Below are 288,358 nucleotides of genomic sequence, written 5' to 3'. Positions count from 1 at the left end.
CTTCTGGGGATCGTTGGGGACAGGACTGTCCGGCCTTCAGTTCAAGGAGCTGTTCTCATACTGTTCCCCTGCCAATGAGAGTACACCTTGGATGGTTTATTGGAGAACATCTGGTTTATTTTCCTGGCTTCAATCACTCAGGTATAGCTCTTCAAGTGGCAGGTTTAGGCTGAAAGTCTTTGCCTCACAGTTTCCAAGGCCTCAGGCATGTAAGTGAGTTTAATAAGGGTATAGTGGATAGATTTTTATACATTCAGCAGCTTTATGGTCATCAGTTCTGCCACGTTACTTGTAACAAGTTGGTCATTTTGCACCTCTCTGTTTTTCAATCAGTAAATCAGTATTAACAGCAAACTCTTACACCTACATTGTGAGTGTGGTGATGTTTAAATCTGGTGAAACAACCTTGGTGTAAGTGTAAAATTATACATTTGAGGTGATGCTCTGCTTTTAAAAACCAATGAATCACACTCAACTTGCTGAATTTTTCTGTACAAAACCTTTAGTACAATTGTTGTTCCACCCAATTCAAAAGTTCTTAGAGAATTTTCTGTATTTGTGAAAGAAAAAACTTTTTAAAATAAACTTTCAACCAAATAATTTTCTTGAACTAGATGATGATAAATTGACCAATCTCACCAGAAATAAGCTGTTCAATAGTTAAATGCAGTAACTTAAAAATGCTTCAGAAGTATTGGGGAATTCGCCAGCTTCTGTATGGGACTTTGAATGAATGTGCTAAAAGTCCAAGTAAAACTGCAATATCATCAGCTCACTATCCAAAGCCTGTGAAAGAGCACAGTTTGCATATCAGTGATGAAATTGTATAACTTGCATGCAAAAGTATCACCTTTGTTGTTTCTAGGTGAGAGTTCGACTACTAAGATAATAATAGCGCAACCCATCACCCCACCTATTTATCTTACCAGATACAGAAACTGCTTGTACCTGGATAAGCAGATAAGGCAGCTATTACAAAAGCCTTTCTAAGTGTTGGGAAACAGCTACCGGCCTAGTGATTACAGAATAAAGGTACACGTCATTCACGCTTAAGTAATAAAAATCTCTTTGAATATAAAATAATGTTTATGTGGTTTGTTTCTGAAACAAAATGAAAATGTTTCACAAAAAAATATGACGAAAAGAAGCACGAGACTGCTTACATAAGATACAATATAATCCTATAAACCCTGGTGAAAATGTATTTGAGCAAATATCTTTAGTTCGTGCTTGAAGCTAAATTAGACTTCCAAACCACTGGGCTTCAATATTACCAATATTTTTCTTATATATTGAAAATGACCATAGAATAAAATATGAAGGCATCAAATTAAACTTTCAAGGACGCAATCTGACGGCTTTAGGACCCTGACGTCACCCTCCTTCAGGAAGAGGGCGTCGGCTCGGTAGCCGGTGGAGGAGGAAGGTGCTGTGACTGGCGAGCTGCTCGCGCAGTGACGCGTACAACCGCGAGGTCAGGACATCGGCGCGAGCGATGCGAGTCAGGGGCTGCGAGGAAACAGACTAGAGAGAAACACCTCTGCCGGGTATCGTCTTGTTTCAGCGGCGTGAAGAGAAACACAGTGCAGTGAGCATGTCGGTGCTAGCTTTGCAAGAGTATGAATTCGAGAGACAGTTCAACGAGGACGAAGCTATCCGATGGATGCAGGAGAACTGGTAAGGCTACACTGTAACGTTAGCGCCCCGTTTATAATCCCATATATAGCAATGAACGGTTTTTCTACAGCACATTCAACGCGCCGTGCTCATGCTAAATGTGTGTTGGAGCCTGTAGCACTGAACATACATCCACCTCGTTTCCCGGGATTAAACCTAGCCGTATCCTCTTACATCAGCCTCTTTGTCATCATCCGCGAATTTCTGACTGTGCTTCATAAAATGAACAAATTCATGCAGGCCTTCAGCCGCGTGCGAAAACGCCGCTCTGCCACAATTCAGTCTGTCTGCTCTCACTGGATACTACATGCTCTTCCACTGTTGCATTGTGCATCTTTCATGAATAGGATTTGTCCTTGAATTCCTGTGATTTATTCTCCCGGCATCACTGCCGCGATAGTATTGTAAAGGTCATCCATTCCTCCAGCTGTCATACCGCCATCCACTCACTGGGCCAGTATGTTTTTCTCCACTGACTGATTGATTTTCTTTGGTCAGGGGTGGACACCCGTCATGGTTTATTTTTGTCCTTTAAAATAAAGATCTTTGTTATTAATTTAGTAATTATTTGTTCTGTGATTTAAAAACAGTTATTTTTCAATATGAGTCATATATTGATTGTTTTCAATCAGTGGAGTATAAAAATGATTAAAATCTATCATCACAAACCCCCAGACTCTAAGGGGTCAAACAGCGTGCTTGGTCCAATACATTTCCTATGTAAATGAAAAGAGAAAGTGTTTGGAGTTTTACTTTAAACAAAATGGCTGAGACTATTATTAATCTATCAAAATTGTTGATATTGTATTCTTTTTTTATTGATTGAGTAATAACCCAACTCTGTTAGCTCTAAATAAGATGCTTTTCCAAATGAAAGAATAGGAAATCCCAATTAACCTAAAAATTAATTGCTGCACAAAATATAAGAGTAACTTGCAGCAAAAGCCTTTTTTAACAGTACTAATTGGAGTCACTGATGAGTCACAGCTTCCCACAAATCAGATGTGTTTTCTTCCTCTAGCCGTAAGCATGCATTTTTTTTAAACAGCTTTTTTTCATAATAGTGTATAATTTGACCTTTTACAGACATTTCATTTTTTAAGTACCTTGTTAGGGAAAAAAACAAAGCAAAACAAAAATCTGAGTGATGTTAAGCAACTGGATTAGCAGTTCTCCACATGCTGCAGATTCTGTTAGAGTGGCCTTTCAACTTGCAGCTGATCTACAGAACAGAAGGACTATTCTCCCAACAGCTGTCCAAGGTGGTGTGGATGGAGTATATATGAGAAAGCAGGATGAGATCTGTTCTTGGAAGGCAGCTGAACATTCTTGAGGGTCACTATAACAGCAGCCTGACCAACAGTCCAGAGAATGGTGAAAATATGAAACAGGAAGTCGCAATTTTTTTCTTCTTCAAAATAAGAGTGAGGTGGCTTGCCCTCAAAATACCCTGTACTAGTACAGGATGCTGTAAATTAAAGCTGAAGTCACCTTCTGGCATCGTTGTTCGTTGATAAGAAGCGTCAATATTTAAAATGTCTCACTGTTTACTTAGGGTGGTGTCTGCCACGCTTTGCACAAACTGTAACATTACTCCAGGCTGAAATTTCCCTGTTGCTACTAACGGATGAGTAAATATTCTTCATGATTGTGTGCAGTCATGTATTACAATCGTGGGTCATGTACTGGTCCGTCCACCCATCTTTTGCATGAATTAATAGAGGGTTATTATGGTCCAGGTCCACGCCAGGTTGAGCAAGAAGCAAAATGATTCATGCATAAGTTAGTATGAGCTTCATTCACTAGTAGTGGGCTTTTAGAAGGCAGCACACAGAACGTAAGAGGTATTTATCTAGTTTCATTTGTTTCAACTGCCTGTAAAAAGGCAGATTATTTTTAAAGCATATTTTCCTTGAGTGCTTGGAATGAGTTATAGAACAGTTTCAGTCTTATTCAGTAAAATTAAACCTGTGTGTGTGTGTGTGTGTGTGTGTGTGTGTGTGTGTGTGTGTGTGTGTGTGTGAGAGAGAGAGAGAGTGAGAAAGAGAGCGAGAGAGAGTGAGTGAGAGACCACATGGGAGTAATGTGTAGGAGCTGTCCATACCCTAGTACTGACAACCAACCAATAACGTTCATCTTCTGATGTCTGCTGACAGAGCATTAGCCAATCACGTTGCAGCTGATCTGTGATGACCTCTCTCTGCTATTCCTGTAGTGGAAGATGTCAGACAGGGCCAGTGCACATGGCTAATAGAGACAACATCTATGAAAAAAGGGACTGTATAAGTTTATGAGTTGACATTAGGAATGTAATAAAGGGTGATGTGTTTTTATGGCTTAAGGGTGAGATATAAGGAGCTCTTATGAAAGCATGTGCCGTAGAAGAAAAAAATGCCTCTTTTTAATGGTTAGCTCAGTGCAATACTTAAACCACCACACAATAACTTTAATCTAATTTGCACAGTTTGCGTTTATGTATTTATTTTGTGTATTTATCCTGCAAACCATTAACAAGACCAAGTGCAAATATGAACTGATTTCAGTTCATATTTGCAAAAGCAAATGGCAAGAATTGCATACAGATCTCTGGCTTGGCTGTTTTTAGTCTTGTTTGAATAGAAGAACCGGAGGATCCCTTTTGATGGATGTGCCAGGAAATAATTCAGACTCTGAAGGTAAGGCAGATCATATATTTATCATATAACATGTGTATCTTATATTTATCTTTGGAAATCACAATAAATGTTTATTTTGCATTGCATTTAACTGGCTATAGAGTAGACACGTGAGTTATATAAAAGCATGTGTGCATGACAGAGGAGTCATTGATAAAGCATGCAATTGGCCCTGAAGTTAACACCATTAGACTGTGACTGCTGAACATAGTTATGTCATAATGTTGATGATGATAAAAACAAACGGCTCTAAGACTATTCTATTAGTCAAAACCAAAGATATCTTTTCAGAATTCATTATATATGTTACACTGCTGTGTTACATTTTTTCCTAATATTTCCATGTACTGTATTCTCATTGTTGAATATAGGAAAGCATCAGCTTTAGTCATGACGGTCATTTACATTTCAAGCATGTTAACTGAACCATGAATCCTGTTCTTTGGCTATCAGATATTATGTATTATTTTTAGTGTGGTCAGTGTTGCCTGTTTCAGTTTGTATTATTTGATGTTAAATATGCACAAGTTTATTTTTCTTGTTTCATGTCCAGCCAAGTCCCAGCTAAAGTAACCCTTCTGTTTAAAACAACACGAGACATAAGTGTACATTGTTATATACTGTGTGTATGTCATTGTTCTGCAGGGATGAATGGAGACTGGTGCCCTGATCTAATGTCTTTGTTGGATACTGACAGGAGACAGCTCAGTATTGTATAAGAAAGGTCAAAGAGTTGGTTGAAGAACTAAGAAGAGGAGGAAGAACTGAATACAACCCTAAATACTGTGTAATAACATCAGCATCTTGCCTTTTCAACAACAAAATGCATTCAGTACAATATAAATATATATTGTATAAAAATATAAAAAAAAAAAAAGGAAAAACGCCAAGATAATGACTTCCATTTACTTCGGAAGTCTTAGCAGCATGTTTCTCCTGGGACCTGAGTCAGTTGAAGTCAGATGCACTCCTCAGCTAGATCATATTAATATAAGTGAATTTTTTTTCTTCATCTCAGTTCCTTGGCCCTTCACAACCCATTTCAACACATAATCACTTAACACACAGTTAGCATTATGCAATGCATGACTGTAATTGCACATGTAGTGCTTTTATTAAGATAACTTTGCAAACTTGTCTTTGATATAAAATTGTTTAGCATGACATATGCAGCATCATATTGTTTTGAATAAAGTCTGGTTAAAAACACATGCATGGGTTTCTGTATTTGTTGTTGCAGCTCAAATTTGGGTTTGAAATTAATAAACAAGCACTTCTCTCGTTTTGATCGGTGATAGCACGTCCAGTCTAATGTGGTAATATCTGGACTACAGTCTTTGGTTATTACATCTGGTGTGCTGTGTGACAGAACTGGTTTGTTATCACTTCAAATGAAAACACTTATCTTCCTAAATATATTAAAACCTTAGATGCGATCCAGTGCAATGAATAAAACCTGCTGTATGTCAAAATTGCCTGATGCATGTTAAGATTGCAGTGTTCCTTACTATCCATAAAAGACACGTTGTTATTATTCAGTGTTATACACACACCTTCAACCTGCTGACTCAGTCTGCACTTCCACAAACGTCATCATTTCTCATTAGCATGCAGATTGTTTAGAACCTTATGTTCTGTTTTTTGAAAATTCCCTTGTGTGGATAGCATCCCCATGGGTCTCTGCTCTTTTGATGGATCTCTGGTGATTTTGCTTTGGACTGATAACACGGGCTGCACAGTCGTAGAATACTGCAGGGAATGAATAATGAAAATTTTGTGTGTGGTCTGACTGTTAATGTTTCTTCTAGAATTTGCTTCATTTGCTGTTGCTTTATAAACTTATTTTTAGAGGAAAATAATAATTTTTAGACTCTGCCTTTATGAAATGTTTATGAATATTACTTTTAACAGTAGCATTGCTTCTTTTTAGCTAACCATTTGCCTTTCAGTTCAGAAGTATCCTGGCTCACTGACTATCTTGAAGATCATGTTTCTGGAACTCGATAAGTTGGGGAGATAGCTGTCTTCCATCACAGTTTCATGTTACTTATTCAGTCCAAGTGCAGCCTTCTCCATTGTTTCTGAGTTCTCATGCCCTATTATGGTACAGATGAGACCAGTAGATGGACTGGATTAAAGAATTATGTTGCATCAGTGGTTCCGACCAAAATGAGGAGAAAGATCTGGGATTAGTAGTGAGTCAACTTTTAAAATATGAGCAAGGGACCACACTAAAAAGTTAATTTATTATGCTGGAAATCTGTGAAAATAATAATAAAAATTCAAAAATTATTTAGCAACTGTACTTGGGCAACCACCTGAACAACTAAAGTTAAAGTGTGTGAAATGTTACCTAGCTTGTTTTCATTTTTCTCTTGAAAAATAATATATGCATTTGTGTGCATTCTCTTATGCAACTTTTAAAAAGATTCATCATTCAAAGCAGTGCAGATGATGTGAGAGAGATCCTTGATGAGAAACCAATTCAGTATTTTTTTTCAATAAATTATTTTTAGGTATTAGAGACACCTTTTTGTGTTTTTTAGATGATTTCCTGTTTCCTGAATTGCATCTGTAGCTATAAGTAAATGGATGCTGCTTCCTTTGTAACAAGAGCAGCACATGGTGATGCTAATCATTCTTGACCATGTTAACCAAGAATGTGCTTCAGGCTTGATGTTTGTTCGGCCTGTTTTCTTCTCACCACTGGTGAGGCGAGGTAGAGATATGTGCTGACTCCTCGGGAACTGATGTCTGCCTGGGGTGTTGCTGCAATTTTGTTTCGCTTTCAGTTTTTATTAGGGTGCCAGTAAAAAGCTTTAATACAAGCGAAAGCAGCTCATATTACAGCTATTTTGTGTTTCTGTGTATGTGTGATTTTGCAAGCCTGTGAAAATAAATGACCCTAATTTAAAACGCATGTGTTAGTTTAATAATTGGCTAAAATATACCTTATTTTGTTCAAGCTAGAAATGCAAAGACTGAACATTGGTATGGGTGAGATCAACCCAACTGGCTGCCTTGTCATTTCTTCAACAGACCCTCTGTTAGCGTGGCCATGTAAATCACCAGCTTCTGTAGGTGTAATATGTAGGTGGCCCAGTACTTTTTGTCCATATAATGGATACCTTTGGTTAAAATGTACATTTAGAAAATAACACATTAAGCCCAAATTATAAACCACTAACACAAAAATATATTTCTACAGAATTTTCAGTCTTCAATTTTTTACTTTTTACAATCGTTTTGAAAAATCTTTTCAAAACTGCACTAACATTAGTTTTTAGTTGGTGGACTTTCTGTTCCCCATTTCCTCTGGTGAATTGAAGCTTTTCTTGAGTGGTGACATACATGAGGGAATATGGAATGAATGCAGTTGGACTACATTTCTTCTCGCTGTAGTTACAAGAATGTGTGTCTTTTTCACTTTGTACTTGATGATGTGTGTTCCAATGAAAACAAAATTAGGCCCCATAGATAACATACTGGTGATGCAATCCTCAGACTAAAGGTTGAAAGCCATCCTTTCTTTAAAAAAACAAACTACTGCTACTTAAATGTTATCATTTATAAATCGAACAACTTTTGTCCATTATGTAGTAACAATTACAGCTTCAACGTGATGGTTGTGTGATAATGTCAATTATTGCACAACAAATGTGCAACACAAACTCCTTAAAGTAAGTATGACTTTTGGACATGCTGCTAAGTGACCTGTAAGTGCATCTTGGAGATTCTTGGATGATGACTGGTTATTATGTAATATAGCTAGATTATATTCACTGCAACTTGTGGTATTTTTTTTCTTACTTTCTCTTTTTCTGCTTTTCTGCTCGTCTGCTCTTTGGCAAAGTTACTCCTTTTACTCTCTATAGGGTACAGAAAGTGCTGCCAAGGAGTTAACTGTCCTGAACTAAACTAAAATATTGCAAGTGTGCGCACAGATACACAGTTCTGTGCTGTGTATATAGTTGCATATGTCTTTGTGACATAGCATACACACACACAGTTAGACACCAGCTCACTGTCACAGGCATGCAGACTCATCCTCAGACTGCAAGCACAGGATTACATAAGACATGAAATCTCCTGGAGAAGCTAATACAGATCCAAGTCTCACAGCAGGTTATCCAGCAGCTTTATACGACACTGTTAGTGGGGGAGGGGATGGCCAATAGGATCACCATTCTTATTATAATGTGCAATGTACTGAAGATGTTGGTACATAGGTCAACAAAAACCAAAAACTTAAGGTGTTAGGATATGCTGGCATACTTCAACTTAATGTTTAGACCTAATCGTTTACTATAAAACTGTATTTGGGCTGGATGGCTTGGCTCTCTTGCCTATATGTCATGTTTGAAGTTAGACTACTCAACTTTTATAGGCTAAAAGACCATTTTCATTTGAATCTTTATGGTGGTGATAATGTTGTGAGAGCACATCTCTGGAGCTGTGGTTTGTTGGTTCCATCCTCAGTATTCTCTCAAAAATAAATTCTCTTTTTATTTATTTCTCTTTTCATTTAGCAGCAGTGCAAAATGAGCCAACACCCAGCGTCTGAATCTGTAATAATGGTTACGCACCAGAGGGAGAGGGAGCGTGATGCTTTCCTGACTTAACTGAGCAGCTCTTGTAGACTGCACTCATTGTACACAGTTTTACATAGAGAGCCGGCTCTGCAGTCATAGATTTCACCTTATTTTAATGTTTTTTACCACTAAGCTAGTGCTTCTTATGCTCATTTAGGTGAATGCAGCTGCCAGCCTTGCTGCAAGAAAGAAATCTCTGCTGATTCTGTTACTGCTTCATGCTGATCCTTCCCAAAAGAGCTCTGACTTTGTAGTTTTTTATTTGTGCTGCCTCGGCCCACTTTGACAAACAGCAGAGTCAGGCTATTTGCCACAACCCTTTAACATATTGCACAAGTAGTTTTTACCTTGTGCAGTTTACTATCTTAATTTATTTATTAAATTATATTTTAGGAGGCATTATGACATACTTCGAGGACTGAGGAAACTTTAGAGAGAACTGAACAGAAAACTGTGATAAGGAGTCTTAAAATATATAATCTTTACAAGCACATGCACAAAGTGAGTCAGGTCTTAAAAACATGAGTGAAAGAAGCAACAAATCACTCATGACAGGTTCTAATGTGAGGGTGAGTAACACTGGCTAATATTAGGCTATTTATATTGGTTTTTTTCCTGCAACCAACGAAGTAATCGCATTTTGGCAAAATAAGAATTTTCTTATTCAGCTAACATTTGGTCATCTGTTACAGGGTAGTGCTGGGCTTGTTTTATGGTACTGCCGTTGTGATCATTTGTATAGGAATTTGCTTATGGAGAGCCTATGAACAGGGGTTTTCAGCCTATGCAAATGTGGATGACACTGTGTGTAGGTCGAATGCTGATTGTTGGACAAGGGAGCAGGGACAGCAAAGATAAAAACTTGAAAGATTAAGAAATGAAAATCACAAATGGTGACTGCAGTGGACACTTGATTGTTGTTAATACTGGGTCTTTGTATGTAGGACTTTGCAGCTGGCTGAAGGACTAAAAACAATGAAAGAGTTGCCCACAAACAAGTTGAACCACATACTTTGAATACTGCCTCCAACAGATGCGATCTGCTGGTGGATTGACTCTCAGTAGGTGCCTACGGTTTGCCAGTGTACTGGACGCGGACAATCATCAAGAGGCTACTGTAGTTTCTATGTAAATTTCATCATCAGATGGTCAGTGCGAGGCTCTGAGTGAACATCACCTGACCATCTGTCTCTGATCGCTATTTGTGACAGTGTGGACGTGTTAGTGGAGACTACAGAGCACCAAATGTGCATGCACCCTTAAGGTGGACTTCAGTCAGACTTCAAAGAATTAACACTACGGCTACTACTTTGTTGTGTTGTCTCCAGGAGCCCATGTCTGTTCAACAGAGTATAATTGTTATTTAGTGTTTACAAACTAAATTATTATACAGTAGACTTCTTGATCATCATACTGGTGTTTGAGCAAAAACAAATATAAGCTAAATATAAATTAAATGAATTATTAAAAAAATAAATAAAATGTAAAACTCTGCTGATGATGAAGTAATCTGTTGCAATAGTTGGTCCTTAGGCTCTAAAATTATTTTAAAAATGTAACTTGTTTGTTGTCTCGAATTTATTGACACAATGTTCACCTTGGTTTAAGTAAGTGATTTTGCTGTTTTAAATTTGTGTTGTGTGGATTTACATACTTAACATTTAGGTGGTATATAGATGGCATTGTGAGCATTGCCTAGCATCCCTTCATTCAAGCATGGCAACGCAATTACTGAAAAAGTTGCATGCTAGTGCAATATTTGTCACCTGCTGGTTGAAAGAGAGCGCTAACAACAGAAAAAGAGTGCAGTGAGTTTTGGTTAGGAGGAAGAATCATTACTAAATCTTTGTTCTCACTCTTTACAAAACTTTAATTTTGCATTTCACATTTAATGTTAATGGACCAAGAAAATCTGCATTATGCTTTTGAAATACGTTTGCAACCATCTATGGAGTGACAGGATGCGTGACTGCACCTTTTCCCAACCTTATAAACAATATTTTTTCATATTGACCAAAACTACCACCAGTGACTACCAATGGGCCTTGCAAAGTGCAATCAGTTTCATGATCATTATTATGGAAATTCTAATTACCATTGATCAATGGAAATGTCTGCACATTACCGTTACAGTTGGGGGAATGGCTGCAATCACAATACTGTAAGATGGTGAAAGATATATCGTTAGAGATGGTTGTTCCCTTTTCATGTAAATGGCCTCCTTGAATCCCCACTCAAACCAGTGTTCCTTCTTGTTCAGGGTGTGCATACCCTCATCATTTAAAGAATAATGATGCAGTAGCTCTTCTGTGTTGTGCCATCTGCTTATCCAGAGGTGGTTTGGTTTCCCCGATGTGTAATTCACAGCAATCTTCTTGGCACTTCACCACGTACGCTATATTATTCTGTTTGTGCTGGAGGACCCGATCCGTCAGGTGGACCAGTTGTTGGCATAGCGTGTCGTGGGGTTTGACAGCTACAGAGACCGTGTTTTGACAAAATGCGTCTCAGCTGTTCTGTTAAAGGTTTTCGTTTAGGCAGCAGTTGTCTTTCTTCTCTCCTGGATCGCCTGGAGCATTCTTTAGGTGCTTTCCCAGCTTTGACAAATGTCCAGCTGGGATAACCACACTTACTCAGGGCCTTTTTGTAATGGTGTCCTTCTGATTCCCTGGCCGCTGTGGCTGTGGGGATGATCAGAGTCAAACATTTCTCCCCCTGAAAACGATATGTCCAGATGAACAGAATCGACTCTCTGGAGTAATCAAAATTTATGAGAGAATAAACTGAAAATTCCCCTGGAGTTTGTGCTTGTCTGGCTTGTAATACACTGCAAATCAGAATCAGAGGAACTTTATTAATCCCAGAGGGAAATTGAGTTGTCAGGGCAGCAAATATACAAACAAACAAACAAACAAACAAACAAACAAACAAAAAAACCAACCAGCACTCATATAAAATGAGTGTAGAAACAGAGTTATGATAAGTATTAAGATAATTAGATAAATATAGAGAGATGGGTATAAATATAAACGGACAAGTATGTGTGCAAATATATTTTGTGGTGCAAGTACATCATACACTGCAAACAGCCCTGTATTGTATTGTATTAGCGCTGTCACTTGCTCCTGATTTTGGAATATGTGCAGAAATATGTTAAACCATAGACTGTAGCTTTCAGGTCTGGAAGTGCCTTGATATTTTGCATTTTTATCTAATAGCCAGAAGGAGGTGAGTCCACTGGTTGTAGACATGTGATAGCTAAAGGTGCCCCAAATGGAGGATCACATGCTTTCTGAAGCTGCGGGTTCTGGTTAGAGTGCACTTCCAGCATACTGCAGTTGTTCAGGGAAGGAAGAGGACTACTACTGGGGTCCAAGTCCATATGACCAAGGGACAAAAATAATGAACTGGGGGGGGGAGGGCTGGTCTTAGCTGGTTATTAGCAACTTAGCTTTCAAAGTAAGAGAGAGGGAATTGTCCATTACTAAAATATACACTGAAGGCAATGATAAAATGAAGAAAGTGTGGCAAACACTGCATTTCAAGTGGATCTTGGTCACATAGATATCAACCAATCATTGAGTTATTAATGGAGTTAAATGCATAATTAAAATGTCACATGATGTCAAGTGCTTTGTGTTATAATGCTTTTAAATTACTATTTTTAATGAATTTTTTACTTAATAGATCACAAAAGACTATTTAAAATAAAATCTGTGTAACCTTTGCTAAACTGTGACCACTGATGACAGACATGGTAATTACAAATAAATGTGAAAAAGTATTTTGGATCAGTAACACAAGCAAACTGCAGTAGTATGCCAGGCGTGAGCCACTCCTCATTTCTTTATATAATGCTAGGAAAATAGGCAGTGTGTTTGTTATCAGTGTGACACTGAAAAGTGATGAGATGCTTTCCAGATGATGACGCATGCCAGATTCTGACACCACTAGCTGAAATGCAGCCCCTAAATTATGACAGACTCTCCACCTTCTTCTTCCATGTGGTTGTAGAAACTCACTTTTGCACCTCTCTCCTAACCTTCTCTGTACATCATAACAATATTTTTTGTTTGTTTTTTGAAAATTCAATAGTCTTTGAAACCAAAAATTTCAAATGTGCAGTAATCACCCCATAAGCTGCTGAGTTTTCACCTTTCCTCCCCATTTCCCTTCTGTAAGAAAGGCTCCTTGACAGCCACCTTTTCACCAAGACTATTTCTAATAAGTCTTCAACAAATAGTAGATGGAGCAACTGAAGAGGCAGATGCATCTCTTCTTTCTTTCTTTCTTTCTTTCTTTCTTTCTTTCTTTCTTTCTTTCTTTCTTTCCTTCCTTCCTTCCTTCCTTCCTTCCTTCCTTCCTTCCTTCCTTCCTTCCTTCCTTCCTTCCTTCCTTCCTTCCTTCCTTCCTTCCTTCCTTCCTTATTTTAAAGGACATGACTTTTACATAGTCTTCATCCGTTATCAATAGTTTTTAAAGAAAATGCTCAGGGACAAGGACTGAAAAGTTGTGAATAATAAGCCAGTGTTTAAAGAAAAAGGGCTCCAGAGAACCTAGCGATTTAGTGCTCGAGACCTCTTTAAAAAAATACCAGAAAGCCTGGCTCCTAGGAAGCACAATATAAAGAAATGAAGGCACATTACTTTAACTCAATAAATTCCTTTATAACATGACATCTAATTTGATAACCTTCAGAAACTAATGGCCATACTAGAACAAGCGAGGCTTGAACACTAAAAGGGTAAATGCAACTCATTTTGCTCCATCTTTAGATGATTTCATTGTACTCATAAGGAGTCCTATATATGAAATCATAGCTTAGGCTATGTTCATCATGCTACCCTTTGACCTTTAACCTTGAATGGCAGTACACCAAAGGGTAATGCTGAGATTGTTTCTCCTTTGCAATCCCCTCCAGCCACTCCACAGTATATAGGGCACTGTATTGTGTGTTGCTCTGTTCCCCCCTCCTTCCTGTGTAGTTGAGAAACAGTGATGTCATTCTGCAGTCCAACCCTGTTGTCATTCTGTAAATGCAGCTGAATTTGACTTTGACAGGTTTGTCCTTTGTTCTTCAGAGGTGGCCTCAAGCATTTTATGGTCTCCTGCAAGAACAGTTAGGTGACATCCTTTGTTGAAAGATGGAAAATAAAGAGTTGATACACTATGTGATAGTAAAAGTATTCATTTATTCAGTTTGAAAAGACAAAAGGCATCACTTTTTAATCTTCTAGCATTGGTTGACCCATAACCACCTACTGACATGCACCTTAACCTGACTGACCGTCTTACACAACCCTCCTGTAATGAAATTATGAAGTGGGATCCTAAAGTTAGCATCAAGTTCATTCTTGAAGTTCATTTTTGAGATAGTGATGTGATGGAATTAAAGCTTTAATTGATTATTGTCACATAGCCTTTTACATTTTTTTTAAAAGAAAATAAATTATACCTTTTTTGTGTGGCTACATTCTTGATCAGCAAATTTTAGCGCTGTTGTTGAGAGTGTCATCTGCCAAGGCAGCAGAACAGGTTTGTTCACAAGGTTGCACATGTGTGGCCTCTGTGAGAAATGTTCAGCAGTGTTAGCAATGCAAGTCTTAACCCTTTAAAGCCAACTATATCATGTTTAAAACATGCGTTTTTTGGACGTCTACATCAGTGTGAACCCCTATCTCCCGGAAAATTGAAATAAATTGCATGATATGCTTTTAAAGAATAAACTGCAAAAATGCCTGATGTAGTACTCTTGTGCTTGTATACCATATATCACAATTTAATTGGCAATTCTGTTTAGAGGCCTTATTTTAATTTTGTATAATAAAGCACTGAATACCTAGGGCTTAAAAAAAGTCAGCATCATGTTGTTGTCTTTGTATAACCTCTAAATAACAGTACAAACCTCACTGAAGTGGAACATCACTCCTTGGGCTACTTTTACTCAGCTAATTAATCCCAGAGCCTATTGGTCAAGCTCCAAGAATGCCTCATTCCTGGTTGCTGTGCACAGTCCTCTTGACAGCAAACCCAATGTTTTTTTGTTTTTTTTTTCATGTTTCCAAGGTTGCAGCTGCTGATATTTCTTTTTTCCAGTATCACCCCGCCGTTACACCCATATATCTACTTCTGGCTACCCTACTGTAGGTCTGATGCCTGACTAACTGGAACCTACTACGTTACCCTCATAAGGTTTATTTTCTTGGCTATGCTGCTTGAAACAATTACTCTGCTCTCTGTCCAACAGAGCAGATTGTTTTTCTACAATGCTGGTTTAGTGTTTTTCGGCCCTATTCAGCATCCAGTCTGTCAAGTCAGACCACATGCACCTTGTAATTGTGCTGAGCACTGACAAATGTTTTTCTTTAGATTCAGTTGAGCCAGGTGGTGTTTCACTGACAAGTTAATTAACACAAATGGAGATCACAGGATGGTAGGAGCTGAAACTGAATTGCAGCAATAACAATTAACTTGCAGCAAAGTATTAAATGGCAGTTGGAACTGGACTCTGATCATTAAATCATTGCTTCAGGCATTGCATGTGAAGTCACTGTATTATGTAAAACGTGTCTTGTGTACATTATAAAGCAGTGCTGGAAGAGGAACTTCTGTGCATGCAACAATTACATTGTTAGAAATGATTACTTTGTGATTGGAGTAAATTGCAAAGAAATGCTGCTTTCATTTAAAATGTCTGTTTTTTTTTTCCCTCATAGTATCTAAGGATGAAGCTTGCCAGCTTGCTCTTTGATAGTGTTTGTTTCTTCTTTGATGGATTACAGTAGAGTGCAAGTCTTAAGCAGTGGAGCAATTTATTGAAATGCAATCGTACATGAAAATAGAGTGTATAGATTAAGAAAAAGAAGCTTGAAAGTCAATATGTTGTATAAACTTTTATTGAGGAATAAAAGGTGGAATAGAGCCAGAGCTTTCTTAGGCAAGTCTTTTTTGGAATTTCTTCAAATAGTGTCCAAACTTCTTGATGGACATTCCAAAGCTTTTCTTTGGATGTTGGCTGCCTTTTCTTCTGCTCTCTGTCAAGATGGTTCTACATTTCAAGAATGTTGAGGTCCAGACTCTGGGAAAGCCAATCCGTGATTGATAGAAAAACATACAGTGGAATACAGTCAAGATATGCTTTCACTGGATTGCTGTTGCCAATCATATATATGGTGCATCAGAATCTAGTGCTGACCTCAGCCTCTTCTTCCTGTTTCCTTTTCTTAAGAGTGACTTTTTGACAGCCATCCTTCCATTTCTGATGGGTCTTCACCAAAGAGTAGATGGATCAACTGAAGGCTATGTCACATCTTCTCTGGATTTCTTTCCTATTTCTTAAGGATATGACTTTGAGATACTGTCCATCTGCTGTATATAGCTTTTTAGGCCTGCCACTTCTTTCTCCGCTTATCTAGCTTTTTAAAATCTTTAAGGGAGATACAGCTCTCTATGCCAAATGTGTGGCTAATAACTCTGGTAATTCCAACAAGGAATTACCTTGTGGGTGTCAAAAACACTACTGTCAAACTGTGTTATCTTTGGCTTTTTTCCATGACTTCAGCTAAAGAAATGGGAACAGATTAAGTTTTTTACAGCAGGCTGCTAGTAACAAAATGCCTAAAGATACAATTAAAAAAAGGTTCTATGCTAAATTGTCAGTTTTGTGTAGACAAAACAGCGGTCAATCCTTAGAGTTGGGTGCCGTTTTATGCTTGAATGATTCATAAGTTAGTCTAAAGTGACTTTAAAAGCATTCATCTAAAAAAAAGTGAGGTACAAGGAGTGGACTGAAAATGAGTGAAAAGGAACCAGTGTCCTAAGAAAAACTTTGAAAGAGCGTCAGAAAGTTCTGAAAACTTTTGCTCAAGATCGCTTTATAAGAACGTCTGACGTCTTTGGGAGCAAAATATAAAGAACTGAAAGGTGCTTCAAGACTTAACGTTCAGCTATTTTGGTCACATTAGTGTTACTTTATAACCTTCATTCCTCATTTGTTGCATTGAACATCAGTCTATCAGTATATTTTCCTGTGTATAGTAAGTCATGCTTTCTCTTTTTGGTGCTTGCAGGAAGAAGTCCTTTCTCTTCTCTGCACTCTATGCTGCCTGTATCCTCGGGGGGCGCCATGTCATGAAACAAAGGGAGAAGTTTGAGTTGAGGAAACCATTGGTGCTGTGGTCACTCACCCTTGCTGTATTCAGGTAAGAGGGTTAATATTTGTTTAATGATTATTTAATATAAACTGACTTCAGCTGTCAAACGTAGCTGCGTTTGACAACAACTACAAAACGGTAGCCATGTGCACAGTAAGAAAACCTCAGCCTTGTAGAAAGTGCTAGAAATACAAACATTTTAGCTATAGTGCAGGAAGCACTTTCACACTTTAACACAAATTATTTTCTGTGTCTGTATGTCCTCCTCACCCCCATGTAGTATTTTTGGTGCCATCCGTACTGGGAGTTACATGACGTACATCCTGATGACGAAAGGGCTCAAACAGTCAGTTTGTGACCAGAGCTTCTACAACGGGCCTGTCAGCAAATTCTGGGCATATGCTTTTGTACTCAGTAAAGCACCAGAGCTGGGTAAGTCAATTTAAAAAAATTTTTATTGGTTATCTTTTGCATATTTTTTTTCTACAATACTGCAAATACTGTAAAAGGCTGATGGGGTATTGTCGTCACCCTGTCGGGCAGGTGGTCAGCATGGACACCCAAGTTTGTGAATTTGATAACTCAAGAACGTACGGCTTTAAAATTAATACTAAAGGTGTATGTACTAATAATCTCAGATGAGTTTGAATCCCAGAAACCTCAATCTTAAGGTCAGGGGTCAGAGTTTCTGAAAATCTTCTGAATGTGATAACTGAAGAAGGAAGTCACCTAGAATTTTGAAATTGATACAATACGTGTATCTACTAGGAGGCTGATGGGTACAATTCGCCATCACCAGTATTTTTTTTTTTTTACACTTCTTTTTATAGATTTTGTGTGAATACAATTTTATTTTTTCTCATCTTTATCTTCCTAGTGTCAGATCTTCAGGCCTAAACCTAGAGCAGTTGTTCCTCTCAGCAGGAATTAAGAGTGGCAGATGCCATGTTCTGTCTGTCTGGCTAATGTCCAAACTATCATGTTGTGAAGTCTGGAAACTGGAGACTTGATAGTTTCTGTGTCTACTAGGTACAGAAAGGTACAGGCGGCTTAGGGAAACATAAGAAGGTGGACAGAGACCTTTGTGTGATGGATGGATGTCTCTCTAGATATGTGACTAAAAATTCGAGACACTGCAACCCCACTGCACATTCTAAAAACAAATACAAGACGCATATAAGTAGTTATGTTCAATGAAGTTCTGCTCTGTTTCATCAAAATACCACTATTTTCAGGACCAAAAATATGTATGGCTTGGCTTTAAGGATTCGAGTTGAGTACTCATTTAAGAGCTACAGGTCAGAAGCCAAATTTTTGGCACCGTGCTCACCTCTTTTAGCCATCCACTTTTGCCAATACACACTCATATGGACAACATCTTCACCTGTGATTCCAGGTGAATTAACACTGCAACTATTGCAGCAAAATCAGGTAGAAAATAAAATAACATTCATAACAGTAAATTCAGGTTTATTTGTAGTAAACTGGCTGCTGCAAGCCTTAATAAATGAATGTAAATAATAATCATGTTTGAATGATTAAGTAATTCATAATTTTGCATTGTAAAAGAGAAATTCCCCCAAAAATCGCCCTATTATGTGCATAATAGGGCAAATTCTAGCAGTATAATTTCAATACCAAAACAGTCCTTTGTGCTGTCACTGACTGGTTTCCTGGCTTAGAATGGAGCTTGGGGTCTGAAGGTTACATGACAGTAAGCATGATTGATCCAGTTAAAGGCGGCGTCAGTGTGACCTTGGTAAATATGTGACTAGTGGAACCTTACTTGGTTAATAAAAATCTCTATTATGCTTGAGTTAGTCATGCTTTGTGTTAAAATCCTAACTGTTTAACATACTGCAAATACTGCAGGATGAGTGTTCCTTGGGCATTTAAACTCATTCAGCCACTACATTCACTAATATACATATATATATATTTATTTTTATTTTTATTTTGACTGATGTAAAAAAAAATAAAAATGTAGGGAAGTGTACATTTACATTTATACATAAATTTGAAAACAAAAGCCCCAAATTTTCATAAGGAAAAATACATTTTGAAACCTGGAAACCACTGATATGAAGCATTGATATTATGGTGTTTTGTATTTGTAGCAGTACTTTAGTTTGTACTTTGTTGTAATAGGGCATATTTTCTGTTTTTTCAGCTTTTGCTGTAACCGCAACTGTTTATTGTAGAGTACTTATCGGCCTTAGCCTTGTTATGGGTGATAAATGGTATAATAAAAACTGCTTTTGCTGCCACTTGTGTTTGTGTTTATCAGTTTATTGGGTCCTAAGTTGTCAAACAATTCAGTGCTTCTCTGTGTGTGCCTAAAGCTTTGTGTTTTTACACAGCTTTGCATATTTGAGAGTGATTTGTATCACAGCCAGTTACATTTTGTTGGACAAATAATAACCATGTTCCTTTTTCTGCTGCTCCGGTCCTGTCTTATCCACGCCTAACTTCCACTCTCTTATTCGCAGGTGACACTCTGTTTATCGTCTTGAGGAAACAGAAGCTCATCTTTCTCCACTGGTACCACCACATTACTGTGCTGCTCTACTCCTGGTACTCCTACAAGGACATGGTGGCTGGCGGTGGGTGGTTCATGACAATGAACTACTTGGTCCATGCTGTCATGTACTCTTACTACGCACTGCGTGCAGCTGGTTTCAAGCTGTCACGCAAGTTTGCCATGTTCATCACACTGACCCAAATCACACAGATGTTGATGGGGTGTGTAGTCAACTACCTGGTGTACTCGTGGATGCAGCAGGGCCAGGAGTGTCCATCCCACATGCAGAACATTGTTTGGTCCTCCCTCATGTACCTCAGCTACTTTGTGCTCTTTGTCCAGTTCTTCTTTGAAGCCTACATCGGCAAGTCCAAATCATTGGCTATGGCTGCCACCAAGAAAAGCGAGTAAAAAATAAATGCCATAAGTATGAGAAGAAGGGAGATAATGTAAAAAGGGAGTTTGAAATTGAGAGCAGGGACCAGTGTCATGAGAGATGAATGGGCTTAGGTGTGAGAGAGGTGGCATGTAGCCCACGAAGTCTAGTGGGGGTGGGAGGGTCATGAAATGGTTGGTGTTTGTGCTTGAGCATTATTACTAATGTGCAGGTCTTTAAAAAAAAAACAAAATGAAAAAAAAAAAAAACCAACATTGAAGGTTATGTCTCCCTTGAGGGATGCTATAGAAACAGCACCACCATGATCAAAAGCCATCACAAGTTGTCCACCTGAAGTTTAAAAGCCCCCGTTTTAAATTCACATTTAAAAGTTTTTCCAAATGTAACGGATAACAAAAGGATCAAAATCACCAGATTAAAAACAAATTACATCTACCACAAGCATAAGTTTACTTATATAGATATATATATATATATATATTTAAATATATATGTATATTGAAAAAAAGACGGTACATATGAAGATGGAGTTAACATTAACACAGGCCATCTGAGTATGTTTTTGTTTGTCTGTCTGTCGTCAGTGTTGTTTTGGTTAGATCTGTCAAAGGAAAAGTTTGGAGCGCTGGTGAGTACATGGAGCTGAAGTGTTGGTGGTTGATGTGAACTGATGGGGTGAACGGCACTGTGTCGTCTGTCTTACATTGCAAAATGCGATATTTTTCTCAGGTCTTAGGTTATCTCTTTCTTAATATAATATGCATATCAAGACAAAGTAGACATGTTTAACATCTGCACCACTTTACAGTATGGCTGAATTTCATCTAGAATGTCTGCATAATTGAGAAAAAAAAGTATGAATGGAGCTGATTGGACTGAGTGTTGATCACACTGCTCCTGGCCGTGATGGGAAACAGATGCTGACAGTGCCCTGCTTCACCACTTGTCATGACCTTGCAGAAGTTGCCAACCACACTTGGAAAATTACTTGCCATTGACTTCCAAGCACTTCGCTGTGTTAAAGGGTCCCTACCAGTGACGAAACCAGTCTGTTGGACAATGAATGCTTAAATGGAGGAAGAGCATATTTCTGTTTAGCAAAAGAAAAAAAAATTCAAACATGCAAATTGTCAAAATCTGCTGTATTGAAAAAAATAGTATGTATCCTTAATGGTGTCTGTTGTGCTATTGTGCATTTGCACTGTATCAATGTAAAAAAATATGTTGCTGACAAACTTAACGTATGAACAAAGTGCAAAAATGTGACATGCCTGTGTTTGTTTGTTTTTTTTTCTCTTGGTCTTGCACACCATTGAAACTATTTTTAGTGCTAAACCTGAAAAGCCATCTAAAGTACTACTAAGCATTTGACTAGAGACTATATTCAGAATTACCAGAGTTTAATTATCACTCCCAGACATCCAGTCTTTCTTTACAAGAAGTGTAATTGTAGTTGCAATCAAACATGTTTTATGCCTGACCTCCTACATCAGGTATTACACTTCTGGTTTTAGCTGAGTCACTAAAGTTGATTTGTATCATTGCTGGATGCGCTTCGGTGGTGGCAGGCATAAATGGCATGAGTAGTTAAGCTAAGCAGCTTCGCATCTAACTAATGATAACAATCCACTATTACTGTTGGTTCAGTATTGAAAAAGCATCCTGACCGCCCCCTAGAGGTCGCATTACAGGTTGTTTGAGGTTCCATTTAGTTTAGGTTGGAGTGAGACATGAACATGGCATAAATCAAAATCAGTTTTCGTCTGAGAAAAGGTAATCACATAATTAACATGGATTCTTAATCATTTAGTTGGAAAGATCTAGTAATACCAAAAAGCAAATCCTATGAAGTAATGTTTGCATTTTATTCTTGTTGTATAGACACAGCTCCATAATCCATAAAAATAATAACAAATGGTAAAATTATACAATATACATGTTCTATAGGGAAAAGAACACATTGCCCCATCATATTATAATTTTTAAATAAGTTAAACAAAACAACAGGAAGTGGCCGTCTATCGCTTCTGTCACTTCCGGCTACCATCTTTGGTAACTAAAGAGTTGGCCAGCGAAATAAAATGCTACGATATCAAGACAAAAGGGGAGGGGGGAGTAAAACTTGTTCAACAAGTTTGATATTTTGTTCAGGCTGAAGAAACTCAAGAGGGCTTTGAAACTGTGGTAAGTGTCAACAAACATCTCCCACAAGCACAAATGTTGGTATTGTCACGAATTTGTGACAATACTTTTATGGTTTAATTATTCAGTTTTGAATGTGTAATTTATGTTATAAAAGCGTCAAAGCAGCCTAATGGACCATTTCCAGGACACACATCATGGAAACGTACAAAGGTCTTTTTCCATTTAAATTTCTCTTACAAGCTTAGCAGGTGATGGAGCATGATACTATAGAAGTCATGGCAAAAATTACCGGTGACAAAACTACTGATGATATCCTGAATTAACAGCAGAAACTGTACCTTGTATAAATGTTCAGTAATTTGTACCAGTAGTGAGAGACAAGAATCGAATAGACCTTACCAATTTGGTCCCTATTATTACCAGTACAGTACTGGTAACAAGGGCGTAGATTTGGTTTTGGCATTGGTGGGGACGGGTGTTTCAACCACCACACCCCGCCCTGTTTCTTTTTTTTTTTCCTTTTTGTCTTTGCTTCTTGATAAAAAAAGAAGAAATATACTTGCCTACATACGCTATTCTACATGCTATTAAACCATTTAAAATTACAATTCATAGTTTTATATGTGAATTATATAATGTTAAATTACTATTAAACAAATGACTAAGTATTTTAGACTTTAGTTTACTTTAGCCATATTCCACATAAATCAGGTATCATACAAAAATAAAAATAGCTTCAAATACAGTCAAGACAATAAAAGAATATAACTTTAAGGCCTTATATGTGGGATGGAGCGATTTCGCAGGTCTTTCCTCCCCACTGCTGTCAGACTCCACAACAAAGACTTTTGCAGCTGATCAAACACACACGTGCAATAAGATGTTGTAAGTTGTATTTTTAATCAGTTGTATATAACATTTGTATTCTATTTGTATCCTAATGTATATTTTATTCTATTTTATTCTACTATTTTATTCTATTCTGTACAGTTGTGTACAGTATATTATTCTTATTGTATTCTAATTTTTGCTATATTACTTTGCACTGTCCACTTTCTGCTGTGACAAAACGAAAGGTAATCTTATCTTATCTTAACACGATTACTTCAGTTATAGTACACCAACTTCTCTTATACATTAGCACTAAGGGAACACTAAATGAACTGGTGGTTTTTGTCGATAAAACTCATCTAAGATGACCACAAAATTAATATTCTGTGCTTGATGTGCCTCACCTTTGGCCCTGGCTTTTCCCCTCTGACTGCACTAGGACATATTGCCACCTGATAAAATAACACATTGATTCGTGCCATATAAAAAGTGAGACATGTCAATTCAGATTCTTTGTCAAATCTACACTAATCAATCAATTTACATCAGCAGCCTAACAATTGTAGTGCAAACTGCACTACAAGGTGGAATATTTGCAAAATCATGACTACTTCATGATATTTTGTCTCAAAAATTAACCCTATGAATATGTCAGTGCCACTAGGATGAAATTATTGTGTCACCAACATTTTAAAGTTAGACGTATAATTTTAACAGCCTCTGTAAACTAATATCCTGGCTTGCTCGAGGCTGCCGTTTTTTCTGACAGTTTCAATCAAAATTAGAAATGTTGCTCTGAGACTGAGATAACTAATAGAGCTGCCTGTTGTGCAGTTAGTTTCCAAAACACGTAATTCATGGTTACATACAATTTTAGACTGATGTGGGCCAAAGCCTAGCATAGCTTGTAACGTTATTATGACGGACACATTTTATGAGTGAGCTTGGCTTTAATTGACTTACAGGTTTCTTTAAAAAAATACTTTCTTATATGCGCGTTCTTCCTCTTTGCTACCGTCCTCCTCTCAGCGCAGGCTTGCCGCTGCTGAAACTAAACAGAGCTCCCTGAAAGGTTCAGCCAATCACATTGGCCATATTTGTCACATGAGGTCGGACTCCAGTAGAGAACGTAATGTAACTCTTTCTGCACCGCTGGGTGAATGAGACGCTGACAGATCTTTTTTTTCTTTCTATCGGGTTTGTTGTTGTTTTTTTACAAGAAGCAATCAAATTATTGGTGGGGACATGTCCCCTCCGTCCATGCCAAATCGACGCCCTTGACTGGTAATAATATTCTGAGTTTTCTGAAGGTATTTTAAAAAATGGCTACTTTTTACTTCTATTATCTTACATGAAAATAATGATTACGATTGTGACAGCTTTGCCTGAATTATTGCAGAATTGATTACAGTCTTCTGAAGTTGTATCTAATTTCAGTGTATTCATAACCATAAAATGATTTGCTCTGTGCTACAAAAGGCTTGAATCTCAGCTGCCCCTCTCAAACAGGAATGCTCTTTATCTGAACTGAATGCAGATTATGATAATGAGTGCAGGTTCGAATTGCTATAGCTATCTTGATGTAAAGAGAGATCACTGAAGCATGAATAAGAACAGAGTTGCTAAATAACCAGTTGTTTTTAATTGGTTGCAGTTGTATCTTTATATATCCCTATTACTATTAGTTTCCAATTGGTGAGCTATTTTTTTTCCTTTGTAACATTGCTGCCATCTAGTGAAAAAAAAAGGCAACCTGGCTATTTTTTTTTCTTGACGATTGATTTCTAGGTCATTAATGATGGTACTGTGGAGCATTTCCTTTTAATTGTTAAATAGTTGTGATGAAGAACTATCCTATTCAGTTCATGTAATGGGAAAAATGGCTAATTGAAATTAAATTGTAATTGTGTGCCACTTAAGTGAAAGTGTAGCTTTGATTAGTTGTGCCCATTGTTGTTATGTTATCCATTTCCCCCCTGAGACAAAACTCCCAAGACAGCTTGCCAGATTTGGGACTTTCCCTCCTGTCTATGGTGCAATCATACGTTCTGGCTCATGTGTCTATGTCCAATACATGCATTAGACCTTCCCTCCCCTTCTGATTTTAACTCTGGACAAATCCTCGAAAACCAGTGTTGCTCTGTCCTGCTCAAGAGCTAAAGGGACCAAATACTGACCTGAAGGATCAGGGCAAAGCCTTTGAGTGGGTGGCTAATTCCCTCTTTAGCCCTCATCAGCTGTCCTCTGGGCAGGAATGGGGCCGTGAGCGATAAGACAAAGCTAGACCCATCTGGCAGAAAATATAACCCCCGTTACAAAAAGTTATGATGGTCTGCAAAACCTAAAATCTGAGACAAAAAATACAATAATATCATTTAAACCCCATATTTTATTTAAGAAAATATTTTCACATTTTTACATTTTAATGCTTTGGTTTGCTTTATTTTGTGCACATTTCATACATCTGCACAAGTCTTTCTAAATGTTACAGGTTTTGGAGAAACACATGCTGTCATTCAGACAGTATCTTTTTCAGCAAAATAAAGAGAAAGCATACTCTGCAACACAGCACCGCTGCAATGTATTAGAGCATTTAAGAAACCTTCCCAAAGTCCTGACCGGTTGCCAATTAAAAACATTTGACATTTTATCAAATAAAAAATATGGCCAGGAGGCCCTAAACCAAAAAGCTGAATCCTATATTGAGCAAGAACAGGAAAACATTGGCTTTTAAAACTTGATCTCCTGAGTTACAAAATGCTTTTAGGGAGTTCCTTAAAGAAGAGATGAGGCAACACAGTGGCAAAAGTGCTTCTGGACTCTCTTAGAACAAATGCTATGTTCTTTTTGTACAGTTTTAATTAGTTGGATAACAGGTTATAAATTAAAGTAAAAGTAAAGTAAACATCAGATGTTTTGGGGGGGGGTTTCTGGCTTCTTTTCATTGGCTATCAGTGGATACAATGACATGTCATTAATCAATAAGTGCGGACAAAACATACACTTGAAACTTAAAGGTGTTCACAGCTAATGACTTGAGAATAACACAGGGCAGTAAATATAGTTAACTAAGTAAAATTAGCATATCTTTTTCTCTTCTTTAAGACCTTTCTTTTGAGAAATTTAGCTTTCTGACGGATTAAACAACATAATTGTGTCTTCAGGTTTCCAGTTTGAAATCTCTGTGTTGTGTGAGTGTTGAGTTTTGAATTTTGCCATTGATGAGTTAAGCTAGAAGTGTGCAAGTAGCTTTAAAGGCTAGGCTGCTGAATAGGGCCGCTACACTGTGTGCATCAGCTTGGACGGCTTTGTCACTTTTAGCAATCTAAATTAAGGAGTTAATCCTACTTCCCTGGATTAATGAATACACTTACATGAGGCGCAGGTATTGATTTTTAAATTTGGGGAGTTTCACCTGTTTGCTCATTCTTGGGTAAATTTAGGGAAACTTAATTTTGGTGTTATTATTGTGCGGTGGATACTTCTCTGTGACCCAATATTAATGCTCTTACCTGCAGTGACCTTCCTAGAAATGTAACTACACCTTGGTGTCAATAGAGCCAACCTGATTATAAATGCTGGCAACGGTATTGGACACTTGCATAGGCAATGTAGTAGGTGCAAGACAAATTTGCCACAGAATTAATAAATTATCCATTACTACAACATCCCTGTTGATGACATGACAGTCCCAAGATGCTATTTTATTTATAAGGTGGTGTAAATCAGCTGTGGTGTAGCCTGAGACCTTGGAGCTTATACAAGTAGTTAGCATTGGTATAGCATTTCCCTTATTATGCTCACATTGGTGCCTGCTTTTTCTCAGTTACAGTAAGCTAAACTGTGTTGCTGTTATCTTTGCTATACACCACTGCATTAACTTGATGTACGCACCTGTGGAACATACTCCAAGTAATTTACATTCATTTGTTTTTGGATAGGAAAAATACAAATCTATGAAGAAATATCATTAAAAATGTATTTAAATATTTGAAGCAGTGTTTATTCCTAAAGCGGTACAAAAATGAGGCCCTTGCGTCTTCTGTTACTTACAGTGTCAGTGACTCGATTGCCCCCTGTTGCCCCAATTCAGAAGTAATACAAGATAAATTGACACTCGGCCCAATTTCATCTTTACTTGAAGACTGATCTGCTGCTGTTTAGAGTGGTGGCCTAACCTATCTGTCAGCCCTAATGGAGCCCAATATATAGATAAGTGTGTCTTGCCACGAAAATCAATATCGATGTGGCCCCTGATGGTTTTTGAGTTAAAGTGCTTTGTTTTCTGCCATTGCCTCGAAACAAAGAGGCTGTGGGTCCTTCTATTAACAATTCCCAGTCAACCTTGAGACAGACTTGCAGACTGAGATAGAGGTAGAAATAGACAGATGGAGTGATGGTGAAGGGCGGCGGCATTCGTGCCGACATCACTAGAGCATTAGATTTGGTGGAGGATAGAAAAGCATCATCAATGGAGCACAGAAGGCCTTCAAAGAAGAATGATGACAGTGATGGGGTGTAACAGAAAGACAGAATGGCCAAAATAGTCTTTCAATGGAGAGGAAATTATGTCATGTGTGTTTTGCTATAAAAACAAATACAAATAAATGTCAATGCTAAAGGAAGTTATTGACACAGTGTATATTTTTTAAATATACCTTTATTGATAAAATAAAAGCAAGTTTCATCTTGCAAATTCCTAATTCCAGTTATAGCCCATAACTGCTGAAAATAATATGTAATCCAAGCTAGGTACAGTTTTAATGAAAATGTTGAATGATGGTCTGTTAACATAATGACTGCATTTTTTCTTTTTCTTTTTTATACTAATTAGAATCTAAAAAGATGAACATCAATCCTAAAGTACCTTCCCTTTCCAAACCATAGTCTATATCAGTCAGTCGTTCAGCAGTGTTTTTCTCTGTTTAATGATAAACTCTGCAAAGAAGAGAGTTGCTTCTAACTGTAAAGAAGATAAGATATCATCCCTTTCCAAACCACATTCCACTTTAATTTATTGACCATTTGGCCCATTATTGCCCTCTTATTTCTTAGAATATAAATCATAGAATCATAAAATTTAGACAAAAATAACCACAGATCAATGTAAAAAAGTAATAAAATAAAATATTTAAAATGATCACAATTAATGGGTTGTTTAGTGGTGCAGTGTCATGGCAGTTACATGGCAGTGCTTTGTACTGTGACACATTAGTTATTTATAACAAAAGGAGCTCAATGTCAGTTTTTTGCTTAAATCTTGAAATTATGTGATCATGAAGCTTGCTGCACTGAAACTGAGAAAGCTGGATGTCAAAATACAGCACACTGATGGGAAAACTTCAAATAACACTAACACTCTATAAGAAAAAATGGAAGATCATTTTTAAACAGTACTGTCCTTTTACTATAAAAAAAAAGCTATCAGTTACTGTTCATTTCTCCTATAACTACCTCAAGTCAATGAAATTTACAATGTTCATATATATATAACTGCAATAGTATCCTTAACCTGCTCCTATATGAAATATTTAATAATTTGATGAAAAGGCTACAAAAAGGCATCTACACCATTGATACATGGGGGGGGAACAAAAGAAAAAACAACTTTTCTACATAGCAGCGATTACCTGAGCAAAGCAAATTATAATGACTTAAACATTTAAAAACACAAAAAAATGTAAAGAGCTAAAAAAAAAAATATAAAACTCGCTGAACTTACTAAAATTAATATGATAATATAGTTATAGTCTCAGAATTTTTGCAAGTGCAAGGAGAATATGATTGATCTTTTGGTTAGCTGACACTGATTAGTTTATTCTGACCTATCACAGATTTTGGCCTGTGTACTATGTGATGAACAACAATTAGATGTATTTATTTTTTAAGTTTCAACATTTAACTTAATGCCCAAAACAATGTTTGGGGTAATTTAGAAATACTGTAGTCATATAGTTTCTGCAGCATAGGGTCATAAAGACTCCGAAACTTACTACTGTTTGAACTGACCAAAGTGATTACTGCATTTAGATCAGTGGGAAAGCCATCTGTAAATAGGGTGTGGCTCACAGTTCAGATTTGATGACCTTTATGCTTGCGTACTGGTGTAATATCTAAGGAAAAACAAAAGAGTAGCTCTTTATCTAAGATTTATGTCAGTGCATGACATGATAAAAGTGTGAGAAGGGGACAGGCCTGAACTCTATACACTTGCAGTGAGAGGATCCAGTGGCTCTTGTTTTGTTGTGGAAAAAATTTAATAGCATGGTTTAGGTCCATGTTTCCCCTCAGAGGAAAGTGTCACAGGTTGATGTGGGTTGTTCTTTTTTTCAGAATTATAATGCCCGGATCACTGAATGGCTTGATGAATTAGTCAAGTGTAAAAATTATATGCTTTGGCCTTTATAGACACTAGGTCTTAACCTAATTTGATGCCAAGGGGACATTTTAGACCGACATGTCACTGATAACAGCGTTACATTTGGAATAACATGCCATCCCTCCAGCAGAGTCTCAGAGACTCAGTGCCGAAACACTGAAGCTGGTTCTGGACGTCCTTACTAAGAAACATGGTCAGTATTTTTTCTATTATTGTTAAACTGCCTTGGATATACTCATCTGAGGAGGCATACTCTTCTCATAAACTATAATGATGAGATTTTTTATGTTTTTAAACAATGCACTTGATATTTTTTGACTTCTCAACCAAACGTATACATTTCTAAAAGCTTTTCCTTTTTTATGTTTCATTTCTGAACAGCTGATTGTACGCTGTTTCCATTGAGCCATGACTCTGGACCGGAAGTCTGGGGTAACGTTGTTGGTTTAAAAGATGTACAGCTTGACAGTGATGGACTTGAGAGGTGCACAGTGGGTTGCATTGTTTCAGTGGCAACAGCAGACACCATGGAGCACTCGTAACCTTTGTTGTGCTGGGACAGTTTTCCTGACTCATCACTTTCAGAATTGGCACCTGGAAAAAATGCATAATTAAGCAGTTGGTAAAAAACTTGTACAAGAATGAATTTACACTATATAATATGAATAATGTAAGTTTCAGGTACCTGTCTCTGAAGAGCAGGATGTACACACAGCTCTCCTTGGACAGCCCATGGCAGGGATTACCTTTCCTTCAACACCATTTTCTGCCACCATGTAGAACTGCAGATTTATACATTAAGACGTTTGAGTTTTTATAAAAGTTAAAAGTTTTATGCATTTTTTTTAGCCAGCCTACCTACTCCCAGAGTGAGTGATGGACATGAATTGCTCTTGCAAAGAGAATTCCTTGTACATTCAGATTTGGGATTCCTTTGGGATTTGTAGCTATTCCTCTTCCAGATTGAGTTTTGAAAATCACTCTTTATTTGCTCCCTTATATAGACTCTTGTCACTTGACAGTTTTATTCTGTATATGGTTTCCGCTTTCAGTAGCAGTATTGTGTTACCACTTGATGAGACATTGGGATTTAAACCCCAATCTTTAATGTTACTTTGCAAAGCGAACAAAAATGTTATGACTGCTGGGAACTGCCAAAGGCCAGCTCCAAAACTAGGACTAATAGTATATGTAAGTAATTTGGAGCAATTTGTGATTCACTGGATAACTACCTTTCTTAAATATGTGTTGATCCTTGTTACATTCTCACATAGTATAACCCATTACATTTTTAAGTAATGTATTACATATTTATTCTGCATAGAAAGTAATTTGTTACACCACTCATTCCATTACTTTTACATTGATCTGAGATGCTTTTTGAAATAATTACAATTAAACCCTAGCCTACAGTCCCATACACTGACATAAGTATGTATTAGGGCTGTCCAATATGTAGCGCCTGTTCTAACGTTTGAGCCTAAGGTTTATTTTGAGCACCTGACGGCTCTTTTTTGCTTCTGATCTGTAAACTCTCTCCATACTCTTTCATGTGATTCTTACATAGGTGGTAGAAGAGGTTTGTTGTGCTTGAGTCTGTGGTGGGGACCGGTTTGCGGCATAATTGTAACTGTAACTGCAGAGTACAGTTTTCTGGTCCATGTCAGACTTTTCATAATCAAACCATGTCCATGCTACAGACGTAGCCCCTCGTTTAGGAAAAGGTCCTCGATTTGTTTTGACTGAGCTGCCTGGTTCTGCCTCATCTTCACTGGCCATGCTAGTATTCTCTGTGCCTGCATCCACATGGTGACCATTCAAACGATGAAAAAATATTGCAGTGTATTTTGCGACACAAACGATAGCATATAATATGAAACGATAGATGTTTTAATTTCGTCATCCACTATATTTCGTCATATAGCATAGCCCTAGTATGTATCCTAATGAGGACACAAAAGCGCTTCTTTTGTCTCCTTTGCCTCCTTGATGTCTCCAACATCAAGGAGAATGCAAGGCATGTTTGACTGTTTTTTCTTTCTTTCTTTCTCCCCATCTGGCAAATAATTGAAAAGCCCACATAATGGAAGTAACAACATAATTTTTACTGCCCTGAATTTGTAACAGTGACGTATTATATTACTGCATGACATAAAATCTGTATGTATTAATGAATGAGCTTTGTAATAATGGCCTTACCCGAGGAACAGTGGTAGTGGTTGTCTCTGACATGCTCTCATCCGTCATGCTGGTCTCACTCACATTATCCACTGATGGCTGTTTGCGGAAGCGTTTTCTCGTTCTGAAAAGTAAATATAAATCTGCATAAGTTATATATGGAATAATATACACATGGAGAATTTATCTCACAGAAATATATGTGTAAAAGGTCAGGTACAAAAAGAAGATTTATATAGGTTATAACATTAGTACTGTACTCAAATTCATCATGATGAGAAATGAGTGTCTGTGCTGTGTACTGCCCTTCACAGCATAATTTATCACTGCATTATAAAATAATAATCTGACCACATTTGATTTATTTAATGTTTGTTTCTTTGCTTTCTGCATATCTGACTCCCTTAAACTTGAATGTTGACCAAAGATAATACATCTGAATGTTGTGATAGACCAAGCCGGAGGCCATGTGTGCATTTACTTTATGTGCTCACAAGTTTCAGTTGTTTCTTTAGACTCTATCTTTGTGTACAGTGTGATTCTGTACTCTCTGTGTGTTTATTACAGGGGAAACCAAACTACCAAACTCAAAAACTGCACAAGTGCACTTGCAGTCAAGTGCAGAAGGCAATTTGAGGCAGAGCTATTGGCGGCCATGTAGCGTTTCCTCTGGGGTCATACCTCACCGGCTCCATTTTGTAGCTGAGAAATGACCTATTTTTATGTGTAATTGCTGTAGAACAAGCTAAACGAACCATGTAATTGAAAGCGTGCCACTTCCACAGGGGAACCAAGAGTGCAAACGTTAGGATGTAGTAGGTAGTGTGCTTTGTAAGTCAAAAGAGTGTAGAATGCCAAACAGCCTTGTTCGTAAGCCAGCGAAACAACCATAAAACAAATCAGCTACTTAGAAACATCTCAGGTGGAAATAAAAAGGAGGAGGGGCCACAGTGTGTAGTTTATGCATGCTCCTCACTCAGCTAACCACTGTTGCATGCTGTCATTTGTTCCACATGTGATGTGCTCCCTGACCCCCTGCTGTCGTACTGAGAAACCGGCATTACACGCCTCATGCATCTTGGGTTTGATAGACATCTCTAAATGCTGTCAGCTCATTCATTACAGCAGCAGGTCCTCCCTGGTTTCCAAAGGGCTAAACGCAAGACTGTCGTTATTGTACATCATTACTGTAGCGCATACACCAGCACGCACAGCACACAACTGTCCCCAGATTTATTTTTTAACCATCAGTTTGGAAAAGCATATGATACCCCCTTAAGATGAAAACATGATTCTCATTTTTACCAGTCTAATAAAACCCATACAAATTGAATAGATTTTTTTTTATTACTTCCTCAATATATTTAGTAAGGAAATAGTTAAATATTCGTGGATGGTTTTTGTTTTTATTTTTAGGAAGTCACTTTTGATCCTTTCACAGCAAATAGCATATCTTGATCATTTTGATTTCCCTACTTTCTTCCTTTTTTATTTTTTTCATCATCCTTATTATACTTTTTTTTTTTACCCATTGTCTATTCTTTTCCTCCTTCCTTTTTCTCCCCTTTTACTTTTTGCTGCCTCTTTTTTCCCCTTTTCCCGTTTTTTCTCTTACCCATAGCAGTAGGTGACACAGGCTGTGATAGAGAGCACGGAAACGAGGACCACCATGCAGGCTGTAATGACCACGTTCCTCTTCTTCTCCTTTTCAGCCCGCTGAAGCTCCAACCATTCCAGGTCACTGAACTGACATCGTTCCCCCATGTAGCCTGATACACAACTGCATCACAAAAAATCATGTCCAGGATTCATTTTTGGTTAACTGCCAACGATTTATATTTTAAGACAAACTTGTTTAAAACACATCCAGTTACTTTACAATTCAAAAACTGTTACGGCTTAATCAACTGCTTAGTTTTATGTTTAAATATTTGGGCTCCCTTGGCAAATTAAATGTAGTTTTTGAAAGATTGGATTGGAGTTCATAGAACAGATACACAGGCAAGATTACAGTCACAGGTTTTGGAGTTATATGACATAAGGTTAGTGAAAAAAAAAAAGAAGGAATTGACTGGCTTCAGTAATAATTCAGTTATTTTGTTTTTCAAATGACCCTCATAATCCTGAGAATCATTGGAAAACACTGGAGGGGAAAAAAAAATGCTACCCCCTCAGTGTGCCAAGGGTACCGCCCGATAACTCGACAGAACACTGAAAAGGTCAGCCAAGCTGGTCCAAAAATGGGCAGAACCTTCAGCAGGTTGACATTTCTGCCCACTATCTCAGAGACCTCTACCAGATACCACTTCGGGGGTTCTTCAACTCTTCAACCTGTGTTGGTTGGATTAAAGAGTTTGGGCACTGATAGGCAGTAGTGCTGTTTTGCTGTTATGAATTATTTTTAAGTATGTGCATTAGAATTTATAATTTACGTTTTTGTTAATCTAATTTGAAGTCCATATTTCATGGACAGAAGTAGACTCTGCTGTAAACACGTTTATGAGGCGTGGGCTTTAATCATGGAACAATAGTGACACCTGCTGCTTGTCAGCTGTCATAAAAAGACTTTTCACCTAAGTGTTCTTGAATTAATTAACAGTCGGACTGGATATTTCTGAATATTTTAGAATGTATTTGAACTTTGGTGGGTGATACAGCCTTATAATTATATTACAATTATTAAGAATTAAGAAATTTGCCATAATCATACTTCTGTTTTAAAAAAATAAAATGAAAAGTGTTTTATTGATGCTTGGAGCATGCAGGGAGCAGAATTTATAAGTGTAAATACATTAAGGGCATGTTTAATCCTTCTGTTGCAGTGACACAGTTGCTTAAAGCCGTGCATGTCCACCATGTAACTGCATTATTTCCATCCATCATCAGCTCTTCCTGTCATATGGAGTGCATTTAGTAAGTGCACCAGCAAAGATTGGTTGAGTCATTTGTTTAAATTTAGGTTGCTAATATCAACTCTTTTGTACCAAGGTTATACTTGATGGTATGTTTTTGCCTCAAGTTTTAAAGTACATTTTTTGTTTTCACCTTAAACTGTAACAGTTTTATTTCATATTTTTCGAATTGCTCTGTATTGTTGGAAGTTGTTTAAGTCTTGCTCTCCATCACAGACATTGCTTGTTTCCCTGTTGTGCACACTAGGGGATTTTAATGTGTTTTGCTACAATACAATGGTGTTATGATTTGACACTTTCATATCATGCAATAATTTATAATTGCGATATTGTACATGATGTGGTATCACACAGCCCTAATATGAATATTGTGAGCCCTTCTCTGAAAAACAAGATACCAGCAAACAGTTACGGGGGGTGGGATGGGGTCATGGGTCAAGTAGAAGGACAAGAGGGTTTATTTACTTGCAGGCATAAGAGTCCAATTCAGGAAAATAGTAGCATACACCATGGTACAGACAGTAGGTCTCATGGGTTGCAGGACAACTCTCCACTGCATTTCTGCTGTGGTGTTTGGTGGTAACATCAGGAGAGGTAGCAGGTGTCACCCATGGTGATGTGGGCTCCAACTCTAGAGAGAATTGAGGATATAAGTTTATTAAATTAGACTCATTGTCTACTGCTTGAAAGAGTTGTGCTCTTTGAGATGACTCATATAAACACTGCATTCAATCTATATTAACTATCCGATTTCACAGATAAGACAATGATAGACGATGAGAATGTGCCAATATGGCCCAGGATATGTTAACAAAAGTAAACGATCACCTTGACATGACTGCCCATCGCTGTAGTACCCAGCCAGGCACTTGCAGTAGTATTTCCCTGCAGTGTTTTGACATTCTTCATTTTTGTCACAGTTGTATGTTCCCAGGGTACATTCATCAATATCTAGGACAAAAATAGGAGCAGCAAGTTATAACCTAAAATTTTTACAAAACAACAAGAATCATAAGTTTTGAAACAATATTGTGACATTATTTACTATCCATCCATCCATCCATTCACTTCCGCTTATCCTTTTCAGGGTCGCGGGGGGGCGCTGGAGCCTATCCCAGCTGTCATAGGGCGAGAGGCGGGGTACACCCTGGACATTATTTACTAGCTAAATAAAATGTAATTACTGTTTGTTTGTTTTAATTCTCCATAACCTGGCCTGGTACAGTGAAAAAAGTTACGTTTTTATTAATTTAATGAGGTTGCCACACTATGTCTTTCCGATGCTTCCTACTTTGCAAACAAACTCAGCTGATAATCTCAAAACATTTCAACTGGTCTGCAAGGAAACGATAGGAGGAATTACTGGATGGTTTTAGGACTTTTTGAACATTTTGACTTTTTCCATTAATGCTTATCTTGAATAATACCATTACCTTTACTTTCAGGGCAACCCTACCTCTGAATTTTATTTCAAAATCCAAAACTCAGTTCTGCTAAACCCCTGCTACTGTAGGTGAGATTTAAAAAAAAAAAAAAGCTCACTTGTATCAAATGTAATCCCGTAAGCTTATTTCAGGGTCTGTTACCTCATCTCTCTAATGCATATTTCTAGTATAATTGAAGGTATACTCACCCACACATAACTGTCCATCACCTGTGAAACCTTCTTGACATAAACAGTTCGGATGACCAGAATTCAGCAGGCATTGTGCATTCACATCACAGCGGAGTGAGTAACACTCATTCTGGTCTGACAGAGAGGGGGCATATGCAAATGTAACATTTAGGCTGGGTAAGATATTGAGTGGATAGAATGCCTTTCAAGGTGCACTGTTACCTGAAATCATTTTCTCTGTGAAGAAAGTGGGCTGGCTGCTTACATCTGAGTGGAAATCAGTCTCCCCTTTATCAGTTGTCAGTGGCAAGCTCGCAGTATTAAATGTTTTGTTTTTCAGAGGTGTTAAATCAACTGATCCACTGTTTCCATATTCTATCAAATTAATACATAAAGAAAACATTCAATTTTATCATCACATTACACTGTGTAGAAAAGAGCACAGGATACATCACCTGCTGTTCCATTTGAAGCGTCAACAGACAAGCAAGTTTTTCCATCAGCTGATAGGATATAGTGTGAGAAACAAGAGCAGTGGGCAAAACCCACCTTGCTTTCACACACTTGGGAACAACCTCCATTCAGGTGAAGGCACATATCTGCCCCTAAAAAACAGAGGACAGAAGTATAAGCCCAGGAATTCTTTAGAATTGATGGATGCTGTGTGCCACTTGTTTTTCTTATTGGCACATGTGTACAAACAATCTGCATGGATCTAAATATGCATGACACTTGTTTTTTAGATCATTGTAATCATGGTTGTTTCTCTGTACCTGGCTTAGCAAGGGGATGAACTACAACAATAGATGCTGGTTGCACCATGCTTCCTTGGATCCGTTGCAAGTTTTTCCCAGTCCGCTTATGTACGCTGGTCAGCTGGTGGCGTTCCTGATCAGAGATCCAGAGCCTGTCTTCAAATAGTGCAAGATCAAAAGGTTGGCCTGGAACAAATTAGGGCAGATGACAAGAAAATCTGAGTTGACTCAGTGATTCCAGGTGAGAGGCGCTTGTGTTCAGCTGTGAAGGCAGTGATACTGGTTAAGAAGAGGTGTGCTTTGTGGATTTGAGTCAAGATTAGTAGGACAGCTGTACTATATCAGTTATACTTAGTATTAATTATCTTTCATGTATCCTAGAGTAACTTATCATATATTAACTTACATATTAATTTTACAACAATGAAATTCTTATTCCCCATGCATTTATATCTGCTTTTTTTTTAGATATATACATTTCACATAAACCTCACCTACTTGGTTCTCTGACAGGACTCGTCGATCTGAACCATCCAGGGCGGCAGTCTCTATTGTGCCTTTCCTCTGATCACACCAGAATACTCGGTCCTCTGTGAAGTCAATTGTCAGGCCAGTGGGCGACACAAGGTTGGTCCTAGCAATGACAGCACGGTCTCTCCCTTCCAGGGAGGAACATTCCACCACAGGATGGGTCCCTATGTCAGTCCAGAATAACTTCCTCAAAAGTTAAAAGAAAAAAATAGAGAGTGGTACACAAAGCTATTAAACCACCTGTATACAGTGCTTAAAAATTCTATTAGACCACCTCTAATAAAAAAAATAAAAATAAAAATTTTTAGAAATCTGAAAAAAACTGAACTGAATTCATGTCTTTATACCCAAATTGGACTACTCTGAGAAGTCTTAAATTATTCAAGCATAAAATTCAACCTCTAAAACAAATTTTCAGGCATGCAAATAAATAACTGTAATTTGGCGTCTTATTCAGAAAATAATAATTCAAATAATAATTTGAAGAATAATGGATAACAACAATAATTTTAGTTTGGTGGTGGTCTAATAAATTTGTTAAGCACTGTATATACAAATCATCTATATCCTTTTTGTTATATTCATTGTTACACAATATTTTGTTTAAAATTTCATTAAAACATGACCTTTATTGACCAGATCACTGTGAGATTATATACTCACTATCCATTTTGTTAGGTATATCTCTTCAACCAGTTTTTAATGTAAATATTTAATATTTAGTGTTTCAGAAACTGTTCATTTTCTGGGATTTCCCCACACAACCATCTCTAGGGGTTATAGAGAACAATCAGAAAAAGAGTTAGTGGCTGTTCTCTAAGTGAATATGACTTGTTGATACCAAAGGTCAGATGAAAAGATGAATGGCTAGACTAAAGCTGATAGGAAGGCATCAGTAACTGAAATAACCATTTGTTAAATCTCAAGAACCTTGAACCATATGCTACAGCAGCAGATGACCACATTGGGTGCTACTTTCATCAACAAAGAACATGAAATTAAAGGTGCAATTTACTCCACAAAATGGGCAACTGAAGACTGGAAAACATTACCTGATGTCTTGATTTATGCAGCTACATTCAGATGAATGGTCAGAATTCAGTGTAAGCAGCATGAAAGCATGAATCCATCCTGCCTTGTAGCAACAATTCAGTCTGCTTGTCGTGTTATGGTGCAGGGGTGTATTTTCTTGGTGCACTTTGGGACCCTTAGAACCAACTGAGCATTGTTTTCATCTTTTGCTGTTAGCCATGTGCATCCTTATATGACCACAGCATACTCATCTTCTAATGCCATCATCTCATGCTAGTTTCATAAAAATGACAACGAGTTCATTGTACTCAATGACTTCTACAGTCCATCCAGTGCAGCATCTTAGGGATGTGGTGGAATTGGAGATTCAAATCTGTAGCAAGTGTATGATGCTAACATAACAATATGAACCAAAATCTCTGGTTAATGTTTCCAGCATCTTGAAGCTGTGCCATGAGGAGTCATGGCAGTTCTAAAAATCGGGTTCAAACTGGCAGTAGCAAGGTGTACCTAATGAAGTGACTAGTGTTAGTCAAAGTTAATCAAACTGCTTGGTAATTATCATTGTTGTATTTGTTGTTTATTGATTAGTCTTTAGTCATTTGTATTGGTGTAAGAGTGATGGATACAGCTATACTCACTTTGCAAGAGGATGAACTGCGATTCCTCTTGGCTTTTCCAGACCTTTTCTCACAATAGTTTCCCTGTGAAGTCCATCTAAGGTACTGCAGTCAACAGTTGACTGACTGAGGGGCAAAATATGTGTATGTAGAAGTTTAATTTCCCCAATGTCAGTTATTTCCTGATGAAGTTCATTCAAATCAAAAGAGATTAACAAAGCTGGATGTGACCTAAACATTAAACTTTAGATAGACAATCGAATAGAACTAGAAAGCAAACAGCAAATGACCAGCACTTTATGAAGAAACAGTTTTCATTGTGTAATTCTTACACACACTACACACCTTTTATCCGTCCAGTACATCTTGCGATGAACCCAGTCAACTGCAAGCCCCTCTGGTGAATCCAAACCATCAGAGATGAGAATGTTTCTTGGGCCACCTTTTATGTCAACTCGCTCAATTGTTTTCTGGCTTGCACTTGCAAAGTACACCTTCAAATGTAAAATATATCATGTATTAATACTTGCATTTCTAATATAAATATAAATAATTATATAATATAAACTGGAAGGAAAACATGCGGATCATTGTCCAAACAAACATAATGAGGTAATAGCAAGGGGCATGCATTACAGTGCTTGTCCACTAGGTGACACTGCAGATCCATAGCAAAATCATTTCCTGATTTAACTCAATTCTATTACAATGAGTCATTCGACCTTATACTCATACTCTTGAAACACTTTCCATCTTACATTGTTCTGGACAGGGTCGTAGTCTAAAGCTAAGATTATTCCTCTGGGCTCCTCTGCCAAGATTTGATCCACAGTGCCATCAGGGTTAATTCTCCGGACATCTACTAGATTAGCAACTAGTAGATAGGATGGAGGTCCTGAAGAAAAATATAACAAAATACAGTCTTCCATGATCAAATGCACTGCAGCTTTCACCTTGTGTTTTTTGACTTTTGCATTGGAAACAGATGCAAAAAGGTAGATGGTGTGTGTGTCTTTGTGGGCACATGTAGCTCAGCTATCTGCTATGCCATTGTTTGACTCACCAGTTGCAATGCAGTGCTTGCCATCTTGGTGGAGCTGGTAGCCAGGCAGACAGCCACACTCCCAGCTTACAGGGGTGACAGGGTTGCAGAGCTGACTGCACCCTCCTCTATCTGCAGATGAACAGCCTGCAACCATGAAAAACAATGTGGGCACAGCTAAGCTTATGAATTTGTTAAAATTCAACGGACCTTTGCTTAGCTGCAGTATTTACTCTTAGCACAAAATTGTGTTGTGTCAATACTGGTTCTGGCATCAGATTTCACTGTAATCCAGTTTATCCAAAAAAAAAGTGTATACATAAAAAAGTTAATCATTTTAAATATTATATTCTAAACTGATGCAAGATATTGGCCCACAATAAACTGAAAGTATTACAACAATTACTACACTGTTGCACATTCATCTCTTTGATCCATCTATCCTCAGTTTGACCACATCAACTCAACTCTTATTCATGAAATATTTATACAGCCTTGGCTACAAATTACAAAGTAGGCACTGTATCTGCTGCTTAGTTTTTTGGAAATGAGCAACCAATATGTTCCATTAAATTGTGTTTTACTAGGCTGTTATTCAGTTGATAGATTCATGCTATTGTTCCTTTTCTTTTACTATGATGCTATAGTTAAAATGTAAATGTAATGGGAAACTGAATCCAGTATCATAAGGGTACGTGTATACTCTATATGTTAGCCATATAAAAGTAAATACTAAAAGCTTAATGTTGTAGATGAGAATAATGTGAACTCTACATTTTTTTTACTAAGTGTATTTATATAATTTTTTAATAAAAGGTAGATTTTAGTTTTGGAAAATGGGGCAAAGTGGTGTAATGTTGGCCATACCAGTGCATGTTTGTCCATCCTCCTGTAGTATAGATCCCTCAGGGCAAACACAGACAGCACCATTTCCTGTTGACAGGCACCCGTTGCCACACTTTGTCATATTCCTTTCACATGGTATGATTTCTGTAACAGAAAAAAGACAGCTCTATCAAAAATAAAACCTAAAAAAATAACAATAAAAAAAAGAAAAGAAAAAATCATATGGATTTGATTCATGTAGATTAAAATATTTAGAAAGCATTAAAGATTACATGAACTTAAACCCAAACTGATGTGAGTTAATGACATGTTTTACAGTCATTCATAGTGCCAATAAAGGCAACGTGATGTTACATGTAAATAAAATAGACTTGAGTCTATTTTGGGGCCCAGCAGACTGTGGATCAGCCGGATGGACAGCAAGCTTCTTAGCCCCTGTTCTGGTAAAATCCTTTGATGAAGTCAGCTCTAATCCTATCAAAATAGTGGAAAGTGTGATAAGAAAGTCAAACCCACACAGTGAGGGTGATGTAATGCTAGTTAAAAGGCACATGGGGTCTCCTGTACCAGAGATCCTGAGGTGGGTATGTACCAGTACTAAAAAGCAGTAGATAAATGTGACGTTTAAGTTTTGTATGTATTATATTATAAGACTCATGATTTACTCATTTACTCAAGTGTCTATCGTTTTATTTATGCTGCAGAATTATAAGAATAAAGTATGAATCATGTAAAGATGTATGAAAGGACATGAGTGGCCATCATCATAAGTGAATCATAACACAAGACATGAAAGTTTTACCTTACTGAAACATTATCATTTACTGTATAAGGTAATATTTTATTGCTGTTTTTTTCTGCATTTATTTCATATATAGGTTTTGTATAGTAAACAATAGGATAGTAAAATTTATTCTTCTTATCATGGCTAAATTGGTTTCAGGTCTTTTTATAGTCTTCCATTAAACCTTTTGATTAGGCCAGAAGCGCTCCATGTCAACATTGCATGTGGTAAAACTACTGCTTTTTCATCTTTTTGTCTTTATATAAAACAATTAAAAATGGCACTTCAAGTATGTAAATAACTACAGTTCTTCTGTCGTCTGTGCAACCAAGTAAACTCTGTTGTAATCTCCATTGTCTAACCTGCTGCTTGGCTCTATGTTTGTTTCATACTGGACCTTGGCAAAGGTTGTCAGCTAAGCAGCTTAGAAAGACAAAGCTGCTGACCAGATATGTTCCCTACTGCAAATGTCACCTCATCATCTAATCTCATTGTCTGTGAACTTTTCCTGTTGTCTTGAGCATATTGCTGTGAGAGTAGAAGAGAGATTGTGATCTGACTATAAAAATATACTTTTCTTTTTTTAAGTTTTACTATATCTTGAAATAAAAACACTGAAACTATAAATGTTTGAAAAAAAGTCACAAATCATCAAATCAAGTCAAAATTACATGCAAGTAAAAATAAAATGTAATAAAATAAAATCCAAGTTTATTTAACTAAATAATGATTTCTTATACATGACCTAATGACTGTCAAAAAATGTCATATCAAGAAATCCCCAAAACTTAAACCTAACCTTATCTTCTGCACAACCTTTACGCCAAAAACCAGAACAATTAAAGAAATAATTCTAAAACATTGGGTCATTCTGAAGGATATGCCAAACTTATTAGGTACCTTTAAAGAACCACCAATGATAACCTACAGGAGAGGAAGGAATATTAAAGATAGACTTGTTAGAGCTTGCCACGACCCTATTACTCCAGATAAAACCCTGATAACCCATAACCTACATGGTAATTTCAAGTGTGGGGCATGCATTAATTGTCAATACACCAAAAATGTTAAATCATTCAAAGACCCTATAGGTGACAAAACCATTGCCATAAAGGGCTTTATCACATGCAGAACTAAAAATGTAATCTACATGATACAGTGCCCATGCAATAAAATATATATAGGAGAAACATCCCGCCCCCTTAAAGATCGAATTAATGAACACAGAAGTTCGATCAAGAGGAATGATTTAACCAGCCCTGTTGCAAGACACTTCAGTGTTAAACATCCAAATTCACCATTATTTTTTCCTAGGCATTGAAGCCATTAAACTAAACCAAAGAGGTGGCAATATAAATTTTATCCGGAAAAAAAGAGAAGCATTTTGGATATTCCGTTTTAAGAGTCTGCATCCCAGAGGTATGAATGAGGATTTTTCTATCAATGAGTTTTTATGAATTACAGTGTTTTGTTTTGTTTTGTTTTTTCTTTTTAAATAAATTTTATTTATTATTTATTTTTTATCCTAATTTTATCAGTTAAATTACTCTCACATGAGTAATGTTTATTTAATTAATCTTGTTATTTCAGCCAAAGAAGGCGTAGCGTTCTAGACATCTCATCTTTAGTCTACACTTCAGTCTAAATTTTAGAGATATAAATTAGGATTTTTTAACAAATATGTTCCCATGTGTTGACGTAATCTTGTTTTCCATTTTAAACGTGCTTTTACCATTAAAGATTGCCCCTTGTTGGTTTTATTATTTTTTTTTTTTGACCTGTGTGTATATTTATAGTATCCTTCTTATGCTATTCATGCATGTATTATTCTACTTGGGCGTGACCTAACCAATTAACCAATACCTACTTATGATATGTCAGCTGACCTATCTGTGAAGTTTTGACTGGTTAATTTGAATTTTTTTTTTCTGTTTCCTGTCTTGTATTTAAGCTTTTTTTTACAATGTTTCACTATGACCCTGATGAAGGCCACAAGCCGAAACGCGTTGGTCAATTATTAAAGCTGTTCTTTGTTTCTCAAGTGTTGCTGGAGTTCGTGGTTTTTAAAAAAATGTCATATCAAAATTATCAGGTAGAGGAAGTCAAAAATCTATTCCAAAGTTGCCAGATAATGACTCGATACAACATATGCTTTAGCAAAGCATCATTGATCATACGTATCAAGAACTTGGGTGCTGTCTGATATTCACAGAGAACCAAAAACAAAAAAAACAAATGAACTTTTAGCTGAAAGCCAAAAATAACTTATCGTGATATCCTTTGTTCTACCTGATCATCTCAGTACTCTTAGATGTTTAGAAGTTGGACAAAGTGTCAGTGTTTTGTTTTGACCCAAGTGACCTAACACACAATTGTCAGTTCACATATATCTAGTCTGTCTTGAGGCCTGTGAAGCTCAAGCCTTGTTTGAAGCTTCTAGGGTCAAAGTAGTATCTGGTAGATAAATGCCACCTTTGACAGCAGCACAAAGAAGATCTGCAACCCAAGCTTTAGCCATGTTCAGATCTTGACTATACATTTTACGGGTTATTTTCTATTTTCAGCGTAAAACATGCGGGTGCAGCAAGAAGTATAATGTTGGTAATCTTGAAATCAAAAATGACAAAGCTACATTGATATTATATACATGGTTATACTTTACCTTGGCATGTTTTCCTGTCTGGTAAGAGGGCATATCCTTTAGGACAGGTACAGAAATAAGATCCAGGAATGTTCTCACAACCAAGCGAGCAACCATGATTCCAGTGGGCACATTCATTTACATCTATGGTACACACAGACAAAGATGGTGATATTTTTTGCAAGTTGATGCTAATATTTATATTTTCTGTGCTTTATGTATAAGTCCTTTTAGCTGTGGCTGTCCCCAGTAAGAGTACTCCCTGCCTTCTTATTTTAATACCAACCTTTACAGTAAGTGCCTTCCATACTGAGAACAAAACCTTCACTGCACTGACAAACCCCTTGGTCTGCCAAACTGGAACAGACGTTAACACAGTTGCCACCTTGGTCATCACAACCTGTTGGAAATGATTGCTTGATACATTATCTAGAATATAAACACAATTAATTAAACTAAGAAGAACTTTAAATGTATAATAATGTTGAGTTGTAACCTGGAAATGGTGATAGCGGGTCTGCTGTTGGCTGATTAAGGGGATGCACGATCTTGATATCAACTGGAGGTTTTGCCATTTGTTTTAAGTTAACAACACGTGGCTCTCCACCAGTGTACTTGTTTACTTGTTTTATAACCCGAGACTCAGCATCAGTGTAGTATATGTGCTCCAGAAAAACAGATATTCCAACTGAATGAGACCTGATAAAAAAGAAGACATAATGAGTGGGTTTCTGTTGGCTTATTTGATACTTTACATCAACACTCTGATCTACATTTTCTTTATTAACAAAGTTAAAGGATGAGTAACAAATTGTAATTTTACTAAATACTCACTGAAGTGGAAGATTCATGATGTGTAGGGCGTTCCCATTGTAATCACAAGAGGCAATGGCACTTTCTCCTTGTGGCCCAAACTGAACCCAGAACAGTCTTTTGTCTACTCGGTCAATCGACAGTGCTCTCAGTTGTTCAGTTATCTTAATTAGTGTAATTTTCATCTGTCCTGTGACATCAGACCTTTGGATACTTGGAGACATCCCCGCAGATAACCAAAACAGAAACCTGCAACATGCATGTTTTGGGGGAAAAAAAGGTTTTGCAATGAGCCTTTCCAAAATATTTTTTTCTGAAGTTAGCTTTGCATCTGTTATGAAATATGGAAACTTAGTTGCTTCCAGTAAGGGCACTGCTTAGACATTTCCTCATATGTTAAGCCTGCCAAATCAGGAGACTCATAATTCTTTTGCCTCAAACTCATTTTTGGTAATGCTTAATAAACTGTAGCCCAATTGAATTAAAGCCTGAGAGAAGTGTACGATAATAAGTTATGTAAAAAGCAATTTAAATATGCTCTTGGCACTTTTTAATCATGAAAAATGTTTTTAAATAAAATTATTCAGTGTTGCTTATCCATCAGGCCAAACTGCAGGGAAGTAAATGACTACTGTCCTTGATCAGAGGTATATGAGAGTCAGTCAGTAAATTTTTATATCATTCGATTCCATATAGTATTGGAAGGATTAAATGAAAAAACAGCAAACCAAACAAAAAACAACTGTCATTATGACATCTGCATAGATTACCTATTAGAGGGATCAACAGTTATAGAATTGGGCTGGGTCAAGTGTCTTAAAAGAGTCCTCTGTTTCCTCCCATTTATATCGATTCTCTTTACTTCCCCCTTTTCTCCACTTGTCCAGTATACGCTGTTCCAAATCCAGTCCACTGCGAGGCCAGAGATGTGTTTGTCATATGAATACAGTTTCTGTAAAAGAAGCATTCATAATTAATCATTTTAAATCTGCGGCTCTGAAAGTTTCCAGAACAATGCAGGATAACATTAACATTACACAATTTAATTATGGTAATTACAGTTTCTGAAAGATCTTTTAAAAGCCTCCAAATTAACTGCTGTACTAATTAGGTTATTAAAAATTCCTAAATCATTAAAAGTGATCCTAAGCTGCTGGTTAGCTTTCGGGGTATTAAGTCTTATTAGCGCTGTATTCCATACTTTGAAATTTCACACTATAGACCACCTTGGCAGGTTTCCTTGTTAGAAGATCAAAAGAAAGGATTCAGGAAAATCAGGAAAAGCACATATAAAGTAGATCAAGTTACTTCCATTATACTTACAAAAATTAAGGAAAATAGGTCTGCTTTTGTTTATTTTACTGGTTTCAAGAATGTGTTTGTTGGGATTTTTAGGTTGACTCTTCTAAAGTGTGTGAAAAGTTGTTCAGACTGTGAGCATAAGTAGTTTTATGCAAATAAATGGTAGTTTTGTATCTTAACATTGTTATGGAATCTACTCGTAAATTAAGACAAAACACAAAAATAATTTAAATATCAAATTTTATGTGTTGTGATCCAAAGAATATACTAAGTAGTAGTATGTAAAATGTTTTAAGACCTGCAAAATAGCCTGTAATTTTATAATTCAGCGATTTGTAATAAAATGATGCACACCCTTTTAGTCTAGCATGGAAATAAAAAGGCTTTCACTATTAAGTTAAACACACACAGAAAAACAAACAAACAGAGAAAAAGTCCACTTACACTTTGGCGCAGTTACATAATCACCTGTTTGTGTGCTCCTTTCACAGATGCTTTGTAAATGACCCCAGTGTGCCTGTCAACCCAGTAAACTCTCTGTTCTTTGAAATGAAAGTCAAGCAGGATAGAGCTTCCGACGCCAGGCACAAGCCTTCTGTGATTCTTGCCATTAAGGCCCATCCGATGAATAGCTTTACCATGGCCAAATATCAGGAAAGGCTGTGAAGCTTAGCAAATCATTACACGCGTTATTCAAGTTTCATCTTTTAAAATTTACAGTGAAGATCATTTGAACGCCTTACGTCTATAAAAATAATATCTTAAGTAAATACAGTTGTATAATGACTCAACAATATTTAGATTTAGTGATTAATGATTCTATGAGGCTTACAATAACAGACTAAAATGCCATTATATAAAATATACAATTACTATAACTGCAAACATTTAGTATTTTTAATTAATAGGAAATTCACAAAAAAGTCACAAAACATGCCACATTTTTAAAATTTTCATAAATTTCACAGTGAATGAGCATATTCACTTTCTTATCTTAACCAAATAAATCCACAGGATATATAGGTAAATATGGCAGCATTTGACATTTCAATAGCTCCTGCCTCCCTCTTTGTGTCGCTGCTGTTGTTGTTCAATTTGGCACATTATTTGATTTTAAAAAACCTATTCATCCCTGTAATGGGAAGTTCAAGGCAACCACAGCTGCCTCTGTGTAAAACCTCATCCCTTAGCAACAAATAGCTTTTGCTTTTTCCTTTGACTCTGACAATACTCTGCAATGAATGAAGGGGAAGGCAGTTAGTGTCCTCTAAGAGGTTTTTGATTCAGGTCACAACATCACTCTGGGATTCTGCTGGGAAGTTATGATCAACAATGATATTTCTACATATTCTGATTTTGTATATTGGATGGTTGTTGTGAATTTGTTGTCAGATAAATGTAGTTGTTCTAGAACTAAACCTTTTTTTTTTAATACTCTTGGAGTGAACAATGACATTGGCAACGTAATGGCACTGTCGTACGCAACCATAGACACCGCTCTTAACTCTGTGGAATGAAGAAAACAATAAGCAAAACCAGACAAACAACATAATGAAATGTCTGCCACTGCTGCTGAGTTGCTAGGATGCATCCTGTTGAATCACTGATTGACAAGTTCACTGCAGGGTCAGTATGATTCTTGACTCAGCTCTGTTACTTGGACTTATTTGTGAACTCTAACACAAAATATACTACAATTCTTGAGTAGGCAGACAATATGAACATTGATTTACTATTTTGCATTGATGTTATATGTATTTATGGCATTTCAGATGATAATCCAGTTCACTTAGTTACAGACTAGTTACCTGTAAAAACAAAGAAAATGCAAGAATATGAAAAAAGAATTGTTAACTCTGCAATAAACAACACTATGCAGTAACTAAATGGATTGGGCAAAATAACAATGTACACTATAACATGAAATTGTTGAAAGATCTTGTCACATATTTGACTTTAGCCGAGGTGCTAGTATTATATGGTAGTACTGGATTTGCAGTCCTGTTGAATCAATAATGACTAGTTATTTAATTATTAATTAATTAATGATATTAACTAAAAATGCTATCATAATAATAATACTATTATATTATTTATTGAAGGTCATGCCATACATTGTGTTTTACCACACAGAATAAATTAAAGTTACCATTCAAAAGATTGCAGCCATATCACATACCTCTATTAGCATCCCCAAATACATGGTGAACACAGTGATGATATTTAAGGAAAATGTAGTGTAGTAGAACATACTTAGTTTCTAGTTTCATGCACAGTGTTTGGGCAACAGATTTATGTAGCTCAGGTGAAAAGGTCCTGTTATGACTCTGTTTTGCCCCCCATGCCCTATATGCATACCATGTATTTTGAAAACCTTTACATTCTACCTCTACATTTAACGTAAAATTCTAGGTTTGAGAACCTGTATTCCTAAAAATCTATCCTGCCGGATCAGAGCATGATGTTCTGTAGCTGACCTCTCTTTGGTAGACAGGATAGCGATGAGATTTTCTCTGTTTTGAATGAAAATCGCGGTATTGCACTTAATATTTTATGTCCTGCTGAGATGTGGTTTACAATTTGGTCATCACCATTTGTAATTTTGAAGTAACGTCTCTGTGGTACTCCACAAAAACTTGGGCTCAACCTGAGATACACCCACACAAACACAGTCTGGCTTGGTACAGTGCATTGTGTTGTCTGCCAAGTTCACTTTGCTGCACCGCCTACTGTAGCATGTTTAATGCAAGCAACATGTTTGGTTCTACTTGATTACATTTTTTGTAAAAACTGAGCATCATTCCAGTACTGAATAGCAGCTGTTGCATGAATGCTTTATATCCATGTGGAGTACAGTAGAACTTGTGTAACTGAAATTACAACCCAAGACACTAATTTCACTAATTTTTAGGACATAAAGTGTTATACAGTGAACAATCACACTTTTTAATATTAAGTAAATATTTATTTGTAATATCTGTCTGTGAATCTAAGCTAGTTCCTTTTCTATCATGATGTGTATTTTAGAAATGTTTGTTTTGAAGTGAAAAGACCACACAGACAGCAGTACACTTCAACATTACTTCTTTCAGTACTGTCAGTTGGGACTGTTGGTTAGGAGAGGTTTCATACTCACCCGTACAGCTACTGTTGCTCCCTGCTTGCAATAGGTGCTCATCCCAACATGTCGTACCGAGCAGCAAGGCTCCAGCGGTTTGCATCATAAAATAGATCAATATTACTGTTATCATTGCCTCGGGCATAATCCTGCACTTTGTCCCTGCTGGTCTTCTTCACTCTTTCTCAGGCATTCCCACTATCAGCACTGGCCCACAAGAATTCTCCAGGATTACGTAGTGTAGGTTTGTGGACTCTTGGCATCCTTTGTCTAAGGCTTTAAACCTAGTAAGAGAGTGGAGCTTTACATACCAGTGGATGTCACACTAAAGGGAATGCAAAACCCTACTGAGATAGAGAATAAGGGGGTAATGCTGTCAGTGCAGTGTTGAACCCAGAAAAAAAAAGTGTTTGGATCCTGCTCAGTCCCTACTTTGGGCCCCTGGGCTGCCAGTCTGTTTTGGAAGCAAAGATTGAAATTCCTGACACCCCCGTGGTAAATTTTGCACATGCAAGTCCAGCAATGGTGCAAGATCTTCTAGAAGTTGCAGTTCAGTGCTCCAACAGAATGTGGGATATTCAAGAAATGAGGCAGGGACGAAAAAAGGTCCCACATGATAACAACTTATTAGCCTTCTCCCCACCCCCTTACATGTGTGCTTTGTGAATGTAGATAGATATCTGTTTAAGATGGAGGTAGGCAGAGACAAGGAGACAGATGTTGCATGGAAAGTTGTCAGACAGAATCCTACAATACTGAATTTTTCATTTATTAAGGAACTAAATGAACCTTTGGTATTTTTGAGTCATTCTTAAATGGCATACATACAGTACAAGTGTAATTTACACATGCCGCACACACAGTAGATCCTCTGTTTTGTGTCCTGTGTGTGTGAATGAAGAGTCAGTGTGTTATACTGTCTCCTGTCGAAGTTCTTCTGGCTCCCAGAAGGAATGAGCAGAATGAGTAATTTATAGAGAACGATGGAAGAGTGGAGCAGATTATCCTTAAATTGTTTGTCCTCCTCTTGCCCAGCATGACAATTAACAGAGGCCAGGAACTACAACCTCTATTCATACCCAGCATGACTAGGACATTGTCAGGAACAACGTCCTCACTAAAGAGCAGCAGTATGATTTATAATGCTGAGAAAGTTGCCTTGTCCCCAGACAAACACACTGAAGGGCACTGACCTTTTCGCACAATTTCACCCTGGGAGGTAAGAATAAAAGTCTAATGTTCATAATTACTCTTCAGGTGACAGTGTTGGATGACAGTGACACATAGCTATGAATCATCAAGTAGAAACCGTATCTGGGACATGGTGAGAGTGTGGCTATTATAGCTGTATTAAAAACTACCTCCTGCTTCTGTAAGATAAATGCTGCCAGTTCTGAAGATGAGAATAAAAGGATTTTTTATTCCCACAAGGAGATTCTTTTGTAAGTTGTAAAATTAAAAACATTAAAAAACATGCCATTTTAGTTTCAGTCATAATGCAATTAAAAAAGAATTGATTAAGTGTGATTAAGTAACTGCATGGACACACTGAGGAAGCATCTCTTGTGACATTCAATAAAAGATTTATTCATTCTTAGTCTATGGCTAAAGATCCTCATTGGGTAGCCAGAACACTGTGTAGATGATGGAGGATATTGTTTGTGATGGAAAGAAGATTTGCAACAGCCTCTTCTGAGTCGCAGCATGTAGATGGCCTAACACCACCCTCAGTGAGCTGCCCTGGATAAGTTTATTACTGTCACATACGTTAAAGGAGTGGGGCTTCCACAGGAAATACAGTTGCCTCCCGAAGAGGGCTGCAGGTAGTGGCTCAGTCCTTTCCTATTCGTACTTCTGCACCATATTTAGTATTTTCCTCCTTATGGAAAGGGGAGTAGCAGAAGTCCTGGATCTTATAAATATTCCTTCACCATAACATGGCCCTTTTGGCACTCTTGTTATTGGCTTATTTGTTTCCACGGTCAGATTTATTCCTGTTCACCTGAGTCATCAGGAAACCTTGTCAACAATTTTTAGTATTTTTGTGTCTCTCTGTGAAATGCAAAACTGTCAACCACCAGATGGTTGTTTGTGTCCCGTTTGGAAGCTTTGCTCTTACACCTTGTTTCTCTTTTTTTTTTTTAGCTACTGTTTATTTCTTTTTTCTTCTCTTGCCTGTATGTTTAATGATTGTTACTATATATTGTTTATTTGATGTAGTGTACTGTGTAGTGTAAATTTATCTGATGTAGTGTGGTGAAACATGGTATACTTTATCTATTTTAATATTTACCAGGCTCATATGTAGTTTTTATAGTTACAAAGGTATTGACTAATATCCAGATGCTCTATAATATTTGGTGTAATTAAGATGGTGCTTCACTGCTTTAAGGATCGAAGGATAAATGTGGTCAGCTCTCTGCTATAAGACTGCTATAATGGCACCAGTCATGGTAGTGAAGTATGTCACATTCAGTTGCTCTGTCTCAATGTTGTTGTTTTTTCAAGCACATCAGGTAAATAGCACCTAAAACAAAACTAAATTTGTCTCTTTTTCATTGATCTGTTGATTCGTCTTTTTGTTTTGTCTTTTTGTCTGTTTCCCAGCCTTCTTGCCTTATTCTGACAGCTGTCATTAAAATCCTTGCCTGTTCTAGTCAACCATGTATTCATTTTGTTGTGGAAAATAAAACAAGCTATTTCAATGACAGAAACACAGCTGGCATCACAGATTATGCAGGTTACATGCACACCATAGTAGTGTTCCAGAAAATTCCAATTCCCTTGCTGCAATACATATTTATGTTGCCAGAAAATCTGGTGGGGAAGTAGTTTGTGTATTGCATGCAAAAGCATGGCCTTTATAAGGGCAGCTCTATTACATACATAAAGAAAGAAAGAAAAAGTACAAATAAATGTATAAAATAAAATATGAAAAGGAAAAAAAAAACAAACAAATGGGAGTGACTGGAAGTTTTACATCTGACAAAAAGTTACAAAAATACTGCAGTGAAACCTCTTGAAGTACATGATGTAGGGAGCTAAACAAAAGCTCAGATGCTTGTGTTTGCTTTCATACTAGCATAATCATGTTAGCAATAACATAACTGCAAAATAGGAATCAAAGTCTTCTTCCTCCCCCCAAAAAATGAACAACAAGATGGCAATCCTCTTTCTTCTGCCTTACTATACAGTTAGATGTAATGTGTCCATTGTTCTTGGCGAGAAAATTCTTCCTTGCATTAGCCTAATGTAGCCTAATGAACACTTATTGCAACTGCTAATTAGGATTTCAACCTCCAAAGCTACTAAAAACTTCAGAAAAGCAAGCATCTTCGCTAAGAGCTGAAAACAAAACCCTAAAGGAGTAATTATCACAATGACAGTCTTGTGTAACACACTGAGTTTAGAAGATATATTGGGACTCAAGAACCGGGAGATATTATTATTTTTTTGGTTTAAATCTCACAGAAAATGTAAATCTAGAATTGGTTATTAGCTACAATTACATTATTAGCCACATTTTATCAGCATATATTCCCCCTTTATGAAACCCTAGTCTAATACATTGGGAGCTACTGTACTAGGAGAAGACACACTATAAAACATTGTGTCTATAAAGCAAATTACTGCCAGAACACTGGAGCCATGCTCCAAGACTCTTTAAATGATTTTAAAATCGAATCCTCTTTAAACAAATGGGAGTTTTGTGGTGTTTTCCCACTTGGGGCAGTAACTTCAACCCAAATGGGTATTTCAGCCTTTTCCTCAAGGTACTAATTCTCTTCCCTGCTCCTTCATGCTAGAGTGCAAGCAACCCCAGTATGAGCTAAAGTTCACTGTTTGATAAATCCAGCAAGATCACATCCTCTCCAAAAAGCAAAGAGTTGATCCTGAGGCCACACACTAGACATCTTCCACTACTTGGCTGTGCCTAAAAATTCTGTCTATAAAAGTTATGAACCAAAGAACCAAATCTTCCGCAAAAAGCAAATAGGTTATCCTAAGGCCGCCAAAGAGAAATCCATCCATAATTTGGCTACTCCTAGATATTCTGTCCATAAAAGTTATGAAAAGAATCTGTGACAAAGTGTAACCCTGGCAGATTCCAACTCTACCAGAAACAGATTTGACTTGTACTGGTAAAGAAAACCATGGTTTCACTACAATAGTACAGGAACTATTGCAGTAGCCCATAACAATGCACCAAATAGCTCATACACCGAAAATACCCACCCCAGGACACCCCACCCACTGTGCACATAGTCATAGCCCTTCTTTAAGTTCATGAAGCACATGTAGAGTGGTTGGGCAAACACCCATGCACATTCATGCATCTCTGAGAGGGTAAAGAGCTGATTCAGTTATCTATGGCCCAAAATGATATTGTTTCTCCCTTATCAGAAGTTACTAACAGGTGGACTCTCTTCTTCAGTGAGGCAAAGTGCGAAGTGTGAATCCCCTGTAGTTAGTGCTTATGCTATACATCAATTTTAACAGTCCAGTGGTAAACCTGCTTTTCCAGTGAAATCAATTTCCAGCTTACCTGATGGTGTCTTATCACCTGTGCCTGGTAAGGATGGAGTTGCAAAGGATTTAATCTCTGAATCATTGATTCAAGAAGACATCCTGAGTATGTTTCCGGTGCAGGATATTGTTTTTCAGGTACCACTCATCGTATGCCTCTATGTTTACCAGACCCCACAACACCTATAATAATTTTTACACACCTACACAAAAAGCCTATTCATGAATATAATATGCCTGCACATAGTGCTGACATTTGCAGTACATCTGCAGTAAACAGGGTATAATTCTGCAACCTCCTATTCCTGGTGACTTTGAAGTATCTCTGAACAGGATTTAGTCCAGTGACTGTTCAGATCAGCGTGAATGGCAGCTGTGACCTGTTGATTTTGTTAAAGAAATCTAGCTGGGCCTGTTGATAACTGAATGATCACATTTAAAATGTCTTTCTTTCTTTGTACTTTTAAAAAATGTGCACTAAGCATACCACACAGACATATTGTTATATATAATAATTTAAAGTAAATGTATAAACATCCATCAAAAATGTTTCTTTTCTTTAACCAGTTTGTTAGGTTTTGGAAAATTGCATTGAGATGCCTTCTTCATATGAAAATGTTACACCTATCTACTCAGATCACATAATGTAGTAATATGTCCAACTTATAATTCCACAGTTGTTCTGTTTATTAAAAACAAATGCACAGTGCATTTATAGACAATTATATACATACACCATGTCATATAAAGTGGCAATATTAGTCAATCTGTTATATACAAACACACTGACAGTACTTTTCTATAAAGGCAACGTTTGGCTTAATGTTTAAAGCCAGCATGATCATGAAAATGTTATGGAAAAATCTGGGTTTTTGTCTGACGCTATCACAATATTCATACCTGACACTTTGCAACTTTGGCATCAAAAAAGACATCAAAGATCATATACAGCTAATTACTTGTATGATACCATTTATAATCATGTGTTGTGCTGTAGTGACTTTTAATTTATTTTGTTATATAAGGCTTTAAAAATAAGGAAATCATAAATATATTGTCTGGGGAAGGTTCTTTAACTATGCTAAAGCCTTTCAAAATAAAGTCATAACCAGAGCTGTTACAAACAGAAGACAAAAATCCTGAATTTAAATAGTAATGGCAAAAAAATGTTTGTTTGGCACATATCCTGCCCCCAAATAATCTACTTTACAAGAGCCGAACCGCTTAAAATCAAGTCAGTCCATACAACTGTACAATTGAGATTCAGGAAAGTTCACTTGAAGGTTTACCTTTGAGAAAAAACAAAAAACAAAAACTAGTTTTAGGGCAGTTACCAAACTTTTAAATTGTTAAAATTTCTATAAATGCAATTTTTATGTTCCAGTGATAATGTCTCCAGTGTCCCATTGGAATTGCAGTTATTGGTCTTTCCCATTAGTTTAACTTGGGAGCTGGTCTTGTTAGCACAAAATAACAGCAATGGAAAGTTACCTGGCTACCAAGTAGTAAGACTTTTCTATATGGGCTTACACTATACAGTGTGATGGTTTAATTCTCTGATCCAGAGCAGATGTAATTAAATGAATATATATTTATGAACAATTTTATATCTGATATTTTTTATCAATGTCACAAAAGGCGTGTAAAGAGTATCTCATATAATGTGGTACTACCATGGTGCGTGAACATTAACCATGGCTTCCTGCTTTAGCAGAGATATTCAGACCGAGAACTGTCACTTTTATAGGTCATTTGGGAGTCTATGCTTGATCGGGAACACAGGAGCATTCGCTCTGATTCATTAGTTGGTCTCCTTGCCCAAAGCTCAGTTGGGTGAGAGTTCAGATTTCTTTGTTTCATTGATATCGTCTCAAACTTGACATAGCTTTCTTTTTCAAGGTCCTCTTCATTCAATCCGGTGTTGCGTCCTTTGCAATAAAGAGCGAGAATCTTGTAGAGCAGCAGGATAATAAGAGGTAAAACCAAAGCACAGGCAATGCCACTTATGATGATGAAAAGTTGGTTTTGCCCACCATCCTCTACATTGTCCAGTGTGTAAAAATCAATACAGGGATCTTTTCCAGCAGCAGTACCTTTTGCTACAAGGCAAACTGAGTACCTCATCCCAGACGACAGTCCATCTAGGAGTACTTTTCCACTGCCAGCATTAGTCTCCACTGTCCTTTTAGTGTCATCCTCACCATAGGGTGAATATACAACTGTAAGTGGAGCATCATTTGGTAACCCATCTGCAGTCCACAGCAACACTGCACTGTCAGCTGTTTCCTCAACAATCTTTAGGTCCCTAATAGACTTTGATGGGTCGCTTTTCTTGCTTTTTTCATCGGCTGCAAGCTTTGTCACGTTGCTTCCTTGCTCATTTTTTGCTTGCTTAACTTTAGACTTTTGTAAACCATTGCTAGGGGTTGGCTTTAACTTTCTATAAAAAGCAATTGTTGATGCTCTTGGGAGAACCGTCGACGTAAATGAGTCAGGAATGAATGTCGGTGGAATTATTGTTGTGGCCACACTGCTTGGTCCAGTGCCAACGCCAGGTCTTAGTGGGGGGACAGTAGTGCCAATGGTACCAGCAACAGTGAGAGAAATGGTGGCTTCCACACTGCCGGCGACATTCTTAGCTTTGCAGTTGTAGTTACCAGCATCCTTGTACAGTATTCCATGCAAGCTCATGATGGACCATCTGATGCCATCTCCAGGTGACTCCTGGACTGTAGAGTGGAACAAAAGCAGACATAGCTATATGTCATATATCACTATGAAGCTTTGGATGAGGCTTGAGTCAGCATAAAATGCCCAAACTGTAAAAATTGGATAAATTATGATTTCCTGGAGCTTTAATATTTACCTGTGTTACTGACTGGTGAGCCATCAGATTTAGCCCAGTAAAGTGTTGGTGTTGGAAAACCTGAAGCATCACATCGCAGGAGAACATTGCTGCCCAAAGGAGATGTGATCTTGGTTGCAGAAGTCATCACTGATGGTTTTACGCAGTTTTCAAGTTCAGCATGCTGAAAAAGAACACCTGAAAGATTTTCTGGTCCAGCACAGGTCAAAAATAGATCCATCAAAATTACTGGTGTCTCAGCCATTTTGGAAATCTCAATCATCTTGGAGATTTTACAGTCACAGAACCATGGATTATCTTGGAGGCCTTAAGAAGAAAAGAAAAAAGGACACGTGATTTTGTCAGTTTCAACATTAAGAAAAGTGGATACTAAGATGGTATTCTAGCAGTGAAAGGGCAAAAGATAAAGTCACATTTATGAAAACTCTTTAGAAGTCCACATTGAGCTCTAGCAATACTTTTCAAAGAGCTGCAGCGAGTATGGTGTTATAAGGAAAACTACAAATTACGCTGATGCTATTCATCAGCCTACAATGCGTTTGTATTTTTAGTTCTCTTTTTGGCTTTAAACTCTCAATTTAGGCATAATAATTGAACTGTGGAAGGAAGCCTTTCATAAGCGAGTAATGAAGTTTACTTTACAACTCACTGTAAACACCTGGTGCACACAATAGGTAAGCACATGTACCAATGGATACTAAAGCCCATTAAGCAGATTAGTTTGTCTTAACAGTGGCAAAGTACCTAAGCTGTGCTTGGCCTTCCTCCAGTTTTTTTGGTAGCATACTTTTTCCATTAGCTTAGTGTGTTAGCACAAATATCGAACAATCACTAAAAACATAGTTGTAATCCAGTTTAAGAGAATGGCTACAGACTTTTGTGTAATTGCACATTTATTGCACTTTGAAAATAAAGTTGTTGATAACAATTCATCATTAATGACATTCTGAAAGTCTGTGTATAGTTGGGATTTAATTCAAAATAATAAAGTTTAGCATAGCTCCTATTTAATATTAACAGAAAGTACTTTTATGATACACTAAAGAAGTTCTCCTCCTGTGCATGGCCTATTTTTTTCCTGTCACTTAATCCTGTATTTCCTTCAGGTACACAGGGGCTCTTCTGGCATGGATAAACTATCTGGCCCTAACCTCAGACTGTCAGTGCTCCGAAGGTACCGGAGACATTCATTCACTTGCATACAAAGAAGAAAAGACTAAATAAAAAATAAACAGCGTGTGATTTTGCACAATTATTAGCACTGCCATATATCTGATGGCTCAGTTGATTTTGTGTTTACGTACTTTCATACTGTTACGTTGTTAGTTTCATGTCTTTTGATATTTGGCATTTGTGTGCAGTCATACCAGGTTGGACTGTCACACATTGTTTTCTGTTTTCCACTTTAATGTGGGGTTCTTTTTTTCTGTCAGTAGCCATTTTTTCTAGTGTAAATAAGAAAATTGTTCCAACATTTATTTCAAATAACATACATTAAAACGGTCTGAAATTATTTATGTTATTCCAATAGTATAATACTATTTTTTTCTAAACTTTTTGTTGAATATAAACCTGAAACCTGAAGTTTAAAACTTTAGTTAAGCCTTGTGTGCACTGTGTCTGAACTTGTGAATGTGAATCTTCAGGTTAAAGCTCAGACACGGGGGGTTTCTAGAGGACACACGGTTCAGACTTAACCACAGTTAAAACAAGGCCACCGCAGTGGGGCTTATTAATCTGAAGTCTGGACTTTGACCCAGACAACACAGGTCTAAACTTGTTCCTGAGAAGTAAACTACAGCTCCGCTAAAGGCAGGGAAACAGCCCATAAACACATTAAGGGGTTTGGCTTTAGTCTATCTTTAACAACTTGATATGCAGAGTATCACAGATTATACTACAAGTAGCTTTTTTTCCATAGAGTGATCGAATTAATGCAACTTTCTTACTTTGTTTTTCTCTCTTTCTTTTCTCTCTTTGATTCTTTCTAAACACATCCACTTGTATTGTGTTAATTATTTTGCAGTTAATCAGGCAATAATGTACATTTAATGTAAGCTCTGCCACTGCTTAGATTAAGCTCATTTGACTTTTTCCTGGCAGACACTACTGCTCAGTGAGAACAAATCTGGCTAGATTAACAGGTGATAGAAAGAAGTTCCTGGAGTAATTACAAATAACCCCAAAAGTGTCCTACAAACCAAGTCAGACAGAGCATTTTATTCTTACCTAACACTACTTTCTGGGAGGCATTAGAAGATACAGGTAGACCATTAAATGGTGGCCATATGTCCATGAGCTCAGAGGGTAGGGTGGTTAATTTGTTGCTGGATAGATCCAAGTAGGTAATGTTGCGGAGGTAAGGAATTGCCTCGGTGGGAACATTATTAATTCTGTTGTTGTGAAGATCCAGTGTCTTCAGCATTGGCATCTCTTTGAGAGATTCCCATGGAAACATTGAGATCATATTTCCATCCAGTCTGAGCTCGTGGAGCACTTTTAGGTTGTAGAAACTTCCAGTATCCACTGAGGTTATGGAATTATAGGTAATCCAGAGGTATCGTAGGTCCACCAAGTAGTAAAAAGCTTCTGTTGGGACTCGCCGTACCGCAGTTTTTTCAATACGAAGTTTGACTGTGTCCACGGGGACATTGACAGGGATGTCAGACATGTCTGGGTCATTGCACAGCACAGATCTGAAAATCAAAGAAAGAAATTTATCTCATGTGAGATTTATCTCATCTCTATGATCTCATCCTATTAACAGCTAATGCCTGTTTTATGAAGAGTAATACAGATACAGATGTTTTAAGGAAACACTGATCTTTCAAATAGGTGTAACATTGGTATACATCCCTTGATTTGTTCATACATACACCAGTTCTAACAATCTACACTGTATGTATGATGCTTTAATTGACATAATTGGATATAAGGACAGGTGACATATTCAAGGAAAAACCATAACTCTTGGTCTGTACACACTGAGAGGATCTTGTGGCTGTGTTATCCTGTACTAGCCTCCCTTAGAGGGAGTTGTCATGACAAATGAATACATAGCTGTTTCTGAGTATAGCCTTCTTCTAGCAATGATTTGTCCTATGAGCCTGACTTCCTCAACTCATCACTCAATGGGTTGATGGGAATTGTGCAGTGTATGGCCTTTCTAGTCATCAATTCTTGACCTAATTGAACAAACCACCAAACTATATCTGAAGCAATCTATTTTAGAGGAATGGTGTTCCATAACTTCAGTGGAGTTTGAGAGACTTGTAAAATCAGTAGTAAGGTGCATTTCAATAGTTTGGGAAGCATGGGGTTGCCTAATATCTGATTTTTGTCATCTATCCGTATATACAAAGTGATTCTTCCACAATTATCAAAAAAAAAAACACAACTTTTTTATCTACTATTACTGTAGTACTCTGTTGTTTCTAGATGCATCCTAGAATATGGGTATAGTACTAATAGGACTAATTATGCTGGGGGTCATTAGGTCTTTCTCAGGTAGCCCTATAAATAGCTTGGTGCTATGCCAGATAACATACATTATGTTATTACGGATCAATACGGCCTACCTCCACTGTGAAGAGTTAATTAAATTAAATGCTTGAGAAACAGTTGCTTTTCTTAGAGCATGGTAAATATAAGACTTTATCATTTTTGGTTGCTAGATCTCCAGTTAGGATTTTTTTGGTCACCAAAAATTGGTGGTTTTTACATACACCATAAGTAAGCATGTAAATGATCCCTATGAACATATAACTTTCTGCTATACATTTACTTATTTAGAATAAGAGCACTGAAGGTGGCATATAGTTAAATTAAGTTCTTACAAGTAAAAAGTATTATCCTTTCACAAGATGACCTAATTAGGGGGCACTCGCAGGCTACATAACTCTTCATAAATTGAAAAAAATGTCCTTCATTTTTAGATATTTTTAAAATGTGCCACGTACAGTTTATGTATCCACAAAGCATTATTTACCTGGTTCCTGTTCCATCGGTGCGTCCATGAAAAACACAGGTACATTGGGATGGACAGAATGGATGAGCCATAGTGAGGCAGCATAGGAATGCATGCAGGCACAGAAGTCGTCGCATGATGTCACTGAATGCACCCAAAATGCTCACATCGAGGGGATCTCAGGAAAAAAGACATTCGGATGCCTTGAGAGACAGAAGAATTATTCTTCCCACTCCAAAAAAACAAATAGAAACAAATTAAAAGAGCTTTAAAAGTTCATAAGAGGCAGCGGTAGGCTGAGGATCTAATACAGGTGACCTGTCAGATTGACTGGGGTGATGGGAAGGAGGGGTGGGATTAGTGAAGGATTTCTTAGGCTTGACAGGGTCACGGAAGCTAACCAATGTGGCACGCTAGCCAGTTCTGGAAAGATGTTTCCTCACGTGAATCAGCCTTCTTCTGTTAATCTATTCATTTAGTGTTTTTGTTCTCTTCTGTCTTTCTTTTTTTAATACCACAGTGTATATTCAACTTTGACAGGGGCGTAATTTCCAGAGGGGTTAGGGGGCAATCGTGGCTCAAGAGTTGGGTGTTCGCCTTGTTCCCCGGCTCGGACAGTCTCGGTCGTTGTGTCCTTGGGCAAGACACTTCACCCGTTGCCTACTGGTGGTGGTCAGAGGGCCCGGTGGCGCCAGTGTCCGGCAGCTTCGCCTCTGTCAGTGCGCCCCACGGTGGCTGTGGCTACAATGTAGCTTGCCATCACCAGTGTGTGAATGGGTGGATGACTGGTTGTGTAAAGCGCTTTGGGGTCCTTAGGGACTAGTAAAAGCGCTATACAAATACAGGCCATTTACCATTTATGACCCCCCCAATAATCAGACCCAACCAATATAACCCCCCCCCCAATTAAATTATGAATTTTCTTGCATAAATAGGCTTTTGATTTTCTTTACTAATTTCAGGTATTACCAGCAAAATAGTTGCATGTTTGATCATCTGGGAATTTACCCTGACTTATTTATTTATTTAGAGAGAGATCTTGACCCCCCCAATGTTCAGCACAAAGTTACGCCGATGAACTTTGAGCAGGTCTGATCAGTCACGTGTTCACCTTATAAGGCAGTTTGGTTTGTCCCTTTGTTGTCAGCCTGTGTCTAAGATAAGACTGTGGATATGTTCATAAAATCTGATGCAAACTCCTTTAGCTGAAGAGATTCCTCAGATACTAATATATCATTTAGCTGAAGGACATATTTTAGACTGAGGGAATTCTGTCTGGCACCAGGGTGTAAAATGTAGTCTTGGATATGATTTATTGCCTCACCGGGAGGATCAGTAGCTTTAGGTATTGGCCAAATTCAACCTGTCTGCTGAAGATATGTTTGAAGTAATGCAAACTTTCATATTTTCAGACAGTATTTGCTAGTGGTCTGTTAAGTGTCTCTCTGCATCGAATCATATCTGTTATTAATTTCTGTCTCTCTTCCACAGCATGTCTTTCATCCTGTTTTCCTTCTTCACCCCAACCGGTCGCAGCAGATGGCCGCCCCTCCCTGAGCCTGGTTCTGCCGGAGGTTTCTTCCTGTTAAAAGGGAGTTTTTCCTTCCCACTGTCGCCAAAGTGCTTGCTCATAGGGGGTCATATGATATGATTGTTGGGGTTTTCTCTGTATTTATTATTATGCTATCCATTGTACAATATAAAGCGCCTTGAGGCGACTTTTGTTGTGATTTGGCGCTATATAAATAAAATTGAATTGAATTGAATTGAATTGAATTGTTAATCAAGGGTTGCTTTTAATGGTTTTGTATGTCTTGCTAAGACATATATTTTCTGGTAGTCATTATGCTGATATAATACTGTGCAAAGGGCCTGAGCCAACTCTCATCTCAGGTAAACCTGAAATAAGTACAGTGATTTATTAAACGCACATGGAAATATAGTCTAAAAAACTGTCTGTACAATTCTAATAAGCTTCAAAGTCAACACTTGGTATGACCACCTTTATTCTTAACACAGCCAGAACTCTCTTAGGCAAGCTTTCTTGTAATTTCTTTAAGTAGTGTCCAGGTGTCTTGAAGGACATCCAAAGCTCTACTTTGGATGTTGGCTGCCTTTTGTTCTATTCTTTGTCAAGATGATCCCACGCCGCTTCAGTAATGCTGAGGTCCAAACTCTAGGGAGACCAATCTAGTGACTGATGGTGTGCCATTGTGTGTGTTTTTTCTGTCCAAGTACACTTTTACTCCATTGGCAGTGGGTTTGAAATCGCTGTCATGGTGAAAAATGAAACCCTTGTCAATCAGTTGTTTTCCAGGTGGTATTGCATGACGGATCAAAATCTCACAGTACTTTTCTGCTTTTGTAATTCTATCAGTTTTTTCTGCTGTACCTCTCTCCTGACCTCCTCCATACATTTCGACCATGATTCCAACCAATTTCAGATTTGGATTCGTCACTCAAGGAGACCTTTTACCCACTGATATTCTGTACAATTCTTGTGTAATTTGGCATACATCAGCCTTTTCTCCCTGTTTTTTTCCCCTTAAGAATGGCTTCTAGACAGCCACCCTTCCACTGAAACCATTTCTCATTAGGCTTCAGTGAACAGTAGATGGATCAACTGAAGATGTGCCAGATGAATCTCTCAGGTCGTGTGTCAAGTCTTTGCTGGATTTTTTCCAATTTCTGAAGGACATGATTTTCACATACTGTTCATTATGCTGTAGGTATACCACTTTTTCTTTTGTCCTCCATTTTTCTGGTTTTATCACATTCCTTTAAGGACTCTCTGCCCCCCCATGCCAAGGTATGATACGTTTTTGATTAACAGATTTTGGGTAATAGCTCTTTAGGCGTCATATTGCCAGCCCAAAAATACAATTTTACATCTGTCAAGCTTTGTTGTCTTTGGCATTTTTGTAGATTAACCTAAAGAAATGGAACAAATTATGTTTCTGCTAGTAACCAAGTGTTTAAAGATTCAATTTAAAATTGGTTCTTTCCTACATTGTCTATTATGTGTAAACAAAACACCGGTACATCCTCTGAGTTAGGTGTCTTTTTTATGCTAGTATGATTCCATGGTCAGTGTTAAGTTGCTTAACAATCTATTTAGGTTGTTATTCATTTTTTTTATTTGAAGTGATTAAGCATAAAGGATGACATCTAGTGGTATGATGTAGTTGCTGAGTCGATTTTCTTCTTACCTTCATTAGTGTCCTTTACTCTTTGATCATGTTAGTTCATCTGTCTATAAATGAATCCTCTTGGCTGTACTTACAGATTCACTGGAAAGCTAAGAGTTTATATTTTTGTCTTATATTGTAACTCTTTAAAATCCTGTGCTACTGCCTGTAGAATTGGTCCACATCAAAACAAACTGGTCACAAGAAACCAATGGTATTTATTAACAAGTACACAAGTGAATTTTATTTATGCAAGCAAATTTGATCATACAGGTCAAATAAGCCACTTCAAGCTGTTGGCACATGAATGTACAAAACAGATTAGATTTAAAGCCTGCTACTAAGCATCCGTAGTGAAAGTACAAAAGACTAATACGAGGAGAAAGCTGAGAGCATTTTTTCAGATCATTACAGAGTATGCAATGTTGGTACAAGTATTAGCTTTAAGACATGGTTTAAACCTCATCACAAACTAAATAGACACAACTCAAAGACTACAGTCGCTAATATTAGGAGCATAACGCAGTAAGCGTGGGAGGTTTAGTACTGCACATATAAACAAAAGGTTTATCCAGCAAGACAGTCAATAGTGTAAAAATAAAGAGGTGAAATAAAGTAACTTATGAGTCAAAAAGACTATATTGATGCATGTCCATGCCACGAGAAACATCTAAATTCACAGTCTTTACTAACAGTACAGTTATCCAACTTTGAGTTGAACATCAATGCGCTTACATCTAGAGAGAGCACAGAAATGGTCAAAGAAGTGCATGAAACTAGCTTTGAGAAATACTGACAGAAAGAAAAAAATCGCCAGGCAATGAACTGACAGGCCACCTCTGTATGTGGATTTATAGGCAAGTTACAGTTACTGTAATGGACAAAATTACGGTGACACACACTTTTCTCACATCTGAAAATTCCACCAAGGAGTGCCATTACACAGACAACTTTTGACCGTCAGGCCTTCTTTTCAGGTTGGGGCTGATAGATGCAGGTAGGACTGATTTCTTCTTACTCTCACAAGAAATGTCTTTAAATGTCAGTGCTTAACATATAGGTATACTTATCAGTATATATATCAGTATATACAGTGCAGAGTACTGCAAAACAGGAGATTAGTATTTATAAAGTTCAACTTTAGAAATTAAAAAAGGGAATATGAAAGCATGTTTGCATGTGCATTTGTGCGAGTCCGAAAATATATCTAAATGGCAAATATATCATAAAATAACCCACAATTTATCTTCAATTCACTAATCCTATCTATCAAAGTCAGTATTTCCTGTTTAACAGGCTTGGCACATCTAGCAAATATTATTTTACTCTGATTTGGTATTTTTGCGTTGTCTTGTTATTTTTTTTAAATTATGTTTCACATAGAAAAACAGATTAAATTGCTTTCATGTGAAAGTGGTTTTAATCCCTGGGAATACTGGTATGGCAAAGGCTTACAATGCTTCATAGTTGTATTGTGAAATTTAAAATATTTTCAAAACTAACCATCCACTCACATACAGTACACAGTTCTTGAACATGAAATCTTCAGACACACGACATGAGAAATGTGCTTGAAAACCCTTTGAAGCCCCTGTTGACCCCCTCAGGAAATCAGCATAAAATAAATTATCCATGAAGGCAAAATGACACTTGGTATAAAATAAAGTTTAAGAAAAATAAAACAATTGTACACTATTAAAAAAGAAAAAAACATAAATACTACTGCTACTTCTGACTCTAAAAACTACACTAAAACTACTGTCAGCACTAAATAACTCTTATTCAACTTGTTCAATAATACAACTGCCAAAATGATAACACCATCCATGAGAGAGGTAAAGGGGCTTTTTTTTTTTTCATCTGAAATGCTGTTTGTGACTGGGGAGGTTTATGTGACGTTCCCCCCCAAGACCACATTTGTCATATGACGCACCAGTGACATCAGCAGTGGCGAGGGCCCTAGGCGCCATCCGCCCCCCCTCGGGAGGGGATGGTAGAGAGAGACAGATAGAAAGCAAGAAGAGAGAGAGAGTGAGAGAGGCCGGAGTGGCAGGGCCAGGCCTCACGCTGGTTTTTATGTGTAGGCGTTGAGACGCTCCTTGGAGCGAGTGGAATGGATGTCGTGAAGCTCCTGCTCCTCCTTTGACTTGATGTCCTCATACTTCTGCATCCGGCAGGCGTCCTTCACGTAGGCCCAGTTGGCAGATAGCACCATCAAGTAGTGGATCTGTAAGGAAATCATTCCCATTTAACAAATCACACAAGGTCAGCTGTATTTCATAATCTATGCATTATCATTATTGATTTCTTAAATGTATTCATTTTTAATACTGAATAGACTTTAAAAGCTGATCTGAACCCTTGGATTAAGGACAACAATCGTCCAGCAGGTGGCAGCATAATTCTAACTGTGTTGGACTTGTGTTACCATGGCAGCAGTGGTTATAATGAATGTATTGTGGTTTAATGACTGAGGTTGTTACACAGCTTTTCTTTTCACAGGGACTGGCAGTTTTATATTTGCTCTGCAAATATGCAGTAGGACCATTTGGGTGACTGAGATTAAAATACAGAAGCTATAATAACAATAATAATAATAATAGTAATGATAATAATAATTATAATTGTTGTTATTGTCCCTGTTGTTTTTCTATTTCTTATTAACATTATTCATTAATTTATGTGATTTTTTTACTTCAGTATTGAGGTGCACAAGTGCTTCTGTTGTTTTCCAGCTAAGTTTGGAAGGATTAATCACAGCAAAAAAACTAGTTCAGCCCACAATTTGCACCATCATCTCCAGTAGCAAACACTTTCTGTTTCTCAGAAAATGGCTCCTTGCAAATTGCTGATTACTGAGTGATGTTTGCAACAATCTCCGAGCCTTTCTTCTCCCTGTTTCCATGACAACGGCATGACATGCCTGGCTCCTCCGAAAGAGGGAGGGAGACAAACAGTCTTTTTCACTGCGCCAAAATGCCTTCTCTCCTATCTACAGCTATTCTCTCACAGGTACATATAACAGAAGCTACTGATCCCGCTACAGCATTACAGTGTTGCTGCAACAGCAAAGCTTAATCTGATCTTCATGAAAAAAATACTGCATTACTTAAAATAAATTAATAAATAAAACTTAAACCGGTTTCAGTTTGTTTTCATTGTCTTATCGGTGGCTTACCATAGCAATAACAGCAGCTCCTGCTCCAGCAAGGGCGCAGATGAACAGGTGGAATGTCATGTCCAGCTGGATCAAAAACAAACCGCAGGACATATTAATCTCCAGGGGTTAGCAGACATCTTTGGCAATAAAAAATCATTGGCTCTGATTCTTTTTTATGTCTATAAATTCACATTCGATATCTGTGACACATTTACCGTCAGTATGTAAACACTCAAGTTTTTTTTTTTTTTTTTTTTTTTTTTTTAATTTCTTCATTTCAGGCACAACAATAAAGTTGAAAAACTGCAATTTCAGTGTTAAAAAATACTTTGACTTTTGTCAACTGTCTAACATGTGAGTTTGGGGTCATAGTCTGAGTTTTCTGTCAAACTTTGACTTTTAAGTCAAATAATTTGAATGGCGTTCATACCTTGCCGTGCTGTCAGTTCAGGCATGCTGTCATTCTGCCAATCAATTTGTCAGTTTTTGTTTTCCCTGCTCCCCAGTATAGGTGCACTTTATTCTTTTGCCTTTGTGGTCTAGAATGTGTGAATCTGACAAATCTGACAATATTATTGCTGTAATGAGGACTAACTGGTGTTTTTTGCAGTTGATGCAGGTTCTGTTAATTATTTTTCATGTACTCAAAGTTACCTTACCTCATTCGATTCACACATCCTGTAGAACTTCTCAGATCCAGTGCACATAGTTCTGGCCTCCGCAATTGGCACAATACCTGAAATGGGTCAGTATATTTATAAATGTAAATGCTCTAGAACAATAGAGCAGATACAGCACAGATGACCACAGGATGCAAGTAGTGGCAAAAGGTTTATATGGACTATCAGATAGTCCATTTATGCATCTGTCACTTCATTAGTTGCACCTTGTTACTGTCGAATGGAGCCCATTTTGCCTTCAGAACTGCTGTAATTCTTTCTAGTGCAGATTCAGCAAGGTACTGTAAATGTTTCTCAGTAATTCGGATCCATAGTTACTTCAGCATAAACTATATTGCTAAAAGTATTTGCTCATCTGCTTCACATACATATGAACTTGAATGAAGTTCTGTTCTTAATTCATATGGGTTATTAAAATGTTGGCCTACCCTTTGCAGCTACAAACAGCTTTAAGACTTGGCTCCAGCTGCATGCCCATGGAAATATATTCCAGAAAGCTCTCTACCCACTGTGCTTGTGCTAATCTGAAGTCCACATGAAGTTTGGAGGTCTGTAACGATTGGTTCTGCAGAAACCACCATGCACTATGCGTGTGAGGATCCACTGACCCTGCTCTGTGATTTTTCATGGCCTGTGGCTAATTTGCTCTTGTTCCTAAACTCTTCCACTTTGTTGTACTACCACTAAGAGTTGACTGTGGAATATTTAGTAGTGAGGAAATTTCATGACTGGACTTGTTGCACAGGTGGCATTGTGATGCCACATGGAAGTGACTGAGCTCCTGAGAGCACCCCAGACCAGGCAATGTTTTCCTTCTTCTGTTGTCTTTTTTCGGAACAAATTGCACCCTCAGCTTCCTGTTCTTCTCTGACAGGAGGAGCACCCAGTGCGGTCTTCTGCTTCTGTAGCCCATCTGGTTCAAGGTTTGATGTGATGTGTGTTCAGACTTGCTCTTCTGCATACCTTGGTTGTCACAAATGGTTATTTGAGCTACTGTTGCCTTCCTACTAGCTTTATTCAGTCTGGCTATTCTCATCTCACCTCTGGCATCACCAAGGCATTTTAGGTCAGAGAACTGCCTCTCACTGTATATTTTCACTTTTTTAAACCCTAGAATCAGCTGTGTGGGGAAATCCAAATAGATAATCAGTTTCTGAAATACTCAGACCAGCCCATCAACACCTACACCATGTTCAGAGTCACTTTGATCGCCTTTCTCCCCCATTCTGTTGCTCATTTTGAACCTCAGAAGGTCTTGACAGTGTTTACTTGCCAAGTTTGACATTCTGTGAGTTTTGTGACATGGTGCTTTAGACCATCAAAAGGTGGATTCACTGGGATCGTTAAAGGGATGGACAGGGTCGGCAACAATACCCAGATAGGCTGTGACATTTAAGCAATGCTCTGTTGCTAGTAAAGAGGTGAAACGTATGCCACACTATTACACCACCGCCACAGGTATGTTGACCCAAGGCAAGATGTATCTGTGTTTTTATGTTGTTTATGCCAAATTCTCATATCTAGTGTGAATTTTTTATGGTGTTTATCATTTCCATACAGTCTCATTCTGCTATACTTAAAAAATAATATAATTTTACTCACTTTTATTATTTACCCATATCCTAAAGAGATGTTTAATCCATTTGAAAGAAAACCACCTGGAGGCTACACTTAAGAAATTGATTTTATATATTTACTAGCTGTTCACAAAAGTAAAAAGTAGTAATTTACATACAGCATAAATTTCTGTCACCGAGTTATTTCTAAGCACACAGAGGGGTGAAAAACAAAAGTAATGTGGGGGGAAAAAACTGGAGAATATTCATGCTTACCATACTGGCGTGGGTCAAGGCATAGGCTGGCTCCCTCCAGGACAGTAGTATTTTGGCAAATATTCCAGATGTTGAAGTATATGAAAACTGGGATGGAGGTAAATGCAGTCACTCCAAGCCAAGCCAGCATGAAGATGTATGTCAGCATGATGAACTGAAAGTGGGAAACGGTACAGATGAACATGGATTACTGAAGTGGAACCATATTTATTTGATGCAGTAATACTAACACCTTCCAAGGCATTGTGGCTAGTGTAAAACTGATCATTTAGACCAGTGGTCCCCAACCTTTTTTGCGCCACAGACCAATTTATGTCCAACAATATTTTCACGGACCGGCCTTTAAGGTGTCGCGGATAAATACAACAAAATAAAACCACTTCCAGTACCAAAAAGAAGAAGATTTATTCAAAACACATGGGAAAAGACCCAGGGAAACAGAGTTAACGTTTAAAAATGATTAAAAAAAAAGATAAAAACCCTGAAACCCATAAATTTCACACCTGAGCCTCAACTCTCGCAGCCCGGTACCAAACGACTCACGGACCGGTACCGATCCGTGGCCCGGGGGTTGGGGACCACTGATTTAGACGTTGACTTGAAGAACAACTTCAATAGAAGCCAAAGAAAAGATGACGAGATCAGAATTCCTCTGTGTAGACACATTTCTTTAGCAGAGGAACTTGAGAAATCTAAAATTTTGATATATTGATAATTAAAAAAATACTATATATCAAACAGAAGCGATGAGCACACATGTGAATGGCCTCAGATTACATTAGGTTTGTATATCCCCCTTCAATGTCTTCTTTCCTCTGAAAAAATGTGGTGCTATTTATACTGTACTTTCTTTTGGGGAAATTAAAAATAGTTGAGTTATAGTACTCCTAAAGGCTCTATTGTGGCTGACCTTTTTCAGCCTTTTCAAAATAGTGAAACCTCACCAAATACAGGGGTCAACTCTAAAAACATCATTACATATAGAGCTGGGGAGGGCATGAGTGGTGTCACGTTGGCCACAAAAAAGTGTCAGGTAGTGAAACCTACTCAGCCTTCAAGGGAAAGTCCCTGGGAAATGACCTGACATTTACTAGGTGATTCCCGAAAAGAGTAAAAGCTTATATAGAGTAATAGTTATATATTTTATAGTTAATATGAAGTAAAATAGTAGCCCTACCCAGGCACTGACACAACGTCCACATGTTGTGATCTTGAAGTCCCCGTACAGATCTTTAATGGCACCACTTGTGAAGAATCCCTCCACCATTAGCAGGATGCCATAGACGAAGAAAGCCGATGCAATGCCGTAAATCACATACTTAATAATGTCAATCCTGGAGAAGGAATACAGAACAACAGAAATGCAGTCTAAAAGAATAAGAAGTTACCCTTTCTTTTTAAGATGTTAGCAAGCATATTCATACAAAAATACCCACACAGGAAAATTATATAGATAATTACGGGCCTCTTAAATAGAAGTAATTAACATAGCTGTCTTTGCTCGGCTTGTGCAGTGGATCTTTAGGATGTGTCAAAGCACATATACTTGTGTATTTTATATTGTTGAAGTATGCAAACTATGTTTTCTTGGTAATCAACAGAGCTGTTTAGAACCTTTGTTACTTACATTGTAAAGACATCCAGTGAATCCACGGGGCTCCTCACAACCTCAAAGTAGTCCTGGAGGATGGTGACAGTGCCAGTCAGGGCTTCATGTCCACAGCCACAGAAGAGGGCCACACCAGCATACAGCAAGATGGTGGCTATGAGGGATGGGTATGGAATCCCACCCAGGCATTTGATGCAGCATTCAAGGCATCCTAAACGGAGATTAACCAACAAAGACTGTTAAAATTCTGAGAGAAAAAACAGGAGACGTGGCACAAAGTAACAGAGACATTTTTGCTGCATTTGCTGTGTTTTAAATTATTTATCAATACATTAGAATTGAGCAAATGCATCTGCATGCAGTAAACTGTATTTCCATTTCCATTTAATATTCTCCAGGAACCAAACCAGCTGGGAGGCAGCTCTGCATGTAACACTGCAAGCTAAGTTTGACTGCAGTACTCCTTTCCCTTATGTTAAAAAACAACAACAAAACCCTATCAAACAGCTGTGTTATTTGTTCTGTCAGCTCTATAGCCCTACGGATGATGCTGACATTTTATTCAGCATTACAAACTCAGCCCTAGTTTCACATAGTAATCATGACCTTTAACCCCATTCTACTTTCCTCAGCTTCCTGTCCCAGGGGGTTCTTAAGGTAACAAATCACTGCTCAGGTTCATCTTCAATCTCCTGTCACACAGACTGCTCAAAAAGAAGCCACGTCTGTAAATAATGTACCCAGGTGTGTCTTTATGAATTGCTTTGATTTATGAGTCTCCATCTCGTGTTTGTATATTTCTGTGTGTGTGTGTGTGTGTGTGTGTGTGTTTTGTGCTACTGAGTCAGTCATTTCCCAGTAACTACAACAGCGGTACAGAGGTATTTCCTGTGTAAGTGCAAAATGAATCCAGTGTTGCACTGTTTTGCTGTATATTATCCAGACAGATTCATTTTTCACAAAGCCAGACCATTCTGAAACAGCTAGACCTGTATTAAAATTGGAGAGCTGCTTCATAAATATTCTAAATGATTAAAGTTGTAGTCAGTAAACAAATGTGGTATATGTGCTTTTATGACCAGCACAGCATTACTCTTGATCAGATGTAAGATGATCATGGCCCATGATTAAATTCATCTGCATTGGTTTTGCTGTGCTCATTCAGAAGAGACGCAGTGACTCTGTTGTCAGTTGCAAAGATGATAAGATTTCAGGATGTTTTCAGCTCCATTCTTTTAAAGGTTGTCTAGTCATCTTCACTTTTGTTTCAAAGCAGCAGTCAGAGCAATATTCCTCCTCCTCAGCTCTCTTCGTGTGACTCTGATCCAGACATGAGTGGAATACCAAGTAGCTGGTCCGCCCGCTGGGCTGTGCTGAGCACTCAAACGCTTGGTGCAGTTACAACCTTCACCCAGGGTTTCCTAGATTATCTACATCCTAACTGATGTAATCCACTGCTAGACTGTGGAATGTCTATTCGGCTTCTGTGCTGTATTTTAAACATGTTTCTGTCCATACACGGGTTTGCTGAATGCTGTATCCTAAATGATCTGTGCAGCTTTTCACACTTTCAATCCAAACAACTCTGCTGTGCCTGTTAATAAGCTTCTGATTTTAGTCTCTGTTTAAGTATTCTCAGCTCATACAGTGTATGCTTCGATATAAGGTTTAAAGATGAGGTACACTATATGTTTATAGTATGCATTATATCTCAAACTGGTGATTCCCCCATTGAATAGAGGGACTGCAGTGCCATTTGTCTGCCTTTATCATCACTGCCTTAGTAATTCTCCAGCATTCCCACTGACTCACCAAGGAAGAGACATCAAATTCAGGGAATACTTCACCGTTGGTGCCTCTTGGTAACTATCAGGTACTTACAGTGCCACCTGACATGCACTCCTAGGTGGTTTCACGCTAATTCACACCTTCCGTCATGTGACTCTGAGAACCCGCAGTAGATTTAAATGGCCGAGACTCCCTCTCCACCAGTAAAACAGATGCTGCTAAAATTCTGCCGTTTTTAGTGCATTCCAGGAGTGCTTTGGGGGACACTCCCATAGCCGAGCCATCAGTTTAATCAATGTAATCAAAAATGAATTTCTATGAATCACTTTGTATAGTCTCACTTGGAATAGAGCTGTTTTTATTCCGAACCCTGCATCCTAATAAAATAGTGAGAAAAAGAGAGTTTTAAAGAACTCTATTCAGTCCTGTGGAAAACTAAGTACACCCCATGATTCAATAGTTTGTAGAATCACCTTCCGCAGAAATAACTTGGAGTAATTCTTTTCTGCAGGGCTTTATCAGTCTGTGACATTGTTGTGGAGGAATATTGGAACAAAGTCCAAAGTTCATGTTGCAAAGTTGCCTTAGTTCATTGAGGTTTGTGGGCATTTGTATATTCTCAGCACTCTTAAGGTCCCACCACAGAATTTCAATCAGTTGACTTTGACTCAGCTGATGCGACACTTTGATTCTTTTCACGAGTTCACGAGTTCAAGGTCACGATCAACTCAGTAACTGCAAGGTCCACAGGAACTGTGTTTGACAGTTGTTTGTGCTGATATGGTGTGATTGATTTTTGCCAAATGTGACGATAGTCAAACATCTCCACTTTGGTTTTGACTGTGCAAAGTACTTTCCAGAAGTCCTGAGGTTTGTTCAAATGCTACCCTTCCAATCACGCCATATTTAATTCCTATGGAAGCAGTAAGAGTGTGGTTAGTTTTGCATAAGACTGTGTAAAGTCATGTGTAAGCGTTTGTTTTTAACACGATTGCATTCTGCAGTTACAATATTTTGGATAGCAAAATTTTCTGTTATCATTATTTAAGGGTGTCAGGTTGTCTTTTTCTGGCAACTTATGCATGAAAAGGTCTCCAGATGCACAGCAGTGCCAAGGCTCTGAGACCAACCAAATACATGTTAACACACAATCCTGATAACTTTGCAGTATAATGTCTGGAATGCCTTAGAAATCAAGGATCTGTTACCTAAACGGGACTTTATCAGATTCGCTCCTTCATTTCCCAAGGTCTCGTGAATGTAGCTATTTTTGTTCTTTGCTTGAGTACCTTCTACAAGTCTATCTGTCACTACCTCTTGCCCCAGATTCATTATGTTGAGTTGCCTTAACACTTCAGGAAACAGGCACTGACAGAATTTATTGATGCAGCTGTGATTACTGACAAGATGAGAGTGTGGCAGAGAGTGCCCATTTATGAGCCAGAGTAAGAGTCAACTGTTGAGTCAAGTACTCACCACAAATACATGGATTTGTATGTAGTACTGATGGGATATAAATTACTGCAATGTTCCCAGTTAATTTTTTATTTATTTCCAAACTACGTCACTTGTATGGAAAAATAAGGTTTTTCAGCCATCAGAAATAGATAGAATAGATATAAGACATTTTCTCTGGCATTTTGAGTCTTAAACACACGAACACAGCAGCCTTTGAGATATGCTGGTGTTGATTAATGCAGTAATTGAGTGGAGCCTGTATTTAACATGAAGAGAGACAAGGGGTAATATCAATGATTTAAGTGATGGCCTCAATCAAGGCTTATTTCCTTGCTTTTCTGCACATAGCAAAAAGCAGCTGCAATTTTAAACAGACTACTTTTCCGCCAAGCAATAAACAGAATTGGCTACTACAGAGTACAACACACATAATATTTGTCTATATGTGACTTGACTTAAAGAGTTTCCATGGAAACAGTTGAAGATGAAGTTAGAAGGCAGGATGAAAGCATTACTGAGTGGATGTAACAGACTAATGTTTTATTGATTGTCTGCTCTTAATTCTGTGAAAGGGAAACTCATCACACCCAGTAAAGAGAGGTGTGTAAGAAAAGGACCAGATTCAGTGATAAAGTTGTAAATGTAGGTAAATCTAGGTAAAAACGTAAAAACTAATAAGGCTTCCATCTTTTTCTGAGAGAAAAAAATGTATTCACGTGAGTAGAAACAGCTGAATTTACAGTAACGTCTTATTAGCTTAGCTTCCCCCATTTCACATTTGCTATGGTCCTTCCAGTTTTGAAACTGCAGTGATAAAAGATCACCAGCAATTGGTTTATGATCTCATATGTTATCTGTCTTCCTCACCCCATTAAAAAATACCAGTGCGTGCTATCATTTGCTCTCTGTAAACCTTCATTGATCCTAAATGAATTTGAGACTCTGAGTGGATGAAAAATGGCAAACGGACGATGAAGAGTTAGTGGATGCTTGATCAATAATTTAGAAGTGGCACAGTGCGGAGGCACACAAGTCTCCCACATTCATTTTTCATGCTTTCTGCTTAGCCCCACATCACCTGTGATAAAAATAAAAGATGGCCTGCTTTAGGGGTCATGGGTATTTGAATGGCTGCGTCGTATAGGAAACAATGACTGTCAAGTAGGGAAGTTTGGTGCAACCAAGCAGATTTAAAATGGACTAGAATTGCAGTGACAAGGACCATCTGCGTACTTCAATGAATATATGTGATGTTTTTGTTTTGCCTTATTCTGATCTGAAGTACACCCCCAATGTTTAAGGTAAGCTTAGTCTACAAAACATCTTTTACTCAGAATAACCTATTTTCATGTTTATGACCAACGTTTAAGGATTTTCTTGCCTCAGCGTGTTGATTAAATACATTTCATTGGCGCAAATCTTAACTCTGGCAAAACCAGGATTAATGCTATTCAGTTTTGAACAAAGAGACAGATTTAGAAGATGGCACTGTTTTAAATATTTTATTTTCCCAGAACAAAGCCACATTTTTTTTTTCAAGGGAGGAAAGGGAGGGGGTGAAATTGAAGCCTGTGAGAGCCCAAACACCGTGGTCCAATCAACAGAAGGCGTCTCCCTAATACAAAGAGAAAGGATGACCCCCTCCCAAGGCCTCTCCCACCTCCCACTTCTCCTCCATCTGTCAGTGCCATAGCTGACAGGCAAAAGGGATACACACATACACACGTTCTCTCTGGCCTAGTCAACTTTTGCATGATGGTTGAGGTAATGTTGTCCATATCAGATCAGTGCAGGGTTAATTTATGGAGTAACTTAGGGTGGATGATGAATTGGATGAATTCTGCGAATTACAGTGTTGTGATGTTTCTCAGACATTTCCACATTATGAAATTTGCTTAGTTCATCCATAGGTCAGTATTTGACGTGTGGTGGTCCTGTTAAACTGGAAAAATAATTTCTCTTTAAGGCTAGATTACCTTTAAGACATTTTTTCCCTATTGACACAAATATTTCTTAACCAAAATAGTTCTACATCTAGCAAAATATCAGACATAAAAGACATAAAAAAATATTGGGCAGATTCCAAATACTTGCTTTCATAGATGATTTTTACTCAAATGGTTGTTTATTCGACCCTGAATTGGATGAGCGGAAGAAAATTAATGGATAGACGGATGGTTGCTTATGTTGGTTCATTCCTAATTAAAAAGGATTTCTTCCTTTTGAAGTCATATAGGGATATGAGGCTTTGCTTTTGATGCAGTTTTAGCATCTGAGAAAATAAATAGCATGCTGCATTAGAGTATTAAATTAACAAAATTCATTAAAGACGATGACAGAAAAAGGAAGGATAATCTAATTCTCTGTCTGCTCATTCATTTCTAACACGAGAGATCCAATAAGAAAGATCAATTTTCCCACATACAGCTAGCATTTATTAGGAGTTTTGTGTGGGGACGGGGTGGTGGTGAGCCTGGTCAGACAGAGAGACAAGAGAGAGCGAGATCTCAGTGGGGGGATGGTGTGCCTGTGTCAGACTGAGTGTAATGGGCGTGCATGCGTCTCGTTGCTTTCCTTGTTCCTTTAATGCACCCCACCCCCCTTCCCCTGCAGTGAGCAGGGTTTTTTTCTGCTCCTGTGTGCCCCCATCTCCTCTGCGCATGTTTAATCAACCAGCATGGTTGCCATGACAACCGCAGCGCAAAATCTGAGAATAGACCGGGTACTTGAGAGCCGTGACCCACTTACTGTATGTCAACAAATTCAGTGGGACAATAGTGAACGAGACACATTACACATAAAACCCCTTCAGGGCTAAAAGGTTGTTCCACACCAGGCCTGGAAGCTCAGCTACTGATTTCCTCTCTTCCTTTTTCACTGAGAGATGGAAGAGTCTAAACAGGACTGCGTGACTGTAGACGTGTCTTTTGTCTAAGCCAAGTTCACTCCAGGAACTAGGGGGCAAGAGTCAAAAACACAGCAAAAGAAACAAGGTTTTTGACTTGAGGTTTATGCATTTTAACCATGCAGGTATTTCCATTTCACAGGGTGAAATGAGTTTAAGTTTCCTGATTGCCAACGTCATAAGCAGCCAAAACCAAAGAATGCAGGGATTTGAAGCACAGCTCCAAAACAATAGACCGTAATGGAAGCATGTCTACAGAGTCCAACAACAGTGTTCATATTAGTACTTCAATTTTTACTCAATAACAGTTTCCTGGCACACTTTACTCTGAATGACCGAAATTTTAAGCAACATTTAAATTACATAAGCTAACACAAGACACAATCATGTTGAGTGACAACAATATCATATTATTATTTTAAGATATTATCATTACAGTGAGCTAGTGTTTATCATCAATCTCAATGCAAGTAATTTTCAACACCTCTTAACCTATGCCTATATCTATACCATTGTGTCATTGCTCAAAACAATAAGAGACCCCACATACGTTTTTTAGCTGCTCCAGAAATAATTGCTAGAACAATTGGTGGAACTCTCTTGACCTGGGCTGGGGCAGGCTTCAAAACACTAAGGGCCAGTAGAGGAGAACATAGGAGCTCTTAGATAAGCTGCTACTTATATATGAAGTAATATATTCATGAATGTGCTGCAAGTGAATAATATCTCCTAAATAATTTATTTCTTATCATATTTGATAAAAATAAACAAAAAAAAACCCCAAACAAATGTGGTTTTATGTAGTGGGAAAACCATTTGTCTGACCACAGCAACTATGTTCAAAGCAGCATCTCCTTGCCTTTAGCCTAATGCAGATTTGGCATTTATCAAGTCAACTGCAAATTCAAAGTGCATGAAACTCGGTGAACCTTTAAAAAAATACAACACAATTTTTCCATTGAGTATTACAGTCACACGATGTTACTCACATGATTGTAGACGGACAAAAATGAGATGCTCAACATGTAACCACGTGCTAATCAAACAGAAGGACAAACGCTACCTTGCAGAGTAGATTCTTGGCTCAGGAAATGCTAACAGGTGTGCCTTTCTCAGTTTTTCCATTCAGCAACAGTTAGTACATCAAGTGTAAATGACCTGCAGAATCATGTTTGGTTTATTTATCCACAGTATTACCCACCATATGCTCATTTCCAGAACTTTTAGCATATTTAGCCGTGTGTTCATACTGGTCGAAACCTGCTTTTTCAACAGAAGGGCGTTGGACTGCTCCCTGTTGCTAATAGCCACTTTGGTACATAGAGTGCGCTCATACATTTGGCTAACAGCTGAAGTGAACAGTGCCCACCTGGTGCATCTGACTCATAATCTGAGATTTGCAACCTCAGAAGAGGAAGACAGAAGGGCATTAGGATGCTGTGAGTGCACTCAATGACACCTGCACCCCTTTGAGCTGGAAGTACCAATTTATCTACAGTCCGTTTGGTAGCTTGAATGATATCTTCATCACCAAAATGATAAAGAATTGTGCTTTAAAATACATATGTAAACAATACACATTTTATTTTACAAAATGCACATCACCCACTGTGGGGGCTTTGTTTCTACATCAGGGTTACGCAAAATGATAAGCTTTTAAAATGTTGGTGTTTCTAGATGTCCAGTCTTACCGGTTTCTGTACATTTACTGGGTAGAAGCTTGCTGTAGACAGAGGCCTGTCAAGTTATTATGTTTTCCTTAATAGTGTACACTGTATGTATTTAATTTTTTCTATGATTTATCCCACTTTTTTTGCAATTAAGGTTAGATTGTGAGTTTTTGGTCAAAAATGATCAATGATTATTACAAATTATTATATATTTCTCCAGAAAAATGTGCATGAAATCAAAGTGACATGGGTGAAAACATGACCATCATCAGAGGAGTCATTGCAATCATCTTTTGTCTTCACAAACTATAGAGGGGTAACCAACATATGCAAATTACATTGTATAATACTTGGTCTCCAGAACCTCCATCTTGGAGCATGGTGATAAACTTGACTTGAAATACTTAAAATAGTGACACTATTGATTTTCCATTCAAAAGGAAAGTCTAAGCTATAACCTTTCAAACACAATACTAACTAACAGGACCAGGGTGTAGTTTCTTGTGTTATTTGTTTTTTACTGGTTAAATAATAATAGCCTATGATTTAGGAAAAAGGCTGTACGTTTCAACATCGTACCACTCAGGATCCCAGGCAGTGATTGATGTCTTTCTATGTACAAATTTCTATAATTTCTGCTACACATGGTCTACAGAGTAATTGTTCAGATTTGCCATTGGAAGGCTACAACATGGAAATTAATCCAACAACCAAACTGCCTGATGATCTGCTGGAGAAGCTGCACATTCTTAACTGCTGTGGAAACCAGTCCAGTAGTTCTCAGTGTTGTCTAGAGCGGACTTACAATAGGTGTCAGGCTAAAAACAAACATTAGCTGGTTAGCTGGTTGGTATGTAATGTAATTACCAAGAGCTTCAGCCTTTAGTTTACTGTATAAAACAAAAATACAATCTCTAAGACACACTTTCCTTCTTGCTTCTGTTTGGACTGACAGCAGACTGGGCAGTGTATTGACTCACTATCCCATCTTGATGTGCAAGTCTGGTGCTACTTGCTTTGCATGCCAGCTTCATGCAATATCTCTGCAGCAAAGTATGTAGACACCACCATCAGCATCAGATGTTATTTCCTCACATTCATCATGATGAATGTGAGGGGGTGGTGATCAGGCACAACAGTTGTGACATAATGTTGCATAAAAATTAATGGCATTAAAAGGATATAAGATGGGAGAAATCAAATGTTTGATTGTGTTGACACATGGGCAGTGATTCATAAAAGCACCCTAGTGGCGAAAACAGTGTGAGAAGCAGGTTGCATATGTCAAAGCAGAGGACTGCTTGTGTGTGAGCCTCTGCTGTAACAGGTTAGTAACAGTCAATTTGGTTTTAATAAGCTTTTGTTCAAGAAAAATGAGCTTGCTTTATTTTATATGAGTACATGCTAAATAACTACATTAATATTTTGCCCAAATTAATGGATCTGACAGACACAAAGTACATGGCTTTATTATTGAACTGTCACACAAAAATTAGGTATGCCACTAAAAGTTGTTTGATCAAAATCTATAGGTTTTCTAGAACTACTCCTACTACACTGCTTAGTCAAGCAGTTTGATTAAGCTTACTATATTCTCCTAAGCATCTTGTTTTCCTTTTCACTCTGTGCTGTAATCATTTCTTATGATTTCTGACTCTACATGTGCGCCTCTTCTTGTCTCTCTTCCGCCCACATTCTTAGACACAGCAAACTATTCCTGTGCTTCTGAAATGTCATCAACAGGAGTGGGTGAAGAGGGAGTAGATAATGACTTTGCCAGCGCCATGGCAACTGTTTCAGTTCGTGTGTGTGCCTGTAAGTAGTGCTAAGTTGCAGGGAAGAGCGACAGGAGGGAACACAAACATATGCCTGACACAGTAAATCTGAGAGAGGAGACAAGGGAGGTGAAATAAAAAGTGTTTTCTACATGAGAACAGCATCCTCTTTACCTTTGGTATTGTGTCATTCTTTAACAAAAAATATCTTTATCCAGTCCACTGATGAAAAAATACACTTCCTTGTTTTATACTGTTGCAACCATATACTGAATCATTCATGCAGAGTAACAAGATGTGGAGGTGTGAAGTATAAATAGCAATTCAGCTCTGCACAAAGCAAACACTGCCCCTCCTAAGTGAATGAAAAAACCCCCCACTAAAAACTCCTCCTGCAACAAATGCACAGTGAATATTGCAAAGCACTGCTGCATCATACAGCACCTCGGTTTTTCCGACACAAAGGACAGAACCTGAAAGCTGCTGGTTTAAAGACTGTAATAGTTCAGTTTGGTTCCATGCTCTTCGTGTTTCTCTCTGTCATCACGACAAGCATGAAAGCCACATCAAGCAAACAAAGGCAGTCCAGCCCTTGCTGTAGCAGTTCACACCCCTGTGACTACCCAGACAGCACAAACAGACGTGCACTTTTCAGTGGAGTGCTGATACTCAGTGGACAAAAGAATTCCCACAAACAGATGCTTTTTTATTCAAAGAGGGTATGGCTTACATTTGTGCACTTGTCTCTGCAAAGACACTACTGACACTGACAAAAACAAACATACATAAATGAATTCTTCAGAACATACAAAGATTTACTTTCTTACCTTTCTGGCTCTGCCCCTCATCCATGTCTTCTTCCATTTTGCTTTTTCTTCTTTTTTAAGTAGCTAGCGATTAGTAAATAAATGTCCTGTGTAGGTTTAAAATCGTATTTATTTAAGGAGTAATCCACACATCAGTTCCCCTTTCTTTCTCTATTCTCTCTTTCTCTCTCTCTCTCTGAACGCTTAGATTGGCTGTCAGGTGTGGTTTCTGTCAAGTGACTGGGCGATGCAAAGGATCACTTAGTCTTTGTGGTACTGTCCATTGCAAACTGCTGTGGCAAGTGCAGAACGCCTCCTTGGTCCCTGGTGGAGGAGGAGGAGGAGAGGAGTAGCAGGGCTGGCTTGAGCTGAGGGTGGTCTCTGTGGTTTGAAGGAAAGCGCATGTGTGACAAAGAGCCATGCATTTGAAAAAGGGAGGTGTGTGGAAAATGTTGGATTAAAACACTAAAAGCAGAAACGCTGGTAGCAGCTAAGCCAGAATCAAGATCTTTTCACTGTGTTGTCTAGACAGTTGTGTTCATGAGTGTTGGTGACTATTGCTTGTCTCGCTCTCCCTAAACAACACCCCTCTCAGACAGAATGGTTAAGCCCATTACCCACCAACCCCCCCTTCCCAAGCGAGGCTGCGGCTGCTCTACATTAGCACAACCTCTCATTAAATAAGTGAGGGGGTACATCTGATTTCGAAATGGGATTCTCCTAATCTTATTAGTCCTACAGATTAAATTATACAATCACCAAGGCGTTGTCATTGGATTCTTAAATTCTAAATGCACACTGTATGTCTAGACAATGCAGGCAATTACCTTTGGTAAAGATTTATATTGAAATGCACTACATACTACAGCTCAAGTTATTATAAAATAATAGGAAGTTAGTGAATTTCTTCTATACCAGAAATTACATTTTAGGATAACCTGACAACTAAGGATGTAAAAAAATCTAAAGTGCATCAGTCTCAATTTGCAGAAAGAAGCTGCAGACAAACAGATTTGTTAATGCCTCACACTGATGAAAACTGCTAAATAAATATACAAATACATACCTAGATCATGGACAGGTGTATGGACAAGACACAAGGAGCTGTAATTGGAAGAGGTATTCTAAACTGCTGCTGAGTGAAATGTGCTGTATAAATAAAACCTGACTTGACAAAGTATGGACAGATGGGTGAATAGATGGATGATCAGACAGGTGGATTAGATGAAACTTTAATGATCCCTATGGGGAAAGCAAGCTTCTGCTGCAGCCAAGACCTGAGAGGCAATAGCGAAGGAGGCAAGTGAGGGTTGTAAGAGTGATTCAAGTAAGCACGCTAACTTAAATAGACTGCAATATATTCATTGGATGGAAGTTCAGTAAATTAACTTGCTAAAAATCACTTTTAGTCATCCGTTATCTTATTTGTGCCTGCTGTAATACCAGGAATGCCAGATGCTTCATTCATAGGCCTTTCAGAAGAAAAGCAAGATAAAGTTTTTATGGTAATTATGGTAATGTGATGTGTATGTGATCATTTATTAATGATTATATATAATGCTTTATTAATGTTTAATTGCTTAATGTAACATTCATTGAATTATTCAATTAGCCTACTTTAGTTTGTTGTCTAACCAACTGGTGTGTCAGAAATGTCCAATCCACTGAGTACCGCTTTGTAATTAAAATTAGCATTAAATGTTTATTAGCTGTTCTGGCAGCATGGATCAATGGATGGTGATGTCTGTAGTAAGAGTCCAACCTTTCAGTCCATACTTTTAATACCTCAATAAGTGTCAGATGCATTATTTTGAAATATTGTGCAGAAATTCCAGAATGTCCAGATAGCAGATACGGATATATGGCTCAAGAATTCCTGTTATGTCTACAGTACCTGTCACTCTTTACAAATCCACATACATTTATAAAACAGTTATTTTTCCAGTAATTTGAATCCCATTTTTTTTCAGTTTTATTCAGCTCTACTGGACTGCAAGAATACTTCAAAAGGCTTACTCAGCTGTTCTGAATAAAATACATATTAACATACATATTTTTAGAATGCTTTCTTCTAACATTTTTGATCAATTAATTTTACAGCATCATTCAACCCAGTATCACACAAAACGTGTAGTAGACACACCGGTCCATGGTGTCCATTTCACGCTTGCATCCTCAAAGCACGAAATGTACACGTATGCAGATGTTGCATTACTAGGAGGAAGCGATAAGCCAAGAAATTGGTAGTGACCAAAAAACAACATATAAAGTACATTCCAGGGTCCTGAATCATCCAAAACGATTAAGCTAGGCAGCTAATACGTATTTACGTGTAAATGTGTTAGTAATGTCTGTTGACTGCAACGCCTCTCCAAAGCATGAAATGTACCAGCCTGTTCTCAGTCTCAATGCATAATATGCAGACGATTTGTCACGTCCCAAGGTGTTCCATGGAAACGCGAAAGGTAACCTTCTGCGTTCCTATGCTACGCGCCGGATTGTGCGTGAAATCGAATAGAATGACGCTCACGCAGTAACAGACGTTCTCATGTTTCCTAATTTTTCCGAACTCATAATAACGTGTTGGGTGGCCGAAAGCGTAATATACTGATGATTTGTCAACTAGCATAAAATGTTACGCTTTGGGATAAAGAATGTGTTGAATGTACATGGCTGACCATCTGTTACATGTTTTACCGTGATATCAGGTTACATCAACAGGTGAATGCTGTAAACACCTTCTCCTTACCAACCTGGTCATTGTGAACTCAGTAGCATATTGTTCAAAGCTCTGCTGTGCATATGTAGACTCTAAACATGCTTTCTCATAAGATCAAGAGACAATTTCTACCACTTTCTCCCTTTTCCATCTCCTTAGGGACTGCTCCATTTTTACTTTGTGACACACTATATAGTCTTAAATAGTCATTTGTATCTGGTAAATATCCATTCATCCATTTTCTTCTGCTTATCCAATTCAGGGCCACAGAGAGGGGTTGGATCCCATCCCAGATGTCACAGGGAAAGAGGCAGGGTGCACCCTGGATAGGTTGCCAGACTATTGGGGCTAACACAAAGGGAAAGAGAACCATTAACACCTACAGCTTATTTAGAATCACTAGTTAACCTTCATGCATCTCTTTGGGAGGAAACTGGATTACCTGGAGAAAACCCACAGAGGCACAGGGAGAACATGGAAGTCCACATAGAGAAGCCCCGGTGGATTTGAACATTGGACAGTGCCCTTATTAAGGAGTTTAGAATCTCTAATTAAGTAAATAGCTTTTACAGAGGTTTAAGCACTAGATATAATATGTACATTCTCAGTATGTCTCCAACACAGTCAAAGACAAACATGTCTTTGTAGGTTCTCACTAGCTTCCTCCCACACTGGCTGATCCTAAATTTAAGCACCACTATTATCTGCTTAGCTCAACAAGGGGGAAGTTGCTGAAATATGTTTGCTTTACTGAATCAGGTCATTGTGTATATACTCTGAGCAGTGTTTTTCAACCACTCAACATTTTTTTTAATCCAGCTGTTAATTTTGTTTGACACCCGCTTATAAATATTGGTTCTTCATGTTATTTAAAGAGCTTTAAAGTGATTTGCATTCCAGTTTAATGAATGATATTTGAACATTTAAGAGCTATTGTTTGCACTTTGCATAGAAAGTATCTATATGTTGAACTTGGGTTTGTGAAGTCAGCAGCTTCAGTGACTAATACATGGTTAAACTGAAAGTACATAAAAGCATTTGAATAGCAAAAAATTAATTTTTTAACACATTTGTGTCCATTCCAGCATACAGACACACAAAATGCCCCACCCTTGGCCTGGATAACATAGCCACACACTAACCTACTGTGGCTAAGGGTGGGAGATTTGCTGTGGGGGAGGGCTTTTTTCTGGGGAAATCCGTAGCTTATAAAGCTCCACTGGTTAGTGGAGCCCCCCTGAGGCGCTGACCTCCCTCCTCCCGCTGCATCCCGTCGGCACAAGAGATTCCTTCACACTGCGTGCCATAACGCTGATAGGAAAAATCAGCAGATGGTGAAACACTTTCTTAGGGCGTTTTAGGGGGAAATGCTTTGTAAGATTATTTATCTGACATCTTTGATTTCAGTCACAGATGCAATGCATTTTGTATTTGAATTCAAAAGTTTGTTATCCTAATTTTGTTTTCTTACATATTTTACACATGCATATAAGTCTTTAAATCCCCTGCATGCACTTATGACCAACAGAAGGAGGAAAAGAATCTCACTCTAAGCTTATTAATGCATCCTGGTTGTTCTCCAGAATGGGCTTGCTAGTTGCCATAGCAACCAGGCCTTAGATATTGTTGAGTAGGAGAAGCTGGATGTAGAAGTCGATGTAGAATTCACATATTACCCTGTAACCCTGGCTGGTGTTTTTTCTTTTAAATATAAAGTAGCATATCTAACTTTAAAAAGGAAAATACCTGTAGTTAAAGTACAATTATTATTTTGCATTTATATGATATTACCAGTCGTATCTAGTATTTTAGATCTTTTAATATAAACAAATGCATCTGAATGTGAGGCTCTGACTGAAAATCTAAATTTCAGTGGTTGTCTGCCAGTGTCTGCAGAAATCAACAGGCGACAGTGCTCTCCATCTTAAGTGCTGATGTGTGTTTGCGCCTAGTCAAGCTGAGGAAAATCAAAAGACACTGAAAAATTAAGGAGGTCATGCTTTCAGCTCTACTGAGTGAGGAAGGGATGGAGGCTTTACCAACCATTGGCAATTACAGAAAGAGGATGAACAATCGCAGACTATGATACGCACTATTATATTTGTGGAGTTCGCTTAAATGTCATATTTTGACATTTTCACTCATCCATCCATGCATTTATTTTCTTCCAAGTAGTGGGAACAGGAGTAGAGTTGTGCAGACCTCCCACTCCCTGGCTCTTCAAGCTCTTCCAAAGCGTCCCTGAGGTATTCCAAGCAAACAAAGACAACATAATGTTGATCCCCAGACTACCTTAATTGGCTCCTGACAATTTCTGCCATTTGCATCTGCAGTCTCATTTGTATGTTCACTACCCACAGGTTAAATCCTCACCTTTGCCTTTTGGCTCAGCTCTCTGTTTTTGCCACAACACACTGGTATATTTATCGTATCACTGTAGACTTTGTTCTTCCCACACTTTTGAATACAACTCCAAGATGCTTGATCTCCTCCTAATCAGACAACAACTCATCTCCCAAACCCTGGCTGAACCTACAGATTGTGTCCATAAAAGTTATGGACAGAATCAGTGGTACAGTCCCCATTAACTCCCCCATTAGTCAAACACCCATCAGGAGCAGGCGTCACTCCTGTGGGCAATTCAAACCTCTCAAAGGGCATCCCAAGGGATACAGTATATGCCTTTTCTATGTTTACAAAGTGCATTTGGTTAAGAACCAGTGAAAGGGCTGAATGGATGGTCTGGTGTTCTGCAACCACTGGATAAAAGCCTCCTTTATCCTTCTCAAATCTGAGGTTTGACTGATGCTTGTTTTATGCTTTGAGTGGGTGTAGCTCAAAGGTAGCCTGCAGGCACTCATGGACTAGGTGGCTACAACCACTGTCTATAGTTTTCATGCTGTAATTTTTTATCTTTAAAGTTTGTTTCAGGCTTCTCCCATTTCCAGTAAACTCCGCTCTTGCTAGATTCCATGTTTCAGAAGTATCTGCTCGGCAGCGATAACAAGCTCATCGAATTCTAATTCTATAAAAACGGTAAACTATGAAACTACTGAACTACTACACTGCTGTTGTACATTGGTTGTACTGCCTACCTTTAGGATGATCAGTTTTTAATAATTTTTTCTTTTGGTCAGCTTCAGTGCCCCCTGCCCATGCACATTTAGTAGTACATTTTTGGGACATGGTAGTCTAAACACAGCAAACATCCATCACCACATTTTTTGTGAAGGTGCAGTCAGATTTTCTAAACACAAAGCTTCTCTGTTCCTTATGAAGTCCCCATTTAGATGAGCTCAACAGCAGAAATTCACAGAACTCCACCAGAACACTCCTAAACAGTTTAATAGATTATTTTGTTTGTTTGTTTGTTTTGAACTGTTATTGTATTTGATTGATTTTGCACTTGACCCATGCTGTTCAGCTATCTGCGTTAAAATCACATGCATTGTTGCAGCAGAAGAAATCTAATGGTCATCTGCAGCTAATGGTCTGTTGAGGCTATGGAGATCCTATCAGTACACCATTGTCCTATCTCTATTAAAAGCCTAGGCTCTTGGACCACATGAGAAGCTAGGCAGTCAGCCAGAAACACTTATCATCCTGTCATCTATTTTTCACTAGCTTTACAGCTCAGCTGTACTTCACAGTGAGCATCTATGAGAGCTTGGCGATTTGGGACCATCAAAGCGATCTTAATCTGTGTGAATCTGAATAGGTTTGGCACCAGAAAAAATAAAATGCTGTGTCCCAATTTGTGATCAAAAATAAACACCAAAAATATGATATTTTTAGTGTTTTGCTAAGGTTCATATATTTTCTGAGCAGTGAAAAGGTATAAAATAGCTTTATTGAAGAACTGCTTTAGATCATACATCAAAAGGCACCTATGAGGGACATAATCAGACAATAAGTCCTTCTGTCTAAAAGGATTCAGTGAGTTAATCCATGTCAAAATCTTAAAGAATTCTTATTTCTTTTTTTGAAATGATGTCATATTGCTGGCACTGGAGACCTAAGTATGCGGAGCGGGAGGCTCCACTCTCAGCAAAAGTAATAAACATGAGGGGACTGACTGGACTGACAATGGGGACAAAAGTTTAAATGACTTGACACTGATACCCAAGATCACACTTACTCCACCCAGCCAGGGGGAAAAGGGGGGATGCATGTTTTTACAGGAGGAGGAGAGGATGAAGGCGACATTCTACCCACATAGCAGACAGGTCTGGCCCGGATTTGGTATCAAGCCGGCACTGCTGGCTGACTTCTGGCACAATAAGACGTATGTCATCCAGATGTGGGCCAGGCCTGGCATAGATGGGACTGTCTATGTCATGGCATGCCATATCTGGCTCGATTGTGGTTTGGTTTATGTGGCCCAGGTCCATAGAAAACAGGTCTGGCCCGGATAGGGCATCAAGCTGGCACTTCTGACTGACTGGTGTCATGGCAGAATGTATGTCAACCAGATGTGGGCCACTTTAACCAAAACCTAGTGACGGTTTACTCATCGTTGCCAGTGGGTGGCTGAAGCTCAGAAGGTAGAGCAGGTCACCTACTGATTGGAAGGTTAGTGGTTCGATCCCTGGCTCCTCCAGTCTGCATGTCAAGAGTGTGAATGTGTATGAATATAGTTAGGAAGCACTCAGTTTAGAGAGAGTGTGTGAATGTGGCATGTTGTATAGAGCGCTATGAGTAATTGGGGAGAGCAGAAAAGCGCTATATAAGAATCAGTCTATTCACTGTCTGAACAGAGTTTCGTCATGTTACTTTTGCACTATTATGTTCCGGCACATGTGGTTATTACATGGCTTGAATAAGGAACACATTAGGCTGACATCTGGGGCCAGAGCTGAAACTGTTCTGGGCCAGCAGTGTGTGTACAACTGACCCATGGCTGTACACAACTTACCCATGGCCCACATACCGCAAAGAATGATGGCCCTTTGGTGGCCCAGATCAGGTTTGCCAGAGATAATCCACACATGGGCCAGCACAGGACCACCAGTGTGTCTGCAACTGGCCTTGTGCTGGCCCATGTGTGGATTACCTCTGGCAAACCAGATCTGGGCCACCAAAGGGCCGTCATTCTTTGCGGTATGTGGGCCATGTGTAAGCACATTGTGGGGGCCAGATCTGGGCCATACCAATTTTGCTATGTGGGTAGTTTCGTATGAGCTTGTGGGCCATGCAGATCTTTTAGTTGCCACTTTTCTGTGTGTATGTACTAGCAGTGTGTTATTATGACATTGTGTTGTTGACAATGCAAATGCACCAGTGAGAAACTGGTGTGCTGTGTTAACACCAACATTACTTCTTTCATCTTTCACAGTAGCAGGAAGGACTTAATCACATGATCTAATCACCTTTACAACAGGACATACCATTGGCTAATGTTTTCTAACACAGGTTTACTAGGCTGGAGTGGAGCTACTCCAAGGGACGAGAAGCCATGAAATTGGTTAAGAGACAATGTACTGCTTTTCTCGTGTTTATCTAATTATGTTACAGTGACGCATGGCAAGGACCATGTGGCAAAAGGAGATTTTCCAGAGGAATTTTTATTTTAAAATTACAGATGCCAGGGAGTGTTACTGAGGGTGATCAGGAGGAAGCGGTCTGAGCCCAGGTGGAGAGTGGTGGTTTGAGGTGGTGGAGAGAACGTCTCATGCTGTTCAGCTGAAGGGCAAAGGCAAAACCTGAAGAAGTAGACTACATTAGAGGGTCTACAACGGCATTTATATTTGATTTGTGTGCTGTTATTAACTGTAGTGGAAAGAACACCTCGTGGCGTGGGTATGATGAAGGGTGTGAGTCTAGGAACCCATGGGTCACTCAAGGAGGATCAACATCCTGTGGCAAATAGGGAGGACCCATGGAAACTGAACAGACTGATCCGAAGGGCCAGCTCTGTTCTAGGATGCCCTCTGGACCCAGTGGAGGTGGTGAGTGACAGGAGAATGGTGGCTAAGCTGTCATCCCTGTTGGACAACATCTCCCACCCCATGCATGAGACTGTGACAGCACTGAGCAGCTCCTTCAGTGGGAGACTGCGGCACCCACGGTGTGGGACGGAGAGATTTCGCAAGTCTTTCCTCCCCACTGCTGTCAGACTTCACAACAAAGACTTTAACTGATCAAACACACACATCCACACATGTGCAATAACACTAATGTGCAATAATCTTTTCTGGCATTGTTGTATTTTTACTCAGTTGTATAAAGCATTTGTATTTTATTTTTATCTTATTGTATATTTTATTCTATTTTATTCTACTGTATATAGTATTTTATTTTATTCTATTCTGTACAGTTGTGTACTGTATTTATTCTTATTTTATTTTATTCTAATTTTTGCTTCATAACTTTTGCACTGTCCACTTCCTGCTGTGACAAAACAAATTTCCCACGTGTGGGACTAATAAAGGTTATCTTATCTTATCTTATCTTATCTTATCTTAACACTCCGGCCAACTGCACAACTCTAGCTAGCATATTCCCACCAATTAACAATGACAAACAGACTGGTCCCTTCTCACCCCACCAAGACAACTATACTTGTTTCAGTTTTACTGTCAGGGCTGCCACCGTTTAACTATGGGAGCCTGGAGCTTGACTGGTGTAGCACCACATTGGAGGCGACCCGCCAGAGCGGGTGAGTGGGCCACAGCTGGGCTGTATTACTACAGCGGCGACCATTGTCTGTTTGTTAGAATCCCTAGTACAGCTATAGGAACATTGTGCCATGGTTTGGTTGGGGGCACCACTGGTCTTGATAGGGGATAGACTTGTTAAGGTGGGGACCACTAATGCCGGTACGCTGACGCAGAGGTCTAGACGCCATGTGCTAGTACGTAGGTCAGTGGGGAATACAGACCCAACTTTAGGCTCACCCACTTATATAGACACTTTAGGAGTGCCCAGAGGGGTTCCTAATAAATACCAGGTAGCATCAGGTTTTGAAAACATACCAGTCCTTTAAGTTTTCTTTCCAGCCACACCAAATAAAAATGTGGATAAGATTAACTATGTCCATTACAATATGTTAAGGCTTGCCAATTTGACTAGGGATGCAATTGAGGGATTAGATGAGCACGTGGCTCCTACCTCTCTGATGGCTGTACAAGATAGGATGGCCCTAGATATGCTGTTGGCTGAAAAAGGGGGTGTCTGTGCGATGTTTGGAGACATGTGCTGCACATTCATTCCAAATAACACGGCCCCTGACGGCTCTGTGACCAAAGCCCTAGAGGGACTGAGAACATTGTCCACGAAAATGCATGAACATTCAGGGGTGAACAATCCTCTGGAGGAGTGGATGACTCCAGTGTTTGGGCAGTGGAAAGGATTTATTTTGTCAATCATAGTGCAAGATAGATGTTGTTGCTCAAAAGTTAAAAACTGCCAGACATTGGGGATGTGAAACTATGTGTAGGCGAGTGGAAACAGAAGAGCACGAAACAAGTGTTAAAACTGAAGATAAAAAAACGTAAAGCAAATGATATGTGTTGAAAAATAAAGTTAAGAACTAGGGTGCAGGGCACAGCTGAATTTCCACTGCCATGTGGGTGGGATGACAGTAATAAACATGTTGTGATTGGCTGACAGGGGGAGTGCACCTACTCTCCCTGTTGGCAAGGAGGGGTGCAATGAAAAGGTATAAAATAGCTTTATTGAGGAAAGGCTTTAGATCATACATCAAATCATTCTCTAAATCATACTTTAGAACATACTCTGTGCAGCTTAGAGTTTGGTGTGTGTGATCTCCATATGCATATGCTTTGCTGAATAAAGAGTTGAAGTTGGACTTCACGGTTCCGACTGACTTCTTGCCATCAAAAGAATCGGGTGAAGCCAGCGTGCTTCGACAGCAGCAACCATGTCATGGATGTATTACTTATAACTAAAAAGATGACTTAGACTGGTTATAATATATTAAGAGGAAAACCAAACTATTTAGGACTAGTATGGCTAGATGTTGAAGTTAATGCAACATCTTGTAAGTACTGTACATTGGGTATTTTACATATCGAATACTTATCAAATTTTTAAGACCACCACCCAATCTAACGTTTATGCCACAAGTGCCCTAAAACAGCATTATTGGTAATTACCCAAATATTTTTTTATGTTTATGTAATAGTTAATCCACCAACATGTGCAAAATCTTTAATCAAAATTAGATTTTTAATGCTACAATATAATTATTGCTGTTATCCATGAATTTTCATATTAACTCTATTATTTAAAAAAGGGGAAGCAGATTAGTATTTTTTCATTAAAATGCCAAATTACAGTTATTTAATTGTATTCATGAACCGAAAAATTTGTTTTGGTGATTGAATATTATGTTTCATTAATTTCTGACTTCTCAGTGCAGTCTGGGTCAAATTTGTGTAAAAAAAAAAAAAATCATGAATTCAGTTTGTTATTTGCCTAACAACATTATTTTTTTCTCTTTCTATGACAAAGTCTAATACATTTGTTAAGCACTGTACAACATGTAGGAAATGACAGTGTTTAATTTTACATTGTCTGCCAAGTCTGCCAGGAAATCCACTTAAATACAAAATGAAAAAGCAGTCATTCGGTAGTGAACACAAATGAGTGAGCATAAGTTTAGCTTTATTCATCCCAAGGGTTGGAAATCCTTGAGTTATAGCAGATAAAAACACTCAAGGAAGCTGATAACAAAACAGCTTAAATAAAACAGAATAGCTCAACAAAATGTAATATGACAAACCAAAACAGCTCAATAACGTGCACAAAATAAAGGAGCTAATTTAAAAGGGAAAAAGTATAGAATGAAACACCAGTTATTAATATGATAGGAAATTTAATATTGGGTGGGTGGAGAAAACATTTCACATTATATTATTCTATCTCCAATTTAAGCTCAACTATTAAAATCATTATCCATGACATTAAGTTAATGAATTTGGCATGACGTTGTTGGCAGATCCCTGAGCAAAATGATAATTTATGACTGAAAATATAGGAATGTGCATGTCATAGTAGAAATATTAAGTCATTAGCATAGTAGTAGTGTGTTCTTTTAGACAAGTTTTTGCATAACTCTTTAGCAAGGAATACTGGTACATACAGTCATTACACTGAACATATGGTGTTTATTTTCTAGGCACAATCATGACTGTTCAGCTTGTTTTGTTGCAGCTCTAAATGAAGATGTGTCAGCACATTCAACTTGTGTTGCTATGGGCACAGTTTTTTTGACATTGAGAAAAAAAGACCAAAGAATCTTTGGTCTTTAGTTAACAGCAGTTTAAAAAAAGAAAAAAAAAAAACAGTGATTCAGCTCATTGTATTTCTAAAATATAAATCTCCGGTCCATAAAAATGCTGAAACATGCTTTGTAACCAAGAGCATTTTTTTTTTTTTTTAAATGAAAGGGAAAAGCTTTCATGTCTGCCTGCCACAATGACTGGGTGTTTAGCAAACCAATTAAGGAATCTGCTAATATCTTCATAGAGTAGATTTTATCAGCATTTTTCAGGTTTCTCCCAAAATGAGAGACTGATTGAGAGACAGCGAGGCTCTGTGATGACTGAGGAGCATAGATGAAAATTTAGTAATATGTGAATATTCAGTAATATCTAATATTCATTATCAACTGTTATTTTTAAAATAACACTTCTCATGCTGGTGAAACACAATGGTGAACAGTAAGGCAGCTCAGTATAACCACTGTATAAATTTATAAAATGCAAATGGTACACCTTCAGCTCCTCTGCACGGGCCATTGAGAAATAATGGTATGATGTAATGCTGCCGCCTACTGGCAGAAACAGACACAGCATATATCATGGTAGAGACCTTTTACCATTATATAAGCGATAACAAGAAATTACGTCATGCATCATCCAAATCAAATCACATCAAATTACAGTCAGGTAAATACTGGTGAGGTATAATAGTTTGAGAAGGACTTTGTTTTGAATAACTGAAAATAAATGAGTTCATCATTTCACACATAAAACAGTGACAGCGCAGTTATTCAATCGGTATCTTTAATAATTAACCAATGAATGTTTGGCTGGCTGACGGACCTTTATCTCCTTAAAGGAAACAGAAGCTCTGCTCCATGTTGGTGAAGACCACAGCTCTAGAACAGCAGAAACACATCTGTCAAAAGTGCAGCTACAATTACACTGGTATATTAGTTCTGTTTTGTGCATTAGGTTATTCAGCACCACAGAAAGAAATACTTAAATTAAAAAAAACATTAACTTTAATAGCTACTTGTACATAAGCAGTGTTTTTTTTAAAGCAGCTGCTGTGCAGGCAACAGCTGGATGTAACAGTTTCCTGGTATACAGTTCCACTGCAAGCAACCAAGACCCAGCTATTCCACCACTGAAGGACAGGTGTCAATATTTACCTCCCAAATTTACTGCAGCCAACTGGTGCATTCAACGTTTTTACAAAATCCATATTCTCTTCAGCTTACTTTTGCAAAAATAAACAAACAAATAAACAAAAGTAGGGAGTTTGTGCATACTTAAGGTATTGCCTTCAGGTGAACAGGTGTCAGAGCACTTATCCATCTGGCTTGGTGGCACAAGATTGTGGGGAGCTGGCTGGCTTCGCTTAGGCTTCACTTTAAAACGTCCTGTACTCAAAACAGGGCATTGTCAAAAAAAGCAAATTTCTACACAAATAAATTTGATTTATTCCCCTTTGCATGTGTTTTGACCCTGCTCTCTTATTTTGTCTCCAACACAAAAAAATTAATGATTGTAAACTCTGAACTGGCCATACTGCAAATCATGCAGTTATTATATCTACTAGCATTTCCATAATGCAATATGCCAGAAATATGTCACCTCCTGATAATCTAAGTAGCTGTATGTATTTATGAATCTTAATGTGAGATACAATGCCGCTTAATCATGGATGACCTACCAGGGTTCAGAATTCTCTCTGCAGCTTTGTGCTCGAGGTGCCTGCGGAGGATGTTTTCTGCCTTCCTCTGGTTTGTGCTTATATCAGGCACAGCCTTGATTTCTGTTCCTGTCAGGTTGTTCTTGATGGCTTTTGAAGCTGTGGAGCGAGCCAGGCTGGGAAGTAGGTTCTGGTATTCTTCATCGGTGAAGTCTGGCTCTGGGCCCTCTACATCACTGACTCTTAAAAGGGAAACACAATATATGTTATGGTTCTTTGTCACATCACTTTGACCGCTAAACAAATATTTGTGAGAGTTGCAATAGTATTGTTCTGGATCTTTTCAACATCATTAGCATTAATAGTTACATGTGTAGTCACATATTTGTAGTTACATATACAAAAAAACGCAAACATTTATTTTTAAAGATCAGTATTACATCAGATATAAAGCTGCCAACATACCTCCCGTTAGTTAAAATAGTGTAAACTTCCAGCACCAACAGCTCAGCTGCTCCTGGTTTACAATGGATTGTTCCCTCAATGGCCTCCTTCTTCAAGTACATATTCCGCTTCTCTAAAGACTGGATCAATAAACTTTGTAGATTATATTTAAACACTTGAATGGAGAAGGAAACCACTTTACGATTCAGTTAACACAGGCACTGTGGGTAGTGAAAATGTCACATCCCAGCGGGACCTCAACACAGGGCTGGACTGGTAAATCTGGCATACCGGGCATTTTGCGCACCAGCTGTACAAGCACTGACAACAGCCCATTCATTTATTTTCAATGCTGACACTGGATTGCCCAGTCAATCTCTTAATGTGACCAGCCCATCCCCTTCGCTGTGTGGAAGAAGTGGTGAAAAGGTGAAGCTGAAAAGCTGAAAGAAAACAATAAAAAGAAATTAAAAACAACCAACATGTTAGCTGTCAGGGCTGCTGCTCCACCATGAACCGGCAACAACTAGTAACCAATCTTCAGTTACAGCACGCTGTTGCTGCGAGTGCCTGCTGTGGAGAAGTGAGGGGGAGATGGAGGTAGATGAAATTGACGTGGTAAGAAAATAGATGGAGGGACATATTTAGGAAGGAACTTTGACCATGAGCCATTGCTAATAGCTGAAGTGTAGCTTTTAACTGTAGCAACTACTTAAGTCCAAGTCCAGCCCTGCTTCAACATATGTATTTAAGGCTCCATGCTGTCTGTGTGTCTGTGCCCCTGGTGTATTGCAGATTAACCAAAACATTTATTTATGACACTTGGAGTAGCAGTAGCCTGCAACAAGTAAGAGAAACTTGAACTTGTATTATTTTAACACCAAACTGTACCTGGAAGATGCATTTCAGTGACATGCCAACTGCAGTGAATAAAAAAAAAGCATTTCTTCGCGGCTCATTATATTTTTGAATATTTTCCTCTGCTCACCCGCTCTATCTGGCTCCAGTTCCACTGTTTGGCAGAAAGCGATGTTCCTCTGTCGTATGAGTGCAATGAAAAGTCTCGGGGGTAATAATGAGAAAATATCTGTGCCACAAGGTAGCCGCTGGAAAAATCTCTGGAAATGAAATACAGAAATAACAATATGCACTTACTGGCTCTACCAGTGGAATTTGTCTTAGCACTTGGTTATTCCTTGTCATAGCAGATTTATTGTTATCCTTGCGTTTTCTTTCTTTTTTAATCAACCTCACATAATCCTGCTCCTTTTAAGTTGGTTATTCGCTTCATATTTTATGCATTGTAAGTTTGTGTTTAAATGAGGAAACTGAAAAAAATGGGGCACATGGTAGTGCAGAATTTTGATATGCTGTATATAAATTAGGAAATTGATACAAACACAGTTCACAGTGTGCTGGAAATTGGGTAGGTGGGTGTGAGGGGGGAGGTAGATAGATTGAGGTAGATTTTGTGTGGTTATATTGTATTGATACAGGGACACCAAATATCAATTTAATTTAATTTTAAACAAATTAAAATATTCTGGAATTACTATGAGGACTCACCTCACGCACCACAATCCTGAGGTAATGATAGCCAGACAAACTTCGATTAAATCGGCTCAACTCTAAACCCATCCAACACTGGACACACTTAGCTTGACAAAGCCACCTCTTTTACACAATTTTCAAACAGCCTCATGCTTTAAAACTTGCAAGCTGATGAATGATCTCTTTTTAATTTCAAAGAGACATTTTTCTTCATAAGGTCTGGCCTGCATAGTCCCATCCACTTAGTGTACTTCTCAGTCATGCTGGTTACCACGATTGCTGCAGAAGCACTAAACTACTGTTAGCCAACTAATGAAGTTAAGACTGCACTGCAACAACTTATCTTTATCAAACTGTATGAATTTACCTTACAGCTGATGTGTATCAGCAGAATTGAGCTAAGGGGGTACATTAATGCCGTAATGGGTACTGTATGTGTGTGTGTGCATTTATATTTCTATATATCATGACTTCTTGAATGTATGTATTGTGCATTCATCTATTCCTCTTTTCTGCTGAACTAACAGTTCAGCTGCTGTCCTGACCTTCGGGACTCAGAAGTTATCCACGGATCTCCTTTTTTCAGTCACAAGAGTCCAAGAGCTAATAAAAAGTGCGACATTGTCTGCATATATACAATGTGCAGGCTTAGATACGGCGTGACATCTGGCCACCCTAGTTTTATGTGATTTGTTTCTTTTTTTTTTACTCTGCAGTTACGTGTTTGTTTTAAGTTAGAAAAAAGATTAAATGGTATCTAAATAAAACACTTACCTACATTCAATTTAGCTAGCTAACGGTAGGTTAGTAAAAACACAACATAATACTTTTCTAACAATATGCAGGAAAATAGACGTGTAAAAATATATATTTTAATCGCACATATCCTCTTTTAATTCTTCTTCTTTTCTTTTATTCGTATTTGTGATTCACAAAATAGGTTCTGTACCTGCGCACATTTTTGGGATAAAATGCCAAGTCCAGAGTTTGCAGCCATTTGACTACTTCTCTTGGTAGTCCTGTTTTCTTGGGACATTCTGCGAAACATATGCTGCTCCGAGCCATGAAATCTACACACCACTGACCTTTCTATCGCTGTTACCAGTCACTTCCATAAATCATGCCGAGCTCTCCTGCTTTGTTTTAAGGTGGGCTAATTGACGAGCTCCTGGCCTGTTTTGTTGAGATTTCTATGACAACAGCACTCTGTGGTGCTAAACCGTGTCGGTAGCGGCGTGCTGCCCTCTAGAGGGTGAGCGGTCTGTTTCTTCATTTATTTATTTATTTGGCTAAAATTTGTATAAAGCTTTTAATTTTTTAATAGTGCTACCCAATAAATAATACTAGAGCATACACAACTGCATGTAATATAACAATGAAACTGAAATAATTAATTACAAATACTGAAATGAAACTCAGATATATAAAATAAGAAATCAAAATACTGCCAAAATATTATCAAATGGCACATGAATATCTTGTTAATAATATGTTAGGCATGATTTAAAAGTTCCATCCAGCTACACACATTTTCCATCTGAGCAGTTGTCAGTGGTCAGTAATCCAAGCTTAAACTTGTCAACTCTTTGAATAACTGATTCCACCATACCACTGAGACAAACATTGGTAACAAATCCACCATGTGGCTCCTAGGAAAGACATATTTGAATGCAACAGGTTTCAAAACAAATTTTTAATATTCTAGTGTTTAATGCTAAACCATGAACATTCATTAACATACAGCATATAGTGTGCATTTACACGTTATTCTAATCTTTTAGGGGGGGTTTAAATATAAAGTGCAACACTCACTGGCAACTAGTATGGCATTTTCTAACCACTGCAGAACAGAAAACAAAATATTTATTATTAATGTTATTCAAACAAAATTAACCTAGGGAAAACTAATCCTGGAAGTTTGTTTTAGTGGCATCCTGCTTTACATTTATCCAGGTCCACACATCCTCACATGGGAATCAGGCCAGCTCAACACAGCTGCTACAGTCAGCTACTCGGCTGTGTGGCTAATTCAAATTAATTGCTTTTACTGGATTGACTGGAAGCTAAAATTAAAGTTATGAGGAGTGTGGAGTTGATATAATTTTTTGGTGTCCAAGGCTTCTTCCTGCAAGTCCCATTTAGGCAAACAGTTTGATAGTCTGTTGTCATTGGTACTGCAGGTAGCTCTTGATCCTGTTAGGCAGAGGAAGATGGGAAAGAAGGTGGAGTCTGTCGCGTCCAACGCAGTTTCTGATGCACTGACGACACAACTGGCTAAGCAACCGTGGTGTAGCTATGAAAAGGAGACAGGAAAACATTATTTATCACTGTTAATTGATGGTTGAAAAAAGACAGAAACAGATCAAAGCTAGGTCAGAAAGAGATCAATGATTGCACACGAAACTAAGTAAAAAGTAAACTCATACCTTCATAAAGCAGTAGAAAGCCTTCTGTTAGACTGCTGGGTGGAGCCACATCCACTGGCCTCTGAAACTCTGTGTTCCTGGCATTAATGTCTGCGCCAAAGTCCAGCAGCAACTTCACTACAGCTGTGCAGTCTTTTTCTGCAGCTGCATGTAAGGGTGAATCCAGGGATTTACCTTTCTGTACATTTGCACCTACATGGAGGAGACTACAATTATCCATAGTCCAATCAGAAAACTCCAAGATCAGATGCCTGTATTGTTAAGTACAAGTAGCTTTGGTTAATTTGTGACTATATTTTTAATTTACCTTTTCTTTATTTGCCTAAATTACCTTCTTTCAAATGGGCACACTAATCACTTGTATATGTAATCAGTCACTTCTTGGGTATAAATGTGGTCCCACTTCTTATTGAAATTGCAATGTGTGCTTTGCTTGTATTAAGTTCTTGTTTACTAAGGCTGCTGCTAATAAAGCAATTAGTTTGTCTGTTTCTTATGTGATAGAGTTCTCATTAGCTCTTTGTTACACCTTTTGCACTTGACATTTTGCAGTCTCATTGTTTGCCATATTCCTAGCACAGAATTTATCATATTGTTGTTTAAATGTTTTTATTTTCCCCCCCCAGAGGCCTCTAAAATCCTCTGAGCATGCATATATTTATTATATATCAGTTTGTTTTTGTGTTTCTAATCTTTGTGCTTAAGTCCATATGTTCACATAGGACTTTTCTGTAAACATCGACACAGTTCTGCGAACTGACCTTCCCTCAGGAGTTTCCTGGCACATTCAAGCTCTTGGCAGACGCAGGCTGTATATAGTGCTGTGCCCAGGTGAGGAATGTCCATGTCCACATCTGCCCCCCAAGTCACCAGGGCCTCTACACAACCATAATGACCTGGAAGTAATGAAGCGTGAAGTCAGTAATCAGTAAGTGACAATGCAAAATAATTCTCCAAGCTGTCTGCTCAGGCCCTGTTGGATTTATAGCTAAAGCTCTTTATCATAGTGCAAGTAAGAACGTGCTTATAGCACAGTAAAGGACACAAAATCAGGTCGAAAGTCAAGCGTAATCTGCAGAGAGGGGAACTGCGATAATGTTGGGTTATTTTCTGATTATACTGCTCTGATTATACTGTTAGTCAAAAATAATGACTCTCATCAGCAAAAGCCGGCTCTCACAAGCTTAAGTCTCTTAGGACTGGTCCTCTAACACTGGCTCACTTTGAAGTAAATGGTCCATGTAGAATAGTCTCTTTTTCCAAGGGGATATCTTTCCATTGTGTTTCACATAGACCCACACAGTAATACATGCATAATCATGTAACACTAACTTGAATCACAAAAAATACTGAAAATAATCAGAGTTTATGAATTTTGCAAAATCTTTGGTCATGACATACCTTTGCTGGTTGCTTCGTGTATCGGAGAAGGTTGATATAAAAGACTCTGGGGTTTTGCTCCATTTTCCAGAAGAATTTCTGTGCATGCCACACTGCCCACTGTACAGGCATTGAACAGAGCGGTGACTCCATCAATTGTAGAAGCATTGACCTGTGAACACATTTTCTTTTTATTCTTATTTTTAGGCCTTATTTAATCATGCAAGTTGACAAATAGTAACAGCCTGGGGGTACAGTTGAAAGGGAACAACAACAACTTAATAGCTCTGCAGTGACTGAAACAGGGCATTGCTCATTTGTTACCCTTACCCAGATTTTCCCAGCCATGGAAATTTCATTTGACCCGTGCAACATGGCAACATTAAAGAGTCACCAGGCCACTATAGGACTTACATTTGCTCCTGCATCAATGAGTGCTCTGGCACAGGCAACATGGTCTCCAAGACAGGCCTCATGCAGGGGTGTTACATGGTCTATAGTCAGAACATTTACATTGTGACCCTGGAAACAGAATCAAATAGCCACAGATATTTAGTGGGCATGGATATTTATGGGACATTAACTCATAAATGAACAAGAACATTAATAAGTTTATCTCCTCTTACAAAACACAGGCATTCTCTTCAGTTAGGGTTCATAGCAATTTTCAAACTGTGATGATTTCAACAGCAGAGATTAACAAGCCTGCTAATTAAACTGTAGATCCAACTGAAAGCCAGTAAAGAGCTAATTACCATCAGAAATCCTGTAATAATTTTCCTACTTTGTTATGAATTTGTCTGACTAGAGCAAAGCATTGTTTCCTCTGTAGCTGAAGTCACAGGCTTTTTTGTAGCACATTCTGTGAGCAGCTGGAAATGCAAGTGGAGATTTCACTTTTAATGCATTTGTATTAGTATTGTACTTGTTTTTGTTTGCAATTATTCTTTCCTTAGCATATGCTCAAATAATACTCTCTTACAGTTCCAGGGGTTTGGGACATGAATTAAAAAGAAAATCTTTGGGTAAATAAGGCCTTTGAACTACTGTACAAAACAAGTTTATTTTCCAAAAACTAGGCCAAAATCCTAGAAGCACTATGTGAAAAATTAAGTACACTCCATGATTCAATAGCTTGTAGAACAAACTTTACTCTGACATTGTTCTTTAAAACAGGGTTTGTGGGGATTTATCCATAGCTTCCTCAAGGTCTCACCACAGCATTTTAGCTAAGACGTTGAGATCTGGACTTTGACTGTCCCATTGCAACACCTTGGGTCTTTTCTTTTCCAGCCATTCTGTTGTAGGTTTGCTCTTGTGGTGATGTTCTAGTCTGTGACCAAATTTCAGCTAAGCTTTAACAGATAGCTTCATCTTTAACTGTAGAATGGTATTGAATGGTGTTCATGGTTAGCTCAGTGACTGCTAGGTGCCCAGGATCTGTGGCTGCAGAAGAAGCTCAAATCATCACCCCTCCACCACTGAGCTTGACAGTTACTATGAACAATTACTGTCACTATGAAGTCATTGTGCTGATATGTTGTGTTTCTGTTTTGCCAGATGTGGCACCGTGAATAATGGCCAAACATCTCCACTTAGGACATTGGTTCCAGGTGCTGCCATGTTCGTTTTAGAGAGAAGAGGCTTTCTACTGGCAACCCTTCCAAACAAACCATATTAGTTCAGTCTTTTCCTAATTGTACTATAATGAGATGTAGCTTTGGGGTTTTTGGCAGTGTCTCTGAGCATTGCAGAGATGAATTTGGCAACTGTCTTGAATGTTTTCCACTTGTGAATAATCTTTCTCACTGTAGAATGATTTGGTCTTCCCAAACAGATCAGCAGCAACAATTGCTTCTTTAAGATAATCGCCTAGTTTTTCCTTATTCGTTGGCAATGTGCTAAACATTGACACACACCTGCACGCTCCAGACCAACAAAGTGCCAAAATGTCTGCTTTTATATCGGTGGTTACTCAGATGCTTTTACCCTAATGCATTTAGGGTGTACATAATTGTTTCTGCACTTTGGCTCAATTTTTTATCATGAAAATAATGACAGAGTGTGTAATATGTCGTGTTTTTTAATTCATTTTAGGTGGTATTTACAAAATTTGTGGACCTGTTCAGAACCATGCATCCATTTTTATCAGCTTATTTAGTTCAGGGTCGTGATGGGGCTGGAGATAATCCCACTGGTCATAAGCTTGAAGGGTACAACTGGACAGGTGACCAGTCTGTATCAGCGCTCACCCAGTGAGACAGACAAACATCATGCTAACATCCTCACTTATAGCCAATTTAGAATTACCACTTAACCTATCACGCATGTCTTTGGACTATGGGAGGAAGCCAGAGTGCCCATAGAGAACCACAGGCAAAAGAGATAACATACAAATTCCACTCAGAAAGGTCCCAGCTGGTCAGGGGATTTGGACCTTCTTGCTTTGAGGAAACAATGCCTATTATTGCACCAGTGTGCTGCCTTGTAAGGAACAGCTTTATATCTTATATTATTTTTTGTACTATGCACTGATACATCAACTCTTATAATTGACAGATAGCGTGAAACAGTATCTTCCCTGTTGGATCACAAACATTATTAGCATTTTTATGCCCTATGGAAAGCTAGAACTACATAGTGAAATATGGAAATAGTTATCAATAATTTATCTGCTAGGTGTATACTGTGTTACTCTCATTAAAAATTATTGCTGCTACAAGCATACCAAGCATATGCTATATTGTAATCGTGACCCAGGTAATAATTTTATATAGATCTTACAGATAACTTTGTAGCAGTCTCCAGAGTTTTATCCACACCTTGATCTCTTTATCAAGGTGTGGATAAATCTACAAAGTTACTGAACCAAACTGGCTTGTGGAAGAGATGGTTACAACAGGATTCATGTTTGCAGATGAGAGGTTACACATTACCCGCCTGCCTCCAAGGGAATTGTGTTTTTCTTCACCTGTAAAATGAGGGTCCTCAAGGCCAGGAGGCGGCCCTGACTGGCAGCATCGTGGAGGGGTGAGCGGTCTGCCCAAGATCCTGTGACAGGAATACGAATTCAGTACTTAGTCAAACTTAAATGTATTTTTATTTACTTAATTCTCTCGTCGAGACTCCTTAAAAAAATCAACAGTACAGAGAAAGCTTCAAATATGCATTCTCCTGCCACACATCTAAACATAGCAACTGGCTGTTTTAACCTCTCAAGTCACGTTTTACCTTTCATCTTCCAAGAGTTAATGCACCCGGCAGCATATGGTTATGTGACTTAACAGCGCTTGAAAATTCCTGATGCATTAAACTCTGCACTATCACACTCCATTCACATGACAAATGAAAGTAAACCTGCCAAACTGGCTGTGGCTGTTCAATAAAAAACAGAAGGAAATCCAGAAAAAAGAAGAAATGTCTTCAGGTGCACCTGAGTCAATGTCCAGAATAACAGCTGATGCATTCCACACGTTCTCATCGTCATCATCTTCATCCATCCTTTCATCCATATTCTTTATAAATTATACAATAATCCACCTAATGTTTTCTATTAAATCCATGCTTTTTTATTCATGCACCTTATTTTCCCTGACTGACATTAAAATCTGAAATACAGACAGGACCAGCTAGAGACATCAAACAGATTTCTTAGAACAAGAAAGACCATATCTACGGGACCGTGACAAATACCCTGAGCTTGGTCAATTAGTATTCCATGGAGTGGGTACACTTTAGATTAAACAGCCCTTTGGATGATAGCTACAGATTATGTTGTTGTCGTGTCTGTCTTCCCTCAGAATGTGCCTTCGAACCGCCTGTCCCTGAGAATGTGGAGTGTTGTTTTGGTGGCTGTGTGAAAGTGTGCACTGCATAGCTGGGAATGGAAACTAGGGCAGGATGCGGCTGGGGGAGGGGATATCATGACTGCGTTCTATTAATACATTAGAGAGAAAGAGCTGCCGGGCCAACACTGTCTTCATTTAATATTGAATGTACAGTTCAGGATTTCTAAGTAGCTATTAAGCTAATGAAAGAAAAGTGGGCTATCAATGATATTTCTAGTATGTATTAATGTGAACACAATTAATGGCTTTTATACTCATTGGATTAGCAATGCAGTATTTATAGCTCATTTGTAAACACTGAAATGGTGTGTGTGTGTGTGTATGTGTGCATGGAGGGCTTCTGTACGATTCTAAAGAAAACATTTAGATTTTACCTCTGACCTTTTACAGTTGGAGTTAAATGCGTTGCAGGGTGTTTGTAACCATAATTTATTTGTATTGTGGTTACATTTAAACTGTGTTTGCCATCATCGTACAGATATATTACACCTTAAACTGCAAAATGTTATTAAGTAACCAAATTAATAAAAAATCAAGTGTTAGTGCTTTTTAAAACGACCTGTCTCAAAGTACTCACTGTGTTGTTGACCATAATCATAGAACTCTGCTGATATCCTGGCAGCCTCTTTGCGATTCCCACGGACAATGTAGAAGTATGTCAGCAAGTTAAGAGAGATCTTAACAAAAAGCTTAAAGCAGAACAGTGCCAAGATGCTGAGGTAAACATTGGACAACTGGGCTGCGAAGGGCTTGTTGGTGAATTCCTCTGTATGGTCTGACATTTCCTCTGGCACGATACAGAAGAGCTTTGGTTATGATGAACGCAGGATCAGATGCCACTACAAAAAGCATAAGAGGAGCCTGCTTTTTCCTCCCAGTGCACTGACTAGTTGGCTGGTCCTGACAAAGCACGGGCTGGAAAAAATTCTCTGCAGCTGCTACTGTGCCTGATTGCAACAACTGAAATGTAAGTGTACACTATGTTTGGATGTGGGTGGGCTCAAGTTATATAAATTTCAAACTTACAAACTTGTTTTAATTACAGAGGTGATGTAATTTTCCCCAAAAATGTAAGTCGTGGCAGTATTTAATTCAGATTTTTCATTAAAATGTCTTTTTGCATGAGATGAACTAAATATAGTGGCTTAAATTCTGGTTTAGTTTGACTGAACATGTGTTTAATTGTCTTGAAGTCAGTTAAATAAATGATCATTTGAATCTAGATAAAACTGATGTGAATATATAAACTTCATTTCAGCATACACACACACAAACACACACACACACACACACACACACACACACATCTAAAATACTTTATTTGCGTTTTGAATAGTTTACATTTTTGGTTTGTTTTATCAACCAGCGCTCCTCGTAGTAAACTTTCTTTCTTCGTTTCCAAGGGAACGCCTCTTGATTACGACGCATGCGCGACAAATCTTCAACCTTTTCCGCGAACCTCAAAACACTTGTGCTTCCCCGTGTGGATGTTTCTCAGCTGACATTTGTTCGTCAAATGAGGGCTTGTCAGGTGTTCATACCTGCTGTGGTCGCTCTCGGATTACTTGTCTCTCCTGTGTGTTGCCAAAATGTGAACTCAAGTGAAATTCGGACTCAGTTAAACGGCTCTGCCGCTGATTTCGGGGCATTCAGAAAGCAGTTTCACCGCACGTATGAAGTAAGCAGCGAAGAATTTAGTCGTCGTCATCTCAGTTTTCAGGTATGTAAAGTGAGGGAGGCGTAGAAGAAGTCTTAAGTGCCACACTTAGCAAGTGTGAAGTACTCAGACGGAAAACTGAAAAGAAACTGGGGGAGTACGTCATGTTAGACCACGCCCACTCACGTAGGAGAAGGAAATACGGAAAATAATTTTGGAAAATTTTGTTGAATGTTACATTAAATATATATATATATATACATATATATAAATATAAATATAAAAAGCATACAAATACTGCCATAAACTGAGATTAAGTGAAAATTGTACTACAACATTGGAACAATAGTTAACAGTGGTGTTTAGAGTAACATGAGGGAAGTGAAAACAACATAACATCGCAGCTTAATAGCTGAAGCCATATGAAATAAAAACAGCTGTGCGATTAAGAACATTTTTTTTTTTAATTCTTTCACTTTTACCTGCTTCCTTATTTCCCAACTGGTCGCCACAGTTTTATACTGTGTATATTGATATGATTAGCAACTTATCTTTTATAAGCTGCTTAATATGTTTTGACATCTGTCAGCATGATATGCTTAGAGTTTTTGTTGGCTATTATATTAACAATTGTGTGTTTTCTTAGTCAGAGTTGGATAAGAAAAGTTTTTAGAGGTTTCAAATACATAAATGTAGTTTACTTTCATTACCCTTTCTATCACAGGTATTGAACATCTACATGAACAACTTATTTTAAAGACCAGAGTTTCCTGTTATGTTTTTCTTTCCTTTTTTCCCCCTCCCATTTAATATCATCATACCATTTCATTTGTGTAATTGCAGAGAGCTACAATACGGCACACCTATCTGAACTCATTTTCCACAGAAACACAGTCTGCCAAGTATGGCATCAACCGATTCTCTGACCTTTCACAGGAGGAATTCAGAGGTAGGTTGATATTTTGACATACAGGTATGTTTAGTGAATCCTCTGGACATTTTATTCATTTATATTTCTGTCCTGCCTTTTGTTGAACTAGGCTGAGTCTGCAGAATCGTAGTTTACACTTGTGTTTGTATAAAAAAAGAATGACTTTGAACTGTATCTTTTATCCACAGATCTGTACCTGGGAGCAGTCTATGAGAGAGCTCCTCTCTTCTCTGGACTGAGTGTAAAGGAGCTCCCAGACAAATTTGACTGGAGGGACAAGGCAGCCGTGGCAGCAGTCCAGGACCAACAAGCAGTAAGTTTTACACATGATACTGTAGGTATACTGTACATGTGGGAGCTTAGCTGTAGACGCTTTAGATGCAGAGACATACCAGGACAGATAAAGTCATGCCTTTTCATCATTTATGAATAAAGCAATCAATCAACAAATAGGTACAGAATACCGAATACTTTACAGGCTTCGATAATGAACGCAAGTCTTCACCAATAACACAGTCAAAATTATGATGTAGACACTTGTCAGGTGATTCTTTGCTTTTCACTTTTAAGTAGGTGAAAATTTATGATGCCCTGTGTGAGAGATTTCAGTGCTTCGGTTTTAAGGATGAATATACATTTAACACTTTTTAAACAGTTTTTATTTAAATGTATATAATTTATTATTTTTTCTCCACCAAAGTGAAAAAAGATGTGAAAATTGTAAAATAAAAGCAATTTTCAGTGGTTTTAGTTGATCATAAGTGTCTTGAGGCAACTGTTGTTGTGATTTGACACTATATAAATAAAATTGAATTAAATTTTATCTAAAACATTTAATTGAAAATAACACAGAGATGACAAAACACATCAAATGTTGACATGAGAATGTGTGGCTGGTATTGTAAGTGTAAGAATAACATTTCTTAACAGAAAAAGAATGTAGGGATTTCATCTTATACATCTATGCGAGGGACAACAGAGATTTTGTACTGAAGATCATTGCATGGGCTCAGAGAGGACTGAAAATCATCGTCACTGAACCCAGTTTATCCCTTCATCAACAGATTCAAGTTAAAAATTCTTTTTCATCTAAAGAGAAAGCGTATATAAACAAGACCCAGAAACTCTTTTGCCTTCTCTGGGCACCAAACTCTTTCCCGTGTTCTGAACAATCAAAACTTGAAATTCTTTTTAGTAATCCCGAATGCCCAATCATCCAAGCTGAAGTGTGGTAGCTTTGAAAAACAGAGTATGTAAAAGTATGGGTGTTCATTAATGGACGTGGTATTTGCAACTTGTACATCGACAAATGCAGGATTAATCCCGAGTGATATACCCCCACCACACACACACACACACACACACACACATAGAATATTTAAGAATTTATGCAGATATTTTTTTCATTTGAAAAAGTCTAACATTCTTGTTGTTACATGTCTCAAAGTGAAAATTAAGGTGAGTGGAAAGAGACTTTTTTTTCAGGCTAGTACTTTGGGAACACTCTTCAAATGTGAAGCATTTAATATGAAGTACCAGAGAAGAAAAGGCATATTTGACTCGAAGGCGACCTCGGTAATGGTAGTGGAAGAGCAAAGGAGCAATGACAAACTAAACCTCTGGAGCTGTTGCTCAGGGAGCAGAATGGACCCGGGGGTACAGAAGGGAGAGGGTTAGTGAGACTGAGTTGTTGCTTGTCCCTGCTGAAGATACACTTTTTGCTCTTTTTGTCCTTTATCTCTTTAGTCAGTCAATTTGCCATAGGGGATGATGATATTGCTGTAAAACTGTTGTCCTAAGGGAGAGACATAACTGGTTCAGCTGAACGCCATCATGATCATATATTTTACTTTGCTCTATTCAGGTAAAGTTTCGCACTCCAGGGAGATGCACTAAATGACCACTCTCACCTACCACTCTCCTCTGCTGCAGTTTTACCGGGCAGATTTTTTTTACTCTAGCTCTGCCTGTGGACCTGCTGAGTTTTTATAATACGTAGCTGGTGAGACAGAATATAAACTGCTGTAGGATGCACACAGACCTGATATATCAAACCTCTCACATCTTGTTATTGCTTCTTGATCCATTTTTTTTGCCTTTCTTGATTCCATGTTTGTGTCTTGAGAACATTTGATCACTTTAAAAGCAGCTAGCCCTAATATTTTGTATACTCAGCACATACTTATGTTGAGACCAGGCAATATTGACTGATTTTGCTTTCAGCATTGATTTTAAGCCGTGAAACCATATTGAGCAGCAAAAATTGGATTTTAACAGAGAGCTCAGTTTTTCATTACATTTATGGGAATACATTTATGCCAAGTAAGTGAACTGAGCATGCAATATTAGGATGCCGTTTGGAGAATAATATTGCTCGTGCAAATATTAAGCAAAAAAAAACAAAAAAACCCACAGACGCACACAAGAATTCATCACATGATGAACTACTGTATGTACCAGCAAAAAAGCAACACTTCTTTCAGGAAAGCATTTTTTAATCTATATCAGATATAAAATATGAGAAATTATTTTGTAGTCTGAATACAATAAATGAGTCATAGACATAAAACCTTAAATTAAGACCTTTAACTGAAGCAGATATTCACATTTTTCTGAAGCGTGTGTATACCTGTGGTTTTTCTGTCAGTAGATGGCAGCAGAAAACAATCGGTCACAGTCACATTATCACGTACCACGTAGAGCATTTAGAAACTGAAGATACTTGGTTAAACCGTCTAAAATCTTGTGTCAGTCTTATAACACTGGCAGAGGGCTTTTTAGATGATTATTATAGTAGGATTATATAGACAGATATGCATAGGTAGTTCATTTCCAGAATTAAATAAGAAATACCTCCTTAGGATGGTACAGTGTGAATAGATTCTAGGTCAGGAGCTAGATCTAAATAATGCTTGCGAGATTTTTTTTTCTCTTTTGTCTCATTTCTGTAATTTTACCTTTACAGTGTGGGAGCTGTTGGGCTTTTAGTGTGGTTGGTGCCATACAGTCTGTCCATGCCATAGGAGGCTCACAGCTGGAGCAGCTCAGTGTGCAGCAGGTTGTTGACTGCTCCTACCAAAACGCAGGCTGTAATGGAGGCTCCACAACTCGGGCTCTGAACTGGTTAAAACAGGTATGCTGATAGTCTTACACAACATTAACAGATTTTTAGGTCTCATAAAAGATGCTTCCAGAATCTTAGCTTATAATACCTGAAATGACCAAGGCTGCAATTAACATTTCTGTGTCACTAAGGCAACGGGAGAATTTGAAAATATGGTACTGTCTAAAAGTCTGAGGCCACCTCTCATTTTTCTGTTCTTTGCTTCCAAGGTGCTAAACTTTCTAGTATTTTGTAAGTGTCTTGAACAATAGTTCAACAATAATTTGTTCCCGTTTCTTTAGTTGAATCTATGAAAAATGCCAACGATAACAGTTTTAGAGGCATACAATATATTTTTGCACCAAGGTGATTTATAAATAACATTTAGCCAAAAACCAAAACGGTGAGGAAACTGGACATGTGGAGTAAAAAAGAAGAAATGACAGTCCTAAAAAATCTACAGCAAATGAGCATTATCTGAAAGTCATGTCCTTAAATGGGTAGAAATCCAGCAAAAAGCTGACACAGGACCTGAGAGATGCACCTGCCCTTCAGATGATCCTTCTCCTGTTCACTGAAGCCTCATGAGAAATGTTCTCAGTGGATAGGTGGCTGTCAAGAAGCCATTTTTAAGGAAGGAAGAGATGGAGATGGTGAGAAAAGACTGAAGTATGTCAGCTTAAACAAGAAGTGGACTGAAAATCTGTGGCAACAGGTGGAGTGATGAATCCAGATTTGACATATTTGGTTTGGAGGAAGTGAGGAGAGGTACTGCAGTGATTAGTAAAACATGGTGGAGGCTCTGTCGTGGTTTGGGGCTGCGTTTCAGCCACTGGTGTTGGGGATCTTGTCAAAACACTATCAGTCATTGGACTGGCCTCCAGAGAGCCTCTGTCAAGAGATCACCTTGACAGAGAACATATAGACTATATTCCCATATATCTTTGCATGTTTCAGTAAATTGCTGCACCTGCTTTCCAATTTTCCCAGCAAAATTTAAGGAAATGAGTGGGTGGCTTAAAACTTTTGCACATTACCGTAGAATCACAGGGTTTAAAACTTTAGCATCTATAAAATCTGTGTAACATTGTTTAGACATACACATTAAGAAATATGAAATAAAGCAGACATGCTGTGTACTAATGTTCACTATTTGCTTTGTAGACCAGAGTGAAGTTGGTGACTCAGTCCGAGTATCCCTATAAGGCCAAAACAGAAATCTGCCATTTTTTCTCCCAGTCACACGGCGGTGTTGCCATAAAGAACTTTACAACACATGACTTCAGGTGAGACTTTATTTTTTCTCAAGTTTTCTACAAGTAATAAAAGCTAAATATTAACTTCATAAATTTAAGGAGAATAACATGCAACTTTAATGTGGGTTTCATAAAGTACCAAGGACAGAGAAATGGGCGTGGGATTGGTTCTGTGCAATCACAGTGTTTACTCTGTCAACACAGACATAGATAGCTCACTAGCACAGAGGTTCTTAACTCTGGGTCAGTTCTTTTTGGCCCAAAGGTGAATCTGATTGTCTTTACTTAAAATTGAACAGAACAGGGACTTTGCTTCGTGCATATGTAATGCCTTCCGTTGTTATTGTTATTTTGCTATCTCAGTATAATACTTTCATAGCTAGGCTCTGAATCCACTGTCAGAGCAGATTTAACTGAGCATTCAAGTAACCTAAGATGATGTTTATTTGCCTCTGATTTTTTTTTTTTTAAATTATTTGCTCTACTTTTTTAAAATGTCAGTGCAACTTTTTTAAACAATAGTATACATTTTAATTGTATTTATTAACTGTTGTTTTCTTGATGTTTTTCTGCCAAACATGAATGAATTTGTTAAAAACATGGAGGGCTGCCATGTTTCTTCTAATACTTTTATTACAGTATCAGTATGCAACCATGACCTTGAATGGTACAAACCTCATTTATCATAGACTCCATATATTGGAAAAGAGTCTTGGTAGTGATAATTTACTGTGCTAACACATAGCAAATTATCACAACCACGACTAGTAAGAAACAGGAGTACTGTCTGCCTGGCAATAATTCTGCAAGTAGTAATGTCTGCAACTCTCTTGGTGCAAAGAAAAAGAACTACAAATCACTTGTCAGGGAAATGGGGGGACAAGTGAGCTGAGATTTGCAGTACCATCAACTGGCCTTCATTACCATTGAGGCAGAGTGCCTCATCAACCTGTGCTTTGTAGGACACAGCCATGGGAAGCTGGAGAAAGGAGAGTTAAACTTGAGAATAGATTTGTACTGCTGCTGCAGGACCCTGGATCTCTGTGAGATGGCCTAGATAACCTCTTATCTTCACACAGCAGTTTAAGGACTTAAAGTAGTAATGGAAGTAAAAGACTACAGGGAGAAATAGCGACTAGACCTCAGAGTCTGAATGTGGTTGATTTTGCTTCTTTAACTCAAGAGCAATTCAAAAATATACTGCTTTTCTAAACTAAGTAATCGGGTTGGACACCCAGCTATGAAAAATGTACACATGGACCAAATCCATTTTGGAAATAAATAAAACAATCAGCATTTTTTAATGGGATTTTACCAACATTTTGTTCTTTCTACTTTAATATGGAGGCATTTATCAGAGAAGTTCATAAACTCAGCTGATTATTTCAACTACATGCACACTCCATGAAATGCTTTTTTTAAAAAAAACAAAAAACAAACAGACATTGTTATCTTTTTCACATTCATCTTTTTTAGCGGAGTTGAAATTTGTGTTAACAAGTCAAAAGTAAAATAGTCAGCCACCCCAGCTGCTACCTGACAAAAGTTAAACACATGATGGATGCCATAGCCAGGAGATTCTCACTCCGTATACTGACTACCAAGGTTTGGAATTCACAAAGGTTTGCAGAAACTCGGTGATACTTCATTTCTATATCATAAATATTTCTTGTCTTCTCTAAAGCCTGTCAGACAACCTCGGGCCTCTCAGAGTCGCTGCTGCCAGAATTGTAACAAGAGGTTAGAATTTAAGGTGATATTCTTAAATCAGACACTTTCAAGTTTTGTTGCTGGTTTATAAATCACTTAGAATCAAACTAGGTTAGGCTGCCTTCTGCTAGCGTGCTGCATACAGATGGAAACAACTTCGTTCCTGATAATATATCATGCACGCCAATCTAGCCACTTTCAGATTTAACCCCAAAACTCACTTATTCTCCCTTGTCTGTGATGGATTGGTTTCTGTGTTTTACATTTGTTGTTTTCAGGTCAGCTTCTAATGGCATAACTGCAATGTAGATTTATTCATAGTGGACTGTTATGTTCATATTTTATTTTCTTTGGATGCATTTTATTTCCTTTTGCATACTTACCTGTCATTTCGTGCTCTTATATTTATAGTTTATTGTGGCTCGCTGTTTTTGAATGGCATTTTTGATGCTTCCCTTTGTCCGTGTAAAGCAGTTTAACTTCCCTCTCTGTTTGAAGTGTGCCATGTAAATAAAGCCACTTTACCTTCCTAAACAGAACTTGAAAGTGAAGTGCTGATATTGAGATTTATTGCATATCAACACAATGTTACTTAAAGTCCTGATGTTCTCTCATCCACAATCCACTGATCCAGTCTAAACATTTTCCTTAGACCTGTATGTGTCTTCTGAGGGGTCTCAATGTTAGGTCACAGAGTTTATCAAGCTGCTGGATTGGATGTTTCTGCAGGGTGGAGACTTGGGGAGGTCACACAGACGGCTAATCTCATGGTTAAACCAGATTTTTACTGCTGAAAAACACCATAAAGTTTCAACACAACCTCACCATAAATGGAAACCCAAATGACTTTATTCTGACTTTCTTCGGTATAGATTTGGCACAAACAGGGGCTTCGTGCACCATGTGTAATAAGGCTGGCAGAGTACAGCATGACATAACCCCAGCGGGAATCATCTTGTGGAAGGACAGAGAGTGTTACTGAAGAGGCCAGTATTTGAGCAACAGACTGACGGGAGAAAATGCACCACATTTAGTAAAAAAACAAACAAAACCGATGTACTGATAATTGAAGTTGATTAGTTAAATATTCTTGTACAACATTTAACTGCCTGACTTTACATTATAGTAGTAACGTAATTATAAGAACAAGTTGTGCTGATTTTTTCCCAGTGGTCAAGAGAAGGCAATGATGGGTCAGCTAGTACAATATGGCCCTTTGGTTGCTATTGTGGATGCTGTAAGCTGGCAAGATTACCTGGGAGGCATCATCCAACACCACTGCTCCAGCCAGTGGTCCAACCATGCCATTCTGATTGTCGGCTATGACACTACCGGTAAATACTACCACATGTCTCACATTTAAGTGAAAAGAAGTATTTTGAATAGTTAAAAAAAAAAAATGACTTTATAATTTATTTGAGCTAACACAATTTTTTGTCCTGTTTTGTAATCCACTGTGAAGGTAGTTTAAGCCTGCATTTGATCAGAGTTTTTAGCTTATTTAAAATCCTTAAAAATAAAATTTTTATATCAAGTGAAATATGAGCCAGCAGGAGGAAAAAGTTTTACATGTCAGATCTGAAGACTGAGTAAAAATGAAAATGTTTTCATTTCTCAAGGTCCTAAGAACCAAGGTTCCTTATTTCATCGCAACTCTTTTACAACTCTTGCTTGTGTAGTTGCAAGTAATTTACGAGATTAAAGCAGAGTATGATTTTTTTAAAATTGCCTTATTTACAGTGTATCATTCAGTATTTTGCTATTTCACCTTGTACCCCAATCCCCTGATCTCTTAGCATACAGTGATCAAAGGTTAGCTGAAATTGTAATCATTAACAATTTATGTACTCATGTTGACGTGATATACCAGATGTTCTGTTTATTTCAATGTTTATCTACATCTTTTGTGATCCAGAAAGAAATATTACTGTGAAGTAGAGGCTAAACACTAGTTTGGCTACAGCTGTGTGGTAGCAGCTATCTCATATTTTATTTATGGGCATAGTTTAGACAAAAATACTTTACATTTATTAACATCAATTATTTCAAACACTTCTGTTTTCTAGGTATTACGCAAGCATTTGAGTGATTATGTAACAGTCTAATGTGGGTGCAGCACACATACTAAGCACAAGTAGTGCTTCTTTACCTTGTAAATAATTCAGTCTTAAATGCATGTTGTCTTTCAGGGGATATTCCGTACTGGATTGTGCAGAACTCCTGGGGAACAAGATGGGGAAATGAGGGCTATGTTTATATAAAAATAGGTGGTAACATTTGTGGTGAGTTTGACCTTTGATCTTGACATTTTATGTTTATATGATCTTTCAGCTTAAGATAGGTGCACTGAAGTGTCCAGAATCTCCTCGGGGAATAACAGTATTTCTCTATTTTTGTTCTTTTTGCAGGCATTGCAGATTCAGTGGCAGCTGTTTTTCTTTGACAACAATGCCTGTATGAGTCATTGTGTGTGTGTGTGTGTGTGTGTGTGTGTTTGTGAGTGAATATCTGTGTGATTACCAGTGCCAAAATTCAAATCATTCATCTGTTTGCTTTCGAGTACCACTTTAAATGTTTTTATTGAGATGTAAGCACCACTAAAACCAAATAAATTACTTCATACTGTTGGCAAGTGTTGAATTTTAATAGAACAATAAAACACATCACTGCAAAAATACAATAACATGAATTGTTCCATCATATAAAACACATCTTATTAAATACATACAGATATATGTCATAGGTTATATGAGTCATAAATTTGGCTATAAAGATATTTCATTAATCAGTGCATAAATACTTGACAAAATTAATTTAAAACTTTACAAAAACAACAACAACATTATGTACAATTTTATGGTTCATATTTATTCAGTGCAAATGGTTTTGTTTTAGACGTTGATGTGTTTGGTTCATTGGTTCATCATTTGCTGTACACCTTTATGCACCCAAGACACATCTGAGTAGTCTGAAATGGCTCCCTCTATGACACCATCCCTGTGCTGAGATGAAAGATGATCCATTTTTGTAAAAACTCATCATCGCCACCAGCGTTGTCCTTGCACTCACAGTTTGATCACTGCTCTCACTGATCTGTTTGCTTTCAGGTCAATCTCAGCCAATTTACATAATTTTATTGAGGAAACATCTGAGCACCTCTTATCAAGGAGCCATCTGCAGTACTTTGTGGCTCACAGTCAAGATTAAAGTAAAATAGTCTTAATTTGGCTGTTTAAATATTTGATTTATTATCTGTCAGACATTGCGTCATAAGCCTGCAGCATAATTTATCTTGATTTTCTCTTGTTTGCTAAACATTAATATGTACAAACGTAGTTACTTTGTTACGTTTACTGTTTTTGTGCATTTATGTGTGATGCCATGTAAAGACATCACGCCTTCAAATCAACCCGTCTGCGTTATTCTTCACTCCAACATCCAATTCACCTAATGTCAAATTAAAATACCACATGACCTCGAATTTCATCTCACCTAGATTTTAAATCCTTCTTAATAATATATAGTTTTTGATAAAACTGGCTATATGTTGAACTGTCTCCATTCATGAAAACACATACACTTCATATTTCAGAGTTCTTTAAAGGTACACTGACAAGATGCCATGCATTGTTTCTCATAAACATCAACAAAATGCATTTCTTTGACCTGCTTTTCACCTCTTATTGAACTGTAAATAATCCGCTGCTGGGAGATCTGTTTAAGTGAAAAAGCCTGGACAGACGAGTGAGATGCACTCTAATCCGAGTCGTCACTGCTGCAGTAGGAGCTGTCGCAGCACTCAGCCGTGTACAAAAAAGTGTGAATGTTGGGATTCAGCTTGGGTACCCAGTGGCGAGGCACCAGGAATGTTGCCAGGTTGAAAAGATCCACAAAAACTTTGTATCGGTCACTAATTAAAAAGATCAAATATAGAATCATTGTTTAGTATGTATCTGTTCTGAATTGTGACTTCTGAGAAGCAAAAAGTAAACTGCTGTTCACATTTTATTTTACTCTACTGTTGTTTCTTTGAACTTTAAATATATTGTCACTGTGCATTACAGAAGGAACTGCTACATGACAAGTTAATTAAGATAAGCAGAGTAGCACTGTGCTGTCTTTATCTAAATTAACTCTGAAGTGTTTCGGATACTTGCTGTGTGAAACTAAATGTCTAATCATAACATTATTTTACACCATACAATACCTGACAGTTGATCTAAGATACTGGTAGCCAGACGACCCCCCTGTGCCAGCTTTGCTGCCAATCATCCGGTGAACCATGCACACATGATTGTCTACAAAAAAGTAGGGAAAAAAACACCCAGGAATAGCCATTGTTATTTTGTCCATTGGCAATAGGTTGTATTGATCAACGGGCATGGAGGATGTTATAAGATTCTTCTGCCTCTTGGGTTCAAATCTAACTTTAAAGTTTAGTAACTTTGTAGGCTTCTTTGTTAGTCCAGTTCTGCCCTTGGGCAAAAAATAAAAACAACACACTGTAGAAAAAAATACACTTTCCTTTCCCCTCAAACTTTCTTACTCTGTTTACACGTAGCAAGCAATGCTGATGCCTCGGTACTTACATCTCCATTTCGTCATGAGGGTGTCGATATCCATGAGGGATGTGAGCAGCTGGAAGGGAACCTGGAACCTTGGCTCTTCCCTTCAAGGTAAAAAAAAAAAGATTTTAGGTTTCACAGATTATAATGTAAAAAAAAAAATCTGTTTTCTCTTCATATCAGCTATAACATGAGCGCAACTATCACCTGTTCACTACCACCAGTAAGTTACCGTATTAAATTTTGCATCTGTTATCACCTTCCACTAACTTCAGTTACCTCTGTTGACTTTTGCATAGCCTCAGTAAGTCTCAAGTGACAATGTGTCCTTACCGCAACGATTTGAAAGAAAAAAAAAAAAGCCGGTTACCACACCTTTTAATAAAGCTTACATTTTCAGGCAGGTTTCACAAAGGGGCTTGTGATATGGAAAATTTATGTGGGAAGAACAAATGAGTACCCTTGCCTCAGGGACTAGCACTGAGGCGTTCTTGTGCAAGACTTTCCACTGAAGCTGTTTGCAGCCTCCAGGTGTTAACAATGTAAAACTATGAATAGGAAGCAAATATAACATACAGTGTCACCACTAGACCATTAAAGGTGAGGAAACCTTCTAAAACGAACTAAACATACCTGTAGAAGTATATCATCAGAGCACCTTGCAGAGCCTTGTAAGAGAGTCTCCTCTCACCTTGTTAACGAAAGGGAAAATTTTTATTTTCAAGGTAACAAGAAATGTTGGTGTTTACATCCTTTTGTAAACTAGAGTTTCACTTTTAAAGTCCACACCTTGCACAACATAAGCTTCACTTTGTGTCAAACAGAGGCTGTAAATAAACATGATAAAGCCTCGGTGATTATGGCATCTGATTAAACACTTACCCTTGCTGACAAGGTGATCGTGGCGCTTTTCATCAAACAGAGATGTGAAAAGCTCCCTCTGTTTGACCATCTCTGCCATCAGTTCCTCTTTCTCTTCAGAATCAGGCATTTTCTTTAAAAGAAAATATGGGGGGGAAAAACAGCAGTCTCTGTCAGTCATCGGTGTACTCCAGGGACAGCAAAAAAAAAAAAAAAAAGTTTGTTCTGAAAGCTGGAGCCATCTCTTACCTCAATTTTCTCCTTCTCCTGATTTAACCCATCAAATATATTGATTTCCAGCCTTTGCCAGAAATTGAAGCCATCCACCTCCAATCCAGGAGTTCTCTCCAGCCACTCCTGAAAGAACAGCCCAGGGTTTTTTCTCACATGTATACTCTAGCACAGGGGTGAGCAATTAATTTTGCCAAGGGGTCACATGAGAAATCGGGACTGTTGTAGAGGGCTACACCAAGGAGCTTATAGAGAGACAAAATTAATATTGAGCAGAAATGAGTTCAGTTTATTGGTGTGGTCCTTTAATTCTTTGAGTTTTAATTACTTACTAACTAAATCAAAAATGGTAGCCCTTCCACATGTAAGTGGCTGTAAAACATACCTCAACTAACTTTAAAAGTGTTGGTTCCTGCTCAGTGGAGAGCAGCATCTCACTGTCATGACCTTTAAAGTTGTCCCTGTAATGGCGTCTGTTGTATGGAACCCTCAGGTTGTCTGGAACTCCAATTTTGTTCTCCAAGAGCCGAAACTGGAGGCTTTGGAAGCCAGAGGCCGGAGACAGGTATTCCCTGTATACACACATAAGCATACATGTACACAGTTAAGCCAGAGTGCAACGTTGTGGAGGAGTGCGTGTTATATTGCTTTTTGGAGCTGAAGTAAACGTTATGTATGAGTTTACCTAAAGTCAAAAAAGTCCAAGGCTGTCATTGTTTCCAAAACTGCAAACTGGTCAACCAACAGTCTGAAGATCATCACAACCCTGTGGATGCGAGTGTTGACTTTGAGCATATTACGTTCATCTCGGACCTTCAGAGGAATAGCAAATGTTAGGGGAGTTATTGTTGATCATATTTAAGCTTGTAGGACAGGAAACAGTCTAATTAAATAACTAGTTCTTTTTGTATTTTCAACAATATTTTTTACAAGTATAACATATAATGTATATTTCTACCTAAGCAAGATGTTAAATTACAACTGCTGTTCTGCTATTAGTCTGGAAATAGCTAGGCTGATCACAAACTTTAGTATGACTAGTGAATCTAATTTTTTAAACAGAGGCACTGAGTGATTGTGACGGTGTTCTCCACAGATGGTTTTGTTTAAAATGCATTTAAATTCTCCATCTTTTTGACTTCATTTTTCTTATCAGCACTCAGTCTTTAACATTTACAGTGTGCATTTAAAAATAGTAGCAGCAGCGCAAGATACATGTCATTTTTCTGTATTTTAATTATGAATTATCAATTTACAATTGCATAACCTTCTGATACCACAGAAATATAACTTACATGACCGCTGATGAAGATATCTCGCACAGAGTCCAGTTCAAACAAAATCTGTTTGAACCACAGTTCATAGGCTAAAATAATAAAAAATAGACGTTTAAGCATCATTAATATATATATATAAGTATTTTATTTTGAGGTAAGGACAAAGGTCAGTAAGCAGTCAAGGCTTTTACATTTTTTCAATCTGCGTCTCTTTCTATTCACAGGTGGGGAAAGAAAGAAATGAAGGAAAAAAAGGTTGAACTTCTATTAGTGTGCAGCGGCTTCTCACACTAAGGAGACAAGTGGATGCATATAACACAAAACCTCCATATCCTTCACTATAGGGGTGAAAGAGTCTCTCTTTAATTTAAAATTGATTTTCCTTTTAATTTGCCACCTGTCTCTAACTGTCTGCAAACAAAGTGAATGATTTACAATCAAATCAACATTTAAGTACAGTTTATGACTGGATCCAATTTTGCTTTCTTGAGAAAATGAGAAAAAAATAATTTCAAACAAAATGAAGCTCAACTTACCTTGATGGGTGACAATGAAGAGGTGCTCATCATGGATCTTATTGGCTTTTAGTTCGCTTTGGAGAACCTGAGCCGTGAGTATTTTGTCGAGCTGAGGGTTGGAAAGAGAGAAATCAATTGATATAAAAACTTTGATTGAACAACAAATGCAAATTTCAGTACAAAGATAGATTTGTACCTGGAGGTAGTCTCCATAGATAATTCCTCCTCTACTGGCTTTGTTGACCCCTGCCTGGGAGTCATCCTCATCTTCTTCAGTTTTCGGAGGTTTATTTTTATATAACCTGCAGTACAAAGAGAACACCTCTGGTTACTCGTTTTCCCACCAACAGGATTAGAAATGTAGGTAACATGTTTCTATTTAATGTATGTGAAAAAAGGGGGATAAAAATCCAAGAGTGTGATTAAAAATATGAACGCACAAATGCTTCTTCTCAAAGTACGGACATCCACTCATGACTTATTCAAATCGGTGGCAGCAAAGATGTATCCTTGTTCATCGACTAATATTTACTAAAAGAGTTTTCAACACAATCTGAGTTTTTAAAGACTTATCTTGTCCAATCAGTCACAAGTATACAATTACCATCCGGCCCGCCTCTATTTTTCCCTTGGAGCTGCTGTTATCTTTACTCAGGACTGACTTCTGGACTTTGTTTGACCTGCTAAAAGAAGGGTCACACAGACCTAAAAGAATAAAATAAGGGCATATTACTTTTCTGCATTTAGGAAGCTATCAGGAATATCAAATGACCTTCACATTATAAGGTTTTGAATTTGCAATGTATTGCTTGAGGGCTTCGTAGAAATAGAACAAAGTTTTCAGTGTGGAAGCTTTGATTTAGACGTGGCTGTCTTAGTCACTGGGCTTCAGTGTTTACACTCAGGGATATTCTGTTTATACTCTATGAAAAAAACTAAACTTATAAAGATAAGATGAGCAACACCTGACCTTGCAAACACAAATATGGTCTTTATCTATTTTTGCTTCTGAAATGTTGTGGAGACTCTGTAGATGCAGCCCAAAGAAGGAAGAGAAAAACTGCGTTTAGTATTTGGTGGTTTTATCTGTAACAGGTTTAACCACTGATTAAAAATCTAGGAGTGATTTTGCTTTAATTTAAAAATGTAAATCTCATTTCAACCAGGTCCTTAAAACAATTTCTCTGTCTTAGAAATATTAAAGTTACAGTCTCTTTTTGACACACACAGGTGCCAGAATGCTTTTTTCCCCCCAGCTTTTAGTGCCGGTTCATACAGTTCATTTTTATTGGATTATTTGAATCCAGCAAAAAAAAAAAAAAAAAGGCTGTAAGAAATACACGTAGTTCAGAAGTTGCTTTACCCGACTGCTTAAAACACTCACAAGCTCATTTCTGCATCACAGACAGAGAACGAAAAGTGTATATATGTATTCTCCATTGTATTTTTTTTTCTTTTAGTTTTTAATGTATCTTATAAGTCTGGGTCCTGGTGAGGCAATATTTTTTTAATTGTAGCTTTCTAAGGGTTTTCTTTATGTTAAGCAAAGCCTGGTAGAGACTGTATATTACATATTTTCTGCATCATAAGATTGTTTTTTCTTGTGATGAAATAATTTGTTTATAACCCTGTTATAGCAACTGTTTTTATATCTGATTTTTCATGACCTTCTGTATTAGTGTGGAAGTCATGAGAAATCCCTGATGACAATCTATATGTCATTGAACTCAGCTGTAAATATTTGCAATCTGGTTAATATTCTATTTATGTTGGCGAAGATTGGAAATGTGTGGTTTTAAAGTTACTGAGTGCACAGAGTGCACATGATGTATTCTTATAGTACTCCTTTAAGTACTTTTCTTCTTATGAATGAGGTTCAGCGATATACATACCTTAAAGAGACGGCGTGTTTTTGTCCACTGCTTGTTGGAAGCTGAAAATGTCATTCATGTCAGACTGTAATAGCTGCCATACACATGGGAAATATTTGTTGTTCTCACAATCCACATGGTCTGTGTAAAAATAGTTCTGTTGCTCCCCACTACCCGAGCCACATCACAACACACACAGAGTCCTTTTGAACAACAGTGAACTCCGTTTCATCCGCGTGAAACTAAGAATCCACAGTCCACTCACTCTAAATCGTCCCTGAGATCATTAGCTCCCTCGTTTTTTTTTTTTTACCAACACTCTTTGCAGACTTACCAAGTAGTCCCATCAGCGTGCGCAACAGTTCTCAGAAGATCAGAGGAATGATAACAAGCAGCTATTTCTGAATTGGGACATGGTACAAGCCTAGCATTATAAGGCTTCACGCTGAACAAGAAGAGCAGCAAGAACCCCAAAAATCCTTTGTTCTTGTTCTCATTTAGTTGGGATGAATGGGATGCTGGTGAAGAAACGGCTACAGTGGATGAGATGTTTGTGAAGACACGAGACCTATTACGGTACATTTTCAAGTCTCACAAATACGACATGTATTATGACATGCCTTACTGAGTCAGACTGAGACTGAGTTACTAATTAAAAAAGGCAGGGATAAATCCTTTTCTTGTTCTCACTGCCATGTGAAATGAAAGTTAACCATCTCTATCCACCCCCTCTCTTCTCCCTGTCCTTTAACAGGTATAAAGTCCTGGAATAAATCAATGTCATCTTTGTCTTCAGCTGCGCCTTCATATATAAATCACTGGACTCTTTATCCTCACAGTTAAACAGTGCATTTATAATTGAAATGTAGCAAAAAATGTATTAAAAAATGTAGCAAAACAGATTAAGTAATAACTGTTCTTTTTGCTGTAGGCATCCTCTAAGTGGCAAACATCACAAAGAAAATATTTATACACTCTAATATTTTACCTTCTGTTTCTGTTGTTAGCTCAAACATTTTCCTTTAGAAAAATTGCACCTGTTTGATCCTTTTTTGAGTCACTACTATTTAAGTTCAGTCAAATTTCCCTGTGTGCATTTGGAAATCCTGCCAAAAATACTGTTACACATCAATCTGATTTTATCTCTACAGGTCCTGTTGATTTTTCATCAAACGGAAGCTCGACGAGTTGACAGCTCAAAGTGAGTAAAAACAATAATGAAACTGCATTCGCTTGTGTGCTTGTTGGCAGAAGGGGGAAAAAAACAGATCTTTTATGAGTCACGGACTACATGTTTAAATTTAACTTCCCCCTGGACATTTAAGATTTAAAATGTGCATTGTCCTTGATGAAGTGATTGCCGGATACGCCTTATTTTATTTACTAAAACATGATTAGAGAGCTCTGTCTGTTGATTATTAATGTGCTCATAATTATCTAATAAGCTCGGTTGATGAACATGATTGCACATATTTAACATCGCATCGACGTTCGCCGCTTTGCTACTGTAAATTCACCTTCGCTTTAAATTACTGCAGCTGTCTTTAGTCTCAGTTTTTTGTCAGATGATTTTATATGAATCTGAGGAGAGGAGATTTTTGTCAAAGCTTGCTTCAATTCCCTACATCTCTAGACTTGAATCAGAATTTATACTTGTAGATATTTCTTCAGTACTGTAACAGCTATTTTGATATAAAGTCCCCGAGCCACTTGAAAGTCAAAATCAACCACCTAAATAAATCAAGCCAGTTGACGTCAAACTGAAGTGTCATATGATCTTTGGTTTCATCTTCAGGTATCCAAGAGGGGACATGTAGAGTGTGAAATCATTTCATGTTCGATGGTGTGATCTCATACCGCTACCTCCATCTGAAAAAAGGAATTATGAAACATGCTTGATTTTTTTTTCTCTATTGCTCTGATGTGGTTATTGCACAATGCTTTTGGTTCTTTGATGTTCTTGCAAAGTTCTGCCATCTCTTTTATGTAAGCCTTTGAAGTAGAGCTAGTTGCACTGCATAGTGATATGCCGCACTGTTGCTCTGGCAGTGTGGTCACAGTGTGATACTGCAGCAGTACTGGCGTTCATTTCAATATTACTAGTTTAACTATTCCATTTGATGTCTCTTTAAATTAACCTGGAGTGTTTCCCTCCCAACATCTGGCTAACTAATCACTAGAATTTCACCAAATTATTTGAAGTTGGACCTCAAAGAAACAATATTTTCTGACCCTTCTGTAGGAACAGTAATAATTGCTGTTATAACAAGTGTGCTGCGATAAAGCAGGTCAGCCGGATGACTTTCTGAACTATGTGCTTTGTACCACTAGGGAGCATCAGAGGGCTTTTAAGAGAATGAAAGATTTGAATACTTCATATTTGGCATAGTCAAGTTTGCATTAGAATTCCGTTATGTTTTGTTTTTTTCAGCAGGGGTTTGAAATGCTTTGTATGGATATATCAAAACAAATGGGGGTTCGTATAAGTTCACTATAATTTCAACGTGAAGAACAACAGACGATGGCTCACAGGGGAACTTTAATAAAACATTTCATTAAAAGTTGGCAGTGAATGGGGGTGATATACCCAAAGGGATTCTGATGAAAACTTTGAAGGCATGTATTTCAGATTTTGTGCTGAGAAACATTAAAAGAGATGCACCTTTGTTGGGCTGTGTGTGTCATAAAATATTTTAAATGGAGAAAAAAAACCCCCAACAACATATAAAGAAACTGGGGGAAGCAGAGAAGCTGAGAGGAGGACAAAAACAACAGTGTAAAACAACTTTTGAGCAAAGAATATTCTGCTCCCATTTGGTTTGAAATGCTGTTTGAAGTTTACCACGAAAAAGAAATCACTTTCATATGAAGGGGTTATTTTCAGACTTATACATTCCAACATCCAAACTCTTCTGTGCTTTGATGAAAAACACCGGAAAAGGTGATCACAGCCTAAATGTAATTTTGAGAAAATAAGCTTTTTATGTTCACACGCAAATTTATCCTTTGTGATTATGACGCTGACTGACTAGACTTTTAGTCAACTGTCTATACTTCAGCTTAATTAAACTTAAAATTTCTTCAGCAATTTACATACTTCAGAATGCCTTCGAGCAGCTGACTTCAAAGTAATGCTTCATTTGTCTTCTAGGGCTTTGTAGCTCAGAAGATTTATTTTAAATCATTAATCTAATTTGAGAATTTGATGGGGTTTTGGCACTGCTTTTATTTTATTTTGGAATACTAGTGCTTTTCATATGTTGCTATTTGGGAATGCTTCTGAAGATTTCCAAATCAGCGTCTGATTAGCAGTAGTCTGATTATGTGTTGCAGTAGCTCGATGGTAGTTTATTTTCACCTATATCTGCACAGTGATTTGTGTAGTTTCAAATGTTTTTGACATTTTTAACAATTACAACTAAAACACTGTCAGACCAAAAAAGGCAATAACAAACTCCCCCTGATAAGCCTATTTTCTGTTATGCTAAATTTTCTAAAACTACTTTCTCTACATTGCTTCAGTTAAGCAAACTAGATTTCCCCCAAGGGTAATTTTCCTATATTTTAAATTCTTTCAGTTGTTGTTTTTAGCTACCAGTTCAAGTGCCCTAACATTGCTGATGAACACCCTTAATATCAAAAAGTCTCACTTCAGAAATCTAAAAAACAACACACCCGAAAGAACCCCAATATCATTTTAATTAGTGCATTTAACATTCAAAAAAATGATACCTACCGAGAACATGGATGTGATCTATATTTTTATCCACTGTAACGTTGTTTATGTGAGATGGGTTCATGAAATATTTGTGTTGATGAATTATTCATTGGACAGGAAAGCCAAGTCAAAAGGCATTATGCCCAATAAACATTAAATTTAGTGGAAGTAATAGTTGACTGCATGTTATAGATACATCACCACTTCTAAATACTTGTCACCACATGCACAGGTTTCTGTTACTTACTTAAACAGAGCATTGTGAAGAAGCCCCACATTAGCTGTATTTGAAAGAATGACAAAAATATATATATATGTATATATATATATATATATTGAATCAATGTCTCACATAAAACTAAAAGAACGAAAATAAAAATCAGCTGGACTTTATTTATGTATAAACACAACATAAATTACTGTTAAGATGACTAGTACAGACATTTATTCAGTTTCTTAAAAAAATGCCATAAAACTCTTGCATAATTTACAAAATGTGGTGTCCCTGTGCTATCCAAGACAAAGCTGTGCTTTGTCCCACCGGGCAAAGTTCTTCAAACCTCTGCTGTCCTTTTGTTGTTGTTTTTTTTTTCTTTTTTTGTTTTTTTTCTCACAATGAATATCAGGTACCGCATTTAAACACGTTTCTTTTTTTTTCTGTTTAAAATTATCTCAACAAGAATAAGACATTTTGATGTTTACAGTGCTAAATCTGGTATACATAGTGGTTGTTTGGTGAGAATATTTCTATAATCAGAAGTCTCTGATTTCAAAACAAAACAAAACAAATACTCAAGGACACTGCTTGCTCTGGGACTGCACCCACGAGCCTGGTACTTCTAGAGAAGTGCAGATATGCATAATGTAAACATTTCCTCTGCTCTTACAATAATTTGTTGACCCAACTTTCCTTGATGAAAACAACAAAAAAACCAAAAAACCCAAACACCTAAATTAGCTCACTGATTCCTTAAAGACACCACTATTCCTCTGTTTCAGAGTCCAGAAGGCTTGTGCTACAGAGGAACTGACCTGTAACTGCCATGTTAAGGCGTAGCGTAGTTGAACATTTACTCTGTAGTGTCCAGGTCACAATGCACAGCATTGTTTTTAACTACTTCTGTTTTTCTCCTCTTTTGTTTTTCTTTTTTCTTTGTTCCTTTTTTTTCTATTTTTATACAAAAACACAATAACACTCAGGGCACTCACCAGCAACTATTAATTAAAGTTGCTTTTATTTCTGTCGACTGGAGTGTCTCCACCAAAACAAAGTCTCTTTGGCAGAAAGTACACCTGGTATTGTTACCTCTTCCCAATTTCACTTTGCCGAAGAAAGTGGATGTTATTAGTGCTGTCTGCTAGTTCTGGGTACTGCTCGATGGAAAGCACATAGTACCCATCATATCCCAAAACTTTGCCACTACTCAGAAGCTGCCTCTTCTCCCCTTCTGTCCAGGGGCGAACCCCTTCCTCACCATCCCTCACTCGCTGCTGCTCTTTGGCCCATGCGCCTGCCAGGGCACGCTGACGTGCAAGCTCGATAACTCGCGCTTTCTCCTCATCCACTGTGGATCCGTAGCGGATATGGAAAGCCAGAGCACCAGCACGAATCTCCACATCTGCAAATCGCCGAGTTCGACTGTCCATGACTGTGGTGGACTGGGAAACAGTCACATTGACACCATTCTCAAGAGTCTTGTGTCCACTAGTGAGGTGTAACGCAGCAAGGTCAGCATCTGGAAGGCCTGGCTTGACAAAGTAGTGGGTGTCTCGCCCTTCTATAGTAAAGTGGAGGTCTTCCAGATAGAAAGCATTGTTGAGGATTGATGCAACCTTGATACAGTCCTCACTGGCCACGTTGAGTGTGTGAGTGTGGACACTGCCCTTGTAGATGGCAAACATAACAGCCCTTCCGATGGGAGACATTGCAGCTGAGAACCACAGCCAAGACTTTTCACCTCTCCGACCTCTATTGAGATGGACCTCTGGCAGCCGCTCGAATGACAAGAGAGAGTGTGCTTGTCTGGTTACTTCCTGCTGGACCCCAGAGATAGACTGTAGGAAAAGTGCAGTGAAACGTTAATGCCTGAACATGGCAGAACCTGACTCTCCAGGCCATTTAGAACCAGCTACTGCTCTGCTTCAGAGAGTTTTTCATCCCCATCCAAGATAATGGTGTTTTCAAGCTGTGTTCTCAAGCCAAAAGTAGATAAATCCCCCATGACAATTTTACTGCAACACTTTTTTTGTGTTAAGGCCTTAGACCAAAGGAGCCAAGCATCAAAAAGTAGTTTTAACAGTAGCGACACCAGAATATTATTTAGAAAATTAGACAGCATTAAAATGTGTGCAGCTCGTAACTAAACCCAGACAGCGCAAAGAAAACTTTTCCTTATTTTCTGTTTATTATTATGCAAATATGGCCCAATTAAAACTGATTTTCTATGAAATGCAATGCAGTCCAATTAGGAAATGGCAGCTTCAAAATACGGAGGTAAAAGGAAAACAATGGGAGGAAAAAAAACTAACACCTTTTTTGTAATCTGGTCATCTTTAAAAGCAAAGGTTTTGTCTCAGTTGCTTTTCAGCTTATTTTGGGTTCAGTTATGTATGAGAGACATTAATTTTACCCACCGGCAGATCATCCCACAGCTGACTCTTCCTCAGTTCATACGATGGCATGCTCAAGTCAAACTTTGGGACTGGAAAACCAGGAATGGTGTTGTGAAGATGGAAACCAAAAGTTACTAGCCAGGTGTTAACGTCTGAAAAAAGGAAATCAACAATAAAACAATTAAAAGGAATTAAGGTTAAAATCTAAAGTTCTAACTATAGTTAAACATTTGTAAATGAACTAGCTGCAAGAGCATGGCTGGTATAGTTTAAACGTGCTGACACAGTGACGGTGCGTGGGTGTGTGTGTGTGTGTGTGTGTGTGTCTCTCTCATGATGCCAAAATGTGGTCCTGGGGACAAATATTCTAGAGGATATTTGTAACTCCCTGTGAGACTTATCATCAGCTGCGCCTTGAGGCAACTGTTGTGATTTGGGACTATATAAATAAAACTGAATTGAGAATTGAAAATCGAATTGAATTGAATCTGGTAAAGAAACATGATATTTTCCACAATTAATATAGTGAGATAGCATATTGGTGTCATGGCTGCTGTGATTCCATCTCAGACTGATCTTTAGTGAGACTGAATTTCTTGAGCCCTCATTTTAGTACATGTTTAACGCTTGTTAATTTGATGCTTTTGAAAACTGCATATTGAATAAATTAATAGCTTCTGTGAATATACATACAATATTCAGATGTTAATAAAGCTAAATTGGATCATCAGATCAATGACAATCATCACAGCTGTTTAGCAGATTATGGATTAGACTTAAAATTAACTGGCAATTTCATGTTTTTCAGGAAAAGCTGCCAAATATCTGCTTTTTCTTGCTGCTTCTTGATAAAAAGAAAAACATGCTTGGCAAAAAAATCAATCATGAAAATAATAGCAATTGTTGCAATAGCACAAGCAGCTTCAGGTGCACATCTTACCTGCAACGTATTCTTTAACTTCATGGACTTTGCTGATGGGGTTGTTATTTCTGAACATGTACAGATTAAAAGGGACTGGCTCTTTGCCAATTTTTTTCCAAGCAGAAACATCTGGAATGGTCCACCTTCCAGACATTATATCGTAATCCTTCTCCCCAAAGTGCAACAGTTTAGTTAGAGGATCATAAAGACCCCCGTGAAACCCGAGCACAAGCTGGAAATCTGGGTTAGAGTCCAAGTAGACCTCACCATATGCTGTGTATAGAAGCTGTTTGACCAGGAGGCCGTTGCTTGTGAAGACAGCCAGAGGTGTGCCGGTGTTATCACAAGCAATATAGAACTCCTCTCCACTGCTGATCTCCATAGCAAACACGTGGCCTTGAAGGTCATAGTAGAGTGAGGTGATCTCTGAACTTGAGTGGTTGTATACGTGTGTTATTCGAGCCGGATAGCTCAGATCTGCATAAAAGTACTGCAGGTGCTGGCCCAGGCTGCTCTTTGTGGATACTCTTCGGCCAAGTCCATCATAACGATACTGAATCGTCCAGCCGCTGCTCTTGCTATAAACCCGTACCAAAAGGCCTTTAGAGTTGTACTCAAAGATTTCTGCTCCTCTCTGACGAAGAAAACCATCTTCATCCATTCTATACTGGATGTCTCCAAGCCGGGTGATGCGGTCTCGCAGGTCGTAACGCAGAGGTAAAAGTCTGGCACTGTTTCCTGCATTCAACAAGTGCAGATTTCCATTAAGGTCATATGTATAGCGCCACATCACTTTGTCATTTAAGAATACAGTCTGGAGCTGGCCATCCACATCATACTCATAGCTGTACTTGGTTGTATTAGCAAAAGGACCAATCTTGATCTCTCGCTTGGTGACTCTGCCCACATCGTCATATTGGAAAGTAATCCAGTACATGAGTGACCGAAATATCTCATACTGGATTTCCTTGATGCGTCCATGTGCATCAAAGTGTTTGGTATATGTCATGACTGCAGTGGATATGATCTGATTTATATCATAGTAGATCACCCCAAACTTTCCAAACTGCTCAACCTTTCCTGAGATGTCATCAAACTGATATAAGTCGATGGGAAGTGGCGTTTCGTTTATGACGCCTTGTACACTGGTGACACGCAGGCTGCTGTCATAAGTATAATCAAAGCGTGCATTGACCATGCCATCCTCACTGAAGCGGAAAATCTGCCGGTCGACCAGGGGACCCACTTGCCGGTAGCGAATAGAGCAGATGAAACCTTCATTTTGCAGGTTGACAGTCTTCAGCACACCTGCTGTTTCATCATAGGTGAAGCTGACCCTTGTGCTGTCATACAGGATCTCTGACAGTTTATTCTGCCTGCGGTACCTGTACAGGACTCTCCGGCCTGTGCCAAAGTGAGCTATTCTCAGCAGGAGGCCATCTTCACTGTAGTCCACTGCTACTGAGGCATTGCTCTCTGGCGGGTGATAAAGGTTCCTGTAGTAACCCACTGAACGAATGGTCTGCATGGTGTAGCGGGCCACACTTGGCATGGTGACAGCAGAAAGACGGTCGAGAGAGTCGAAATCGAATATATACTGTCGCTGGCTGTGAAGCAGGAGAACCATGGACTAAAAGGAAAAGAGAAAATAGGGAATATTTCCTTAAGTTGGATAATATTTCTGAAATGCAAGACATCCTGAGTGCAAGCAGGGTGTAGTAAGATATATGAAATATACACTGAGTAGTATTACTGTTTTTAGTTGTACTGCCTATTGTCTAATTATTGAAAAAGGTAATAAAAAATAGTAAATAGATCTCTGTGACAATCTTTATGTTTACAGTGTAAAATACATAAATTAATAAAAATCTACTCCTTAACTAGTTCCATGCTAATGACGCACTGTGCCATCAACAAATAGAAGTAATATTTACTTTTATCTCCTCTTAGCCAGAAAGTCTTATTTTACCTAATTTACAGTAGATGCAGTAAGAAGTTTGGCCTGCCTTCCAAGCATTTACCACTCTTTTCTGTTAAATTGTCAAGCCCAGTCATCCGTTGCTACACTGAGGTTTCCTGTGCTCCCTGAGCCTCCTGTGTTACTTGTGTCAGAGTGTTGACATGGCCGCTCCAGGTCACGCAACACAAGGATGCAGCCAGCGACTGCTAAGAAAAATCTCTGCATATGTTTGTAGCAGAGCGTCCCTCTGCAATTTTAAAAACACTGCAAAAAAACTAAAGAATATTTATGTGGAAAAAAGGAGAGAGTGATATAGCACCGAGTTGCTCTTTCTTGTTTGACATGCACCACTTGAAAGGTTAGATTTTTAATTCCTGCAGTAAATTTTTCATAATATACATGTGCAAAATTACACTCTTTAAGATGGAGTTTGGTCATAATGTATTGGTATTGATCAATGAAGCACATTCTTATAATTTAAACACTACAGCAACCTGAGTGTTCAGGTTTGATTTAGACCGAACATATTAATAAACCATTAGAAGGCAGTGCATGCATTATTTAGATGTTGCCAATTAATATGTGATAAATACACTCTTACAAGAATTCAGCTTGTTTTTGGTAACCCAGCTGTAATTTTAGCAAGTGGAGACGGAGTCAGATGGTGAGCTGTAGAGTTTTAGAAGGTTTCAGGTATTAGAGGTATTTAATTGCTGTCTGTTATTTAGCAAGATCACACAAATTCTATTAAACTGAATTCCTTAAAGGTATTTGCGCAATTGAAGAATCCAGTGATTTCTAGATAACTTCTTTAACATTGCAAAATTGAGCACTGGCCTTGGAATAGTGTACATATTTTGTTACTGCTTCTGTAGAGACTGTGGACAATATTAAACATAAATATTGCCTCCCAGCATTTTTTTCACTGGTGGAACCTTGGTAAGACAGACAGCAATTTAAAGAGTATACTGTTTTATTGCATATTGACTGTATCCAGAATGCAGTATCACTAAGTCATTTCATGTCTTTTTGCTCCCAGAATTTTGATGACTGGGTTGAGTTATAGGATGGTAGTTATAGATGGAAGTGCCAGATTCTCCTGCGCAGGGAAACCAACTGGACATTTTTAATTCTAAAGCTTATAAACGACAAAGTCATTGCCTAGTCCCTCTATAATAAGCTCTGGTACTTGGGAAATTGTAGCTGATTTTTCTTGCAAAATAATGTTATGTTAGGGGCTTGACTCGCCCTGTAGTGATATATGCAGATGAGCCTGCTGTACAATGCATCTTGCATATTGCTTCCTCTAGTCATGTTATTTTCTTACCTGCTCTAGGTAGGTGTAGCTCCATATCTTCCCATCAGCAAACACCCTGGAAATCAGGCGGCCTTGGCTATCATACTCAAGCCTCTCAGTGGTAGGACCTCTCTGCAGGGCACTGATCTGCCCACTGCTTGTGCGACTGACATTAACTGGCAGCAGCTTACTGCTGGGCACCCAGAGAACTGGATGTCCTGCGGTGTCATAAATAATCTTTAAGAGGAACTTCCTGTGGTCATCATAAATTTTCTCTGTCCTTAGGGTGCGATCATAATCAACGGAAAGAATGTTCCGTCCGTTCACCTGGGGGTGTGTGAATAAAAAAAACAAGTTAAAATTGGGTTATACCAAAAAATTCAAAATAAATATAACATAAACAGGCAACTTCTCCTAAAACTAGTGATAATACAGATTTGATGCTTGAAAATAACAAATGAGGACAGATTATACAACAGTGCAAATTTAAGAACAAATCCTTTGATTTGATTTCACTGGTCTTTGTCAGGATGGCTCTTTAAACTGTATTCATAGATTTTTTTACTACAGTTGTCACAGAGATTAACACCTCCTTCACGAGGCTCATTAAACTGAGAGACACTTTGGCGATCGTTCAGGTACACTTAAATCACAACCTCCTAAATTCAGTGGAGACAAAAATTACCGTGAGCCAAAGTAACCACCCAAGTTAAGTTCATGAAGTGCCTTAAATCATAAGACCCATGTCAGATTCTAGGAAGCAGGAGTAAGAAAAGGAGGAGTCATGTACAGTACTAGAATATTGATAACCCTCTACATCAGGGTAAATGTTGTGACTGATAAATCTCTATTGAAGGAAAAGAGTGCAGAAATATTTTCCAAGGTTATAATAAGGACAGAGACACAGCCACCAATATGAATTTGGATGGTTTGATCTGGATTTTGCACAAGTAAGTTGGTTGGATTATCTAAATGTGCCACAAGGGAAAAAAAGTTAAAGAAAAGCCTTAACATACCCTCAGCTTGCGTCCAAACACGATAACTTTCCCTCTGGCTTGTTCTTTGCGGAAGCGCCACTCTACCAAGTTTTGCCCACTCTCCCCTGGCAAGCTCATGTTGCGTCTGGCTACAGTCGGGTTGGCAGCGCCTGCCAGGATGTGGGGCTCTGTCTGGTAGTGGGTGTCCATCCCGTTGGCATAGGTAATCCTGAGCGAATTGTCATACCCCACTTGGTAGCTACTTCTACACTGGTCTGTTGATAGTAGACAAAAAGTGAAACTTTTAAGGCAGTTACACACTGGAACTGATGTTACTAACAGTCTTCTGGGGTGATCAATGGTTGTCAGTGAAGATGCTACAAGTTCTTAGCATTTCAAATTAGTACATTTTAAAATGAAGAACGATCATGGATGACGTGCTAAAATAACTGGGCCATCTGGCTCAGGCGGAGCGCAGAAACCACTTAGTTACAAGGTTGATACATCTCCCTGACACCCAAACCCACACACTGAGAGAGTAATCATTTACACTGTCGTCTGTCAGGCTTTCGTAATGATACACGACTTCAGCTTACTCAACATGGCCCCGCCGACCCCTGGAACAATGACAAATAACAACTTACAAAATAGCCAACTGAGCTGGGATGATGCGAGTCGAGGCCTTACCCTGAGCCAAAGTGTAGAAGGCACGGACGGTTGAGGTATTTGTTGTGATGCTGATTTCCTCCTCTGTCATGGAGCTTTCAATATCCACCGTCAAAGCGCTGTATAGGTCCGTGTACAAGTTATTCACCATTCCAGTGGGAAACGTCACATTCATTAGGCGTCCTTCACTGTCATAGCTGGTTGACAAAAAGGACATCGAATGACAAAGCATTGATATGTATGAGGGCTCTCATAGTGCCACAGTGCATTCAATTATCAGCTCTTTTATACTCGTTGAGTAAAACCATCGACTTTCTTGTAATTAAAATGTCACATGTTCAATTTCCTGAGCATAAGTGAAGGGATGTCTGTATAAACCCTAGGCAAAATCCAAATATTTAATATGGGAGAGTGACACATCTCATCAGCTATCACGTTCATATAAAAAAAATTACAGAGACTTGTAATGAATTCAATTATTTGGATGATTGATGTGCCATTATAATCTTAACTGAATTCTGCTTTTTTAGTTGTAGTGAGGATATCATTCATGGCATAATGTGACATGACAGCAAATTAGACAAGGGAGAAAAAAATCAATCTCTGGTAGCCCATGCTACCAAAACAAAGCCCGGTCATTATGGACTAATAAATAATGAAATACAGTTCAGGTCATTTTGCTTTTAAAGTGCGCCTGTTAACCCAACATACTAATGTCACCATCACTACTGTCACCTACAACATTATTAAACATGGTTCAGTAAAAGAATAAAACACTTAATTTGCAATGAGATACTGAAGTCAAACTAGGCTATTTTGCTATCTGAGGCAAATTTTATAATTAGATTTCAATTAAATGTGCACCCTAAAGCAGTTCGCAGGTAACTGTGGTTCCCAATTATAGAGTAAAGTTGTACTAAGCTGTGAGACGAGAGAGACCATGCACAGAATTACACACACATTCAAGAACATATGTGGCAAACATACTGGTCTTTATACTTCATGATGTACTGCACAACTGTGTGTAATCATAATTATGGGCTGTTTCCATATTCTGAAAGCTTAATTAAAAGCAACCCAACTCAATATAGCACTTTGAAATAACAGAAAGGTTTCCACAAAATGTTCTTGCCAATTGCTATCATACGTACTCGTAGAATGTTGTCCAGCCAATCTCTGATGTCTTTGTAGCCAGCAGCCCATTATTACCATGGTACGTAAGAAGTACCAGCTCTTGACCCTGTGCTGTGAGTGTCTTCAGTCCACCGTTGGTGCTCATGGTCATCCAGATCACCTGGTTATCAGGTGCGACGATACGCACCGGCATGCGATTGGGATCCCTACGGATTCTCAGGGTGTTGCCACTGCTGTCAGTAACAGCTGTGATGTCATTCTCTGTGCTGTAGCTGAAAGTATATTTCAAGTCACCAGTCAGCAAGCTTGCAGTGTGTTGGTGGGTACCATTGCTGTCAAACACATACAGCTCCTGGGCATCAGGGGAAGCCACTTCATATGTATTGGCACTGGAAGTTGGCCCGTTTCTAGAAATGGCCCGGATGCGGATGTTGCCCAGGTCTGCCACGTAGAGTGTTCCATCTGGAGCTGCCACTAAAGAAGATGGAGCATTGAGCCTTGCATCTTTGGCATAACCATCCCCTGTCTGGTAACAGTCGCAGTTGGCATCGTTTTTGCAATCGCAGTCGGAGGGAGCCCCGGCCAAATGCGTTATCTCACCATCCACAGAAACCTTCCGGATCCTGCTCATCTTTCGCTCATCTGTCTCTGCTATGTAGATGGCACCATGGTAAGATATGGCAATGGAAACAGCGGATTCTAGAGGGGTTAATTGTGCCCTCTGACCACCAGCCACTCCCCGCTCCAGTCCAGCCAATGGGCAGTGAGTAGGTCGGCCAGCTGCAATGCTGACTTGACCATTTTCTGAAATGCGCAGCACTATGTTGTTGTCCAGAACATACAGCGAGTTGTCCATTGGGCTAACTGCTAGGTCTGTGGCCCACTCCAAATTCACCTGAAATACAGGTCATCAGTAGATTAGTAGCCCATCTAATGACAATGTTGCATCAGTATACATTTTCAGACAATTTCTCTCCATTGACATTTATAGTGTTACTTGCTTGCTCTTCCCATAGTAATTATATTTCTTTTATATATAAGAATGCACTTTATGATGTGTGTTTTTCACAGTATGTGTCAGGAGAAGATTGAAGCCACAAAGAATTCTTGGTATGCCAACACACACACACTAAATAAAAAAGTTCTTGAGTCTGTTCTAATTAAAAGGAGCAAAGTTGTACCAAGAATGAAGACTTAGATAAAAAGAAGTTGAAGCCCCGACCTCTTTCTGACCTTCAAACAGTTAGCTTTGAACAGCGGATTGTCAGTTTCAGAAAGTTGCACAGACACAGCAGTGCATAAATCGATGGTGAAAAGTTTTGGGGGAAGGGCATTTCTGAAAATATTTGACCATCTGTCAAGCAAATCTGATGAGCCTCTTAAACTGAGTTACATGGGGACATTAAGTACTGTCCAGTAAAACGAATTTTAAGTTTACATGGTTGGTATTGTCCAAAAAGAATGATGTCCTAGCAGAAAATACATTTGTGCAGTTCTGTAGTTATGTGACACCCCTTTGCATTCAGCACACAGTGACAAGACTCCATCCCATCACCTTGTTTTCCCATACAAGGTTTTAGATCTACACAGCTGAAATATACTTTGTTAATCAGTTTTTTTTGGTGATGATTTTAAGATATATCGGTGATGCAGGAAGGATTAGCTCTCATTCTATTATTTTTTCCTCCCAAACTTGGAACAAACCATATGATATTAATGGGCCAGGAGAATGAATACCTAAGGGATATAACATTAGCTCTGAGCTCTTCAACCTGGGACTGGGTAATGAATTTAACATACCAGATTAAATATAAATAAAATTAAAAAATAATTCATACATTTAAAGTGACATCATTATTAACAATGTCTTGCAATAATAATAGGTGTATATAATGATCCAAAAACTACTGTAAAACCACAGCCAGCCATTACAGTCTCCTTGTCAGAAATGTGTCATTGAATAAAAAGCTTATTTATAACAGCACAAATGACTGGTCTGGCCTTCAAATACATAACTGTGTCATTAAAACTGTCAAAACACTCCTGAATTGTGCTTTTCCACAGGGTGATTAATAATAAAACATGATGCCTTTGAGGCTGCCTGAAGTAAAACTGCACTGAGCCAGTTCTCTAGCTTGGATGCCTGAAGATCACACAGTCTCGCCAAAACCATGTTTTTACTGGCTTACACCAAATGACTTGGTTAATTAGCAAAAAGTGACAAGCTTAATCCTTTGTCCCCATGTTCTCTTATGTTCACCCGCTTCATGTTCACCACCCACACGCGTACACAAACACTGATTGCTTTCTCTTCTGTTTATGTTAAAAATGTTCTTAAGTTGCCTTAAACGCCATTTTATTTTCTCCCAAACTCAAATGTGTTTCTCTTATTATCTAACCTCTTAATAGGACACCACTTGTGATATCTGTTCTTGGAATTATTTTGGTTGTGAATGTAGATAATTTCCATTGCCATGTTTGGTTTGTAGCCTTGTACTCTGCCTTTTTGTAAGCCGGTCTAGATTAAAACATTAGGAATCTAATCAAAATGTAAATCTGGTTAGTTAAAAAGAACAAGAAAACACTTTGGGCTGGTTTGCAAAAAACCACTAAAAGTAGACAGGTCAAATTCCAAGGACTCTATTACGGACAGTCTCATGGACCCACAAAGTTGTTTCCTGAACCATTAGCTTTGCCAATCTGCTGCTTACTGGTGTTCTCTAAAAATTCTTCTATTCACATCTCATGCTGCTTATGCACGCTCCTCTTGTTTTGCAGTCGTACTGACTGATGTTTTTTGTCTGCTAGCTATCTGGTGGATGTTTAAGTTAGACAGCATGCCATTCATGGCTTGTTTGTTGCCACACAGCTTTCTACTTGGACGATTAAATAAAGGTTAAAAAATACGAAGAAATAGAAGGTTCACACAAAAAAGAGGTTTTAGTGTCTGATGTTGCTCTTATTTGATTCTAAACAGCTAGTTCGCTTCAGAATTCACTTTCTGCAGAAGCAGGGTATAGAAGAGGATGTGAATGCCTGTATTTTCATATGATAAAAGGCCTTTTTTTGGTTTTTATTTTTCTTCATTATTTATTTTAAGTCTGGTATGAAACACTAAAGGAGCCAGATGAGAAAAGATATTAATGTTTAAGCAAGGGAATCTGCACAAGAGGTGTCATGGTATTGTAATTCTTTAACCTATTGCGTAGGGACAGGGTGCCGCTTTTATGTCACCCCAGGTAGGCAGTAAATTTTGTCGGACAAAGCCGGCCTTCCTCAGGTACTGCCAAAGAAAAGGTTTTATGTGCAGCAAGCCTGCTACCGAGTGCTGCTTCATTATCATGTGCGGTGTAAGTGTCCTCAATGCTGAGAATTTCTAGTGGAACACTAAACACTAATTCAGCTCCAGCCACATCAAAACAAGCCCCCCAAACTGAGTAATTATTCTTCCCTCCATATCTTCTGCCGTGACCTGAAAACTCATCTCTTCAATAAACACTTCATGTTTCCACTTCCTGCAAAATCCCATCCTCCTCCTTGCACACATTTTCCTCCTGTACTTTCAGAGAAAATGCTCTGCTCGTGTTGGATTGAGTGCAAAGAGAGCGAGAGAGAGCCAAAAAACAGTAGCATTTTCGTCTTCTCTTTCTTTCTTCAGCAAGCACCTCATAATGTTGCTGTTCTAGGAATGTAAATTTATTCCACCGATCTTACTGTTTTGAGTTGACTGCTTTTTTTATTTTTTATTTTTTTCAGCTGTATAAGCTGGAACTCTGTACATATATTTAAAGTCTCCTTTTTGTCCAAGACTCTTGACCAAGATGCTGTAATTAAAATGTTACAGAACCACATCACAGAGCAGGTGACACAAAATAACTCTAAACTGCAGAATAACACAAAAACAGAATTATTAAACCATGAAGAAAGTTCCCAGTAAGAATAATTTCAAAGATTACATCTGTGAAAAACAGACAGCCTAAGTGGCAATCTAAAACCACCAGCACAAATAAGACTGATTTAATGCCATCAAATAATAAATGAATTATGCTAAAACATCCAGATTCTAATATACTACCAAATATTAGCAGCCAGAAGAGTGCATACACTTTCTACAGCAATGATTTCCATTCCCTGAAAGAGAGCAGTTTTTGCAATTTCAAATTTAATTGCAAAAGGTTCCAGGAAGAGCGAGCTGCATGTAAAAAAGCTATTTTACCTAAGAGTTTGGAGGATTCTTGATAATAATATAGATGCTGAGGTTAAAAAAAAATGTAAAAAAAAGAAGAAGGAGGACACTGCCAAGGCTAATGCCCTATTTCACATTTTTCTCCACAAAAATTGAATGTGTCCTTTTCTTATTCTCCACCTCTACAACACGTTTTCATGAAATACGGCTTCATAATTTTTGCTTAGTCCTGGTTACTGACACACACAAAGAATTGCCCTTGGCAAAGGAAACATGCCTTTATACAGAGCGCTCTCTTGAAAACCAGTAGTCATAGTGCATGTACAGTATGCAATTATACAGCATATCATACAGAGCAGTCATACAACACTGCATGTCAGTAACCAGACTGAAGGGGTACAATGATGGGTGCACCATACTGGTCATACTAAGAACCGGCTGGCACTTCTGTGTTTAAGTCACCTGATTGATGTCCATGCTATTGTCACAGGTCAGAGGGCGAGCCGATGTCAGGTCATTCGAACCGAGGAAAGTGGAGATGATGCCGTTTTGGTCCACTTTTCTGATTGTGGTGCCATCAACAAAATAAATCAGCCCATTCTTGTCCACTGCAATGCCTGTTGAAAACAGGTGAGAGGGAGAGAATGGAGAATAGAAGTGCAAAGGAAAAAGCTTGTGATAACAGGAAAGAAAAAAAAAAACATGGTAGATATGCTGCATCTATGCCTGCATGACTCAGTGGACAGAACACGATGGATACATGTGTCAAGCTTGCCTTCCCATTATTCAGGTCACTGCAAAAAGCAAAGCCATCAATAATTCACAGTCTGCTTTTCTGGTATTAAATAATTTCACAGGCAGAAGTGGGAAAGGCTGTATTCATACGGTATATATGCACTTTGCCTTGTCTCGTAACCCTCCTGTCCAAAAGAGACCTCGGGAGGTAGGGATGTCAATGAGTGGTGCTTTGTGGAGATTTTTTTTGACGTCGGCAATCATCAACAATCTGCACACCATTTGAGAAATAAATAAGCAGGGGAATGAAAATGACAGCTTTAGACAGTTTTAGATGAAAGAGGTGAAAGACAGGCAGTTGCCTCGGTGACAACTGTGGACTAAATTGTCTCGGTGATTGAGAGTCAGCTCAGAGTCGTAAGCTGGAGCCAAGCCAGTGTGGAGTTGCAATAACCATTTGTCCCAAACTGGGAAAATACATTAACAGACTATGCAAGCCTCCACATCACTTTCTATGCCACTGTGCTGTTTAATATGAGACCTTGGCCATACTTCACATTCAGAGATTTAAACATTCTGTGCTTTTCTATTTACAATTTAAATTTAATTTCTGAGATTTCAGGTTGTTGTAATTAGCATGATCTATAGTTTTCTGAAGGACTTCTACTGGTCTGAACATACTATAACTTCACTTCTACCTCCAGAGTATTATTTCTTTTTCAATGAAGTCTTTAAAAGCTTCTATGGAAGGTGAGTGATTTGGTTTGACCTGTGGCTAGGTCTGCACAAGATTGCTTTCTGCTAAAACATTGATGAGCCGAGGGAGCCCACGGTGAATCCTTGGGAGCTGGCTATTTGACAGTCTGAGATTCTCAGACAGATGAAAAGTGTCACATTTGAGCAGAGTTCAGCACATGTCTGAGAGGAGAAAAAAAGGAGCCATCTGCTGTTTCTTCTATGGTCCCGGCTTCCACCCACTCCATCATTAGAGTCGCTCCCTCAGATTGCCTCCGCTCAAGCCTTTATCACCCAGCTGAAGCTGAGCTATTGCAGTTGGCATTCAGAGTGGGCAACAACTAGTGCACAACAATTCATCCTTGCCTTTTCTTCCAGAAGAATTTATGGAAAAGTGAGCAATCACGCCACTAATGACCATGTGATATTTGAATGTGGACAGCAGGTTGTGTAGAGTGGGTTTCTGACAGCAGGAGCTTTTTGTGGGAGAAAAAAAAAGCCTCTTTAAGAAACAAAGTAATAATTCTAAGGATTTTAAAAGCAATATACCAATATTCAAAATCAGCTCTGCAACAACTTCTTTGATTGGGAGTAGCAGTGCAGAGCCTTAATTAACAAAGAATCTCTGTTTTTCTTAGTTGTATAGAAGTAATCTGAATTGATAACACATGAATCACAACCAAATTTCATTCATTAAAATCAGTGAGCCGGTTCTTGGCACAGAGCCCAAAGCACAAGTTTAAATCTAGCAGATGCCACTCCTGAATGAGAAACTCATCAATGTGTTCAGCCCCTTCATTTGACTACAGTATCTTCATTAGTTTTAAATTATACCTTTGGGTCCAGTGAGAGAGGCCTCTGGAGCTTTGCCTCCATCGCCACAGTGGTCCTCATCAAATGCCAGACAGTGTTCGCCGGTTCCCGCTACCACCTCTGCGTTTGACGGCAGATCCTTGCTTCCAGCCAAAGTTCTCGGTCGGTAGATCCTCCGGGAGTTTGTGTCCGACACATACAGCTGCCCGCTTACTGGATCAGTCGCCAGATAGTACCGGTGTGCTGGGTTGTTACTGCATTCAAGATGATAACTCAGTTATATACTGTAATTGGAGAAAGGTTTTTTCTTTAAAAGCCTTTTTCTAACAGTCCAGCCAGATTGTACTTTAATGGCAACAATTTGCTCCTAAAATGTGATCGACGCGTTAATATCTGAAATACCACAATCTACCTCTAAACTTCAACTAACCCTGATGAAATTTAGCCTGATTTTTCTCTCTGAAACCCCCCCATTAAGAGTTAAGAATAATATGAAAAGCACAGTGAATTTCTCAAGTAGTTTCATCTGCATGCATAGGTGTATAGGCACTATAGGTAGAAAGTACTTTCAGAACATCCAAGAGGCAGTACATTAAAGTATATATTTTAAGTGTAGTGGCATTAATTAGTACCAGTGATACAGAGTGTTCATTTCCTAATTAAGTGTAACTTTGTTCGGTCCAGTTGTTGCATAAATTACAAACCTTAAGACCCAGATAGCAAAAATTGCCATGTGCATGTAAAGTAAATGGTAGCAAGAAACAATGTTTATTCTGAATGTTTTAAGAAACTGTGAGAAATTTCCATAACAGTGAAAGAAGAGCAGAGCAGAGGATGAAACAGTGGAAACAGAGAGAAGGTTGAATAGATGGGAGTCAAACAAAATTCAACAGGATACCACTGCAGTGGGGTTTCGGTGTACAAAGCACAAATGACAACTTGTGCAGCAGATCATTTCATTTCCTATCACTCCCCTGTGGGAAGAAGCCTTTGGAAATACAGAAATGACTGTTAACAACATGCAACTACTAATGAATTCTTGTTTCTATTTGCATTCAATTGTCACATAATGGGACAAAGAATCAAACGAATTTACAACACACTATCGACTGGTATTTATACTTTAAAAAAGAAGCTATCGAAACTGTGATTTACTGTCAAATTTCAAAAAACTCGAAGTATTTAAGAACTACTGTTAAGGCAGAATGGATACATACAACAGAGGCAGTTAACATGAAAAAGCGAGTGCTTTACAGCGCAGTCGTAAACATGGCTTCTCTGCTTGTAGTCCAGCTTAATGGTACCTTTCTCAATGCTGGCCGGCAATGGAAGTGGATAATGTGACGGCAAAATAAATGTGGCAATGAAACATCTTTGTAAAATGATGAAGATGGAGTCGTAAAATTTGACAGCTATTATGAGTCAAAGTAAATGCCCTAAATAGGTGGCTGCTATCAAAGTTCTATAAAGAATTCAACAAGTCAAACATTAGTAACCCTTTCTTTTACAGTCAATCTTCAGGGGGTGGACATAATAACGGAGACACCAGTATGGTGTTATACAGTCCAATCAAACGGTCATACAATAAATATTACCTTTGTGAAGCTTATTTGGTCATTTCCTTTAGAAATGTAAGTTGTAAAGGATTTGCCATGTGTTTGTGATAAAATTTTATCATTTGTGCCGAGGCCATCAACAATAAAAAAAAGCTGCTGCTTGACTATAGGATTAACCAGCGACTGTGTCGGTTCTCAAATTATTCATCTTCCCCTGTAGCTCTAAAGTTTTACCGTACCTGTCCCAGGTGCAAGCGCAGGTGGTAGTCATCCTCTGATGAAACTATCACAAACTCTTGGTAGCTGGCATTGTTCTGCAGGCAGTCTGATTTGTCTGACTGATCCAGAATTCAGCAGCTCTTGTGGTGTCAAGACTTTCACGTCACTCTGCCTCTGTGCTCCCTTCACTGCCTTTTTGTTTTACCTTATTTATAACCGACTCTTGTCTCTCTCTTCTTTTTTTTTTCAGGTTTATCTGTAAATGCCATTCCACATATCCCTCCTTCTCTCTCCCAAGTGTTTGAATGAGACACTTGAATGAGAAATACAGCGAATCTGAATTCAAGAAGTAAAACAGAATTAAAGCCCACCAGGTGAGTTAAGCAAATTAATCTTAAATTCATATAAAAAGTCACATACGCATATTCCATAATCCTGCTCTTACACCAGTGGAATGTATGAAATGTGTTCCGTAGCTTCGCTTGATAGAGTGCTGTTGTCTTAATCAGGAATACAAAGCAGTTGTGTAAGTCTCTCTACAAGAGAACATCTGTCAGATGGAAATGTAATCATAAGCTTCACAATGATACTGTTTATTGCAGCGCTCCGAGTTGGACTGCGTCACACGTAGTGATTACTTGCATGAAAGTTGAATGTTTTACACTATGTCAATAATCACTAATTCTGACAGTCGGTGCACTCTTTATCTTGCTGAGATGTAATCAAGCTATAATTGTTCTGTTACAATTATACATGGTAATCACTGCTGCTAAAGACGACTGTAAAGGGGAAGGTTATTCATATATTTACAAGGATGATGACATGCAGAAAGAAAACAACAAAACATGCACTAAGACAATACACCTACCTGTGTCTAAAGTCTTTATTTCTATGATAGGATGCAAAGGAAGCAGAAAAAGAGGAAAAAGACAATGAAACTGGTACATCTTGAAGGGATAGTTTGATTTTCAAGATGGTTTTTACCCAATCATTCATTTTTTTTTACTTAATCATAGGAATGAATCAGGCTTGACTATTTTATTGCTAATTAAAAGCCAGATTTACACTAAAACAAGCTTAAAAATAGCCTTTTTCTTCACAGAGTCTATTAAAGGGAGAAAGACAAACAAACAGGAGTGTAAAGTAGTCCCACTGAAGTCAACACAGCCACTAGAGAAGTGAGTGACAGTTTGGCAGAAAGTAGACGCAGAGAGGAAAGCGTGCAGTCTTGCGATCATCCTACATTACCACTGGTTTTCTCAATTTTAACCTCACATATTGAAATATTGATTCTGGCCCTTTGCTACACTGACTGCTGAAGGCAGAATCTCAACACAGACGTTGCACTTTACATAAAAAGGTTGAGGGAATAACTTTTGTACTGTTACCAAGGAAACTTGCATGACACATAGCAGAAACTCAAACCACTTTGGTTTTTGAATGTTTGAAAAAGTCTCTGAATGTTTGAGAGAGAACAGAAAACTCTAAAGAAGCGAACTCAGCCACTTCTGTTTCTCCAAGCTATGAATGATACCACACATTAGGCAAAGAAACATGCACTTTCTCCTGCTGCACTGGTTTATGCGGTTTATGTATTGCAACTGCCATCTATTGTGAACAGAGACACTGCTTTTTCCTTATGTCAGACTAAATGTAATAAGGCTAACACAAGTCTTCAGTGTAGTGTTTTATGCTCCTCTTCCCGTAAACAGAGTAAAATAGTTGCTTAGAGTCATAAACCATTTCTTAAACTATTATTTATCTAGTGACGGGCTGCTGAGCATGCATGCTTGTTTACTGCATCACACGTTTTTCCCATCTATATTATTTTACACTTTCCAACACAACAGCTATGCTCTCTTAACCCATACCTGTGCAGGTATATTGACTCATTTCTGGTGAGGTTTTTTTTTCTTTTTTCGCCCCAACCACTTGCTCATCTTAGATTTTAAAGAATCATTCACCCTTGTAACCCGAATATTAACTCACAAATCAGTGCATGAACAACCACCTGCCAACAGTGTGGTGACCTTGGTCCTCTTAAGGCAGTTTTCATATGTTTGTCATGTATGTGTCTCATGGAGGGTGACGGTCCAATGTACATTTAATCAACATCTGCTACTCTGAAATAAGCCAACTGGCCGAATCAGAGTCATTGCTGTGAAAAGCCAACTTGGCATGAGGGCGTAAATCATCCCAATTACACGCTGAAGACAGGATGTCTTTCCTAATTATGGAGATGGATTGGTAAAAGATTTCAAATTTCTACGGCCAGGGGAAAGATTTGTGTGACTGAAAATCTGTCCACCATGCCCTTTCAGTCTCCCTCTCCACGCCGAACAAATGTGGGATCCATATTCTTGTTCACACTTTTGGGGTCAGGCACAGTATGTGGCTTCTTCTTATAAAAATGTGAGCGATGCATATGCAGTTATTTATTTATCTGTTTGCTTAAATGAAGATTCAAGTTTAGTTATGTTTAATAAATTCAAGGGTTAACAGTTAAATCTTGAAATTAATATGTTGTTGCATAATACATGACAGACTTTGTAAACTGGATCTAGCGCATTACAAAACCCATACAAATGAGCCTCACCTCAGCTCCATGATACTTGTGACATTGCCAGATGGGTAGATACGGCGGATGTAGTTGAAATCTCCCACATACAGGCTTCCATCAATACCCCATGCCAGAGCCACCGGTGCCAAGAGCTTGTTGCCTTGGGCCTGCCCATTACAGCTGGGGCACGAGATGCTTCGACGCCGTCCGTTCCCCATAACAGTGGAAATCACAGGGGGCTGGAGAGAGATAAACTGGTTCTCCCCACTCCCTTTGTAAAGTATGCCTGAGGGGAAAAAAAGAACAAAAAAACCCAACAACACTAATTTACAGGATTGAAAATTTAGCCAGACAGATCCAGATAAAACAGAAATATCTGCTAAAACAATGTATTTAAAGGAACTGTTCACCATTCTAGGTAACATGCTTGGTGTTAACTACAGAGCTAGAACTAAGAGGTAATTAGCTTGACATAAAGACTCACACTTACTTTAAATTAACTTTTAATATTATGCCTAATTAATAAAGAGAAAGAACTATGTGTGTTTTTGTTACTTCAGCTTGCAGTATCGTTGCTAAGCTCACTAGACCTAACACACAGAGAATATCACACATTTCATAACGGTATAAACATAAAGAGAATGTGCAAAGATAATTTTCAAATTCATGATCTAAAGTACTCTGCATAAGCTATCAGAAAATTATGTTTCAGAACAAACTGCTATTTATTTTTAAATGAGAGGTAACAAATTACAGTCCAAATGACTGTGGTTTATTTTATACTGCATAAAACTCAGGCAATCTGATTTAAATAGTTCAGGGAGTCAAGGCAGCACACGGGGAACTAGCCTTAATCATTGTTTTAACTGATATAACCTAATACTTCAATGCTGGGAAATGCTCTACAGCTGTTTTAGTGGGTTCCTTGAAACCCTCCGCAAAGCTGAAGTATACATTATGTAAAATAATTTTCTTTTAACTTAACAGGGATCCTGCTCTCCTCTAGTCACAGAGAGGCGGTAGACATAAATACAGTGCAGTGCACCACCCCCTAATAATAGTGCATTTCACTAAGGACTCACCATATTTGGTGAGTCACTAAAGATTAATATTTTAACAAGAGGCAGATATAACTGGCTTTTTAGAGGGCGCTGATATAGTGGGACTCTCTTCAAAGGGGGAAAAAAACATCAAAGGGAAGAAGTGCATGCTGGAAGCACTTAATTATTCACATCCAGCAACTTGTGTGAATTCACACTGCCTCCGTCCTAATTAGTGGATCTATGACACCTCTGAATGGTCGCATAATGTCGTTCTCCCACAGCGCTGTACCATAAGCCATCGTAACCCTGGATGTATGGGAAATCAAGTATGCAGCCACGCTGCTTGTCCCTTCTCTGATTAGTTCCTTTCATTGATTTAATTGATTGAAGGACAAATTCAAATGAAGGCACGGTCTGGCGAGACTCTGACAGGACGATCTGACCAATCCGTCTTTTGTATCCGAAAGCATTATACATGAGCCTCTAACAAAGACAAATAGGTCCGTGGGAAGGCTTTACGTGTGACGCCATCAAACGCGCGACCTTGGGACTTTAATTGAACTGTGATCCATGCGTCTGCTCACTGAATGAAACACACAGTGTGATGAAAACACTCAGTGAACTGAAAGGTTTTGGCTGCACCCCGAATCATAGCCACAAATAACAAATAAGCTATGTAATCTGACTAGAATTTTAATGTCTGTTTGTGTAATAACTTCCTAACATTCCCGGAAAAGACAAAGACATTTTTAATATCTAAGATGTAGCGCAGTGTGTAGGGCGTAGATCAGCTGCAGCGGTACAGCTATTGAGCCAAAAATAAATAAATAAGTAAAGAAAAAGAAGAATGCTAAGGTCGTTTTGGCACGCTACTGTGGTGCTCTCTTATTTACACTTCCATCACAGATTACTGTATACATAAGTCTTACCATAGGCTATAAGTCAGTGTAATGGAATGGATTCAATATACTTATCAATCATCCACTACCCCCCAAACTATCACTTCACATACCCTCGTATATCCTTTTGCTCTGATTTTCTCACATACACAATGTCTGCCTCTAACTTAAGAGCAGATTAAGGTGCAGCTTTCTTCCCTCAAGGGCACTTGGTCATGACACATTACTGCTGATGATTGTTGCAAGGATCAAGCTTGTGAAGTCTCAGCTGGAGAGCTGCACTGATGGGAATTTGGCTTCTGACTGTCTGCTGCCCCAGGCCGAATAAGGGGACTCCTACAGTGTCCGGACTAAAATGGCTTTAGAGTTCATAAACATATGTCCATAAATATTTCATGCTTTTACTCTACTGTGCTCTGAGTTTGGAAGAAATACTGTAAATAAAAACTTTCTCAGAAATAAGTTCCCGCTACAGTGAGACAAGGAGAGTATACAGTTTGTGCAGCAACAAAACTTTGCTGAAGTGTAAAGACGAAAAGCGCTCCCTCGACAGATTTTGCAGAGGAGACTCAAAATATAAGCATGGCAGCAGAACGGCTCAGCCGTTAGGATTGTGTCTGCTCACTGATTAGTAAATGAATATGTGGAGGCGTGTTTCAAATTCTGGATAGAAGCTGGTGAAAGAGAAATCACTGTTTCACTTGGCAAAATGGGAAAAAAAAAAGCTTTTTTAATTTTTTTATAAAGTCTGAGAGTCTGTTATCTCTCTTGCTCCAAGATCACTCCAACACTCTTCCATCCAACAAGCAAATAACCATAATGTAATGTAACCGCATGTCACGCAGCATTTACCACATTACTAAACAGTCAGACACAGTTAGACTCCAGGAGTAACACGGAATTTCCCAAATAATAGCAGAAACAGAGAAAACAATCAAAACTATGAATGTGTATAATGATAAATTATGGTGAATGAGAAGTGGAGAAACCATGAAGGCTATGTTCTGTTACAGAAAATAAAGTGGGAAAATAAGCAGAAGAAGAGGAGTTATTACAGGAATATTTGAGCAAGGACCAGAATGTCATCTTTACAAACTTTGCCTTCTGCCTGTATATAGAAATTAGAATTCTTCTCTACACACAATACTGTTCCACCTACTACTCTCACAAACTGAACTGATTCTTTCTTTGGACTCATTATAGAAGGTAATAATTTGTTTGATAAAAGGCTCATTTGAGGCATGTAGTGGCAAAAAAAATTCTTTAATGTCAACATCACAGCTTTCGAGATGATTAATGGTACAAATGTGAGGCCAAGCCTCTGTACCTGAAAAAAAAAGAAAAGGAAAAAAAAAGGAAAAAAATTGGAGCGCCCTTAGCAATGTCACCTTGGTGACACATAGAGAGTACAGAGACTCGTAGGGGAAGCGAGGGAGTGCGTCTTAATTGCACCCTGTCCTTTTCTACTCTCCTTTGCAGTGTCATTCTCAGAGATAGCACCGAGGCTCCCACTGATCCTGATTGAGGCTAAAAGTGGGCAGGAAACATCTCGGTGCTTCAAATGCAGCATGTGCGTGAGCTGTACAGTAAGTATACTCAGAGATACTGAATTGCTGAACCCTGGCTGTGTCCAATAAGAATCAGCTATGTTACCCTAGATAGAGACAAGCTGCAGATTGAGAGGAAGGCCTATCCACTTGTAACGAAGAAAGGAGGGGCAGGAGGACATGACTAAAGCACAGACACCAGCAATTTGCCTTATCTAGTTTGACAGGCACTGGAGTGGAGGCAGAGACGGAGAGGGCTTTTTGCTTGGGTCTTTTGACACAAACGATGAGATAAAAAGTGCTCAGATGTTAGAAGTAGTGCAAAAATGAAGCAAGAGTCACAACAAAGACCGATAGCAAATGTCTGGAGCTAAACCGCTGTGCGGCTGCAGAGGACCACCGCTTGCTAGCATGTTGGGTGAGGACATTAGTCAAGGTTTACAGCATTAAAGAATCAATACTGGAGCAGCAATGAAGGCAAACAGTGATATTTGGATTCATCTTCATGCCGACCGAGGATATCGAACTGCATTCCTTGCCCAAAAACCCACATGGGCTATAAATCTCAAATGTCAAAAAGTAGCTGAATGCGAGACTGAATAATTCAGTTTCTACTGAGAAAATTTAAGGGAATTCAAGGCAGAACTAGGTGCCGACTCACTACCTCTGTAAAAACAATTAATGTGAGCGCAAACATAGATATGTTTACAGATTGGCTTTTGACACTTTGATGTGAACCCTGCATAAACTAGCATGCCAAAGTCGCTAACAAAAACAATTCACAGCCTTACCAAGCACACCGTCTTTGGGGTGAGCTAATAGGATTGGAGCATGAAACCCTTTCGGCAAATTGATTAAGCTCCTGTCAGACAGGAATCAATGAGACAAAACAACACGAGTTTGCTCAACTATTTTTGAATCTTTTAAATTTAGTCAGTTTTTGCGATGTATTTTCAGGGCGCCGTTGTAAAAGGACAAGTGAAAAGTGTGAAAAAGCCTCGGGGAGGCTGCAGCATTTACTGCATAAGAAAACACTCAACACCATCTGGTTCTTGTTTTATTTCTGTCATCACTGTTTCCATGTACAAAAACAAGCCCGCACATGATGATTTTTCATGCACAGTAACGTTTGATTTTCTGATAAATCCAGACACACGGTACAGCTCAATCTAATAAAGGATGCCGCATACATTAGCATATCACACATGCTGCACTTATCTGTTATCACAAATGCATCTCACAACAACTCCAACTGTGATGCTGCCACACTGAAGGCTTTGGAGATGGGTGTGCTATAGTTTGAGACAGGTGGGATGAAACGCAATGCACCAGCAGCAGTCGAGCTAGAAGCATATTTCAGTGTTCTTTTGCACACTTCACAAACTTCAGGTTCCGGGTGGCTTGACAGATTGGGTTTCTATGTCTGTTCTTTTAATGTTCAACAAAGAAGCAGGACAAAGTACCATCAAGGATTGAACAAAGAAACTGCTTCTCTGACATGTTTTCCACAAACATTTCTGACAAAAAACACATTCGCAATCTCCGACTTCTGAGTCGACTGTTATATATATGAAGAACACATGGATGATATTACTGTGCAAACCCACTGAGTAGCTGTGGGATGAATAGTTTTGTACCTGCCAGTTGTGGAGGCAGAAACGAGTTCACAAACATTTCACCTTACAGAAAGCCCTCCTCTGGTAGCCAAAATATCTGGTCACAAAAATAATCTGAGTGCTTCACTTAAAAGTTTGATGGATCTGGATAAAACGGCACAAGAAAGAACCAGATTTATACTTTAGTGCTGGGTGGTTGCAGAGGCTTTGTAAGGGGGCTCCAAAACTCATGTGAACCTCCTTACACAACACATCAAAGCTGTGGCGATACAGAGACCTTAAGAAATGTAACTGTTCAGCACATGCTGCATTTTTACACTTTCAAATTTAGCATTAAAATCACAGACACACATAAAAACAACTGTTTCTTGCAATTCCCAAACAGCCACACAAATCTTTTAACTGTGTGCTGTTAAATCTATGATCATATTTTATACATATGTGTGTCTTATACACATTTTTTATCACATTGACAAATTCATATTATTTTAAAATAGAGGTTGTGGCTCTCAGAATCCAAGCCTTTGAAGAATATTGAATGTAAAGCTTTGCATGTGATGGACGATAATACATTTTCATTGTAAAAACACTCATTAGTCTAATGCACATGATCTAAAAGCATCAGTGACAGCCATTACTGACATGCTTTCAATATGATGGAACTCTATGATATGTCTGAAAACCAACAAGTTGCCTGATAAAAGCTAAAAAAAGGCTAAATCTCCAAGTTTTTCTACGCTGTTATTAATTTTCGTTCTGCTCAAACAAAGCTCTGTAAAGAACAATTCATCATAAAAGTTCAATACTTACACCTGTTAGTGCAGAGTCTGACCTCTGAGTGGGTGATGTTTGTAGAGTGGTAGCCATCACTAGCACAGTACGTGCTTAATGATGTTTTGAAGGGATTAATACTGATTAGTTTCACCCACCTAGCTGATGAGCACATATAATAAAAAAAAACCTGTTCTGCACCAAAAGAAGGTACATTTTATTGAAAAAGTGCAATTCATTTCCTCAAAGCAATTCTGTTTGGTTGGTGATAAAGGTGATAAAACCTTTACCAAATCTATAACTTCCTTTCCGAGATGCACTTGTTGCTCGTGGCAAAGCAAAGGAATCCTATATGAATTTGTGCTCTGTTAACTATACAGCTCCATTTTTCAAGGGATTTTAAAAATGCTTCATTTTACTTCCAAATGAGCCAAGATCAGCCTTCAATGCCAAAAAAACAAACAAAAATATAAAACCTATTCAAATGAAAACAAAATATGTATTCACCAACTCCACTCTGACAGTGTGAGACTACGGACTGACCTCGACTATTTTCGAGATGAAAAGGACACAAATTGTGTTGGACAACTGGAACAACGGTCGAGAGCCGAAGTGGGTTTAATGTCAAAACAGCAGTCTGGCAAACTGACAATGCACTCACTAGCCCGAGGCCCTGAGGCACACTTCCTATAATTGCAGTCATATTACTGCCTCCACAGTAGTAACATACTGAAACCCCTTAATAGTGTGCTGGCTGAAATCTCCAGATTATAGAGTGTGACCTCCTGGTACTGTAACCCAGCAGTGACTTTGCTGTATGTATATTTGATAGTTTCATTATGTACGTTTCCCCTTTCTCATAACTCTGCAGCAGCTCGACAAAGACAAACTCATGTCCATTTATTGTACTTGCCGATTAAAGAGAATCTGATTGATGACAGAGCAAGAAATTAATTAAGTTTATTGAATTAATGCGAGAATTAAACATGACGCCTGTTCATCAAAAGTGTAAGCTTTCGTGAGCGCCAAAAGGCCGTCTTCTTCCTAAAATAGCTGAGTGGTGTAGAATCGTTGCAAGCCTTGCACCCTGGTGGCTTACTCGCTGATTTATTCAGTCATTACTGTGAATGATCGGCCCTTCAAAACTCTCCTCTATTATCTGCAGATGGGATGACGAACCATCTTTCATTTTGATTCAAGTATTTATTGCGGTGATTCAGGGTAAAGACCACCTGCCTGTAACCCAAAGAGGCTACCTATCTCTGCAGACATACATGCATACTGTATACATGATTATTTCTTACCATTCTGAATGTCCAATATGTGGTGTTTGTCTAACATCCACCCGCCCATGTTGGAGGCATCCAGTTCATAGCCTTGTAACACCGCCGTCCTCTTTTCCCAGAGCACCACATCAAGACAGGACTCGTATTCATATCCCACTGACACTGAAAGTAATGACAGCAGACGCCTATGGTGAGCAAGGTTACAACCTCCTTATAAGACACTTATAGCAGCAATGAGGCTTGTAGCTTATAAGACATTCAGTACATGTCGTCGCCGTTTCCTGTATTTCCTGGTTCTGCCTTCTCTTTGGCTATGTAATTTTCTCCAGCTGGGATGAGTTTAGAAGGCCCATGGGGTTTCTGTGTCTTGCCTGAACTGTTTGGAGTTTATGTATTCTCCTCTCATTTGTCTGTTTTATCTTGTGTAAATGCAAATAAACCACAATTCCAAATAATCTAAATATAAGGTGGCAAGAAATATTGAAATGATCGAAGTTCAGATGGAGCACATTTGAGGAAAATCACAAATGCTGCAAAATTCTCTGAACTCTCAGTCCATGTTGGGCTTTGAAAATTTTATCAGTAAACTATGATGATGCAAGTGCTACTAGATATAATTCTCTAACCCAAGCCAAAAGGAGTATATAAATAAGTATGTTCAGTTAACCCGTTATAATATAAAATAATCAAAATATTCTACTATGCAAAAAAGATTCTGTCACTTTATTTTTTATCAGTATTTCTGACTGTTGACCCTTGGCTGTTTTTTCCCCCTTTTTTCCAGGCCTCTGCCTCAGAGGCAATATTTCAGTAAGTGCACAGCTGCTGAAATATCATACATGCAAAACAAAGAAGTCAGCAAAAGAGCAATGGCCTTCAAAAATGCAGCACAGGGGGATTTCAGGATTTCACACCACCTGCTAAATCTTTATTGCACATGATAACAAAAGCAGTCCCCAGCTAAATAACCCTCAATTTAAAAAAAGTAAAATCAATCTTTAAAAGTTCAACCAAGGTTCACTGCCTGAAGGTAGCACAAGTATCTGGCGGTGAACTTATGCTTACACAACATCTTCAGTAGGCAGCTTCACAGCAGGAACTCACCCACAGCCTCCGCCAGGCCAAAGACCTTCTGATTGTAGGCGTCTGTTTTATCCCAGATGAAAGTGTAAGAAAGGTCGGGGAAGGCAGGAAAAGACTTCTGGAACTGACGGCCCATGACGGCCACCATCAGGTGGACTTTCATCAGGCCAAAGGGGAGACGGTCCTGGGTCAGGAGCACCTTGAGGATGGGCTTGTAGCCAGCTGCCCTGGAGCTCAGGTAGACCAGGTTGAGGTCACTGCCTGGTATGGCCACTTGCTCATGAAGGACCTAGGATTTAATTAGCAGTCAGACCAGTGCCAAAGCCACAGCATGGAGTAGACTTAAGTAACAGAGTTAATAGGAGCAACAAACGTATGCATTTAATGAGAATAAGTTCAAATGCAGGATAACATACATACAATTTATTATCCAGGTCACATTAAATCTAATTTCACCTCAGAAAAACCTTGTTTGTTGCTAGACATACATACATTTTATTTTAAGCAGTCAAACATTATGAACTTTTTAGGAAGCCAAACTATTTAAAGAAGAGTTTTTACTTATGCCAGCCACAAACTGCAATCTTCTAAATGCAAATTGAGCTCCACAGGCAGTAAATGAATTCTTCATTATTAAAAGTCTCAGGAAAGAAAAAATACTTGAACATCTCAACTAATAATTGACAGAAGTCATTCTTTTTTTTCATTTTCGTCCTGGTTCCTGGTTGCCTCACACACCGACACTATACTTATGTTGAAGCATGTCCAATGATTTTGATTTCTTGCCTCTGATGTAACACAGACAGAATTTGTTCCAAACAGTAAAAACAGCAAAAGCTGCAGAGTCACATTCTACGTTTAGGGATTTTCAACATAGATTTGGGCCAAATGGAAACAAACCAAATCCTGAGGCATGTAACCTCCATGCAATGTGCCCTTAGAATTTATCAGTGTTGCTATGAGACAATTTATGGCTTAGTGGAGATGCCTCGGTTCAATCAAAGCCCAAAGGCAACGTGAAAGGCAAATCTGACGCAGTTTAAAAAGGGAAGAAAGCCATGGTGAAAGGAAGATAACAGCATTATTGTTACTCTGTGCTTGTGTATTTTCAGCATTGCTGTCTGTAATACTGGACTCAAACACAGGTCATTCAAAACAATGCGTCATACCAATAAATCTAGGACTGACCACAAGTAATACAATGCCCCTCTATGACATGGATCTCACCTGGGTCTCTGGGATGATAGGACTATCCTCTGGGGAGGTCTTGTAAAGAGTGGAAAGGGGTGTGGCCAGGATGACGGGGTTGGGCCTGACTAGGCCCGTCAGGTAACAGCTGGGGATGTCGTTCTCTTCCCGCTTCATCACCACTGTGTCCATCACATGAAAGACGTTCCAGGGCAGCCACACTGTTCGGTGCAATGTGGGGAAGGGAGCTCGTTCGTAGCTCAGCGTCAGTGATGCTCCACCGTTGGCCAAGAGGTCAAACCTTCGAATGTTGGAAGGAAATAGAAGCGAACGAATTTTAACGGTTAAATAGAAACAGCAACTGAATAACCTGCACTTATTATGTAAAAATAGTGAAATAATCCTCTGCAGTAAAATCTTTAGAGGTTTCTTTTACATCTTTGAACTTAATTTTCATTATTTTGACTCTCATTTCCATTTGTTACAACTATATACTATACATGTTTCTTAGCTGTCAAAAAGACAACCATTAAACATGATACACTGAAAACAAGTCAAATGCTTCATCATAACATCCAAGCACCTTTATTTTTTATGTAAAGCCAAAAGAATATTTGCAATAATCAGTTATTTTAACAAAGGAATCGAGAGTAAGTAATTGACCTTTCATTAGCAGTGTTAGCACATTTCCAGATTTAATCACCACCATCGCCTTGGATTTGTTTTTTATTAATGACTAATGATGGCCAAAACTTAGACTGATATAATTTTGAAATGTCTCCTCAAGTTCAAAGTAGCAAAGTAAATATTTATGTTAAGACTGATAATCCCTTTTTCAAAGGCAGTTTTCCCTATCAAAGTGATCCCTCTGTTCAGCCTCCATTTAATATTATTATTCACTGAATCTAATTTATGACTTCTGTTCACTCAGCGTGGCGTTAGAAGACACTTTATGGTTGAATTTGGTTCAGAGTTCTGGGAGTTTTCACTGGTGAACTGGTTTAATTAGTACAACATTACTCAGGGAAAAGTTACTGGTTTGGAAATGAAGGGCGAGTCTTTGAAGTGCTGCTCTATATATTCAGCGTGCTCCACTACCCAGGGGGTAAAGCATCTGCGTAGTGACATTGTATGTATCCACATCCACAAAGACACACACACACACACACACGGAGATTTGAATACTTGCACATCTCATGTACGCACCCGGACCCACGCACACGCACACGCAGCGACAACCAAGCTGTGCAGCTGACCTAAAACAGCTTCCTTCTCAAGCTCTTTCCACTTTGGGCAGTGGGGAGCTCACAGCTGCAAGAGGCCAGGCTTTGATGCTGCCCCCCCCCTTCTTAACACACTGAGCGGATCTGTTGGCTAACCAAGTGTGATTATCCCCGACCATTTATCACGCTCCTTGTCAGAAGAGTTACAGGGCGGAATATCTGAAGAAATCAGCTAATCCTCAGCTATCTGGGGACCCAAGGATTGTGATTCATAACAACAGCTGTACAATTCTCTGCCACTCAATAAGCCTTTTATTCCACATTGGCAGCACATAAACATGGTTTCTATCTGTTGAATTCGAACGAAGGCTCGGTTCATAATCTCTGACGACCATGTGCGAAATGAAGCTCCTACCTGAGCTGAACGCTCCCTGTAAAATGTGTGACATACGTTTGTCTTGTATGTATTTGCACTCCCATTATTAATGGCCAGTCTGTGGTAATAGCACGAGAAGGTCAGGCAGTAATCCCATGTTTTACTACACTGCGGGCAGATTGATTCTACCCTTGCTGATTCAATGCATTTTAAACAGCCTGGTTCAAAATGGCCTCCACCACTGTGACATTTGCATGAGGAATTGTTCTAGGGCACAATGTGCTGCTGTTTCGATTTGTTTTGAGCGCATTTTGGATAACTGCCAGGACAATTCTTCCTCTGCTGGACAGCTTTTTTTTCTTGGATTTTTCCCCACGAGTCTGGGGACAGCAGGACATGCTACAAATATATTTTCGCCAGGGCAAAGGTTAAAACCCAAGACTGAGCTGGCTGGGTGTCTGCTTGTACACTTGTTGATCGTTGTGTAAAGATGACTGTGTACTCCCTTGTATGCCCCTAATGATGCACGTGAACACGGGAAACTAACTTACATGCCATCTTGCCGTGTGATAGTATAGCCGTACTCTGGGTAGTGCAGAAAAGACACGTTGACTCCAATCAGCGGTGTCCCGTCTCCCGTTAGGACCTGACCCCGGATGACTGATGCCAGGCTGTGAGGGCAAACAAACACAGAAAGAGCTGAGTAAACAAACAATGCCAGTCGGTGTCAACAAGCATCCACCGCATCAGCACTGCTAACAACTGTCATCCCCTTGCCAGAGGCATGAGCTAAGAGGTATGACTTACTGATTGTTAAGAACACACATACGTCAGTGGTCGTTACTCATGAAAACGCCACCTAACAGAGCCCCTCTCTGTGTCTGTTTACAGCTTTTAAGGACCCATAAATCAGTCGGTTGAGGGCTTCTTGTTAAGACTTTGCAGCATCTTGCACTTGTATTGCAGCATTTGTATTCCACAAGAATGCAAATATAGATTTTTTCATGCATTTAATGCGTAATATAAAAAAAGGCGCTATTATGACAAGACGCAACTGAACACACTACGTATAGCTCTAAGGGCATTTCAATTTGTGAGGCCATTACAGAAAACTGTGGGAATAAACGCTACGAGTGTAAACACACAGCATCTTCTCTATCCAACAACATTCACAGTTAAATTATCAGTCTCCTTAGTAAAGTCAACTCGGTAAATGAAGTGTACAATACACCCAGCAGTGAGGCTATCAAATGAGATTCATGAGTGAAATATTCACAGTATTGTTATCTGACCTTGCTGAATTTGGAATTTCCCCTAAATTGTATTTGAAGAGGGTGTGATCCAAGTGTGATTATTCCAGCAAGTGCTGTTGCTTCTGAAAAAGAGCCTTTTGTCAGTGTCATACTGAAGTCTTGCGTTCGCTAGCGTGATAAATGTCTGTAGTAATACTTGTGATGAAAGATAATATATCAACAAGAATTGTGTTGGAATGAGCTCTTCAGCTCAGTTACAGACATCCTCTTGATGTGAGAAGTTGCAAAGCCAGGCAAGTGACGTGTCAAGAGGCACTTTATAGGAATTCAGAACAACAAAATTCAATGCTCGAGGCAAACTGTCACAAATGGAAAAAAAATGAAGGGTTTTGAAAAAGAAAAGCAGTTCTACAACACAACAGAATCGCCATAGCGATTTTTTTAAAAGGTGAAGCCATAAGCACTCTAGATGTGAAAGGAAAAATGCAGTTGGAATACAGAACACATGCAATGTTAGGCAGTGACGAGTCAAAAGGCTTTTGCTCATTTAAAGTCTGTGGGCAACAATGTGTGTATACGTTTGGTTCAAAAAGAAGAAAAGAGAATTTTTGAACACACTATGTCTGTTTCCAACACAAGATGTGTTGGAAACAAATCTGCCACCAGATGTTCACATATGGTGGCAGATTTATAATTTATGCAGTTCACCCTCTACCGCTGGTCAAACTGTAATGTTAGCGGAGCAAATGGGAGCAGCAGTGGTGGTTATAGTGTTGGGTGGGGATGGGGGGTTAAATGCTTCACTTTAGGGCACCTCTGTGGTAGTTAGTCTGGCATGGGGGAGCATTACTCATTTAGTTTCCCAACTCAGATTTTCCCTGCTGGTAAATGGATTTGCTTCTGGTCAATAGGTTCAGCACCTCTAGCAGTTCATTCCCTGTTTTCCCCTAAAAAAAGACATTTTCTTGTGCATTTCTGCTTTGTAAATCACAAACACGGAAGATTCATACATAATTTAAAGCCTCAGATATCCTCATCCTCTGACATTATTCATCACGACTGCTGGGCCTACAGGTAGAACTTGTCAAACACTAATCCTTATTTTTATATTCTTAAGTGCAAAGCGATTTGTTAAGGTAGTCCTCTGTTTGAAGGCACAGTTAAAGGAAAAGACAAAACTATATTTCTCCATCAACATTTAGCTGTTCCAATTTCTCAGCCGTGGAGCAGAATTTTAAAAGCGTTCCCTCTGCATTTTTCACCGGTGGGCAAAAAATGTTCTATTTTGCCACTTTATCTCCGGGTCATTACGTATATGAGAGTGAGAGCGTGTGTGAGAGAGAGAGCGAGAAAGAAAGATGATCAACAGCTTTAGCCTCTCATTTCCCTCCCGCTTCATGTCTGGTACAACCATCTCCCATCGTTTATTTACTGGCTCAAAGAACAAGGCCACTTAAGAGCCACAGCGAAGGTTCCCTCTTCCTTCCCTGTGACTCTATTAATCTTTTGAGAGGCAGACGGATGATACAAGAACTGAACCACCAAACAAACGCAAAGTCGCACCACCTGCTGAAACCCCAGAAATGAATCATATAATTCATGCATTCTTATCTGTCATTGTGCCAGACTGGCGGTAGAAAAACACCGTCTCAAAACCCAGTGGGAGACTTGTGTGGGGACATGTGATATGGCTGGGGAACTATTGTGCGGGGGAGAGGGTTGGGGGGGGGGGGGGGGGGCACTACACCACAACACATGTTTTATTCTCTGTGCTATACGAGGGACAACTTTACTGCTGAGTTCTGAAACCTGACCACACACTGAAATCGGCTGCCTTTCTCTGGGCTAACACAATGGCTTCTTAAAAATAGAAGGACATGAATGACCTCTAGCTGTGTCTCATTTCGCTACCTTTAAACATCAGATACTCTACGGCTTGGCATAACAGTCACTACCGTCGCTGAAAGTCTTCTCTTCTGGCATTGTTCCAGTGCTTCAGAGACTCTTATAATGTATACTCTGCAAAGGCAGTGGATAAATTATTCACTCTATAACCTCAAATGAATTTTTAAAAAACGGGTCTCCAAACAAACCCTGTCACTACTAAATTCTACTTCATTATATGACTCTTTCAAAATTGACTTCATGCATGCAGTATTTGCCATGCAGCGATAAGATTAAAAAAAGGTAATTAATTTTGTCAAATTTAGGACTACGCATGTTTGCAGAGCTCCTAAAACGCTGTTTTTGACTATAAAACTAACTTCTATGAGGAGATAAAAAGGCAAATGAATATTTTGAGCAAGAGAGCTAATGCCACTGCCAGACATGAAATCGACATTAAGCTGAAGACAATGAGGATGAGGATTACTGAGAACCCGGCTGTGGGGAATTGCCTCATTCTATATTTTCAGTAAAGCATGCTATTTACATAAGGATTACTTTAAACTATTGGAGGAAATATTCCCAAAGCCTTCTGCACACAGTTTGGCAATCATTTTCCTCTCCATCAGTCACAAAACAAACTCTTCTTGTGATTCTGAACAGATGTGGGAATGCACTGAAGTTTACGTGAAAAATATAACAGTCTCTTCGGTTTGCACAGAGATATTGTACAGTACTCTAATCATGAGGTAAGGTCTTGTTGCTCTTTACATCAAACTTTTCAGTCATACAATAACCACTAAAAATCAAATTCATGCAATGAGCTCAAGAAAAATACGTAGGCATAGTGCAAGGTGTCACAATGAATAAAAGGAGTCCTGAAAAACACAAAAAGTTTCAGCTTTTATGCCCATCAGTGTCAAAATGTCTCAGAAGCACAATAAATCTGTGTGGGTAGAATGTGGGGTAAATGTATCTAGCGGTGCATGTCAAAGAATCGAAATCCAAAAGACTAAACTTCTTGAGGAATGTGAGGAAAAAAATAAAACAACAATAAAACAAAAGAGTAGTTTTTGAGCAGCTTTGCAAGGTTACACTAAACATTTCTGTCTGCAGTTTTTGTTTCTGTGTGTCCAGAGACTTGAGCAGTGTTTGGTTAATTGATGATTAACCAATTAACACACTGATTGTCTGTCCAGGGTGTACCCTGCCTCTCACCGTATGACAGCCGGGCTAGGCTCTAATTACAGGAAACTTTCTGCAGTCCTCTACCTTCTTATAAAACAGAAATGTCACCTTTGTGAGATATGAACTAAAGAAGTGACTGGAAATTGTCATCAAAGTGGTCATCATGTACAACATTGCAGCAACAACAGGATTTTTTTAATAGATTTTTTCAGTCAGTAATAACTTGACAAAATTATCCGTGTTTGATGTTCTTTGATGGAAGAACAGTTTTAAATGAGAAAGCTTTCTACCAAATATCAAAGATACGTATATTTAAAGTGTTCAGGTCTCTGTTATACAAACAGTGTGTGACGGGCAGCTCACTGATGCAAAAATTAAATTATGCTGTACTTTCCTTTTTCAATTTGGAAAATCACATGGTCCTGTTATCTGGGTTTAAGGAGTCTAATCCTTATGTTTTTATAGTCATAAGGGCTGATTTTAACAGGGAACAAGCTCATTCCTGAACCACTTAATCCCAACTTGTAAAATAAATAAATAAAACCGTGTGGCAACCAAGCGACTATAAACAGGCTTGTCACTTTGACTGCAAAGACAAAGATGTGAGATCCTACGACATTTTCGAGGGGCTGCACAAACACAGGTGTGCCTCTCTACCGGTAATGAGACAGCAAACAGCTAACGTGATCCAAATAATTAAAAAGCTGTCAGTAACTCATTAAGCCGCTTACCTGCTGTTGAAAGGGTTATCCCTGGGTATCACGTGACTGCCACTGGGGCCGATCAAAAAACTGACGCGTTCATAAAAGCTCTTAGAAGAAGACTGGGCGGCTGAACTCTGGCTCTGGCTTGCGATGGCAGCTGGGTCAGGTGAGCCACGACAGTAGGTCTGACCCTGGCAGGCAATCTGAGTGCAGCAGTCTGGATCCATGCAGTCGATGAGCCCATCTGGAAAACAGGAGGGGCGGTCAAGACAGGGAGGAAAAGCTCGGTTGACCTGGATATGTTTGGGTTTGACGAAGGAAAACATAAGCATCTCTATTACTGTGTTCGGCTCTGATACACAAAGATGACTTCTTACATGAACTTAAGTTCATTAAAGCACCGACAGGGATCCTGCACTGACACAGAGCGTGAAGTGTCTGTCGCCACGCGTGAACCTCAAAAGTTCTGGGGTTGTTGATTAGGCCAAGGAGAAGTTCATTAGAAATCCAGCTTGCAGAGTTTTAATATATAGTGCCAACAAGTCTTTATAATTGATCTACTGTATATTTTAAAGCATGCTGTTTAACAATCTGCTCTGCCTCTACATTAGCATATTCTTTCCAGTGATGTTTTATGTATGATTGATTTGTTTTGTTTGTTTGCACTGTCACCGAGGAGCCACATCAAAGCCAGTTTTCTGTCTGGTGCAATAAGAGATACGCACCAGTTTTTTTTCCGAGGCTAAAAAGACAATTTGTATGAAGCTTTTACTTCTTCCTACCTCCCTCGTTATCCTTGCCATCTGAACAGAGCGTTTCGGTCGCTACATCGCATCCCAGCCCTCTCCATCCTGACTGGCAGATGCAGTGCCAGACGTTTTGATCCAGGACGCACCTCCCATTGTTGTTGCACAGCCCGGGGCAGCCGTCTGTCAACACATCACGTATATGTCAAACAGCCAAACGCATCAGGACGAGGAAATCAGGATGAGAAGGCGAGGAAGGGGTGAGAAGACAAGAGCGAAAGGGGCTTTTAGAGTGGACGGAGGAGAAGGAGGGACAAAAATGGTTTAAAAAAAATAAAAAGACAGTAATAAGTGAACGTACGGTACAATACACCTCCAACAGGACTGGGGATGGGGGGTGGGGGAGTTGTGAGGCGTTACGGTCGTTTCACATGAGTTTTACTATAATGTGCAACCACAGCGTAAAGTGAAATGCATGGGATAAAAGGACGACAAACCATCTCAGTTGTTTACTTACTGTTGAAAAGCCAGTGGGAGATGCTGCGAATGCTTGTTGAGTCAAATGCTCACAGCAGTGATTTTGTGTTTAAATCAAAGTCTGGATGGCTCTTTTTGAAGTAGCATCTTTTAAGGTTACATGGATCCTCATACTGTGATTTTTAAATGAACTGCAGTCTCTTAATGTCAATTCCCCAACAAGTTTCTTGTTTATATTTGAATCAGAATTTCAAGGATCTCGCTCTTCTTCTTCTTTTTTTTCCTTTTTCTTTTAGTTAAAAGTTGCACAAATCCCATTTAAGAGGCTCGAAACACTGTCTTGAAAGTTCATTGCTTTTTCTTTTTTTTTTTGCCTGAATATAATTAAAGCAGGAGTAGTACATTGCAGATGTGAGAAGCACTCATGTGAAGTAACAGCAACATCAAAGGGAAGAGGAAGTGTATGTAAATAGCAGGGAGAAGAGTGAGAAGAGGAGGGAGGGTCTAGAGTCTTCACATTTACAGAAAACAGTGCACTTGCTGCCAGATCGCATTCCTTTTAGTGGAGGGTGAAGACAGGGAGCCCAAACATGACTAAACCACACCAGTTCAGGGCGTTTAATCTGGCAGACACAGGGAATTAAGACAGGGAGGAGAAGGGACCGTGGAGTCTGGTGTGAGACTGGTAAGGACGGACAGGAAATGAGGGGACATATCGAGGGGAGCAGGATCACAGCAGAAACATTATGATCGACTTGGACATAAAACAGGTGTATATACGCCGTGCTAGGAAAGACAAAGAGCAGGGAGGGATTGTTCGTGACAATCTCCCTTGGGGGGGTAGTGGTTCAATTTACCTTTATATCCTATCTTGACTGCTCCTATTACACAACCGAGGAAAGGGAAACATTTGGAAAAGAAAATTACTTATCGCTGTGGTGGCAGAGAGCTAAGACTGACAAACACATTTACTTATTGTAACTTACAGGGAGTACAAAAAGTGGAAACCGTGGTTGGCATAAAGCTGATGTACCTGCCAACTTGGTTTAAATATTTGGAAAAGAAGCTTTGCAGGTAGTGTTCCCGAAGATTATCGCTGTCCTCGCCACGTGTTAGCTGCTGCTCTAATTTCAATCTCTCTCCTCTGTATGTATCACAGTGGTTATGGTGATTGAGCCGAATAGCTAATATTAAGCATGAGTGACAGGATGTTATTGATATTACTGAAAGAGAGGGAAGCAGTGAGCTCACCCATTGCTAACACAGTTCACATTTTTTAAGCTAAATAAAGGTGTTCAGCTGGCTCAGAAAAAAAATATCTAGCGTGAAGTGTATAATTCTCAAGTGTAAAGTGTTTTTTTTTTGTTTTGTTACCTGATACTCTTGAATCCAGGGCTAATACATGTAAGCCAAGACGGAGTTGCAAAGAGACAGACAGGCAGGCATACAAACATAAAATAGAAAAGAGAATGGACATAAGAAGAAGTTAGTTAAAGATATGTAAATAGGGGGAAAAAACTGACAAGTAGGACATTTATGTAAGAGAAGAAGAAGAAAGAGAAGCAGCATATTTAGAGGAATGGATCCACAGTTTTGCTACATCAAGAGGAAACATCTAGCATTTTAAAAGTGAGTGTAGATGTTAATTAAAGCACTAAGTGATTAATCAGAATTATAGATGCCGATAGTGATTTGTATTCTGTCTACAGGAAGCAACATAAAAGAATTCGGCAATATGCGCCTGGTGAAATATTCATTTTAAAACTCTCCAGCTGCTTTACTTTGCCATAGAAAGATGGTCTAAAATAACGGCGAGCGCACTGTTTCTCTTTATATCTGTGTGTTATAACACTCTTTGTTGTCAGAGTGAATGAGCCAGTTTCATCTGGGTCTGCTTCAAAACATTTTACTGTCTGCTTGTCAGGAGTATAGGCTCGGCCTCATTCCAATATGAATGCATCATGAAGCAGAATACTATACTTCCTTATTTTTTTTCCCCATCATCTCTCCTTCAGCGATTTTAACAACAGCGTGCCAACGAACCAGCAGCACACAAAGACAAATCAAAAACACCTTAGCGGAAAACTGCAGTACTGAGAAAGCAGCGACAATGGGTTAAGCCTTGCATATGAAACAGGATCTAGATCCATGTGACAACAGAATGGCCAAGGAAGTCCTCTATTCAAGCTCTGACCATGTAATGTGATTAAAAGGCGCTTTGTGCAAATGGCAGTTATTCAGGGTTTGAAAGACAAAATAGGCTCCCAGTTGTCCAAGAAAAGGTAACGCACTGCCTATTCATTGACCCTGCATCCAAAGCAAGGAGTTACTTTCCTGCTGGGAACCTTAAACAGAAGGAAGGAAAGAAAGCGAAAATGGATGATGCACAGTCGGCCCTGAGGAGGGAAAGATTAATAAGATCAGGAATGTGACCCCTCCAACAACTCCCTCACTGCAATCTCGTCTCCCCTTGGAGATGGATTTGCGCTGCGGACAGCGGGATTGCTGATGAGAGAACTTGTAAATACATAATTAGGGTTCAAGAGTTTGGAGTGCTAGATCTTTGTTTCAGAGAGAATGTGTCGTCATTGAGAGGTTGGAAATTACACTTGGGGGAATGCTGCTTGAAGCGGCGGGTCAAGGTTTAACTACAGGACCTTTGACAAAGGGTAAGGTGTGAAGGAAGCTTGAGTTAAAGGTCAATAGGAAGTGACATCTCAGAACTCATTATCCTCATTAATGCCAGGTGAAGCACTGCCATTTCAGAAAAATGATATTCCAAAGAGGCCTACCCGTGGCTTTTTGGCTCCCTAAATACCTGCCCTTGACTCACTAAAAGAGGCGTCACTTCAGCAGGCGAAAGGTTGAATATCTAAACCGATGCTCTAAATTACAAAGTTAATTGTAATACGGCATCGCAAGAAGATTTTTTCCTTCTCTCTAAAGAGACGAGATAACATCTGTGTGTAAGATCCCGGCGCTTCTTTTTTTAAACTTGGAAAATGTTTCGTTACATCTTGATTTAAAAGCAAAACTGGCAACATTGTAACAGAAATTCATTTTGTCAAGTTTCTCTCTGTTTCCAAGATTTAATTCTAGTTTTAATCCACCTCCAGTACATTTATACTCACCACAATTTTTGACAGCAGGTAAAAGACAAATAAATTTGTTGAACAGAAGCTGGTGGCCAAAATGATCAGCAGCCAACAAAAAAAAATTAAAAATAAATAATAAAATTAATCAAATTAATAACAATGAACGGAATGAATACATTAAAAAATAGTGTTATTATGTTCAGTATAGTCACCATAGCTAGTGGGGGTGGAAGCACTCAAAGCTTTCACTGAAAAAGCAGCAAGACCGTGTAAATACAGTCACTCTGAAGGAAAATCCGACACTAAAATGCCCAGTAATGATTGTAAAAGTGTTTATACCATAAAATACGGATTATTATATTGTCCAGCACCTAAATATTCATACCAGAAGTGCTTTGTTATTGCATCTGGTTAATTATTAAGACATAAAGGTTTTATATAGTTTCGAAAATGCGACAGGTTTGATAAACTGATGTTAAAAATACGTGATAAATATGTAGCAGATTAAATCTTTTTGAGTTACCCTCCAACGCTGACTGTGTCTGACAGACATTTATGTTATAAGACAAAGAAATGTTTAGAAGATATATAAATATATAAATAAACATTAAAAAAGGGAAGACAAGGATGAAGATCGTGGATATAGTGTCTGGTTCAGTGATCTCTGAAAATTGGATTGCAAGACGCAGTTGTTTACCTCTAAGCTCTGTGAATATCATCAAAAACTACTCATCACTTGCCATGCTAAGGTAGTTGTATTGAAAAGGTAAGCAGCGACAGCAGTACCACAATCTGTGCCTGATGCTTGAAGCTGCGCTGAAAATACTGACATTCACACTCCAGAGCTGCCCTTTTAAATCTGCCCATAAATGAATTTCCTCTGCAGTTTGTGCCCTTCTGTCAAGGGTGTGTAGGTGTACGGTACTGTATGTGTCACCATGGCTCACCGATGGTGCAGTGTTCACCCGTCCAGCCCTGGTGGCAGTCACACTTGCCCTCTCGGCAGACTCCGTGGTCGATGCAGCGTGGGTGACAGTCCCTCTGCTCACATTCTGGTCCTGTCCAGCCTTCCTCGCAGTGACACACACCACTTATGCAGGAGCCGTGGGGGCCACAGTCCACCACACACACCTCTGTTGCAAAACAAAGAGCCATGGAGACATGTAGCTTCTGTTCCTTGAAAAGTCGTTTTTTTTCCTCCCTTCTAGACTCGTGTATTTTTGTATTCTGAATAGATGCATCTGCCAACATAGAAAAAACGCTCTGATGTTTGCTAAGTGTGAGCTTCCTCAGTTAAAGTGGGCCAATAAGTTTAACTGTAAACAAGACATAAAAACCGTGCAAGAAAAATCCCGACACTGCAAGGCAACTACTTCAATGTCTGACACTATTTCATCTAAAGAGAGTCAAAATTACTGCTATCTGTTAAAGGAATGTTTAAGACGCATCGTTATACACGGGAAATGTCAGGCCTTTGCTGCTTTCTTGTGCGATATGGATCTCGGTGGACTTGTTGTAGAAACAATTCTTTTTAAAAAGAGTGAAGACTGGAATGCACGACAGGCATAAAAAATAATAATTTGCATAGAAAAAAATGTCCTTTTTAAGTTTTATCCTGCTGCTACTTTAACAAAATGCACACTGAGTTGTATGAAAAAATAATTCTTCATCTACAATTTATCATATTAATCTTGACATATGACATGATTACTTTTATGGATTCAGGTGAAAATCCTAAGTTTCCCATGTGGCCTTTAAATGACTCTACACAGCAATATGCTCGGAGTGTACTGAAACTAGTTCAAATGCACACTGAAGAAATGAAAAATTAAAGGTTATAACATTCAAATATTCTGTATGTCGCATTGGAGCACTCGTGTTGGCCACACCTCCCACATTCCTTTTGCCTCTCAGCAAGGTGCAGACAAACAAAGAAACAAAGAAAGAGAAAAAGCTCTGAAAACATAAGATTCAGCCATTTGTTTGCACCATTTTGAATCCCTGAGTTTGGTATTTGGGGAGTTGCCATGTTGTAGTCTGGAGCCAGAAAGAGCCATATTTTGATGAAAGGGTAGAGTGCCAAGTTATCAGCTAAGGCTAGCAGGGTGCATTCATACACTATATGGATGCATCACACAGATAAGTACCTGCTAATTAGCACCAACATAAATAATAACATGCCATCTGTCATAGGGCGAGTGGAAGCAAGTGGATGGATGGATAAATAATACTAGAAATTCACTGACTAGTATTAGTCAGTGAATTGTGCAGCGAGACCTCTAGCACAATCTTGAATAACTGTCCACAAAAAATGTAAAATTTGTAACATAATTAAATTTAAAATGTTCTAAAAGGATCAAACACTACAAACATGGAGGATAGCTCCAGTTCAGTGACTCAAATTAGCCGTCTGTCAACCCACAACCTGTCTTTCAGAGAAGCCCCTCTCCTAATCCGCTTGTTAAGCAGTGCTGTGTCAATCCTGTTTCGGGGTCCAAGGTCCTGCTGCATCCACAGAGGCTGCAGTCTTTTTAACGTGTCGTAATGCTTTATGTCTTGTTTTATTTAATAGAAAGAATCATTTTCTATGACTATGTGGATGCTTCAGAAAAAAATCATGGCCCTTTCACACAAAAAGCGACATGCTGTGCGCCGACCGCTGGGTTGACCGGGTCGGAAATTATGGTTGCACTGGCTGCTGCGCTCTGCCTATAATACAGAATTTCTGTGTATTATATGATCCTGCTCTGGTCATTCTGTGTTTCTGTTGGTTGTGTGAATGTTTGTCATACTGTACTGCTGTCAAAAGTCAACCATAGCAGGTGCTCTTCAGCTATCGTGCGCTTCACTGCTGATATTAAGCTTTGGATCATAACTTTTTCCACAGTAATTCAAACAATACATCAACATATTTAAAACCATCCTCGTGTTGTGGATGTGATAATCTCAGATGTTCTATTAATGGAGGTTTTATTGGTTTTCAGCATTTTTCTGGATGCTTGGCTTTACCCGTTTACCCTCAACAAAACCTTTTACTAAGGGAAAAAATAAATTATATATTATTTATCATTTGATTCTAAGTCAGGTAACCCACCTTTACTAACTATTCAAATGTTGCTGTTATTTATTTTTGCATTTCTGTTTATGTCCATAATGATAGAAAAGCCATATGTTTTTTTGTTGTTGTTTTTTTTCCGAAATACTTCAATCAGAAAATATTCTATCATCTTTAGCTGGAAACTAAAGAGCTAACTTCTTGCGAAGTTCCAACTCCACTAAACTTTGTAAATCCTGTTTTCAAAGCTTCTTGGATGTTAAACTTTATTGAAAAACCTGGAAGAACAGCCACACTGATTATTTTATTGAAGCTGAAAGTTTTTAACTTTTAGCCGCCCCTCAGTGTTTGATTTTGGGAACCAAAGGAGTCTTTGGACCTGGAAATGACGTCAGACTTAAACAGCGGATAATACATAAAAAAATAATCCCATAAAATAAACTTTTTTCTTTTGTACCAGGCTGTAAACATGCTTTTCTTCTTCTCTCAAGTTGGGCCTTTTAACATGGAAGTCTATGAAGGTTTATCTGCTTTCCGAGCCCAATGCAAGTTGCCGTTGGAAGAAATGGGCACCTTGGACTTTTCTCTTTTTTTCCCCTTAACCTGAGAAGCTGCTTTGTGCTACTTCTTTAGATAGCAAAGTGTATAAAATAATCACTTTATTAACATTCAGAATCTTTTATATATAGACTCTTTATAGGTATATAAAAATAAGCACTTGGTCTTCTAATTAATAACATGTGACTCATTCGACATCTAGCTGATAGGAAATTTATTTCTCAATAACACCTTTCTCCCATTTTCAGTAAAACAAATGCTCATGACAGTATCATAATAAAAGGACATTTCTTTCAAGCATGCGCACAATCAACAGTTAATTTTTTTGCCTTTACTGTAGCTACTGTAACTATTTTTTTTTAATTACAATTATTTCACTTTAACTGTTTTTTTTTTACAAGTGTGGTTACCATCAAATGAAACAAAGCCTGTCATCACTATAAAAGCATTGAACAATGAAACACTGCAATTACTGTGCATCTAAAAACTTCCAAAACAACCACTTTTAAGGTTTTACATATTACGAACACTCATTTGCATGGCGTCTTGGCAGACTGAGGCGAGGGTTATGGATTTAAGTGGGTTCTTATAAAATGTTAGATCAACATGTCTTCAAGTATGGAGTTCTAAAAAAACTGAGCAGCTGTTATAAATCTGTGTTATCTTTACAAAATTCAAATGATTGAATCCATGGGTGGTAAGGAAATCAGTCTGTACCAGGCTAAAGCTAATGCTCAACAATCTGTGGCTGCTCTTGTCTGGGAATAAGAAATGTTGATTTCCTGGAACTAAGAGCTTCTATCAAAGCTTTTGAACAGAAGAGCCATAAAGCTTTCTGCTGTGACAATAGCCGTCAGTGTGCGAGACGAAAGAAGCTCAAGTATGTCCTCAAATTTTAAGTGACTATAAATGCTCTAGAAAATTTAGAGCCGCATGACGAAAAAGTTTGGTGCTTTTTTCAAACTTGGTATAGCTGTCAGTGAAAGCAAATTAGCCAGCATCATTCTGCTGCCCAAAATGTAACAAGTCTTAGATGTTCATGTTTTTTTTTTCCTTTTTAAACCAATCCACCCCTGCTGCTTTTCCTATGTTCATCCCCTTTACTGAGGCTCTTTTAACTCTCTGTTCCAGCATTCTGAATAGAGTTTTTCTTCGATTGACGGACCTTGGATGGTTCTGATTAAGCTGAGCCGACACTGTAGAATATTAAGTGTGCCTCTGGAGAGGAGTCATTCAATTCCAAAGGAATACCTCCTTCCCATAGAATCTATGCAATCAATTTTTCATTAGTCCAAAAGTGTTTATCTGCCTTTAACATGCCCCTGACTGAGAGGTTGTGGGCGGTCGATTCATGCTACGCGCTTGTTAATTAAAGTTTATTTAATTAAAGAAGAACCGCAGCATTAATTACGAAGGAATTCTCCACCCACCCAGGTGGGTAAACTCCCTAAGTTGTGGACCGCACTGAGGCCACCCTCACTATTGACAAGCCTGAGATATCTTGGTGAGTGAGAGGATTGTGTTTGAAATGTCAAAAGGTTTAACAGAATAACAAATTACTTCTCTTTCAAAAAACAGAAAATAAAGTGAGACACAAAAGAAAAGACGAAATCAAAATTCCTCTTTTTTTTTTTTCTTGAGCGCCAACCAAACTGGCTACATGCTGCTTCAAAAAGCCTGCACAGGCATCTCAAACGTACCATCCAGCCTTCTTACGCTTTAATTTCTGCTTGAAGTTCAGCCAAAAGTAATATATTCAACAGCCTTTTATACTGACGGAAACAAACTCCAACTTTCTGGCTTTAATTGTTTGACTCAGCATGTGTTTTTCTCTGGGTTTAACACACACACAGAAAGAGTGTATTCCGAGAGGGGGGAACTGCAAATAAATCATCTAAATCTCACGCACAGATAACAGATGGGAGGGGCCAGCCTTTGAACTATCATGTCACCTACCTGTGTCGAGAGATAAACCGCCTGAATGCAAACCTGGTAACAAATGAAAAGGGTGTGCGGTGAGCAGCTGGGAATACTAATTGTTCTCATCTCCTCGAAAATAAACCTAAAGCTGCAGCAAAACTACATTGCATTTGTGATGTTAAAAATACATTTGTGTTGCTCTCCAAGAAGAACATATGCCAGGTCACACAAAAGTAGCGTGGAGTCGAAGCTTTTGTTGTTAACATATGCTGTGTTTATAATCTGCACATGCTACAAGTGTTCACTACCCAACTTTGATGGTGTGATCATATCGGCAGTTTGAGTTATTCAGCCTATGACAAAATGAGCCAGTTGCCTTTTTTTTCCCTTTTTTTCCAAAGAAAATCATTTAGGTTCAAACTGGTAAGCAAATCAAAATCCATAACATCAGCTCTGGTAATCCAAAGTCATGTGCTGGTTTTGTAAGTTTTCTAACAAAGAAAGTTTAGGAAGAAAAGTAGAACTATGACAGATTTCAGTCTAGACTTCTTGGTTCTTATGTCCAAACATGAATGACTCCTGCTATCAGATGTCATTATTTGTCTCCTTATATCCAACAAAGCCTTTGTATCGGGTTTGTTTCCTGGAGTCAGGTGAAATTACTTTCTTACTTTCACTTGGTAAACAGCTGAGATTTTGGGGGGGTTTTCTGATATTTTAGAGTGTTTGTGTCATGTAAACAGACATTTGGTATTGTTATTCCCATTTGCCCATTTGGGAACACTTCCTCATCATAAAACATACTGTCTTTAGTTGAAAATATTGTATTGTGAAAATAAACAAGAAACGGGGTGGTATAAAAAAGGTGTAACCAACAGCAGTGCTCATAAAACACCAAAGCAACATGTATTCATGGCTCTTCAGATGAGAAATGTCAGTCAGCCACACTCCTATTCATCATTATCTGTTGGTGCAGTCCCAGGCTATGATTCAGTGGAACTCAACAAATGAATAATTTTGTTTCCTTTATGCTTTATGTGTGAGAAAGCTGAGAAACACTGATTTATGACTGATTTAAATAGTTCATTCCAAAACGTGGCATATTCATTTAGGAAAATAAATTGTTCTTCAATGTTCTTTTAATGATATTTCCAAAACATCAGTGATAAATTACCTTAAATTGTGTCGTTTTTTTGGTAAATTATTAAAGATCAAATCATAAATCACACAAATTTCTCTTCTAATTCCTTTTTTTTAATTTCTATTCAAAATTTAAATAATTGTTGCTTAGGTTTCTTAATAAGATAACCAGAAGTAGATGCACCGCACTGTGCGAGGCAGCTTTTATTTCAACTTAAAACCGGTAATAAAAGGCTTATACATCTGCTGTTTTGGATACCCGGTGTCTGTGCACAGCGAGAGGGGGAGTTTATTTGGAATACACGCAGAGAAATGTGGTACCAATTACTCGTTAGAGAAACTTCTTCCACAAAAAGTGAAAAAAACCCCACTATAGATCTAGCTGCACTGTCTGCATTGACTTGTTTGTGGAACAACCCTGCACTAATCAGCAATGCGACAGACAAATACAATAAAAGACTACAGATTTAACACCAACTTGCTTTAATTCTATTTTGGCAAATGTTTAGAATTTGAAAATGTGCCTCCAATATGAAAAAGACAAAAAAAGCAGAGCTGCGACAGAAACTAGGCAAACTTCTATCATTATATTAATGAAAATCAAATTAAAGCTGAAGCTCAATTAGTCGGTTGACAGGAAAGCAAAGGAACCAAATAGAACCGTATTAAATAGTGTGTCACCTTTCAAGGTAAATGGTCAAAGATTGCTTAGATCCAGTGTGATATGTTTTTGCTCTGCTGATCTTTGTAAATGTGCTTATTCATTTCATATTTAGCTCCAATTCACAGATTTCTTCTTGACCTTAAGGTATGTGTGTGTCACCATTTTTCATTACATTAATGTTTCATTGAGCAAACTATTAATTAAAATGAATTATTAAATAGAATTATTCTTTAATGACTTTGAAAATAATAATTACTATATAACCTAAAATCATAAACCCTACACACGATAGCTTTAGGAGGTGGAAAGAAAGCGAAAAAGCGTTCTGACCTATGGAGCAGTCGGCACCTGTCCAGTTCGCCTCGCAGATGCAGGTTCCCGAGTCGGTGTTGAAGGTGCCGTGACTGGAGCACTGCTCTGGACAAGTGCTCTTCAGGATCTCACAACTGATCCCTCCCCAGCCTGGGTTACAGTGGCACTCGCCATGATGACAGGCTCCGTGACCAGAGCACGTCGGGTCCGCACAGTCCACTGAGGACACACAGCAAGTGTGACAGCAATGTCAGTTTACCACTTTTAGATTGGATATAACCCTACTTATTTACCCTGGCCACTTTGAGTCTGCTACCAGCCAAAAAATCATTTTAGAGTGGAAATACTCGAGTGCCAGATGATGGCTGGTGAGGCGCAGCTGAAATTTTTTTGCAGGGTTTGGTGGTGGCCAGTAGTAATTTTCCACCCTATGTTCAACCAGCTCCTCTACGGTATATTATAGGGTGCTTCCAACATACTGGCAGCATAATTATGCTCCATTACAGGCGATAGGAAAAGCAGCACAATTAGTGTCTAGACAGATACAATCAATTACTATTAACAATTTGCAGACCAACTTGCTGATCTAGGTTAATAATTGGCAATTATGACCAACATAATCAACCCATTACTAACAAGGGATAATTTCCTACAACGGTTTTCTGCTTCTTCTACTGCTGATTGCGCCGTGCATTTCTATATCTACTCGGACGCTGATAATGATTATTTGCCAATTTGTCAAACTGGAGCCCTTACTTGGAGCTACAAACGCAGCTTCCTCCCATAAATGTTTCCTTCCCATATTGTTTCACTTCAAAGAAAACCACAGTATATTCATTAAAGAACTCAATAGCATTTTACATGCAAGGTCAAAAGCTCCCGCATGTAAATCTGAGCTTATAATTGCTTTTTGTCTGCGTGGAGATCAATAAAGTTAAATGCACTGAAGTACTGAAGTGAACGGGGGAGGTGAAAGAGCTTGACAAGAGAGAAGAAGGAGCACTTCCTTAGTAAGCGGAGGAACAGATGCCATTGACTGATTGATTTTAACAAGTGTCTTCATCTGTGGAGCCTTCCAATAGGTGACTGCATCAATAGACTCTGCTCAATCTGTTCCAGCTTGTACCCTGTTGTGTTCGAAACACTAAGAGGGAGTTAATTCATACAACCCGTATCAATAACGACATCCAAAGCATTATCTGCTTGGTGGAGTCGAAAACACCAATTGTTTCACCAATGGACTGTGTCGATTCCCCCTGAGCTTCACACAGGAATATGCTCCATCTTGCGGCTTTGAATCCGGAGGGAAGAATTCTTATTTTCAGGTTACCTTGTTCACAGTTGGTTCCTTTGTGTCCTGTGTTGCACGCACAGTTTCCAGCAACACAGAGCCCATGTCCCCCGCACTGAGGATCAATACACTGGGACGCAGGGACGTCACACTCGGTGCCTTTCCAGCCACTGTAGCACTGACAGCGCCCCCTGGTGTACTGGCCGTTACCGCTGCACAACACTGGACAGGCGGCTGAAGAAAGACACCAGGTACATTTTTATAATTCCGTCTTGTTTTTTGTTTTTCATCTAATGTAGATGGAAAAAAATATCAGAAATACTGTAGATTTGCAGTTACATGAGAAATCCGAAACTGTTTTTTGTCTATAATTTAAATGTAAAGCAAGCAGCCCGCAGGCTTAGCTTGGCCAAAAAACAGCCAAGAGAATGAAAACTTCCTCGAGTCTTTACAGTGGTTGGTAGTCAAATTATGTTCCCAGATACAACTTCGTATTCACGTATCGATTGTGCACATGTTTTAAACTGAACTTGTAGTTAAAAATTTATCTATCTATCCATCCATTCTCTTCCTCTTATCCTTAGAGACAGACAGCTGTTCGCACTCACGTTCACACCTATAGGCAATTTAGATTCACCAATTAATGTAATGTAAACTGCATGTCTTTAGACAGCGGGGGGAAGCTGGAGTACCTGGAGAGCACTATCCACACAGAAAGCAGGTGGTGGAATTGAACTCAGGACCTTCTGTCCGTAACCATATATTACTTTTTTTTTTTTTAAGAAATTTGATCTGGGAGGCACGAACATCTGCATGGTTCCAAATGGAAAGTCATGAAGATGCTGGAGTTAGTTGACAATAATGTGAAACTGCAACAATTAAGTGCAAGTACAGTTATAGCCTGTGATGACCAAAAGCCAGAACACAAATCGTATCAAGAATCAGAACAGGAAGCACCTCAGTCTTACAGGAGCAGGTCACAGATAGCTAGATAGATAGATCTACACACAGAAAAGGCCTGTACAATACATAAGCAAATATTATATTTGAGCTGTTCTTTCTGGTGGACAAGCAATGCATGAATATATCCACTGGAGTCTCTTTAAACTGTCTAAACAGCAAATTCTGCATTTGTAGTTTGAGACTGCTGGAAACTTACCAACTGACAAACATACCATTGTAAAAACAAAAGTGTATTTACTTCAGTTATTATGGCAATCCAATTTTCTAAAGCACATATATATATAGCTGTCTTTGTTTGTTTTTAATTTAGTTGAACTGACCCTTTAAGATGAATAAAGACGCTGAGCAATTACCTCTGGAACAATACGGTCCTATGAATCCTGGGAAACAGTGACACGATCCTGCCACACACTCCCCGTTCCCATAGCACTTGTGTGTGCACTCTGTCACCGATTCTGTGGGTACAGCAGCATGTAATTCCAACAATTAATAACTCATCAGATTGTCACGTTACAACAAATCTAAATTTCTGCTTTAATATAACATTTGACAACTGTAAAAATGTATGAAATACTGCAAGACAACCAAGCCAGCAATTTTTCTTTTATCCCCCCTGCATTAATTTAGAATTTCTAAGCATCTCTTATCTGCACTGCTTGTATCAGTCATGGCATACATTTACAGCTATTTGTCCACGTCCGAATAAGGTCTAAGCCTCCATAACACTATTCTGCAGCCCAATTGTTCCCATGTAAGCCATGTTAAGTAAAAGCCACAAAGGCATTTTAAATTACAACAAATGTATTTCCTTGACACAATTTCCTTTTTCTTATTTCCTCTAACGCTTCACCACCACCCCAAACCCTTGAATGACTGATCATGCCCACACAAGCAATGCAATCTCCTGAGTGTTTACAACTCAAATCCTCTCCGAGTTGAAGTTAATCTGACATATCCTACAGACAGATCTTGTGTTCATTCAACAGACCATCGCTCATAAAAGGCACCCCCAAAAGACTGGGACCCTCATTTTGATCTGCGTTAAGGGGGCAAACTTTTTTGTTATTACTCTAGCTTGTATTGGATGTTCATTGAGCTAGCGTCGGACCCAGGCAATTTTGACCTCACACGTCAATACCTTTATATTTGTAGGGCCAGATCAATGGAACCCCCGAAGGAAATAGAAAAAGAAAAAAACGTTAACTCAACCTCAGTGTTTTTCCTACCGCAAAACCCACAAGGAAATTTCACAGACTTCAGAACACTGAAGAGGTTGTTAGGAGGGAAGGATCAATGCTGTGTATGGTCTTGCATTATAGTGTTGAGCACAATAATCCACTACCCTCCAACGGAAGCCCAGATCTGCCTCCTTGCTTTCTCAAAGTTTAAAAAGCTCAGCATGTTTGTGTGGCAGCCAGATTTTCCAAATATCTAAGTGTTTGTTCATGCAGGCACAGCTAAATTAAAGTCTTCTGAACATGTTATTACACACTATTCCAACTGCATTCATTCTCATAGCAGATGTGTGTCCTCATACCTTGGATGATGGTGTTATAGGACACCGTCTCCACGTTCCGTCCGTCATTATAAAACGCAAAGTGCCACACTCCTGAGTCCAGGTACTGGATGAATCCAGCTTGGTGGACGGCAACTGGGTCTGAGCGGGCCCTTGTGTCCGGTTCACTCAGAGCCCGATGCTCTTTGGCGATAAGCCGACTGCCGTCCAGTAGCTCGACAAAGTCATACTGCAAAACAAAAGCCAGAACAGATTCCAGCAGATGCAAAAGATGGACCTTTAATGTCAGCCTAATTAAATCAGTAAAGAAGAGAGAGAGAGCTTTCAGAAAGTTTTGATCTTTTTAAATATTGAATGCTTTGCATGCACAGTCTGACAGGGACTCAAAGTGAAGTTGTAAAGCAAGACACAGCCATAACAGGTTCGTGTACACAGCAAATATTCAGAGTATAATAAATGTTGATTTTTCAGTGAAAGCTATTTGGAGTTGATAGATGTGGTTTGGAGAGGTGTTTGTATACTGATAGAGCTGATATGGCTCTAGGGCAAATGCTCAAAAATGTTCCAAAAATATATTGTACGTCGGTTGGGAGTGAATTTACAGACAGGCTGGCAATGTGTTTATTACAATCTGCTAAATTACCATTGATAATGTAATAATGCTGATAGTAAAAATTCTCATTTATTCAGTTCAGGAGCACCTGTCCAGAATATAAATAAATGCCACGTTTCTCAATCACGTCTATACACAGTTTACACAGTTTCTTCAAATTTAAGTCAGTAGACTTGATTGGCCGGCAGTGAAAACTATCATCATTGATGATAACGGTCCTGATAACCTTAGATTCCTAAGAAATAACCATATGGATTCCAAGATTATTCCCACGAAATAACCATCCACTGTACTGAATACAAATCAGCGTTGGATATCATAAACAGTATAATGTAAATGCAAAGCATTATAAATATCAGTCTAATCAATGATTCATTTTTTGAATGATACAAGTTTGGTATCATTTGGATGAGTGATTAGTTTGATTAAAACATTTCTGTTATACAGTACTTTACTGTGAGATGTCTAAAGAACCAACGCTGACTGCAAGATATTATAATAAGAACATTTATCACCACATATAATTTGATTTGAGGTAGCTTTTTCTTGCAAGGTGAGTCTGTGTTTGATTATTTAGCTACTGCCTTAATTAGCATTAACTCTCCTTCTCATCTTATGTTCATGTGCTGTGTTTAGTAACTTTTTTCCTTCCCTTTTTAACATCATACGTGTATCTGTTAGCTTTCACAACAGCAGACTGCCCGAACAGCCATTTAGGAAAAATGTGTACATTTTAGGGACAGAAAATGCCCTGGGCTCTCCCTGAACAAGCACTGCACTAGTGAATGAGAACAATTGCAACTTAAAGACACGGTGACCTCAGGCGTTTTCTTTTTTATTGTTATATGTGAGGAATTTAGCAGCATATCGATATATTATCTCCAAACAAACACTGATTTAAAGGGTAAACAAGGAGTAACGAGTTATTCCTGCCAATGAGTAAATTGGTACATCTGGTCTCACTGCACCTGCTCGACACCTGAGCCTCATTTTGACTGAAGCTGCAAGGTACACAGAGCACTGCAGCAGAAAACAGTGTAACACAAAAATCCCCAAACATGCTACAGGCTGCAGAGGAGTACATCTGATGAAGACAGCAGATCCCCTGGCTAACGCAGTTGTTAGCTACACAGATGCACTGAGCCTATAGTGAAGGCTCAGGCTGGAACAGAGTCTGTGGATTTCTTAGGACTGGGATGCATACAGATTGGCACAGTAGCTGTTTTTAAAGAGCTCCAATTCAAATCCAGCGATGAGGCTGTTTGCAGACGGCTTTGATGAACTGTTTAAGCCATTGATTTCTGACTGACACCACAGCTGAAGCACTTTTAGATGGAAAATTCAGACACATACGTTTATGAAATTCGACCACAAATTAAAACGTTCCGTTTATTTCAGCTGGAAGTCAACACTTCATCATTTGCTTCCAGTAATAATAACTGAATTTACAAATAATTTTAACATTCTTTTGTAATCTACATTAAGGGCGTTAAAAAAAGACACTTATAATCGAGAACCTATGGAAAATTCTGTCTCACGGAAACACAACAAATGTCCAAATGGATTAAGAATGGGGACAAAAGGTGAATTAAAACAGGATTTAGTGCTCAGGAATGTGACAAACCCAAAGGCCCAGGCGACCTTTTAGTTGACTTGCAAACGACTGAGAAGAGAGCATTAAGCGAGGGGCAGGAGGAGTCAACACTGTGATTTAAAGCGTTCTGAGCAGAGCAGGGGGCCAGGGTAGGGATATTAACCTGGCGGAAGTTGACTTCTTTGTGTTGTTGACTTGAGGGAGAAGTAATAAAACAGTTCATCCCAGAAACCCTAAACCCCCCGGCCAAGTGCATACATCTCGATTAGCTTGTGTGAAAGGCCCCCTCCCCAACTCATCTCAATCCAACAATACGGGTGAGTAACAGTCAAGAGACCAAGCGTGAAGAGACTGCTGGATGCCCCACGGACAGAGGAGGAATGCTCAGAGGCTGTGAATGCCTTTAGATTGAGTGGACAAGCCGTACTCGTACAACAGAGTACAAATTGCTAAGAAAAAAAAAAAAGAAGGAAAGTTTGTTCCTCCCAACTTCTGGTTTGTATCAGCACAGAGAGACACTCAATAGCAGATGGAGGAAGTCTATATTTGAGAAAGGTGGAAAGGCTGTTGCACTTAAATGCAGTCTTGTCTTCCAAGCTGTGAATACGACGAACAGTCAATATCTCTCATTGGGGTCTTTCATGCTCAGTTAAGTAAATGCATTGATTTGTGCCCCCAGTACCTGAATAGAATGTAATTTGGAAGTGGCCACAATGGACACAGTGCCCACCATTGACAAGCTTGAGTGTCAGTGCAACAATTGCTTGAGACATAAAAGTAGTGTCTTGTTAATTAGTACCCTTTGGTCTTTGATTTTGTTGGGCTACCTTTTTTTCACCTTGAAAGTGCAATCCAGCTCACCTATTGTCACTTGCATTGGACTTTCTTCCATCAAAGAGTGGCCCTAACTGTCTTCACTTGAGTGAAGCCCATCTTTACTAAGAGAGAATGTCGAGAAGGTGAAGCTAAGAGCTTTTGCTGTCAAGTGTGGTGGAAAATAGCCATTGTCTGAGTGCTTCCATCACCATCACTAGACACTGGACATTCAGATACCTAGAAATGCCATTCAAGTGACACATCAGACATTTTGGAAACACTTCAATTTGCAAATGGCAGCCATTTAGTGGAAGTGAAAGCTGTGCATGCCCACACACATGGGCAAATCAAACCTGAGAGCAGAAAACTGAACTACACCGAGTTCTAATTTGCAAAAGCCCCCATATTCATATAGAAGTAAAGCAAAGGAAAGAAAAAACAACCCTTATGTAATCTGAATTTACACTGGCAGTTTCTCCCACATCTTCTTTAGGACACAGAGAAATGGCTTCCACAGATAATAGAAAATGCAATCAAATTTCTAAATCCTCAACTGCCACCACAACTCTCTTCAGTACATATATATAAAAAAAAGGCTTGTTCGTAGTGATGAACTCACAGATAATTACCGTAATTATTCTTAAGAAAAGTGTTCGGTGAGAGATTTCAGTAGCTCGTAAAACTTTACGGTTTTTGGTTCACTCTCACCGTTTGCCTTTTTTCCAGACACAGCAGGCACCCATTAGTGAAAAGCCTCTATTAACCAATGCACACAACCTGATAATGGAGCACTGAGCAGCTAAAAAGCCTTTACAAGGTGATTAATATGTCAGTACTGTGTTGTGCCCTAAAGGTGCAAATAAATAAATGATGAAAGGTTAAAAAAATAAAATCTTTACATCCTTAATTGGATGTACAATAATTCTTGTTGATGCAAAACATTAAACATACAGGGTATTATAAGTGCAAACAAATTGAGAACATCAGAAAAAGGCGTTTGATTTGATAGGCGGTGCAAAAGGAAGGATTTCCAGAAATGTCAGGATATCTTCGCTGTTTTGACTTTATGTTCATATCCACCATCGGAGGACGTTAAATGTAATTAAATCTGTTGAGTGAGTTGAACAGAGCAGCAAGGGTGAGACCAGATATTGGGGTCCTAAATCTATTTCCAATCCAATCCATCCAGGTTATCCCCAGTAAGCACATTCTCTAGCAATATGTTTTCACCGCTTATCAATCTGACTTTTCAAATATAAGACAATGTGCTTTGGTTTTCTTGACTCAGTTTCACACTATCCTAGTTTTAAAGAAGTTACATCAAAGCCTTTACCTGAGTGTGAGATGGTGCGAGGCCCTTTCGTCCATAGACTCCAATCAGTGCGTTTTTCTGTACTGAAATGTTGAACTTAAGAAAGCCCGGTTCCTCCATGTTTATTTGAGAGCGCCAGAACACACCCGGTGGAATGCTCTGACCCACTCGCTTCCCTATGTCCACCTGCCCAGTATCGATGGAGTTGTTTTCCGGATGAAGCACGCTAGTCCGTCCTATAAGAGAGAAACAAACCCGAGACCATATTTTAAGGTGTTCAGAGTTAAGGTGATATTGACTGAACACAACCAGCCAAAGGTTTTAGAATAACTGAAAAATAAGTATGAATTCCACTAAATAAATCATACAAAGACTAGTTACTAAACTACTCAAAGAATGAATATATAGATGAATAAAACAATAATTATAATAAAAGTTTAAGTCACTGGAAAGTAAGAAAAAAAGACAAAAAGAAAAACTTTAATAAGAGTCATCTGAGTTTAATAAAAGCAGACATATTCAAGGATTAAGAAAAAGGATTAACAGCTTTCTCACAACAATGGAAATAAGTACTGAAAGTTAATGCAAACAGTTCCTATAGGTGCCTCAACTTTTAATGATCGCTCGCTCACACAGCCTCCGTCTCTGTGCAAAGCCAGTATCAGAACCGACTTTGTTACTACACCTTCTGATTATTGTACTCTACTGCAGGAACTAGCACAGGATAGCGCTATCAAAATGGTGGAAAAAAGGGAGACCGACTGGTTGGTCATCCTAGTAGAGCACGATAATGACCCAAAATATCAGAAGAAGAAAAGTGGACAATGATGGAAGGGCAGCAGAGTCCCCATATTTAAACCCCATTGAGCTGGTTTGGCATTGGCTGGACACACTGAGATGTTACATTGTGCAAGTTCCTTTAACAACTGGAAAAACCAAGTCTTTTTTTTTTTTTAAACCATTTGACCAACAGTGCAAATAAGTCATCACAGAATGTTCAGCTATCCTCTCATTTTTCATATATCTTTTGCTTTCCAGCATTGAATTGTTTTATTCATGCACAGGGGCATAATAGTCATATCTTTTCCAAATGAATTGTGACTGAGCAAGGGAGTATTAAAAGTAATGGTTCCCTGTAGTCCATGATGCACTGCTCAACAACAAAATGACCAGATATAATTGCCCTTTTATAAGACTAAGAGGCCAAGTCTTCCATTTTTACTTTGGTCCCGGTGACTCATAGACTAAGCCTTCATATCAGATAAGGTCTAAATGGAATCTGTCACATATACTGAGCACTACCTTGCCAGACCAATAACAGCAAATCAAAACAATTTGGAGAATGATGTCTTTAAACTGTGCCCTCTGAGTGGCAAAGATGGAGAAATGGTGGGTTTAAATATAACTCATACTCACTTAAAAAACTGTAGCTTGCGAGGTGCTATTATAAGAATACATTTTATTGTTAAGAAGAAAAAGCTGTAAAGCATTTTTAAGCCCCTACCATCTAAGGCTCTGCGGAGGAAGGAATGCAGCTGGATGATACACTTGCATACCTTTACTGCTTCTTCTGTTCTTACGCATTATAGAGTGCGGACATAGATATACTGTAGCTGTGGCTATATCTGTTTGTGGCAGACCCCAGTTATTTGCATGCCTCAGTGTTGTGTGTGTAATGAGGCCATTGCCTGTCACTTTAGCTTCAGTCAAAGTGAAGACTGGAAGCCAAGTTTACCTCCAGGGAGAATAATAGCTGACTATTGATTGCCTTTAAACAGTCCAAAACCTGTCTCATGCTATCTTAATTAGCAGTACTTATGAGGATTTAAATCTAGTTGAGTTTAAACAACTGAGCTTTTGCCTGGCCTACTCAACTCAATTATTGTTTTCATGGCTATGCATTCTAAATACTGTGTGCGCTTAGAGATTAATTTGGTGGCTTTTGCTGTAAAGGTGAGCTGCAATGGCCCGCCTGCTTGTTGATGAATACACAATGGTCCAAGATTATGATTAGAGAGTAGAAAGCTGTCTGGAATCAGTTAATTAATATTCAGAAGGTGAAAGATCTCAATAAATTTGAAAGTCTGGGCATTGAGCTGAATGTGGAAGCCAAATGTTTTGCTGCCGCAATTTGTCTTTATTGCCATTTAGACCTTTGCTTGATTTAATTCGTTTGTGTGTCGTTAAAACTCATTCTGCTTTTTGTTCTCCAAAGTTGACATTAAATTTCAAATGCATCAACTAAAGGAACCCTTGACTTTAGATGAAAGTTTTTCATTCATCGGACAACTGTATCAAACAACTAATCAACACCTGCTCTTTCATTTAAATTGTTTAGTATTCAGAATATTTAAAACCCACACAATATATTTTATATATATATATAAACCAAACTAAAATCCAGTGAAGCCAACAAAAGAATAAACAATATTAATATTGTGCATTACGTGTCATTCTTATTTCCTCACCATCAGCAGCCAGAGCTGTCCCTACACTCGACTGAGTGGGCCCTGTTTTCCCAACTCCTCCATTTTCAAAAGCCGGCTGGTTGTCCAACTCTTGGAGCTGCCAATTGAGGCCGAAAAGGTGCATTGCTGTGAAATACACAAAAAAAATAACTGCGTGGGCTTGTAGAAATAGATAAACAAATAACCAAATAGTGGCACAGAAACAATCAAGCCACTTAAGCACAAAAGACCAGTGGGAGTGCACAATAGTTGAATCCGATGCAGGGTGAAAACAACAACAGTTTAACTTCCAATATTTCAGTTTGAATTTTGTTTTCAGTGGCTACGCTGCCATGGGTGGCTTTTATGTAAACACAGCACCGATACAGGCCAGACAGAGTCATTTCAATCAATAGTTAGCAACCCCGTTGCTGTGGCATGTTTCCTTGGGGAGCGCTGTTCATTAATGCTCCAAAGTGCCTGGACACAAACAGTTACTGTATTTAAGAGAGCAGGATTTCTATTTTGGCGAAAAGCTTCCACTTCAGACAAGCACACAAGATACACTGGAAAAGTCGTAACTTCTCCAACACTAATACAAAGCAGGAAGGACACAGATGCAGCTCTATGTGTTAAAAGAAGATGGAGGAAGAGAGAGACGCAGAGAGAGTTTGATGAAAGTGTAAGACCATGTATTGAGACAGACACTCACAGCAGGAGAGGGAAGTGAGAGGGTAAGATGCTGCAACACTCCTCTAGTTCTCTTACATAACTAAACTGTGACTGGCTTTCATTCAGACAACCTGCTTTATTGTCGCAGTATTGGGTGCAATCAAACTGTTCTTCTTGTTGTTTTGGGAAACTGAGGTACTTCTGTGAGCACAGCGAGAGGGCCAATCTCCTTCAAAGTCACCAGCCAGGAAACATGCTGAGGAAGCATCTTGATTTCCGACCATTTGATCTGCAGGAGGAACTTTTCTCCAACACCCATCGCTCGCTGGGAAGATGGATATCGACTGCAGCAAATAACTTGAGAGGTGGATGTGGGGCCAGAGAGACTATCAAATGTGAAGGAGACCAAAAGAGAGACGGAAAACTGTATGGACAATGTATTAATAGATACTTTGTTAAGAAATCATTTGAGTGTGTGTGATTTTTAAAGGCTACTGTTGGAAATGCTTGGCATCAGTTGAGTCTGAAAGCACACAGGACTCGTCCTTGGTAGATCGTATGAACAGGTGCACCGGTGGCTTGGATTTCAGTGAAATAATGCGGATAGCATTGAGTGATAATGTTTACCAGCACATTCAGGTAACACCATGCTGAGTGTCAGAATCTTTTTTTGTTGCAGGTGCTGCTGAAACAAATCAGTAGCATCACCTGTAGAAATGGTTTCTGACTGGTTCATCAATAATTTTGACAAGTCTGACTTTTCACAGGGAGCACCTCCCGATGTGAAATCCTGTACGATCTGAGCACACCTGTTCTTTTTTTCCTTCTTTCTTTTTTCTCTACCGATTCCCACATATAATATTTCAACTTTTTCTGAATATTTGGCAGTGTTAGAATCCTAGTAAGTCTCAGTTCAAATATAACAATCAGATAGGATGGACATATTTTGAACACCCTACAACAGTCTTGTGTATTCTCACGTTAAATACAAACACAGTATAGTCTTCCGTGGTCATATTTTCAGTTTTTAGACCAACATATTGGTGGCTTTTACTGAGGAGAGAATCCAAAAGAAACATGGTCTGTTAAGCTGGGCCCCAAATTGCAAGGCTCAGCTGGGGACACGGTGCATTAACCTAAAATGAAACACCCTCTGCCTAGAAAAAAAAAAGAAAAAGGAAAAAAAACATTGTGGGACATAAGCTTAGAAAAATGATTAACTGCATAAAAAATAAAGCAGGTAAAATAACTTTTAATATTTTTTTCAAAAGCCGTCTTTGCAAAAAAAAAAAAATCTTACTCTAAGCAGGTAGAAGATTGTTCGCTTCATCAAACGAGACACTGAATGGCATGTGTGCACTAACAAATATAGTGTAGATTGACAGTCCCTATAAAACTACCAGTTACAAATTTTTGGGTACACAATCCATCACAATTTGTAAACCTTGTTTATTTATTTTGGATTATGGACCAACAGTGGCTGATTAAAAATGTTAGAAATGGTTGATTTGAAAATAAAAATGATCAACATAATGAAACATTAACACAATAATAGTGTCCAATTAATAACCGTGGAATTCAAAGTCCTTCAGGGATCCTGAATATATGCAGCATATTCGATTGCATGTGGTTCACTCAGAACCACAAATACAAACACTGTGATGCAAGAAGACTCATAAGTCTGCCAAAGCCATTAATCCTGTGAGGATGATTCATTTCTCTTTCAAATTTCAAGACAATCCATTCAGTAGTTTGGGGCAAAGTGGTGACCCTACAGAGTAACTGACATGCCACAAAAAAATCCCACTTACCGAAAAAACAACAAATAAACAAATCTTTATACAAATCTCTCCCTCTGAAAAAAAAAAAACAGTGTGACTCAGCTGGCTCCTAATTGTAGATGCAGAGTCTATCTGCTCTGCAATCCTGTGTCCAGAATCACCAGCCATCCACCAGAAAGGAAACTGTGTGTGGCGGTGTGCGCTTGTGTGTCCGAGGCACCACAGAATCACAGAGAGCCCTTCCCTCTTTTCTGCTCTTAGCGCACTGGGGCCTGAATCCCTACTTACCTCATCAACAAATTGCTTTGAGGTGAATAGCCCTCAATTTATGAATTTGCATAAGTTATTCCTGCAGCCTAGGTCCATTCAATTAATATTTATGGAACCATGAGAAATTCTCTTCCTGAGAAAGAAGCTGGAAAAGCTAGCCTTTAATCGCTGATGTCAAAATTTGGCCTGTGGAACATCTACATGGACGATGAATAAGAGGCTGAATTTGTGAGTTGGCAACACGTTTGTTTGAGCTCTGATATACACATCCAATAGTCCCCTGGCTACTCTCAGAGCAAATTCCCACACCTTGTTCACACGATTCTTGTTAGTGTTGTTACCAGACAAACAGAGTGCCAAATGAAATATGTTTCTGTTATTTATAGGTAAATAAATAAAACAGGCAAACTACTGTTTTACAGGATTCACAAAGCAGTCAGAACAGGTGAAGCTTTTCTATTGCCTAATATCCCCAAAAATCTTTAGTGAGTTTACCTGAGAGAAAGAGAGCTTATCTGGAGTCACAGAATACCAGCAACAACTTCTAACTCAACAGCCTCAAAATTGTTGAGTTACAGTTGTTTGATGGTTGAACCTGCTTCATACCATCTTTCCAGAAATCTCCCCAGGGGATTCTGTGAAATAAGCTCTACAGCTTAGAGTACACCTAAGATGTTCCTGTTCTCTGGTATAGTGTCTCCATCACACTCAAATGGCTTAACAATTTTCTCTCCCACAACATCAACCAACACAAGGTTTGCTTTTTTGGTCCTGTAGCAATTTAAGAAAGCTCAGTGTCTTGGGAAGTTTCTGCACTTGATTGGCACGTCAAGTTTCTCCAACACAGTACTCAGCTTTTCGCATGGGTGGAGGAACCTGCCCAATCCAGTTTTCTCTAGTAGATTTTATAGCCTTGTTAAAACCAAAGGTTACTGCTATGTGTATATTGTTGTGATAGCCATCACCTTAATCAGCCAGCCTTTGAGTAAATAAAATGAATAGTGCAAAATTTATTATTTTTTCTTTTTTTGTGGCACAATGTTTCAGTGAATGACTTTCATCCTAAATGAGAAATCTATAAGATGCACTTTCACAGGGCAAAAAGGTCCACAAAATAGTGGATGGTTCATTTTTAGACATTATTAATGTATTTTCTACAGTTTTCTGACATTGAAACACAAATGCAAAATAAGGGAAGTCTTTTATCTTCATTTACTTTCAACAGTTTAATCAGTGAGGACATGCTTTGTTTATGCAGTTGAGTTTTAAGTCCATTCCTAAAATCCACACGGTTTTCTCCCTCTGCATTCAATCAGAGCATTAAACCTGTACTCGGTCCTGATTGGCCTCCCTATATCTGAACAATCGCTGAAATCCTTCCAATCAGGCCAGTTTGCAGAGCTGGAACACGAAAGCTTCACCTCAGCAGGTTTGCCTCATTTGAATTGCAGGAGCTGCTGTTGTCGGTCAGCCAGGGTCTGATTTTTGTTACTGTTCTGCTGGTGAGGATTTAAGTCTTCAAATGTATTCAATAAAAAAAAAACCCAAACAATTTATCTAAACTATACTTGTTTCCAAAAAAATCATTGCTAATAAAATCTTAACCTCAGTTTCAGAACAAAAAAGATATTGAATAATATGGTGCAGGAAACACGGTCTATTTTCACATGCTGCAGATGAAGGTGTGCTTGTATTTGTCTTTGAGCTTGTCTTTGTACCAATGGGACTGTGCGAGCTGACAGCGGAAAAGTATTAAAGTATGAGTGCACATTGTCGCTATTTGAGTCATTGCACCTGGCAGGTAAATTGGCGGTGGATGAAAGAGAGAGGAAGTGGTGGAAACACTCTCAGACACCTGAGGCAAGTGGCAGAGGGCTGCATCTGTTTAACTCACGCTCCCTCACGTGCGTGCACACACACGGGCGCACGCATTTCTGCACCGAGCGAGATGAGGCGTACGCTCTGGAGTCGGGCCAAAAATACAATTCCCAAGCATTCGACAGGTCTACAATTAAACGAGTTGGTGATTGTTGGGATGAAAATGTTGTAAATGAATCCAATCTGCTAGAACTGTTAGTAACAACAGCTGAACAAATGACAGTTTCTGCACATTCTTCCTGAGTAAACTCTGCAGATCTGTTATGAGCACAAGCTTATAACAGACAAACAAAAATAGCAACTGATTCCTTTCCACGGAGGAGCAAAGGTAAAATATTTATGTAGACATTCATTTTAATTTTATGATACAAGATCACGAACCACAACCAAGTAACTAAACAGTTAAGTCAATAAAGGGATTATGAATATTGATATTGATATAGCACATTTATGACCTCTCCTCCTAGAGCACTTCCCTCTCTATTTAGCAATAAAACACTAGTTATAGGATCTTCCCAACATCGCCATATTTCTCCTTATACAACTGTGTCACATTTCCCCTGCCTCCAAGCTGGATGAATACTTATATATCCGCTCTGGGAGAAAGGCACAGTGTAAAGATTAAGGGCTTGGATGACAAGGGAGGGCAGGAGGAGAGATGAATCTGTAACGGCTTTATTGCTGTGGTCAAGATTATAAAGGTTAGCAAGAAGTCAGCTCTGACACGCTGTAAAAAATAAATAAATAAAAAAAGCAACAACATCAACAACAGAGCATTCAAAAGCCTTCTTGAAGGAAATAATGCCCAAAGGAGGGTTAAAAGATGAGCATTAGTTTATCTTCCTGACCGAGATAAAAGCATTTCCTGTTTGACAGTATAAACGGGTTTTAGTTGTAGTGCAACAAAGGCTTTGTGGACCAAGGTTAAATTTCAAGAGTTTAGAACTGCTTCCTTTGTTAAAAGAGTTTAGCTCCCAAACTTGTTCCATTCTGACGTTGCCATCTGTGCCATTTGAACCTCCCTCCATGCCTGCGTTTTAACAGAAACCCCCAAAGATATGAAAGGCCTGTCGGCCTGTGAGATGGGGATCAGAAGCGTGAGGGTGATGCACACCCCCCTGTCAAAGGGAAACAAGTATGAATGTCTTGCTGGAAAGTGTACTGATGGCATGTCTGCATATCTGACTGAGAGCTTAGTCAGATACTGAATCATATCGCGACGTCTGCAATTGCTGCAAAAAGGAGAAGGCAGTGAAATAGCAATATTCCTGGCAGAGATCAAACTTCATTGAGATTAAGAGGCATGCCATCTCCATTCACACTAGCCAGCTTGCCTCTCATTTGTTCCATTTGACCAAATGGCTTGTCTGAAGGTTGTCAAATGTCAATGAAGATGACAGAGTCATATTTTTTCTCCTTACAATAAAAGACATACATTGCTCTTGGCACAAAAACAATTGCTTTTCATGTAATCAGGTGACAAGCAATGTCAGGCAATAACAAAAACTATGCAGTGGCAATATTTTTAACCAAAGCTTGGGGTAAACTTCATTTTGTCTGGCTAGATGGTTGGTTAATTTTAAATTTACAAATATGAGAACAGTTGGCATCTAACAGTGTAAATATGTGCACGATAAACAATATATGGTTCCAAAAAAATATTGTCAGTGGAGGCTTAGATTTTCAGGCTGAATCTGCTCTTAATTGCTATTTCAGAGAATCAAGGGGGAAATCTTGTTTTTAGACCTCGGTGAAGATGTTCAGCCCAGAGTAGCAGGTAATATGAGCAATTTAAAGATTAAATTTTCACCTGCTGAACTCTTTCCAAACAGGATCAGCAGCAAAACATTGTGAGTACTCGAGTGTGTGGAGGATACGTTTGGAAGAGAAGCGAATTTAGAAAGCTGGTATAGCAGAAGTATTGAACTGATAAGACGTGCACATTTTATAGGGAACATACATTGTGAAATTAAGACAAGAGGTGTGTCTATGATTGTGACATTAAGAAACACTTACACCGAGTGAGCTTTTAAATTTCAATTACTTTTAAATAAGGTAAGTAACACAACTGAAAATGAGACCAAAGCTGTGATACAAATGTCCACGATATCCTGCCCCGGTTCTATATTCCTATTTTTGTCTTCCCACCTGACCCAACCTGTGCTGCTGCTGTGTGGCTGTTTGTATAGAGCTATCATGACATTACTAATTGAGACATAATAGGGCACTGAAAAGATTCAGACATTAAATACATATAATAAAATAGTTCTTTTTAAAGGTCTGTCTGTGAAGAGACAGAAGCAGAGTTTAGTTATATTCTATTTAACTACATATATTTTAAGAACATAGTGCTAAAAAGCATGCATTTAAATTATAAAATAGCTTTGGTAAGGTACATACGTAATAATCCCTTATTAAGAATTGAATTAGCCACATAGTCATGATGCATTTTTAAAGCTAAGACTGAAGTGGAAAAATATGAGAATTATGATCACGTCATCATGTCTGGGGGTAAAATTGTATATTTTCCTTCATTCTTTCCTCTTTTATACTCTTTATTCTCAACCTAAACAGCGACATATACTTTTGTTGAAAAAAAAGGTACATTCTTTACAAAAAACCTAACAAACCAAAAAAAAGAAGCTAATTAAGTTGTGAACAGTGCTGTGCATTTGGAGATTAATCATAAACAACTGTCTCTGATTTTAAAATGCAATTTGTGTTTATCTTAGCCTTACCTATGCAGTAGCAGAGAATGATGGACAGAACCACAGCTATGCCTACAGCAATCAGGGCGGTGCATTTCCAGGAGCAATGTTTAGGGGACTTCTTAAACTTGAAAGCCCCCCTGGACAGGCTGTTTCTGGGCAAAGGGCGCGCAGGTGTGGAGTAAACAGTCCCCGTTGCCATGGTGTACCCAGGGGCTGCTGCGCCAAAGAAAGGTGTCGTCCCTGTGCCCGTTTTAAAAAGAAAGTGCCTGTAGAAAAACAAAACAAAAACAGCATTATTAAGTCACATTATTAAGGCAGTGGTTCCACCTCACACAGTTATGATGTGGTTATCTTTGACAAAATGTCCCAGATTGCTACTGGTTTTGTGTCCAGTATGCCTCCAATAGTCATATACAATTCCACATTAAAATTACATAGTTAAACGCATAAAGAATCATCAGAATTCAATATGCCCAGCAATGCTACAACTCCCACATGGCTCACACCACAGGAGGAACTGGGTTATAATCTACTATCCTGTATAATCCTGACATTGGAAAAGGTGAACAAGAAGTACCTCATAAAAACAATCATCTCCCACTTGCCCTTTTACAACTGGGCCTTTGCTAATAGCCCATTATACCTGGGGTAATTAAGAGGGTTTAATCAAATGCACTACGGAGTGATCGTCCTATTAACTTTTAAACCCCACGTGAAAAGCTCTTAAGTAAATGAATTAAGCCTTGTTGCCACTCTTGCCACTACTTAGAGATTAATACCTAAATGCCTTCAGGCTTATGTGGACAGCCAGGGAAATTGGACAGATTGACCATGCATTGAAAATGTTCTTCCAATCCTCAACTGTATAATCTTATTGCAATGCCCGTTTTTGTTCAAATAAAGAAGAATACAGTTAGAAAATTGATTACATGTTTTTTACACCAGTATTGTAAACTCTAAACGGAAGGCACCCCAAGTAGCTTAGTACTCCAGAAAATACTTAACAGCGTCATTTATGATTTTTCTCTTTATGAACACTTTGTGTACTCACACATGAATGAGTCACCCACACCTGTAACACACAAAATTACACCTGAAAATACCCATATTGTACCACCTAATATCAACTGGAACTAGACCATCTTGTGCTTAAGTGCTGTAAAATTATGAGAAAAAAACAAACTGCATACAAGGTGAGGACAACACTAAAACAATAAATATAAACATCTAAACTGATATAGTAATAAAATGCAGACTCCCAGGCAAACAACGACTTACATAAGACAAAAAAAAAATGTTATTTAAATACCACTTTGAACAAATGTGCTAAATTAGTCAAATTTCACAGACCAAGGGCAAGAGAATGCACAGATTTGCTTTCTTATTCTCACATTCTGCTAAAAGTCCTACACAATGTTTTCCACAAGTCGTGTTTAACGTGTTATGTAGATTCTCCTGGAGGAGTTGGTTGCCACGGTAACCACTAATTTAAACACACCAATAAACCGATAAACCCGTGTTTGCTCATCAATTATTTGTGCAGCATCTGTGAAGTCTCAAATGTAAGTTTTGTAAAGGCTGTTTTAATCCTGACTGTGATTCTGTACTAAAGAGCTTGAGAATGGCTAATTGAGCGAAAAATCTGAAGTCGAGCAGTTAAAGACTGAAAATCCATGTCGTAACACTTACTAATAATAATCAGACTTTGGCTGATTATATAATATGAACACATGGCTACATAGTTCAGGGAAGCTCTGAATGCCCCTAAAAAATATTCTTTCATCTTTTGCTACATTCTTATTTTTCCAGACTGAATATTAGTCTCTAAGTAAAGCTGATTAGTAGCATACAGATTTTACACATGTGACAGGAGGACACATCATAAACCTTCACAACAATGCAGTTCTTGTATTTCAGCGGTGCCGCTGATATTTCAGGTTTCTTGTTTCTCCTGTGAGCATATCTCTGAGGTAAAACCTCCACTGATCAATTCTTGACTAAAAGAACAAATGTCAGATTTGTATCGTCTGGCTCCTCAATGCCTCAATTGACACGTGCCATTGTGATCAGACAGGGATTCCATTTAAAGGTTATGAGGTTTCACTGTTGGAATGACAATGCACCGGGCATCTGCAACCAAGAGAAGTTCAGACCGCTCAGTCTGGAACAATCTGTACTGTAGCTGCGGCAGACTCTATAATATGCAGTTGGGTATGAATTGAGGTCAAAAATTGCACAACGTTGGAGGCGGCAGACGTGTAGTCAGACACGCAGGCAAACAGACACGGCTATCTGGGGAGTTAAGTGTAAGTGGATGCAATCTGATGAGGTAGACAGAAAGAGACATGGACTTGTGTGCTTGTGTATGTGTGTGCTGAAAGGGTTATGTACTCTATCTGAGGAAGGTGAACACCCATTGCAAGTTAGGCAGATGATCTGGAGACAGTTTTGCCTCTAAATAAACGCAGTAAATCTGTGTGTCCTTTATTTGGGTATTGCTATGAATGCATTATATTTTCATTCTCAGGAAAGAGACATAGTACTACTACTACTAGACACTAAAAACAAATACACAAAGTATCATTTTTAGCAACTATTAGACAAATCAAACAAAATGGCATAGATATTTACAATGTTTATTTGATTAACTGACTGAATAATGCAAATCTACCTTCACAGATCTGCCACACCAGTAAAACCACCAGCCTAACAGTATGCAAGCCCCCTTAGTGCTGCCAAAACACCTCTGATCCGTCAAGGCATTGACTCCAAAAGACCTCTTAAGATGTCTTGTGGTAACTGGAACCAAGACCTTAGCTGCAGATCCTTTAAGTCTTATAAGTCGCAAGATGGGGCTTCCATAGATCTCACTTGTTTTTCCAACAAAACCCACAGATGCCTGATCGGATTGAGATCTTGGGAATTTGAAGGTCGGGTCAAGTCGTTGTGAGCCGACATGACAGTTCAAAATCTGTCATGTTCCTCAAACTGTTTCTGAACAATTTTTACCGTGTCACAGAGTGCATTATCGTGCTGATAATGGCCACTGCCATCAGTAAATACTGTTGCCAAGAAAGAATATATGTCATTTGCACCAATGTTTAGATCTGTTTTTAATGTCCAAGTAATATCCACACAAATACTAGCACTGATTCTTCTTTCCACAGTACAAACCTTGCGGCCATCTCTCCTCTAGGCAAAAAACAGGCATGCACACTCCACGGTGCCAACTGCAGGTACTTTCAACAGTAGACACACACTGTGTGTTTTGACAACTTTCTATCATAGCCATCATTACAATTTTCTGCAGTTTGTACTACAATAGCTTTTTTTTGTGCGATCACTATGGGCTCCCTGGAGCAGTTTCACCACGTGTGCCTCCATAGACAACCTTTGGTAGTTACTAACCACTACATGCCAGAAATCCTAACAAGACTTGCTGTTTTTGAGATGCTCTGACTCAGTTTTCTTGGCATCACAAATTAGCCCTTGTCAAAATTCAGAGATCTTCAGACTTGCCCATTTTTCCTCCTTCCAACACATCGGCTTGACGAACTGTTCACTCGCTGCCCAATATATCCAGGCCCTGACAGATGTCATTGTAAGGAGATAATCAGTGTTATTCACTTCACCTGTCACTGGTTTTAGTGTTGAGGCTAATCAGTGTATAATTACCAAGAACATATGGCACATCCATTAGTGGTTTAAAACTGTAAAATCAGGTATACTTGCATCAGTTAAATCTCTCTTTGCTTCGTACTTGAGAATGCAGGGTCAGTCTGAAAGTTGTTAGAATGTGTGTGCACCAGCCTTACCAAGACTAATTCTTATATCGGACGTTTATTGAACTTGGCGTTTTCAGTAATTCTAGTGCTGATGGTTTTCATGTTTGCCCCCACTTTTCTCTAAAGAGAAGACTGAAGGGGTCTAAAGATGAAATGCTGTTGGACATGATTAACAAACAGCAGACTAGTGTAAATGTCTGCAGCTATAGACACTGGATGACCGGCTGTAATTGATTACAGCCAGTGTGATGCAACAAGGCACATTACTATGCTAATCCAGCCAGCCCCAGTGATAGCAGTGTGGTGTGTTGTGAGTGAGCGAGAGGGAAAAGAGACAATCAAGAGAGTGTGAGACTGAAAGGGATAGAGAGCGAGTGAATGGCTGTGTGTCAGTGTGATCGCAGTGTGTTTGTGTGCACGCCTGTCTGTCCCATTGAGATGCCCGAAAACACAAAAGCAGCAGCCAGCCTGGTCTCCTCTGCTCTCACAACATTGCTTGTCATCATGATGACATTTGAAAAAATCCTCATAGAGGACAAAAGACTAAACAGTGAGTGGGTGGATTTGTCTACGGCTAACCTCCAGCTGTCGGGGTGAGAGAGCACACTAGAAACAATGTAAATCGAAGCCCTCCGAATATGTAATCTGGCCATTAGCCGCTTTCAGTGTTAGCATTAGCATTTCAAGGTGAGAGCTGGAATAATCAGGCTGCTTTAAATACGGCCGAAAAAAGACTACAGATGTGAGTTGGCATTGCGGTGACTTGTTTTCACACTTGCTGCAGTTATGGTCTCTCCTCCAGATTAGCACCTGCCCTCTCAACAGCGGGTGTGCAAGCAAGTGCTAATCTGTTAGAGCTAGCTCTGCACTGTGAATGTATTTTTGCGTCACCACACTTTTTAGTGCCATTGATCAGCATGGTTCCATCTCGAGTCACTCCACCAGATATGCACATGGATTTTATCGTATTTAGTGAATCTGAATAGGTTTGATAGCTTAGTTTTTATGTATACAATGATGTGTTTTTTATAGCATAACACCATGTCTGAGACAGTCTGCATGAGACCCAGTTTTGAGATATATTTGTGGTTCCTTCCAATAAGGTTACATTTATAATGTGTCTTTTAGATGAATCTAGTTTTCCTTATAATGTAACACTGTTCATGTTTAAAAAAGATGCACTACATTTTGCCAGCAGCAGCAGCACCACCACCACCAGCAGCACCAGCAGCAGTTGTTTATAGACTAGTCTAAAATAAAGGCTAGAGGGAAATAATGCAGAAACCTGGAAACACCACAGAAATGTGCTTGGCACCAACGATGTTGGCAAAATAAATAAAAAGCAAAACATGCAGAAAAAGAAAAAAAATGTCTTGAGGATTACCACTTTGTCTACACCACCATCCATTTTGGCAGGTAACCAGCCATCACTGCATGCTCCTTTCTCTTCCAAAAGGCTAGTTGGCTGGTGTCTTACACATGACTAATCAGTTCTGGTGCAATCATGACACAGTGGCTGTTGTACAAGAACAAAAAAAAGTTCCCTTTCTCCTTTGTTATCTGAAGCATGACTGTCTGAGTCATGATTTACATGTGCGTCCCACACAAACAACTCCGCACGCACACGCATAAACCAAATCCTCTTGGATTACTTCTGCAGTTCTTTTTCACCCCCGAGAACAATTCTAGTACATTTTCCATGAGGAAAATGCAGTATCTGAGGGACACATGATGATTTTAGAGCAGAGACATAATTTCATTTCACCAAAGGACTCCCATGATGCATGAATCCAATGAGGATTGACAGTACATTTATAACTGCAACGTGTGGCTATGCTGGCCTTCAAAGGAATCATCCTCAAATGTCATAACGACTTTCCTACTTGAATCTCATTGAAAAGGAGTGAAAAAAAAATGTTGAAACTTGCTCCAAAGGACATTTAGGAAAGCAGACACCTTCATGTCTTTTATACAGCGGAACACACACAGAGTTTATAGCTTACACCATAAAGGCATCAAAATTACTGATACCATATCACCCAAATGATTAAGCACTGCTCAAGAATAATTACTCCAGATGTACACCGGTCTCTTAAGAGACATGACAGTTCGTTTTACAATGAAATTCAATTGAATATTTCTAATTGAAAATATCACACAGAAAAGTGAAGCCAAGTCATGAGTAAGGGGGAAAACCTGGGGGGCTTATTAAAACTACTCCACACTTTTTTTTAAGGATCTGAATGTCTCCTTAGCTCTTCAGAATAACAGCGAATATAAAGCTGAACATGTACTTGTCAGCTAATTGAGCCCTTTACATTAAACGATCCTAGCACAAAAGCTCACCTCGAATACATTTATACAGTTATTTAAAAAGTATATGATAATGTTTTTCCTTTACAAATTATAGCTGGGTCCAAGTTGTAAAACAAATTGATGACTGTTTCATTTGAATTTTTCTTCATCTGCTTAATGTATATGTTTAATATGTTTAAACTGCTGGAGTAAATGAGGCAAAATCAAACTCTGATTTTTAACACAGCTTTGGCAGCATAATCACAGTGGGATCAGTGATATTCGCACACCATATAATAATGAGCAGGAGTTACAGCAGTAGTTACTGAGTGCAGCACTTCAGTCATTTTAAAGAACACTGAAAGCTATTCATTGTGAAAGCTAGTTGGTATTGAGTCAAATTAGTGCACTCGTGCTTTGAAGCCCAACACTTTTATGGGAGGTTACACACACGAAATTCATTATGGCTAATTGCTGTAAAAGTAGCTAATGCTGTCAAATGAGTGCTTTATTTTCAAGGAGGTCTTGATGTCACAGGAAATATATTAAACTAGATCATAACATTATGATTTATACTTGACACTTTTTTAATCAACTGCCTTGTACAGAATTATTTATTGTCTGCGCATATGGCCACGTCTACTACGCTCCGTCAGAAATAAAATTCAAGTCACTGTTGAGGAATCAAAAGAGATTCATATCCCTGTGGTACTCTGGGCCACCTTCTTATGTGCTGTGCCAGGACTTTGCTGCCCCCAAACCCCCTGAAGGCTGCCTAATGAATACTTTCTTGAGCTTCTGTTTACATTTCCCAACCTGGTGGTTTTCTTGACATCTGTAATTATGTGCTGAACCGGGTCTTCCCTTTTGGCCCAGTTGGTTCTCGGCAACCCCCTGTTCCCACCCACTGACAAGCACTTGATTTAGAGTCCACTGTGGTGATAGTGATTTATGCCTCAGCTGATGATAGGTGTGCACATATTGTTTTGTCGATACAGCTAAGACAGCTCAAGGTCATTGAGCGGTTAGTATTCAATCACCGCATCTTCCCGAGAAAGTGAGACTGTCACCACGTATCCCAATTGATTCAGTCAGATCATAGGAGGTTGTTACGCCATGCTGCCACACGCAAAATTCAAAGTTTACATTCATCTGAGCCTCAGAAAGGGGACACTGTGCCAGTGAAATATCAGGCTAGAATGCAATCATCTACTCTAGGCCATTTCTGAGTCACAGCGCAATGTACCACACTTCATTAGCCAGGATATTTTGAGCTCACTGATTAAGAAAGATGTAACTAATGTTTCAGGGGGAAAACTTGGCAGTGGCTCTTATGACAAAGTAGTGTCTTGCACAGCAGATTTTGGTATAACACACTCTCTGCTTACCAAGTTTCTTGTTAAGTTATGGCCTCTCTGATTATAACTGTCAAGTTCAGTGATATTCACATACTTCTCCCTAATCATGTATTTTCCTTCTCATTGTGTCTCTCCGACTTAGCAATCACCCCTTTAGATTCATACAAAATGTAGAAATGTGATGAACTGGTATATTGGGAACTATATTATGTCATGAACATGTGTCAGTGTAATATCACTTTAAAAGTTGGTCGAGAAATCCTTAAACTATAGAGTGACCATCTCATGTTTGTAGGAATGACACCAAAACATTAATAAAATCATCAGCTATTAAAAATTTGTGTTGTGAAATTCTCTGTGTTCCACGGCCTCGGCTGCTGGAGACCCCGCTGTTGTTGGGGAAGATGCAAGCTACCAACAAGACTATCATTTACTAAAACTGCCAAGTATTCAGTGCCTTCTTCCACCACTGATCGTGTATATGGGTCCGTGCAGATCATTAAAATGATCACAAAGATGTGCAGAAAGCATAAAAACACAAATATAAAGCTCATTTTTGGCAACAAAAAACAAACTGCGGGTTCATTAATGACAGACTGAGTCAGTGATAACTCTGACTGTAAGTTTTAGAAATATGGGCTGATGTCTTAAAAGCACATCAAACAGGCCGGTGGATTAATGAGACAGGTCACCAGATTTAGGACACATGAAACACGTGACCAAAAAAAGCATTAAAATTCAACATGCAGCACACAGACATGCCAACTTCCACTTCCCTCACTTTTCAAATGAAAAATGCAGCATATAAAGTGGTGAAAATACATCAAGTATAACATCTGGACCTGAATCTTTCAGTTCTGTTGTAGGTCACCATGGTTCACTCACCTGCTCTCCAGGGCCACATTGCTGCCCAGGACCCAGCTGTCCTGCAGCTGGACGCATTCCGCCGTACTCTGCAAGTCAGCCGCCAGGCCGGCTGTGGGTGGTGGACTCGGGCTCCTTTGATTGGCCAGTGAGCTGCGGCTCAGGGAAGTGATGGAGGGGTGTTGCTTGTGTGGGGGTGGAGCTGGTGGCAGAGGAGGTGGAGCTTGCTGACTTGACAGATGGTCACCTGGAGAGGAGGCAAGAGAAAAACAGGCATCAGCATAGGAGTTTAAGTATCCCTAATAGTGGGAAAATCTAAATAATAAATAATTTATTTTGCTGATTAAAATTACACCCGGACTGAAGCGACGCGACTGCGAAGAGAGAGCAGATGGGTAAGATTATGCATTTGCCTTATATGCGAGCTATGACAGCACAGTGCCACTTAACAGACCCAGAAAGGTAAATACAACCGAGAGCAAGACATTAAAATGAGATGCAACCACTGCAAAAAAACAGGAAATAAGAACTGCTTTTATGGCGATACACATAATAATTGTCACAAAACGCCACATGGCTGACAGTTGGGTTCTCTTAAACAGAAGGTCACTTAGAGAGGCAGCTGTTCTTTTATGGGCGCTTAACGCAATGTTTCATGTTTGATTACAGCCAGAGAAGACTCTCAAATAACTAATGACCAGAACATCCATTAGAGCTCTGAGAGAACAGGTTTTCCAATTTCACACAAAGCTGTGTAATTGGCCCCCAGAATGGCATGTGGTGATTATCTATCCATCTTCCCTGTTTAAAAGGTAAAAACCCACAGTGCTGACAATTCTGATTTGCTCCAATGAGCCCCAAATGGGTATCGTCTTTCTTGCCTTACAGAGAGCCTGAAGAATATTGAAAAAGTCGGGAGTTGTGTTTTTTTTTTTTTTAGGAGCTCCTGTTGTTTTTGCACTGACAGCATGATTTTTTATGAAGCCTAGAAGCCTAGGAGTTTAAATTTACAGCACATGAACACTGATTTTCAGTGTATGATTTAACCTTTGCTTACTCAACAATGTACACAAGGATCAAAATCTGCTCTGTTGGCTGCAAGGAACAACTTCATTGAAAGGACTCAAGTCATCATTTTGAAAGGATCCTTTAATGACCAAGCAATTTGCATCCTTGTCTATGTGCTTTCACTTTTCAGTGTGCAACCCTATGCGTAAAACAACCTATTCAGTTCTGGCAAATGAGCCATTTAGTTCCATATAGCTCAGAGGAAACATGAAAGCCATTCACAGCAAGGAAAAATCTTCAAGTAAGTAAAAAAAGAAAAAACTTTAGGCTTTTTTTCACATGCAGTAGCAACGTGCACCTACATACACACATACACATGGCTTTTTAATATTATAATTTCCAAGAACATCACTTTCATCTTTAGACGCATGAACGAGGAGGTAGGTCTTCACATAGACAGCTAGACACAAAGTTACACAGATGGACGTGACAGAGCAGAATCAGTAGTGACAAGAGTCCACAATGCTGGTTCAGAAGGCCAATCAAAATTTAATTAATTCTTGACTGCAATTACATAGCATCAGCATGTGGCCGTAAAGTCCATAAAAGCAAATCATCAGACGCAGATGAAGGTTGTTTTTTTCCTCCTTTTTGTGGCCCATGATTAGAGTTTTATCAAATCCAATCAAACACAAGCCTCTCATCACCTGACATCACCACATTCAAAGTCAGTTCTGAACGCTAATTGCCTAAGATCAGCTACAGTATGAGTATTTAAAAAAAAAATATGGTTGACATGACTTAGTAATAACGAAAAACACAGCAGCCCACTCATCTCCCAGGCTAGACTATGAGCTCTATTAGAAAAGTGCTAAGTAGGCTAATAGAAATGTGGATTATCTATCAACACTGGCTGGTTTTACTTCACCTTTGGGTCTAATTCCACTGTATGAGCCTGCAGCACCCGTGAGCTCCACTTTCCAGCAGAAGCACTTTCATGTAATCAGCATGCACCAGTGTACCAGTGAAATGTCAATGAGCAGGAAAGGAGAATGCAGCTGAGGGGACAATCAGACGAAAACACAAAAAAGTATCTAACGTGGAAGCAAGTGAAATGTTTACAGCAAGAAAATATTATTTTAAAAAGCCAAACGTAGGCACATTACTTTTTAGTGACTACAAAAGGATTTTAACGAAGCTGAATATAATCTCCAACCAATCAAATTAAATATTTCACTAAAATCAGTTCGCAAAAACAATCTGTCCAACCGTTACACATTATAAATACTGCACATGGGAGATCTGAACAAATCTTTGTTTTAATGCCTTAATTACTCTTGTTTATTTTGCAACTTACCCTGAGAGTTTGAAAATGGAACTTACTTCAAACCCATAAAAATGTGGTACGCAGCGCAGGTGGATTATGGTTTTTGGGAGCAGTGCCACCACCGTAAGCAAAAAGATGAGCCTCGAGTCTGAACACTTCCTCTGTCATCAGTTTATGATTACTCCTGAATCAATTTCTGATGATTCAACATGTTAAAGGCATGCCTGAACTATAACATGAAAATAAGCTTTTTCATTTTTTTTTAATCTCAGAGCACATGCTAAGCAAAACGCTCAGTAAACACAAAATTCCCAAAACCTTCAAAGGAGTAGGATTTGTCATGCAGCATTTGAATGTATAATCCCACAATGAACTAAGAGAACATAAAACCCCATGAACTACATTAAGCCGGATCCTATGCAGTGCTTTACAAACTGCTACAAGGCTGCTGTGCAACAATCCACTGAGGTGCCTGTTACAAAGACAGATGTAGCAGCCACTGAACAAAAAACAAAAAAAACAGTTTTTTCAATGGTTTACCTAAACAGAAAGTGCCAAAAACTGTCTCAAAATGTGGTAAATATACCAGATTCTCGATATCACACTGAGGGAGAAGCAACAGTCTTAGGAAGCTTGATGAAATGGCGTCTCTCTATATCAGCACATACACAGTATAAATCTAGGGAGTAACCCTATTGACCACCTCACTCTTTGAACAATTATACTGAGATATATTACAGAGTTCTGCTCTTTTAAGTGTTTATATCTGAAACACAACTCTGTGTGGACTTTAATTATGCAAACATATGTCATCCCCTTAATCTTTGTCTGGTTAAGATCAAATGGTGAGCTTCTAAAAGAGACTTGTCTGTATTTCATTATAAGAATCAACATTTTAATAGCATGCTACATTTCATACACTATCGAGCCTTTCAAGTCAGGACATTATGAAATCCTAGGCTGTATGTATAGGTCATAACAACACATACTTTTTTTTTTTCATGTGATCAATTTCCCTGCACACAGTAGGTGTTCCTATATCAGAGTAGTGTGAGGTGCAATGGTTTCTGGTCTCTAATTTGAGATGTGAGTTTGAATCCAATTTCACTCAGGACATGGTCTGAGACACCCTCTCTCCTTCTGATTCCATGTTAACCAATGAGGAAAAAGTGGTAGCAGGAGAGTAGCAGTCCACTGCACATTCTCTGTGAACTTCACTGTCAGAGTTGAAGGCTTGAAAAGCAAACCATGCTAAATTATGGGCTTATGGTGCCATAGCAATTTCATTTACATTATCCACGGCCTAGCAGATGTTGGACTGTGTGTTTAAAAAAAAAAGAAGAAGCAAACTAAAACAATGAACCTTTAAGAAACCTGGCATTGTCTTCCATCAAGACACAGAGGGAATTAAGCTGCCCTTTAATGTGAAGACTTAGTGACTAGAAAGGCAGATGAAACAGCTGTGTGGTTTATGGGGCTTTGCTTTGAAATCAGATCAAGACGGATGCCTCCTTTGCATAATTCCTCAACTTCAGCTTGTCATCATCTCCATCAGCAACATGGTTTAAAAGGACCTTTGTGATTAATACTGCATGCAAGTGCTGAAATGACAGACTCATTCTCATCTTAATGACGCTTGCGGTATCAAATGTAGATTTATGAAGCCCCTGCATATTTGCATAAACACCAACGAGGGTGGATCTTTGTTTTTAATTTCTGTTTTTAGAAGTTTGTGATCTGAAGACTTTCCTACTGCAGTGTGTTTACAAGGGAAAAGTGCACTGGGCGGTATTAGTGAACCAGAAATGTCTATCACAAGGACGACACCCCTACACAGCTTTTATAGAAAACATTTTTTGCTCGGTAAAGCAGACAATCTAAAACAGCTTAGATGAGTCTATTCACAGATTTGGTCCATTCTGAATAGGGCTGCCACGATTAGTCGACTAGTCACGATTACGTCGACTATCAAAATCGTCGACGACTAATTTAATAGTCGACACGTCGTTTGAAGCTTTGTAAGATCGCAAAAGACGCAGGAATTAGTAGGATTTAAGAGTGTAATAACGGACTGAAACAGAAGATGGCAGCACTGCATGCACAGGGATGCCAGCTGCCGTTAAACCCCGAAGAAGAAACTGTCCCAGAATTCATAGCGCGACCCATCGCGGCCCTCCTCAGTTTCCAACAATGGCGGCAGCTAGTTAGTTTTAATTTTACTCTTATTATTCTTTCTGGGTCACAAAATAAACGTTTAACATATTTTCAGGCGGGAATGTAGCTGTGTAAACTTCAAATATCTGCTCAGTTTATCAAAACACCACATATTTTCAAAAGCGCTCCGACGTTTTCGGAGATGTCTGTTACCCACTAGCTCGATAGCTAGCTGGGGTTGAAGGCTCACTAGAGCCGGTGAGAACACCGGACTCCCGGCAAATCGTTTTCAAACCCACCGCCGTCTTTCGCTACTCAGGTTAAACATGATATATATAAGTCACTTAGATAACTTAAAAATGTTATTGTTTGGCTTTTTTCAGTATTTTATTTGTTCCTGAGTAAATCGGTTTGGCTGAGATGAAAGTTATAGTTTTTACACAGCTGAATAAACGTCAAGCAGACGAGTGATTATCAGAAGTGTGAGATGCTTGAGAATATACTCCGGTGTCCTGTTATATTTTAGATAGCAAGGAGCAGACGCCTCCGAAACAATCTGCAAATTTCAATTCAATAAACTATCATCTTGTCTTTATTTTTAGTTAGCACATACCTTAAACACTTAAAGCTGTAAGATAATGATAGTTATATAAGAGCAGATGCATGCTGGTGCAATAAGCTGTATGTTTTACGTTCAATGGATGCTTGATCTGATTAGTCGACTAATCGCAAAAATAATCGGTGACTAGTCGACTATCAAAATAATCGTTTGTGGCAGCCCTAATTCTGAATAACAGTAACAGAGGCTATCACTGTCGGTAAGCTGAGTTAAGCTATTACTACATTTTCTAGAATCTGTTTCATACCCCTTCTTGATACTGGGGCATTTAGACCAATTAGGTTTCTATGATGTTCATCCTTTGAAAATATATTTTTTTGATTAAAGCATTGACAAGCCTGGAATACTGCGCATAATGTTCCAACACTGAGTTGGGACACAATTAAAAGCCGTTTTGCACCCACTAAGCTTGGCAGGCTTAGTGAAAGCCTTTTCATATTCATTGTATAAGTACTGCAAAAGGTCTTGTGCCATTTTACTCTCCATTAAGAGACTGATGCAACTGCTAATGGAATTGAAAGGGCATTTGCTTTGACTGGCTTGCCCTTCACCAATAGGAAAATTGCAGTATGTGTGCATCACAAGAATTCCATCAAAACAGATCACAGATAACTTATGGAGGCCGTAGCTTTTCTATTACTGCGTAAGGTATTCTTCTTCCTTTTTATATACGCACAGAGGAATATTTACAATTACAGAAAAAATGCAAAAAGAAACAGTGAAAAAAAGAGAAACATGAAAATAAAATCCAGAACCTTCACTCTGCTTGATTGAATTTCAGAAAACATACTGTTAAAAATGGGAGATCACTTAAAAAAAATCCCAGTTTGACTTTTATGTGAAATGAATAATAAATGGACTCTATGATAAAACAAGCCATCTAGACTAGGTAGGATGTTCAAATCAATAAATTCTTTCTCATCAATGGCTACATTTCTTTTCACCTCAGCTGTTGAAGACAGCAGTATTCTTTAGTAGTGAAAAAAGACAGCAGCTTTTCACTGAGAAGCCCTGAAGGTGGAGTGAGGGTGGTGTTTCGTAATGGGGAGGGGCTGGGGGGGTTGGGGGGCAGTACCCAGTGGAATTTGGAACCATTAGAACAACCTTGCCCTAGGTGAGTTTTGGGGATTTACTCTGCAAAGAGAGTTGGCAATTTTCAGGGACTTGGGGTTTTGAGGAAAAAAAAAGAAGAAGAAGAAAAAGAAGAAGAAGAAGAAGCAGCAGCTGTGTGAATTCCATCATATTTCCTGCCAGAGTACCTTCAGTGCTTTTGCAGCCTTGCCCACTCTTCTCCTGACTTTCTGTCTGATCAAAGACAGAAATTTCTTTTAAGCCATTTCTTAGCAGGGGAATCGGGATGTAACCAATATTTCAGGGATTACATAATTATTGCATTATAGAAACAGACATTCCATTTACCCACACATAATGTGCTCCTACACAGCCATATAGGCATTCATCAACTCACATTGGACTCAAAATCTCTGCCATTTATTTCTAACGTATGATTTGTAAATACACTTAGAAAGTTGAACCCATCGGAGAGCAGTGAATGCGAGCAGCTTCACATTACTGTTTTTCCATCTCTCCTCTTCTCTCTCCCTCTCTCTCCTCCAGACATTGCTACAGATGGCAGATCATCATACAGATGATGACTGCTTAGCAGTTCTTTCTGACAGCTCTCCGATTACATAGTAATTACACTCCTTCTCAAAAGCTGCTTTGACAATTAGCCTGCTGACAAAACACTTGGTTGTATTTATTCATGTGTGGACAGCTTCGGCTTCCTTGTTTGTCCAGCGAGATCGTGTTCGCACCTAGATAAAATGCTACAGTTTCTAAGTTCGGCGCAGGCAGCACAGTTTTAAGCACTGACACTGCACGTACCACTGTGTTTTCTTAAACCTACAGAAACCAGGAACAGTCCACAGGGAAGTGTGCCAGTTCTCACTTTTCTAAAATTTATACTTGATCTAAAGAAGCACTCGAAATTGAAACAAGAAGAAATAAATATTTTAATAATCACCCAAAGTGGATCTGCACTATTTGGTAACTGGCTATAGATTACCACAAGGGATTATATGTAAACACATATAATGTAACACATTACATGATCAGTGTTACTATGATTCAATTTTTTGTAGCAGCATCATGACAAAATAAAGCAGTGAGTCATCAGCTGAGATGATGGAAGTCTACACATATCTCACAGCCATTTTTAGAATGCTTTAAAATGTCTGAAGTTTACTAGTCGACAATTCTCTGTGGATTAATCACAAGAAATAATCATCTAATTTACTGATATAAAACAATTCATTTGCTTTAAGAGTATCCCACACCAGTTTGACAGTCTGCTGTCAGTCAGTCAGATTTCTCTAAACATTCAGACATTAAAGATCATATTTCCCAGTCTCAAATATACAGCATAAATTTGCAACCCTCACGCTAGCCGCAAATTCTTGATCTGCCAGTTTGTTTACATCTTTAACATGCTATTGACAGTAACTGCAGCAGTCTGTCATTTCCTATCACTTCATCTTCCTGTTTGATTTTGAAAGAAGAGTGGGAGCACAGTTAACTACAATATAATAAGCTGTACAATATAAACAAATCACCAGCTTGTAAGACATCAGGACTCAGGAGAGACTTGCTTTTCTCAGAATGTGTTTATGTCCAGTGCTTTTGCTGGTAATCTCTTTTTTCAAAGGTTCTTGTGGCATTATTTTGAGAAGAAATCGCCAGTTTCTGACTTTCCCTATGAGTGTTTGGCCTTGAGAGTAGTGATTCACTCTATCTAAATTACCGTGGTGGGTTGAATGGCTTGAGCCTTCAGTAAGAGCCAGCAATGACTGCCTGATGGAGCCAACATGAAACTTTAGCTGGGGTGGTCCTAGGCACCGCAGAAAAGCTTTTGAACATTCAGAAGATTGCTGGAGAATATTAAGCAACATATTTTTTTGACTGCACCAAGCTTCTCAGCATTAGCAACAAAACAATGTTATCCATTTCTGCTGAAATGTGACTCACTTCCCTGAATGAAGCAATATAGATCTGAATGAGTAATTACAGAAAAAAAAAGTTGTCTGCATGATCTTAGGGGTCATAAAATATGACGTGTATTCTGAGAACTATTCATGTGCCTCCTCATTCATTTACAGCTCGCTTCTCCAATCACTTGAGAAAATGGTTGCAGGAAAAAAAACAAACCACTCTTGGTTGTAGTGGCACAGTCATTTCCAATGGTTGCTATAATTGCATTTCCTGTGCAAATCGCTCAGTTTGTGGGGAAATAAGACAAAGGACAGAGTATTCATCTAAAAATGAGAAAGCCTATCTTTTCCTGATTAATTGTTGGCATATTGTTCTCAATTGGATGCACTCCACTTGCACGAGATGACTAATTTTCACCTTCATTGTGAGGAAATTTGAGAAGAAGGAGATTTATAATGTGTATCTTTCACACCACAATGAATAAACAAATAGGATGATCTTTTCTAGATGTTGATATTTTATAGTGAGCAAAAATTTCAAGCAGGGCTCTGTAATACTTTGGTATTTTACACCATTACCATTAAGATAGTAACTATATGCATTCATGGGAGGCCCAGACAAGAATAAAGTGTTATAAATGACACTGCAACAGTGGAATACAATGAAATGTAAAAGAGGCAGCAGAAAATAAAGATTAAACTGTTCCTTCTGGTTAGGAATAGAGCAAACTGCATGTTTGAGCCAACCAAGTCTCTTTATCAAATGCACTACAATGAACAAACAGTACATGTTTGCCTTTATATCTCCCCCTTACCTGTCTCCTTCCAACTATCCCACATATAATTCACTAGGCCAACATTTCTTGCAGTGTCTGGCTTGAGAGCTGGAGCTACAGCAGACAGTCTGAAAATCCCTCTGCTTTCCAAAGAGCTTTCCTGAGGCCAAGGCTATGAATTGATACCCCACTGTTGCATTACTCTTGGCCACAGAGCAGAGCACGGGACAAGAATAATAATAGGACAAATCATTGGTTTATTCTTATAGTATTCACCGACTTGTGCCTTCTAGTGGTGGGGAGGGTCGTGCTACAGATGTTAATATCCTCCATGGGCATAGGTGATAAACTTTATGTGTGCAAGCATGTGTCAGGCAGTACAGTCTATACACGTGTGCGCACACAGGCGTGCACACACACTTTAAAGCCCACTGAGAAAAGCCTTCTAGCACTACTGATGTTTTGGAATTTTACTTCAGAACACCCTCTGCTTCTCTCTGCAAGACGAACTAAGATGTAACCCGCTTACCCTCTGAGGCTTGGTGCATGCTCAATCAGCAACATGATATGGCCCACGGCTCTGCGCTGAGGTCACTGCTGGAGTTGAGAAGACTGATCATGCATAAGGTAGCAACACAGTGTTTTCTCCACTAATGTGCCAGGCTAGACATGCAGCTTCTACAGCTACAATTCAGCTGCATAGTCTGAGCTCCACCGTGAGGAAACTGGGATCCTCCTAAAACTCTTTGTGCTGAGCACTGACATGGAAAGTGCAAGTTTTTTTGTTTTGTTTTGTTTTTTGTTAGACGCAAAATACAAGTCATTCGGCTGTGAAATAATGTGACTTATCAAACAATTTTGGTCATCCTATGAAGCAGAACGCTGCTCCGATCTGAGGACTAATCCAATCTAATCAAGACAACTACTTTGGTACAACCCCAGTTGGAGGCAAAGTCTCTTGAGTGGCCCGGCATCACAATTCATTAGTGAAACTGGCCTTTAAAGTTTAATCTGGCGTGCGGTCGTTCTTAATTTTCAACCTCATCCCCTTTCCATTTCAGAGTGGCTCTCACACATGTCCACATCCTGTTAATCAATAATAAAAGTAATCAGGGAAGTCAGATGTACTGTCCTTCAAAATCTCTCTAATGCTCCTTTGCTTGACATCAGCAGACAGGGCTGTCTGCGTTCCAGTCTTCATTCACCTTAGAAAATACCAGCCTAAGCCTCATCTGTCATGTATTGGCTGCAGCCTAACATTTCACTTTGTTTGGCAGACATTGATTTTTACCTCCAAGGTGTTGTCAAGGAGGCATCCAACTCATACATACCTCCTCTGCTGTCTCTCCAGAGGCTGCTTTAGAAGGAACTGCAGGAACACACACACACACACACACACACACACACAAAGGAAAGCTCACGGAAATGACTACAAGGTAGCCTAAAATATTGCCAAATTTCTTGAATAAGGACACTAGAAGGGATGAAATGTGTGGGTGATAAGCCGAGGCTTATCAAAGCAGCATTTCTCAGAGCCTATTTTTGTTGTTCGTGTACTGTAATAGGCTTGGCAGCAAGTAATCCAGACTGAAATATATATTACAAATACACATAGAGATCCAAAATGATTGTTGATGTGTATCAAAGCACATCAGATGTACAAGTGCAGCCCCATTGTGGTTTTTTACGTGCTCTCCATGCCAACTCAGTCAGCCAAAAAAACCCAAAAACCCAACCATAAAACAGCAGAAGTCAAAACATTTGGTCACTAAAATACCTTGAACCTACTTCAGTCGATGTAACCAGTCCCCCGTTCATGTTAATATTGTTTTCCACGATAGCAAGATAACAACAATTTATCAACTGCCATCTCACCACAGCCTCCATCCCACTTTCTACACGCACACACAAATACACACATTTGCAGCCTAGTTGAGCAACACTTTATATTCATTAAGTGTCAAAATCTTATAACAAATAGCTGCCTTAAAAGAGCAACAGTATATTTTGTTTAAGAATTATTTGGCACCAATAAGAAATGATCTATGAAGCAAGCTTAAAGGTAACATCCTTCTGCAGTTTATTAATAATACAAACAGCAAAAGTCATTAAGATAGCCCAGATTTACTGAGAATTTCACCAAAGTCTACAACAACTTTTAATCATCATCCCTGCTTCAAAAAAATGCAGAGGAAATATTACACAAACTAAAACTTACATGTCAGCTCTGGAAATTTCACCCACTCACTTACAAGGCTGACCACTCTATCAGCTCCTGCATGTCTCATTAAACACTTGTTTGCTTGGAGGTGCATAAGTTTACTCACAGTTATTTTCTGGCCATTCCTCTTGCATGCACTTCTGGCTCTCACTGGGTACAATTGACAAGAAAGCAGCTTCAAAGATGCATATCTAAAGAGGCATTCTAACAAACAAATGCGAGGGTATAGTTCCTGCAAGTGACATGTTTGCAAATGACACACCTCTAATGAGCTGTCTATAAGTATTTAGAATGAGTGTTGGGTTAATTTTAGCATGCTAGCATTCTGGGACAATGATAATATGTTAGTATTTAGCAGTTTTGGTGCTTCACAAATGATTAGAATGCACATACACTGCTTGTTTGAGTCCATTAGAATACAAGTCAATCTTTCATACTGTTTATGCACTTTCTGCATGAATATTTATTTGATTGCAGTTAGACATTATTTGGGCAATTTTAGGCCATTTTAATATTTACCATGTTTACAAATTCATAGCTTAGGTTAGCACGTTATCACGAAAATATAAAAACGGCATGTGTTTTAAATTTGATTGCAACAACAAAAAATAAAAATATTATTAGGCAAATGAAATATAAAACAATCTATCTAATAGTCGTTGAGACAGCCTTGGTTGCAGGTTTTGGGTGAAACCAAAAACTATTAATGTCAAAACCTTTGTGGCATTAAATGAGGAATGAGAAGGCACTGGACTAGTAGACACCAATGTAAGCATGACTACTTCGTCACCATCCGAGTAAAAAGGTTGACATTTACGGAACAGAGAATGTGTTAAAAGTGACGTCTTTTATCGGTAAAAAACCTACTGCTTTCTTTTACTTCTGCACTAAAAATAAATAAAAAGTAAGACGCAAATCTGATTTAATAATCTCAAAAATCAATTCCTCTTTTCTTTCCAGGTTCAGCCGTGTACATTTTGATGTAGTATAACAGAAGTCCCCATCATGACACAGTGTAAGAGTGTCTTTCTCTAAAAGGGCACGACGAAGGTTTGGCTGTGAATCTCTCAGCCTGCTTAAATCTCTCTAAGAGTATGCATCATAAAGCTGCTCTGTTTTTAAAAGCATGTGATAAATATTCTGAATATTTATGAAAATGAAAGAGACCAGGAAGAACAACGTCTTCATTCAGATGCACAGCAGACTGATAAATGTTTCTTACAGTTGACTGATTTATATATTAGAAATCCTCTCCAAAAAGGTCAGAAGTTCAGTTTCTGCAGCAGCTAAATCTTTTCACTGTGCAAGATGCTGAATTGTTTTATGCCTCCTTATTGTGACTCACTCTGGAAGAACATCAACTAAATGTTTGATATGAAAAATGTATACTTTACTGCAGCTAACAGCATAAGTGGAAAACATATCATTTAGACTAATGGTGGCAAATGCAATCATTGCCCTTTAACGGCTTTGATGAGTGTATGCATAGAACACCCCTAAACCTAATGATAAAACTTTTGACTGCAAAAATGAAACCGCATCTGCAGCTTAAGGATCTTTTCCTAAACGATAATAGCTGTGATATTTTTAGACAAGTTCACGCAGACACATATGTGTGATCTGTGTTTCTCAATGTGACAATGTGTGTGAGTGGGCAAATGATGTTAACACGGTGAGAGCAACTGAACAGCACTGAGCAGGTAGCAGTGGTGTGTCGACAGCATCCATGCTTCCCTGTGCACATTCTCTATTTAGCCCCTTCATAACGACTCCACAGAGCTGTGCATGTCTTCAGTTTGGTTGCTGTACTTGTAAACTATGCAATTTGCGTTTCATGCCACAGCAGGCATCAATTAGCACTTCTCTCACGCCTCTCCATCTGAACTGCATCAAATTTGGTTGTGTGCTGCTTGGAACATGATGTGAATTTGTCATGACTCAACTGAAAGGGAGGAAATGTTCAACACTGGGGAGCTCGCTTATTGCTCACCTTGGGCTTTTAAATCAAGACTGAATAGCAGATATTGTGCTTCATGATTGCAGACTGAAAAGGTATTCATCACTATTGCTGAATTATGCAGGGGAAAAAAAGAAACAAAATGATTGTAAGGAAATAAAATACATTTTGTGTGGGATGCACCTGGATTTCTTTTAAATTGCACAGCACCAGAGTAAAGCAAACCTTTCTTGGACAGTTGTCACAGCACTGAAATTCAATAATTATCCTCGAATTGCTGCTGTTGTTAAAACTCTTTTGAAAAGGAAAATAAAATTTGCTGAAATCAGATACCTCCAAAGGCTTCAAAAGATCAAGCCTATTGATAAACAGGGAAAACTGAGCAATAGTGATTCTTTTTAGGTTTGTCAAATTTCACCGCAGAGTATGTTTTAGTAACTAGTAACCAAGAGTGTCAAAGTGGGAGGCTGTAAGGAGATCTGAGTTGATATTTGGATGCACAAGATGGTAACACTCATCATCAAAGTTATATGTCTCATCTTCAAGAAACCATATTTACAGACTATGGTCTTTCTATAAATTTCTTATCTTTAACCATATCCCTATCATACAGTGCCTAAAGATCTGAAAACAGTTGTGATGCTGTAAAATTGATTAAACTGAATCTAGGCAGTAGCTCAGGTAAAAGACAGTTTTGGAATTGGTGTTGATGGAAAAATAAATTTCTCTCTGCAGTCCATTGTTTCTGTTGAAACAGCAGCTTTAAACTGCACCGGCCTGCCTCGCAACAGCTCATCCAGCAGAACGTGCATGACTGTGAAACGTCTCTGTGGTGGAAGACACAGATCGTCCTTCAGATTAGGCTTAATCATGTTTGCTTTGCCTCAATTAGATAAGGGAGGTGCGCCATCAACACACGAGCTTTCTCATGCCTCCTCCAACGGTCCCTGTGCTTTTCCTCCCGCTCACCAAATGGCAGCAGTAGGAGGCAAAGGATGGTCCACATTCACACCCGGCTGAATCATTTCACACTGGAATACATCCATCAGAATAAAGATCATAAAAGCCAAGACAAGACTGACAATGGAAACTGAGAAGTGAAATCTGAGAGAAACGGCAGTAGCAGCAACATATGCTTTAGTATGACCATAAGTTGTCAATCTATTAAAAATATAGCAGCTAGTTAATATTCTTGCAAGAAATAATACTGTATGATAATGCTGTATATGCTTTACTCTTGTTCAGACTGAAGTGTGCTGTAGTGTATTGATACACTAGAAAGCGTTTACACCACAGTCTGGAGTCGCTAGTTTTATATATCAAATTTCAACCATAATCCACAATGGACTGGTGCAAATTGCCATTTACCCAGTGTTTCCTTTCTATTCAACTTGTTTGATCTCTGCAGCATATTATGATGCTATATCATGACAGTAGAATCCATTCTAATGAAAAAAAAATCTTGCTGAAGAAGCATACTGCAGTTTGAAAAGGTTCAACAACATAGGCAGCAACTCAACATGCAGTGCTCATAGTCCAGAGATACACTTCACTGCCAATCCGTAACGTTGAACATCATCTGATAACACATTTAATCCCATAAGAGTATCCTTTCTCACTGTCTGTGCAAAAATCATGTCAAGATGGGGCGTTTAACATCACATTATGATAATTCATCACACAGAGTAAATTTCCAATTCAATAAATGAGGAAAAAAAATATCAGATCCAATCTCTGCTTGATTTAAAACCTCAACGTGTTGATATGCACAGATAATGTCAGACAATGAATTTCGACCTCATCCTGATGTTTATTCAAGGCACTGTCAATAATGTAATCCCTATGATTTAGTTCAAAATCAAATCTGCCACATTCAGGTGAAGGCCTTCTTCCTCCTACATATTCATAGCAACAATATTGACTAAATGTCTTGTCTGGCTAAATATACAATGGGAAGTGTGATACTAGAGGATCAGTTTGTGTGAATATAAGCAGAAGAGAAATGCATACAGGAGATTCTGGGATTACCTCTCAAAGCTAGTATGCTATCCCAATCTCTTCAGTCAGGTCTGGACACTGAGGATTTGCTGTAGCAAATGTTTAGGCAGAGAAGATAATAATAGCGGACAAACTACTATTACTGCATGAATTAGAAAGAATCAGAAGCTTTCCAGCAATGCCTAGCGTCAAAAACAACAGCCTCCGCTCTCAAAACTTCATGCTGTAAATCATACTTGTAGTGAGCTCACCTGCGGCTACAGTAGCCCTCAGAGGTCAATAACTATGGCAAGGCACATTTACCGAGAGTCTTTGTGTTCCCGGAGTGACAATAGAATCTCATTGTCAGGTGTTTAGTCAGATAAGGTCGCACACCCGCAGGGATTAGCGTCTGCTTTTCATCAATGTAATGCTTTAAAAACAGGTTTAGCAAACGTGCGGTGGATCAACCAATTTAAATGCTAAACCTCTTTCTCTCTCAGAAGATTGGGGCCAGGGGCTAAACACATACAGATAAACAAATCAACTTAGCTATAAAGACTTACAGCAAGGGAAACAAATGAATGACCCTCACACCTTTATTTGTAGACAGACTACTGGGGAAATGGTGATATAGCCCGCAAAGTGTTGTGGTGATAATACTTGCAGTGTCAAGTTCCTCAGTTGGATAGAGCCATCCTGAGGCACTGTATTCACAGCTAAACATGCAAACGGTGCTTCAGGACTTTGCGATAACAGCAGCGGGAGGTAATTCTTAAATGTCACTGCTTCTGGTTTAACATAACTCGGTTGTTGCTATGTATATGTACAGTAAATATATGCAACACCACTGCTCAGATGCTACCCACAGCAGTAGTTGAATTAGAAACTGGCTGGATCATGCTGGGAAGTGACATTACTCTTTGAGAGCAGCATAATGATCACTATCAATCTCTTTATTGTCGAGTCACATTAGTGAAATATCAGGGAGGAGTACTGGACAGGGGAAGGAGACCGCCGAGAGACATCCTGTACCATGGCGGCATGGCAGTGCATTAATCACAGCGGCGGGACCCTCTCTGTGTCCAAGCTGAAAACTGTCAGGGTAAACACTTCAACCAATAGAGATGGTAGTGTAACACTGGGAGAATATTCCTTGCTGGTGTCCCAACACATTGGCAGAGAATGCCATCTTTTGCTTTGTAACACATAACTGTCACAGCTTTCTCATTTCAGATTCACATTTTTCTCTTAGGCCATCTCAAAATGTCGCTTCTGCTATCGCCACTCATCTTTTTGAAGAAATACAGAGCCAGGCAGGGAGACAAAACTGTCATTATTTCATAATCAGCCAGGCTCAACAATGATTTCCTGCTGTAGATATTCAGCTCAGTCATACTGAATGTAATAACAAGCAGGAAAGATGCTGTATTTTAAAACTATAATACCACATCTGACATGCACCATGAAACAGCTGGATGAACGCTTCATGACTTTCAAAGCCTATATGGAGAGCAATCCCGGAGAACTCGTAACGATTTCATCCATTAACTCCATCAATCTGAGTTTGCTCCATCAATTTCAGTTAGTGTCGACTGTCTCAGCAGTCTCTGGCAGAGAGCTGCCACAAGTGCCCCGGCTAAAAGAAAAAAATAAGGAGGTGAAACTTTTTTTTGAGTCTTTGCGTCTAGTATAGCAGCACACATGTCATAGTCAAGTGGTTTATAAAACCACCCTTTCCCAACTCCACTACTGCCATCTAAATAATGAATACTCTGCCACTTGCAGTAATCCTCCAGCAGCCATTCCCAGAAATAGAACAAAGTCAGACAGAGCACTCGTTCCCTCCCTTTCACTTTTCAAAACAAATACTGCTGATTCCTGAAAAACCCCTTCAAGATGCTACCACTCAAAACGTACAGCATGTTAATGATGTGCAGCACATTCGCAAACAACAAATTTTGTGAACTTTTGTTGCAGTGATTCGACATTCTTGGCCACATCTAGGTCGTGACTTCAAAGTTTTGCTTAGTATCCATTTGAAGGCAACATCAAAGCGTGGGTAAGCCAATGATTTCAAAAGGCATCAAGAGCTAACCAGAAAGGTACAGTAACTGTGAAGGGCACCTTTGGGCTTCCTATGATGGATGATAAGAAAGAGAAAAGACAGAGAAGGGAGGAGAGATGCAGGGCGGAGAGAGGTAGGAGAAATGGGTGAAAAGAGAAATTACTGGGGAGAGAGGTGAGCTTATATGAAAGGTATCCTTAATTAGATGTAATGTTTGCCCTCTTCCACAAATTCCTTCATGTGGTGCCAGGAAATACAAAAAAAAGAGACCAAAGCTGATGAGTCTGGGGAGAAATATCTGCCTAAGTGGCCTTTTATTAAGGGATAAAAAGCTACTCTTTGCCTCTGTTCCCATCCACTGCCCCTGATTAGGAAAGAAGTGAAGGCGGATAACAGGAGGGGCCACGGATTTCTGACATGTCCTATTGTATCCAGATGTGACAACAGCCTGGCATTTGGCAGGTGAAACAACCTAACCTTTATCTGTCATCTTCACTTAAAAGGAGACGATTCCGTTGCAGGAATTCTAGAAAATATCAGCGTTTCTGTATAACATCATATCTAGCCTGAGAAATCCTCACAAAATCAATATTAAACACAACAACCACTTGTTGTAATCAATATTTTCACTACTCGTTCTCACTCTCATTGGAAGTGCGTTGGCACAAAAGTCAGAAAAATTTGGTTCGAGTGGCAAAATATATTGACACTCAAAATATCCCAAGGTGATGTCAAATGTATAGCATCATTATGAAAATTAACACTTAAATTGGCAATGAGAGTGAACCAGCAAATAGCGATGATCTAAATAGGTATTATGATTATGCTCCTTTTATCTAAAAATGTGTCTGACTTTGGCACTTGCAGCAGCCTTGATTGATCAAATGACATGCTAATGAAAGCTCTGAGACTGAGAGAGATTAGATGGCTGCCAAGTTTTGACCCTGGATGTGAAAACATCACGGGCTAGGGACGCTCTCATAAAGCTGCTAAATGGCTTATTTCACCTCCAGCTCTGGTAGCCACCCACTGGCATCACCATGTGGATAATGATACCCGTAAATGTCCACAGTAAACAGCTGACGAACCAGGGCTCCAGACTTTTCCCATCACCATTACATGAGGTAAGGACCATCATTATCCTATGAATTCTGGTCACTACAGCAAGACAGCCACAAATGTGCTTATAGGTGTTATGAACAACTCATTAGCACAGACTAGATGGTGGTAAAATTCAATAACAGCGTAACATGCTGAACTTTTATTATCCAGGAAAGTTGGCTGCACCCTGCCAAGTGTATAAGACTGGAGCAAACTCCGACTACACAGAATTTAAAAAGGTCAAATATAAAGATAAAGAATACCAAACACAAACAACACTTTCACAGGCAGTCAGAAGCCTGTAGTTTGTGCCCACCTGTCAGTTCAACTCTACAATTTACACACGGGGGAGAACTATCTGCCTTTTTTTTGCCACCATGACATATTTTCTTGACACTGAAGAGTTTGCACTGCACAGATTCCTTACTTTCTTACTTTACCAGAGTATCCATATTATGACATTTTATACTGTACTTCTCACACTGCTACAACTATGGTACTCTTAGTATGACTCAAGACCAGAAGCTTAAATTTAATATTCATTTCATTGTTTAACAGCAAACATGCACAATCTATTCGTTGCACTCCATATAGTTAAAACCTCATTTGTACTTACTAAAAACAGCCACGTCAAAACTCATAATGTAGTTTGATCATTTTAATATTAGTTATATAGTTTAATTACATAGTTTCTGCATTAAACTGAAAAAGGAGCACGTGCATTTTTAGATAATATCACACATGAAAATACTGCAGCTTTCTTAAGAGCAGAATTCAGTGTTTGCTCCAAATTTCAAGTCTGTAATTTAAAGTCCTCTATTGTGTTTCTATTATTGACACTGGCATTTAAACACCTACTGCATGTTAATTTTCAAATCCGTATGATCCATGAATGCAATTCCATCTGCCAGAACATTTATTTTCACTTCATTTTTCAGTCATCGAATGTGAGCGGCGATGTGAGTTCAGCCTGGCTGTTTGACACAGTGAACAACAACCATCTAATGCAAAGTTTAGTTTTTCACCAGCGTATTTCAGCGCTGTTAATACGACAATGTTCAAGTTATTGGACACAGTAGTGACTCTTTATTTTCTTATTATTGTAAATGCTATATTAAATTTAACATTTAAGTTATTGCAATTAAATTAAAAATTTTAATTAAAATTTCCCAACAGACACTGGCTAAAGCTTTCAGGTGTGCTGATTTCTCATCCACATTATTTGACTGAGTTTTAATTAAAAACAAGGGTTCACTCTCTCCCACATGACACCACTCTGAACAATTTCACACTCACATGCTTTCCAAAAACCTTATTAAGATCATTTTAGATGTGGAAATGAAGATAATGCACGGGACAAAAAAGCTTTGTCTCTTGAGGAATCAGGTCCAGGTGCTGTTCTAATTTTTAATTGATTAACCTACCTCACAATCTAACGAATCTATGTATATGCAGAGTGGACAGCTGTACTTTATATAGCATATATCTATCGTTCTCTTTATGTTAAAGGGGGAAAGGTCTCAGAAAGAATGCTCAGGTTTCTGCATCGTTTAAATTAAAATCTATAAGTCAGGTTTATTTTAGTTTTAGGTAAAAAAGGTAAACTCACTGCAATTCACTGACTAAATTGAGACTTTAGGGAATGTAAGTAAGTAAAAAGTTACAGTACGTTCTATTTACCGTCTATTTTTAGCGATTCTTAGTTTAACGTTTAAGGCTGGTGATGCTGTTTTCACCCTGGTTTTAAGGTGAACCGCACATAAATTCAGAGGTAGGCATGGAGAAATTGTGCGCTGTCCAAGAACAAAGTCCTCATTCAGATATTGCATAAATTAAACAACAGTTCATCCTTTCATTGCATAAATTATAGAACAGTTCATCTAGAAACCACGCCATAATGCACAACAGCCTTTGTTGGCTAAGGCTCTCACTGGCCCTGAGCGTCCTGACGTGTGTTTGCCAGTAAGACTAAGAGGAGAATGAGACTGGCAGAGCTGACTGGTGAAACATGAGATAAGAAAATTAAAACAAAATTGCTCAGACCTCACTGTTGATGCAAGTGCCGAGCAGCTGTCGTCCACTGAGAACAACCATGAATCAAAAGCAAGCCTGCGGGAAGTATTGATAATCCATCCGTGCTCTATTATTTGATACTGAAGTTATCGTTCATATTCTGAAAGCACATGCATGCTGCCGTTCAAACTTTACCCCTTTTTTAGCATTTCCGACTCAGCGTGTGCAGAGGTAAATTTTCCATCTTCTCCAGAGACATGAGTCCACTCTTTCAATGTAATTACCACTGACATATATTAAGACGGCTGTATCACAATATACCAACCTCCTCGGCACCATGTCCACCCCCTCAATTACTCCAACACACAGCTGCACAGGCAAATAGGACCGAAATCCAGCTATAGCAAAAACAACATCACCAAGAGACTGCTGTTTCGAAATTACAAACCTAATGAATGTTAAGATAAGCAAAAAAAAAAAAAAATGGATGCAAGTAATTATTTTTCACTCATTCCAGCAGCTAAAAAATATATATATTCACCTTCCTCCAGAACTCACCTCATGGCCCAGAGAATAATTCATAGCGATGCCTCATAAGATGCATTGCCCGCAGAGGAAAGCCTCATTGCATTTACCTGCTCACATTTCCCTGTCACCTGTAAATGTATGTGGGACTGCCACTGTATGACCCTTTGCAGTACTCAGACTTATTCCTCTGTTGATGCATCTGCTCTGCTTACATTGGCTACCACTCGCTACACACCAATTACTCTTTGTCTTTGTAGCTATTGGTCTGCTAAGCACTTCAATCCATCTCTGTCTCCGAGGCCATGACGTCAACCCGAAATGATTAATCAAAGGCAAGTCAACACCCAAAAAGCAACACCTATGTCCCCTGTTTGCGTACATTACCCACAATACTTCATGGGTATCATGTGAATACTGAATGGGAAAAGAATTACTAGACCAGCAGTTTCTTTTAAAGCATATGATATCTAATTGTTCCTACACTGTTTATAAAGCTCAGGGCGATATTTTCTCATATTGCATTTCATACAATATTAAGGTTCCATTTCCCCCATTTCTTGCACATAATAAAGTGCTAGTACTAATGACTTGAGAGAAACAATAATCCCTTTACCATGTGTGCTTATGTGAAAGAGCAATGCACCACAAAAATGCTTCCAGGTTACCAAGAAGCTACCTGAACCTGCTGAATGCGCCTTATCTTATTCTATAGTGCAAATATTTCCAAGCCTGTGGACATGATTTTTACCAGAGTGCTATCATCAATTTACACGTGTTAGGCTGCAGTACCATTTTAAACACACACCACCCCCACATGAAAAAGATCCATGAGGGGATTGGGAAAAAAAAAGAAGAATACAATAGGCTGTAGATTCCTACAGTAACAATAAGGCCCATCCAAAGAAAAGATCTGCTTCTGCACAGCCCTTGTAATGCATTAAACATTATTTTGCCACATCCAAGTTGTTGACAGATGGAATTCATGTTCAACTCTAGATTTGTCAGCACAGATGTCCAGGAACAAACAGCAATAATGAAATACAGTAAAAAAGAAACAGAAATGCAAAACAGATTCGATTTTGGATCATTTGAATATGTTTATTCCAATAAAAAGAACTTGCTGTGTTACCTTGAAGAATCTCTGTAGCAATTTCCCACTGAGGCTTTACTGTATCAAGGTCCACTTCTCAGGATGCGATGATGCTGCTTGTATTGGATTTACAAACGCTCTGGATCTCCTCCTCTTCCCACTGCTGCTAAGCGAGCCACACACTGCACGAGAACACTATCACACTGACACATGGATGGCACTCAAGCGATGTCAAAAGGGTTAAAACCTAGTGGACCGGAAAGTCACACCAGCATCGTTCTAGTTGCCAGCCACCGCTGCCGCACTCTCCAGCAGCTCTTCACCACCTCCCCCTTCTCTTTTCCTTTTTTTTTTTTTTTTAAACTCAACCTATCTCATGGGCTTCTCCCCCTCCTTATGCGAGATGGTAGACGAGAGCGCTGGGCGATTTGCACCACTCTATCATGGATCGTGTTACGCTGTCTGGCTGTAGCGGCGGTCACAGACGATAGGCTGAGGAGCTTTGCGTGTGTGTTTACCCCTCCGAAGAAACAGCGGCATAAGAGAAGAGGGAGGGAGAGGTGGGATACCACCCTAAAACAAAAAAAAAAGAAAGAAAAAAAATGGAGCGGTTTCCAAAAAAGATTATCGAGCTAAGTGACAGGCTTTGACAGAAAACCTGGATGTGAATTCATGAGGGAGAGTGCCGCTGAGGTACGGCATGCAGACCTTAAAGTGCCACTTTTAAATGGCTCTCGTTCACTTTGACATCATTTGGTTATCACATTCTAACACGAGCTATGATTCATCTTTCCTTTGCTGACCTACATATTGGGTACCCTTTGTCTGTCATATTAATTTATTCTTTTATGATATCTTAAGCTTAATTATAGCATATACAGTGGTATAAATGTGATCCTTATAGCTGCAGACAGGAGCAGTGTAAAAGCAACAGCCGCATTAATGTTCATATTATGTGCTCTGAAATTCCGATCATGCATTTGCAGTTTAGAACACTGACAACCAAAAATAATTCATTAATGCCACACTTTTATATGATCTGTCAACACGGGGATGAGAAGCCGTCTTGTTTTGACCTATTCCTATTCATTACATTGCCAGGGCTGTTTGTTTACTTTTGACAGCCTTTTGAAAAAGAAATCTATGTTTGTTCTGATATAAGACATACTTTCAAAAACTGTACTTATCAAAAGAAAACAGTTTATTTCCATAGTCCGCTGTGAACTGGAAATGGCTTTGTTCTAATTAGCTTTTTTAAGTTGTTTTCTTCAAATGTAATCTAACAAAGCGAACTGTAAACCCAAGTAAACACATCACTATGTTCATTTGATAGACGTTGCTATATTTATTGTCGTTATGTTGTACTTCTAATTTTATATGATTTTTTTTTTGCACTTGAGTTGATTAGCATCCTGGTTTTGATTTGATTTGCTCCTGCAAATTACACAAATCTATAGTGATTTATACAATATCACCCAAGGATGTGGCTTTTTATTACTCATATTTCCAGCTGTGCATATTTCGTCAAACTCTGCCCCCTATTAAGAATTTAGGAAATTGTCTAGACATCGTTTATCTAAAGTCTAACACATTTATCAGTTTTAAATTTTATCCAAAGCCAACTAACATCTAGAAGAGAGACGCTATAAGTTTAGTTTAAAAATCTAGAAATAATATTAACAGACAGGATAAGAATGAATTCTATGGTCAGCTTTACTTGACTTTGCTTCCTGGTGATAACAATACCTAGTCAGGTATTCCAGGTATTCAGTGTTACACTTCAAAGTTGTTGAGGCAACAAGAGGAAGACAAGCTGAAAAAAAGAATGCCAACGTGTGCAAAGGCCAAGATAATATCAGTCAGAGTCAATTGTATGTCTCAAGTTCTAAAAACCTCTATTTCCAATAATAGAACGTGTCTTTCCTTAGACCCTTGTTAGCTTCAGAAACTTCACACCTTCAGCTCATAACAGGCTTTGTGTTTGCTCTAAAGCCCAAAGTAGAACAGCCTGCCTGCCATCATTAGGGTTATTTCTTAAAACACTGGAAAGCTCTTTGAGAGCTATAGATAAAATCTGTGAGTGCCCATGTAATCACAGTGTATGTGGATCAATAAATGGTTTAATACAGTATTGGCTTTGAAGATATCCTTAACACAATCTGCTAAAAAAACACAAAAAAACACTTTCTTTCATTTGAAACATCAGACAATAGTGACCTTTAAAGCTAAAATAAAATGCCAGTAAATGGTCAAATTCATTATTATGTGTTCAGATACTATGAAAATGTGAAGATTTTATATAAAGTCATGTGTTTTAGGCTAAAAGGTGTGGGCTTGCTGGTGAATGGAGTATCATCTTATTCAGCATGTGGTTGCAGTGAAATACATGGTGGAATCAGCTGTTTCCTTTTCTGGGTAATTACATTTTTTATAAAGATTGTTTTTCACTAAACAGTATTAGTGTCCACTTTAATATATAGGCACTGGCTGCAAAACAATGGCTAAAATAGAAACTATAGCCATCATATTTACATAAAGGTTCAATTCTTATCACATATGCAAGAGATTATGCTAGATATAAAACCATGAGATTATTTTTCACCTTTTCCCTGCCGACTCCATACCTACAGTTTTTTATCATAGCCTGTATGAGATGGATGCAGCTTCTGGTTTATGAAGTTCCATTTGATGGCTCATCTGAGCTTTTGGATGTCTCCAACTTAGTTTTTTACATTTTTGGATGAAACAAAAGACACCACTCATGTGGTTGCAACCCATCCCACCCAAAATCACACAATGTTTCTCTCTACATGGGAACATAAATTCCAAAATGAAAATCATGTTGCATTACGTAGCAATTTAAATGATTAAAAACATAAACTTATCAGAAAAGTGGTTATAGATAGATTAATCAGTGGGTTGTTTTGTCTAAAGACTTCTTTACAATTAGACTTTTTTTGTAAGCAGATAAGTTGCCCCCTGTTGAACAGTGAGAAGAATGCATCTTTAAAGCACTTGGACCTGCATTCAGATCAAAAAGCCATTCACCTTTTGTAAAAGTGTCTGCGGTTTTTCTAATTCTACTTGCCCTCCGGTATATGTATCTGTTTTTAATACCAAAGCGTCTGTTTTAAATCTCTATAAAACATACCTGTTAACTAAATAATGTGCAATGCATTTGTAAAAACTGCTGTTGACTTTTCTACTTAGAAAACTACTTCTTCTGATAGGAGTCTAATAGGTCACACAGTGCTGAAGTACATCATATCTTCTTGCAAAATCAATTTGGCATTTCATTTTTTTTAAATTATCATGTGGGCGCAGCCGTCTGTAATAATCCACTTTAATGATCAACAACTAAAACAGCAAAGAACTGATAAGACTTCTTTGAAGGTGGACATCAAAAGTGATGCCTCTGGGGTTGAGAACAAGGGAGAGCTTATTTGACATTTTCCCAGTGCAACCACACATTGACTCAAAGAATTTGGTCACGCCTGTGGGCTCAAGTAGGGAAATCTGTTTGGAGTTTGGTCTCCAGCTCTAGTAATCAACGAGTGCCCCAGTTCAGTACGGCTTGAGTGAAATTCATATTGAGTGGCCCATATTATATTCATCCTTCATCCTGAAGAAAAGGTATTTGAGACCTAGTGTAGGACAGACTATTTTAGGAAGGAAACATTTTTACATTAGTCACTTTAGAATACCTTGGATATGATGTCAATTTCCACTCTTTGGGGAATAACAAACCTCATTATAATTCCCACAGGATATGTCTTAGGCGGAGGGTAGAATTAAAACTAGACGCAGTCACGTGGGTGAGTTAAAGCCTTATCCCATTGCAAGATAAATGTTCAATTATCAGATTGAAAGTCTATTTTTAAAGATAGCCCAAAACACAACCAATACACTGTGTAATATTTGTTTTACTGTGTTGCTGGTAATGGCCAAAAGAACACGAGGGTTCGTTTGGACAAGAAATAAATATCAGTCTGTTCGAATACCTACCTTTTTTGACACTCAGCCATCAACATTTATCCTCCTGCTGTCAAAGCAAGTTGACCCTAAAAGCCCCCCTTGATACCAAACCAACTCCAGCCAAGCAGCTCATTTCCACTACAGCACCATGTGCAAACAAAAGGGGGCAGGAGAAGCAGGGGAAAAAAAGCAGTCACACAAAGATGCTGCAGTAAATTTTACCCGAGTAAACAATATGGGAAACGGGCCAGGATTTTCTTCACATAATATGCTTAATTCTGCAGCTTAAGGGGGAAAACGGACTCTTATTTCTACTAAAGAGCTGGTGCTAAATGGCGGCTATTCAGCCCAGTTTCAATTTTGACATGCCAAAGCTGTCTGAGGTACTCAGTTACTGGGGAGTGGGATGTGGGCGGGGGTGGTAGATCTCTTTGCTCTCCTAGAGCACTATGGTTTCAGTCCAGCTGGCCTTTAGAATATGGATTATGTGGTGCCGTGGCCTGGCTCTCGCTCCATGGGGGGCTGGACAGGGTGCCCAGCTTCAGCGGACTCCCCACCGAGACCCCTGGGTGAGAGGACGCTGAGAGCCCTCTCGGTTCTCAAGGCTGGATCGTTGAGAACGTGGCGGTTGCTTCCCACACCAGCACCATACGTCAGTGTGTGACAGAAAATTTGAAAAAAAAGAAAGAAAAGAAAAAGAAGAAAAAAAATGACAGTGAAAAGGAAGATGGCGGGTAGAATGATGGGGGAGGGTGACTGGAGTGAGAAACATCGAGGAAGAAGCAGAAGCAACAACTGTTATTGTGGCAGAACTGCGACACTGCATTACTGCCAATCACAATGCCTGCTCTGCGAGGGGAAAAAAGGGGTGGGGAAAAAATAGAAGAAGAACCTTGGGAGTGCAGTGCAGTAGATTTACCTTTCAAAAAAGTCTGGGGCGATAATAAGTATCCAAATGACAGCTCTGTGCCACCGCATCCCAACTAAAGTTAACCAGAGGTCCTAATGTCGAGTGCCAGCAGCAGACACAAAGGTCTGAACAGTGGGGCGCCAAGGCAGCTAGCACAGCATGGCCTAAATGGGGCAGGTGATTTCCCATCTCCTCCACTGCCCTCAAGGCACAGCCAATCACTGCTGGGGAAAAGTGCCGCACCAGCCTGCAAGCTAGGAAGCCAGTGAGTGGAAGGGCTAGAGAGGGAGCTGGAGTCTATCTGGGACCATGCATTATTCACATGCATTGCTACGGCACTAAGACCTCCACAAAGGAAAGGCCTCAGGTTCCATCAGTGCCGACTTGTTTCCAATCTATTATTGATGGCAACACTACACCATATACTTTTCCCTGATTTACTGGATTCTATCATTGTTTCTATAATAAAGGCTATTTCCAGTAAAGTCAGAACAAATGAGCACAATATTTCCAAGCATGGTGCCAGTGGGTGCTTCTAGTCACTGGGACCTTTCAGAATTGGCTTTAATTACACAAATCATGGCCAGTGTTATACCATTACAAAAACGAAAGATCTTTTGCATTGAAATGGGGAGTGCACTCGCCCTAATATACACAGCAAAACCTGAAACATTTGTGTGAATCATCAATCATGTCAAGGTAGGTTACCATGCAAAATTAATTTCAGCATGGAGACCTCCAGTTAGACCTAAGTGAAATAAATGAGGTATCCAATTACCACTTTATGATCACATGCAGCCGCTGTTAAAAAAAAAAAAATGCACCGACAAAGTTAAACACTAGCAGCTCACCAGTATTGAGAGGAGAATTCAAGCTCCCAAACTTTTTGGTTTATAAATTCTTTATTACTTTAAGTTGGCGACTGTTTCTGAGCCTGCTTACACAATGCTGTCAGCTATTTTTGTATTGTTAGACAGCAAGGGACGCAGACTGAAAAGGCACAATGCAGACAGTGTTATCAGTATTAAACTACTGGGTGACAGAAAATATTCATTCAAATTAACACTTGTCATATTATAAAATGGGTCATGAACTTTTAAAGGAGTATTTTGATACTGAGATATTCTAGTAAGCAGAGATGAAATGGCACACTATCAGTTTGTGTATTTTATTCTTGCATTGTATCAAAAAGCTAAATTATCCTTTATATTAAGATTTTATCAGAGTATGTTAAAAAAGGTTCGGCCCTTTAATTCAGAGGCCGTCCACATTATTACCATGCACACATCAAAGATTTCCCCTAACTCTCTGCAGGAAACACAATCAATCTGCTCAGTATGCGAGGCTAGGACAGCAGGCCATCTCTCCCTTTGAGGATGTCGACGCATTTGACCGATGTGCAGTCGATCCTCCAGATTGTGGCTAATCATCATTACCGACTGCTGAAACAATGACTTTCCTTCAGCCCACTCAGCTTCAAGAAGGGCACAAGGGACCTGCCAGTTTTTCTTATGGTGGCTTAACACTTAAGTTGGGATTTGAGGAATTAGGGCAGACTTGGACACAACAAAATGTGCACTCTGATCATCCAACCAAGTCATCAACTATGGCCTGGCTCCCACTGTAAAATCTGCCTCATGAATTACACAAAATTCAACAGATACCGTATTTTGGGGGAAAGTGTAACAGTGCTGCAGATTCAGTTGAGGCAGTTTTATTTTAAACATTATAGCCTGAAAACAAATGATGACTGCTGCATATTCCTAACAGGAAAAAAAGTATAAGACAATGGGAGGAAAATGAGGACAGATGCATAGAAGGCAGTAGTAGGGGAATTCTCTAAAATGGACAGTGGATTATGAAAAATGACTTCTTCCTTACAATGCTTAAAGGTTAGGTCTCTATTACACAGAGAGCAAAATGTCAGCAGTATCCCCTGAAAGAGTGGACTGTGATATTAATGGAGAGTCCAGGGAATGGGCTTCCCCTGACTGAGTTTCCCCTCTACCAGACACATTATTCATGTAGTTGTCAGCCCACACCTGGTGCATATAACACTAACATCTACAAACTAAATGATGGAAAGAATATAGCCCACCCTGGTAGGCAGCCAGTGGTGAAATGAATGTTGTTCATGAAGTATAATGGAGAGTAAAAGTACTGCTACTAGATAATCTAAGGGCTCTTCACCCGCACAACTGAAGTTGTCGCCCAGGACATATTAGCATAATGTTCAATTTCGTAGCTAATACTATACTTTCATTTGGCACTTAGCTACCTCTGAGACTTGCATGGATGGGCAAAATTAAGCACAGGGTCTGTGGCAAAGCTACCCTCAAGAACTGTAGGCAGAAAACCTGCTACCACACTCAATGGAGATAGCGCTTCATCTCCAGCGAATGCTGTAACAGCCTTGGAACTGAGTCACCACCCAAAATAAACTGTTGTATGAAATATTAAAGGAGGAAACGAGTTATCATTTGTTTGAACTCCTATGTACAGTTTTTTCCTTTATCTCTAGTCCTGACCACAGAAGCCCTTATCAAATTCCTCAAAGCAATTATCAAAGCATTTTCCGTGTAATCTAACCACATAACATTACTTAGGACATAAATGATAAAAAACTGTTGCGTTCTGCAGAAATGTGATAGACCCAGACAGAATGACATGATGATTTAATGTGTTACACAGCGAGTCATCAGTCACACAGCCACCACTTTATCTAAGATGCAAAATGGCTTCTGCACGAGGCACACTGTGGCACTGGATTATTTGTGAGTAATATTCTTTTGCCATGGTAAATATATTGTGTCATGCAGCAGAGGGTGGAAGAAAAATTCTCTCTCAAGCTGTTTTAATGAAGTCCCAAATGTCATCCTCATACTTCTTTCAAGAGCAAACTCCAAGAAACTCCTCTTGAAGCCCGACTGTCCCTCAGTGCATCTTCGAGTGATTTGAAAACAAGTCACTATTGTGAAAGGCAGTCTAAGAAGTACAAGGAAAAACAAAAAAAACAACAACTGCTCAACAGAAAAGAGTAAGAGACGGGCAGTAAACTGGTGGTTTGGACTATTACAATCTTTATGACTGAAGACATTGGATGAATTGTGGAGGCGGCAGCGTGCTATGATTAGGGATGTCTAGAAATCTCTTTCATCATACAAAACTAGTTAAATGATAGAACGGTTTTGCCAATCCTGTGCCAAAAATTACTTTAATAATCACCATTTTATGGTTCATTTGAAATTACCCATTACTGCTACATCTTTACAAAAAGACTACAAGAACAAGGGATTTCAGCGTAACATTAGAGAGAAAAATGTCAGTGTAATTTAGTGATTTTGGTAAGTGGAAGGGAAGCGCGTCAGAAGCCGAGTTTGAATTAGAACCAACACATTTTTCTCTCAACAATACTGAGGAGAAGAGGAGGGTGGACAGCCAATTACTGGAATACTGTGTGTGTCATTTTGACACCACGCTTGGGTTTCTTCGCCAATGTATTAAATGTACCAGACATAAAGGCTACGCTGCAGTAATGATTGAAAGACTGAGCATTTTCGCATAAACAAACTAATACGGTGTCACTGTTTATTTTGACAACTTATGTCATCCTGCATTTAGTCACTGTTTGTACTGTGCAGTTTAAAATTAAGCTGAAACAACACACTAATGTGAAAGGATGTTTCATCTATGTTAAGATGTTATTCCACTTGACTAAGCATTTTTCGGTTGAAGTGTTTCTTCAATATTTCAAGGTGCTTTCTTCTATGAGTTGAAAAAAAAGTTGATAAAAAACAAGTGGCAGTATCATGTCGACTTGTGTTTAATCTGCACTGGGCAACTTTGCATGTTGGCAGCTCCGAATGGCAATTACTGCAAACTGGACACAAAAATCATGTAAATGAATTGTAAACAGTAAGCTTAAGTTTGCCAATTTGGCCCGTCTACCAAAAGTGTGGGCGATGTGACAATTTTAGATCATGGGTAATCTCAATTTGGCATGCAATCGCTTTTTCAGAGAAATCATATCGATTATATCATTAAAAGATGCTATATAGTGTTTAGGTAAATTATTTCAAAATGTTTGTCCTGATGTCATTCAACTGTTTTTCCAATGAGGCTCTCAGCCCATGGAGAACCTCCAAGCTCAGTGTTTTATAAAACACTCAATTGTCTATAGACAATTGCTCTTGTTCTGGTGCCATTGCATGCTAGGACCACTACTGACAGCTGCAGTTGAAGCACTGTCCTCAGACCAAGAAGGTCCTAAGTCCAATCCCACCATCAGGCCAGGGTCTTTGCATGTTCTCCCCGTGTTAGCGTGGGTTCTTTCCAGCCTCCTCCCACGATCCAAAGACATGCAGTTAGAGGGATTTGGTTAACTGGTGAGTCTAAATTGTCCATAGGTATGAATGTGAGTGCGAATGGTTGTCTGCCTCAATGTTTTAGTCCTGCGACAGACTGGCAACCTGTTCAAGGTGCAACTTGCTTCTCACCCTAAGACATCTGGGATAGGCTCCACCCCCCTGCAACCCTAAATTGGATAAGTGGAAGAGAATGGATGGATGGATATACATAGCACTCTATTCAAACATTATTTCTAGATGATTCCTATAGTGTTAGTTACATTGTGTTTGGGTCAGTATATATAAATAATATATAAATATATATAAAACATAACTAACTAACTTCACAGTTAGTATGAAGTTAAATTCACTCATCTTAATTTTTTTTTTTTTAACAGATCACGACACCAATCTTTTAGGGGTTTTGCTAAATTGAAAGTATTTCCTCCTTTGGTCTGAAAGCACATTGCCTTTGCAGATTACTTATCAATTCAATTCAATGTACTTCATATATAGCACCAAATCACAACAACAGTTGCCTCAAGGTGCTTTATAGTGTAAGGCAAAGATCCTACAATAATGCAGAAAAACTGAGAAAACCCCAACAATCAGATGACCAGGCTCAGGGAGGGGCGGCCATCTTCTGCAACTGGCTGGGGGTGAGGGGAGGTCATCAACCTCGAACACAAAGTACTCCCATACCCGACTCCTACTGTCATTCTTATCAATAAAGCGACACACACTTAGACAATAGCTGCACTAGTCGGCATTTTCTATGTACTTTCTATTTGGTATGCTTTAGGGCATCCTTCTTTTCAGCATGTAAGGATAGAGGAGAATACTGGTAGGCATATGCTACCCCAATCAATTCCAGAAGAATTGTAGGCACAGTACATTTGCTGGTTATGATACTAACAAAAAAACAAAACAAAAAAAAAAAAATGAAAGAACAATCGCATCGAATTTTAGTATCAAATGTCATAACTATTATTCTGGTGACATTTGTAATTATGGACTTTAAAAATAAAATCGCAGTGAAAACAGGATGCTCTGAAACATAGTTTCTAAGTGAGGTTTTGATATTCTTTTGGCCAAGTCACCCACCCTTAGCATGGTCAAGCCTGCTCTGGATATAAAGTCAGTTTGTGTTGAAAATGTACTAGTGGGTAGTACATTTTGTGGCAAAAGAAAATCCAGTTGTAGCCTCTATGGTTAGGATAGCATCTGACAAAATGTTCTGACATGGATCAAAATTTGTTAATTTAATAAAGTTACTTCTGATAATATCAGTGCCTTTGGGTGTAGATTAGGGTTGCATAATTTTGATTGGAGGGGATGGTAGATTTTATGTGATGCTTTCACTGATGTGCACCGTTTTATGTGACTAACCGTGTTAATTTAGGATTTGGTTTCCAGAATTTTTATATTTTTTATGTATTTGTTATATCTAAGGCTCACATCTGTAGTTTAAAAAATAGGAAAAATATAGTATAAAAACAAACACACAAAGCCTAGAATGACTTAATTTAGTTAAATGAAAGTTAAACGAGTTAAACGAGACCTGAATGACTGAATACACAGCGGTATATCAGCTTTGGCAACAATCAGGATTGAGTATGTAGCAATAAATTTTGACATATTTCCTTTGTAAAAATCACTCTTTAAAGAATCACCCAGACTGTTCCTATCAGCAATGATCCTCCTTTAGAGCTGCCATGCAAAACTCTCCAGACAGCTCCTTCAGGTAATGTAGAAAAAGACAATAGGTGGAAAATGCTCTAACCTATTTGCCAAATGGTCTGTCATCTAATGCCCTGGTGCTGTTCTATTGTCTAATCCTTCTGCTGAGGCCTCTAAAAGGATACATCGGTCTAATAAGATGAATGGGCTTTGACCCTGGAGCTGCTAAAAGCCAACCTGGCCAATTTATCTGAGTGACCTCTACTCTTGGCAGAGACGGGCCTCACCTCTTTTGGAAGCCTTTAGCAGGATCAATAGCACAGACGCAAAACAATCCAAAACAATGAGCGTCTAGAAGTTGGGACTCAACAGCTCATTGCCTTTTTATGACCCTGGATTATGTACTTAAGATCAAAGACTAGCATTTGATCATTTCTCTGTATTATCAGTCTCTTTTTATCTTGCCGTATCTCTTTTGTGGTGATAACAAAACCAACAACAACTCCAATATCTAAAGAAAAGTCCTTGAAACAATGTAAATAATGCCATGATGGAGTTTTATTTCACCTAAAAGTCTGCTCTAATTCAATAATGTGTTCTCAACTTGCAAATGGCAAATGTAAAACAAGATCAACACCCAAAAAAGCTAGCTTTATAGTGAATCATGAGTAATTTAATTATACAAATAACAATCACACCTAGTTCAGGGCCAGGATTGGTACATTGTGAAGTTCATTTTGAGGGGAAATGAGATTTCGTCAGCTAAATTAAGGATTCTGTTTCATGTTCTGTTTGTTGGTGTTGGGTTGTGTTTAACCTAGATAAAAGGCCCAGCTTGGATGTTCAAGGCAGGATATGAAGAAGAGAGCCTTTTACATGAGAATATGTTTTCTTTCTTTGAGCATGAATCAGTTTACATGGTATACAATATCAATCGTTGGCCTCAAATCTATATCTGCAAAGTGCTTAGGTTTGCATTGGTGATTAGATGAATTGAACCGAGAACAGTCTGTTACTTGAGTATCCTTCATAGCTCGGATACCTAATGCCTTTTCCCTGCCTCTGAAGTGACCACAGTTTCAGGATGCTTTGCTCTGGGCGCTTGGCCAGAAAGCTTTATGTATTCTGATACCATTCATTTTTAATCAGGACCAGAATATCCTTCCAAACCTCTGCAAGCTGCCTTTGGCTGCACGACTTCAATTTTGTTATGTTTTAATTGATTTGGCAGTCCTCCTTATTGTTGATAGTGTAAGTTGACTGTTACTATTGCTAATATTCCAAGTGAGAACTATCGCACTGCTCATTTGAATATTTCCTATTTTTCTCTCTTTTTTTCTAGTTGCAAAATTATACTTTTTCCCACTATAGTATGGTGTGAAACTATTGTCTGTTCAGCACATTTCACTCGGCTCTCCAAGCCGACATACCTATCCTCATCTCTGCGTGCAGTGGAAGGATTTCTGAGAGCCGGGGTGGGGAATCTTCCTCTGTGGTATAATGAGTTTGACAATGAAAGTGACACTGCGTCCTCTTTGGACCTTGCCGTGTGATCAATCATAACAATGGCTCACCATTTCCTCCTCTGGATACTGACCTTTCTACCTTAAGGAAAGCAAGTGTGTGAATGTGTTATAGCGTGCATGTGTGTGTTGCTCTCGGTTTGAGTGTGCCATCACGTTCTTTCCAATCATCCCTTTAAGTCCTTCTATATATCCATTAGAATGTCCTTTAGCAGAGAGTCCTTTTTCCCGCAAAAAGCAAACATGCCCTGAAAAAAATGCACTGCTGAGAGAATGCTGGTCTGGTTAATGCTGTCATCAGAACTATTTTGGGCAGGGATAACCAGTGTTGGGACTAACGCGTTATTAAGTAACGCGTTACAGTAACTACGTTATTATTGTGGTAACGAGCACGGTAACTAGTTATTATGCCAAAACCAGGAACGCGTTACTCGTTACTGGGATTTAGATAGGCTCGTTACTCGTTACTTCGTGTGGTGGCTATCGCGGAGCTTCCACAGATTCAATAACATTAGCAAGTGGTGGAGGCCAGCAGGTGGATGAAGGAAAAGGGAGGCAAGAGGAGAGACCCGAAGCGGCCGCCGGTCCGAGTGTCAGGTGAACTAAACTTCAGGTAAGAAGTTATGACCTGCAGTCTATCGGAGTCAGATATAAACCAAGTTTAGGTGGAGTTTATTTTCGGTATGCTGACATTTTCGTACTGCGTGCTAGCTAGCATGACGGAGTTTCTATACAGCTGTGTGGGTGCTATGTTACTGATGTTGAACTTTATTTTGTTCATACGGTTAATTATTAGAGTTGCCAACCGTCCAGTAAAAAACAGAATCGTCTGGTATTCAGAGAAAATATTACGCGTTTCGCACTGAGGTGAAAAGGAACACAGTTTGTCCCGGACTTCAGCTACAATGAAAAAGACACAAAGCTAAAGCTGCACAGCTGCCTATTCTTCTCTCCCGTTTCTACTTCAATCACGAAACTGATCAATGATCAGCTGATCGGCTTTTCTCTCTTGTTTATTTATCGCCCACTTTGCGCCAGAAAGAGGAAACCAGCGGATGTCGCGTTAAACAACAGCAGCACGTTTAAGCTTGATCAGCTGTTGTTAGAAGTTATTTAATATTAATTTCTAGTATCAGCTGATGTTTGCTGGAGCCACAGCTTTAAAGCTGCTGGTCATTATATCGGTTTGGTTATCTGGTGAGAGGGAAACATGAAGATGAAACCAGGAGATGTCCTTACTGAATCATCAGAGCTGAACAGGTGATGTAGAAACAGGTTTACCTTTTAGGTGACATGAATGAGTTGAAGGGAAGTTATGAACTGTTTCTGAGAGACAAATAACACCAGCATCCTTTTCTAAGTAGCTGACAGCTGGTAACTGTGCAGGGGCGGGTCTAGCAAAGTGTTGCCAGGGGGCCAGGTAGGGCATTAACAGAGAAAGGGGGGGACAAAGAAATACTTTTCTTTCTTATTCTCATTTAAAATGTCTCGCTTTTAAAAAAAATAATTATCTGAGTCTTACAACAAACAATTGATAGATTGATACATATATACCATCAGAACAGTGTACATCACTGTCACAACAGTGTTTGTTTTCATTCAAAGGCTTTATGATTTTTCCTATAATGGTGGGCTGGTCTCTAGTCAAAATGCCCGGGATGATTTTTTTGTCCCAGTCCAGCTCTGTATGCAGCTCATCTGCAGTCTGGTGTTACCTACATCTTCCTATTCAGAATGCAGAATTTCCAAGTTCTGAGTACAATCAAAAGCACCACGACTGCAGTTTTTGTGTTGGATGTAAAAAGCAGGCTAGAATCATGCGGCGGTCAACGACGGTCCAGGCGTGGGATTTCTCTCGTGGAAATGTGCACATTATTTTTTCCTTTCTATTGGTAGGTGGCACAGTGCACTTGTGGCAAGTAAGCAAGCTAGAAGACTGGCAGTCTTGCTGGGTATCCAGTTATGGAAGCAACACATTAACAAGAGAATTCTGAGTAAAACCAAAGTTACTTTCCCTAGTAACTAGTTACTCTGAAAGTAACGAGTAACTTGAAGTAACTGAGTTACTTTTTTAGAGAAGTAACTAGTAATGTAACTAAGTTACTAATTTAAAGTAACTTACCCAACACTGGGGATAACACACTTGGAAATGTTAGGGAAGTGACATCAGGCTTATATATTAAAAATCCTACCACCTGAACAGCTTACAAGGTGATTGATGCTGTTACTCCAGTAAGCATAACTGCCAACATTTTATGCAAATATCAACGACTGAGATTATTTTAGGCCGATTCTCTAATGGCTCAGTGCTCATAACAAGTGACAGAAACGGGAATGATGTGTGGAGAGAGCTGTGAACATGGAGAGATAGGTGACCCTGCCTTCTGCCCTCATCTCCCAGATTAGCCATCAGGACATTTCATTAGTACTTTACTTTCTATTCTGCACTTGTGTTTCTAATTCTGTATGTGCTGCATATCCGCTTATATAAATCATCGACATTAAATAAAAAAATATAACTATCAAACACGTCTCATTATGCTTTAGCCACAAATGTCCCTTGTCAGCAATAAGGGGTCTAGACCAGATTTTATAGCCGTTTTTATGCCACTTTTAATTGTCGTTTTATCTGCACCACAGATGTACACACTGTCTTTAATGTCTTAAAGACAGCATAAAAAACCTAATCAATACACTGCTTCACTTGGGAAAATGTTATACAGTAACTCATGTGAGCAAACCTTCAAGAAAAGGTTTTAGATTCAGATTATAAAATGTGAACATTTCATACTGCTACTTATATTTTTTCTGGAATTATTTACAAGATTGTACATTTAACTGTAAATAAATAATAAGGAAAAAACAAAATTCATAGGCATATTTTTGTAAACTGGGTCCAATAAAAATTAAGGACACGTGCAATAATGACTGCGGTAACAAATACTTTCAGTACTAAAAAGTTCTATAATATAAAAGTTTTGTCTGGGTTTTATTTATTTTTTTCTTCCTCTCAGCACCGAGTATAAGCGCAGGTCTTTCTCTGAAGGTGCACAGGGATAGTATATAGCCTAAGTGGCAAAACCCAGGGCATAAAATATTTGTGAGCGCACAGCAATAATTTAAGGCAACTCAGACAAGCATATCAACATTTTTATCAGCTCATTTCTTTTTTAAAAATGTGGTTGGACCACAAGAGGACAGTGTGCAAAGCAGTTTTAGTAACACAAAAGACCACAAAGAATAAGGTTTGTAACATTCGCCCCCTGCCTGGAAACCCTCTATATTTATATATTTAAAATTCTTGTGTGCACAAGAAACAGCACACAGCAGGCTACGGTCTGTGTACAAGTTTCCATCAAACATTTTTAGATTATTAACTCAGGCAAATATTACAGACTGTTTGATATAGTAAAGGTAAATTGAGATTGAAACCCTTTGATTTGTGGCATTGTTTGAGCTGGATGAAACGCTCACATGATGAAAACTCCCTGAAATCCTGACTGAAGTCAAAGTCTTTTAATGAAACATTTATTCATGTGTATAATAGACTCAAATACATTTCCACAACCAATGAAAAGATCCAGCGGTATAATTTGGAGTAAAAATGTGCTTTTAATTGCATGTGTCAAAAATAAAATTAGAGCAGCCCAACACAATTAGCACAAAACATTTCTGCACATTTTTTTGTTACTTGGTCACTTAATTGGACTCGATAAGTGTGGTTTCCCTTTTAATTTCGCTACACTCCTGAGATTATTAACACCACTGCAGCCTTTTGCCTAAAGAAATGCTCCATAACAGCAGGTTATGTGCTTTGAGGATATGTTACAAGCAATTAGAAATATATATATATATATAAATATATATATATATCTTTAGTGTGGCACCTGCAAAGCAGAGGCATTTTTATATTCCAGTAAAACAACTACAACAGGAGAATCATAAGACTTTCAACTTTTTGATTGTGCGCCTCAGTATTGGATGATAAAGGACATAAAACCACTGCACCATGACAATAAATATAACAAATATTCCTGTGTCCCAAGATAGGGGAGAAAAAGGAGATCATAAAATAAGGAAGACATGAGACCAAATAAATTGGCAGGTTGATCTAGCCAAGGGACAACTTTTGAACACCCTGTGTTGATCTAGGAGAAGGAAGAAAATCCATTTTAGCCCATATGAAGAAAAAAATAAACCCAGAGACCTGATTGTCCTCAAGGTTTGCTTTTGAAGTTATTTTTCTTTCTTTTGTACTTGTTCTTTACATTGTGGTGGCTTTAATTTGCCAGCAACAAATTGGAAAATAACATTCTTCTTGATTACGTACTTTACAAACAATCAGTGCCAAGTGTTTACCTATAGGTCTATTTTCTTCACTTCTTAGGGGAGCAAAGATGGATCGATGGATTCACACAAAAAACACATTGATGGTCTCCAATTGCAGGAGACATACCAGACATACGTGTTGTTACAAAACAAGACAAATGGATTAACACACTAATCCAAGTTTCTTACAGTGATATTCACAGAGTCTAAATTGGTTTCCTGGCTATTTCCGTATTACATTGTAATGCAATCACTCAATTAGGTTGTGTGATGAAATGAAATGAGCCGTTTTCTCTTGAGGACAGTAAATAGTGGTCCTTGTAATTGACAACTGCGGAGTAATTCCTAATCTTAATAATATGTCCTGTAGTCTAACACATGCAAGTAATTAGATCGAGGTAAGCATGGGCTAAAACAGTGTCGTCTGTGACGCTCGGCTAAATTGAGGAGACGGAAGTCAAAGAAGCAAGTGCTGTTATTCAGAGACTGTGTGACAGAAAATAGATGTTGGACCAAGTAAATAGCTTTTTAAGTTGCAAACACATCTTCACAGCCCATGTAACGCTATAGTGCGATCAAAGATCAAGCCAAATACTGTCTGCCTAACAATTTTGCAGATAAGAGCTCCACTCGAAAATCTAAAATTTCTTAGTGGTGAAATAGTAGCTAACTCTGACATCAACAATGGGAATAAAAGCAAAGTGTTCAGTTGCTCCCAAAAAAATCCACAGTCAGAGTTGGCATAGTTACGTCCAGCTTCCTGAATTTGAGCTTGTTTTTCAAGTCTGTGAAAAAAACTAATAAATCTGTATCTGACTGTTATGTGGATAAAATATTTGAAAAAAATCCCACTTCTTTGATTTTGTTACATAAATTAACTATTAAATCATAATTCTGGACTTTGAAGAGAGACTTAAAATATATTTTGTAATGTTGACATCACACAGTAACCAAAGTAACCAAAGAAAATAAAAAATCCCTTTTGCCAAACCATTGTTCACATTTTTAGGAAAGGTTATTTTTAAGAAAGATAAATAATACATTCGTCTTCGTATAGATGATGTTGGTGGAAAATATCTTTGAAGTATTAAAGGGAGAGAGTGGTTTCAAGAAAATGTGCTTTTCCTTATTAATATGCAAATTTATACAACAAGGCACTCCAAAGTCTAATCAGATCATCTTCTCTGTGGGGGGATGTTGGGGTGTGAATACAAGTTTTTTTTCACCATGTGTTGCTGTTGTATTAATGTGTTCACCAGAAAGTGTCTTCACACAAAACTACACTGACACGACAAAAGGACAGTCTCACACGCAGCGTATCGTGGTGTTGAGGCATGGGACCGAATCCAGTCTCCACACTCATGGATGGACTCGCAGACGCTTCCACTACGTGAAGGAGAGCTCGAGGATGTTCCACTGCCAAATCTTCACATGCATAAAGGCTCTTGTGCTCACTGTTTGACAGCATTATGTGCCCTTTTTGAAAGTCTATATTTGAACCCCACTGAGATATCAGTGATGTTTACCTATCACGGACGCTTAGGTATCGTAATATCCGTGATAGGTTGAAATGCGCTGGAAGGTTTATCTGTGACAGCAGCTGGTGACTTCTTGTTGTGGTTATTTAATGCACGATTGTAGACCTGTTGTAGTTTTGGACAAATGCAGGCAAAAGATATAGCAAAAGGTTAATGGGTTTTATGATTTTTTTAAATGTATAAACACTGTAATGTCACAAACAAGGAGCAACCAACAGACATAAATTTTAAAAAAAGAAGTCTCACAGCAGCAACCATCAAACATGTTGGCGGAGAGGCTTTAAGTCATAAAACTGTGACGTAAATTAAGTCTTTGAGGGTTTAGTGATTAGGGCTTAGGGCGGAGCTCGAGATTGAGCCGTGGTGTTGAAGACTAAATTGAAACTATTTGCAGTCAGTTTGTCGTTCGCTCAGACAAAGGTTCAAATGGCGATGACCTCTGCGCCGCAGCGGTGACCTCTCCTAGACTTTCCAATCTACTCCAAAATAGAATCTAGAATCTTTTCACATGACTGATGAGCACAACCCCTGCTATGACACCTTGGCGTGTCATCACTGAATCCCACTTCCCCTGTCACCCCAAGCACTAACAATGTGAGCACTTAACTGGTGACAGTGCCGGCGAGCACGGAAGTGATGACAATAAATGATGGCAATCAAAGCATGTCTCCTCTTTCGACGAGGCACGAGATGAAGCTCAGACACCTTCCCAGCCCCATTAACAAGTGATGAAACTGTTTTCTCTGCCAGCTTTGGAGTGTTTTTCAAAACTATCACAGATGGCCAGGCCTTTTGACCCGCCCACCCCCACCCCCACCACTCGCCCCCCCAAAATGAGATAAAATAAAAAAAACCTCTGATGTTATTTATTCTTTTTGTATTCGGCTTGTGCCACACTGAATTATGAAAGTGGTGAGGGAGGTTTTCTTCATGCTACGATCAATAGGCTGATTCCGCTGTCACAATACAAGGCGCGTATCTGAGACAGGAGTTTGACAGATGGCGTGTCACCTTCGTCAGCGTGACGCCCTGCGTGCATGCAGGTTTGTGTGTGCGTGTGTGCAAATGTCTGCACTCTTGCTTGATTTTTCTAATCTTAGAGATAAAGTGTGAGAAACAAAGTGAGATATTCGAGTGTGCGTGCGTGCACGTGCGTGCATGAGACAGGAGAGGAAGAGGCGCAGAGTGAGAGAACATGAATACATGCACACAGGGAAGCATGTTAGAGGATGTCTGATACGCTTTCATACTCCCACCCAAAAAGCCTTTGGTGCTTGCTGTGCTACAGCACACTTTGCAGTGACTCCTCTACTGATTTAATTAACCTTTTGCTGGCACTGTTCACACAATAAATTTGTGAGCTACATTCAACTGTAAAATGTGTATGACTGCAATGTGGACCTGTGACTTGGACAAATTGAAATTCTTTTCTGCTACATCCACTAGTAAACAGTCCTTGATAAGAGATGTCTGAAAAGACATACAAGGGAATGGAACATTCACAGTGTCCATCCTCCATGAAAGCATCAAAGCAAAACACTTTTCCATGAAAACTACTCTGGACAGAAGGTTGAGGTCAGAGCAAAAGATGCTCCTTTAACCAGCGGTGACAGGCATCACAGTGGAAGTCGCTTTTTCCTAAGCAGGGGTCAGCAGGCATTAAGCCCCTCCTACTTAACAATAAACCCTATGTGTAATAGTTTATACAGCCAGGAGAGCTGTCATGAGGTACTGCAGTTCTGTAGCTGCAGTATCTAACAAGTAAGTGCGAGCTTTTTCACACCCTATTAGGAATACAACTCAACTGGGCCATGCCGTTTCTGTTTCATGCAGTCATTCATGTTTTATGAGGGGTACAATATTGATTCTGAAGCCTGCACTTCAACATTAAGGTGAAAAAAAAACACTCTCCATGTTTTTTTTTTCACTTTTTACTCAGTAGCTATATATTGATGTAATGGTCCTAAATAAATTTAACTATTTACATCACAACAGCAGTTAAACTATACTATAACAATTTCATATTAAAGATAAAAAATGCATTACCATAAAGTAGTAGCAAGTGCCCCAATAAGAACAGTGTCTAGTCAGCTCTGAAGAAAACTTTAGCTTTGTTTACAAAGTAATTTGTTCATTTATTGAAATGGGAATATTTTCTGTATATTTTTTAATAATATATGTTGTTCTAAATGTGTGTTACTAAAACTGGCAGGAAAGCAGTGGAGCAAAAATGAGTGCTTGTTCATGTTTGAGGTGTTAAATTTAATTAATCTCAAAGCTTAATGGCTTTACAAAATTACATTCATTTTTTTAAATTCTGTAAAGAAAACCTGACATTAACAGAAAAAAATGCACAGTTAGTCCAAATATCTATTTTAATTTCTTAAAGATATTTAAACAAATTCCTCCCACTTCAGTGAAAAGTGCATGCTTGAGTGGGATTGAAAAACCCAAGGATATGAAGTGACCCACATTCTGAGCCATGCAAAGAGAGTCTCTATATCCTGTAAATGAATAAATTCCAGGAAAGGTGGCACCTTGGGATATATAGACGACACCAAATAAAACAATCTTTCTGATATTTTTTCATGTGCATTTAGTGTTTGAAAAAGAAGCTTAGAAAATACAGCGTCATTATACCTGACTATTAATCTGAGTTAAAATTATATAAAAATTTAACTCAACTCTTCTCACTTTATTCCAATAATTGTTCCGTCTCTGAATGCATTTGTCATTATTCAAGAGAAATTATTTTTTATTTCCATGCAGCATTGTTGCTGTAGAAAATTTGACTGTAATCTCCTAGTTGTAGAAACTAAAAATAAATAGATAAATAAATAAAATCAGAATTCTTACAAACATTTCTTTTAATATCCATTTGCCACTCGGAGCGCCGGTACACTCCCCACAGACATGGATTCCTAACTCTTCATGGCTGGTAGATGTCACAGCACTAATGTTACATGAGACAGTAAGTGAGCAACTAAGTAAGTGTGTGTCTGCGTGTTTATATGTGTGTGCAAATATATGATGTGTATTTATCCATAGCAAACTTATCACTGTCATATATAGGGGATGATACCAAATAATTTCTGCATGATGAGAGAGAGCATATATATTTAGAGAGTATCACTGTAGGCTTGCAAATATTTAAAAAGCCAAAGTGTTATTGATTAGTACTGCTTTTATTTTAATTACATTTTTTTCCAATGCCATGTTATGTGTAAAAAGCATGATATGGCGCGTACCATTCATATAGAGGACAAAACAATAGTGCAATCCATTAGGAAACGTAAGGATGGCTCATTATCACATGGCTATTCATACAGCTACAAGACCAATAAGACAAACACTTTAATCAATCAGTTTTGTTTTCCAGGGATTCTATCAGTTGTTCTGGATTATCTTAAGTGTAAAATCAATGCAAGCTATTTAACAGTTTTTTCCCTCTTTCCCCCTATTTCTTTTCAATAAAATGTCACCAATGAACAGTTATAATACAATTAGGGGCTTCGCATGAAAGAATTAGAAAAAATAAATAAATAAAAGCTGGCCGTTGATCTTATTAAAATGAGATGATTATAAAAAAGGATAATCATGAGCATAATGCCAACAGACTTGAACTCATGATTCACAGTCTCAGTCCTCTCTTTTGAAAAATAAAGTTCAGCAAAGGTCATTTTTATTTGCAAAAATGCAAATGCATCACTTCACAAAACAACTGCTCTTATTCAGTCTCCAGTTGACCATTGAAAGCTGTACACTGTCCACTTATGACCACTTTTGGTCCATCTTTGAAAGGTGGAGCTCTTTCTCGCAGAGGTTAACATTTGCAGATGCCGCTCTCTGTGAATGTGCTGAGGGCTCGGTACTTGTCTGTGTCGAACACTCTATAGAACAGAGCGAATTAGAATGAAATATTGAGTTCATTTATGAATAAGTGGGGCTGAACGGCCCCTTGTCGGAGCTTCAGCATGCATATTCAGTTGATGGAAACCTTTGGATGGGTCATTTCTCTTAGCTGCTTCATTAAATAGTGAAAGTCAAAAGTGCAATGCTCCTGACAAAAAAAGGACCAAGATCTACAGAGATGGAACACTGGCCAGGTTTTCCTTTGCTCTGGTTCAAACCCTAGATGACGATACTGTGTGTGTGTGTGTGTGTGTGTGTGTGTGTGTGTGTGTGTGTGTGTGTGTAGCTTATTTGAACAAACGGGGGTAGATTTTTCAATAATACCATTAAATTATGTTCTTAGGTGATTTTGCTTTTTGTAACATTTTTTAAAAAAATGTATGGCAAAGCAGATAAAGTGTTTATTTTCCCTGCGAAACTAATTGAGACAATAGTGAGTTTAAGCCTCAGTGGGGTGTTGTGCTAGAGCCAATCAGCAGCAGCTTCTTGAGGAGTTTCCAAAAGAAACTCCAGAGGAGGTATGCCAAAGGGGCGTACCGCGGCGTTTGTATAAGTGTGTGTGTGTGTGTGTGTGTGCGTTCGCACAGTTAAAATGGTGGAGGCCAGGTGCAATCAAAGCAAGACAGAGAGCATATTGAAGAAATGACTGTTGATATGGTTTCACTCTTGGCATATTCACCATCAAATATGACTGGAATCGAGCACTAAGGAGGTGAAGGCCATGTTTACAGGCACCTCTGTGGTTAGAGCCGAGCTTTTAGTGACTCATAAATGCATGCAGCGTATTGGGCCAAAGTAAAGGCCAGATTCAGGAACAAACACACGGACTTGAATTCTGATGGTATTTTGAAAAGGTAAAATACTTACTCAGCCCCCTCCCCCGGAGACAAGCTTTCTATGATGAATACTGCCATTAAGAAAATGACTTGTCTCAAATGTCAGACTGTAGCCAATGTTTTTAGATAAAAATTGATAGCACATGAACACAAGACATTTTCCTTTTTACCCTCTCTTTAATGTTCTTGCCAGTAAAGTGTAATCAACTCTAATTATTTAAACTGCCTGCCACTCTTTGAGACCACTGGTTTCTTAAAATAATTAGAGCTTTACATTGCATGTGTTATAATGGCGATGGCTCACACTTTAATGGTGATGAATGATGTGCAATGTCACGAGCACTTTCAGTCATCAACTTCAGAAGGAAAATTTTGAAGCTCTACACCAAAACATATGCTGCTGAGATGATAAAGTTAATGACAGGCTGACTTTGAGCGTAGACAGAAGCGACACAATGCATTTCAATAAAAGAAAATGATGGATGATGGAAGAAGAAAAACTGGTGAAAAAAGCACTGGATGTCATTTTGCAACAGATTTGATCAAAATGATTTTCCGAAGTGCAAACTAACCTTTCAGTGAGCAATAATAAAAAACAAGCATAACAACAGTAAAATGTGAAAAGAGTGGAACGACATAAATGAGTTTAACAACAACACAGCAATATAGCCATCTTACATGTATTGCCTCCATTTGACGCAACAAAGATTTGCCCTCTTCAAACACAGAACCTCAATCCTCCATCTCAGGTTTCCAGCATGATCAAATTTGCACTTCAAACCATTGTGCCCATTTAATCAGCCATTATGTATGCCCAGTCAACCACTGCAGAATTTCTAAGCAAAATCTCAGACTGAGGCACACAAAGCTATCTTTGATTTAATGCTAGCCCATGGGGAAACTTTATCAAACTCCTTTGCTTCCTGTGGAGCAGGACCAGGTGACTAGCAACTACTCAATCTGAAGGCCCGATTCCTTTCCGCATGCGGCAAGGAATCACGCCTTTGATCCAAACAAAGACAGCTGCAAATGCCTCTCAAGATACCAGCCCCACCAATCACGTTTTCACATTCTTCCACCAATCAGGGCCTTGTCTCCAGCACCCACCATAATCCAACCTACTGCTGCTCTTTATACAGAGTGATTTCTCCCCCTTTGAAAAGCAATGAGGGTAAGGGCTCCAAACAAATAAGCATTTTAAGGTAAAATAATGAAAAGTGTGCCTCACTCACCCATCTCATTGTCCGATTTATTGTCCATTTCTGTGTCAGTGAGTGTGAGCGCCGAGTTAGAGCGGCTGGAAAGGCATGAATTCTGCCCCGATTTTGCCCCTGTCCCCCAAAGAGTAATGGTACGTTCTGGTGATACAGGTTCATGGTTTTCGGTAGCGACGGGTCCTCTGGAGTAGCTGCTGAGTGGGTGGGAGAGGCCAGTCTCGGGGCAGAGAGCCAAGCCTCTGCGAGCCGGTGGCTCACAAATCCCGAGTTGCCTTAGCGAAAATGTCTGACCTGTCAATGACAGAAGTAGTAAAGTTAACAAACCAAGCAACACCGTACTTAATAGCCATGAGCAGGGCTATTTAAAGAGAAAAAAAAACAACAAAAAACTGTTAATCTAAGAGCATGGCGACAAGGCAGGGGGTAATTGCTAAATTAAAGCCTTAACAAGTTCCTCCAAAGCTACTTAACACTCATCAACTTATCAAGATGTACAACTGCATTTCTTTGACTCAAATCACACAAATAGTCTAATTAAAATTATAATAATTGCTATGTTTAAGATTACCAAGTTCCATTAGACAAATGGTCTGAAATCAATATCCTTGGATTAAATTACAGATAAAAAAAAATAAGTAAAGATGCTAATCACCTAATTATTATGATAGTTTTTTAGAAACTGTTTAAGAGACTGTTTAACAATAAATCACAGCAATGCTCTAAATTAGTTTTGTCTCCATTTCACATTGCTTAAGGGTTTGCTTATTTCTGAAAATAAAAATTAACCTGCAATGCCTTTAAAAGAGTCTGCAGCATGTTTTCAATTGTTTTTAAATGATGCAGGCATAATGCCAAAAAAACACAAAAACATCTTAGGGCGAGCTGATCTCAAAGTCCTTAAATTAAAAAGTTCATTTTTCAGTTTCATTCATTGCATATTTGATTTTAACCATGAAGTGAGCTGTATATTTGTAGTGTTTTTAGCCATTTGCTTAGTAGATGCTTGCAGTCAGGCTCAAATATATGTGTGTTCATCCAGAAACTGCTATAGCTAATTATTAATATTTAATGCAGAAATCATCATAGCTATAATGTATTTCATCTCCAGTATTTTACCATTTCAAAATAAGGCATTTTCCTCAGCCCTCTGATGTATTTAAAATGTTTTTAAAATTTTAGTGAAATTCACACAGCTTTTGTTTTTTGTTTTTTCTGTTTTTTGTTATATAAGCCATTTTAAAATCATCACTACATGCACCAGGATTCTTATGCTATCATACGCACAGCACATAAAGAGCAAATAAAGCAACTAATTAACAAGAACATGCTCTTTTTCCATCATCAACATTAAATCTGACTTTTACTGTGATGATGTAAGAAACACTCGTTAAGGCTAAATGCCTGGATTTTAAAAAGAAATAAAGGAAACTACTCTTCTTCCCACAACTTCATCATAAATCCATTTATTCTAAAATGGACACCAATTAGCACCATGAAAATGTAAAAGTGTAATGGATAGTTTTTTCTGATTGCAATCTTACGAGCCAAAGGAGTGCCATAAAATAGAATAAACTGCTCAAAGTTTTTAATTACAGAAATTACAGCAGTTTCTAACAGCCAATTAAAGAAGAGGGTTACTTATTGTACATTTTACCTTATTATTTTAACACAGTCCTGCAGGGCACGAGCATTTTATGAGGTCAGAGTAGCCCACTACATCACACTCAATAGGAATTCTCTGTAAAAGTTTAGAAATATAAATCTAATTTATGCTTTTGTTTGACATCCTTTAACTGTGTTTACTACTGTCTAGCATACTGGCGCCATATTGTTATTTCTTGTCAAGCTTGCAGAGATAAAGTGGGAGATAAAACTGTGGGATAAAATTTATTAAACAAACAAACAACAAAATCCTTGCATCAGCATTCATTTACTAATGAGGTTTCACACTGTTAAACATCAGCAAATGAACATGGATATAAGGATTTTGTTCTTTGTGGTATTTACTAAAGTCTAACAACAACTGAAATCTAAGAGCTTCTTGTTCAATTTAGAAAAATGCCACTATAAGATGGAAGACTTTTTGCTGCTGCAATTTTTTTGTACCCGGTGCCTTTTAAATGATAAACTCTGATGACACTGGCCATGACGTTAAAAAAATGACAGGCAATCTGCACCTCTCTAAGCTTACATTTTGTACATTCATCTAACAAATACTGAAAAATCCCACAGAAGGACAACATTTGTTCTTGCTAACCTGGCCTTGTGTACTCTGCAGTTTCCTTATGGACCATCTCCTTGACTCTTCCTCCAAAGAGCATTCGTGAAGGGTCATGGTCAAAGGCCTGGAGCGTCTCACTGGAGCTGTAGGATTTCTGAGTGGGCACACGGCAGGCTCCCTCGTCCCGGTCTGATGAGGAGGCGGTGTAACGGCGCTCTCGATCCTTGTCTCTCTCACAGTGTCTCTCTCGGTCTCTCTGGCTCTTGGACAGCGAGCAGAAAGGCCGCTGCTCCCTCACCCTTTCCATGCTGCCTGCATGCTGGGTATCCAACTCCGCTCCCCTTCACCACCGGCACTCTCCTGAGACACTCACCACTGGATTATTTCACTGCTTTTTTCCCCCTCTCCTCTTCCTCCTGTGGCTTTGATTCTCGTCCTGTAACCGATTTCCCCCCAAACCCTCCTCCCCACTTCTGAACCTCTGTCGCCCACTTCTTCAGTCCATTCAGCCTTCCAGCCACTCTACCTGGAAAAGAGAGATGAGGAAAGGAAGCAAGGAGCTCAGATAACACTAATCCATCTGCTTCATCTTCTAAAGCACACACTTATCCCCTTCTCACGGCCCCACCCCCGACTCTACCCCCACACCCCTGAAACCTCACCCGTGAACTGATATATACCTCCTTAAGTTGACTTCGCCTCTTAAAAGATCACCTCTGTATTGCATTTGCAGTCATGTTTATCTTCAGTGTGTTAACTCTAAATATTGTCCTTCAAAAATGTTCAATTCCAGTAATTTCAGTAAGCACTCTGTAAAAAAAAAGATTAAAAAAACAGTTTCTTCTTTTTTTAACTGAAAAGTTTAAAACTTTGCAATTTTCCACTGACGATGCGCCAAATTTAACATTCTCTGAATGCAAAATTCTGGTTAAATGAAGGATAAATCAACAGGTTGACATGACTAGGAAAGCTTTTGCTTTCATTATCACTTAAAAAACTTTTAACTTAACTTAAATTTAATTGATAAAATTAGAATGCCAAGCCTTTATATGAACGTTCAATTAGTGTTACTTTAAATGCACAGAAGAACAATGACAAGATTAAATATTTCTATCAAAATTCATATATATATATATAAATATATATATACATACATAGAGAGAGACGAAAATAAAAATGTGCTTTTTTATGAATTATGACCTTTTATACTTTTATACTGTATTTCCACATATACACAGATCATTTCAATTTACCATTTCTTAAGCGCTACATAATTTCTGCACCCACAACAATAAACTGAAGGTAAACTGAACTTCATTTAAAGGTACTAAAAAATCATAACAGAAATCTTTTTTTCCCAGAACAGTGCCTTTGTTACTTTGAATAGTCCACAAGTGGGCAAGAAGCAGCTATCACAAGAACCATTTAATCGCTTTAAATTAGCAGCAATGAAAGCTCTTCCAAAAATGAAAAAGTTTCTTTTTTTGTTTTGTTTTTGATCTCAGAGATTTGAAAAAAAAAATGCAGACACAATGTCAAGAGACTGCAAGGTGATCAAGTCTTTATATTTGACAGATATTCATTTGCATATTTTAAACCAGTGTTTAATTTCATGCCTAAAATAGCAAAAAGACTACCTTTCTGTATTTACCATCCAGGGCAGACAGTAAAAGACTCTAATATCATACAAAGACTTTGAACCAGCTTTGTTTCCCAAACTCTCACTGTAGTATTTGACAACTACAAACACTGCACTAGCTATACATGCAGTTTGTCTCTGGCCACAGAAACATTAGATAAACTGGTGTTAAAAATCCTAACTTGTTAGAAATTCAGAGAAGACACTCTCACTCTGCTCTAAATGTGGACAAGGGGGATGAGAATGTGACTAATCCACAAAAAACCCTTGAGTGGAATGTGGATGGGAGCCGTGGTGTGTCAGAAGTGTTTATTACCAGCCATTTTCCACTGCTTCCTGAGACACACACACGCGCGCAGAGTCACACATGCCACACACCACAATTTCATTTCTCTCTTGGCTGAGCTGTAAGACTTGAGTATCAGACTCCTTCTTTCCCCAAATGAGATCTACTTCGTTTCACATCAAGCATCAAAACCTTCCAATGAAGCCAGGATAGCGTACCGTCACACGGCGAGATAGCACCAGCCCCAGAGAGACGTTCCAAAAACTGAAGCAGTTGCGGGTGGAGTACAGGATGCAGGGATAATGAAAACTGTGAGCTGTTCTAGGCCTCTTAAACTTATTTTTCCCCCCTTCTCCCTGAGTTGCTTCATATCGCTCTGTTCCCCCGATGGGCTGAGATGCAATCAGTGACACACTCTCTTGTAAGGCTGACACTCAACACTCAACACTACCCCCCACACACTTGTTTTACGATGCCACAGGCCATCTCAATCACATCTCATCACTTTCAGGAAATTGTACACACCCGTCCAGATTGGCAGATTAATGCACAGGATGCGTCCAAGCAGACACGCCCAGAAGCCTCCTTGATTGCAAACTCCCCCTTCTTTATGGACTTGTAAGAAGATTCGGTATCTGAAAAACAGCTAATGCCACAAGTCTTACCCACTGAGCCACAAGCGACCACTATAGGAGGAATTAGATTTGTGTCCTAATCAGCCTACAAGCCCTTAAGTGACCAGGCATGTCCCCATAAACATTCCTCTATTACTCTGAGGACTCAAAGATGCCATCTTCCTCACAGCTCATCCTAGTGTCCTGCTTCGCTTTGTTTCCTCACAGCACACGGGGACACTAACGGTTCATTCGTTACAGTTTAAAATATGTACAAGAAGTCACAGATGCTCTTAAGAGAATTCTGTTTTTTTACAGACTTTAAGTTTCAGAGGTTTTAAGTATAGTGCAATATAAACTTGACTATGTTTTTGCATTTACTACATAAAATCTGCCTCTGGCTACCCTACGGAGAGTACAGACTAGTGTACACCAGCTCTGTTTGATTAAGTGAGGAGAACCTTTAGGGTTTGTTATGAATCAGAAATGCTCGGTACACTCCCCGCCCTAAAAAGAAAACCTTTTCTGTATCATTCACTTCTACATTCCCTTTTACCTTTGATCATGCAGTTGAATCAGGACAGTTAGTCACCCGTGACCACTCGGTGGAACAGTCGACACTGCAAAATTAGTGTCACACAGAGGTCCTCTTGCAAGCCAGTGAGGCACGGAAAAAGATAGTTCATGATGTACGCAGCTCAGCTCCACACGCGTCCGAACGACTCCCGTGCCAGTTGAGTACGGTCCCCCCGACGCCTAGTACTGTCCTACACCTCTGCACTTCTTTGAAGCATAAACCATAAACCATCTGTATAATAAGGTGTGAAGACACGTGTCCAAGTCAACTGGTTCTTCAGGGCAGTTGAAGAGGTTTCTAATTGAGATTTACTTTTTCCATGTCTCCCGTTTAGTACTTTATTCATCAAAGATGACAGAGGGGATGTCTTATGTTACCAAGAGATCAGGGCTGGGATTCAGAAGAGATGACCAAAGAGGACAGAAACCTTTTAAGATTTCTTGGAATCGTTCAATTGGTTTATAATGAATTAAATGAATGAGAAAAATGTTATCGGTACGTTATTCATCAAAAACATAAAAGGATACTTTTTGATACTTCAAACAAGGATAGCTAAGGTGGAGAGTGACTTTTTAGACACCACTAAATCACTGATCTCAAATATTACATAACTAATTATTGAAATGACAAAAAATAACCAGTATTTTTTTTTCTTTCTTCAAAAACCGATTTGATTTAATCTTTGGTTCTATCAGAATGCAGAATCATCCTCCTTTTAATCTGCATCTGACTGTGTGTTTTGATTGACAGTGACCTGACCAACCAACATCTGTCACTGGATTTGAATCCAAATGTTACTAAATTCTGATTATTGCATGTGAGTGCCAACAAAGCCAAGGCAAATGCAAAAGATAAAATAAAAAATAAATAAAATAAATAAATAACTGAAATCTCTCAGGTGAAATAACTAAAGCTGTTCCAACTTTAGCAGGAATAGACAGAAATATTAAGAAGACGAAAGTGTGCTTCTTTTCTAAGATGTCTCAGAACTGATAAGCATGCAAAATTAGATTAATGAACACCTACACCAGCTTAAATTGAACTGGCAGACACTGGTTACTTCAGCACACAAAGCAAAACAAGAGTAGCCACTGCTGACCAGAGTGCTGAAGTGGCAACTATTCACCAAGCCTTTGTCCGGTAATTATATTTCCGCAGGGCGGCTGTACGTATCAGCTCAGATCTCCCTGTTGGTGACCTCTGTAAATAATGATAATGAAGAGCGTACTTGTCGTTCCTAGTGTGTCCCTCCAAGACAATTCACCTGTCACCAAGTGGCCTGACTGGCCCATCTACCCCCCCAAACCCCCTCATCTTATTGTTGGCCGTTTGCCGGAGCACAGATCAGACGGCTCTCAGCCACGGGGAGTGGTGAGAGCGGTAGATGGAGCTTGTGGAGATCAGGGCTGGCTCTCTTCAACACAGCCAGCACCTCCAACAATAGCCGCCTCTGACAGCTTTGCATAATTCATCTTGTCGAGTCTCTCTCTCTCTCTTTCCTCTTTGACGCTCCTCTCTGCCTCTCCTCTTTCAGTTTCTCTTCAGTTCTTCTGCTTTTTTTGTGCCTCCCAGCGCTTGGAGAAGGGGCGAGGGAGAACCAGGGCAGTGTTCCATCAGATGCTGCCTGTTTCCCCCTGACACTAGTGATTTTGGAGACACAGAAGTGTTTGTCTGCAGCGTGATGCCCAAACTCTGAATTCTGGATGCCATCTGAACCAGATTGTGTTCGTTCTTTATCAAGGCTCAATGCCTAAATCCCTCACTGCAACAAGAACTGTAGAACTATTACCTAAAAATACCCAGATCAGCATCAAAATGGTGATTTTTTTTCTTAAAGTGCTGACGTGAATCGTGGGGAATCTGACCAAATAGTGCTGATATGCCAAAACGATATTTTGGTAGCTAAGTCTTCATAAATGTACAGCTTCAGAGAGAGAAAGGCAGTTAGGAAGTGGAGAAAAGAGAGCAAACAAAATCATGACAGCATTTACCAGCAATTAAATTTTAGCTGCAGCTATATCCTCAGTATACATGGTGACGGATGAGCTTACCGCACTCGGTGCGACTCTTAGGAAACATGATGAAATCCTGCTCCATGCTAGGTCTCTTGTCTCGGTCTATGATGCATATTCACAAGTAGAGTAAAGTGATGCAAATCTCTGGTACAGTCACTTCACATTATTCCAGGCACATGGAGCTTTAAGCTTCATCCCTCATAGTTGCAGCGCATTTAAAAGACAAACAGAGGTACTGTGACTATGAAAAATAAATTAAAAAAAAGCTGAACTGAACTCAAAGTGTTTTGTTTTCTTATTTTTCCTGCCTGTCTCTAAATCACAGCGGTCAACGTCTAATCTTAACCATTTTATTGTTCGCCTTTTGTGTGTACGTGTGTGTGTGTGTGTGTGTGTGTGTGTGTGTGTGTGAATTAAATAATAAAAAAAAGCATGTGCCAGTCCCAGGATACAACACAATAAGCTGAGCGTGGATGTTTACAAATCCCTCAAATAATCCTTCACCTGTGACTCATGTGAGTTATATATTCATTGAATCTTTAGTGGGGAAATCGCAAGCACAGCCAGATTCATTTTTTAAAATGTAATTGCTAGGTGTGGACAATTGGAATATAAAAACGCAGAGCTTTATAATGTTTTTTTTGCAGTATCTCCTTGTATCTCAAATGGTAATAACGGGTTATTCAGTGAATTCGCACACACAAGCTACAGCATTTATCTGTATCCAAGGCTACAATTATTGAAGCCAGTTCTTATCAAAATAGGTGCTCCCTTCCATATCACACACCCAATTACACGAGACAGTCTTAATTCAATGAGCCACAGTTTGCTTTTCTCTCAAATTGGTATCACTGCAGTGTTATTTCAAACGGCGGATCTAAAGAAGTAATGATGTCCATGGTCATTCACTTAATTGAGAATCTTGCAAGACACTGTCAACAATTATCATCTAATACTCGCGCAAAATGAATTGACTCCATTGCTGACAGACTTCTACCGTCCTGCAGCAATTTAAAGAGAAATCCATGATCGAGCCACTGTTACGGAAATAAAATTAAATTGTAGCGATGCAGCTGCAGAGTAATGATGCAACAGAGAAATCAAAACACAATTGAGGGGGGCTAAAAGAAGCCGTATCTGTCCGCAACAGTAAACTTGTAAACAAAACATAATGGGTAACAACAAAAATGACGCTGACAAGAATAAAAACTTCATTGTAGACATCTTATTTATTTAGACTGCAGTGCCTTGTTTAATTACAGATTCTAAGTCCAATATCAGTCTTGCCTGACAGTCTAATCTGGACATCTGTAGAACTACTGTAGCCAATCAACAAGCACTCGGAGAGTGGATGAAAATCATTACTCAAACTATATTTTAAATTCTGCAAGCATACAAACCTGGCGACCAGATAAAAATTCAAATGCGCAGAGATATTCTAAAGTGCTGACATTGGGTGTCATTCAAATGCATCTCACACGATTGTACCACAAACTAAACCTCCCTATTTTAGGATATGCAGGAGGAGATGGAATATACGCAGCAGTCACATAACAACACTAGACAACCGAACAGTATGAGGGAAAGCTTCAATGGTGAATACTGCAATGGGAGCGCAATACTCAAGAGCTGCTGCAACTGCTGGAAAACATCAAATCTGACCAAACACAGACATACTGCAGTAGCGGTTAGTCTTCATAAGCGTTACAAAATAAATCAATGTGCCTACGCCAATACTACCAAATTAGAAGAAATTTTAAAGCACACAATGAAAACAATTTACAGAGAATAATAGGTTGAGAGCGTTTCTTCTTTAGACCAATTGTGCCACATAAACCCTACAATACATAAAGAAACTGGAGGGTTTTATTCTCTTGTTGTCAGCTTTTTAAGGCGTATGTAGGTCATGATGGCACACGATCAGACTACTGAGAGACTGCAGGCCTTATAAAAGAAACATCAATCTGAAAATTCACCACATCACACTGGTTTTTCTACTTCCAGGGGTGAAACTTGTAGAATCTGGCCTGTAATGATCGGCCAAGCTTGAATTCTGAATGCACACTGCTCTCCGCTGGAAGTCAAAGATTGCTGACCTGTATACCATTACACCGAATCAGAGGCACCAGTTTTACACTCTTCAATGGTCCGATATTCAATATTTTCTCCTTCACCCTGCTGACAATAAAGAGACAGAAATGTGTTACTGACTGGCTTCCCACATGAACTAGCACCTTTGCCTTGTCCCAATCATCGCTCTTCGTCACCCACCAGACCTGAGGCTTTCAGCATCAGAGAGGTCACGTCAACTGAATTATTGAGGCCATCAAGCGTCTCCATCGACAACCGTAGCTGACGCCCAACTTCCCACTGGGCTGTCCAGGGGCCACAAAAGACCAGACCTAAGGCCCTTGGCAGACGGAAGCTATTCTGGGAAACCTTTTCCAGGATCGGTATTTCTTAATGCAAGTATAGCAAAACAGCAAAAGTCATTTTTCTTTAGAATTTTGGCAACTTAGACCACTGCGAGGGGAAGATAAAAAATTCTTCGACTTTAAATAATGAATCGGTTTCATCAATATTTTAATGTGAGCTGGACAATACACAAGTATGACTCTAATAAGCTATAACATCCTTTAAAAATGTAACAATTCCTGACATCGTATTCAGATCCTTTGAATATAATGTCTGTAGTTCATGAAAGCCGAACCTAGACACCGCAGAGGTATTCACTCAGAGCAATTTTCACAAGCAGAGAGCACAATGCATTTCTATTTTATTCTCCCTGTGACACAACTAAGCACATTTCTGTTTGGCTCTCCCCACCAGCCTCAGCCTGGAGCATGCAGCGAGAGTTGCACTGTTACAAAGTCAAGCCCACTCCTCAATCTTGCCACTTGGTCTTGACCCAGAAAGTCCAACGGAGCATGCTGAGCCATAAATGTTAATCTGTAGGTTACAACAGTGTGAAGTGGTGCTGCCCCCAGAGCTGGACCAGCAGGACAGCATCCTGTGGCTAATCGCAGGTGGCTTTCATCTCAGCCTGTTTCGTCCAAAAACCTCAAAACAAAACCAAGAGCTGTCATGCTTGAATAGTCCTTTTTCTTGATTTTAAGTAATCCATACAAAGCCAAGGGAACGGCTTCCACTTCATCACAAACAATTACCAGCTTGGCTGCTTTGTCTGAACGCCTACGCACAACATCACCACCAATGTATTTGCATGCATGTGTGCAATGAGATCCAGAATTCAGTTTGTGTTACGCACAACACATTAGGTCATGCAGTCAGCCTACAATAGCCATGAGCTGGGTAAAATAACTGTTCCTTTGAGAACATTCCTCTCGCCTCTCCAATCAGAATGCAATGGCAGGATTCACATTATACTAAGCAGATATTCAACATGAAAAATACTAATTAAATCCATCTTTAGTGCTGATATAAAATGCCATTTATATTCCCGACTGTTTCAAGCCCTTTCCGATATCCATATTTTAATTTAATAAAACTTGGTTATGAATTGTAGAATAAAATGGTGTTATATAAAGATTTAGCATAAAGCATATACCGTATACCCCTGAAACAGCTTACATTTATGCCATGTTTCCCACCCCACCCTCTCTCTCACGCAGCATACAATGTAGTTAAGGACCACAGTGGTAATGCATCAAGTGCTGTCACTAAATATCCCTACTCTAAGCACATTTCAAGAGCGTGCAATCTCTTCCCTCCCAAATGCTAGGGTGACTTTCAGCAATAATTTGGCAACTTGCGCAGACCACAAACAACTTTTCTTTAAATGGTAAACTTTGCTGCAGGAGTCACATCCCTGACAGTAATCCTCTGAGGTGAGGTCATTAAAGCACATATGCAAATCGGTCCGTCAATGGAGGTTTCGCCATCGCGACGCTTGGTTTCTTTAACTTTCTAAAGGCCTGAAGAATGCACCGTGGCATGCTTTACTTTCACGCCAACTATTCATCATGATGTCTGGCTATTCTCATGGGAGGAAAGGGAAAATGTACTCAGAGAGAAAACAGGTGAAAGAGACTACAGCAGACAATAGCCAGACAGGCTGTGTGTTAATAGTAACAGATTAGAGGGCAGCAATTATGTAAAGTAAATATGACATGGAACCGATCCGTTGAGCCCAGGGAACTGTGGGTAGTTTGTCAGGCTGCATTAACCTTCACGTGTTTGCTCTGATGTGTTGAAACAGGCGACTCGGCCATGCTGTTTGCCATATCAAATGTTATAATTCCTAAGGTCATCTTCCGAGCCACTGTCGGCATCTACAAGCAATATGATGAAATATTATAAGCGCAGGCCTGTGCATCGACTCTCCTTCCATATCTCTCATATCTTAGAGGAGTAATTTTTACAGATGGAGAGCAGTCATTTCGATTGCCCCTTAACAATCTATAAAACTGTTTAGGGGCAGTATTCAAGCGGTATTATCCCTAAAGGAGGCAGTTCTCATCACACAGAATATTAAATTCTCCACAGGAATAATGAAAGGGGAAATTACTTAAGGATAGGAACACAGAGTGGCAGTGTTATGTACACAGTTCTTCTAATATTTCTGAATTAATTAGATCATTTTGAGCTCCAAGCGCAGAAAAGAAAAGAAATAAATAAATAAAATCAGAATTTCCAGCACTCTGCCGCATCAGAAACTGTAGTCACCTGCTTTGATTACTGGGCTTGAAGCAGCAATGAAGTTTAAAGCTGAGGTATTTGGCTAAAGCCTCAATAAGAGGGGTCACAGCAGAAAAGCCTAAATATCCCAGTTCTAGATGCGTAATCACCTGCCACATTATGGCAAAGCGTGTACTAGACAACTACAGTGGGTTATTGCTTTTCTCTGCAGAGCTGTGTAAAATATGTCGACAGCCTAATATTCAGCAGGTCTGTTCTGACTCCAGGTGTGTTTCTGAAGACTGTAAACACAACACACTTCATTTATCAGGATGCTGCTGCAGTCACCAGAACATTAGTCATATAGATTGTTATGTCTTATTCAGAAAAGTCAATTTCAATTATTATCAGTGCCTTGAAAAAAGATAATACAAGCTGCACTCATGTTCTGGTGCCCTGCTACAAAAACACATGTTCAATATCACCCAATAAGTGTCACTGTAATGCATTTACAGGCTTGCACAAGAAACACAGACTGTGTCTCTGCTGTTTGAAGCCTTTCTTTGTTGCTATGTGACCCGATGCAAAGCCAAAAGCTAAAGATTAGAAATATATCGATTGCTTATATACATATTTTTAAGTAATATGCCTCTGACTACCTATCTAATATCTAATCTTTCTGTTCTATTCTATTTCGATTCCATATTATTTAAATTTTCATAGAAGTATTTCTTATGATTTACAAGAACAGCGGGAATAGTTCACCACTCAGGCCTGAAGTGGTGAAGATCTACACTGCTTTACTATTCCAATCCTTGTCAGACATGGAATATGAAACAGCAAATGGCCTCAACTGCTGCAGTTCCTCAATAGCACTCAGGACAATAGCAATAAATCAATTTAGCTGGACAGATATTCTTGTCCTTCTGGGCTATCATATGGACCCAGATGCATGTTTTTGCAGATTGCGTTTAGTCTGATCCCTGCCAGAGCGAAATCAGATCAACGTTTCTCTCTGCCTCATGCTAAGTGCTAAGACAAGTCATAATTCCACATTGCTGAGCCACATGGAAAGTTGAAATTAAACCAGCTGATGTCTAAACTGTTGTGTTTAATTAAAAGAACTTCTTGCCGGTTTTGAAATCCTGCTAATCCTGAAAACCAAAATCAATTTACAAATTGCACGTTCCATATCACAATTTTGCCAGGCAACAGCCTCTTCCTCCTAACCCCAAAAACGCATGTAGAAGGTGGTGGTTTCTGCTGGCATTTGTCTGTACTAACAGGCTTGGAGGTTCTGAACAACTGCGTAATACCCGACCTTTCTAGAGGCCTCTTTGGAGGCAAACAAAAGGTTCTTCTGATGAACTTTCTCCATCTTCTGCTCCTGAAGCTTAAACCACAAATGTGGTACAAGTTAGTGTATTTCAGAACCTTTAACATTATTATTAGATTAAGCAGACCATTTCTGTGCTTGCCAAACACCTTATATTAGGCTCCTGGGTGTTTTTGTAGCAATATATTTTTGGAAAAAATCATTTTTTGTATCCAGACCATCCCTCAAGACCCCTTATGGAGTGTAACTTTAGATGTGACTGTGATTAGATTGGAGATAATTATGTTATTACTGTTATCATTACTGAAAAATAAGAGTTTAATAGCGTCAAAAGAATAAATAAAATACTTTTTATATATTTTTCCTAGAATTCTCAAAGATCTATGACCAGCAAAATCCTTAAAAATACATATATATATATATATATATATAATAAATAAATAAATAAATAAAAAGCATGATATATAACACTCGTTAAAGGACATCAGGTGAGTTTTGGAAACTCATCTTTTTCATCAATTAAAACTGGAATACAATAACCCCCCACCACCCTGAACGGAATATCAAGAAATGGATACGTCTTGCATCTTTAGCCTGCCCATTACAGCAATACATTTGCTAAACATATAGGCTATAACGCATAATCCAAATATTACCCAACTCATTTGTTTCAAGGTAGTGGAGAAGAGGGGCTGGGCGCCAGGTGGGTTTCGGGTTCGCATCTTATCAAAAGACTCGATACAGCATGCAGACCAAATTAGACACCATTACTGACCAGGGGATAACGATCCTGTGGCTTATTTAAATTACGCGGATGGAGTCTATTTAGAGTCAATGCAAATGGGGGAAATCTAACTACACACTGACCTGCATGGAGCTTCTTCGAGCCTGTCCGAAGCAGCGGCACATAAACTTCCAACGGTGCGCCTTAGTCCAAACTTGCAGGAAGCGGGGAGCTGAGCGCGACGCGGTACGTTTCTTACAATGACCGCGTTTGCAATTCAGCACAGTGTGGATTCTTCAGAGACACCTCTTTCACTACTCCTCGGAAATCTCTCGGCTTGATTAGAGGCTGAAGCCGACTTGCACGGCTCGGAACAGCCGACTTGTGCGTGGACGTTGTGCTGCTGAGTGGTGATGGAGCACGGAGCTTCAGCTGGCAGCTCCGCGCGAGAAACGTGTTTCTGCCTTGAAATCTTCCCAGTAGTCCCGGTGGCTGAGCTCAAGCAATACTTCCGACAATGCAGTTGTCCCCTCTCTGAAGTAACACCGTTATATATATTTTTTTCCAGTCGCCAAGCACTTGCGCTGGATGTTTAAAAGCAGAAAACTCACTCGGTGAGGATGCGGAGTCTCGCCAGCCGCTCTGCTGCTCCGTTGTCCGATATGCACTTGTCAGCTGATAAACTGCGCATCCCGTCGCTTCCCTCAGCCTCGCCTCTGGTCTGCCTATCAGGAACGGGTTAGGCCGTAGGGGTCAACCACACGGGTGAGCAGCAACAAGCACACAGCTGCACCTGTGAAGAAAACGAGTCCCATTATTAGACAAAGAGAGCGTTTACCTCCAACGACATTGTAATAACCAAAACTACCTTTGATACACTGCTACGCGTTTGTTGCTGCCACTTAAATAAGTTCCAGTTTACATGCAAGCTAGAAATATATATATTCCTCAATTTGATTGTGAAAGCGCAGAGGCGGATTTACTCAGAGCCACAGCTTCCAGCCCACCTGCCTGTTTTCCTTCAGCCTGCTCGCTCCTCTCTTCTCTTTTGTATTGAGAAGCTGTTCATTAAGCTTACCTATGGCCGCACGCGCGCTGCCACATAATTGGCTAACTCACAAATCTCAATTTCTCACCTTCAGTGTGACTGACAAAGGGAAAGGCAGAGTGATGTAAATAAATACGATATTTCTCACAGAAGACTAGCAGCTAAGGGTTATTCAAGCTGTTAAACTGTTGGGTAAACAAGAAGGCCACAACGACGACGCTTGGTGTTGAAATTAAAATGTTGCTGTTAGTCTGGCTGTCGAATAAAGATTGATTCATATTGTTTTGCTCCATCCACCATCTGTGGTGGAATTGATCAACTGCTGCAGAGATATGCAATAAATATGCACAATTTGAGTTCAGTCAACCTAAACCACCACTAAGAAAGGTTATTCTAATGAATTTTGCCTCCCCATCTTTCATATGGACCTTCAATAAAATACGAGCATGCTTTGTGCATGCTTTGATAGAGCTTCAGTTGCGGATCGTATAGAAAGAATTGAAGTCCTTCACCGCTTTGTAAGTGTGAAAACTTCATCTTGATGAGCTCCAATTACAGAGATAAGTACACTTGCCTCCCAGCCATTCTCCATCCTGCTAAAACCAAAACCATATTTACTTTGAATTAGCTTTGTGATGTATGAAAACATATAAGACACTATCTGATAGGCTTCAAATGGTAGCATTTAGAGGATATACCACTGAAAGCAGAGTTTCATTAATTACAAAAGCAATGCCCACTAATCCCACTAGAAAGGCATTTTGAGGCTGAGTCGTTTTGGTTCTGAGGGAGAGAGAAGAGAGAAAGACAAACAATACCAATGGTAGATCACAGACCTTCAAACTATGGTCTGCAGGCCCCACAGCTCAATAGGGGGCCCACTACTGCAGCTCTGACTGGGCATTTTTTTTTAATCCCCTTCCTGAATTTACCCCACGTCTGACCACATGCAGTGATGAAGTTATCACTGAGGACAGCTTTTCTCCAAGCAAAATCAGCCCTAGCCTTCGATGCTTGATTCTTCTATTATACCCGGGAGCACATCAAAAACTTGCCTCCATCAAATGGCATTATCTGCATGAAAGGCAACTGCCCAACAATCTATCTCCCACTCTGCCATTCTATCTTCAGTCAAGGGCATGTAAAAAAAAAAAAAGAGGAAAGAAAGGACACAAAAAAGGAGAGGAATTCTTGTAAGGGCTGCTGAAGCCAGTACCCCTCCTTCTTTCCCTGCTTCAAGTCAAACTACTTTTTTCCCGCTTCTGTAATATTCTTGGGGGCTTTTCAGAGAGACTGTACGTGGAAGTTAGTTACTAAGCAACATATTCACACATTTCATCCACATGAAGGTTCTCTTAAGTTCAGTACACCAGAGGGTTAATGATAGATTAAAAGTCCTTCGCTTTTTTTGAAACAAAGAAAATAGCTCGTTCAGTTTCACAAAAATGCTCTTTTACTACGACTTGAATCAACTTTACATCCTTAACTGAGATTTCCCATACCTTAGACAAAGCTTTATTTTCTCCTAGTCACACACAGTGCGTGTCAGTGCAGTCAACTGTGCCCTCTATTGGAGGCCAGTCACTTTCAACATCCAAATTCAAACACAAATGCACAAGTGTTTTACATGATGAAAAGAGCATTAAACGAATCTGGAACGGCACTTGAATAGGACGAAAATCTCAATCAAAGAAAGTGTTTGATAGCAAACAAATAAATGACATGCACACATGTTATAGATCAGTAGCTTCTAAATAGGATACCATTTTATCAGTATGAACATGAAGTGCCAGTGTCTTTTTTAGAATGATAGATAAAAGTCAATATTAGTCCACAAATTGCAGGAACGTAGTACACATGTGCAGCCTTATTATTTGCTGCATTTGCTTCCGAGGCTACGTAAGGCTTGCAGGATGTGTGCCGGAATATACAAAACATGAACCAGAAACTTCACTATTGAAGCCCAAGAGCACAGCATACATTAAAGAATAAAACACCATATCTTTCTTGAGCCCTGTATGTTTTACATATGTACAGAATCAGCAGAGAAAACAGATGGGCCACACCACGGGGACAGAGAGACTTGTGGACATAATAAAAAGCAACATTGACAAATTATGCATACACTCCCTTACCCATCCTATGTATGCAGGAATTTGTCCCCAAGGGGTTAGACAGTGAGGCTGATGTGTTAGAAACTGTGTCTTGTCTTGTCCGATGTGTTTTAAAAAGCAAAAGTAACAATGGATGTGTTCCCTATATGTGCGCGGTACATTATATTCACACTGTAAAGGCTATTGCCTTTTGTTAGTCCAGTATTGTGTTCCACAAACTAAACGGACATGTATAAAGGGATTGGACAGAACTTCTCTTTTCATGTGGAAATGAATCCCTTCCAAAGGGACAAAACAGCTTTCACCCTTGGTTATACCGTGAGGACTTTAGGGAAGCACCTTTTTCTATCTAAGGAAAAGGAAAATGAAAAAAAAAAAGGTATTTTAATACACAAACACAAATTTATGTCACATGATATCAATGTTTTTTTTTTAATATAGTGTTAAAATCAAAAGGAAGTGTCAGGCTGTGCAAATGAATCTCATATTTATTCAGAGGTGTGACATCTCTCAGTCACCTAGAGTAAAGGGGGACAATAATGGAAGCCTCTCTCTGCCAAGCTTTCAAATCTTAGAGGACATTTTGAAACAAGGTGGGAGGGCTTTGGTGTTCTTCTGAGGCTATTCTCTGAGCACGTCTATCGATTATGGTGGGTCCCTTCAGTATCACCAAGTCATGTTAGGAAAATGCCACACAATCAGAAAAAATTAGTGGAATAAAAGACATAAATATAAAAAAAATCACAGCTTTTCCTTGCCTTACCTTATGAGACAACATAATATAAACCTTAGCTCAAGGTTGTAATTATGTTAAACATGTCTGAATTTTTTTGTTTATGTTGTCTTTAATAATCTTAAATAGCCAGCTTTTGGACTTTGGGGTAAAAAAAAATCCCAGAAGGGAAAAACAAATCAATTTCTAAATTTTAATCAATTTTTAATTAAATCCACCACTACTTAAATTTTGAGTAAACAGAAGTTTAGTTTGGCTGAAAATGGACGTACAGTAAAAAGGAACACCTTTTGAAATATCAGACAGGCTCAGTGTCATTCAGAATTTTTTAGATGGATGGACAACCTCAAAGGCAATAGACCTGTGGCAACTCAAAGCTGCTGGTGGAAGACCTTGTGAGCTGCATTCATTTAATTTAAAAAGATTAACTGGTAAGCAAGGAGGGTAGCCTCGAGAGATAAAAGGATAAAGGACACCTTTTTTCTGGGTAGGAGGCAGACATTTGAAGAATAGACATGAGGCTGTTTTATTTTCTTTGAGTATCATATTAATACATATCTGTGTAACTATAAAAAAAAGACAGGCTGAAAACATTCTGGTTACTCATCAGGACGCAGCATTGAACTTCATCTTCATCACAGTTTCATATTTTTATTTAGTTTTTCAGCTTACAATTGGCAGACGGTCCACACAGTACAACCCAGGAAAACGTGCACAGAAATATCAGGGCTTATAAATGGATAAAAAGTAGTCTAACTCTGGAATAAAATTTCTAAATTATCCCACGATTGACTTGAAAATGACATTTTCTTATCTTCAGTATAGCCCTGTAAAGATTAGCTAAATGCAGAACTCATCTTTCTACAATAATAACTCACTGATGGAAAAAAGGCAACAAATGTACCTTGCACTCTGAAATAACACTTTTTTGATAAAGAATTGATCACTTTTGTGTGCATGAAAAGTTAAAATTATCTTTGTTTAAAACAGCCCGATAGTTATGTAACAGTAGTCTGAACGAGATTTTTTATGTCTTAAGAGTTGTGTTTACAAAGTCCTACTCAGCCTTTCCTGCACTAACAGCAAAGCTGCTACTGTAGTGAAGGTTGTTGTGGAAAAAATAAGAAGGGTAAAATGTTAAAATGGCATGCATATGAAAAATATATAAAACAGGGAAGGATAATGTTTACGGACTAAGAATACATATCCTCCAGCTGTCAGTTTGTAAAGTACAGACATTTACAAGACATTACACAAATGCTTTTGTCTGGCATTGTGATTGCTGGTCCACACATCAGACTATCATCACTACTCTAGTCTTTTTCTCTTTCTTTTCAGAGTGACATTTACTGATTCTACAAAATAGCAAAATAGCTTTTTCTATCTGTTCAAAATGGTTTTATGTTAATGACAAATAAGAACAAAAAAGAACAAAATTATTAAAAGTTGCAGAAGTGAGTTGTGGTTGAATCAATTAAAAAATTATAGTATTAATTTTCAGATCATTGGTCATCGGAAATGTTTTTTCCAGATTGGATTATTAAGCTTATTTATGTGGGAAGAAATAAATGTTGCTGCTTCACTTATTACATTTTTGGAAAAGGCACTACAGGGTATTTATTTTAGTACTGCATCTTGATATTAAAGCACAGCCCAAATATTTGCGCTTGGCTGTTTTCTTCCATTTCTATCCAGTATGTTTTTCTAACTAATGGTCAAATGAATCATTTTAACTACTTTGAGATTTGCTTTTCAAAGTTTCCCCAGTGATACACCAACATGCAAGCCAGTCTCCCGCAGAAAGGTATTTTTCCTATAACTCTCCCAGCCATAACAGCGTGAAGCTTACTACTTACGTAACACTGCTGTTTGTTTCTTTTATGTTTGTTTGCTTCTCCCTTGAGTCTGTGCTCAATACCTCCAATTCAAAGAGATCCAGACACACCTCCGATTCCAACAAGAGATATCTCACAACAAGGAAGCAGGATGCTCTCTAAATAATCGCACAATAGTCACACCTCTGTCTCGAGCGTGTGGAAAATCTCAGAAAATCTTATCAAAAATATCGGCTAACAAGACCTCATGGAACCAGAGGCCACCTTTTAATTGGTTCTAAGTTTGAAAACACACTTTCCCACAAAAGAAAACCCTGGTTTGTTTTTCATCTGTGCAGCAACAACTCGTATCTGTCAGGTTTGCTATGGTAATGATACCATAGAAGACTGGGGATTCAGTAACACGTTACAGCTTATGTTTCTCCTTTCACAACACATGGCTCTCCTCCACCCGTGATATTTTCTTGCCAGTTTCTAGTTTTGTCTCCTAATTTCTGATTGCTATTGCTGATTGCTGATTGACACAGTCTGATATCATCACATCAACCACAGAGAAGGGGGTTTAAAAACATGCATGAGATTAATTTGATTTCAACTAGCTTAACTAGCTTCCTATGTGCTGCTGCAGCTATTTATCTGTTGGAAGTCGTGATACAATATTTGATGAGGTTAAAAGAATTTTTTCTGACACCCTTTACAAACACACTTTTGCACTCTTCTGTAAAACCACCATAATATAAAAAAATAATAAATTCCTATCACTCCTGCTTATAATATATAATAACATGACCAGCTGATTTGAACACTGCAGGGGAGGCATAATTAGTACTGCAGTGTTTTTTAGCAGCTGATGTTTGTCAGACTGTTGTAGAATAGTCTCTTAAATTTCCACAGCCTTGCTGGTCTCTCTCTCTCTCTCTCTCTCTCTTTCTCTCTCTCTCTCTGTATATATATATATATATGTATATATATATATATATGTATATATATATATATATATATATATATATATATATATATATATATATGTATATGTGTGTCTGTGTATGTATAGATGTCAAGGCATTACACATTCACACTTTATGAAGGAAGCTGAAAAACTAAATAATACACTTGAAAATCCTCTTGCTAATGAGAGACATGCCCTCAGAAAAAAATTGCATTATTAAATGGATCCCTCTAGTTCTTTCAAGAAAAATTAACAACTAAAGAACCTCTTTGTTTCCACAATGGTTATTTTTCTACTTTATGTGTTTATTTAAAATATGATTATTATGGTTATTTATTGGTGTTCAAGCTATTTTGTTGTAGGTGATGGCTTGAAATGAGGGTTGTAGCTTAGTAATAATTAACAATGTATTAATCTGCACAAAAAATAAATTAAAATATACTTTCCTGTCTACTATTTATATTTTATTCCAGCTAAACAGTTTTTTTGTTTAGCATCCGCAATTTCATTGCACATGTACAATGACGATAAAGGGCTATTCTATTCTATTCTATTCTATTCTAAAATCTTAAAAATGTCCATAAAATGTATGCAGATTCTTAGCTGTGGTTCTGAAGAGCAGTCCAAATCCAACATTTTAAATGGACTGTAAGACCCAGAAGGACCCAGGAGGACCAGCAGCAGCAGCAGCAAATTCTTTTCTAAGGTCAACAATATAGTGACAAATGGCACACTTCCCAGCTAGAAAACATTCAGTCACTAAAGACCTTCGCCCTGTCCTCCCAGAAATAGACCATGTTCTATTAAATCCTTGAAACGATTTGGAATTCAGCAGAGAAGTGAAGCTGATTTTAAGACAACACAAATTCAAGTTCAAATAGGCACAAGAACAAGTTCCAATAAACCTTTCTTTACCCCACCAGCAGCTGCACTGCTAAATTCTTTGTGCTGTCCTAGTAAAAGTGATTGTGAGCTAATGTTAGCTAAGTACACCATTATGCTCTCCCGAGCTAGTTATTGCCTTTATGCAGGAAGCAATAACATTTTCTCCAAGAGGGCTTGGTTAAATGTAGGCAACTTTTGTGTGCTAAAAGTGCCAGGGTAGGAAAACAGCACTGCGTTTATCAAAGCCTGAGTGAACGCTACTGTACTCCAACACAGGGCTAATGAAGAGATATGTCCTCCATTACGCAGCGATATTCCTGCTGCAGCGATTAGAAAACTCTCCAGAGGGGCTCTATCACAGGCTTTCATTGAGTCCGGACCTTTGCAAATCTTCATATCCTGCACAATTTTCATAAATTGAAGTCTAATGAGCACATTTGACATAACCATGATTTATTTTCTCAGAGGCTTACCAATTTCACCAGTGCACTGCAAATTATGAATGTCAAGGGTTTAATCATATTCATATATATTCTCAACAAGGGGAATATGATGTGTCATGTGAGTAAAAGAGGCTAAATGTCTCTTTCGTTTATGGTAGGTGTGTTATGATAATACTTGCAAACATACAGAGCACTAACAAGCTCCCTGAGGTGACCTGATATTGTTGACGGTGAGCACAGAGCAATATCTTTCTACGAATCACTTTGGGACTGTCTTCAGTGTGTTGTGGCATGCAGCTATATTACGACTGTCTTCAAAGACATAATTACACTAACACTATTGTTAATGTTGTGTGTGTAATTTGTTGCTTGGTATTGACACTGTGATTGATTTTTCATTTTTTTATATGATGCAGGATGAACAGTTGCGATTACAAACTGTCAAACAGGGAAATGCCATCAGAAATACCACTTTTGGAAACAAAAGAAAAGAAAGCAGCACTGCGCTGTTTTGTTCTGATAGTTTTATCACTACTCAAGTCATCTTTAGGCATAATTACATTTCCTCTGTGAGATATTAGTGCTGTTTTAATTCATTATTGACAGCAGTAAGAATAAGAGTACTCCTTTACAAAAAAACAAAAAAACAACAGCAACACGGACCTCTTCATTAATGGCTTTACATCTTCCTCCCAGTCCATGACCATTCCAGGACCGCGTCCGGTCAATTTTTCAATTAGCTTCCCGTTTCACCTTACAAACTATCAAGGGGGTCTACTGCTGAGCTCTGGATTGCGATGGATGGCGTACGACAGACCTACAGCGCTTCGCCATTGTGAGAGCAAAGCAAGCATTGATAACAGCCCTTAGAAGTATTGACATGATAACATTTCTGTCTGCTGGGTCGCAGTGGCACAGAGCAGCAATAAATTGAGATGAATGATCAGTCGATGACAATTTCCATAATCGTTATACCTTTCGTAATTCATCAAGGTAATGATACCCGCACCCCTAATGTCACATTTATTCCATTTTGTGCACAGCGGCAGGCAAAGGAGCGAGCACCCCGCTCCTCGTCAGTTCCCTTCAAAAAGGATTGATTACAAACCAACTGCATTTTGCTCCTGCTTGTGAGTGGAAGAGCAATGTGTTATTTGACCAAAAATAACAATGAAGGGGATGGGAAATGCAATCTAATTCCACTCATTCAACTTCCTCTCTCCCCTCTAGTGACAGACAAACAGGAGGCCATTACAGTTTAGCTCTGGCACTGTTTCTGAACCAGAGGGGAAAAAAGAGGCTGCTGCTTCCTGGCTCTCTGGAACACATTGAGATTCATCATTATCACATTTCTCGCCTCCTTTTCCCCCCTTCAGTCATTAATGACATAGTTCCTCTTTGACAATTATTTGTCATTATTGAGGAACGATCGCAGTGTGAGAAGAGTGCTGTGATTCAATTACAGACGCAGTCATTCACGATTAATTTCGTCGCCCATATATGTTGCATATCACTGCAGACTGCATAAGCACACCTTGACAAAAATAACAGCTCCATTCACAGAGGCGGTATCCAAGGTCAGTGAATTTTCCAAAATGTAGCGTTCACTTCTGCTCAGAATAGCACTACACTCATCTCCTCTTCTATCCTGCAGTATGTCAGGCTGTCGATAACACGGGGATGTGCTTTCATTCAAATGGTTTTCCAGGACTGCAAGAGACTGGACATCAAATAAACCGAACACCACTGCTGTTTTACCTTTTATTTTCCCTGTATGAACAAAATCCATAATGATAAAACACTAAAATCAGAAATGCTGCAAAAACCTCCAAATTATTTCATTTCACCGTAGCAGAATAACCTGGTTACATCCACCTTGTCATAATGGGAAATCTAACTGAGATGCTTAGCTTAATTTCAGATTAACTGAGCCACTGCAAGATGTTAATGCTTTCCTTATCTCAGATGTTTTTTTTATGAGTTTTCATAATTGCATGGCCGGTCAAAGAGAGTAGTTTGTATAGTAGCTGCATCTTTTTCATACCTATTCACGGGCTGACATTTGTCTTTGTGGGTAAGACACAAGAGGTGGAAAACAATTCTGTTTTCACAGCAACAAAAGGTCAACTCTATAGTGCGGCACTAACAAGGACGGGGGTGGGTAATATTTCAGTATTAGCACTTGGAATCGCATTATGTCGATATGATCTTATATTACAGTTTTACAAAACTACATTTGAATTATTAATTACAGAAAATTAATTATGACAAAACATATTAAAGGATGGCAGGTTACCAAAGGTCAGTATATTCATATGTCTTGTTTTATTCAGCCATCAGTACAAAGGTCTAATTTTCACGTAAGACCATAAAGAAAAAATGATACATGTTTTAAAAGTGAAAAGCTGGAAGTGAATAACACTGAAGTATCAACCAGGAAAAAGGGGTTGTTTTCATTGTTGTCAGAATAGTTGCTGATGCTGTTTTGCAGCATTATGTGGAGAGAAAACACTCCACTCGTGCAAGGATGTCATGCGGGACCTCAAAATAAAACTCCGCACACAGCTGGCTTTTTTTTTGCTCCTGCCTTGCTCCTATGTTGTTGTTTGGTTGAAGTTCAAGTGCAGCATCTCTTCAAGTAAGATCATTTGAAACAGAATAACAGGACAATATTCAAGTTAAATTACTGCTAGAGCTTTACCTTCATCTCCTTCAAACAGTTTGGATTTTGCTCTATAGACATCTCCTGTAACACCAGGATTTCTATTTGAATTTACACTGCAGAGGTATAAATTCCCCAAACTCCTGAAATCCAAACCATACAGTAGTAGTTAACTATTCCTAACCCCAACAGAAGCCTTTTGACTTTCCACATCTTTCTGCTTTCAGTGACTTAGTATTCAGCTGTGAGTGAGTGCATGTATGTAGTATCTTTCCCTAAGGCTCAAGCATCCACATCAGCACTTGACAGACATGCCATTGATTTCTCTCTCCAAATCCCAAGACAAACTGTCAATAGAAATTTCTCAGGAATAGAAAGCCAGGATCAGATTCAGTGATGATGGACAAGTTTTGGGAAATGGTGGACAGCACAGGAGCCATTTCAGAGCAGCTGATGCGTCAGCGTTCCCATTAAAAAAAATCGCAGAGCAACAGGAACTTAAGTTTGCGATTAAGAAAAATAATTATCTCAACATCTTTCCAAGATGAGAAGAACTTTCACAGCAGCTTGGCTGAGCACTACAGAGGGCACAAGCAGCGGGGAGTGGATATAATTGAGCTGAAATTGGTCTCCCATGGCAATGATACTTTGTTCAATCTAATGCTCTGCAGTGATTGGGCGATCATCTCTCTCATTCCTTCTCTTGAAAAGAGGTTGAAAAGAGGCCCATCTATTAGGTTGCCTACCATCAAGTCTTTGATAGAAGACATAATTCTTGCCTTAAGGGATAACAAGATGCTTTATCGGCTAGACACAGGACAGACCCTAATGCTTTGAAAATTATCTGATAGAGCCATGTCAACAACTTTTTTGTGTAACATTTAAAAATTAAACTCTTTGACTTCAGGTCTCACATTTAGTTTGTATGAATTTAGAGAAGAAAAAAATGAATTGATACTATTTTAGACACATGTACAGAACGGTATACGATATATGCTAAAAATATGCAGTTCTGTTTACGGTGTTGTAAATTAGACTGTGTGTTACACCGATGCAAGCCTAATGTTCTTACGTGCAGCAGAAAATCAAACTTGCTTATATTTCCTGATCTGAACCAGTGTTTGAATAGAATAATCAATTTCTCATGCATCTCTTTTGGATCAATATTTGCATGTGGGAGAGCAGAAAGTGAAGCCTGCAGGGGTTCCACTGGTGTCTCCAAAGATACAGAGGATTTTAAAAAGAGAGAGGAGATGAGCTTTCTAAATAAAGGTCCTGATCTCTTTCTGTTTTGTATTAAAGTAAAAGCATAGGTTTGGCCGACAAATAGGACCGTTAAAACCCTGAGATAAGCTCCTCAACCGCTTTTCAAAATCAAATGTCCTGGCATGTTGTTTGACTCGGTAATCATCAAGACTGAAAGGATTTTGACAGAAGTGTTTCCAATACAGTTAAAACGTGAACAAATTCCAAGGCTACCAGCTATTTTCAGTCATTGTAGTGAGGTTATCTTGAATGACAGTACTGTCCGACTAAAATAAAGCCATCGTCACCGTGGTAAATTTTATAATCGGGATTCAGAGGATTAATAAGCCAGCTTCTATAGAAATGTCACATCATCATTACGAGTTTCTTATGATCACTGCATTCTGGGAGTCACTCGGTGATGTCATGTTTATGTAAATACATGATTCAAAATTCTGTCTATATCAAGACACCTTGCTGTGTTATTGTAGTTTGCGGTGTGTTATTGTGACCTGGAATCTTACATAAGAATAACAATGCACTTGCAGGGAAGTCATAATCCATTGGAAATGTTTTAGCCAGTTTAACTCCTGCTATAATAAGGTTGGTTTCAGGAGAAAGTAATGCAGCAACAAGCAGATTTTATTTCAATGTAATATACCTCTAAGACTGATTAAATGGTTTAGAGTATTTTTTGAGTGTCTTGTTTTTAACAGTCAACTTCTAGCCAGTGAGAAACTATTTTCTGATATATATATACTTTTGGTAAATATCACATTAATTTCTGCCTTAATAAGCAAATGCATCAAAAGATAAAGTGGAATGACAGATGCACAATATTATAGCTGTAGATAGTCTACAATGAAAGCCATAGCTTGTTAGAGACAAATCCTGTAATTTTGCCTCTGCACACCACCACAATGGACTTTAAATCAAGCAATCGATATGTGTTGGAAGTGCAGACTTTCAGCTATAATTCAAGGGATTTTACTATAATTTTGCATGACCTGTTTAGAAATTATAATCATTTTTTATACACGGTCCACTATTTTTAGAGGATAAAATTTAATTGGACAATTGACTGACAAGGAGTTTCATGGTCGGGTGACGCCTGTTCCCTTGTTACTTCATGGCAAATGAAGCAGATAGAATATCCGAAGTTGATTCCAAATGTTGAATTTATATTTTATAGATTTTCACTATAATTTTAAACAGGAAGCCCAAAGACAAGTTAGTGCAAAAGCCCATCATTAGCCTGAAAAAACAAAATAATCAGAATCAGCATTCTGATTAAAAATTCAAAAGTTAAAACAGTACTGTGTACAGTACGGACAATATATTGCAAGTGGAAATATTCCAAGTGTCACAATGAGGAGTTAAAAAGTTTTATGGGCACAGGCAGGAAAGCTTTCCTGAGGAGTTCTGTGGTGCACTATGGTTAAAGGAGTCATTTGCTGTGGCTGTCTAACACGAGATGGAGAGGGTGTGACACATTGTCCAATATTGACTGTAACTTGGACAGCATGCTCCTTTCTGAAAAATCTCTCAGAGAGTCAAGCTCCACACCCACAATATTACTGGCCTTGCGGATCAGTTTATTGAATCTGTTGTTATCCGCTACCCTCTGTATGCTGCCCCAGCATACCACAGCATAGAGGACGGCACTGGTCACCACAGACTCATAAAACACCCTGAGCATCATCCAGCAGATGTTAAAGGACCTCAGTCTGCTCAGAAAAAAGGCATGGCTTTGGCTTTTTATTGCCAACATGAACAGCGAGGCATTTGTAACCCTCAACTGTCGTGACATAGACCCCACGGACGGAAACGGGAGTCGCCAGTGCTTTTCTCCACATCATGTCTAAACCTAATCAGAGAGATGATAAAAGTGTGGCTGAAACATTAATGTGGTGCATTCTTTTAAGAAAAAGGAATGCGCTGTCTAAAAAGCCTGAAAGAACACAGAGGCCATCTAAAGACCATGTCGACAAAATTGTTTTCATTGTTAAGGAAAAACAACTTCACAACATCTAACCAAGTCAAGAACACTCCTCGGGCAGAAGATGCGTCATTGTTAAGGTCTCCGATCAAGAAATGCCTTCATGATTGGAAATACAGAGGGTTTAAAACAAGGTTTGGTTACACTCAAAAACAAGAACACCAGATTAGAGTCTACACAGTTCTGGGAAAAAACAAACTTTGGACAGATGAAACCAAGAATTTATATCCCATTGTCTGTCAAACATAGGATTATGATTAAGCATGTATGGCTACGAGTGGACCCAGGGCATTAGTGTTTTTTAATGATATAACTGCTCATGGATTTAGAAATTCTGAAGTGTACATGGCTACTCCCTCCTCAGATTCAGCCAAATTTGGCAAAACCGATCCAACACAGTTTCACAGTGCAAATGAATAATGACCCAGAGGATACTGCAAAAACAACCCAAGAATTTCCAAAGGCAAAGAGATAGGGTATTCCTCAATTGCCAAGTCAGTCATCTGATTTCAGCCCGACAGAGCATCCTTTTCTGTTATTAAATAGAAAAGTGAATGCAGAAAGACAAACAAACAAGCAGCAACTGAGGGTGGTACAGGGCTGGCAGAGCATCTCAAGGGAGGAAACACAGCATTGGGTAATGTCCATGGGTTCAAGACTTCAGACAGTTATTGTCTGCAAAGGATTTGCAGAACTGTTAAAAAGAATCTTTATATTTAAAGTTAGGTTAGTTTGTCCAATTAATTTTGAGCCTCTGAAAATGGGGGAGTAGGTATAGAAATAGCTGTAAGTCCTAACGACTTAATCCCAATTTGTTTTTGTAAAACTCCTTCAGTTACTCTCATAAATCTCATACGAAATTTTTTAAAGTCAACTGCAGCTGTAGACATATATAGAGAAACATTGGCTTGAAACATTGGCCAGTGGCTTTAGAAGACCCATTTTTAACTCTCACTTTTAGAATTTTGATTGTTACGTCATGTTTTTTCTCTTCTTTTATACATTATACGAGAGGTCTTTTGATATCTCGGACAAGAGCTTTAAGTTATCAGTTAGAGCTAGCAAGCGTAGTTACTGATAGCCAGCATGTTTCTAAACACTGGGGCATACAACGGCAAATTGCAAATTCCTTATTATTCTTTAAAGTAGCTAAAGTTGTATAAATATTTCTACACTGTTATTATGACTTTTTTCCTTTATGTTAGTAAATAAATACAATTGAAAAGTAAAGCATGTAGGTTATAAAACCCACAGATTTTTGTATGCACTCTGTGATTTTCATGTGCTTTGGAACACTTTGTAATTTTTCACTTTGTTGCTTTTGGTTTAATGACCAGCAACAATACTGTTTTAAATTCCCTCCTGCTTTGCTATTGTTTCTAGCAGACACATACAATTATTGCTCGAGAAAAGCTGTAAAAGCTTTCTCTGTTTTTCTTGCACTACGCCGCTGGTAAACAGACCACAGAAGTTTGCTGCTAGTTGAAAAAAGCATGGTGGATTATGCATTATGAGTCAGATATTTCCTTCAGGAGTTGTAGTAAGATAAGCTGAGTTAAAAGGAGAGGGAATATTGAATTTTGTCAGGTTGACACAAACACAACTCCAAATTAATTCAAATGTTGTTCAGTGCCTGGTTGATGTGAAAATGAGCAATAGCTTACTATTAGATTTACCATTCGAACTTTATAAGATATTTAAAGGCTGTTTTGAAGCCTTTGAGAGGCTGAAACATCAATTATTGGAAATTCAGGAGTTAATTTGAAAATGAAAACTAGCCATGCTTTTTCCTGTTGTGCATATGCTCAGTCAGACACAGATGATCAGTCAGAGAAGATCTGCAGCTGTCTCAAAGTTGTACTTGTTGTGTGATGTCAGATGCAAAAGTTTTTGTGCTCCAAGGAGAAGGTAAACAGTAGGAAAAAAGTGGAAGCTATATTGCTGAGTTTGTCGCTCGACTGACTGACATTTCTCATGATAAATTCATGGTAGTGACAAGGCTGAGTGACTCTTGGGGCGCGGGTTAATTTGTCTGGATGCCTACTGAGCTATGAGTTGTTGCACAATGACAAAGCAGAATGTGACCATTTCATTTTGCAGAGAGTAAGAAATAGGCCGTGAAATGGATGACTCTTTTGGACTGGGTATACATTATACCAGAGATAAGCCATGCTTACCTAGCCATGTCTTAGACTGGGGGAATCCAGGTTTGTCTAAAGCTATTTCCAGCTAAACTCAGTGTAAACTTCCTCTGAATGCTCATTTTGGATTTGTATGTGCTTGCGTGTGTGTTTGTGGCAGCAGGAGAGGAAATGTTCTTGCTTGGGGGCCAGTGTTTGCTAAATCCTAGAATATTTCACAGCCATGTTAAGAATAGAAGAAGGTGCATTTGCTCAAGAACTGAGCTAAGCATTCAGACACAAACAAACAATGTTTGTTTGACATAGAGTTGGTAGATGGTATTCAGAGTTAAGGTAAAGGGATTTCCTTTCAAAAACATACTATTATTTTAGAAAGCATCATATTTTGTTATTGAACAATCATCAACCTACCTGTTTAATATGCTTTGATAACATGTATTGTATTTTTTTTTGCTGATTATTCCATATTTTCTGTATATTTCTACTTGTGTAAATAATTCAATCACATAGATTAATTAGATCTAGAACGTTCCTAGCAAGAATGATCTCATGGAGCATTATACTGTATGGTAAAGACCCTAAAATACTGGATTAAGAACACCCTTTATTCAACAATCACCAGTGACAAAGCACTTTGGGATGGTGGGGAAAAGTACAAAAGAAAGCACAGTAATACAAACAACAATGAAGAGGAAAAATAATCAATGCGAGACAGAGACCAAAATATATGTCATGCAATAATGGAATATAAATGCATCTGCAATGACAAAGAAAGAAGTGGAGGAGAAGAAGTGTTTGTTGCATCATGGGAGGGCCACAAACAGCCCGAGTCTATCATAGCATGGCTGGTTGAAGGTCACCTGATTCAACTTTAACTAATCAAAATGGAAACTTTAAAGCTTAACCATCTCCTCAACCCAACATGGGAGTTGATTTCATAGGAGGGAGGTCGGATAGCTGAAGGCTCCAGCAGCTGTTCTACTTTTGGAAACGCTATGAAGCACAGGTAAATGTACTCATGGTGCTGTGAGGTCTTTATACTACACTAAAGCACAAATATATATATATATATATATATTTTAAAAAAATCTGGATCCCTAAAAACATGTAACATATGTATTTTGCACGCTTTGCTAGTTAGACTGACAACCTGAACAGTTGCAGCCAAATACACGAGAACACTGATGCATTGCAGAGGTTGGTCAGCAGATGTCTTGTGCGGCTCTCATCACACTTTAATGAAGATGCTTAACCTTTTAAAAAATGATGAAAATGATAAAATGTGTTTCCATAAGACAAACAATTACAGCTTTATTTTTCTCAGCACTGGTCACTGAACTTTGTGTCAGACATTCCAAGGGAAGCAAAAAGCGCTTCATTAAGTACTGCATTAATCACCATGATACATTAACTGTGGGTAGTTATGGTAATGTGGCTGAAAACGACCTGTTATGCCAATGATCTCATTAATTAAGCTTAATGCTTTAAGTTTTAATTAGCAGATATTTCTGTCAATGTACTTGTCTTCACCTGGGTGGCAATAAAATGAGCCGGAGGAATATAACTGCTGATGGGTAACATCACCTTCTGAGTAATACTAACATTGTATTAAATCACTACTTCACTCTCTGATTAAAGTGCAAGCAAAGAACTATACTTTCTTTTTCCTATTTTTATTTTCAACATTTCCCCCAATTTAGTTGCTTGGCAACCAGAAGAGTGTAGTGCATACCATGCAATTCACCATGTGCCGTAAATCTGAAGAAGAGAAAAATTGGGTCTTGTATGAATATGGTCTTCACTTGAACTTAGATATTTTAAGTCATAGCCGGTATGTTTTTTTAGATACTGTTGGCTTCTTTCAACTACAGCTTTGCGTTCTAAGCTGAACAAAAAGAGGCACGCTGACTGTGAAGCACAGGTCATCGGTGTCATACAGTAAGCTTCACTTAGATGGATGAGTGCTCACCCGACTCATCTTGGCCAGATAGAGGCTTTAATTGGAGTGGATGAGGTGTCCTGCCGGTTGTTAATTAGCAGTAACTGTCCTCAGCATCAGACATCAGGTTGCTGCTGTCTTGTACAAGCTGGACACCCCTAACTGCCCACCTACAACTGCCCTCTGCTCCCTCCTCCATATGTCAGGTATTTCACCATTCACCATACTATAGCAGCGTATCTCTTCTTCCACCCATGAGCACACTCCTTGGACAAAGCTTTAATCCAAACTGCTGTCCGAATATGGAATAGCCTCTGAGAGGAATGTCTTGGCCAGATAACAGACACTGGTTTCCAAGCCTTTAAGAGCAGATGAATAGAAAACCTTCTGACCACACTGTTAACAGAATTTCACTTTTAAACGGCAGTGAACCATGTGATTGGTCAGCCAATGTACTATAGCTGTGCATTTTACTTGGATATTGATCACAATCGCAATCAATTAAAGACTTAAAAAAGAAACTCTCACTCATACAGTAGAAGTTTATCTCGCACTTCCTTTTGCATACTCTGCAACTTTGCAACTAGTGCATGAAGATGTGAGGTGAAAGTACTGAAGAGTCTTTGGAAGTTTTGTAGCATTAAAGAATATTGTTCTCAATACATACTCATACAGTGCTGATGTGTTAAAACTGTAGAAAAAAGTCTCTGAAATTTAGCTTTCTATAGAAGGTAGTAGCATAAATTCAGAACTAGCAGCAAGGCATAGTGTACCTGATGGCTGCAATGCCACTCAGTTGCAATGGCAAAAACAGAGAAAAACATGCTTCAGAGACATGTCTGGTTTTCTGAGCAAAACTAAACTAAGAAAAGCATCATTAAAACACATTCATGAGGTGCTACTTCTTAATTACTGCACAGTCACACTGAGCAGCTGTGAGGTCAAATGTTTTGTTCAGGGACACACTCTTGAGACATCAGAGTTAATAAAGCCTTGAAAAGGGAAAAAAATACTAGTGATAAATTGCCCATTTATTAACCAATACCGTGCAATGTCTGAATAGAGACAGCATAGTAGTCTGTTTCAGTCAACAGAAACTGAGACAAGACCATCTTGTTACTGCTCATCAAAAGAAAGCCCTAACAGACCAAATCCTACTAATCCATCTTCACAAGAGTTCAGACGAGTTGTACAGCTATATGGAGGTCACTGTGTCCTCACCCGGGATTTAAAGCAGAGTGAATGTGCTGTGATTATTAGGATATAAAGAAACTCATGTTTCTATTGTTGGCTTTCCTTCCAAGTTACTTGATAGCTAGCTCTAGCCTGTGAGACTCATGTTTCTTTTAGGTTTAGACTGAAGAAATATGCAATAGATATATCCTTACACTGTAACATAAGGTCTTTTTTTTTTATCAGTTTCAGGCTGTTTTAATTACTTATCAAAGGAAGCCCAGAGGCTGAACAATGTTCATTAGTTCAACCTAAAAATGTGAATCAGCTGAACAATTAGATGCAAAAAAAATGTCTCGATTAGATTACACAAGATTTTATGTTCTACTTATCATATTTAGACCCCAAGGACCAAGCAACCTCCCATTCTATTGAGGTTTCAGCCCTAAACCTGCTGCCTGGTATTATGTGGAAGTTAATTCCTGACTTTTCTTCAAAATCGTTGGCGTCTGTTTGCTTTCCCACCTGCAACGGTAAATCAAGATGATGTCAAAATAACCATTTGTGTCAATCGACTGCCCGGTCTAGCTTGTTAAGTGCAGTCCTTAAGTACCAGTTTGTTTTATCTGTTAATTCAAGTTTCACAATTGTCAGTCAATCATGTTGACAAACTTACGTATGAGAGAGATCAGGAGGATAAAGAAGAGACCATTTTTGAGAGTTTCTGAACCTACAGAAGCAAAATCAGTAAGATGCTGGTTTTTAACGGAGAACCTGCATGTTTATTTTTGAATAGATGAATATCAATTCTTTTTCTGAGCTGTTCTGAATACATAAACGGGATGCTATCTTCCCAAAGCATTCTCATTCTGAGGCACACCTAATGTACCAACAGCTCACATTCACTCTTTCAGGCCTATAATCAAGTTAGCGCAGACCTAATCACGTTATCATGTGTTCATTTTTCCTGGTAAATTTACACGCAAGGCTGTTTTTAGGATAGGTGTGTTTCATATACTGTACAGTATGCCAGTTTTGTTGCTTATTGAAATATGTTAAAGAAAGAAAAAAAACATGAGAACTGTTTCAATCTTGCCACTATTATACTCCTCCTACACATGCACAGACATTGATCATGATTATATAGTGATTATACATTCTACATGCCAGCCACGCAGCATAAGAGTGAAGAGTGGAGGGGAGCATTAAGGGGCTTGGCGACTGTGGTACCCCCTGCTGAGATGAGAGGGGAGGTAAGAGCCAAGGAGAGGGGAGTGTGGAGAAGTCTAACCAATCGGCTGTGTGCTGGGAACAGGACCAATCATGGCAACTGCTTGGGGCTCTGTTGCTCCCTCTTTCTCTGTAATTCTCCCTTTTTTCTTACATCTCGATCTTATTTACTTTTCTCTTCCTAAATGATCTTTCACTCCACTTCTCACCCTGTTCTTTTTCGCTGTTGTCTGCCTCATGAATCATGTGATTGGGCGTCGCTCACCTCTTTTAGTCTCACCCTAACCTCTATACTACGGAGCACACCCCTCCAATTTCATTCGCAACCCCACCTGCTCCACTGAACACTTTCCTCCCCTTGGTTTCTTATTCACTGGCCACCCTGCTTTGCACAGTCCACTCCCCTTCACCAGATTATTATTCTGTCTGCAGTCACTAAGGAGATGCACACACCATCCATCACAATGTACAAAATTCTCAGTGCACAGATTCGGTTGGGTCCTAATTAAAAAGCCTTTCCACTCGTTTTCTTGAGAGATAATTAGACTTTCATCTCACCAGGATGCCACATCCATAGATCCATTCTCTTCCAGGAAGTCTATAGGAGAAAAAAAAAATTCAAGTCTTTAACTATTATCCTTCAGGGCACGAATCAATAATTAAATATATCTTTTCTCACAAAAAAGCCTGCATTGAGTGGAAGGAAAAAAAATCTAAAATGGCTAATATCTTTAATTCTTAAAGAAAATTAGTTAAACTGAATAGGGACCCTGTGATATATTTCTTTGAAAAATTAAATGAAAGGTCACATCTTTTCTGCATGAGACTTCATGTAGCACTCTTTTTAAGTGAAAGACATTGATTTTTTTTAGGTAACAACAATGATGCAAGGGCCCATTTATAGCTGTACACAACAGTGTCTTGGTGTAGCTCTGATGTGAGCTTGGAGGCCATGGAGCTTTGGGCCTGATATGAGACAGCTGGAAGGGTTGAATTATTGAAGAGCATGGACCAGCTCAGAAACACAGGCCATGTCCTCCCAGCTGCTCCATGTGCTGAAGCCGACACTTCGGCAGTCGTCAGACGTGTGCAGTTAACAGGGTCCATCTGTTATTGAGGCGTAATGAACGCAGTCATAGCCATGGAGAAATGAATCACTGCCACTTTATTAGGGAACGACAATAGCAATCATTGTGCCATCCGTATAGTTGCAATAGTAATAATTATAATATTTGTGATTAGAATGATGATTAGAATGCAGATGATGACAGTGGAGATGAGGGTGATAATGAAGGTGATGTGTGCCTGCTACGATGATGATGATGATGGTGCACAAAAGCACGGTTTGGAAAAATCAACACGGTGACAACACTCACATTTATGTTCATTATGCATGCATGAAATGAAAATGATTTGCATATTGGCACTGGACGGAAGGACCTGCAGGTCCGGAGAAAAAATAACAAAACATTAAACTTACTGTAGCTGTAATTGTTGACAGTTCCATGTAAACACCTGCCAAATTGAAAACCCATCATTCTAATGTAGAACAGCCAGTGTTGAAAGGCATGCAGAGTGTAACCTCCAAAATCAATAACCGGCCTGCCTTTCATTACATAAGTGAAATTTGTATTCATCTCAGAGATATATATTTATCCCACTTATACCCTTGGCTCAGGAGCAAATTCATTTAGTAATGATTACCTGACTCAGGTAAAACCAATTTCCATTCACTTGTTACCCTGAGTTGGTGACAAGGGCACATCCAGGGTCACTTTTCAGCAGTTTTTGGTTGCATGCACACCATCAGAATTTGATGCTGTGCAGCCTGTGTGTGCTGCGTGTATCTGAATGCATGCGTTGGCGATCCATTTGCCATAAGACCGTCAAAGTAGATACGTTGCAATGACATAAACAGTGGTAGTGCACCTTGGCTTTAGTGCTGCTGCTTAGTTTGAAGGCTGTCAGCAAGGCTGCGTGGGCGTTCGGCAGGCTCTCTCTCTCTCTCTCTCTCACCCCCCCGAGAGCTGCATTCAGATAAAAATACTCAAAGTCCTCATAGAAGCCGGAGGGGTGTGGTGTCTATCTTATATGTTACGATGTGAAACTTGTATAATTGTAGAATTTTTTTTTCTTGATAAGGAACCTGTGCTTGATTTATATATGCACATTACTTCTACAGCAAAAAAGAGCTAAAAAAGTTATTTCTGTCAACATGAAATACTTTAGCCGAAAGGCAGACACCAGTGCATTATGTCATTTTGAAGGTTCCTTCCTTTCTCCAGGATAACTAACTAGGAACCACCTTTTTTGACTGTGGGCAGAAAAGAAATAGAGAACTGGAGATATGCTACCTTCATAGTAGAAATATAGTGTGAATATAGTTTGTGTTACACTCTTCCAAAATTTAGAAGGATCCGGCTGGTTTAAAAACTACAAGAAATAAAACAATTGCAAGTTATTTATCCTATATTATTAAAATAAATTATAATACATTCATTAAAAGCAGTATACATCAATGATTCATAGGGAAAAAAACAGAACGAAAACATTTGCATTTTACCTTGAAATGTCACTTTTTACTTTACACCAACGCAGATTATCTTGGTTAAGTTTATTCTTTCTTAACACTTAAACACTCTGTGTTTTAGATGTCAAGGAATAAGGCTGTAGTTCCTGGTGTTACTATATAATTACCAGCCCACATTTTGCATGCAAATGTGCCAGTTCTTAGCACCTAATTTCAGTGAAAGATTAACCAGTATAACTCTCTAATTTGTATGGAAAAACATTTAAATTGTAAAATAGGATATGAATCTACTATTAGCAAGAACAAAAAAAGAACACATTAACTAACTTAGTGGCAAAATTACCTGCTCACTAATGTCCTATAAATGATACATATGATTAAATTGCTATTTAAGTTTAAGAATTTGAATAATAATCTGGTCTGATTAATAATAATACTCAGACCTTAAATGACTTCATATGCATACATTAGACTGCAGACTATACGTGTTCGGTTTGTTTGTTTTCGTCAAACAATACAAATCAAAAGACAATGAACACTAAAGACAGGGTTGCCAGACACTGGAGGTGGCCAATTTTATACTAATTTCATCCAAACGTATTTTCAACCCATCCAGACAGAACTGAAATGCACTAATACAAACTACAGGATGTTTTCTTTTAAGTAAGGAACTGATTTTATTGCAGGGGAAAGTGCAGTGTGAGTAACTTTGAGTTGTATTCAGCTCTGGTAGACGTGAAAAAGGCTTAATGAAGGTTATTTAACTCCTCAGGCTCATCAAGATAAAAACAGTTACCAGCTGTACCTCAGAAGGCTACATTTGGAATTTCACAGATCATAGGTTTTTCCTGCAGTTTTATTTCCACTGCTATTCACTTTGTTTCTCTCCATTACAAACCATGGGGATAATAGTAGATGCCATCAGAAGTTTGCTTTTTCACTGTCAAACTGTGTCTTTGACCTAATTCTGCCCCTTGGCCCTGTAATCTGCCCTGCTCCTGGGTTTTCTACACTATGGTAGGGCGTCCTGTTCTTGGAGAATGTTGCGTGAACTAGCCCTCTAAAAGCCCTTCTACACTCTGTTTGGAGGCTTAGATGACCACTTCACCTTAATACCAAAAGAAGTGGAACATCCTACACAGCAGTTTGCAAAATGGTGGAGCAGGATCAAGAGATTAAAAAAAAAGATTGGGGCTTTGTATCATGAGATAAAGAAAAAAAAGTCTTGTTATTCCATCTAAATAATAGGTTCCTAGGCATCTGATCAGCATTCGCCAACAATAATAACACTGTGAAATCCCTGTGGTGTCAAAATTAAACATCCACGTGTAATGTATGTGTGCTATGTGACATCTTGTTTCCATACAATTACCGGAGATGTAGTCTAACTGTTGAGTTAAGCAAGCGTTTACATGTGTAAACCAAATGTTCGTCCTTTGAGATGTTTCTCCTACGATGGGAGCTCTCATTAGCATTGACATCAGTAGCTCAGCATCACATGCTTGATCTCAGTGAAGTTACTTTAACTTCACGGGGAGTTCTGTCACACATGCTTTGACTCACATATCAGTTTCTTTGGTTTACATTTGTGAAAATTCTATGAAGTGCATATTGCTTAGATGTCTAGTGAAAGCGAACACATTTTCCCCCCATTAAACTACCTATGGCAGTGGTATTGGTTCTCTCCAAACTTAGTCTCTCTCTAATTAGCTGCTGTGCGCATCTGACAAGAACAACAACATCTTTGTTGCTCTGCAGGGGGTAGCAGAGGGTCAAACAGCACCGAGCTATAAACAGCACAACAGCAACACATTCCAGCTTAATAGCTAAATTTAGGTTTGCCGCCAAAGTCGTGGAAATCTAGAGGAGTGGAAAACCCTGACAAGCTGTCTGTTAATATGTCAGACATGCACCTAACCCAACAAGGATTTGTATTAAATAATGAAGAGTTTGAGACAATTTTGGATCTGGAACACTGTGGTGCATAAGGCACATTAGCCTTTGCTTTTGATTCCTGTCCTGCTTTAGGGAGTGATGTTCAAAGCCCTTCCACAGCAAAATGCCGCCTGCTTTCAAAGACCCCCTGCTGCTTGTGTCAGAGCACAAGTTCTCTCTGTACTCCATAAATTAAAGTTATCCCAAATGTCTTGTGGCATAAATTGAAGCTTCAAACCTCTGCACGCATTAATTAGGACTATAACACAACCTTGCTGTATCCTTATACACAGCAAGTGGTTTTCTAACAATTTCAGCGTTGCTTCCCAAAAATCACAAATCCAAATTAACTTCGGTTGATCCATATCATGTAATAAAATAATCTTTTCCACAGCCATTAAATATGTTAGCATTGTGATTACATTTTACAAACTTTTAGTTCTGATGTTGTCTAGAACTGTTATTTATTTAGACCTTTATTCGTGTCTTTGATAAAACATGTCTTTGTTAAATAGAATATTGATGAAAATACTGTCCCTTGTGGATATACATTATTGGATAATCCCACTACGGAAACCCCAGAGGTGAGAGGATTGATTACATTTTTCTGTCTTTACTTGCCCTAATTAAAGATCTAAGGGACGTGCCCACATGGGAGGAAAAACTCGGCTATTTCATCCGTATACCACATCTTTCTCATTTATACCTCCTGTTATACCTATACAGTATGCCAAGGCTCATTAGCCTAACTGAATTTATTGTGATTTAACCACAGATTCTACATTTGGCATGTGGATGGGAGAGCACGCCTGCTGAGTGTGTGAATATAGCACACAAGGAGATATGAAATACCCATGTGATTTCCTGCGATCTCAACAACGTGACATTATGCATTATTTCCTCTGTGTGGATCTCAAAAGGACACAACCCTCCACTGCAAAATATGCCACGAAACTGTCAGAGGAAAGGAATTATCATTGCTTGTTCCCACTGATTCAAAAACCCATACTGCACGACAATGAAACAGATGGCGAGGCATAAATGTTAGTCAATTCCATTGATTCTGCGACAGGTGCCAATCAAAGTGCTGCCGCTGACAATTTTGATGACGACAGAACACAGAGTTAACATGCTTCATTATGCTTCCTCATTATCTGCAGAGACGCACGCCAGCGAGTTTCGACAAATGGACCTCTCACCTTCACAACAGCTTCATTTGAATCCAAATCAATAATTCTCTCTCCAAGCCGAAAGAAAACAATGATCCAAACGGGGGACTACAATACTTTCAGTACTCCAGAGGACCTTTTCTTTTGCTTGGCAAGAAATTGCCCTTAAATTGAATTTGGAAATCAGCATGGCTAAAAAAAAAAAAAATCTTTACTAAGTAAATGAGTGAACATTGTCTTTTGGTATCTGAAGTCAGCAGGGAGAGGAGAGGTGTTCAACCCTGATTGGAAGCTCTATTGCCAACAAAACAATTCAATTGTGATGCCCAGATTGGTTATTTGTTTCAATTGTCCAAATAATTCCTACTACATTCATTTTAATTAAGTTCAATTGAAATGTGCTCTTAGGAACCAGTGGAAACAGTGGAAACAGTGGTCAGTGGTCGGAAGACTGATTTGATTACTTGGCCCTAAATAATTTTACATCTCAAGTGTATTAAAAAACACCATGAAGTGCAAAATCACCCAGAAACACAACATTTGAGACATTATGTTGCCTAAGAAGATAACATAATCTGCTCAGCAAAATGTCCAAAAGGCTGAACTCACTACAGCAAAGGCCAATTTTCTCTACTTTTTAACCTCAGGGAATTGTCATAGTGACGTTATACTTAATGTGGAGCATTTCAAGCTTAAGGTTGTTGATTTGAATAATTTTCAGTTAAGTGTTTATTTAAAGTAACCACTTTTGGAACAAAAAGAGGAGAATCACACAATGACTGACCTTGATAATTCAGCTCCAAATCCTATATATAAAGTACATACAAGGACTGCAAATGATGGATAATGTTTTAT

The 288,358-nt window shown here is 38.7% G+C and overlaps 9 protein-coding genes and 2 long non-coding RNA genes across 23 annotated transcripts; 4 read left to right on the top strand and 7 right to left on the bottom strand.

Annotated features, from left to right (window-relative positions):
* Positions 1 to 1,401: 1,401 nt before the first annotated feature.
* On the top strand, positions 1,402 to 21,281 carry elovl6 (ELOVL fatty acid elongase 6). The gene is made up of 4 exons (XM_003443399.5): positions 1,402 to 1,677; positions 17,014 to 17,145; positions 17,378 to 17,529; positions 19,587 to 21,281. Exons 1-4 carry the CDS (start codon positions 1,595 to 1,597, stop codon positions 20,027 to 20,029), a joined length of 810 nt encoding a protein of 269 aa, XP_003443447.1. The 5' UTR covers positions 1,402 to 1,594; the 3' UTR covers positions 20,030 to 21,281.
* Positions 1,684 to 11,936, top strand: LOC112847794 (uncharacterized). Its single transcript, XR_003221586.1, has 2 exons — positions 1,684 to 4,352; positions 4,998 to 11,936. It is a non-coding gene; the product is annotated as an uncharacterized LOC112847794 (long non-coding RNA).
* A 6,352-nt stretch (positions 21,282 to 27,633) lies between the features above and the next one.
* On the bottom strand, positions 27,634 to 50,192 carry egf (epidermal growth factor). Its single transcript, XM_005467265.4, has 23 exons — positions 49,578 to 50,192; positions 46,910 to 47,109; positions 45,910 to 46,091; positions 45,161 to 45,388; positions 44,823 to 45,025; positions 44,613 to 44,726; positions 44,348 to 44,470; positions 40,923 to 41,045; positions 40,077 to 40,202; positions 39,772 to 39,908; positions 39,359 to 39,507; positions 39,035 to 39,139; positions 37,325 to 37,548; positions 36,849 to 37,016; positions 36,531 to 36,680; positions 36,298 to 36,450; positions 36,094 to 36,210; positions 35,289 to 35,411; positions 34,926 to 35,091; positions 33,164 to 33,328; positions 31,570 to 31,672; positions 30,056 to 30,152; positions 27,634 to 29,964 (listed from the first exon to the last, which is right to left on the bottom strand). The coding sequence occupies exons 1-23, from the start codon at positions 49,702 to 49,704 to the stop codon at positions 29,738 to 29,740; spliced, it is 3,510 nt and encodes a 1,169-aa protein (XP_005467322.3). The 5' UTR covers positions 49,705 to 50,192; the 3' UTR covers positions 27,634 to 29,737.
* A 4,563-nt stretch (positions 50,193 to 54,755) lies between these two features.
* lrit3a (info leucine-rich repeat, immunoglobulin-like and transmembrane domains 3a) lies at positions 54,756 to 61,244 on the bottom strand. The gene is made up of 4 exons (XM_003443445.3): positions 60,941 to 61,244; positions 59,182 to 59,648; positions 56,953 to 57,258; positions 54,756 to 56,815 (listed from the first exon to the last, which is right to left on the bottom strand). The coding sequence occupies exons 1-4, from the start codon at positions 61,054 to 61,056 to the stop codon at positions 55,794 to 55,796; spliced, it is 1,911 nt and encodes a 636-aa protein (XP_003443493.2). The 5' UTR covers positions 61,057 to 61,244; the 3' UTR covers positions 54,756 to 55,793.
* A 3,061-nt stretch (positions 61,245 to 64,305) lies between these two features.
* Positions 64,306 to 82,163, bottom strand: gpm6aa (glycoprotein M6Aa). Its single transcript, XM_003443446.5, has 7 exons — positions 81,812 to 82,163; positions 71,407 to 71,599; positions 70,957 to 71,113; positions 69,780 to 69,933; positions 67,927 to 68,003; positions 67,286 to 67,351; positions 64,306 to 66,334 (listed from the first exon to the last, which is right to left on the bottom strand). Exons 1-7 carry the CDS (start codon positions 81,846 to 81,848, stop codon positions 66,182 to 66,184), a joined length of 837 nt encoding a protein of 278 aa, XP_003443494.1. The 5' UTR covers positions 81,849 to 82,163; the 3' UTR covers positions 64,306 to 66,181.
* A 10,957-nt stretch (positions 82,164 to 93,120) lies between these two features.
* Positions 93,121 to 98,652, bottom strand: spata4 (spermatogenesis associated 4). 3 transcript variants are annotated; one of them, XM_005467263.3, is made up of 6 exons: positions 98,495 to 98,652; positions 96,851 to 96,976; positions 95,880 to 95,998; positions 95,436 to 95,656; positions 95,032 to 95,142; positions 93,121 to 94,635 (listed from the first exon to the last, which is right to left on the bottom strand). In XM_005467263.3, exons 1-6 carry the CDS (start codon positions 98,522 to 98,524, stop codon positions 94,541 to 94,543), a joined length of 702 nt encoding a protein of 233 aa, XP_005467320.1. In that variant the 5' UTR covers positions 98,525 to 98,652; the 3' UTR covers positions 93,121 to 94,540. The 3 variants fall into 3 exon arrangements, with proteins under 3 accessions (XP_005467320.1, XP_005467319.1, XP_005467321.1); XM_005467262.4 differs by having other exon boundaries at positions 96,847 to 96,976; positions 98,359 to 98,638; XM_005467264.4 differs by lacking the exon at positions 95,032 to 95,142 and having other exon boundaries at positions 96,847 to 96,976; positions 98,359 to 98,640.
* Positions 98,653 to 99,083: 431 nt separating this feature from the next.
* Positions 99,084 to 106,024, bottom strand: asb5a (ankyrin repeat and SOCS box containing 5a). 3 transcript variants are annotated; one of them, XM_013270302.3, is made up of 7 exons: positions 105,641 to 106,023; positions 104,187 to 104,266; positions 101,630 to 101,737; positions 101,237 to 101,387; positions 100,597 to 100,731; positions 99,836 to 100,027; positions 99,084 to 99,702 (listed from the first exon to the last, which is right to left on the bottom strand). In XM_013270302.3, exons 1-7 carry the CDS (start codon positions 105,843 to 105,845, stop codon positions 99,575 to 99,577), a joined length of 999 nt encoding a protein of 332 aa, XP_013125756.1. In that variant the 5' UTR covers positions 105,846 to 106,023; the 3' UTR covers positions 99,084 to 99,574. The 3 variants fall into 3 exon arrangements, with proteins under 3 accessions (XP_013125756.1, XP_013125758.1, XP_013125757.1); XM_013270304.3 differs by lacking the exon at positions 105,641 to 106,023 and adding an exon at positions 104,649 to 105,609; XM_013270303.3 differs by lacking the exon at positions 101,630 to 101,737 and having other exon boundaries at positions 105,641 to 106,024.
* A 371-nt stretch (positions 106,025 to 106,395) lies between these two features.
* On the top strand, positions 106,396 to 117,361 carry ctso (cathepsin O). The gene is made up of 8 exons (XM_003443448.5): positions 106,396 to 106,783; positions 107,564 to 107,669; positions 107,840 to 107,964; positions 110,617 to 110,784; positions 111,919 to 112,040; positions 114,891 to 115,054; positions 115,910 to 116,002; positions 116,129 to 117,361. The coding sequence occupies exons 1-8, from the start codon at positions 106,490 to 106,492 to the stop codon at positions 116,161 to 116,163; spliced, it is 1,107 nt and encodes a 368-aa protein (XP_003443496.2). The 5' UTR covers positions 106,396 to 106,489; the 3' UTR covers positions 116,164 to 117,361.
* Positions 116,965 to 121,647, bottom strand: tdo2a (tryptophan 2,3-dioxygenase a). The gene is made up of 12 exons (XM_003443449.5): positions 121,613 to 121,647; positions 121,369 to 121,474; positions 121,191 to 121,281; positions 120,673 to 120,743; positions 120,063 to 120,190; positions 119,763 to 119,949; positions 119,396 to 119,503; positions 119,168 to 119,279; positions 118,919 to 118,976; positions 118,310 to 118,389; positions 117,928 to 118,018; positions 116,965 to 117,630 (listed from the first exon to the last, which is right to left on the bottom strand). Exons 1-12 carry the CDS (start codon positions 121,645 to 121,647, stop codon positions 117,477 to 117,479), a joined length of 1,221 nt encoding a protein of 406 aa, XP_003443497.1. The 3' UTR covers positions 116,965 to 117,476.
* Positions 121,648 to 127,134: 5,487 nt separating this feature from the next.
* si:dkey-237h12.3 (teneurin-3) lies at positions 127,135 to 262,537 on the bottom strand. 9 transcript variants are annotated; one of them, XM_025910178.1, is made up of 32 exons: positions 262,481 to 262,537; positions 261,617 to 262,266; positions 249,681 to 250,170; positions 247,439 to 247,714; positions 201,350 to 201,575; positions 193,054 to 193,292; positions 185,736 to 185,861; positions 183,289 to 183,503; positions 178,954 to 179,161; positions 177,770 to 177,871; positions 176,493 to 176,687; positions 175,181 to 175,381; positions 168,461 to 168,646; positions 165,793 to 165,813; positions 165,276 to 165,299; positions 163,978 to 164,124; positions 163,223 to 163,439; positions 158,718 to 158,837; positions 156,607 to 156,868; positions 155,401 to 155,668; positions 154,315 to 154,458; positions 147,171 to 147,420; positions 145,443 to 145,463; positions 142,821 to 143,053; positions 140,979 to 141,133; positions 136,348 to 137,225; positions 135,218 to 135,393; positions 134,570 to 134,805; positions 133,584 to 133,880; positions 130,315 to 131,926; positions 129,396 to 129,526; positions 127,135 to 128,816 (listed from the first exon to the last, which is right to left on the bottom strand). In XM_025910178.1, the coding sequence occupies exons 3-32, from the start codon at positions 249,949 to 249,951 to the stop codon at positions 128,064 to 128,066; spliced, it is 8,190 nt and encodes a 2,729-aa protein (XP_025765963.1). In that variant the 5' UTR covers positions 249,952 to 250,170; positions 261,617 to 262,266; positions 262,481 to 262,537; the 3' UTR covers positions 127,135 to 128,063. The 9 variants fall into 9 exon arrangements, with proteins under 9 accessions (XP_025765963.1, XP_019219605.1, XP_019219615.1 ...); XM_019364060.2 differs by having other exon boundaries at positions 262,342 to 262,494; XM_019364070.2 differs by lacking the exon at positions 165,276 to 165,299 and having other exon boundaries at positions 262,342 to 262,494.
* Positions 176,552 to 189,031, top strand: LOC112847791 (uncharacterized). The gene is made up of 2 exons (XR_003221582.1): positions 176,552 to 176,704; positions 186,582 to 189,031. It is a non-coding gene; the product is annotated as an uncharacterized LOC112847791 (long non-coding RNA).
* Positions 262,538 to 288,358: the final 25,821 nt, after the last annotated feature.

The sequence above is a fragment of the Oreochromis niloticus genome, linkage group LG2 (assembly GCF_001858045.2).
Source record: "Oreochromis niloticus isolate F11D_XX linkage group LG2, O_niloticus_UMD_NMBU, whole genome shotgun sequence".
In the NCBI taxonomy this organism is placed as follows: Eukaryota; Metazoa; Chordata; class Actinopteri; order Cichliformes; family Cichlidae; genus Oreochromis; species Oreochromis niloticus.
Note: the sequence above shows the minus strand (reverse complement) of the source record. Positions and strands in the feature narration are given on the sequence as shown.

What these genes read in the sequence shown, in the direction of transcription:
- spata4 (XM_005467262.4), bottom strand. Translation starts at nt 98,474, where the DNA reads ATGGCTCGGAGCAGCATATGTTTCGCAGAATGTCCCAAGAAAACAGGA. An exon ending in TATCCCAAAAATGTGCGCAG is followed by an intron (nt 96,977 to 98,358) that starts GTACAGAACCTA and finishes TTTCATTTCCAG; the next exon opens with AGATTTTTCCAGCGGCTACC. An exon ending in ACTATTTTAACTAACGGGAG is followed by an intron (nt 95,657 to 95,879) that starts GTATGTTGGCAG and finishes TTCCCTTTTAAG; the next exon opens with AGTCAGTGATGTAGAGGGCC.
- lrit3a (XM_003443445.3), bottom strand. Translation starts at nt 61,056, where the DNA reads ATGCGACGACTTCTGTGCCTGCATGCATTCCTATGCTGCCTCACTATG. An exon ending in CTCCCAGAAAGTAGTGTTAG is followed by an intron (nt 57,259 to 59,181) that starts GTAAGAATAAAA and finishes TTTCTTCTTAAG; the next exon opens with GCCTCCAAGATAATCCATGG. An exon ending in CTCACCAGTCAGTAACACAG is followed by an intron (nt 56,816 to 56,952) that starts GTAAATATTAAA and finishes TCCACTCTACAG; the next exon opens with TCCAGGAGTCACCTGGAGAT.
- asb5a (XM_013270302.3), bottom strand. Translation starts at nt 105,845, where the DNA reads ATGTCAGACCATACAGAGGAATTCACCAACAAGCCCTTCGCAGCCCAG. An exon ending in TGATTATGGTCAACAACACA is followed by an intron (nt 104,267 to 105,640) that starts GTGAGTACTTTG and finishes TTCCTGTCACAG; the next exon opens with GATCTTGGGCAGACCGCTCA. An exon ending in CAGGAAACTCCTGAGGGAAG is followed by an intron (nt 100,028 to 100,596) that starts GTCAGTTCGCAG and finishes TCCTCCATGTAG; the next exon opens with GTGCAAATGTACAGAAAGGT.
- gpm6aa (XM_003443446.5), bottom strand. Translation starts at nt 81,848, where the DNA reads ATGGAAGAAGACATGGATGAGGGGCAGAGCCAGAAAG. An exon ending in TGAGGGGCAGAGCCAGAAAG is followed by an intron (nt 71,600 to 81,811) that starts GTAAGAAAGTAA and finishes ATCTCCGTTTAG; the next exon opens with GATGCCTTGAATGCTGCATC. An exon ending in GACGTTGTGTCAGTGCCTGG is followed by an intron (nt 69,934 to 70,956) that starts GTAGGGCTACTA and finishes TCCCACTTTCAG; the next exon opens with TTCATCATGCTGACATACAT.
- si:dkey-237h12.3 (XM_025910178.1), bottom strand. Translation starts at nt 249,951, where the DNA reads ATGGAAAGGGTGAGGGAGCAGCGGCCTTTCTGCTCGCTGTCCAAGAGC. An exon ending in AGTCAAGATAGGATATAAAG is followed by an intron (nt 164,125 to 165,275) that starts GTAAATTGAACC and finishes ATGTGTTGACAG; the next exon opens with ACGGCTGCCCCGGGCTGTGC. An exon ending in CTATCATCCCAGAGACCCAG is followed by an intron (nt 155,669 to 156,606) that starts GTGAGATCCATG and finishes ATTAAATCCTAG; the next exon opens with GTCCTTCATGAGCAAGTGGC.
- ctso (XM_003443448.5), top strand. Translation starts at nt 106,490, where the DNA reads ATGCGCGACAAATCTTCAACCTTTTCCGCGAACCTCAAAACACTTGTG. An exon ending in CTCTGAACTGGTTAAAACAG is followed by an intron (nt 110,785 to 111,918) that starts GTATGCTGATAG and finishes TTTGCTTTGTAG; the next exon opens with ACCAGAGTGAAGTTGGTGAC. An exon ending in TTTACAACACATGACTTCAG is followed by an intron (nt 112,041 to 114,890) that starts GTGAGACTTTAT and finishes ATTTTTTCCCAG; the next exon opens with TGGTCAAGAGAAGGCAATGA.
- elovl6 (XM_003443399.5), top strand. Translation starts at nt 1,595, where the DNA reads ATGTCGGTGCTAGCTTTGCAAGAGTATGAATTCGAGAGACAGTTCAAC. An exon ending in CTCACCCTTGCTGTATTCAG is followed by an intron (nt 17,146 to 17,377) that starts GTAAGAGGGTTA and finishes ACCCCCATGTAG; the next exon opens with TATTTTTGGTGCCATCCGTA. An exon ending in CAGTAAAGCACCAGAGCTGG is followed by an intron (nt 17,530 to 19,586) that starts GTAAGTCAATTT and finishes TCTTATTCGCAG; the next exon opens with GTGACACTCTGTTTATCGTC.
- tdo2a (XM_003443449.5), bottom strand. Translation starts at nt 121,647, where the DNA reads ATGAGTGGATGTCCGTACTTTGAGAAGAAGCATTT. An exon ending in TACTTTGAGAAGAAGCATTT is followed by an intron (nt 121,475 to 121,612) that starts GTGCGTTCATAT and finishes TTTGTACTGCAG; the next exon opens with GTTATATAAAAATAAACCTC. An exon ending in CCTCATGACGAAATGGAGAT is followed by an intron (nt 118,019 to 118,309) that starts GTAAGTACCGAG and finishes ACTTTTTTGTAG; the next exon opens with ACAATCATGTGTGCATGGTT.
- egf (XM_005467265.4), bottom strand. Translation starts at nt 49,704, where the DNA reads ATGCCCGAGGCAATGATAACAGTAATATTGATCTATTTTATGATGCAA. An exon ending in CGCTTCAAATGGAACAGCAG is followed by an intron (nt 36,451 to 36,530) that starts GTGATGTATCCT and finishes TTAATTTGATAG; the next exon opens with AATATGGAAACAGTGGATCA. An exon ending in CACAGAGAAAATGATTTCAG is followed by an intron (nt 36,211 to 36,297) that starts GTAACAGTGCAC and finishes CCTCTCTGTCAG; the next exon opens with ACCAGAATGAGTGTTACTCA.